The 250,674-nt window shown below is 38.2% G+C and overlaps 20 protein-coding genes across 43 annotated transcripts; 13 read left to right on the forward strand and 7 right to left on the reverse strand.

Annotated features, from left to right (window-relative positions):
* Positions 1–5,887: 5,887 nt before the first annotated feature.
* plekho1b (pleckstrin homology domain containing, family O member 1b) lies at positions 5,888–27,622 on the reverse strand. Its single transcript, XM_079469285.1, has 6 exons — positions 27,256–27,622; positions 26,256–26,402; positions 20,781–20,921; positions 18,860–18,964; positions 15,645–15,746; positions 5,888–9,627 (listed from the first exon to the last, which is right to left on the reverse strand). Exons 1-6 carry the CDS (start codon positions 27,280–27,282, stop codon positions 8,944–8,946), a joined length of 1,206 nt encoding a protein of 401 aa, XP_079325411.1. The 5' UTR covers positions 27,283–27,622; the 3' UTR covers positions 5,888–8,943.
* An 11,387-nt stretch (positions 27,623–39,009) lies between these two features.
* On the reverse strand, positions 39,010–42,307 carry LOC306902223 (retinol dehydrogenase 13). Of its 4 annotated transcripts, none has more exons than XM_079470612.1 (7): positions 42,159–42,307; positions 41,725–41,859; positions 41,439–41,630; positions 40,783–40,944; positions 40,457–40,576; positions 40,062–40,266; positions 39,010–39,982 (listed from the first exon to the last, which is right to left on the reverse strand). In XM_079470612.1, the coding sequence occupies exons 1-7, from the start codon at positions 42,223–42,225 to the stop codon at positions 39,877–39,879; spliced, it is 987 nt and encodes a 328-aa protein (XP_079326738.1). In that variant the 5' UTR covers positions 42,226–42,307; the 3' UTR covers positions 39,010–39,876. The 4 variants fall into 4 exon arrangements, with proteins under 4 accessions (XP_079326738.1, XP_079326741.1, XP_079326739.1 ...); XM_079470615.1 differs by having other exon boundaries at positions 41,725–41,894; positions 42,159–42,304; XM_079470613.1 differs by having other exon boundaries at positions 41,725–41,882; positions 42,159–42,297.
* A 3,716-nt stretch (positions 42,308–46,023) lies between these two features.
* Positions 46,024–58,357, forward strand: pogzb (pogo transposable element derived with ZNF domain b). Of its 12 annotated transcripts, none has more exons than XM_079469737.1 (21): positions 46,024–46,129; positions 46,732–46,802; positions 46,971–47,083; positions 47,211–47,327; positions 47,406–47,578; positions 47,692–47,803; positions 47,915–48,157; positions 48,316–48,495; positions 48,579–48,676; positions 48,861–49,147; positions 49,282–49,436; positions 49,867–49,967; positions 50,080–50,226; positions 50,471–50,605; positions 50,741–50,931; positions 51,018–51,158; positions 51,701–51,751; positions 51,840–51,952; positions 53,140–54,801; positions 55,460–55,493; positions 55,586–58,357. In XM_079469737.1, exons 3-21 carry the CDS (start codon positions 46,975–46,977, stop codon positions 57,882–57,884), a joined length of 6,348 nt encoding a protein of 2,115 aa, XP_079325863.1. In that variant the 5' UTR covers positions 46,024–46,129; positions 46,732–46,802; positions 46,971–46,974; the 3' UTR covers positions 57,885–58,357. The 12 variants fall into 12 exon arrangements, with proteins under 12 accessions (XP_079325863.1, XP_079325861.1, XP_079325867.1 ...); XM_079469735.1 differs by having other exon boundaries at positions 46,732–46,792; XM_079469741.1 differs by having other exon boundaries at positions 46,116–46,235; positions 46,732–46,792; positions 47,238–47,327; positions 47,421–47,578.
* A 1,337-nt stretch (positions 58,358–59,694) lies between these two features.
* selenbp1 (selenium binding protein 1) lies at positions 59,695–64,583 on the forward strand. The gene is made up of 12 exons (XM_079469744.1): positions 59,695–60,144; positions 61,002–61,058; positions 61,340–61,452; positions 61,540–61,725; positions 61,851–61,971; positions 62,044–62,226; positions 62,363–62,544; positions 62,622–62,700; positions 62,941–63,062; positions 63,256–63,348; positions 63,556–63,674; positions 63,777–64,583. Exons 1-12 carry the CDS (start codon positions 60,141–60,143, stop codon positions 63,937–63,939), a joined length of 1,422 nt encoding a protein of 473 aa, XP_079325870.1. The 5' UTR covers positions 59,695–60,140; the 3' UTR covers positions 63,940–64,583.
* A 257-nt stretch (positions 64,584–64,840) lies between these two features.
* On the forward strand, positions 64,841–81,571 carry pi4kb (phosphatidylinositol 4-kinase, catalytic, beta). Of its 2 annotated transcripts, XM_079470212.1 has the most exons (12): positions 64,868–65,026; positions 67,620–68,662; positions 75,005–75,049; positions 78,662–78,889; positions 79,005–79,232; positions 79,324–79,433; positions 79,525–79,629; positions 79,719–79,842; positions 80,037–80,302; positions 80,390–80,522; positions 80,600–80,720; positions 80,807–81,571. In XM_079470212.1, the coding sequence occupies exons 2-12, from the start codon at positions 67,640–67,642 to the stop codon at positions 80,986–80,988; spliced, it is 2,565 nt and encodes an 854-aa protein (XP_079326338.1). In that variant the 5' UTR covers positions 64,868–65,026; positions 67,620–67,639; the 3' UTR covers positions 80,989–81,571. The 2 variants fall into 2 exon arrangements, with proteins under 2 accessions (XP_079326339.1, XP_079326338.1); XM_079470213.1 differs by lacking the exon at positions 75,005–75,049 and having other exon boundaries at positions 64,841–65,026.
* Positions 81,572–84,988: 3,417 nt separating this feature from the next.
* On the forward strand, positions 84,989–98,432 carry myo1eb (myosin IEb). Its single transcript, XM_079470209.1, has 27 exons — positions 84,989–85,298; positions 86,666–86,803; positions 87,213–87,302; positions 87,751–87,845; positions 87,943–88,030; positions 88,400–88,489; positions 89,602–89,733; positions 90,174–90,308; positions 90,402–90,534; positions 91,126–91,322; positions 91,422–91,502; positions 91,601–91,687; positions 91,762–91,848; positions 91,940–92,107; positions 92,539–92,624; positions 92,954–93,035; positions 93,216–93,421; positions 93,522–93,666; positions 93,859–93,973; positions 94,613–94,782; positions 94,945–95,090; positions 95,364–95,510; positions 95,627–95,784; positions 97,089–97,163; positions 97,251–97,446; positions 97,567–97,742; positions 97,863–98,432. The coding sequence occupies exons 1-27, from the start codon at positions 85,296–85,298 to the stop codon at positions 97,937–97,939; spliced, it is 3,303 nt and encodes a 1,100-aa protein (XP_079326335.1). The 5' UTR covers positions 84,989–85,295; the 3' UTR covers positions 97,940–98,432.
* A 180-nt stretch (positions 98,433–98,612) lies between these two features.
* Positions 98,613–107,980, forward strand: prune (prune exopolyphosphatase). 2 transcript variants are annotated; one of them, XR_013787374.1, is made up of 9 exons: positions 98,633–98,813; positions 101,461–101,565; positions 102,084–102,286; positions 102,693–102,877; positions 103,153–103,311; positions 103,487–103,581; positions 104,987–105,145; positions 105,264–107,385; positions 107,475–107,980. XR_013787374.1 is itself a non-coding variant. In XM_079468924.1 (8 exons), exons 1-8 carry the CDS (start codon positions 98,775–98,777, stop codon positions 105,672–105,674), a joined length of 1,356 nt encoding a protein of 451 aa, XP_079325050.1. In that variant the 5' UTR covers positions 98,613–98,774; the 3' UTR covers positions 105,675–107,974. The 2 variants fall into 2 exon arrangements, 1 of the variants encoding a protein (XP_079325050.1); XM_079468924.1 differs by having other exon boundaries at positions 98,613–98,813; positions 105,264–107,974.
* Positions 107,981–108,261: 281 nt separating this feature from the next.
* On the forward strand, positions 108,262–118,153 carry bnipl (BCL2 interacting protein like). 3 transcript variants are annotated; one of them, XM_079469499.1, is made up of 10 exons: positions 108,262–108,417; positions 111,497–111,577; positions 112,266–112,336; positions 112,819–113,067; positions 113,155–113,346; positions 113,488–113,590; positions 113,674–113,805; positions 116,372–116,458; positions 116,560–116,658; positions 116,862–118,153. In XM_079469499.1, the coding sequence occupies exons 1-10, from the start codon at positions 108,374–108,376 to the stop codon at positions 116,884–116,886; spliced, it is 1,083 nt and encodes a 360-aa protein (XP_079325625.1). In that variant the 5' UTR covers positions 108,262–108,373; the 3' UTR covers positions 116,887–118,153. The 3 variants fall into 3 exon arrangements, with proteins under 3 accessions (XP_079325625.1, XP_079325627.1, XP_079325626.1); XM_079469500.1 differs by lacking the exon at positions 108,262–108,417 and adding an exon at positions 110,103–110,239; XM_079469501.1 differs by lacking the exon at positions 116,862–118,153 and having other exon boundaries at positions 108,275–108,417; positions 116,544–116,659.
* Positions 118,154–118,747: 594 nt separating this feature from the next.
* Positions 118,748–126,788, reverse strand: cdc42se1 (CDC42 small effector 1). The gene is made up of 5 exons (XM_079469502.1): positions 126,596–126,788; positions 125,596–125,914; positions 123,048–123,152; positions 120,624–120,702; positions 118,748–120,532 (listed from the first exon to the last, which is right to left on the reverse strand). Exons 2-4 carry the CDS (start codon positions 125,656–125,658, stop codon positions 120,634–120,636), a joined length of 237 nt encoding a protein of 78 aa, XP_079325628.1. The 5' UTR covers positions 125,659–125,914; positions 126,596–126,788; the 3' UTR covers positions 118,748–120,532; positions 120,624–120,633.
* A 388-nt stretch (positions 126,789–127,176) lies between these two features.
* gabpb2b (GA binding protein transcription factor subunit beta 2b) lies at positions 127,177–131,811 on the forward strand. Its single transcript, XM_079469503.1, has 8 exons — positions 127,177–127,358; positions 128,026–128,133; positions 128,237–128,404; positions 128,526–128,720; positions 128,987–129,134; positions 129,530–129,679; positions 129,763–129,881; positions 129,964–131,811. The coding sequence occupies exons 2-8, from the start codon at positions 128,026–128,028 to the stop codon at positions 130,321–130,323; spliced, it is 1,248 nt and encodes a 415-aa protein (XP_079325629.1). The 5' UTR covers positions 127,177–127,358; the 3' UTR covers positions 130,324–131,811.
* Positions 131,812–134,352, forward strand: elp6 (elongator acetyltransferase complex subunit 6). 2 transcript variants are annotated; one of them, XM_079469507.1, is made up of 7 exons: positions 131,812–132,273; positions 132,355–132,433; positions 132,521–132,591; positions 132,894–133,018; positions 133,109–133,313; positions 133,534–133,683; positions 133,763–134,352. In XM_079469507.1, exons 1-7 carry the CDS (start codon positions 132,220–132,222, stop codon positions 133,883–133,885), a joined length of 807 nt encoding a protein of 268 aa, XP_079325633.1. In that variant the 5' UTR covers positions 131,812–132,219; the 3' UTR covers positions 133,886–134,352. The 2 variants fall into 2 exon arrangements, with proteins under 2 accessions (XP_079325633.1, XP_079325634.1); XM_079469508.1 differs by lacking the exon at positions 132,355–132,433 and having other exon boundaries at positions 131,842–132,273; positions 132,532–132,591; positions 133,763–133,992.
* A 40-nt stretch (positions 134,353–134,392) lies between these two features.
* aldh5a1 (aldehyde dehydrogenase 5 family, member A1 (succinate-semialdehyde dehydrogenase)) lies at positions 134,393–139,998 on the forward strand. Of its 2 annotated transcripts, none has more exons than XM_079469505.1 (11): positions 134,393–134,561; positions 135,053–135,295; positions 135,722–135,805; positions 135,977–136,147; positions 136,262–136,378; positions 136,980–137,123; positions 137,203–137,346; positions 137,784–137,942; positions 138,079–138,242; positions 138,531–138,589; positions 138,829–139,998. In XM_079469505.1, the coding sequence occupies exons 1-11, from the start codon at positions 134,463–134,465 to the stop codon at positions 139,038–139,040; spliced, it is 1,596 nt and encodes a 531-aa protein (XP_079325631.1). In that variant the 5' UTR covers positions 134,393–134,462; the 3' UTR covers positions 139,041–139,998. The 2 variants fall into 2 exon arrangements, with proteins under 2 accessions (XP_079325631.1, XP_079325632.1); XM_079469506.1 differs by having other exon boundaries at positions 134,489–134,561; positions 134,778–135,295.
* Positions 139,999–140,044: 46 nt separating this feature from the next.
* Positions 140,045–148,932, reverse strand: kiaa0319 (KIAA0319). Its single transcript, XM_079470582.1, has 18 exons — positions 148,719–148,932; positions 147,637–148,343; positions 147,334–147,487; positions 146,686–146,784; positions 146,383–146,478; positions 145,871–146,003; positions 145,154–145,382; positions 144,887–145,010; positions 144,426–144,555; positions 144,010–144,158; positions 143,374–143,525; positions 143,116–143,254; positions 142,784–142,943; positions 141,853–141,989; positions 141,615–141,737; positions 141,311–141,401; positions 140,785–140,876; positions 140,045–140,598 (listed from the first exon to the last, which is right to left on the reverse strand). The coding sequence occupies exons 1-18, from the start codon at positions 148,765–148,767 to the stop codon at positions 140,426–140,428; spliced, it is 2,937 nt and encodes a 978-aa protein (XP_079326708.1). The 5' UTR covers positions 148,768–148,932; the 3' UTR covers positions 140,045–140,425.
* A 1,197-nt stretch (positions 148,933–150,129) lies between these two features.
* On the forward strand, positions 150,130–154,087 carry tdp2a (tyrosyl-DNA phosphodiesterase 2a). The gene is made up of 7 exons (XM_079470583.1): positions 150,130–150,249; positions 150,712–150,846; positions 151,082–151,657; positions 151,821–151,912; positions 151,988–152,106; positions 152,446–152,616; positions 152,719–154,087. The coding sequence occupies exons 2-7, from the start codon at positions 150,812–150,814 to the stop codon at positions 153,022–153,024; spliced, it is 1,299 nt and encodes a 432-aa protein (XP_079326709.1). The 5' UTR covers positions 150,130–150,249; positions 150,712–150,811; the 3' UTR covers positions 153,025–154,087.
* Positions 154,088–171,672: 17,585 nt separating this feature from the next.
* On the forward strand, positions 171,673–185,586 carry pnp4b (purine nucleoside phosphorylase 4b). 2 transcript variants are annotated; one of them, XM_079469278.1, is made up of 7 exons: positions 171,673–171,838; positions 172,784–172,863; positions 173,867–174,039; positions 176,500–176,603; positions 181,245–181,420; positions 181,515–181,705; positions 182,910–185,586. In XM_079469278.1, the coding sequence occupies exons 2-7, from the start codon at positions 172,841–172,843 to the stop codon at positions 183,143–183,145; spliced, it is 903 nt and encodes a 300-aa protein (XP_079325404.1). In that variant the 5' UTR covers positions 171,673–171,838; positions 172,784–172,840; the 3' UTR covers positions 183,146–185,586. The 2 variants fall into 2 exon arrangements, with proteins under 2 accessions (XP_079325404.1, XP_079325405.1); XM_079469279.1 differs by lacking the exon at positions 171,673–171,838 and adding an exon at positions 172,516–172,626.
* Positions 185,587–188,570: 2,984 nt separating this feature from the next.
* calb1 (calbindin 1) lies at positions 188,571–195,658 on the forward strand. The gene is made up of 11 exons (XM_079469056.1): positions 188,571–188,771; positions 189,033–189,109; positions 191,059–191,133; positions 191,835–191,915; positions 192,019–192,075; positions 193,507–193,584; positions 193,684–193,739; positions 193,830–193,869; positions 193,956–194,009; positions 194,709–194,780; positions 194,876–195,658. The coding sequence occupies exons 1-11, from the start codon at positions 188,693–188,695 to the stop codon at positions 194,987–194,989; spliced, it is 783 nt and encodes a 260-aa protein (XP_079325182.1). The 5' UTR covers positions 188,571–188,692; the 3' UTR covers positions 194,990–195,658.
* Positions 195,659–196,618: 960 nt separating this feature from the next.
* On the reverse strand, positions 196,619–201,171 carry decr1 (2,4-dienoyl CoA reductase 1, mitochondrial). Its single transcript, XM_079468579.1, has 10 exons — positions 200,998–201,171; positions 200,319–200,518; positions 200,144–200,201; positions 199,938–200,024; positions 199,675–199,822; positions 198,819–198,918; positions 197,954–198,026; positions 197,670–197,816; positions 197,297–197,359; positions 196,619–197,225 (listed from the first exon to the last, which is right to left on the reverse strand). The coding sequence occupies exons 1-10, from the start codon at positions 201,058–201,060 to the stop codon at positions 197,166–197,168; spliced, it is 999 nt and encodes a 332-aa protein (XP_079324705.1). The 5' UTR covers positions 201,061–201,171; the 3' UTR covers positions 196,619–197,165.
* Positions 201,172–201,249: 78 nt separating this feature from the next.
* On the forward strand, positions 201,250–215,967 carry pik3r4 (phosphoinositide-3-kinase, regulatory subunit 4). Of its 3 annotated transcripts, none has more exons than XM_079470256.1 (20): positions 201,250–201,512; positions 202,324–203,083; positions 203,164–203,297; positions 203,391–203,994; positions 204,472–204,606; positions 204,709–204,930; positions 205,044–205,217; positions 205,300–205,445; positions 205,695–205,898; positions 206,197–206,398; positions 207,458–207,555; positions 207,964–208,186; positions 208,294–208,459; positions 209,021–209,185; positions 213,513–213,724; positions 213,854–213,985; positions 214,587–214,687; positions 214,771–214,859; positions 214,938–215,058; positions 215,154–215,967. In XM_079470256.1, exons 2-20 carry the CDS (start codon positions 202,366–202,368, stop codon positions 215,322–215,324), a joined length of 4,017 nt encoding a protein of 1,338 aa, XP_079326382.1. In that variant the 5' UTR covers positions 201,250–201,512; positions 202,324–202,365; the 3' UTR covers positions 215,325–215,967. The 3 variants fall into 3 exon arrangements, with proteins under 3 accessions (XP_079326382.1, XP_079326380.1, XP_079326381.1); XM_079470254.1 differs by having other exon boundaries at positions 201,311–201,512; positions 207,458–207,678; XM_079470255.1 differs by having other exon boundaries at positions 201,376–201,512; positions 203,179–203,297; positions 207,458–207,678.
* Positions 209,398–210,845, reverse strand: LOC306901190 (ictacalcin-like). The gene is made up of 3 exons (XM_079468774.1): positions 210,794–210,845; positions 209,817–209,959; positions 209,398–209,716 (listed from the first exon to the last, which is right to left on the reverse strand). The coding sequence occupies exons 2-3, from the start codon at positions 209,952–209,954 to the stop codon at positions 209,582–209,584; spliced, it is 273 nt and encodes a 90-aa protein (XP_079324900.1). The 5' UTR covers positions 209,955–209,959; positions 210,794–210,845; the 3' UTR covers positions 209,398–209,581.
* Positions 215,968–218,719: 2,752 nt separating the features above from the next.
* col6a4a (collagen, type VI, alpha 4a) lies at positions 218,720–245,855 on the reverse strand. The gene is made up of 40 exons (XM_079468882.1): positions 245,741–245,855; positions 241,276–241,366; positions 240,250–240,840; positions 238,109–238,663; positions 237,391–238,008; positions 236,746–237,300; positions 236,096–236,659; positions 234,504–235,079; positions 233,700–234,275; positions 233,247–233,596; positions 232,788–232,866; positions 231,043–231,188; positions 230,531–230,623; positions 230,397–230,450; positions 229,581–229,652; positions 229,447–229,473; positions 228,972–229,016; positions 228,726–228,779; positions 228,543–228,605; positions 228,363–228,428; positions 228,225–228,278; positions 228,107–228,142; positions 227,843–227,905; positions 226,987–227,049; positions 226,815–226,877; positions 226,651–226,713; positions 226,497–226,547; positions 226,370–226,405; positions 226,222–226,284; positions 226,088–226,150; positions 225,977–226,012; positions 225,825–225,861; positions 224,456–224,949; positions 224,046–224,142; positions 223,116–223,784; positions 222,606–222,702; positions 222,405–222,523; positions 220,925–221,095; positions 220,066–220,110; positions 218,720–219,944 (listed from the first exon to the last, which is right to left on the reverse strand). Exons 2-40 carry the CDS (start codon positions 241,343–241,345, stop codon positions 219,772–219,774), a joined length of 7,647 nt encoding a protein of 2,548 aa, XP_079325008.1. The 5' UTR covers positions 241,346–241,366; positions 245,741–245,855; the 3' UTR covers positions 218,720–219,771.
* Between the last annotated feature and the right edge of the window lie 4,819 nt (positions 245,856–250,674).

Below are 250,674 nucleotides of genomic sequence, written 5' to 3' on the forward strand. Positions count from 1 at the left end.
GGAGTTTATTAGGAAGTCACAAGCACAAAATCTAGTGAGTAAATCAAATAATATTTTCCCTGCAATAACACTCTCAAGACCTTACGACTCACACATTCTTTCACTACTTTTATCTGTGTTGTTTATATTTAAAAAGAAATATGAGTTGCTTTCTCAGGATAACCTTACACCATCACCCTTACATGAGAACTCTACCATAAAGATACATAACAGAAACCAACGTGACTACTTTGCCATTTTGCAACGCTCATTTTCTTTACCTTGTTCGACAAGCTTAGGCATGATCTGGATTTGTTCTAGCCTTTGGTGGAATAAACTCAAGAGTGAGTTGTTTGTAAAAACAATGCTTTTTTCCAGAAATCTCCTACCCATGTGCCTTCTTTTGTTATTTAGAAACACAAACACTGCCTTGGGCTATAGTTTCTTGAGCCTAAGATAAGTTTGTGCATGTTGGCTATATCACAGAAACCGCACACACCGAATAAATTTCCATCGCAAAATTTGGCCGGAGTTCTACCCATTAAAGCACATCTCCCCTTTTCAGTGCGGGAATATAAGCTGAAGTATCACTGTGGATTTCATGAGGATGGGGTTAAGACATTTTTAATAAAACATCTCATGCTCAATATTGCTTTGGAAATTCCCAGCAAATGCCATCTATGTGAGCAATGCCAGTCATGCCCCATCACAGATAAGGTTCAACCTGGCAACAACATGAACGATTTTAAGATCATAAACACGTTCATTTGTTAATTATATCAAACTAAAAAAGTTGTTTAGAAACTGAATTAGAGAAATTAAAATTGAAACAGGATTTGTTCTCAGACTTCTGTGTTTTCTCACCCATTTTCTTACCCAACCTAAACGAAAAAATAAATAGTTAGATAAACCCAAACTTTTTGAAGTTTAACCAAGGTAATCCAAAATGATTATATCCATGGGATCCTGTACTGTACGGCACTGTATAGCAGGGCTGTAAAATATTGCTTTGCTGAATTCAGCATACATGTACAGTATATCACAAACAGAAAAGGCTTTGAGATTCTTTTTTTTCTTTATCAAATATTATTTACTTTATTACTGTACCTTCGCTGGATCTTCTGTAATAAGACTATGTCTCATACCACATCAAACATTATCTATTTTACATTAACTTTGCATTAATATTCTTACCACAATATTATAATGCATGAATGCACCAGACTGTTTGGCAGGGTAAGCGGTTGGATTTGTACATACCACAGGTCAGGAGCAGCAGCAAAGCCCCAGTCACCCAGAGAGAAAGTAGTCGTGTGAACATGCTGGAGTGGGACGTTTTTTGGCTTGCCTGTCTTTCAGTATCCACCGTTTATATGAGCACATGTGGAAGTGAAGGGGAGGGAGGTTAGATTTGGGAGGGACGCTTACAGGAAAAGTTTCTGACATGTCAAATTAATGCTACATCTTCGTTTCAACATTTCAAGACAATATTATAAACGTTTAATTTAATTCCTATTTATTTCTCTTGTTTAAAATTAAAGCTATCAAAAGAAGAAGAAGTGATGAATGAATTGTTTATGGTGGTAAAAAATGTAAGAGCCTTCCATACTTTAATGTTCACGCTTGCAATGTTTCTTTACATATAGAAAGATATTTTTTATTATCTTAAATTTTTTTATTTTTAAACGTAGAAACTTAACATTTATTGGTACTGCCATCATGACACTTTGTGCTCTTATGGACTAACTGAAGACTTTTAACAAATATTGTTTTAGCAAATGTAGAGTACAGCTGGAATACAGGGACCCTTGTGGAAAATGTTTCTTTCCTCTGGTCCCAATGTTTGGATTACATTTTTTGCAGCAGCTACTGTTGCATTGCATGCAGTGACCTCATATCAGATTAGACAAAGGGATGTTCTAACAAATGCAGAGGGGTTATTTATTTGTGCTTTGGGAAACATTTTTTTCTGTAACATCAAATTAGTCCTTCCTTAAAATGTCTCTTTTTTTGGTGTACGTTTAATAAGTCACATTTTTTCCCTTTACCAAATGTATAATGTGTACTACCGTCACACAATGGAAGGTTTTTACTGCATCTCTTCTGATTGCTTTCCAAATGACATTTTAAAGCTGTGAGCTGATAAGTGGTGAACCTGTTTCAACATTGTCCAAGAAACTATTATGAGACAAGTTCTGACAGATATCTTGAAGTCACCCCTTTTCTTTGCAAGCTGTCTCCTGTGTTAGATTTGGCTTTTAATTCCGCAAAACAACTTAAAACGTGCTAGTCTGCTGACTGAACAGGTTTGATATGAAGTGTCCTCTATGTTCCAAATACGTAACGGTTAAGCCCGCAGGATAGGATGCAGTCTTGTATGGCATTCAAAAACAATGTTTTGCTGGATTAAATCTTCATAACTGAGACATGAGTCAAATGATGATCTTGTGTTAAAGTATAACAAGCCCTGCCTGATACTGGTTCCAGGTCTATGTTGACTGTTAAGTGTGAATCTCTCCACAAGAGAGCGCTGTATACCGTAATTCCGTGCCGCTTAAAAAAAGGGCATAAACAGCCTATAACAGTAAAACGGGGTTTTTTGTCATTTTCCTTTTAATAAGGCCACGAAGCAGAAAAAACAGACAAAACCTTCTTATTTGTAGTTTTAGTGATTTTGGTCATTGTGGTCATAAACGGTACAGTGAGGTCGAAGAGACCATGAGCCCACTCAGGAAAATCTTTTTATTTTACATTTTTCTATTGTAAATGTTATAAGCCTGACAATAAGATGACAATATATTTAGTATGAGTGCAAAAAATTCTGGTTTTGCTCTTTAAAGACAGGACTGTACAGGTTTAAACAAAACATATATAACGCTTTCTGTTATATGTAAAACAAATCCATAGTTTCCAGATTTTAATGTGTTCTTCTCAGGCGTTTAGACACTACTGTATTAGATCCTGTGCTACGTTTACTTTTATTACTATCCATTTTGATAATAGTGCACCTGAAAATAAATGCATTACCACTTTAAAAATAAAGTCCAAACCAAACTGTTATATTAGAGTTGTGAGTTTTGGCATTGTTATGTTTTCATGAGCGGTCCAACTTTGAAGTACCTAAACTGCGTAAATAAGGATGCTATTGTGTACTTAATATACATAACTTTTCAACTATATAATTCGTAATGACATTGAGTTCAGAACTGGGTGTGGCAGGAACATATCAGAACCTGCATCCTGAAAATTCTCACATATACAGGTCATCAATCCTCTCCTTGACTGATATATTATTATTAAGGGTGCTTATTGTGCTGCCTGCTAAGAAATCACAAGCGTTGGTGTAATAATAACATCCCTCAACTAAGAATGGCCTTGTATTCTGCGTGGCATGTATTTAACTGTAAGGAAGTCCTCGTATATCTTCATTAATTTCACAATAGACAGATGGGAGGAAGGATGAAAAATGCATGACACAAGTGTGTCCAAGAGGCAGCATTATTCATTAATGACACGTCTGTCTGCTGGAGTGACTCCGCCCCCTTTGTGTTGCTCCTCCTCTTCTAGTCATTTGTCTTTCTGTCAGCAAATTAGAATACTCCTGTGGGTTCATGCGTTTTATGGCAAACTTGAACTCAGCAGTAAGTCGTGATACGATGAGCTTTGTATTTTTTTATTTATTAATTTACTATCAGTCATGACTGCTAAATAGGCTCTTAGTTTAGTTCCAACTTTTGCTTTAATTTTAACGCTCAAACGTATTACAGGTATACCTAGTATTACGAACATATGGTTTTTTTTGTGTGTCGTTGTATTTGTTATTGTAGCAACCTACGTGCGTATTGTCACCAATACTGTAGTGGCACTTTCTCGTAAACTATAAACATACTGCACATTTTTTATGCCAAATCTAGGGAAAGATTGAAAGACAGGGATAGCAAAACATTCATTTAAAAATGCTTAATACAGACAAAACAAAGCAATAATACTGATATGACACAAATTTGAATGACGCCCCCAACAGTCCCTCTGTATTGCCTTACAGGAACATATGGACAGGCTCAACAGCTGTAGGGTTCAGCCCTACTGGACTCTTGAGATTAATTACTGCCTAGAACCACCAATACACCCCTTTCCAAATTGTCACCATGGAAACACTTCTTGTGAGGATGCAACACTACAATAATATTGTATTGAGTACTTTTATATGCAGGTGATTTTTTTGATGCATTCGTTCACTGTCTTTAATATTTTGGTGAGAAATAGCAATACTGTATCTCAGTTCTTCTGCGTCTGATAGAGAGTAACTAACTGATGTAACAGTCAGCAGATTCAGTTTTGACTAAAGCTTTGATGGCGTACAATTAAGCGCAGAAGTTAAACTCGCAAGAACAGCTATATTGTCACATGTCTGAAATCCTCCTCATGTTTAGGTGTGCAATAATGTTTTTGTTATAGGGAACGATAATGATGAAATTCTGCTATTTTTTATCATTATCTAAAAATAATTTTGATAAGAAATCATACCCTTAGCCTAAAACATAATCAGGCTTATTATCCTAAATACTGACTGTTTATTTTGTCTGAAACTGTATCAGTAAATATTAGGACGCTTCATAATTCTTCATCTTTTTTATTGACATGAATTATACGCTCAAATTACCACAAATTCAATCTTTCGTGACTGCATGCAGGGGGTTTTCACATCAGACAGAAAAATCTCTTTTTAAGGAAAGTGTTATAAGTTGTTTTTGTTGTAAAATGTCTTGAAAGATGCTATGGAAAGTCTTACAGTGATAAAAACAGGCCTTTTACCCCAGAGACCTTTTAACCGTAAAATTACTGTATGCATGAAAGCTTCCATGGCAGCAATATTGGGTTATTCACATATTCACAACTGTCAGTTTCCGCTTTGCATAAATGTTGTTATATAAAGGTGTGGCCCCTAACAGCTCAAGTACAGTAGCAAGCTAAACAAATTGTGAATGTTGTAAAATGCAGTCTTTTTTATTCATGCCACTTATTGTAGTTTCATGGCAAATGTCAAGTTACCAGACAATTATTTGGTAAATATAGCATTTTGTTATAAACTCTGTGTAACGAGCAAGGCGGAGGGAAAGTCCGAGGCCGGTGACGCGAGTGATAATGAGTGTCAGCTGCGCGTTGCACCGGTCTCGCATCTCTCACGGAGGAGCTCCGGGAGCATAAAAGGACGAGCGACAGGAGTGTACGACGAGACAGGACCAGGCCTGGACTTTATGTTGTGTTTTAGTGTGTTTGTATGGCTGGCAGTTTTAAGTTCATTTTATTGTTGTTTTTTTTATTACAAGCTTGTTTTATGTTGGCCTCCTCCCTTCCTTTATTGAACTTTATTACACTCTGGTTACCACAGTATAAACTAAACAGGCATTATTTAAATCAAATCTGTTGTATTTAGAACCAAACTATAATGTTTAATTTATGTAACTGGGTTCAGTCCTCAGAAATAGCTCCATAAACCTCTGTCAGTGGTGGTGAGCGCTGACACCTGAATGCAGTCTGCCAAATGTACGATATTAAAATCAGATGGAGAATCTGTCTGTGTAAACATTATATCTGGGGAATAACCCAGAGCGACAGACTCAGCCTTCGTTTGGTGTACGTGGGGAATGCAATGACACCTTGACACAGTCCTAACTAGGTTAAACATTTCTATACTGCCATAGCAACGTGGCTTCTGCTGTCACCTGTCTGTCTGACTGCTTATGTTTCAGGCCACATGCGGTTTGGCCCACACAACACCAGCTGTCTTTCAATGTGGTCTTTTAGGTGCACATATTTTGCTTTTCCTGCAGTTAACAGATGTACATATAAACTGTTGTCAATAACTTTCACATATTTAACATCAATAACTTATAAAACATTTTTTTAATTACGCTGCAGAATTCAGCTTTATTAAAATGGTACCAGTGATGACCAACTTTTAACTTTACATGTATGCTGAATAAATGTATGTATTACACTCTCTCTTACCGTATGGGTACTTTGGCCTAGTAAAAAGATTGCAGGCATCATATGAACAACCAAAACTCAGGAATAAAAGATCAGTTTCATTGCACAAGTGGCTGTGACTAAAGTATTACTAAGAGATGAGCCGGTCCTAAGCAACCTGACCTCCAGATTTTACCAGTCCTTTAAGCAAATAGATTATTAATGTATGAATGTTTTATTATGAAATTTTATCCAAATATTAGGTTTTTCAATTAAAAAAGATATGTAATGACCTTAAAAAGCTCATTGAAAATAAACTTCATTTTGAATAACAGTGTTATTTCGGTATGAATAGAATGACTCGCTAAGCCACATATAAAACGAAACTCCCAATGCAAAACTACTGGTCTGGCCACAATGACACAGCAGAGACACTTTTCACATTCACATTTTATCAAAGGTCTGCCGAAGTGCAGAAAAATAGCAACATCATGGGAACAATCTTATGGCATACATAAATGGATCCACATAGGATTTAGGAAACATCAGATCTAAGCAGTCACATGATTTCTGACGTCAACATAGAGTAAACAAGTCATAAATGACTGATTTAATGACTGTCAAAGTAAAGGCGTAATATGGCTGTGTTTCTGTTGTACTGCGTGATGGGACCTGTGGGACAGAATTGGTTTTGATGTAATCTAATATGACCCCTGCTGATCACGGCCGGTCTGAATGATGAATGCCACTACCTGACAGATGCTCGGGTAATGAGATTCACCTTCTGCTGGCAATGTTAAAATATCACATCATGACAATTCATCTGAATAAGCATGAAAAGATCACACGACATTAGGGATGAGAGCGTGTGAGATACAGAAAACCTTTGGCATCCGTGTGCAGGCGATAATATGAAGCCTAAGATATTTTGAAACATGTAAATCATTTACCTGTATTTTTTTAAGTTTAAGGACTGCCGTAGGCTTTGTGCTTTGTACATGACGTTTCCATGATTCTGACATTTTTTATATTCCAGAAGTGAGGAATGTCTGGTTGTTTCAGAAGTGGTTTTCGGAGTTAAACATTTTAAAAGCAAAAACTCTTCTCGTCACTCTACAAAAAAGCACTTTACAATAAAATGTACAAAAAATATAACACTGTTTATAATCAAGTCTTAATGACAGAACAGGATGACCTGTATCCATTTAATTGTGCAAACACATTATTTAAGCTACAAACTGTAAAACAAGGTCTGGTGTACTGGCAAGACGTACCCTTTGGTCATAAAAATCAATACCATGCTGCACACTGCCAGGCAATCCTAATACCTGGGGATAATTTCAAACTCGTATGCAGGTGAATCTCATGAAAACTGTTCATATTTCACCACCCAAAAATAAAAAATAATATTTTTTGTAAAAAAATAAGATTTTAACACAACATCAAATAGTTTTTTACATTATTGTAAAAAACTAAATTCTATCCCTATTAGCCTTTAGAGGTCCAGAGTATGAAATTTAGCAGCATCTAGTGGAGAGGTTGCGCATTGCAACCAACGGCTCACTCCACCGCCACCCCTCCCTTTCGAGGCACTACGGTGGCTGACACAGATCTAAGAAGTGGTCACGTTTATGCTTCTTTGCTGAAGGAGATAACGTATTTACGAAACGCGCTCTGTGGAGCAATTTGTCTGTTTAGAGCTACTGTAGAAATATGGCAAATTACATGTAAGAGTGTATGTAGATAGAAAATAGCTCATTCTAAGGTAATAAAAACATAACACTTCATTATGTAAGTTATTTATACACCTCTGAAGACATTGGACCTTCAATTTTTTTAAATCAAAATACGTTTCCTTTAGGTGAAATATGGCACGTCCTGACAGGTTTCATGAGATTCACCCATGCAATCTTGCATAGTTTCCCAAAGACAAACGTGCAGCAAAGCACAAGCAAAATAAAGTTCTGCTAAAAAAGCATCTCTGCCAGCATTTCTTGAGGCCCAGGCAACTTGTTTTGAAAAGTAAATTCGCAAGGAGAGTCTTCGAGAGTTTGAAATGCAATTTGCATGTGCCCTTTTGACAATAAGGCAGCTTTTGTATTTTGTAAGATCTTCATGAAAATACCACTTAGGTGTAAAGACTTCGAGCTACACAACCCATATTTCCCTACCTACAGTAGATTGTCTGTTCTGCCTCTTAGGTTTGAAAAGATAGCTTGCCAGTGTCACTCTCGTTTTACAGCATTCTCCATAGTGCAAATGTGTAATTATTATTATGAATCGTTTCCTTGCAGCTAGATGCTTCCAGCCATCGCATGGAGTCTCATCAATGGCAGCTGTGTCTCTCATCGCTTTCCGCAGCAACACTGGCACCAGACGTCACACGTATTCATGTTCATACAGGTTACACATGGCTTTGTTCACAGTTACACCCCATCTGATGGGACGCAGAGCTTTGCCGTCCAAACAAAGAGGCATCGCCAAATGCGTTGGACCACGCCCTGATTGCATCTTATTACAAGCTTGATTTGCATCAACAGCAGAGGAAAGTGTGCTTGGAATTATTGTAGCAAAAAAAGACCCAGGGAGAAAAATAGACCGCTTTGAAGGTCATCCAGTGTATTCTGAAACATTCACATTGTGATAGGCTGGCCATCACACAGGCTAGAATAGCATCATCACCGTCTGGTCTTTCTCACCCTGTTTTACCCTGATGGGCCCCTCGGTGACTCCACGCTGTGATAACTGCTTGTGTTTGGAAAACCACCAGGGCCTTTTGTTTCTGCTTGACTGAAGCTGATATTAAGGGAGTGGAAGAAACTAGATTTGCTCTTTTACAATTCATACATACAAACATGTACTGTATAGCTCATGGTATTCATTATTAACAATATTATTCATATTGTTCATTTCAGCAATAACAAAGCAGGAAGAGTCCATTGAAAAAGACGTATTGTGTTTGGAGAACGTTCAGTTTTACGGTCTGCGTTCCTGTTAAGACATCATGCTTTTCCTGTGGTTTCCCTGTTGAGGGCCGTTTAGTTTGCCATTCTGTGACGGACTGGGTGCCATTGAAGAGGCCGAATCAAGTTGCTTGTAAAGAGCTCGAAGCTCCTTCACTTCCTCCAGAACGTCACGCGCCTGACCCCAGGTGGAGGCCGCCTCCTCCAGCAGGCGCTCCGCCTCCTTCCTCTGGCCGTCTGGGCTTGAGTTCTTCCCAGTTGGCGAGCACTTCCCCTTGCCCTGCGTCCGTGCTTCCGTCAGCAGCACTTGAGTTCTCTCCAGCTTCTGGGTGATGAGGTCCTGAAGCTGACTGATGGGCTGTACGGGAGCCGAATTTGAGCAGTGAGGGATGGCCCGCGTCTCTGAATGCGTCAGGATCTCGTCCATGGATGCGCAGCGGTTTTTCTCCGAGTTTTTTTTGCGCAGCTGTGGCGTCTGTGACTCTGACCAGTGCCATGAGCTCTCACTCTTACGAGGGAGACTTTGGGATTTCCCAGGGGTCTCCTGACTGACAGAGAGCCTTGAAGTATCAGCGGTCGAGCACTGAGAATTTGGGGTGTGTTGAGACTCGGATTGATCGGGGTGCTCCTTACAAGTGTCTGGCTCTTCTGTGGTGACGTCTTCTTCCTGTATGAGGTCAAGGGTTAGCATGCCATCCGAGTTAGTGGTAGAAGCCTATAAATAATAAAAATAACACACAATAAATGTTTTATTATATTTATGTTTAACAAAGATTTGGTGACACAAGCAACATGAAATGTCATTTTTATGATCAAACTTTGCTCAGTCACTTTATCTAGATATTTGAATATCCTATATATATTCTATATATTTTTATTTTATTTACATTTTTGTAACTTATATATTTTACAAACATTGTTTTTTGTCATGAGCTGTCTCTCTGCCTGGTAACACATGCTGATTGAAGTCTGATGACCTCCACCTGTTCCTGCTCTGCTCTGCCTCACCCTCGTTTACCTACCAGCTGCACTGCATTCACCACTCATCATGCCCTGTATTTAAAGCCTTGCTTTTCAGTCCACATTTGTCAGATCGTCTGCAACCAGCACCCGTTACCTGCCTGTTTTGGAAAACGCCTCTGACTCTTTGCCTGTGATCCCGGACCCGCTCAACTACTTCTGTGTTCTCCAGCCCCGGTAATCTTGACCTGCCTTCCATCCCTCTTCTACGAATACCGCCTAGTCCTTGTCTGTACTGCTGCTTCGTTTCAATTGCTGTTGTGTGTGTGTTTCCCCCAGGACTTCCCGGATCATCCAGCTCCTGCCATCGCTGTTCGGCTACTGGGGGAACACACACACGCAGACTCTTGGAACTCCTGTACCCCCCCCGGAACCCCTGAAACCCCCTTAACCCCTAACCCTTAAATAAACGTTTGAACGTGACGCATTTGTGGTCCTCGTCCTGTTTGGTGTCTGACAGTACGATCTGACCAAACATGGACCCAGCGCACGGTCGAACCAGCATGGAAACCAACGAACCAGAATCACCCACCGCCATGCAACGCCTGGAAGAGACAGAGAGAGAGGTAAACCGCAACACTACTGACATTGCCTCCCTACTTCAAGCCGGCTACCAACAGCGTCAGCAGTTCCAGCAGCAACAGCAACAACTTGCAATGATCATTCAACTTCTCACCAACCTTTCTCCTCTGCCTGGTCCCACCGGCCCAGCCCCAGCCAGCCTGCTCACTGGCCCAGCACCCGAGTCTCCTGCCCAGTCCACTGCTGCCGTGGCTGCCGGAGCCCCAGAACCCAGGATCGGCAATCCAGAGCGGTTCAGCGGCGACCCAACCCAGGTACGGGCGTTCCTGACGAGCTGCCGTGTCCAGTTTACCCTGCAACCCAGGACTTTTGCCACTGAAGGGGCGAGGGTCGGTTACGTGATCACTCACCTGACGGGCCGAGCTCAACTCTGGGGAACGGCGGAGTTCGAGCGCCAGACTCCAGCATGTGCAACCTTCAACCTATTCGCAGAGGAGATGCTCAAGGTATTCGATTTGGAATCCACAACAGCAGAGGCATCTCGGACCCTGATGAGTATTCGCCAAGGCAGAAGGACTGTTGCGGATTACTCCATTGACTTTCGAACTGTGGCAAGTCGGAGCTCCTGGAACATGGAAGCATTGGTGGATGCCTTCCTCCACAGCCTGGCGGACTACATAAAGGACGAGCTGGTTTCCCATGATCAACCCCCCACTCTTGATGAAGCCATTGCTCTGGCTGTCCGCATCGACCGCAGGATCCAGGCCCGCCGCCGTGAGAGAGGGCGCCAGAGTCCATCCACCAGCACACGGAGTGTCCCAACTGCCCTTCTGTCCGCACCTGCCACACCGTCTAGCCAGCCGGATCAGCCTGAACCGATGGAGATCGGCCGCGCCTCCCTAACCCCTGCAGAGCGCCAGCGACGCATCACCTCCAACTTGTGCCTGTACTGTGGTGGTGATGGTCATCGAGTCGCCACCTGTCCAGCAAAAGCCAGAGCTCACCAGATGTAGGAGGAATCCGGATGAGCTCAATGAACATTCAGCCCTCCATCAGCCGTAAACCCCTCATCCAAGTCTGTCTTCACCTGTCTGATTCCACCCACACCCTGGCAGCCCTGGTGGACTCTGGCGCAGAAGCAAACATTATTGACACAGGACTTGCTCGTCAGCTGGGCTTGGAAAGCCATCGCTTGTCCACTCCTGTTCCAGCCCGGGCCCTGGACGGTCACGTAATTGGCACAGTTACCAGCATCACAGCCCCCATCTCTATGATGGTGTCAGGAAACCACAGAGAGATCATCCGCTTCCACCTGCTCAGCTCTCCAGGCCAACCCCTAATCCTGGGCTACCCTTGGCTCCGTCTTCACAATCCTCACCTCGATTGGGCCTCCGGAACTGTGAAAGAGTGGGGAAATGCCTGCCACCTGACCTGTTTGCGTGCTGCCTCGCTGCCCCCCGGCTCAGTACCCCCCAGCACTGCCCCCGACATTTCTAATGTCCCTGAATGTTACCATGGCCTCCGAGAGGTGTTCAACAAGACCAAAGCCACATCTCTGCCCCCACACCGTCCGTACGACTGTGCCATTGATCTCCTCCCTGGGACTGCTCCACCCAAAGGTCACCTCTACTCACTATCCCCTCCTGAAAGAAAAACTATGGAGGATTACATCAGGGACTCCCTGGCAGCTGGACTCATCCGCCCGTCTTCCTCTCCTGCTGGTGCCGGGTTCTTCTTTGTGGGAAAGAAAGATGGGTCTCTTCGCCCCTGCATTGATTATCGAGGTCTGAATGACGTCACAGTGAAGAACAGGTATCCTCTGCCTTTACTCACCTCTGCTTTTGAGTTGCTCCAGGGATCCACTATTTTCACCAAACTGGACCTTAGAAATGCTTACCACCTAGTCCGAGTAAGGGAGGGTGACGAGTGGAAGACTGCATTCAACACCCACACCGGCCATTATGAGTACCTGGTAATGCCATTTGGCCTCACCAACGCCCCAGCGGTATTCCAGGCACTGGTGAATGATGTGCTGCGGGACATGCTGAATAAATTCGTCTTCGTGTACCTGGACGACATTTTAATTTTCTCCAGAACTCTGTCCGAACACACCTGTCATGTCCAGCTGGTTCTTCGACGGCTCCTGGAGAATTCTCTTTATGTCAAAGCGGAGAAATGCGAGTTCCATGCTCAGACTGTGTCATTCCTGGGATACATCGTCGCTGAAGGCAATATCCAGATGGACCCTGCAAAGGTCTCGGCAGTTACCTCCTGGCCAGTTCCGGGGAATAGGAAGAAGTTGCAGCAATTCCTCGGTTTTGCCAATTTCTACCGGAAATTCATCCGGAACTACAGCTCCGTCGCCGCTCCCCTCACAGCTCTGACCAGCATCAAACACCCCTTTTTCTGGACCCCAGAGGCCAACACAGCCTTTCATACCCTCAAGGCCCGGTTCACCACTGCCCCCATCCTCCAGATGCCGGATTCAGACCGGCAGTTCGTTGTCGAGGTGGATGCCTCGGACGTGGGAGTCGGGGCCATACTCTCTCAACGGGCAGAGGAGGACAACAAGTTGCACCCCTGTGCATTTTTCTCTCGCCGGCTTTCAACTGCAGAGCGCAATTATGATGTTGGAAACCGTGAGCTGTTGGCTGTCAAGCTTGCCCTGGAGGAGTGGCGTCACTGGCTGGAGGGGTCCACCGTTCCGTTCCTGGTCTGGACCGATCACAAAAACCTTGAATACATCCGCAATGCCAAACGTCTTAACCCCAGACAGTCCCGCTGGGCCTTGTTTTTCACCAGATTCAACTTCACCCTGTCATACCGCCCAGGTTCTCGGAACACCAAGCCGGACGCTCTCTCCCGTCAGTTTCATAAGGATGACGCCCCTTCCCAGGAACCTGCATCAATTCTGCCCGATCCCTGCGTTGTAGCTGCCCTGACCTGGGATATCGAGGAGGAAATTCAAGAGGCCCTCCGTGACCACCCCAGTCCTAGTGCATGCCCAGACGGTCGTCTCTTCGTCCCAGAGAATTTGAGGTCCCGGGTCATACAGTGGGGACACAACTCCCGCCTTGCCTGCCACCCGGGCTCCGCCCGCACCTGCCATCTCCTTGCCCAGCGCTTCTGGTGGTCTTCTTTGAGAAGGGATGTCCGAGAATTCGTCCGTGCCTGCCCCACCTGCAATCAGAACAAGTCCTCCACTCGGCCCCCTGCTGGTCTACTCCAGCCCTTGCCTGTGCCCACACGACCCTGGTCCCACGTCTCCTTGGACTTTGTAACTGGCCTCCCACCATCAGGTGGGATGACGGTCATTCTCACTGTGGTTGACCGGTTCAGCAAGATGGCACACTTCATTCCCCTCCCTAAACTGCCATCTGCCAGAGAGACTGCCCAGGCTGTTCTTGATCATGTCTTTCGTCTACACGGGCTGCCCAGGGATGTTGTCTCTGACCGAGGTCCGCAATTCACCTCTACATTCTGGAAGGAGTTCTGCCGTCTTCTAGGGGCCACAGTGAGTCTCACCTCTGGGTTCCACCCCCAGTCCAATGGTCAATCCGAGCGGGCAAACCAAGAGCTGGAGAAGGCGCTGCGGTGCATGGTTTCTCGCAAACCCCAGGCTTGGGCACAACAACTGATGTGGATAGAGTATGCTCACAACTCCCTCACCTGCTCTGCCACTGGTATGTCACCTTTCCAGTGTGTGTATGGCTACCAGCCCCCCCTGTTCCCCAGCCAGGAAGGAGATGTGTCCTGCCCGTCTGCCCTCGCCTATGCCCGCCGTTGCCGTCGTACCTGGTCACAAGCTCGTGCCACGCTACTCAAGTCAGCTGTCAGCTATGCCACTGGGGCTAACCGCCGAAGATCGCCGGCACCCGCCTACCGTGTTGGCCAGAAGGTGTGGCTGTCAGCCAAGGATCTCCCACTGCGGGTGGAGTCGCGTAAACTGGCACCTCGATTCCTCGGCCCGTTCCCTATCCAGAGGGTCATCAGCCCAACCGCAGTCCGGCTCCAGTTGCCAACCTCCATGAGAGTGCACCCTACTTTCCATGTTTCGAAAGTCAAGCCGACGCATGAAAGCCCGCTGGTCCCCGTGTCGCTTCCTCCTCCTCCTCCTCGCCTCGTTGACGGTGGGCTGGTGTACACCGTTCGACGCCTGCTTCGGTCCAGACGGCGAGGTAGGGGCCTCCAGTATCTCGTCGACTGGGAGGGCTATGGACCTGAGGAGAGAACCTGGGTGCCAGCCAGTCGGATTGTGGACCGGACCCTCATCGCCGACTTCCACCGTCTGCATCCTGATCAACCTGCAATCCGTAGGGGCCGCCCCAGAGGGGTCCCTAACCGTCCTGCCCGCCCGGCTTCCTGTCCTGTGCCTGACCCTGTCTCGGTACCTGTCCCGTCTTCTGTCCACGACCCTCCAGCTCCCTCCGAGATGAGGAGGTTCACTCGGTCCGCTCGGAGGAATTCTAGCCCTCCACCGGCTCCCCTCCGCCCTCCCGACATGGTGTCACTCTTGGGGACTTCTGGGGCCGTCCCTTAGGGGGGGGGTTCTGTCATGAGCTGTCTCTCTGCCTGGTAACACATGCTGATTGAAGTCTGATGACCTCCACCTGTTCCTGCTCTGCTCTGCCTCACCCTCGTTTACCTACCAGCTGCACTGCATTCACCACTCATCATGCCCTGTATTTAAAGCCTTGCTTTTCAGTCCACATTTGTCAGATCGTCTGCAACCAGCACCCGTTACCTGCCTGTTTTGGAAAACGCCTCTGACTCTTTGCCTGTGATCCCGGACCCGCTCAACTACTTCTGTGTTCTCCAGCCCCGGTAATCTTGACCTGCCTTCCATCCCTCTTCTACGAATACCGCCTAGTCCTTGTCTGTACTGCTGCTTCGTTTCAATTGCTGTTGTGTGTGTGTTTCCCCCAGGACTTCCCGGATCATCCAGCTCCTGCCATCGCTGTTCGGCTACTGGGGGAACACACACACGCAGACTCTTGGAACTCCTGTACCCCCCCCGGAACCCCTGAAACCCCCTTAACCCCTAACCCTTAAATAAACGTTTGAACGTGACGCATTTGTGGTCCTCGTCCTGTTTGGTGTCTGACAGTTTTTCATTTTTTACCAATGTTTTTATATTGTTGGTGTATTGCGTAACAATATTTTAGCACTGAAAAAAATTGGACCGCTTACCACAGCCATGAGGTGTCCTCGGGTGGGCAGGCGGCGATTGTGGGGGATCTTAGCCCTGTCACGCGTTGGATGGGCCAGCAAGCTGTCGTCTTCCACAGTCACCTATGGGGTCAGACAGAGAGTGGTGAAATAAAGCCAAACTGAATATCACCGGCTGCATGTTTCACACCAGCCTGTGGCATCATGGGAAGAAGGAGGAGGTGCGGTTGTATTGATTAGTCAATTTATTATTTGTATGCAGGGGCGGATTGACCTGTAGGACATTATGTCAAAGTCCAGAATGGCCGTCCCACTGGCGGCCTACGGCCGTGATCAGGTGCGGTCTCGCGGACATATTATAAACGCGAATGCAACGTAAAGCCATTAGCGAGTCGGACATTCAATGCACGTGTTACATACAACAATCCAACCCCCGTCCACCCTCTTCCGTTGACAGAGTTGCTGGTGGAGCGAATATTCCAGGGCCGAATTTACTTCCCAGTTTGCCCCTGTTTGCTTGTGTTGTATGAGGACACACAAGAGTAGATTGGAAAAGTGTGTGGTGAAAATGTGTTACACAGAAAATAAAGCCAGTCAACAAAGCCTGTTGTTTACAAGCAAGCTTATGCTGTAAACTGTAATGTTCAAGACTGTTGATTCTGTGATGGCTTGTGTTGGGCCAGGAGTTTATAGCTTATTTTACAGTGTGACTGGCTGGGATTTATGGAATAAGATAGCATTTGTTTATTACAAACTCCATCCAAATGTTTGTAGATCATTTAACAAACTTAATTTAATACATATAGACTATTTTGCCAGATGTAAACAACAGCGTTCCAGGAGCACTTCCTGTATCCATTTTTTATTTTATTATTCTTTTGATTCACATATACTGTATAATTAATTCCTAAATTTGTTGGTTTAAAATTTGTATTCAGTTCTAAATGTTCTGTTGGTTGTGTAAACTAAACCAGGAAGTGTTTCTGGACCAGTATTGTTTACATGTAAAAGTCTATATACTAAATACTAATACTTGATTTCATAAATGTCTTTTCACACACATCTTTTTTTTGTGGTATTTCCTTAGACAAGCGTCACTTGTTACACAAAGGGTTATGTGTTCGTTCTCAGAATAAAACAAGTTAACAACCCCTTAACAACCATCCAAAACCCTCTAGTAAACCCTTGGCAACTTTCACTAAGCATAATGGCAACAAATTTTGCAGACAGGCACACAACTCACATTTTGTGCCAGAAAATCCAGTATATTTGTGCATGTGCGAAGATATTGGTGTTGCTTGTATCTACTGAATGCATATTTTATCAGTGCCAAGCTACTTAGCCTGCCTACACATTTCTCACACTTGCATCATGCATTGGTGCTTGGCATCGGTTATTCAGAACTTTGACATACAAAAATTAGCAAAACCAACCCAACAGAAACAAAAAAGAATAAGTATTTCTTTCATTTAAACAACCCAATATTGATCCCTAAACCTGAAGAAAAAACATCTTCTAATCTACAATTTTTAGTGGATGCATGGAAAATGTGGCTATAAACAATATTTATAGCGTGCCTCCCGCGCAATAAATAAAGCAAATGCTGGCGGACCCTGGTAACCACCCCCACGCTAAGCTCTCAAACGCTTCTTGTACTTCTCTATCATCCATCAGTTTTATGAAATTGCATTTGCTTAAAATTCTGTGACTGTTCAACCTCTCATTTCAAATAAATGGTGCCCTAGCTAATAACTTTGTCTGAGCTGTTTCCTGTGCTATACTTCCTGTTACCCATCTCACACTGCTGTCTATCTGCCTGATAAAAGCCTCCTCGCCTGTTTGAAGCCAAAAATGTTAGACTCAACACTGCAGTGCAAAATACATGGGGTTATGTAATAATTAAAGCAGGCCTGTCAACAGGTTTAAAAGGGAGAACACAGACGCACACTCTTATTTATATAAATGATTCTCTTGTATAAGAAGTCATGGTTTTAGCCAACTTGTTTGCCTGTTCAAATCTAAATGTGTGCACATCAATGCGCAAATAACAATGCATGCACAAAGGTTTGACACACCCCACAAAAAGAGTTTTTTGTGTGCATGAATGTCATATTTACAACTCACTTAATATTTATTTATTTATTTGTTGTGACAATGTACATAACCAGTCTTATGGGTCTATCTTTGTCACGGTAGAAGGCCCTCCACTCACAAAAATAAAGATTTTGTATATTTACGGTAGGAACTTTACGAAATATCTTGATCTTTACTTAATATCCTAAGGATTTGGGGCATAAAAGAAAAATCGATAATTTTGACCTACACAATGTATTTTTGGCTTTTACTAAAAATGTATCCATGCTACTGGTTTTGTGATCCAGGGTTACATTTATTATACGTATAAAGGTCTAAGTTTTTTAACTATAGTAGGTCTATACATTTGTGTGTTCAGTCCCATGCTGCGATCCGTTCCACACGTCACATGTTGATTTAAAGAAAGCTGAAGCGTGGACATAGGCCTATATAAAATGGTGGAGATATAACTATTTGAGAGACAGGACTATCTAGTCTATTTTTGGGGGAGTGATTCATTTTCTCCCACTGTGTGCCGAGCGTGATTATAGACCTGCTCTTAAAATGAGCAAATACCTTTGTAAACAAACTGGGAAAAGATCAGGGAACAAGAAGGCAGACGTCTGTGTGATTAAAACTTTTAATAAAAGTGGCTTCTCCAAGGGTTTGCCAATGGCTTTTATAATCTTTGTTGGAAACAAAGCGTGTCGGCTTGTGCATAACTCACCAACACCATGCTTAAGTGTTTAGGGTGGTTGCCTAGGTGTTGCTATGCCGTTGCCAATCTCTGCGACTGAAACTACGTATTGTGACAGTACTTTGTGTACTTCTGAAGTCCTAGTTTAGAATCTTTCTATGTGGTTACTAGTATGTTTTGATGGTTGCTATGGTGTTCTAAGTGATTGTCTGGTGGTGCATACTGATTAAATGAAAAGAGCCCTTCCCTATGAAAATGTTTTGGTCTCTATAGATTTTTTCCACACTGTCTGGCAGGCAATACAAATTTTTACTGGTCCTCTCTTCAACCAGCTACACAATTTTGGGTATCGTTGGTGAAATGTTGAATACTGAGGGTGCGTTGTAAGCAATAGTAATTGCATTTCCCCCAAATATTATCATTGTTAAACATTTAATATGCAAATAGATGGGCATGTCCTGCTTACCTCATCCAATATGCGATTCTTGGCCCTGGTGATCGCTCCATTTAAAGCATTGATCCATGATTCCTTCTCCTCTGGACTGACAGCCAGAAATACTAGATTTGGGACCTGCATGTACGGGGTGAGAGATTTTTAATACAGTGCCTGAATATTACAGTTTAATGTTCGACTAGTGTTATTTTGAACACTGGTGACAACGCGTGTAATGAGGCAAGCGTAAATGAGCAGGTTGGCCATACTGCTCTGTCTATGGACAGCTAATGTAGCAACAGCATGAGGCAGAAAGCACCATATTAGGCAACAACAACGCTGGTCTTTCTAACAGCGTCTGCTGAATCTGTGATGACCACCACCCTTCTGTTGCACTGGTGCAGCTGTGTGAATGAGACTTTTGATGTCATATCCCCTTCGTTTACATCACCTCTATGCTTCTTGTAGTACTAAGAAATCATACTGAGCATCGTGCATGACATATAAGCATACAGTATGTATATCTGTGTTATTTGTTCATAAAGTGATTCTTGCAAATTGATGCATTTGATTTAACATGAACATTTTGACAAGAATGGTTTTATTAAGCGATCGAACCAACGATTGGTTGGATTGGTGGTACTGAACGGAAAGAGAAGTGAATAAGGTGGTTCCTCTGTTGAGCTGTATGTGCAACAGCTGTTGTAAGCAGGGGGGACGTATTTATCCATGTGCATATGTGTGTAGACTAGAGGGGTGTGTTTGGGGGAGGTGGTGATGGATTTTCCTAAAGCCCACCGTGTTTGTGTCCTGAGGATTAATTCAGTCTCAATGTTGGATTTTAAAGGATTGGTCAGACGTTACCCTAATGTTTTTTCTAGTGCTCAAACATCCCCTAGAAATAAACACGCTGGTTAGGGCAGGCTGATAAGTGATAAAATGTGTTTAAAGAGAAGTGCATATATTGACTTCCTGCACAGAGCTTTACATTTAAGAGACAGCTATACTATACTACACTACAAATGTAGTATGAAGTAAGTATACTACTGAAATACTTAAAAATGTTGTTGCACAAACATAATTAAACTACAGCATGTTTATCTTGTTTTAAGTATTTTATTAGATATGTGCTTCTTTTACTAAAGCTTACTTTAAGTAAGAAGTCAGTTTCTTTGTTGCTACGAGGCAGGTATTTTAACATGAAAATACACCCATTTTAACAATTCTAAACACTGCACTTATGTTCTGCTTGTGTTGGTCTTCAGGATGAAGGATATTCATGGACGCCTGTGGTGTGCTAGTGAAAGGCATTAAGCTGAGACGTTCTTACTAAGAGCCAATTAAGCAGGATGGGATGACTAAAGAGGTCAGTCCAAGTATGAGCTCACAGACCGATGACATGCAAGCTATTGACTAGTGGCTTATTGTCCAGAACACAAAACCATGGTCCTGTAAATCACCCAATCCCATAATGTAAAATTCCCCCAAAATCTACATGTATTCACTCATTTTGCTCAAATGTGTCCAAATGAATAGGCATGGATTTTTGGGTTGTGCAACAAGTAATCCAGTCTCATTGTATAACTGCAAACTGACTAACCAACCAGCAGTGTACTGGTGTATGCCACAAACCCATTAAAGGGGATAGTTCACCCAAAAATAAAGATTCTGCCATTGATTAATCACCCCATGTTTTTCAAAACCTGTTTATGACTCTTTGTTCAGTGGAACTTTTGAGAAATGTCTCGGTTGTTTTTCTGTCCATACAATGGATGTCAATGGAAGTTACCAACATTCCTCAAAATGTATTTTGTGTTCTGCAGAACAAGGGAAGTCATAAAGGTTTGAAATGACATGAAAGTAAGTCAATAATAAAATAAATGTCCTTTTTAGTTGACCTATCCCTTTATGCTTTATCCACTGCTGTAAAAACTCACTTCCTGTAGAAACTGACCGTGTTTCCTGGCTGCCGTGAACGCAGGAGCGTGAACTTGCTGTGGTTCTTTTTGCTTCTGCTCTTGGCTTTGCGGAGTTCCTCAGACCTCTCGTAGTCAGTGAGGTCCACCACTTCCTGGATTTTCTTTTCATCTTTTACCTGAGAAAGAAAGCAGAGGTTTATTTTTTGAATGGGTAAACTGTGCACAGAATGCTCGGTTTAATTTTCTACACATCTATGATGGTCTCCGAAAAGTCGGGTCAAATTAATGCTTTGTTTACTATGATCGGTATTGAGAAGCCCAAAGCAGAGTCTGCAAACTCGTGTCACACTTGCTTGGGACACAGCAGACTTTATTTTTGCCATTTTTGTCAAACCCGCAGAAATCGGCACTTCAGTACCTGCCGTTGAGTCAAAGTGGCCAATGATATTGCTGAAAATCGGGATGTGGGACCGATGTCAAACATGGTTAAAAAACACAAAGAACTAGGGTCAGACAATAACAGAACCTTTTAGCCCAGATTAAAATGGAACAACGTGGTCTGATTTGCCATCACCTGCCAAAGGGTCTCATTAGGCCACGATCAATTTCCATTAACACTGCACCAAAGACAAAAAACTGTCTGCATGCACGCAAGGCCACAGCTGGTTGTGTGTTTTACTAGAGCCGGTCTACAGCGCAGTACATAAGAGTATGGGCATCACACGCACTGCACTATGGGTGTGAATGGGGGGAATGGCCTTACAAATAGTACATCTACTGTTCCAGTAGCACAAAGACAGCAATTAACTGGCAATCTGATCCTGAAATCCTTTTTTTTCATTAGGGGATAGATAGGACACAGCCTGAAGTCTATGTCAGACATTTGAAAGCATACTGAAGCTTGCTATTCTGACTACTAATGTACTCTGCAGTCGATGAAGATACTATGAGGTATGATGATTAAAAAAAGATGTGATGCATTTATTAAAGCATTTATTTGAAGCGATCTAAAGGCTTTTTGTTTCACTATCATTATCTGTAAAATGATCGCTGACGTATCTGACACCTAAATTAGCGGGTGCACATCTGTAATCCGAGATCCTTATGAAAAACTGCCCATGAAATTAAGCGAATGGACAAATTCAGCAACTGGATTCTCATACAGACTATTCATTTCATTTTAAAGTATTTTTCTAGTTTACAAATTTGGTGATTGTATATGAATCTAATAAGACGCACAGTTTACAAACAGAAAAATAGACCACACAAACATGTTTTCACGCTCTATTTGGACTTTTAAAGAGAATTTACGACTATTGTAATTGCCTCTTTAAAACTGAATTGACAAGGGCTTATGAAACTGCTGACCTTTGTAACTGCAAATAAAGAGACTCATCTATATTTAATGTGTTGTCCATTACGCTTTTAAAATAATCATTCTTCCGCAAAACATTAAACGCTAAGAATAGCATTGAAATCAGTCGGAAAACTGTTTCCTTTCCAAGCAGAAAAACTAAGTAAAAATAGTGTAGTGCAGAAATAATGGCACAGTCTGACATGTCTGATATGTGCTCTGTAATCACGATGCTCTCTGTTTTATACCAACGCTGTCTGGAATCGTAAACAATATTTTTGTTTGTGTGTGTGATGTTACATTTTCTACGTTTTTAGAAAAAAAACGTAACACTGCATCTGTGGAATGCTGTCAGTACCACGGAAAATAATTTAGCTACAGATTGAAAACAACCAAGTCATGTTGACTTCAGTGATGCACTTACAATGGAAGTCATAGGGGGAAAGTTTGCTTAAGACTTGAACGTTTTGCTTAGTAGAGTCATTGCTTTTGCATTATTATATCCAATTGTTTAACTCAGGTCATAGACTTCTGCACAAGAATAATCTGACATAACCCTTCATGCATACTGTAAAAGGTACTGTGATTTATATTTGTAATGCATGGCCTAACTTGTATAGTTATGCACAGAATAGCAATCTAACAGTCTGATTTTTACAATTTTGTGGCTGAAATTACATTTTTGCACATACAAAGGTTAATTGCTATAACAAAAATATGAGCTTATCCTTTTAAACGGACTAGACTTCCTTTCAAAGTGCATTAACATGCCACTTGTTTCATTTTACAATCCGAAGGTCAATTGTAATATATTTTCTCAAGTGAAATTTCTCTTTTTGCACTGTAGGCTAGTAGTAGTTGCCTTTTTGTATTGCATTTGCTCTGCACTGCTTCCGATGTTTATTCAAAAAGGGACATGCAACAAATCAACTGTATTACGGAGACTTTTCTGTTAAGGTCTCTTTATTCATTCAGTTTCAGTGTGAGGCCAGGTGGATCATTCAGAGACTCGTTTCATGTTTCACTGTCATTCAAAGGGCCAGTCAAGTCCTGCCTAAATCACATTTAGCCATTCAATTTTATGTTTACTTTCCCCATTAAACAGTCTAAGCGTTCATAAATGTCAATGAAGGTCACAAAACATTTCAGGGTGTATTAGAGAAGCCAAATACCCAAAAGAGAAATCTGAAATGAATACGGCAGGGAATCTGTCCCCTCGGCCCACACGTTAAAAATTCAACGGGGTGGATATGAGGTCAATGGTGCTTTATGATACGAGAGCTGTAGGATGGATCTGGCTTGGCTGAATGTGGTCTGTTTGTTCAGTCTGATAGAGGAACAGAAAGGGCAGGAGAAGGAAGCAGAACTGCTTCACATAAAGGTCTGATGAGCTCACATCACCTCGTACAAACAGATAACAGTAAACAGTTGTTTCCTCTCTGACATTCATTGCTTAACTGGTTATTATATTAATGTAAAATAGACAGAACCACAGGACCTGATCGGGTCTGATGTATGTACAGCCTCAAGACTAAATGGGGGCTCGTCTCTCCGGTCTCATTATTGTATTAAATGTATTCATTAAATGTGGTTTCCTTCTTCTGCAGAACACAAAAATCTATATTTAGAAGAAATGTAGTAACCAGGTCCCTATTAATTGGTCCCTATTAATTTCCATTGTATATACACAAAGTAAATGAGAAATTTCTCAGAATATCCTCTTTTGTGTTCCACAGAAGTAAAAGTAATATACTAGTTTTGAACAACATGAGGGTGAATAAATTATGTCAGAATTTCTGGATCGACTTTTCCCCTTAAATTCCGTGCAACTTGCAATTTCATATTAGTAATAGGCATCTGACAGGTTGACCAAGATTTCTTGTGAAACTTCCCTAAAAAATCCCTAAAGAAGCCAGAAATAGTTCATGACTGTAGATGGCATGACAACACAAATCTTTTTTTTTTAGAGAAAGTGAGTGAGACTCATACCAGGACCCAACGATTCAGTCATTTTGTGATTTAATTTCTGCTTATGATAATGCAACTGGACACCGCATCATGGATTGGTTCGAGTGTGCAATGGGGTCTCCATCCTAACCTTTACTATTGCATTGCATGATCTCAGCATTCCATTACGTTTCTATTAACACAGATTCACACAGCTAGAATAATTCAAACCATCTGCCATCTGGCCCTCGATAGTACTCACATCCGCAGCTCTTTTATTAGGAAATGCAATACATATGTATGGGAATTCAATTGCCGTGCGATAAATGAAATGCATGAACTTACTCATATACTTGACTGTCTATTTTATTCCACTGCAAACATCCTCACAAACAATGTCATCAGTACCATGATTGAGAGCTTTCAACGGGAGTATTCTCACTTGAAAATGTGATTGTTATAGATCAACAATAGTTATCAGCCTGAAGGGACAGAAAACAGGAACGCAGAGAGTCAGCAATAAAGTATAGTAGACAAACTCTGATGCCGATGTTGCCTTTTTAATTTTAGGGAAGCAAAGAGGACAAAGGACAAACAAATTAAGACCATAACACCCACATTAGCAACAGACACATGACTGCAAAAAGCAGAAGATAAATACAAGAAAGTTTGCAAATAGATTAGACCACAACTTCTTTATTAAGACTGAAGACACAAGACAGAAGAGGCAGATTCTCGCTCTCTTCTCCTTTCATGCTAAAGTTCTGATGCCATTTAGGGGAAAGAGGGCGACTTTTATTTACAGTATTACTTTGCTAAGTGTGAGTAAGTTACATTACACAGAGACTGACATCCTGCAGCAATTGGAAGAGAGAGGAATGTAAATGTGCAATAGAGAAGATTTAAATTACAGTTCATGGGGAAAAGCACTCCCACACGTCTGTGTACACTCCATACATCTGCCACATCAGTTCCAAGGAATCTGATCCCCTGACCAGACCGGGACACCGGACAACAATCACATGATATCTGCTTTTCTTTAAGTTGATACCGTAAAATGTCCATATGTCCAAATGTCAAATTATAATCACATATAAAAAAAATCCAAAATGTGTAAAAGAAATTACCATGGTAAGCACCACAATACCATAGTTACTGCCTACTGCAAAACCATCATTTTATACGTTTTACCGTGTTAAAAATACGCTAAAATGTTATCACTGTATATTTTTGAATATATGTTTTGGATATAATATATAGATGGAAGTCTATCAGATAAAAAAGAAGAAAGACGTTTAACTCCTGGAATATGTTTACCGCATAAATGAGGATCGTTCTACTGTTTATCTGTAGCAACGACACTGCTGGATCATTAAAACTGTTGTCTGTCTAGACAGCTGGAGGCAAACATCTAGACACCAGCATGATGAAACCTCGGTCTGTTAAGCACTAAAAGGGTCAATCCTCCTTCTGAGCTGCGAGCCAGGGCCCATATGCTTCCTCTGCATTGTTTGATCGGATGCTGAGCGCAGCAAACGGTCTTGTGCCTGATCATGACTCAAACGCAATCCTGCTTCTCCTATACACCCACACTGCAGTAAATCAGTCACAGTGAAGACAAACACTGAGGTTGTACGTAAAGAGTCCTTGTTCGTGTTACATAGTACATTCTGAAACTTCTTAAACCTCGTCAAAAAAAAGGAATTGTCCAAAAATGAGGGGAACACCGTAGGGAAGGCACAATATCACTCAAATGTTGACATTGTGTGTTTCACTGTGGACTTAGTAATGACCGTTTGTTTACAATATTGTCGTGTTCATCTGAGCCCTGGTGTTCCATCATGTCCAGCTCTAATCCGAGAACTATGTCTCCAATTGGATAAAGGTGTAAGGCACTAAGACCACAGTAAGCCTCAACGCAGCAGGGCAGGCTATTAAAGGAATAGTTCACCCAAATATGAAAATTCTGCCACTATACACCAAGATGTCTTGATCTTGACTAATATGTAGCCAGAATGATGATTGATACAATACTGATCATGAGATACTGTATAAACAATGAAAGGCCAAATCAGTTCACCACTGACTGTGAAATGGTTTGACGTTAATCAAATTGGAAATTTGTGAATTAAGTGTAATATCTTATCAATCAAATAATGACAATATCCCCCAAAAAAAGAAAAGAATATATAGGTTTAAGTAGACTAACCTCTTTTTCAGAAATGTAAAGTTGGTCTCCTTTCAGCACGGCAAATCTGTTTTTCCAAATTTCCCTGAAAATCCCTCTGCCACAGAACTTGCGAATCCAGCCGGTTTTGTCGGGCTGCGCGGGCTGTTGATTGGCGTCCTGAGGGCCCTGCGTTTACAAAGATGAAATCAGAGACACAGCATTGAGATTTGGAATCCCTAGGATCCAAGTGGGGTGTCCCACGGGCTCTGTCTCAAGGCCTAGGGAAAGGCCTACCTAGATAGCACTTCTTGCCAAACATAGGCCTATCACGCCCAAATGTGTTGTCTAGGAAGGCAGCTCATTGGGGTTTGAGAAAAGGCCAATGAGACAGAAAGGGGGTGCTTTCTTGAAGATCATGTCTTTGTTATGTAGATCGTATCACATTCCTGGCGCTTACTTCTCACACTACACACCCACGAGTAATTTTCATAACTTATGAACAAATAAAAATGTCATTATAGCCTATTATTTAGTTCCTGCGCGATATGCAGAGCATTCTTATAAGACAAATAAATAATAATGACTAATAAACCATAACAAATAACGTCAGAAAATAAATAAATGCTAACAATAAATGCCAATATGGTCTATATAGGAATAATATTTGAGTAAACACGCTGAGGAGCATGCAACTAAATCTCTTATCAACCATACTAGAGTAACCACAATATAACTATATTTTGAAGTAATGCAGTAATATTTCAATTTTACCATTATCTTACTACAGGAACCATATTGAATGAATATTTAATAGTGCAGAAATACAAGACAAATGCTTTGACTGTAATAAAACCACGATCATGTTTCTTGAAGGCTCAACTTTATATAAAATATCGCAGGTTTACATTATATCTCAAATGAAACATACAACGCCATGCACTTTCTGAAATGTATTGTTAAGGAAGTATAAATAGTGCTTAAAGTGCGCGCGATGCCGCTGTTGAAAGACTCCACGTTGACAACAGACTCGATGTCTTACCCGCTTGGTTGAATTGTTCTTTTTCATGGCTATAAACCAGCTTTACGACTCTCCGGCGAATCCAGATCCTTTGTTTTCGCAACAACGTAACAAAATCCTGCAACGTTACACGTAAAACCACGATGTTGCTTGAGCCTACGCCTCCTCCTGTCTACGTACTTCATTCACTGTCCTCCAGATCCACGCAGAATATCGTCCGACGGACACGCCTTTAGATCGCGATGATCTGAGATATCTGCTTCCTAGAGCAGCAGGAGAGTCGATGCTGACGGCATCGTGTCGCACGGGGTTAAGCGCTCGTGGAGTAAACTGAGCTTGAGGAACTTGCAGCTGTGTGGTCCCTCTCTTTGTCCCCCACAGCTCCATCTATGGACACCACAATGATGTCACTGGCAAGTTAATGGGGTGGTCTCTTACTGAAAGCAACGTGCTTGCCTGTAGTTTACAGTCTTTTGACATGAAAGCGTCTATTAAAGATGCTGTCATGACTTGAACTGAAAAAAATCAACATGAAGTGGTTTTAATCATTTCATATGTCGCTGCCGTCCTTCATATTTCTTGATTTATTATTATATAAATCGATCAAATATCTGACCGATAAAAGGTATTAAAAAAGTGCTTGTCAACTTAAACAACACAGTATTAAATCATATGAAAGTTTCCTTAAAGACGGTGCATTTTGACATCCGAGGTTTTGGAAGGACAATGACAATTTGTTCTTATATTACATATTATATTAATATTACAGAATAATCACTATACAAGTGACTACATCAGAATATAGTCATTTTAAAGGGATAGTTCAACCTAAAATGTAAATGCTGTCATGAATTACTCGCTCTCACCCTGTATTTATTTGTTCTGTTAGACACAAAGAAAGATATCTGGAAAAATGTTAGCAATTTCTGTTAAACGTTAAAGATTTCTGGGGCACCATTGACTACCTTCCTAAGTTCTTCAATATACTTTAAAATCAACAGAATTCTTCCTATTCAACAGAAGAAGAAAAAGTTCAATAATTCAATAATCTACTATGGTAGTCAATGGTGCTCAGTTGCTGACATTTTATAGATTTAAACAGGTTTGGAACTACGTGAGTGTGAGTATGACACAATTTCTTTTTTGGCTGAACTATCCCTTTAAAGGTTTAAATCGAGTGGAAATAGATGGTAATAAACTAGCACATTATTCGGCGTGTTACTGCAGTGTTATCGTAGTTTAAGTGTCTACATCAGAGTATAACAAAAGATTCAATTTTTCAAGAAGGTAGGCCAACATTTCAGAGAAGAGTCTAAAAAAGCCTCCCATGGGGTGTTGGGGTAACCCCAACGTAAAATGATGTAACCCAGCAGCAATAAAAACATGTCCACCTGTTGTCTTAAAAGCATCATGGTACTTCTAAAGAGTTTAAAAATAGTCAGGCAATAAGTTTTGAGTGTGAAATACCCCACACCTAGTGCATTTTTATGTTATTTATTGTTTTTATTTTAGAATGCATAAGGAATGTCAAGTGATGTACAGTAACTGAATTACTTGAACAATTAAACGCAACTGTATTAACCCCATGTGAAAACAAACACTTTCCACAACCTTTACGATAAATCGTGTGCTTTTATCAGTATTATGGTCAAAATGCAATGCTAGTTGAAAACACACCGTGAAGAGCATAAGATCACAGATTCGCTTTAGCCCATTCAAGGAGTCAATATGGGTCAGTCAGAGTAGCCTCTTGGCAGGGGCATGGCACAGAGTGAACGGGTGTTTTTAGACACATTTTGTCTCCTACTTAAAATTCCACTTATTATGTGAAATTAGGACATTTAAAAGGTCTATCCAAACAACACGCTGAGGCAGCTCTAAAATAGTAGTATTGAATGTTAGTTATTATTGAATGGCAAGACATGTGAATACAATGTAATTCACCCCATTACGAGGTGAATTCTCAATTCTGCCATCCAGGAAATGAATGTCCTTTTTGTCTTCATTGCTGTAAAGAGTTCTTTAAATCAATATTCAGCGCACAATCTTTCTGCCTGAGTATCAACAAACCTATTCAGGGATAGATGGTAGAAAAATACAAAAGTGGTGCAATCCTTGGATTTGTTTTCAATTACAACCTAGAGATGTGCAAAAATATGCATCTGCCCGACAGCACCAATATGAATCGTTACAGATATGTGGTCATTTTGGGTGATAAGTTCCTAATGCTCAGGCCTTCATAATATCCATTTGTTTAGTTAATACTGGTCTTTATAAACCCAGGTAATCACACTGTGGCATCATTGTAATGACACACGCTAATCCAGCAGTGAACTAGAACTAAGCAGCGCCGCTGGCCCACTTTAAATAGAGCTCTTGCACAACCCCGGCAGAAATCAGCTTACCATGTAGCTTACCGGCTCGTAAGGCCGGTGCAGACAAAAATAAACACCCGGGCTTCAGGTCACTGTTCTCATGTTAGATGACATTTTGCATAAATAATCATCTATATCCTATAATGCTTGTCACCTTTGTTATGATTATCAGTTCAGGAATTCCCACAAAGCTTACAGCATCAAACATCCCCTGCTCGACAAGCTCACAGTGTCTTATAAAGAGCTCCGGCCCTTTTTGTTGAGATTGAAAAGGTCACCCTTATATATAGAGACCAGTCTGACTCATAAAATATTATCAGCAACATTAATAATGTGATACTGATGGGGTTATGGTTTTATATTATTTGTTTTTAAAATTTAAAACTGTATATAATCAAAGGGAACATTTCTGATGTGCTTCATTATGATAACATGTAAATTGACAGTATTTATGTGAACAATATTTTTTATCTATATCCACATTTTAGTATATAGGATCACACAAGTAAAAGGAATGTTTATGGTCTGGTGACAATGACCCAGCTGCACATGTACAGTTATATAGGTACAAACTGATCTACAGGACTGAGTGTTCAATGACCAGATTAAGATGTGTTGACAAATCAACTAATTTGACTTAAACCACAAGATTTACGTTGCTGCTTTCAGATACCATGCAAATACTGGATGTGCACAGCATGATTGTGATGTCTGATGTGTGTAAAAGATACATTGTCAAAACCTAGATACATTCTTGTGATTTACTAGCATTTCTGTTCACCATATCGTAGCGAAAGGCTAAAATCGATAAACTATAAAGAGATGATAAGACTCCATTAACTGAATCATAAAACAGAGCCGAACCATTATGGATTCCATTATAGCTTGAATGAGCTCAGGCTGATTGAATTTGTAAGGCTTTGACAGACACAGTCGTTCGATTTTTTTTCCTGGGATTAGAATAACGCGCGAAAATAATATTTACGACTTGCATGTTGTCTACAGAGTGGCTTATGTTTTCATAAAGGGATGTTTCAGAGGCTCCCGCACAGAGGAGACGGTATCCAATTGGAACAAAAAAGCTGCATTCATCATCGGAGCTAACACAAATTCATCATTTGCCGGAAAACAAGCCTCTGGTTCACGCGCAGCCGAGGGGAAGTTAGACATTAACGTTAATAGTGCTCTCAATATGGATATTTCTCTTAAACAAATGCATCGACCTTTGTAAAGACCAAGGAGCTGTGTCAAGCAGTTTTTTGATTGATGGATGCACTTTTTGGAGCTTAAAAAAATGTCAGAAAAATTATACGTGGTATTAACTCCGACTTCATTATTCTTCAAGAAGAAAGTCATATTCAGTCAGGATGCCTTCGCGTGATTAAAACATGGGGAAATATTGTTTGCCTCTGAAATATTCCTTTAAAGGAGCAACGTGGAGATTTTAGCGGCATCTAGTGGTGATGTTGCGAATTCCTTGTATGTAGACCCGCAGTGGTGAGATTTGCCAAAGGCTCACTCCAACCCTCACCCCTCCCTTTTGAAGCACTATGGTGGCTGACACAGAACAAAGAAGTCTTCACGTTTCCGCTTCTTTGCCGAAGGGGATAACTTATTTACGAAACGCGCTCTGTAGAGCAGTTTGTCCATTTAGAGCTACTGTAGAAACAACATGCCGAATTCCTTGTAAGGAGACCCGCAGTGTATATAGATAGTTATAGCTTATTCAAAGGTAATACAAACATAACTTTATACACATCTGAAGACAGTTATTCATATTATTTTCCATTTCTGTTAATAGATTCTCCAAACAATTACGCACTGCACCTTTAAGAGTAATTGTCTGTCTGCACAAAGCCATAAGCCATCTGAGGCATTCCAGATCCAAATGAGATTGCTGTCAACATCTAACCACGTCTCATTGGCCACTTGTGCAGGACAGAAACATATACTTAAGTTGAGAAAGTATTTGGGGCATGGTTAGGAAACAGGGGTTTGTAGTGACCCAAAGCAAACGTGGAATGTGAAAGAAAGCATCGAAATTCAAAGTGGCCGTTCAGCTGTACTGACAATCAAAACACACCACATCCTTAAACTGCGTGGGCTGATTCGACAGAAAAGTAGCCGCAATAATGAAAGCGGCTCCACTCCTAATTGGTTTGTTGTTTCAGTTCCAATAGAAAAATGTGGAGCCTTCAGTCATGTTTTTTGGTTTTATTTACTGTTGTGAGTTCATAAAACCATTTCTAAATAAAACGTGAGTACTGCTTGTCTGTGCAAAGAAGATGAAATGCCACTCTTCAGTCCGAAGATAGACTATGACAGTGTGTCTGTTTCTTTTGTGTATTGTTACCTTACACTGCTCAATGAAACATTCAGTGAAATCTCATCTGCCTGACAATGATGAATCTACTCGTCAACCTTTAAGTGACCAGGTAGTAAAATATTAGTGTGGAGTGAGTTGTGGAAATGTATTCCCTTTCAGACACGCCATTGACATGTAAAGGAAATATCAGAAACGGCGGTTGTGTCTTATTTCACTGGTTTACGATTATTGCATCACAGGAGTGCTTTACTTTTGTAAAAAATCGTCTTTTTCATATACTGCCATTCCTGAGAAGCAAAATAATTCCCCAAAAAGTTGCATGGTTGATTTTAAGTATGGAATTCGTAACTATTTTACGAGGTTGCTTATCCGTATAAATTTGTAAGTTTTAGTATGATTCGCTTTCATGTCATTATCGGTTAAGTTTAGGGTTGGGGCTTCAGTATTGATGTTAATAAAAGTCTGTAAAAATAGGGCACAATATACTGTATTAATATGAAGGAATTTTTGTATTAATTTCAGTTGTTTCACCTGTATTTTAAATTCTGCACTTCATCGAACTTCAACAGAACTGTCGGTAAAATAAACGGATAAAGTACTGGCAGAAAATGACCAGTACATTTTTTTACAGTGTGTACGTTTTTGTATGATTCACATTGTACAAATTCATAAGAATTGGGGACCTTGTCAAATAGATTCGAATTCCAATGCGATCCGGTTGGACAAACCCCAAAGTTGGCTTTAAATGAACCTATGCTAGGTTGTTTCAACCTATACAGTTTGTGTCAAATGTGGACATTTTCTATGTTGATTTAACCAACGGTTAGGTTTGTGTATATTTTACTCAACTTCCTTTTAAGAGAACTGATGCAGTATTTAATAAATAAAACAAAATGAAAAATAAAACACTATGATTGATGTTGTACTGTATATAAACAGCTGCTTCTATAGCTGTTTAATGCACCACAACGGTGCATGCTGTTTTTATTTTTCCATCACATTAGAAGGCCATGGATTGCTATTTGTGTAGAACTCTTAAGCAAAAGTTCCAGCTTCATCTGGATCATAAATGAGAAAAGCTGGATTTGGGAGTGTCTACTGTTCTATAACGAATGCACACAGGTTTGCTAAAGTCAACAGCATGTGAACACAATTCCTGCTTTGCATGTATGAGAACAATGCATGCAAGCAATGCTTCTCTCATGCCTCTTTTGAACAAATGCATGATATGAATAGAATTTTAAACCAAGATTTAAAATAAATTATGTAAAATTATTCACTTGTTCCTTTTATATGGGACTTTAACATCATATTGGTTTTGAAAGACACCGTCAAATCCAAAACTAATTGCCACAAAAAACTGTGAAGAGCACTTCTGTCTACACAGTGTCATTAACAAATCAAAAGTGTCACATTACTGCACTCCAGATATGCAGATGTTCAAAACAAACAAACTAAATCTGTTCCTAATCACATTCCCGACTGCTAAACATCACAGTCCTTGTGCACAAGAACCTTATAGAAATGTGTGTTTTGGACATAAAATGGATTGACTTGTGCTCCTAACGTAGCTCTACCTGAAGGAGATCCTACTGGGTTTGTAACTCTAGCCCTGAAACTTAACTCAGATCTATCAATTATAAAGTCGACCAACGTCAGGGACCTCTACACTCTCTCCCACTGTCTTTCCTGAAGCACCCAAAACAATAGAAGAATAACAGCCGGTTTTAATTCACAGGTATCGTTGTGTTTTTTCCATAACGTTTTCCATTATGTACAGTTGTATTCTTTTATACCATCCAAATGACACGCCATGCATCACTGAACATTGCTTACCATCGAGGAATTATTCACCAGATCGTGTGATATTCTAGAAACAATATCGCATTTCCTAAACCAGAAAGTTTAGGATTACAAACACTACATTTTTGTGCACATGAGTTTAAATGTATGACATCGCAATCAGATCACACTCCTTGGATATTTTAACCATGAGTTTAATAACTGCGCATTCAGTGTTTCAATCTACAGTGCATCATGAGCAACAGTGTGCTGCTTTGGTTTTTAACATTGCAGGTTAGTCTAAAGTTTATATGTGATCATCTGAGTTGCCCTCATTCATTATTTAAGCATCTTTTATTGGGTTGCTCATTATTTATAAGCTTTAAAAAGGGAGCAGTGCCCTCTTGCTCATCCTTTAGAGAGACTCGTGTCATTAGAGTAATCCTTCACGTAAGAATGTGAGAAACATTTTTTATATAATCTCCACAAACCCCTTAAAGAACCTTTATGTGCCTATGTGTTAACAAGAGATCATTCAATTTATTCAAAATGCATAAGCTAAACAATTTTCCAAGTGTACATAAGAGTACATAAGACAACATGACCCCGACATAGCAATTATACAATATTGTGCTGACACACAGTACAAATACTTGTCCAGTCAGTTCAAAGCAGGTCACTGGGTTTGAGATATTGACATGTTTTAGTGCAGCGTTGTTGTTTTCCATGTGATCTTTCTCCATCGCAGACAGGAACAGTGTTGTGTTTTTCCATTTAGAACACAGCGTGGTCACTTGAAATGTCTGCCAGCTACATTAGGTTAGATAACGCAATCGAAGCCCTTCAGATCAATAATGGCTTCTCTCACACTCATTACAACTTCTGTGATCATACACCAAAGTCACAGTGACTTTCACAGCAAGATTAGATTGTTTAAAATACGAGTTATTTCAGAATTAGTTCTGTGACTCTATTCTATTCAAGTTTTTGAAAAAGAAGAATTATTTGTATTTTGTTAGAAATTATAAAGGTCGGTGCATTGATTTTTGTTGTTACTATATTTAGTAACCGAAGGTAGTGAGAAGTTACATTACTATTCTCTTATATCTGGTTCTGATTTATGTAAATAGTTGTAAGCATTGCGTTACCATAACTGTCTCAATAAAACAATGGAGATTTCATCTGAGGATGTTTACAATCCTGTTCCATTTCAAAGATGTCTGTCGGGGTGATTGTGTCTAAATGGATTGTGAAAAATGCATCAGTATTGATCCTGATGCTGGGAAACATGAAGCACGTTTACCCTATTCCAAACAGCAACTACACTCTGATAGAAGTAGAATATTGGAATGAAATTGGAATTAACAAATTTCACTTAAAGTAAAAAATTACATCACTATAATGTGGATTTTCTATTTTATACTACAGTTAAAAGTATGATATATTATTTGTTGTACAGAATAGAATAGAATAGAATAGAATAGAATAGAATAGAATAGAATAGAATAGAATAGAATAGAATAGAATAGAATAGAATAGAATAGAATATTGTCATCATTTAGAAAATACACAAGTCAGTTTAACAGCTCAAGAAGTGTTGTATTTATTTCATGTAATAACTATTTTACTTACATAACATCCACATAAAGGTACATCTGCATCTTTCAGCAAGTCTAATGTTAAATGGCCTGTGACCAATTCAAGACAGACAGATGCATCTGAGACCGTTGTATCATCAGTCACTAACATTAAAAAGCACCACGTGATCCGATCACAAATTTTACGACATGTGCTTTACTATGGAGACTTGCGTGTGTGTCAAGGCTTACTGCCCTGCATTTGTAAAGCGGCCAGCTGCTTCTATACTGCTCGCAATGAATTTGCGATCGTGCCCACATGTGTCCGTGTAGCACAAAGCAGACAGCAGTGATTACTGCACGCGTGCAGCTGCAAGCTGCAATCAGAGCTCAGTGTTAATTACACAGCAGCTCTGATCTGTCTGTTTTTCTCTAAAGAGCCCAGCTTAAATTCCCAGCAGACCACCACAGATTCAGGGCATGGGAGAAGCGGAAAGGGTGCCGAGTGTGATTACCCTCTTGTTCTGTGTTCGCCTCATTCATGAGGAACAGCAAAGAGGAGGGACAGCTGAGGTTCTCAGCTGGAAAATGATTTTGAGTTTTAACAGTTCAAACATAACCTCATAAGTCATAACCACTTACCCTGTATATTAAAGGGATAAATTGCTCAAAAATGAAAATTCTGTCATCATTTATTCACCCCCCATGTCTTTCAAAAGCTGTTTATGACTCTTTCTACCATGCAACAAAAAAGAAGATATTTTGAGAAATGTCCATGCAGTGGAGATCAAATGGGGCCAATGTGTCCGATTACCAAAGTCTTTTGTGTTTTTCAGAACAAAGAAAGTCATACGCCTTTAGAATGACATGAGGGTGAATAAATGATTTTTTCAAATTCATCTGTTTTAACTGACCAGTTTTGACTTGACCAAGTTACCACATAGCAGCACAGCAACACCCACGAAAACCTTAAAAACGGTATAGAAGCATCCTAGCCATCACTTTTCTAAGGGTGGCAATTTCCTTTGTATCCTCTCAAGGGTTAAAGTCTCTAAGCAGGTTTATTCTCAGGGGGTGTCATGCTGACTAAGCAGCTTGTGGACGACAGTGGTCTCCCATCAGCTGTGGGTGATAACTGCTGGTTGAAGACCCCTCTTAGATTTCACTCTTTCTCACCTGTTCCCACCCCTGGCCCACTGCCTCCCACCTTCTGTCACAGTCCTGACATGTTTACTGATGTTGAACCCAAGATCACAAGAGTTCACAACTCTCAGGTTCCCATCAACTGTTATGCATAGCTGTTCGCACTGATTGTCTACTAAGATAAAAACAGTTCCCTTGAGTGAGTGAATATTCTGCATGTTTCAACTCCCTCCCCATGTCCCTGGGCTATTTTTATTAGCCAACACCCCATGGTTCGCGCGCGCATGTGCGTGCGTGCGTGTGTGTACAGGGATACTCATAAATAACAGAAAAACCAATGGCCACCCCTAAGGTGCTGCAAATCAGACTGGCTTGCATGGAATGGAGCAGTTAGGGCCTTGTACACTGGTCCATTCTTTCTAATGAAAGACATCTCCATGTACCACTTTTATTGAGTCTAATGCATTCCAAGACTGACTCAGTGTTGCCCAGAAAAACAAGGCAGTTCAGCTGAATCCAATTCCCTCTGAGCTAGTGAAGTTTGACTTTAATGGGGGCCCGACAGTCATGTCAACTCAATGGGTCAACAGTTGCCGTGACCCCACGGCACCCCGGGAGCCAACCACACAGAGACCCTGGAAGATGAGGTTTTTATGATCTTTTCAGAGCTCAACTGGTCTCCATTGAGGTTCTGCTACAGCCCTCCCGATTACCACAAATCCTCCCAGAAGCCTCATCGAGACATAATGGATGGGGGGTTTTGCACAACATTAACCCCTGAGGAAAAACAAATAGAGATGTTTATAATGACGTTGTAAGGGCACAGCAAGAAACACATAACCTAATATATTTGGCGTAGTTATTAAATTTGAAAAACATGAGAAACATGGATGACTTATTGGTTAACATGGTTTTGACTTTGTACAGAGATTTCTTTTTACGTAAATACAAAAAGCTTTTTATGGCCACTACGATGACTGGAATCTTCATGTCTTGTGTCATCTTAACATACATGTCAATATCACTTTTTGGTGTCACGATTACAAGAATTAGCAATCACCTTCAAGGTTTTATTTTAACCTTCTGTATTCCTATAGACTATTTTTGTTACCTAACAAAAATATTTACTTAACAAATAGAGGGAAGACTTGTGCAGGCATGTCCAAAAGAGTAGGAAGCCAGAAGAAAGTTGTTGTTAACTCATTATTGTTGCCAGTTTTAACTATTAGCATTAAATGCTTTGATTATGCTTATAATGAAAACAAGGCTTATGAATGTTCTTCGGTTAGTGGACAATTTTTTTTACCAGCAGTAGTTAAAGATAACCTCAACCTAAGACCACACATTTGACTATGAAACATAAATGTTGGTTAGTGTACATGCAAATTATACTATATTGAAAATGCACAAAAGGCACAGTTTAAGTCAAGTCAAGTCAGCTTTATTTATATAGCGCTTTTGACAATTTTTATTTTTACAAAGCAGCTGTACAAGAAAATATTGACTATAAGCAAACCATATAAGGTTATGCAAGTCAAAACACGGGTCAAATATCAGACAGACTATAAATTCCTATATGCGGTGTTCATTAAATAAAACAATCAAATTCTAGCAGCCCCCCCGGCCTGGCAAATGGTGGCGAGGAACCCAAACCTCAGAGGGAAACCAGGCCTAACCAAGGGATTCCAGTTCCCCTCTGGCAAAAGCTCCATCCTCTGCACAAGCTCGACAGTGCTTGCACAACAAGGCAAAATAAAAAAATTATTAGATTTAAGATTATCATTAATAATTTTGTAGATTCGCTGTAGTAACCTTGGAACAATGAGACAAGACTGGGTGAGAGTAGAGTACTGTTGTGCACTCTTTGATGCAACAAATGCATTAGTTGTTATGAGAACTTGTTCAGTTGGTACAATTTATTTTAAGTATGAAAGAGGTAAAATAGGTTTTATAATGTCATAATTTGTTTTGCCTTTTGTCCATATATTCCTTTTACATGTATGAAGCCAGCAGACAGGCAGACTTTGGGCTATGCCCAGAGGGGTCAGCCACGCAGAGCACTCATGAACAATGCCTTCAATTAGCCCTTGTATGGTGCTAGATATAAGTGAATTACACACTGCGTTGACCATAAATGGTGTGTTAATGGTACAGGCTAAATTGCGCTGGGAGTTGGACAGTTTGACTGGCCCACTGATGTGTTTTTCATTCGATTTTATCTTTATTCTCGGTCGCAAGACACTTGGAAATGACTGAGGATGTCACATGTTGTCAGGCAGTAAAGACTTTGATTTATCACTTTTTGTAAACTAATTGTTCACGTGAAACATCTCAGCCCTGCTGGGGAGGAAAACTGATTTTGTGTAGCGAGTAGCTGCCACACCACACATTGTTAGTCATTTATCAGTAATTCACTATCACTCACGTGCTGAGTGATAGTGGCTCGGCCCTAGTAAGACAATTATTTTCCCAAACTTTTGGCCTGCATTATGCAGCAAAGTCACATTTGTTCTGAAAAACTTAGTAAAATACATTATGCCAGAGCAACATAAGACATGAAAACATGTGTTTTAGCATAGTATTTTAATTGTATATGAAAAAAGTAATAGCTGAAATCTCTGCAAATTGATTTTTACAGGCACATCTTCAACATCTTTTTAGATTGAACAGAAGAATATTTTATTTATTCAATTGCAACTTTCAACTTTGAATGTATATCAAGTAATATAAATTAACATATTGTGGTCAAAAATAGAAATTTGCATTTATGCATCAACCAGACTACATTGTTGTTATACCATCAGTGCTAGTTTTGTATTGATCGTTCTATACATTGATTTTAGTGTCCTTGTTACATAATCACTACTGTAGTATGACCATATCTCTGGGTTATCATGTGATACATGGTCTGCTGCTTTCCCCTCATATGTATTCTAACATCAATTGATTCATGCTTCTAAAAGTGTTTTACAATTTTAAAAAAGCAGTGAATCTGCGCAATATGTTTACAACCACTGCCATCTAGTGGCTATATGTATTTCATACAACCAGTAAGACTATCCAAGAACACAGGAAACAGCTTTTATTTTGCATCTTTCTAATGTAATACCTTTTTATTTATTATACATTTTAAATGCAAATTATAACATTTATATATAATAAAATATAACAAAGTGCATAGTATAAGTAGGCGAACGGGGACTCAGCATACGTAACTATAACAGCACGTCATTACACCACAACAGCAATTTGATATCTGACATAAATTTACTAGTGGTAGGTACTTCTAATGGTCTCACATCTTTGTGAAGATCTTAGGGCTGCAGCATTCTGGTATTGCTATCTTACTAGTATGAGTGTATTCGGTCCTGGATCTCCTCTAGGGGGAGTAACTTGGATCAGGATTAGAGTAGTCCTACAAGTTGTGCTGTATGATGTTTCAGGACTGGTTATTTAGTTCGACCAACCTAGCACTCTCCTCCCACAACCTTCTTGCCACTGCATCATCTTTACCTTCTTGAGCAGGGTCTTTATCGGCACAATCACTGTGATACATATAAACATGTAAATACAAATACTTTTTTTAATGTGAACAAAATGGTGCGTGTCACATCAGAGATTCACCTGAAATAGAAGCCCGACTTCCTCTCCAAGCCCTCGGTGACAGCACAGTAGATAGAAGTTTGTGCACCCTGCCAGGGAGTTTTCATCAGCAACATACTGGGCAGAGTCATTATAGTCTTCAGCATGGGGAACCACGACTCGATGTGACGACCCAGGCCTGTGCGAATAACTCCTGGATGTAAGCTGTACGATGAGACTCCAGTACCTATAGGAGTATCCATTGGGACATAATATAACCTGAATGTTATATTATGCTTTGCTTTGCTTGCAGATGAAATTTAATTGCATCATAAACTGCAAAATCAGTTTCACATTTGATCAAAATGAGCAAGTCCTATTGTAAAAATACTTTACATGACTGTACTGAATGTGTTTGCTATCATATGAATGGTCACCTTTCATTCTCCTTGCAAGTTCTCGGGAGAAAAGAATATTGGCCAGCTTACTCTGTTTATAGCCGGCCAAAGGACTGTAAGGGCTTTTGTCAAAAAACAGATCATCAAATTCAATTTTTCCTGTTAAGAAATAAATTGACGGTTGTCATTGAACAACAAATGTGTATACATAATCTATGAAATTTTTATTAATCTATAATTTTACTGTCATTGTATCTCATTCAGTTTCATTTGATCTGTACACCCAAAGATATTCAACAGCTGGGACTGACAATAGCTCCAGACTATATTTTGGGTATGCTGACATTTAATCAAAAGGAGATTACCTCCAACATGTGCAATGCTGGACACATTCACGACACGGCTGGGGGAGGATCTTTTTAACATTCCTAATAGCAGATTGGTCAGAAGAAAATGCCCCAAATGATTGACAGCAAACTGTGTTTCAAAGCCATCCTCTGTGATCCATTTGGGACACATCATCACACCTGTCAACAAAGAAAGGCTGCCTCTCAATGAACCATCTCACTAATTGTTTATCTAACAGTGGGCTGATACATTTAATGGATATTTAAAGATATTCTTAACACACAAATATAAACTGATGTCATTCCAAACCTGTATGACTTTTTTCCTTCTGCAGGAATTGCTATCCAAACAACATAGGACCTACAGTATATGCATATCCCACTGCATGCAGGTTTTGAATGACATGGTGATGAGTAAATGATGACAGCCCTGTAGAAAAAACAGCATATGGTTAGGTAGGATTTGAAACATGATAACTGGTTTGTGCTGGATTAAATTGGTCATGTGCTGGTTTATACCGGTCCTGAGCTGGTTTAGGCTGGTCCTAGACCAGCTTAAACCAACACAAACCAGCTACCGTGCTTCAAAACCTCACCTAATCATATGCTGCTTTTTCTCCACTGGGAGGATTTTTATTTTGGGGTGAACTGTCCTTTTCACTTTGCCAGTTTACCTGCATTGTTGATGAGTATGTCCAGTCGATCCTCCGTGGCAATGAATTCTTTTGCAAATTCTCGGACGGAGTAAAGAGAGGCCAAATTCAAGTGCCTGACGACTACATTGCCATTTCCTGTGGAGCGACGAATAGCGTCTGCAGCGTTCTCAGCACTACTGAGGTCACGGCAGGCCATCACTACCCGAGCACCTAGGTATACACAAGCACATATACATTCAGACGTATACAGATACCCAACAGAGGGGCATTAAATAAATAGAATAGCCTAAATAAAATGCCATACCTCTGCGAGCCATATCTTTCGCAGTTTCCTTCCCAATCCCATTATTGCCACCTGTGATCACAACTGTCTTTCCGTCCAAACGAGCACGGCTTTTGCAGACTCCACCAGCTATCCATTTTCTCAGCAGAAACAAGGCTGTGTGGGGAATGAAACTAATGCTATGCAACATGCTAATGAAAGGTTTCAGAAAGATTTTAAGCTTTTTTTGAAAATGTGTCATATTTTGTAACTGGAATATAGCCTATGTTATATATAAACCGTAAACCATGATAACCTGGAATTAAGAATGTATTTTTATGTGTTGGTTACTTTGAGAGTTTATTTATAAGCCACATTATGTATTACACATATTTACATGGATTTTAGTGGATGTAGTACGCACTTATAAATAAAGACCTTAAATGTGTATTAAAATAAACAATAAACAAACTTACTGACTGCTGCCAGCACGATGACAGCCCCGTAATTCATGCGATCAGATGTTATAACTCGATCCATCATCTCTCATCTAATTTAGCCGTATCCAAAGGCTAACGCTGGGGATGTCACATTGTGCGCTCTCAGTCTACAATCGGACTATATTAGGGCTTAAGCAATTTAAAGAGCAGCTTAGGACCTGTTGTACTTCTGCCTGATTCCTCACCAATGTCATCACCACAAGGTCAGGACAGCAAATTCCACGAAGAGAAATTTCAACATAATATATGAATTTAGTGAATGATTGATTTATGAATATATATAGAGTTGACGATACAATGTTTACTAAAAGGTGTTTACTATACTAACAGCACCGATGTTTTCATTTTTTGGTTTAACTACCAATGTGAGGTTTGTTAAGTGCATGCTTTTTCAAAGTCAGATTAGTGCCAATTTCAGGATTGTCACATCCATAACGGTTCATATTCTCTATAAATGGAGAAATGTATTATGTAAATATTTTATGTTCTATTAAAAGGTATCACTTCTCCAGTTGTTGTATATAATTTATTCGTGCATTTTAATTCGCAGAAATCCATAACGGTTTAATATAATTTATAACGGTTTGTATATAATTTATTCGTGCATTTTAATTCGCAAAAATCCATAACAAAGTATGTCGTCTCCCAAAAAACGTGTCCTTTTTAGTCACATCCATGACGGATGTTTATTTCCCTTTTTGTAATAGAAAACTTATGCAGACTGATATTTCTCTGATGTTAAAACTATCAACAAGGGTTTAGGGAAATATAAACAAATGGTTCAGTATATTAGTAACAAATGCATTCTGTTTATGTCAAGCCCAACGCTGGAATTGGCCAAATGTATTAGTACAGTAAATCCATTAATTACTAATACTTGGTCACATATTGTCACACACTTCGAATTTGATCATTGTATTTGATAATTGAATTCACATTTACATTTCTAAGCAAGAAATCACTTAACGTTTTTAAATGTCACATTTTGGCAACTATAAACGACAATGTCAACGAATAGGCTATTTTTTATTTACTATTTCTTTGCATGATATTTATGTATATTTTTAAGGTTACACGTGTAAATGATTACTATTTAAATAAATGTTGAGTGTTCTTAGCAAGACTTCAGATGTTAAATTATTAATTTCCTGAGATAATGACAAGGGTAATGGTATCAACATTAGAATTGTTTGAAATAACATGCCACAATATGATTATTTCATTGATATTGTTTTAATTCTGATTTGAATGCAATTCTTTTTATTCTATTTGTCCCCCCATCACCCCCCCTGGCACATAAAGCAGCAATCTGGGTCGTCTATGCAGCCATAAAATCCTTGGGGAAAACCGCACTTCCCATTTCCAAAGTGCCCAAGATTGTTTCACGTTTTTGACCTGTAAATTGCCACTTTAATTGCCCCTGTAAAGCTGCTTTGGAACAATGAAAATTGTGAAAAGCACTATATAAATAAAGTTGAATTGACCTGAAAAGGCTCTCAGAATGCATTTTTCCCCAGTTTACAAAACGTGAAGCCAAAAACACAAAGCATAACTCTTTCATATACACATCTAAGACTATATGTTAGCCATGATATTGCTTTAGAAATACAATAAACAATATAATGTAAATACAAACTAAATGCCCACGAGGCCTTGTGCAATACTTAAAGGGATAATTCACACCAAAATTCTATGGGAGTCAATAGGTGTTGAGATCTGTTTGGTTGTAAGCATTATTGCAAATATATTTCTCGGTGTTCATCAGAACAAATACTTTTGGAACAACTCGAAGGTGAGTACATGATGACAGAATTTTCATTTTTGGGTGAAGTATCACTTTAATTGGTTACATTCAAACTTTAAGACAAGCCACGCATAGTGAGCCCTCTCTTGGAACAGGGCTCTATTTAAAAAGAAAAAAATTTGATCAATAGCAACCATGGTACACATAGAAAATACACGGGGATGACAATGACAAGGATCTGTAAAAAGAAAAAAGAAAGAGCATCAGTTTTGACATCAAATGTTTTATTTCTCTTGTGCATATAGCAGTGTGCAATATAACAATACACCCTACTTAAGCTTCAACTCCAGTTTTACACGGTTTTATTCACTGAAAGATAACATAAATTGGCATTTAGTTAATATTAGTTTGTTTCTGTTACATATTATGGTTAAGCTTTGCCACGTCTTATGCTGTGTTCAGTAATCATTTTTTGAACGGTGCTCTTTTAATGTTAATAAAAACGTTCTAATGCTGTTAAATCATTAGTAACGTTAACATTAAATATTCCAAAATACTTTTAAAGATACTATATTCAGAGTTTACTTCCGGGTTTGTAGTAGTGAGAAATATCCCAAATTCGAGTTGACTTGAAAGCAGCATTATTTTAAAACTACTCGCCTCCTTTCAGCTACACACTAAGCGCAACTTTAGAATTAGCCGTTATATTAAAACAAATACAATAAAAGCCGTAGCACATGTACTCACCAAGAATGAAATGTGAAAACAGTGGAATTGAAAACCTGCGAGGGATAACGGCGTCCTCCTTCGGAGGGTGGGATCCAGAACATTAAGGTGCATTACCGCCACCCAGGCGTGTGGACCAGAGTATCAACCTCGTTCCATTGCTACTAACCAATAAAAATGCTTGCGGGCGGAGCAACCCATGTACAATTTTTGCATTAAGATCAGTACAACAAACATATATGTGAGTATATTCGTAACCGAGGGTGTCAGAATAAACATGCATGACATGTCATATACACATACGTGAACATGCTGGCCAATGAGAATAAAGTGTTTTATCAAGGAGAATCAAGGCTGATTGTGAGAAACTGGAGTACATCCAATTATTTCCCGTGATACAGAGCGAATCAACTGTTAGAACCAGCTGGTGGAGAGTGCCGTTAATGCCGTAGCCTATATATCAGGTTAATGGTACGAATGCACATTTATACTTTACGTTTATACATTGTTCTTTTTGAAAGTTATTTTCTACTTTTTGAGAATAAACAGATTAAATGAATGTATAGACATTGGTGCTTTATTTTTAATATATTAAATCGTTTTATCAAACGTAATAAATGTGATAAAATAAATGTGGAAAACAGTTGTTTTGTTCTTTTTATTAAAAACTAATACAAAAACGTGACAAATAAAGTTTAATGTAACTTTTTTAACCATTTTATTAAACAATCCATAAAGCAACTCAGGTGCATTACAAATTATGTCGAATGTCCGCGACGGTACAGTCAGACGCAGGTTATATTACGTCAGTGTCCGAAATCGTTTACTCATTTTCATTCTTGCCCATATAGTGTACTATGTAGCATTCGCTATATAGGGAATAGACTGAGTGAACAAGTGAGCGAATTCAGACGCAGCTAAAACCGAACAAATTGTCCAACCAGCATGCACTGCTGTTGTCAGGCGGCTGCAGATTCTTGCGTCGCCGCATGAAGTCGAACGAGTCTGGGGGTTTCTCGTCCCGCGTGTGGAGAATGGCAGGAGCCCACGCACACACGCGAGTTCACGCAAACATGTTTAGGCACATTGTTATCCAGTGTTTAATCTTCGCTTTGTGTATGCACGGAGCTTATATATTTACATAAGCGATATTTTTATATGGCGATATTTTTATAATAATATTACAAAATGAAGTGCCTTTATAAAAGACCATTTGTGTGATGTCTTTATAGTGTATCTGTAAGCCACCTTCAATGTAATGGATAAAATCCCAACACTTGCCTGTGCTACACAATTAATCTGACAGTTGTGTGTGAATCCTGGAAAATGTTGTCGTTGCAAGGAAGGACGCCATTTTCTTGCTCCAGTGACCACTCCTCTTTATTTCTGCGATTACAGCGAACCAGCGGTCGGAATTCAAACCCGGAAACGGCGTCTTCCTCGCATCAACCAATGAGAGCCACGATACGAACTGAACGTCAGTCCTTTTAGCGCACTTATTTGTCTCGTATGTGACGTGCCGGCTGGCTTTGTGTTGTTTCAATATATTGCTTTGAACATATTTCAGTATAGCTTATTCACTGGTAAGTATCATTTATAAATTCGACCTCATTTGCTGGATTCGGGGTTAAATTCACTCGTTAGATGATCGCAGTGCAATATATGCGCAGAGGGCAGTATGCGGAGTGCGCACTCGGTAGGCGACGTGCGAGAGAGAGAGATAGAGGTTGCTGCATTATTTGTGACCGAGCGATTGAGCTATATATCGCGCTGTCTGTCGTTCCGAGCAACTTTTGATATTCACCCCCATGTACTGTTATTGTTCACTTGCGAATGGCGTGTGCTTTCGTTCAGGTCCGTCAAATCACCCAGAATCGCGCGCTAGATGTCAGGGAGCTGGAACTACTTTCTCCCCTCTTCCATGAAATTACATTGCGCGGACTTATACAGTTTACTGAGGGTTTTGTAGAAGTGATATGACAGCGCATTGTTGGAATCATCTTAGTCGATGTAGGAAATTGTATACTATATGGAACACACGTGAACATATTTTTTAATAAATTATTTTCTTATTTTTAGAATGACGTTTTGTATGTGGACAAACGCCCGCGTTGACGTTGAAACCTGACGGACTTGAAGGGTAACTTACTGTAAATGCACAATCTTCACTTAAGAAGTGTTTCATATAATATATTTTTTAAAGAAACCTTTAACAATCTCACCTGATTTGTAGTTATTAATTCAGTAAATGACTGAAATGGGATAAATGCTTTAGTGGCATGGTCCCATTTTAGCTGATCTATATTTTTGTATTTCAGAAACATGGATGCAGATTTGTTTATGGAGTGTGAGGAGGAGGAGCTGGAGCCATGGCAACAGCAGCCTTCAATGGAGGAACCAGTGGGCAATTCAGAAAGCAATACCACCATGGGTCTGTAATTTCACATTTTCTGTAATATTTGTATCTTATTTGCGTATTATATTTAGATGTTTATAAGTTTTGTTATATGATTTTTTTATATTCATATCTCTTAAGCCTGTTTTTCCCCACTTCTCAGTGTCTCACACTCTTTCCACAACAATAGATATTCCAGCTGAGCCTAAAACCATGGTGATCCAAAGCCCGCACCCTGTCGTGAATGCAGTGAGCACTGTCCCACTGCTAACAAAAACATGTGAGTAAACTCTATCCTATTGAAGTGTTGAGTGAGCTTTGTTTATTTTGTTTATTAAACTTTAGTTTTTTATTTTAGTTACTCCTCAAGTAGTTTCTGCTGATATTCCTAAACCAGTGCAAGGGCAGCAGGTCATCTTGACTCCTAGTGGAGGAGGGTTGAGCACTGTGTCTCTGTCACAGGTTCTCCTGCCTGGCACATCCCAAATGACCAATGCTGCCAACAGCCATCCGATTTACTTTACCACACAGGTGCTGCCACCACTCAGATCTCTTCTAATTTCCGTTTATCTTTACAATTGGTAATTGCGTAGATTCGTGTCATTGATTTCAACATTGTTTGTTTTTCTGTTGTGTATAAACAGGGTCTTCCAGTCCAGAATATTCATACCGTCCAACCTGGCCAGAGCCCGATGGGATTGGTGCTAAATGTCCAACAAGGCCAAACTGTTGGCCGACCTATAACTTTAGTCCAAGGTGTGCCAGCAGCGTCTTTTTTCTTTTAAGCTCCTTTGGGTTCCAGTTTTGTTGTGCAGTCTTTTTCCATATCATATAACAATATGACAATTCTATGTCTTTATATCCCAGCACCTGGAACTCAGATTTTTAAATCAGCTGTTGGATCAACCCAAATAATTACCCAGCCAGCTCAGATAAGAGGCGCAGCTCCGATCTCAAGCGTGGCCCAGACACCAAGTTCCTTCAGCACAGTCCAGATTCCTGCTACTCTCACAATACGTACCACAACGGGGGTAACCCTGCCTACTGGTACTTCTCTAAGCAACATGTCCTCTACAAGTCCTTCCGCACAACGGACCACAACAAAAATCTGTAAGATTATTTTATACATAAACCAGTGTTTGGTCAGCAGCTAATTCACATACTAGCTTGTGTTTTATAGCATGAGTGAAACGCTGCATTGAACAATCAGCATCCACTGGAACTGTCTGTTTTATTTTATAACCAGCTTTTATTTATACCGTTTGCAGTGACTATAAAGCCAGGAACTAGTCCCTTAGAGCTGCAAAACCTTATGAGCCTTGTGAAATCGGTTAACCTTCCTGGTGGAGCTCAAGCACAGACATTTCTTGTCATGAACCATCCAAAAACCAACGGGCCTCCTGTTGTCTCCTCTGCTATTTCTTCTACACCTCCTACTGTTGTCCAAAGTAAGAAGTTGTTGTTGAATGTATGACCTGTCTTGATTTGTCTGTGATCTTAAAGTCGCATTCATAAATGTGCTTCTTTTTAGCGATCCCTGTTACAAATACAGTACAATCTTTATATCAGTCGTGTCCTCGGTGTGGAGCTCAGTTCAAAATGATTGAGGCTCTGCGGAATCATATGTGTGTAAGTATACATTGCATAAAAAATCATATGTGTTTTGGTTACATACGCATTAGCCTTTGGCTATTTTTATTGCATTTTCAAAATCACATTACTTGAAAAAATCATCAGAATGATCTCTCACTGTACTGTAACTGATAGGGACAGACCAGCATTGGTCACATAATTTTTTTACTCCCACTTCTAGTTCTGCTGTCCAGATGCTGGGATGGCTGCCACAGGCGGAACCACACATGCTTCGAACACCTTAGCCACGCAAACCTCGCCCAAAACCGTGGTTGTTGTACCGAAGGTTAACACCGAAAGTTCCTCCATCAAGGGTGAAGAGACCCAGTCCAGACTCGTAATGCTGGTGGATGACTTTTATTACGGTACTTTTGAAGGAAATCGAGTCTATGTGCCTATGGACAACTTAAAGGAACCATTACCGTTCAGATGTCTCACCTGTAATAAGAAGCTGAAGAATAACATTAGGTAGGAAAGTGATAAAAAAGGGGTAAAGGAAAGTTGGTGCTGTTAACACTACATTTCATAGTTTAACAATGGAAATTATGTGTAATTTATATACTAGAATGCAGCAGTTGTGCAAGTTTTTGTTTTGCCTACAGGCTTATGACCCATATGAGGTACCATGTAGAGCTGGATCAGCAAAATGGGGAGATGGGCACTCACACCTCCTGCCAGCACTGTTTTCGCCATTTTCCCTCTCCATTTCGCCTTCAGTGTCACCTTGAAAGTGTCCACACTGCTGTGGAGTCATCGAGTAAGAGCTGCTTGTATTTCCAATAAAAATCTTTGTTATATATTCTAAATATCTTTCATAGCAACATGAGCAGTGTCCTCTACGAAGAATCAGAAGAATTTTGTCCTTTAGCAGAAGCTTTTATAATTATAACAACAATAATTTATTATTTTTACTAAGTTACAAAGTTTTCGCAATTCTTTTAGATTTAGCATTTCACAGGTTTAGGTCTAACTGCTTTTGAATATGTTAAGGGATGATCAAACATTTTTTATGAATTGTTAGTTTAAACTTGAAAATTAGATTGCAAAACCAGTTATACTGGAAATAACTTTTTTCACTCTTGCCATGTGCATTAGTTTATTTCAAACACCTCCCTGTATCGCCCTATGTGTTTTTGTGACTGTAAGCTGCATGCAGTTACATTTTTATTGACTGATTTTTTTTGCAGCCACGTGCAAGATATGTGAGTGGTCCTTTGAGAGTGAGCCAGTGTTTCTGCAGCACATGAAGAACACACACAAACCTGGAGAGATGCCGTATGTGTGCCAGGTAAAACAATGGACCTGAATGTTAATAAAATAACCTTTTGAACAACATTCAACCTGTTAAATTGTTCTTTTTTAATTTGGCAAAAATTAATTTTTTCCTGTGACATTTTCAGGTGTGTGAATACCGGTCTTCTTTCTACTCTGATGTGCTTAAACACTTTCATACCTGGCATGAGGATACCCGTCACCTTCTGTGCCAGTATTGTCTTAAGGTTTTCAAGCATTCCTCCAGTTACCAGAAGCACTATGTTTGTCATCAGGTGAGCAAGAATTTATAATTAAGGATATTCCCAGAAAAAAACTTTTCATGAAAGTTATTTCATTAAAAATGTGTTTTCCAAATACATTTACAGGGATTGTGATGTGAAAAAGAGTAAAGCAGAGTTTAGTCATTAGCAGGCTTTGATAAAACATTCAATACAGATTTGGATATGTATTAGATACACGTGGTTGTTTGACTCAAAAGTGTTGTGAAAACATGATTGTTTTGTTTGTTTCCAACAGAAGTCAACTGTTTACCACTGTAACAAGTGTCGCCTTCAGTTTCTTTTCACAAAAGACAAAGTTGAGCATAAAGTGAATCATCACAAGACTTTCCGCAAGCCTTGTGAATTAGAAGGACTCCAGCCAGGAACAAAAGTAAGTATTTAGTTCATGGTTAAATGTTTGTATAATTTTTCTTCTGGTTTTTGTTTACTATGTTTTACAGTAAAAACAATTCAGCAATATGTTAAATATAAGTTTGAATATTACTTGTCATCCTTTTTTACTCAGGTAACCATTAGGGCATACGTTGGACAGAAGAAAACAAGTCAGTCGTCTTCAAAGGCACCTGTTACCTTAACGAATAGCATAACCGGTTCTCAACCCGTAAACAGTGGTGACCAACAGTCACAAAAACAAGGACCTGGGAGAAAACCGGTCAGCAGGATGTTTGGCTATATGGTCAATGTCCAAGAGCAGAGGTAAGTTTCAGTTTAACTCTATCAATTCAGACAGAAAACTAAATTTCAAATATATGCTTTTAATCACAATTTTTTTTTTTTTTTAGTGCACTGCTGGGTAGACATAAGTGTGTTGAATGCACTTTTGAAGTCCCAGACTTTGCGAATCATTATCCTACTTACGTCCACTGCTCGCTGTGTTTTTACAGCACATGCTGTTCTCGTGCCTACGCAAACCACATGATTAAGTAAGTCAAATCAAATATCTTTTTTGCCAAACAGTTCTTGGCCACCAAAATTACAAAGTTAGTCAAAAGTGATTCAGAACTGTTTGCTTTTCATACCTTCTTCAAAATATCTTCTTTTGTGTTAAACAGAACAAATAAATGTGCAAAGCATTTTTCCTACTATGGTAGTCAATAGTGTCCAAGAAGTGTTTGGTTACAAGCATTCTTCCAAATATCTTTCTCTGTGTTCATCAGAACAAAGAAATGTATATCTTGTGTTTTTACCAGTAAGAAACCATTCACATAGAAACAGAATACTGGTAAACTTGAAATCATGGAGGGGTTTGACTTTGTATCCAAACATATGGAATCTGATTTAACGTTTTTAATTTTTCACATGCCGGAAAGCTGCAAATACTGATTCACTGGTATTTTTGAAAATGAGTTGTGTTGATAAATAATCTCTTAATGGTAATTGTATTTACCAGTAAAGAATATATGTGTGAACTCCAGCTGTAGTGAAAAGGAAATGAAACCGATTTAAATGTCATTATTAATTTCAGCAATCACGTTCCTGGAAGAATGGCAAAAGCTTCTAAAAGGGGTCTCCCAAGGTATTATATTACACTTCATGTTTTTACATTTCTGATCTTTAAACGAACTGTGATCTTACACCTTTTACAAAATGTTGCTCTTTTGAAGCGGTTTGAAGCTGAGCTGTGCAGAATGTGCCTACTCGACCTCTGTGGGAAATTTAATGGCCAAACACATGGCGAAGTTCCGTGGTCACTCCTCTTGTATATTCACTCGTAGAGGTGGGTATTTTCCAAGCTAGTAGAACATAAGCTGAAAGTGTACTTTGGTATTCATGCCCACGCAGGTGTATGTGTATAGCCTTTGAAATGTATGCCTTATTTGATCATGAACACATGGTCAAAGCATAGCTTGGCTCTACTCCTTACACCTTACCTGCAGATTATTGCAGAGAGCTTTGTACTTTGCTTCGTATATAAAATATGTGTAGTTTGTATGTGACTGACTGTAAAAAGAGGTTGTATTGTATTGTCAACCCACTAATTTGTGAAACTAATGGCATTTTAGCATCTTCTATTCCAAAATTTTCATTACCTGTGTAGGTGTTAAAGAATGTATACTTTGGGCTTGTGTTCTCTTGAGTCCTAAACCCATAACAGTCAAAGTACAGGAAACTCTGCTTTTTTTGCATGGTCTCAAATCTTTATGCTTGAGTTTCTTTTTCTACGTTGTTGAAAGCATCCAACTATATTGTAGGTGTCAATGAAAATAAATTCATGATAATTCATTTCGTCAACAATACAGTATAGCAATAAAAACTTGTAACCTTATTAACAATTCATCAGAATTTTTAGAGTCTATTTGTTATACCAGCTTGGTTGTTATTTAATCTATCAATGGACACCTATAATAAAGATGGATACTTTTTTAACAAATAATAATTTCCCATGTGTTCATAGCTACACTCGCACATGACAGACTTGCCTGCAACATTTACTCAGTGGCCAATCTTGGGGAGCTGTCACAGCCCAGTGTAATAGCCCACAGTATGTGATAAACCTTGGTCACACGTGTGGGATATAAGCTCAAGCTGTCCATTGTTAAAATGGACAAACTTGGGCTTTTACTGGTGTGACTTTACAGGACTTGCTGGCAAGCATTTGTGAAAGCACTCTGGGGAAAAAAGACAATCAATTTTGACACAAAACCTTCTGCAGCGAAGAATATCAGGAGGAATACAAAAAATCCTAAAATGATAAACATGACAAATGATTAACAACCAGGACTATCCCTCAGGAAAATATCTGCTGCTTCTGAGCTGCTTATTGTTGCTTTTTTTGAAAAGCTTACTGACCTATCAGAACCACATATACATTGAGCATGGTGTTATAAAATGGAATATTGGTGATGGTAGAGACTCCAAGGAGAGGACTAACTCTGTTCCTATAATCCCTCCCCTCCCCTACAGAGTGTTTGGAGACAGACATAGAGTTCTGCCAGGTTGAGGAGGTGGAGGGTCCACAAGGGGATGAAGCTAGTGATGTTGGGACACAGCCTGACTGGTTGTCCATGGAGCACTGGAGTGTGCCTGGAGATGAAGGAACTGTGCCACAATTCACAGAAAGTTGTGGCCCACAGCTTTTAATGTCCAAGACAAGCGATGTCCTCGACTACTTCACGCTTTTTTTTCCTGACGTCCTCTTTGAGCAAATCGTTTACGAGACCAACATCTACGCTAGTTACTGCTGTGAGTTCGGCAAGGGGGATCCTACCTGGTATCCTGTGGTTACGGAGGAGATCAAAGGCTTTTTTGGTCTCTGCATCCTGATGGGGCTTGAAAGCCTGCCAGATCCAGAGATGTACTGGTCCTCGGACCAATGGCAGGGGAGTTTTGCCCCCAAAACACGAGAGGTCTTTCAGTGGACCATGTCTGCCACACGTTTCAAGCAGATCAGGGCTCACATCAGAATGAGCAGCATGACTGTGGAGAACGATGAGCAAAGTGTCGACAAGATGCTCTTTTTTCAGCCCATGTTAAATGTCTTACAGACGAGCATGAAAGAAGCCTACATGCCAAACAAGTGTCTGACAATCGATCAAGCTTTTCTACCGAGCCACGAGAAAGGAATCACCAGGGAGAAGAGTAAAAATTCTCAGCCGAGGATATGGCTCCTGTGCGATTCAAAGTCTGGCTTCTGCCACAAACTGTTAGTCTTGACACAGCAGGTGAAACACAAAGACATGGGGAGATCCGTTTTGCCACAGCTCATAGAAGACCTTCAGGGTAAACATCACCACTTCTTCTTGTCCAGCTCACTAGCGTCTGTTCCTCTAATGCGGGAGCTGTATGAAGCTGGTATATACTGCTCCACCTCTGTCCTGCCTAACAGTTCTATTCTACCTGTTGAGTTTTGGGATCTGCCCCCATTGGAGAATCCAGGAGATTTTCAACAGTACGAATATTCTCCATTACTTGCTACCAGATGGAAAGATTCAAAGCAGCTAATATGCCTTTCCACAAATGCTGAAGCAGGCCAGCCAGACACAGTGTGGAGGAGATCCACTGTTAAGATAGGTGATCTTACCTCCATCGAAAGACCTCTGGCCTTTAAGCTGCTCCAGGATAACATGCGTGGAGTTGACATCTGTAATCAGTTACTGACCTGCAATCAACTCGGCGGGCTGATTCTTGACACAAACTGGCGACGTCTCTTCTGGTTCCTCGTTAACTTGAGTGTCATTAATTCTTTCATTGTTCTAAGAGAGACACGCAAAATTCGTCCACCTGCATGGTGTCCTGGCGGTCACTTCTCCCAGGCCATCTACCGTAAACGGCTAGGGTACCAGCTGGCCAAGATCGCCGAAAGATATGTTCGCCGGAACCAAATGTTTGAGACCAAAGTCATGCAAGATTTCAGTCAGACATCGATCAAGCAAGAGAGCACAGAGACACAAGAAGGGGTCAGACATCGATTAGCCAAAATTTCTCGTAAGACGAAGAGATGTAAGGCTTGCAACCTGCTGAATCAACGTCATGAGAGTGTGTATGGCTGCACGGTGTGCCTTGTGAATCTGTGCAAGCGTTCTTGCTGCTTCTGGGACTTCCATGGTTTCTCATCTAATTTCCAAGGTTATACAGCTAAGAAACTGACACTGTTATTCAATGTATTCTTAAATGGACAGTTCAACCAAAAATACATGTTTACATTTCTTTGTTCTGATTAACACAGAGAAAGATATTTGGTAAAATGCTTGTAACCAAACAGTTCGTGGTCACCATAGTAGGAAAAATAACAATGGTATTTAAAAGCCCCAGAACTGTTTTCTTTTGTCACATTCTTCAAAATATCTTCGTTTGTGGTCAACAGAACAAAGAAATGTATAAAGCAATTGTTTCTACTATGGTAGTCAATGGGGGACAAGAGCTGTTTGGTTTCAAGCATGCTTCCAAATATCTTACTCTTGTGTTCATCGGAACATAATACATTTATACAGATTTGGAACAACTTGAGGGTGAGTAAATGAAATAATTTTTGGGTGAACTTTTCCTTTAATGGTGCATTGGCTTTCCTTTCAGATGTTTCACAACATTTCAAAAAGTTACTTTTGTCAAATATTTAAATTACATGCGATATTTCAGAGTGATGATGATAAATGAGTCACAATAATATTTTTTTTTCGAAAGCTTTTGTTGTATGAGGTAGATGTTTTCAAAATCCATTGTTTACATTTATTTACATTGAATACATTGTATTATTATTTTAATTTGTGTTTTTTTGTCTGTACAGGTAACCCCAGGGTTGGATTTGTGGCCCCTAAGAGGTACATTTCTTAAAAGTTGCTTTCTACCTTCTAAGTAGGCTTTTGCACTATATGTTTCTCCATTACACTTGACACATCTGTTTCACTTTCAGGGAAGGCATGCCATATGCACTTGATCGTCGCACTAAAAGATTCAAGGCTAAAAGAGAGGTGCATCCCTCGGAGGACAGCAGAAATAGTCCATGTGGTGCTGATTCTGAGGATCTAGGTGTGGACCAGGAAATGGCTCCCCTGGAAGAAACCGACATGGACACTGATTCAGCTGAAAGTGACGTGGAGCCACAGGAAATACTAAGCAGACAAAAGAGAGCAATAGAGGTAGCCAATTCTACACTTTCCCACCCTGTTAAAGACCGAGATGAGCCTCTCTCTATTCATCAACGTCGAATACTACTGCTGGCATTGTGCGGTGGAATCCAGAAAGCGTCTAATGAAATGTCCACCAAGCATCATCTCATTCAATCCTGGCTTCGAGACAAAGAGAAACAGTTAGATGAAGTCAGCTGCAGTAGACGTGGAAAGGCTGTTGACCGTCTGGTGGAGTGGGTTCTTGCCCAACGGGAGCAACAGCTTCCAATCAGTGAGGCGAAACTATTCGAGAAAGCTTCAGAGATGCAAAGTCAAACCAACGAAAGCGACTCGTTCCGTATTTCTTACGAGTGGGCTGTGAGTTTCATGTTGCAGAACAAATTAGGCTTAGATGTACCCATTTCAGAACATAAGGAACTTCCTCAAGCCATGGAAGAGAATTGCCAGCGATTCACAGAGTTTGTGCACAGCCAAATCAAGACCTACAACATCCAACAATGCATGATTGGTGCTATGGATCAGCTTTCTATATTTGTGGACTTTAATTTGTTGAATGAGAACACCAGCGTCAGCAAAAAAAAGGCCATTCAGTTGACTGGGTCTGGGAAACCTTTCGTCAAAATGTACCTTACGGTGCTTGCTGATGGAACTGTGATGCCTGCGATGGTCTTTACGACTCACACAGGGAGCACATTGAGCGAAGAAAGCCTCCCAGAATCAGTCTTGCTTATGGCTAAAGAGGAAGGTTTTAGTGGAAGTGAAGAGATAGAGGTTTGGGCCACCCGAGTGTGGAAGCAGTATCCTGACTGTCAGAGCGAGAAGGAGGCCCTGCTGGTAATGGATAGCCATCATACCCGTGTCTCTGAGGATTTCATATCCACGGTCAGTAGTGCCAAAACTTTACCTGCTATTGTTCCGGTTGGGTGTACTGGACGACACCAGCCCCTGGAGATGTGTGTGCGGCCTGTGCTTCAAAGGTTGCTTCTTGCTCGATGGGCACAGTGGTCTGCTAGTGATGGCACATCTGAGGTCCAGCCTGAAGATGTGATGCAGCTTCTTGTTACCTGGTTAGGAGAGGCCATGTCTTGCTTCTCGCGTAAGCCTGAGTTTATTCAGCACTCATTCTGCTTGGCTCGACTGATTCCTGACCATTCGCAGGAAGAACATAACAGTTTGCCAGATAATCCATTGGAGCTGATAAATTTACTGTTGGATGCTGTGTCCGGACCTGAAGTAGTTGAAATTGACTCTGCAGATGAGGAAGAGCCAATGGAAACATGTAATTTAAGCAAGACTAATATGGATGAACCGATTGATTTAACAGAGGAGCAAGAAATTGTAGAAAATGAAGATGATCAAACAGACGATGAAGAAAAAATTCCAACAGAGAGAAATGAGACAGAAAATCAAACACAGGAAAGGACTGAAGATGGTTTTGAAATTACGAGCGAATCTACAGATATCTCACAGTCGTCGCCTAAATCAGACACAGGTTCAAATAACTCTGAACAAGACAATTTCTCAGAACCCTGTGCAGATCCCAAGGAACCCTGTGAAGATCCCAAGGAACCCTGTCAAGATCCCAAGGAACCCTTTCAGGATCCCAAGGAGCCCTGTCAGGATCCCAAGGAACCCTGTCAAGATCCCAAGGAACCCTGTCAGGATCCCAAGGAACCCTGTCAAGATCCCAAGGAACCCTGTCAAGATCCCAAGGAACCCTGTCAGGATCCAAAGGAACCCTGTCAGGATCCCAAGGAACCCTGTCAGGATCCCAAGGAACCCTGTCAAGATCCCAAGGAACCCTGTCAAGATCCCAAGGAACCCTGTCAGGATCCAAAGGAACCCTGTCAGGATCCCAAGGAACCCTGTCAAGATCCCAAGGAACCCTGTCAAGATCCCAAGGAACCCTGTCAAGATCCCAAGGAACCCTCTCAAGATCCCAAGGAACCCTCTCAAGATCCCAACGAACCCTCTCAAGATCCCAACGAACCCTCTCAAGATCCCAACGAACCCTCTCAAGATCCCAACGAACCCTCTCAAGATCCTGATGCTGACCAAACAGATTCTGCATCCAACAGGTGATGTTTGGTTTGCTGAGAGGTGTTAGTTGTTGTAAATATAACTCTGATTGTCCCTTACAAGACTGTTATTTAATGTATAGCTTGTGGTGGAGTGAAGAGGGGTGGGGTCTTTTGTATCATATGATCTGCATTGATTCAAAACATAGATGAAGCATGTGAGGATTTTTTTACTGTTTGTTCTTTTTTGCTTATATGTTAGCTGGTCAGCTCACATGCAATGTAAACTTTTATTGTATTTGGATTGGTATTGTGTGATGGTTTTGCATCCTAAATTAACATTTAAAACATCAGCATATGTATTTTTTTCTTACATATGGGACCTAAAGATAATGAGTCAACATGACATAACCTAAATTATTACACTTGAAATGAAATGTTGAAACTGTTATGTTATGAAAATGGTAATTAAAAATATACTTTACGGTTATCTCATGCAGTGATAGCTGTGATTATGGGTCATTTGTTGAGCAGGGTCCCCCCAAAAAAAAAAATATATATATATATATATGATTTGAAAATGTGTAAAGAAGCTGTGTTTAAAATAGGGCTGTGCAAATAATTGAAAATTAATCGTATTCGTCAATTTTGGCCTTCGTCAATTACAAAAACATAATAATCGAGGTAAACTATTATTGTACCGTATTCCATTTGGCAAGGATCCTCTCTTGTAGCATAAATCCACAGAGCACACTTTTCCTCTGGTTTAGCAGTGCTTTTTCTTTGAAAAATGTTTTCAGTTAAAAAGCAAAGTTTTTTAACCTTTTAAAGGTTAATGAGTAATCTTGTTAATTAATCGGGATCTCAATATTGGCCAAAATAATCGAGCAGCCCTAGTTTAAAATATTGAAGGTTATTGACTATACATGTTAAACTTCTACGATGATCTAAACAAGAAAAATCTAGTTGCCAAAATATGACAGAGTAAAACATTCAAGTTTTACTTAATGTACATAAATGATGATTCGAATAAAAATGTTTCTTAAAAACGGAAAAGGTCATTGACAAACATTTATAGAGTCAAAATGTGTAGGAACCTCTATTTAATTTGACTAGACGATTTCTGGGCTACATTACTGAGGTTATTCACGAACATGTTTACAGATCTAATTATGATACAGCAAGATTACATTATTTGTCTTTATTGGCGTTCATCTTGCAGTGGTTCTGGGCAACTGAATCCGTTTGTCTTGAAGTTCTTCACTTGGTAACAGTATGGCGGATCTGACATCCTCAAGTGTCTTAATATTTGATATTGTAACAATGAATGGCTAAGCATAATGTGTGCATTGAAATATTTATATTCTGTATTGATTTCAGTATTCGATTTATACACAGGATAACAACCACAGGATGATTAACACTTCCAGGTATTCTTTAGCGCATATAATGGATCCTTTTCATATTTTTTCTTGAGTGTTCTGCAGAAATAAAAGAAACTGCCAATGACCATGTGTATAAATCCTGGGACATAACAGATTTTATTAATAACGAGTTTTTTCTATATTAAGACTTTTACATGTTCTGTTTTGAATACATTGCTATAAAGCCATAGAAACATGACCATTGACCAAATGTAAAGGTTGTGTGTTGGACTTTTATTTACAAATAAATCATAATAAATATGTGTATAAAGCCTATAATTTCCCCACAATCTAAAATTGTTGTTTTTTGGGTAGAGATGGGAGATGTGGTCAGGAGGTTATTCTGGTTTGCCACAAAACCGCAATGTCAAAGTTACTTTTATTTAGTTAAAATATCATCCATCTCTTTAGGACTTTGAAGTTTAGTCCTTGCCGCTGAGCATGCGCATTGCCTAAAGATTACGCAATACGATTTACATTGACAGAATTGGTGAAAAGCAAATATTTGTTTCCAGTCTATTGTTTTCACTTTTAAAGGACTGTCAGACATATAAAGCATTCTTTTCTGATGTCTTAACAGAAATCATATTTCGCATGCTTTCTTACCAGCATGTGTACAATTAAAAGGATTAGCGTGTCTTTCTTTTTATTTCCCGTTTTTTGCTAGTTTGCAGATGTCACCTATTGGTATTGTGTGATGGTTTTGTAATATTTGTCTTTGTAATTTTTCCGATATTTGATCTTAAATGAATCCTGCAAAACAAGTCAAAGGTGTGGTTTAAAAGGATCTTTTACAGCACGTGAAAGTATCCGTGAAAAGTATCGTGAACATTTCCGCTGTGCGCTGCTTGACTGCTTCCGTGAAAATTTTCTCTAGTCGCTGCGAGTTCACCAGAATGGGTAAGTGTTACGTCTTATGCACGTTCTTACTGATAGCACGTGTGTTTCTAAAACTTGTTTTAAAGTATTCGTCTCTTAGTCTGAAGCAAAGGCTTGTGTCTGCGTGCGATTGGTCAAATTTGTAAGCATACTGATGTACATATTGTATTACGTAAGTGTCATGACACGAGTCATGCAAAATTCACTATAAATACTCCCCTTTTATAGCTAGCAGTGCACTGAACGTTGCATGCAACATTTACGAAGAAATTGAAGTAAATCAAGGCTTAGATTTTATTGCTTCGTGTCAGTGCTTGATTTTGAGTTGAAGCAAGTGTTAAAAACGATTAAAAAGCTCTTTGTATGGCTTTCCTTTAAACCTCAATATACTTTGAAGTACAAACTCAGGGATCACAAAGAATTTGCATCATAAAGCATTGAAAACATTTCAGAACATGAAAACCTTTTTTAAAGTGCTTTGAATACACAATAGTATTATTTGAAGATGGTTGCGCTCAGGGGAAACTGACCTGAATGTAACACATAAACATAAGAGAAGGATGTTCTCTTCTTGGAACAATTCCCTGGCTAGACATGTCTTCTCTAAGATTATTGTGACATTAAGCATCTGTTGTAGCTCTTTTTGTTTGTATAAACATGCATTTATACATTTGGTTTTCCAAACATTTACAGAACACAGGAATGACTTGTTATGTGCAGAAGTTCACTTGTTTCTGTCATTTATCATATGGATGCCTTAAAAAAAAGTAGTAGGCCTATTTTAACACAAGATTCTTAAAAGTATGACCTGCTCCAGTTATTGATCAAAAGTCATACTGTAAAGTTTTAGATATTTGACGTTTACTGTCTGCTTACAGCTTCAACTTGCTCAGGATGTGGACCCGGGTTTAAAACCCCTCTTGATGCAATGAAAGGTGGGTTTATGTAAAACAACAACAAAAAACATATTGCCTCAATAAACAGGCTGTTAGTAACTTGGGTTATACAAACGTTGCAAGTCACTAGGAAGTAAAAGTGACCTTTGTGCAACACCTGATCCTACAGATCCCCCTAAACTGAGTATTCTATATTCGCCTATATGCTTTCAATAATCTCTGTCAATACGCACTAGCCGTATCTTAGATCTGATATATGTTGTTTGAATACAAATAGATAAAAAAATAAATATAAACAACCTAAATTCTTACCATAACAGGGCCAAGAGAACAGATTGTCTACCTACCATGCATTTATCGCAACACAGACATCCAGAAACCTGACTACCTTGCAACTGTTGATGTTAATCCAAAATCTCCAGATTTTTGCAAGGTAAAAACAATAATGAAACATTATGCCCTAATATGCATGCTGTTGATAATGTGCCACAGATTATAATGTTCCACTGCTCTTGTCCAGGTGATTCACAGGCTACCCATGCCAAATCTGAAGGATGAACTGCATCATTCCGGTTGGAATGCATGTAGCAGCTGTTATGACGACGCTTCTAAAAAACGCAATCGTCTTATTTTGCCCTCCCTGATCTCTTCCCGTATCTACGTTGTTGATGTGGGGACAGATCCTCGGGCCCCGAGCCTTCACAAGGTTCCTTTAAAAAACACTTGTATATGAGTGACATTCCTTTTTTAAAGCTTTCAAATTCGTGTAATTGCCTCAATTCAATGCTTAATTCTTATCAAACCCCTACATGCATTACCACCTACCTCCAGATGGTGGAGCCCACAGATCTGTATTGGAAATGTGGCTTAGCCAATCCCCACACTTCTCACTGCTTAGGCAGCGGCCAAATCATGATAAGTGCCATGGGTGATCCCTCGGGCAACGGAAAGGGTAAGGTCTTAACGTCAGGGTATTTTCAATAAACACATTCAACTAAGTTAACTTATTTGGGTATGTTGTAAGGTGGTTTTGTGCTGCTGGATGGACAGACCTTTGAAGTTATTGGCAACTGGGAGCAGCCAGGTGAAGCAGCACCCTTTGGTTATGACTTCTGGTATCAGCCTCGTCATAACGTCATGATAAGCACTGAGTGGGGAGCGCCCAAAGCCTTGGGGAATGGCTTTAACCCTGCAGATGTCAAAGCTGGTATGTGTGCCCACAGTTGTACCCACAATCACAGCCCTTTTGTACTTTAATTCCTAGAATATTATTGCTTTCACACACAAAAAATACACGGTTACAAAATATTGTTATTGATTGAATAGGCAATAAACATTTGTAGGTCACTACGGACAGTGCCTTCATGTGTGGGACTGGACAACACACAAGCGAATTCAGACTTTGGATTTGGGAGAGGAGGGTGCAATTCCTCTTGAGATCCGTTTCCTACATGACCCTGCTGCATCCGAGGGCTTTGTGGGCTGTGCGCTGCAGGGCACGGTCTTCCGCTTCTACAAGACACCGGCAAGTGTATAGAAAATACTATTCTAGACTACTACATTAAATGACTTAAGAAAAGCTTTATGTTAAAAATGTTTTAGAAAGGAGATTGGGCAGCGGAGAGGGTCATCAAAGTTCCAAGCAAAAAGGTTGATGGTTGGGCGCTTCCTGAGATGCCAAGTGGGTGTTGTTTTTATTTTATTTTAGACGAGTAATGCATAATGTTGCAATTACTCTGATTTTACATGTAGTTACAATATTGCTTTTGAGACTGACACAGTAAATTCACTGCATATTGACTGCTTTGTGACATCATAAAAAAAAAAAAATAATCATTTGCAATATTTTGCAAAAGTTAAATGTAATTGACATTTATTTAAAGTCACAAGTGAGTAAAAGTTCTTATATCTTTTCCCATAGGTCTTATTACTGACATCTTAATTTCATTGGATGACCGCTTCCTGTACTTTAGTAACTGGTTGCATGGAGACATTCGGCAGTATGACATCACTGACCGGAAAAATCCACGGATGGTTGGTCAGGTGAGATTGCTTTGATTAGCAGAACCTTGGTTTACATTTCAAAATGTCAAAGTAGAATACTATTACCGTACTATTATAGTGCAATGTATTATCTCTGTGGACAAAGATGGTGGTGCTAAAATGATTTTGCTGTACTATTGTACAATATACCATACAAAAATATTGTCTTATTTTCTAAATTAATATTTGCAAGGTGTTTCTTGGGGGCAGCATTTTAAAAGATGGAACTGTCAAGGTATTGGAGGACAAAGAACTGGATAGCCCGCCATCGCCACGAGTGGTGAAGGTACCTTTTTTCAACGTTGAAGGTTGTTTTCTTTTTTGCTTGTTTGAGTTAATAACCTGTGCAGAGCCAAAAGATGATTCCATTTACAAGAGAACTCACCAGATGACGGATGACCCAACTAATTGTCCTCCAAATCATCAGGTCACACAGACCTATGTAGAGCTATAAAGCACATTATTGCTGGTTAATCATTGTTTTCCACATCAGGGAAAGAGGATACAGGGAGGGCCTCAAATGTTACAGCTGAGCCTGGATGGAAAAAGACTCTATGTTACCACTTCATTGTACAGTGCATGGGACAAGCAGTTCTACCCAGACCTCATCAAGTGAGACAATATTTTATTTCCTTTTATTAAAAACATGTATTTTTAATAAAATATATACATTTTTTTGTATATATTTCAACATCTCTTTTACTCTCTCTTCAGGGAGGGTTCAGTCATGATGCAGATTGATGTGGACACAGATAAAGGTGGCCTGAAGCTCAATGAGGAATTCCTTGTAGATTTCGGAGCAGAACCAGAGGGTCCAGCGCTTGCCCACGAGCTCAGATATCCCGGTGGAGACTGCACTTCTGATATTTGGTTATAAAATGAGACCGTGACATCATGTACTCAATTATTTTGATCACGTCTGTAGTGATAATCATCATTTAGAGAAGAAGACACAGGTTTCACAATATTAACATTAAATGGTGCTTATAGGTTGTATGGACAAATGATTAATGGTATCAAAAGTATTGCAATGAGCATCTGCAAGAGTAAATCACGTGATTTATGTGAATCACATCAGTCAATAAAACTAATTTCGATTAACTTTGTATGGTTTAAATTGTTTAATAAAAATTTTAGCTCAGGTTGTTTTCATTTGTTGTTGCAAGGGATTTCCAGCTCATTAGAATTGCAAAGCAGGTTTTCTAACATGTTATGCAAGTGCTCAGAGGATGCACTACACATCGTGAAAAAATGTTAACAACATATTAACATTTTAAAATATATGTTAAAATGCAATTGAGTGTTACTCGGAGTTTCAGTGCTTAGAAAATTACAGAGAACAACATTTACAAATCTGTAACATTCGTGCAATGAAACGTTACTTGATAGAAAATAGCTACAAGGCAACAATACTTCTAATGTGTATTTCTAGTTTGTTTTATTGATATTCCACCCATATCAACGATTAAATTACGATATTTTGAATAAATTGCTTATAATAATAAGCAAATATTATAATACAAAATAAGTGTCTGAGTTTCTTATGTTAAAATTGTTGTTCTATATATTTTTGTTTGATAAAACTAGCAGTGCAGAATTTGCTTGAATATGTTCTGCTGTTACGCCATACAGTCTCCAAAAGAGAAAGCATGCAAACAATTTACAAATGTCTTTGTCTGTGCGTCAAAACCTACCAAGCCTTCTACACAGACAGCATTTGCAGTTTCGCCTAGGTGGCAAAAAATGTTATCTAAATAGTCAGCTCGTTATGTTGTTATATGCTTTCTGTATGTATGCTGGGATCAGGCAGTTGATGCGGGCAGCCCGCGCGTGTCATTTCTCCACTCGCTTTATTAGCGAACCGGCTATTAAGCAACAGGAGATCGGCAGCTCCCAAATGGGGCATTTAAAACACAGAAAAGCCGATTAATATAACTCAGCCCCTTCATCCGGTTTATTTTGAGGTAAGACTGCTGTTTCACTTAATAAGTGTTCATTTGGGTCGCAGAGGGGAAGGGACGTTTAAAAGAAAAGACGTCGCGTTAGCCGCTCGGCTAAGTGCGTAGCATCCGTTTGCGTATTTATGAGGCTGTTGCTCTCTGGCCTTCACAACTGTCAAACTTTCAACAATTACTAGTGTTTATTTAATCATTCACCAATTTTGGACATATACTGTAGTGCTGCCTTTAGAATAGATTTTAGGGGGGGGGGGTATTAACGTGACAGTGAAAGTAGTCGACGTGCCTCCGCTAAATATGCTCGGATGCTAACTCGGTACAAAAGTCACCATCTCAAATCAGACAATAACAAATAATATTGCGATTACAAAGCCCACCGAACAGTGATTTCAGACACTTTAATGTGGTTTGACAGTCAAACAAATGCACTTGTTTAGTGTGAAGTGTTGTCTCAGACTTTTAATAAAACCTTCTCAGTTTTCGTCAAACGGATATGCGTTGTATATAAATAATTGGTTGTGTCGATGTTGATGACTTGTTCATTCCAGAGAATATATAAATTTCTTCTAAATTATTTATGTAGATTGAGTTTCATGATGTTTTTCTTTGAGGGTCTCTTGAAATGGTGATAGTGGGTCTTTGCTCAGTGTTGTGTGGGTGTCTAGGTCTTTTGGTAGATCATGATCGACATGTGTGTTCCTCTAGTCTAGATTACTGTATCAGTGCTGCTCTCACCTTTCAATGATAGGATTGTGCCTTCATTCCATTGCAATAAGAGAAGCATGTATTTCAGACAAGTAGTTTTCCTGTGAAACCAAAGGTAACGCTTTAGTTTGCAAGCAAAGTTTGAATGTTATTTTCTTTCTAACTAAATTGTGTGAATCCATGTTGTAATGCTATCAAGTGTTTTTTTGTAGAGCAGTGTTTTTCCATCATGCAGGACTTAACACGAGGGAGCTGGCACAACACACAAACTGTCAGCTCAGAGTAAACAGTCCGCAAGACTTTGATGCAAAGCAAGCTGGTGTCTTCATTTGAGATGACTTGATCTCCACTAGTTGCCGTGTGCTTTATTGTACATCACTTTCAGAATCGGAGTTCAAGTTTCAGGGATCTAAAAACAGTCGTATCTTCCTCTTGTAATAACTTTTGACAGTTCGGCAGACATTTTGATGATCAGACTTTCCACTATGTCAGTGGAACTCAACTTTCCATTGTTTTCTTGATGACTTCGAGGGCTTTCAAGGCTGGTAACAAAATCAAAGTGTCTGGTGAGCTGTCTCTCTTATCTGTATATGTTTCAGCACTCAGACTTTTATAATGTGGAGGTATTGTGTTAACTGTGGTATTTGAGACACTGAGCGCTTTTCCACCATCGCATCTGAAACGGTTTCAGTTATGTTTCCACGTGAGCCTGGTTTCGACACAGCACGATTACAAATGCTCTGAATTTTCGGCATGGATGTCAAACCGTGCTAAATCGTGCTAATGAATGAACGCAGAGACGTTATAGCTCAGTCTCTTGTCTTCCCCTGCGGTGGAAAATGAAACCATTTACGTACCGGCTGGCATGAATCGGTGGAACGATAAGCCTCATTCACAATATGGCGACGGCGACCGAATGTAGGGTAAAGCTTTTTCCTGCTGCACTGCTGCCATAGGCATTCATTCAGCTTGTTTTTTCACAGGCATTCATTTTTATTTACCAAAAGCAAAAGTAGCATATTTTGTCCGATTTGTTCATGGTTTACTGGGAGATGTAAAATAAGGGGAAAAAAACTTACATTGTTTACAAAACATTGTTTTTTGAGCGACTTATTTATTTTCAAGGTCTGATTTATGTTAGTCAAATCAGCATAAAGGGAGCACTACATGCCTAACTTCTTCTAGTCTCCACAACAGTTCTGTGTAGTGAACGGAGCTAGAGCATTGACCGGACAAGCGTTTACCCTACTTCCGCTTTGTACATGTCACGCAGTGAAAGAGGCCTATGCTTGACATTGTCTGGTACTGGGCTGGCCTTCTGGTATGGTGAGGTAATCTGCTGGAGGCGGATTATGGGGTTCTGTGTAGCTGCAGATCAGCATGACCCTGAGGAAGAGCTTTTCTTGGCTCTCGCTAAAGGAGGTTTATCTAAACATAAAAGTTGGTTTTAATGTGATGTAATGTATTTTAAAGACACTAAAAAAGTAAACAAAGTTCGACGACTCAATGTCAGTTGTCTTAAAGACATAGAAAAATAACAATTCTGTCATTTATTCACCATCATGTCATTCTTAACCTGTCTTCTGTAGAACACAAAGAAAGATGTTTCGAGAAATGTGGTTTTATGTCCATACAATAATGGGCGTCAATGGGGCCAATGTTCTTCTAAAACATTCTTCAAAATATTTTCTTTTGTGTTCTGAAGAAGAAAGGAAGCCTTACAGGGTTGGAATGACATATTGGCTGAGTAAATGATGAAAGGTTTTTCATTATTCTGATTCACTCACAGAAATGTATGTATATATGTTTTATTGCTATGCAAAGCCAGTTTGCTCTAGTCCTGCTTGCTGATGGTATGTTGCCTCTTTCTAATACCTGTCATGGTCTTTTGCAGTGGCCTGAGAGTTTGTGGCCATGGGTGACACCGAGCTGGAGCTGTCCCCCGTCCGGCTTGAAGAGCTGCAGAAAAGCCCGTCAGCCTCTACCACCTCCTCCACCTCCTCTCTGTCCCTACCCTCTTCTCCATCCTCTGGCCCTCATCCACTAACCAGCTCCAGCCCGAGCACCAGCGAAGGCCTGTCCACTTCGAGCCCCACTCTGGACGTCATATCCGAGGGAGTGGGTGAACTCAGCCTGGTGATTGATACCGAGGTGGCAAAGAAAGCCTGCCAGGAGGTTCTCCAAAAGGTGAAATTCTTGAAGGGCGACGGAGATGTACCTCCAGGTGAAGCAGAGCCTGGTCTGGCAAACGGTTCTGTGCACCATGAGCCCACAGATGTAGGGGGAGGAAAGCCTCAAAAGATCAGCAAGGAGGAGGCGGAGCCCGTAAAGAGCGTACGGCGGCGTCAGAAGAACAACTCCTCCAAACAGTCCTGGCTCCTGCGGCTATTTGAGTCTAAGTTGTTCGATGTCTCCATGGCAATCTCTTATCTTTACAACTCTAAGGAGCCCGGTGTCCAAGCTTATATCGGCAATCGACTATTTAGTTTCCGAAACGAAGAAGTGGATTTTTACTTGCCCCAGTTGCTCAATATGTACATCCACATGGACGAGGACGTGGGCGACGCCATAAAACCCTACGTGGTTCACCGCTGTCGGCAAAGCATCAACTTCTCCCTGCAGTGCGCCTGGCTGTTGGGGGCCTACTCTTCTGACATGCACATCTCCACGCAGCGGTACTCTCGCGGCACGAAGCTGCGTAAACTCATCCTGTCAGACGAGCTCAAGCCCTCCAGCCAGCGGCTCCGCAGGGAGATGCCGCAGCCTCCCCCCTGCCCCCCTCCCCTTCATCATGGTCAGGGCATGAGCGAAAACAGCCTCTCGCCCTCCAAACGCACGCACCAGCGCTCAAAATCCGACGCCACCGTCAGTATCAGCCTCAGCAGCAATCTGAAGAGAACCGCCAGCAACCCCAAAGTAGAGAGCAGTCAAGATGAGGTGAGATACCTGTGAGGTCACAATGGTCACATGCTTGTGTAATTGTCATATTTGTTACATGTTAGCTTAAGTGTTTTAGTGATTTAGTACACTCTCTAGCCATTACATACACCTGCCACAGATGTTGGTTCTCAGCTGCTGGATGCAAATAAGGAAGGCAAACAGCTCACAGATTTGTGTGGTCTCTATGGATGCGCTGGAAAAGGTGTGTCCCTGGTCCACATTAGCTAGTGTGACTCTGGGACTAACATTCTCGTTGCCGAGCAGTTGACTATTACAGCGGTTTCTTTAAAAACCGGTCTTTGTGAGATACCTTACTTTTAGTTTATATAAACTGTCACACAATTCTAACTGGAATAGTGACTTTTATATATTATAGTAATGATTGTTTTGGAATTCTGTTTGTAGCCACACAAATAGCACATATTTCTTCCAAATTTCAAAAACAATATTCTTTCTATTTGCAGAAAATAGAAAAAGTCAAAATAACAGAAAAGATATTCTGCAGTATTTGCGGTCTGAAAAAATATACAAACAAGTTCATATTCAAAAAACAGCAGTACATTTTTTACATGGATTTGGAAAAAGTTTTTAATGATTTTTTTATTACATGTATTGTCATGCGTTCAGTCTTTCACACTGTTTTTGGATTATTTTGTCACTCCTGAGGTTTGACTTTGTTAAAATGCATCAGACACTGGACTGGAATGGCCACAATACATCTAGAAATGCTGATTAAATGAAAATTTGGCAAGATTTCTTAAATCTTTCTGTATGATACATTGCGCGCACACATTTTGGGTAATACAGTTTGTAATTTTCTTCAAATTTGTATATTAATTAATTCATGTAATTTTAAGTCTGCATTTCTCTTAAATCTTTTCAGCTTGTTACAGTGCATTATGGGATTGGATATGATGTAATGCTGCCATAAAATCTATCTGTCCTAACATGCTAAGAATGCAGTCTAATGTTACCAGCTACCTTTCGGAAAGCTTTTGGTAATGTGGCTTTGATGCTTTCTAGATACAGAGCTGATTTGATTTTGGAACCAAGCCGTGATTTCCTACATATTTGAATTACGCTGCCACAGCCATATATGTAAATTTGAAGCCCCAATCCTATTAAAGGCAGGAGTGAATACATCTTAGTTTGTCCTCACAGAAGAATCTCTGCAGTTCTCCTTGTTAGGACAGCCTCTTCTTTTTGTTTTATATGCGTAGGCGTGCTAATAATCCTTTGGGTTTCATGCCACTAACAAATCAACTCTCGTCCTGCTAACAAGTGGCACGCTGAACTCTCAATGGGTCAGAACTCCAGGATTAGCTTGGAGATGGGTGTAGCAGATGGATTGGGTCCTGTTCGTATGGCCAGTATTCAACTTGTTTTGGGCGTAAATGAGGGCACCGCCATCTTTGAACTGTTTGTGTTTAGACTTCCGGTGAGCCTCTTTAGCTAACGGCAGTCGTATTGCAAGTGAACAGAGTGCCGTTTTGAATGGCTAGTTAATATTTATTATGGAATCCAAGGTACAAGCTTAATGTGTGCAGTTAGAGGTTGCAATAATATCTGGTGCAAACGTATAAAAATGTCTAAAAGACATTGGTTTTGACCGTAATCCACGCACCAGAACTGAATCTGGATGTCACGCTCCTTATATATAAAACATATTTAGCAAAACTAAATAAGCAATATGCAAATAGTAGTATAATAATATTAGCAGCAGTTAAAATGATGTCAGCATTTTATATGTATTTAGCAGTTTAAAACTAAATAGGCAAAAGTAAACCTTCCTGTCAGAGAATCACAGCTGCATGACTAACGGTTGCAGGACTTGCCCTGTCATTACATTTTCATTCATTTGGCAGACGCTTTTATCCAAAGCAGATTTAACATTATATCAACACGTTAAACAGTACTGACAGCTTGTAGTTTACCAGGCCATGTTACTATGAGGATTTAAAGCTGAAGAAAGTAAGGCCGGCTACTTCAACAGAAGTCTCAAGACAAAAATTATGTACGTCACATCGTTTACTAAAAATAAGGTGGATATTGTGAATGAAGTGGAAGGACAGTATTACTATAGCATTATACCAAATGGCCATTTCTTAAAACGTTATATATTACCAGATAAGGATTTAAGGTTTGTTTTCATATTCTTAGTTTAGAAAACTGTTCTAGTATGATTTTGATTTTGTATGTCTAGTTTACATAAAAGGGGTGTTGCAACAGTGTGTCATGCATTCTGACTTAACAATGTGAAACATGGCGTCTTCTCATGCTTAACATGGTCAACTTGACAAAAACGAGTTGGACGTATTAGGTAGTATTTCTGTGCTTGATACACTCCCCCAATGTTTGTACAGGTTTTGGAAAGTTTTTTCCGAACATGAAAAATTGTTACGTAACAATTTTTTTAGTCCCTTATTGGACAATTCTACAGGAACACATGTTTTAATTGAAATAATCGAACAGCTGTATCTGTCTTTGTTAAATGTGATCGAATTAAAGACTCTGTGGATATTTGCAGGGTGCATTGTTGTTCTGTAAGTACTTAAACATGATAAACATGAGATATACAGAAACTGTGTCTCTTCATCAGCCCAGAAGGAAACCGTTTATATGGGTTAGTATACAGAGCGTATTGTCTTTAAAAACAATTCGCAGCCATTATGTAGTGTCAGGTCAGCAGGTTATGCAATATCCTCCTAGGTATCATGTTCCTTTGTGATGTGCAACTTCAGAGCACCTTTTAGCTGTATTTTTCGTTCCTTTATCCCCACCTCATGACTCGGCACGCCCTGTCGCTCCTTTCACCCAGTACACCCTCTGTTCTGACATCCAGTCATGTGTGCACAATCATTCGCCTTCCTCTTTTATCTCCGTGCAGTGTAGTTTTGTTCCCCCCTCCGGAACGTGATCTCAGTGCAGCGATATTGCCACATGCTGCTATGGTAACAGAGGTGACGTCCTTTTCACAGCAGCAAGCTGTTTATTGGTAAATTATTATGAAACGTGTCCATGACATTAGCTCACAAAGGAAGGGTGTTAAAGATTATAACGTAGGAATGTTTTACTTTAGTGATTACCTTTAGACATTGTGACACGTAGTGGTGGTTTACTCAATGGAAGTTAGATAAAGATAAGCATTTAAATACATCATGAGTATAGGGCTGATTCCACAATATGGAAGAATTTTGTATTGAAATATCCAAAAATCACTTGCACAGTGTGATATATTTCATGCAGTGTGTACTTACATTATCCTGAATGTTCCCAAGAATGTGCAAATCCAGAGAAATAAAAATAATGGCCCTTCCCTTGTCTCCCTTGTATTTGTCCCATATCAGTGACATATCCGTTGCTCCGCAATACCCTCAGTTTCCAGTTGTAGAAACACAGCAACACGCAAATGTGGAATTGGTTATACAACATCTGGGACGGAGCATCTGTTGTTCTATTATTATGGATCACGATTACTCTTTGGCGAGTAAAGGAAACCCCAAAAAGAATAAATGTAGTTTACTTTTTAAACAACAACTGAAATACTGTTTTGAAACAGGTAAAACTGTGTAGCATTACATTCCACGTTACTTGTAAGCTAATTCATTACGATGACATAAAATAAAAATTTTTCATTACCTCTTCTGTGAACATGATGTGCGATCTCCATACGTCTCTGGATGGTAAAAACGACATGTCCCATAATTCCACTCTCCTACATAACATAAAGCTTCGCCTTTTGTTGTTGTTTTGAAAATGCGCCATCTAGCGTTCCAAATTTACATATTGTGGCTTTAAACACGTTGTAGTGTTTTTTAAAGGGATTCAAACCCTCTAGTTGTTCCTAACTTGTATACATTTCTTCTGTTTAATAACGAAGAAAGATATTTGCAAGAATGTGGGTGGGGCACCATTGACTACCAAAGTAGAAAAAATGTAAGGTAGTCAAAGGTGCCCCAAAACTGTTTGCTTTCCTAAATTCCTCTATATCTTATTTTGTGCTCCACAGAACAAAAAATGATACAATAATTTGTCCTAATATGGTAGTCAATGGTGCCCCAGAATTGTCAGATGCTAACCTCTTCCAAATATATTTATTTATTTAGCTGAACAAAGAAATGCATACAGGTTAGGAACAACTAGAGTGTGAGTAGTTCATGACAGAATATTTTTTGTGTGTGAAGAGGGCAGGAAAGAAATGTATTTGGAATTGGGGTGAATTGAAAATAAAGTTGAGCTTTTTTCCCTTTTTAACGTTGATCTTCTCCGGCATGTTGAGCTTTTACGCAAATGAGATGTGTGCTGACTCGTATGCTATGCACATTGCTCTGATAAAAGTCAATCAGATCCCTTTTCAACTGCAGCTCTGTGTAAATAAATCACTGCTGCTTTTTAATCTAATCATGCAAATAGGGCTGTGGAATTGATCGAAAATGAATCGTTATTGTCAATTTTGGCCTTCATCAATTACAAAAACAATATAATCGAGGTAAACTATTATTGTGCCACATTCCATTTTGCATAAATCAACAGCGCACCCTTTTCTTACAGTGGTTCAGCAGTGCTATTTCTTTACATTTATCTTTCAGTCAAATTCAGAGTTTAAAAGCCAAGTTTTTTTCTATGTGTTCATGAGTAATCGTGTTAAATAATCGGCATCTCAATACTGGCCAAAACAATTGCGATCATGATGTCATGATCGAGCAGCCTTTCATGAAAATATTTAATTCTTTCTCTAAACTTTTTACGGAATTATGGTAGTAGTCTTATCTCCTTTTAGAGAGCTTTTCAGGATAGAGTCTGGGCAGGACAATGTTACTCCGTGTTATCAAGTGGAATTTGGACCCCTGCTTGGCTGGAAGAACTGATGGGTTCAGCCTTATCGAGACAAAGTTTATAATTCAACTAATACACATGGAATTAATAACTCTCATCCCCAGGCACAAAATAGTGCTACAATCAACTGTTATTTTGCTGAAGGAAGTGTAAGTGCCTTTGCTGCGTGTGTTCTGAGTATTTTTAACGCTCCAAGCCATTGAAATTTAAGGCTTTTTTAATGGAATTGAAAAGCCACCATCCAGCAGTGTAACATCCACCGAATTTGTAAATGGACCGTTTGTTGGACGTGATGCATGTAAACATGACAGCTGCTTGACCCTACTGGGGAACTAAAGGAAAAACTGTAGTTGGACGCTCCCTGAAAACTGAACCATTACAGCTGTTTGGCCCTATGAATGCAATAGTGCTGTAAACAAAGTGAATAGTGACGCATCAAGCATGTTTATCTTGCCATTTAAGAGAACAGGTCAGTCGAGAGGCGGGTGGGCGTCCTGCAGTCATAAGGTTTTGGGCAGTCGGGTAGATCTGGCGTGGATGCTTGTTATTACCAGAATCTTCTTTTGTGTTTATACATGTTTGAATTGACGAGAATATTTATAAGACTCTCAACATATGCATGATTGTTTTAGTTCCAGCCTGTTAGCGGATTCATCATCTTTCTTATAAGACCACTACAGTCATGGTGTCTGCACAGTGTATGATGTCATGATGTTGGTGCTGGTCCAAGATGCAGTATGGGCCAATATCTCTGTGACTTTGATGTTATGATCTGAATTAACCCTGATGATGATTTTAAATGCGAGATATGATTTTTTTTATGGATGCAGTGGCCTTGAAGGATGATGATGCAGTGATATGCAACATATTTGGTAAATAGTTAGTGTAAACACACCCGTGTTTGTCTTCAGTGAAATACTATAAAAGTTAGGGTTAATCAACTTTATTACACCTCGTTGGAATGCTTGATTCTGATTGGCCAGTCGCAACATTTGTAGGTTAGTTATTCCCAGATGATAACCTCTCAAAACAAATAACACACGGTAACCCGGATGCAGCAAATCATTTTGACAGTTTTGTTTTGTCAAATTAAATATAAATATGTATTTTAATAACATGTATGACATTATATTTACAAATGATTAAACCAGTTTGTTTAAACGAAATTGTAAATGAAATCTACAGTAAGTTACTTCCAAACCTGCTGCGAATTTACAGCAAAGTTTTACAGTGTAGCATTAAGCTGTGTGTGTATGATTGCGTTTCTGTGTGTACTGTAATCCCTCACCCTGTCCTCACCACCCGCCATTGAATGAGTAGCTCAAGGATTATACCCAGTCACATCAGCTGCCAGAGATAAATATGACAGTACTTTCTGCAGGCCTGCAGTCTTAGATGCTCAAACACTTGAGCGGAGTGTAACCTTGTGTTTTTGTCTTGCTCTCCCCCCACCCTTCCCCTGCTCTTGTACTGTAACTGCCCCCCTCCCTTTTCCTTTCTCAGAATTTGAGCTCCAGCTCCGACAGTCTCGAGCTAGAGGCTGGTACAGTAAGTCTCTCACCATCCATTAACTCTTCTCTGTGCGTAGTGGGATGATGGCTGTGTGTTTGCAGGCGGGGTTGACTCGACAGATTCCTTCAAATGTGTGCCTTTGAGATTTGCAATCATGCCGTTGCATGTTAATATCTTGGCGTATTTCACTAAAAAGGTCCAAAATAAACGCTGAGATAAAACTCTTAATCTCACAATATTTAAAGGAATTGTTCACTTTCAACATACATTTTCGTGATAATTTACTCACCCTTGTTGTTATCCAAGATGTATATGTATTTTTTTTCTTTAGTCGAAAATAAATTAAGGTTTTTGATAGGGATGCACCGATACCAGTTTTTCTCTGCCGATCCGATTCCGATACTGAACTTTCAAATATCGGCCGATACCGATCCAAATCCGATATCAGTTATTGTTGACCTTTTAAGGTTTAGAAATGTCTGTAACTCACACAGTCATTAAATTTATCTGCTTAAAGTCAAGCTTTGCATATTCATGAAATACATCAAAACTTAGATAATTAATATACACAGTATGACGGACATCTTTATTAAGAACACTGTGCTAAACTTATAATTGAAATAAATTACATTTAATCAAGCTATGGAGTCATCCAAATGACAATCTGTATTTTCCTGAAGCTGAAATCACGCTGTTGTTTGTGATCCTCGCAACTCTTTAGCATGTAGCACAGCACTCTGCAATGCGTAACCAGAATCCATCCCATGCGCGGTTAAACTCAAAAGGGAATGGGACACACGTCGGAGCTCCAAATATTAGCAGTGAAGCTCAAAGATTTTACATCTTTTAACTGATCCGCAACATGCGACGACACTATAAAATAACTCGGGCAAAGCTGTTTCAGAAATGTATTTACGCGATGGTAAAGTAACGCGGTTCAGGCGACGGAAGCCTACATTTTCCACAACAGAGAGAGGCTGATTATCTAGTACAATAAATTCCACAACTTTTTTTTGTCGTATTTGTGAAATTTTTCTTGCCTTTGAAATAATTCCTGCAAGGTTTGGTGCTTTAATTCGTCCTTTTTGCGTTTCGCTTGTACAAACTCTTCGTGATCTTTTCCGTGATGCTTCTGAAGATGTTTGATTAAATGTGTCGTGTTGTAACGCGCAACAGTACTTACACACAGGCAGCTGTGCTGCTTTCTGTTGTTTCAAGCGTGAAATATTTCCACATCTGCGACATCTTCAACGTGCTGAAATTTCCATATAGGCATAAAGTTGGGTCCTGAAAGGTCTCCCCACTAAACTCGCCTGTCGGGCCATTACGCAAAATAAATTTCAAAGTATTTAACTATTGTTTTAAGTAAATGCATTTTTCTCAAAATAAACGAACGTTTTCTATTATCTTAAATACAGCTCCCCGTTCAACAATTGCTGGTAATTTGGTATCGGATTTGGATCGGTTGTGCTGACTCGCGCATGATCGATACCCGATCCATTCAAAAAGGTATGGATCGGAGCCAAATCCGATCCAGAGTATCGGATCGGTACATCCCTAGTTTTTGATGAAAACATTCCAGGATTATTCTCCATATAGAGGACTTCAATGGACTCCAACAGTTGAAGGTCAAAATTACGAAGCGTGAAAAAGATTGTAGTGCCTATGCCAAGCATGTCCTTTTCAGAGTCAGTTTTTATAAATGTGGAGGAGGACCTTTCAAAAGTTGTTGACCGTTGTTGAATGTTCAATGACACATTTTTTATTTTCTTTGTGTAAGTTTTTTGTTTAAAATGGTCATTTCGTGTGCGTATCCTGGATTCCGCCTATGTCAAATCGTGACCTTTTCACGCTTCACAGAACAGAGCAAGGCGAGCATTTGTGTTTATAAAGCATATACATTTAAATTTGTTTAGAAAATGACCCGTATTCATCTTCTAGTATCCTTTAAAGCCCTTTAAAGCTTTTTGACCTTCAACCGTTTGGAGTCCATTGAAGTCCACTATATGGAAAATAATCCTGGAATGTTTTCATCAAAAACCTTAATTTCTTTTCGACTAAAGAAAAAAAATACATAAACATCTTGGATGACAACAGGGGTGAGTAAATTATCATGAAAATGTATGTTGAAAGTGAACAATTCCTTTAAGTTAGTTTGGGACCAGACCAATTTCTTTTGGTTTAATCCATTAGGAAATTTAACGGATTTATGCCTTGATTGTTTAAAAAAAACTGACTTGTACCTTATTGGTAGAAAGAGATTTATGTTGAAAATAGATGATAAATGTTAAGCTTCTGACCAAAGTTATTTTCTATGATGTGACAGCATGCTTGCAAACACAGATTCTTTGTTCTTTTACGTTTTAGTTGTACTTATTGGGATGTGTAATTTTCTTCTTATTCTCTTATTTAATCAAATGTGAACGTGTTTTGAGTTTTTGAGCTGTTGGGTTTTATTATGTAACAAATGGAATCATTTATACGGGTTGTGTCGGCTTCAAACTGGGGTTTTCTCTTACAAGTATGATGTGATTATTATACAAGACTTTAGGTTTTCTTACAGAGGTTTTGTAACACAATTAACAACACAGAGTAACAGTAAGATATTCTTTGGAAGACATTGGTGGTATGAACTCCTTTTTTTGTTCTGGGTATATGCAAAGGCTTTAAAGAGGTCGATCACCCAAAAATGTTAAATAGTTATAATTTACTCATCTATATGTCATCCCAGATGTATATGACTTCCTTTCTTCAGTTGAACACACACAGATCATTTTTAATTGACATGCTGTTTTACGCATATAAATCCATCTGATACGCATATAAATCCATCAATACAAATTATTCATTTGGGTTTAACTGAAGAAAAAAGTAATACATCTGTGATGGTATGAGAGTGAGTGAATTATGAGAGAATTTTCATTTTTGGATGATCTGTTTCTTTAAATCACTTATTAGGCTCACTCTCTTTAGGTTCTATGAGATGGAAATCATTTTATCGCACCGTCGTTTGTTTCTACAACCCTTTATACGTGGATTGGGGATATCCGTGTGTCCTTTGGCATTTGTAACCACAGGTCGCACATGTGGAGGAGTTTGATGAGTCTTTCTCCACACTATTTTCTGTCCTTGGATGAGCTCATGTTTTTGTGTTTAAACTTTTCTCATTTCAGGTGATGCTATTCATTCATGAATCTTTTGCTCCACCTTGTGGTCAGCTGTTGCTAAAAGCCCTCGCTCACCCTTTTTTCTTTCAAATTATTCCCATGCTTCATTTTCTGTTTACAATGCTGTGTCAATCATGCATGACGATGTTTTGAGCACTGCTCATTATGGTACTGTGCTTATTAATACAAAAAAGCTATTATAACTCATATGTCCATAGAAAGTCAGTGACTGGTTTTTGTTTGTTCATCTTTGGTAGTGTTTGCTCAATACCCACATTTTCAGCTTCCTGTCAATACTCGCTTGAAAAGAGTTTAATATTGAATATATATTGAGATATTTTGTTATACGTGCATATTGTTTCTTTGGTCAAATTTTACATTTACAAATCTCTCACATTTTATTTCACTCTTCATTATGTAAAGATGATGTTTCTCACTTCTCCCATCATCTTTTGTTTCCCTCTCAATCTTCATCTCTTAGCCTGTGCGTCTGACTCCCCAGAGAGAGTTTATTAAGTCTCTGATGGGCATTGGCAAAAGACTGGCCACTCTGCCCACCAAAGAACAGAAGACTCAGAGGCTGATCTCAGAACTGTCCCTGCTTAACCACAAGCTGCCTGCGCGGGTCTGGCTTCCCACTGCTGCTTTCGACCACCACGTGGTGCGTGTGCCTCACACGCAGGCGGTCGTGCTCAACTCAAAGGATAAGGTGAGATTGTGTTCAGTTCCTTGTAAAAATAAGTGGCTTCGGTTTTATTGTGTTATAGTTTATTCCGTATGTACAAATATTTTACAATTTCCCAAAATGTTTTGTGCTTGTTCAGGCACCTTATTTAATCTATGTAGAAGTTCTGGAATGTGAAAACTTTGAGACGTCAAGCGTGCCAGTCAGGATTCCAGAAACACGGATCCGCAGCACACGCTCTGTAGAGAATCTCCCGGATTGCGGCATTACGCCCGACCAGCGTGCCAGCAGCTTTTCCACAGTTCCCAATTATGACAACGACGACGAGGCGTGGTCTGTAGATGACATCGGAGAGCTGCAGGTGGAGGTACCCGGAAAGAATGATAACCATCTTCACAAATATACTTTTAGCATTGTCATCAAAGAACTTACCTGTTTTTATTTGCTTCCTCTTCAAGCTTCCTGAAATCCACACCAACAGTTGTGACAACATCTCCCAGTTCTCAGTAGATAGCATCACGAGCCAGGAGAGCAAGGAACCTATTTTTATTGCAGCTGGAGACATCAGGTACACTTGTAGCTTGCTGAGCTCATGCATCTATCACTACAAACAGTAAAGACTATAGTTATTATACAACATTTGTGTTCTGTTATTTTAGACGACGTCTGTCGGAACAACTCGCCCACACACCCACCACATTCAGGAGGGACCCTGAAGATCCCTCAGCTGTAGCGCTAAAGGAACCGTGGGAGGAAAAAGTGAGGTCTGTATCATAATTTACACCTCCGTTTGATTTGTCATTCGATCGTTTTGGACTGTGATTGAGTTTTGCTCTTCTGTGTTGTTGAATAGACGAATCAGAGAGTGCTCCCCCTATGGGCACCTGCCCAGCTGGCGTCTTCTTTCTGTTATTGTGAAATGTGGCGATGACCTGAGACAGGAGCTGCTTGCCTACCAAGTGCTAAAACAACTGCAGGTTGTTTGTCATTAGATTTTTGTTTATATCACAAATAGACATGGTCATACATATATTCATATAGCATACAACTCTGATACTGATCATTTTTTTTCTCTGTATACAAAGGATTATATGGGAGAAATCTGTGTCTGTAAATACATTTCTGATCTTTATCGTTGTCACTCATTCTAATCATGTTTCGGGTCTCTTAGATTATCTGGGAGCAAGAGCGGGTTCCTCTGTGGATCAAGCCCTATAAAATCCTGGTCATCTCTTCAGACAGCGGCATGATCGAGCCCGTGGTCAACGCTGTGTCCATTCACCAGGTCAAGAAACAGAGCCAGCTGTTGTTGCTCGACTACTTCCGGCAAGAGCACGGCAACTACACTACAGAGGCTTTTCTTACAGCACAGCGAAACTTTGTCCAGAGCTGTGCAGGCTACTGCCTCATCTGCTACCTTCTGCAGGTTAAGGACAGGTGAGCGAAACCCACCGACTAAAGGGATAGTTCACCTAAAAAATGAAAATTCCTTCACTATATTATAATATGTTATTTGCATTATAGGCACAATGGAAATATCCTGCTGGACTCGGAGGGCCACATCATTCACATCGACTTTGGTTTCATCCTCTCCAGCTCTCCACGAAACTTGGGCTTTGAGACGTCTGCCTTCAAACTCACCAGTGAATTTGTCGATGTAAGTGCAGATCTCTAAAAAGTACTGGTCATGTCCAAATTGGGGAGAAATAATGCATAACTGAAATCTGCTTAAAGGTGATGGGAGGTCTGGATGGAGACATGTTCAACTATTACAAGATGCTAATGCTCCAAGGACTCATCGCTGCACGCAAGCACATGGAGAAGGTCATCCAGATTGTAGAAATCATGCAGCAAGGTATCACTCATCTTGAAGGTTTACACACAATCTGGAACTTTTCGTATCGTTCGGCTTTTCAACAGAACTGTGTTTGTATTCGACAGGTTCTCAGCTCCCCTGCTTCCACGGCTCCAGCACCATACGTTACCTGAAGGAAAGATTCCACATGAACCTGACGGAGGAGCAGCTGCAGGTGTTGGTGGAGCAGATGGTGGACGGCTCCATGCGTTCCATCACGACCAAGCTGTACGACGGATTCCAATATCTCACAAATGGCATAATGTGAGCGGAGGGTGCACATGGACTAGAACGCTAGAACTGGAAAAAGGCTGCACCGCTTTGAAAAACCACTCCCGTTTTCCATAACCACCCCTGCTTGTCTGCCTGATTATTTTTTGTTATGGATTTATTTTTATTTTTACTCTGAAGAGGTCTTGTGAAGTAACTGTCCTCTTTTCAAAATAGGATTTCTGGTTTAAACTGTCTTCTTGCATTTCCCTGGATGTCCCTTCAGAGTTCTTTTACCCAGTTTTTCAGTGCCTCCTTTAAACACTAGACTAGGCTGCTCTGGCTCACAACCTGGTTTTACTCGCACATGTGTACAGACTTTACCATCCCATATTGACATCAGCAGTTTCTTTTTTGCTATACCACTAATGCTTTTTATCCATGATTGATTGAAATTACTGAATAACATTCAGATTTTAACACGCACATCTGCAATGTGTAGTCCTTGCTGGGGTGGACAACAGGAGTATGCTGTATGTAAGCCTGTAAATAGCCTGTAAAATGAGAGAATGGGGTGGTAAACATTGCTGCTTTGTCCAGCTATGTGAAGTCAGTGTTACATTAAATGTTTTCTAAGAGAACTTCAGCTCTCTGTCTTAGTCAGCGCTGCACAATGAAGAAAACCATCAAGCCATCAAACGTTTACTTCAAAAGCCCTTGTGCAGTTATAGGGTGAATAAAGCGTTTGGATGTTGTCAACTTTAAAACACCAAAGACACTGACCAGTGATATACTCTCATCTGATTGGTTACTGGTCTAACTGAAAAACAAAACTGAAATAAAATAATAACTGGTCTGTTTTTTTACTATGGTAAAAAAAAGTACAGGAAGTGTTTCCAAAAGTGGATGCTGTTTCAAATGTTGCAGCCTTAAATATGAACTCGGCGACTTCGAGACAAAAACACTATTTATTGCCCATTTAGAAATATTTCATGCTTACATGACATCTGTGAAATACACGTTCTCCACTCAAGGTCTATGGGTTTCATTTTGTTACGTTTGGCACACGCTATGATCATTTGTACAGCTAGCCTGAATTTATAATGGCCATTTTCTCTCATCTGATCTCTGGCTACCTGAAGGTGGGTCAACCATCTTTAAATGTAAGTTGACTGTGAGCCACTGGAGTTTTTTTATGATTTTTAATAAATCAGAGAGGAGTTCAGAAGCTGTTGCACAGGGTTAGATTGAGAAGTGATTGCTGCTCAGATTTTAGCAGAAGTGTAAGGGCTATGAAAAAGGGGGGGGGGGTAATCGACCCATTAAGTCTTTGTTTTAATTCCTTTTACATGTACAGGTCTAAACTTCCCTGCCTGGTTTTATATTTTCATTGAAATCGGGCAGGTTCACCCCTTCTTATGCCTCTGTGATCCCTGTACTATTTATCTGTTTCTTAACGATTTTCTCTCAGCGAAAGACACAAATTCCTTTCAGTTTAGACGTGTACGTTTTCAACAGCTTTTCTTTACTATTTTATACTTTTGTTGTTTCGACGTTCAATTCTTTCTTTCCTTTGAAACTTGTCAAATGGACCAGCTCTTAAGATCATGTGAATAACCATTGTGAATGTTCATTTGTATATTAAATTAAATGTACCTATTCCACATGTTTTAAACGTTCAGTTTTTTTAACATATTCTCCTTGGACCAGCCAATAGATGTTTGTGTTGCGCATATTTCTTGTGTATATCAGGGAACCCAAACATTCCACTGTTGTGAAGTTTTATGGATCATAAAGATCGGGTCAAGAATTGTGGTAACACTCTTTTCTAGGATGTGCTTTGAAGCTTTTTACTACAAACGTTCGCCACAATTTTACAAAAATGTACAGTGTCCCAGACTTAAAATAAAGTGCAAAAAAATATTAAATGTTTGGAGACCATGGCATGATTGTTGTAAAACATCGATGCACATCAATTTACATTCCTTTTATGAATTGAAAACACAAGCTTAAATCCAGTTTAGAAAACTGCTATTTTTAAGAAGCATTCTATTAAACCATACTGTAATCATTTCCCCAAAACTAGAAACATTGTTATGAAACTTTACAGAAAGCTGCTAGCTAGTTTGCAGATTGTGACCGTGCAAAACACTTTGATACTTGATTCAAGTACATGAGTGAAGAATAACTCCGTCAGCTCATTGCTGTTAACAATGACCTTCGTCTGGGTATCTCGGATTTGCCACAAGGCTTGGCAAGAGAAGAAAACATTGAGGTTCAAATGAACGACACCATGAAAGGTCTTGATGCAAGGACAGAAAATGATTAGTACAAATCACACTACAGACTGTTACCAATATTTGTAATGTTTGCATACCATTTCTAGTTCTTAATTCTATATAATGCAACAATGCAAAATCATAATAAGACTTATAGAAATGTCTATTGAAACCTGTTATTAAGAAAGTGATTATAATTACTGTTGATTTTATTACTTTAGCTCGAAGGGTTCATGAGATCAAGATGAGCCAGAAACAGCCATCGGCAACCGGCTGGACCGATTGAGAATCTGAGACATCCAGCCAGTTCTCAGGATCTCTGGACCAGATTGTTAGACTGCAAAATTGGTAGGGTGCAGCAAAACTAAACAAAAGAAAAGTCATGACACACTTCTTACTGAGATAGTGACCATTATGCGGATTGCAGAACATCATGAAAATAGGAACCAAAGTAACAGTCCTATCTGTAATTGACTCCTTCACAGCCAAGAAACCTTAAAGATTTACAGAGGAGTGGACTCAAATGTATCCTGACACATGTGCAAACCTGGTAACCAGAACCAGAAATATCTGACCTCTGTGCTTGCCAGCAAGGGTTTCTCCAGTAAGTACAAAGTTATGTTTTGCTCGGGGATCAAATACTTATTTCACTGACTGAAATGCAAATCAATTTATAACCTTTATAGAATACTTTTCCCCATGTTTGTTTATATTCTGTCTCTATCAGAAAAGATTAACCTACCATAAAAATTATAGACCGTTTATTTATTTGCAAACAGGCAAACTTACAAAATCAGTGTTCATCGTTCATTTTTCCTCATCGAAAATATTTTTTTTATAGTTTTTAACAAATAATAACTTTTAGGGAAATTTCAAAAAATTTGATTTGTAATTTCACGTTTTTACCATTTATTGTTAAGCCATAAGGACTTAAAGCGCATGTGTTTACTACAGTCCCTTTTATATGCATGTATACGAGTATGATGTGTGTTTAAAGACATCTTTATCTTTACAGTTAAACACACTTTCTATGAACATCGAAGTCTGTTTATTGACTATCAACTTGTTATTTTTCATAATTAACTGTGAAGACATTGTAAATAAAAAATAACATTTCAGAAATGTTTGGAGTTGTCTCAATTACAAATGTTTCTATTAAAAGAAACAACCCACGTTCTCTCCAACCTGAAGCTGAGATTTCTTCACGCCTTGGATGATGACTGATACTACACCATTTGACTTTGTTGATTCGTATTCTCCATTTTCACCACCAGATGGCAATGAAACATTGATATACAAATACAGGCACATTTCCGATAGGGCACCTAAACAAATGATAAATCAGTGCTACACTTTTCTGAGGTGTATCCAAAAAAAATTGATATTCTACACATGCGTGTATATTTTATAGGCTTGGTCACCCAAAATGATTTTTTTAAATCCCTGATTTGCCACAAATCCTTTTAGATTTTATTCTCACATCTCTTTCTATTATATGAATCCATTATTTTGACGGAAACCGCTGTTTGCATTAAGGCTAAAATACACTACAAGACTTTTGCTGAGATTTTCAGTCTGTGCCTGTCTGCCGGGATGATCAGTTAGTGTGTTTCTATCTGAAAATGTGAAAGTCTGCAAGTGTATGATGTCTAGTTTAAAAGTCTGTTTTTAAAAGTCTTGTAGTGTATTCCAGCCATTCCTTGCGGCCCATTTCCTTGTGTTTGTGGCGATTACCTGTCACGCAGGTAAATATATTCAGGGTCGTGGGGTGGCGCCGTTATGTGTTTCGGTAACAGAAAGGTAAAAAAGTCTCCAATACCTGCCTGCACTTGCCGCCGCGTGGACAACACCCGCAAAACCAATCATTTATTCTTCCTCGCAAGCGCTGCCGATCCATGAAACACAACAGCGGGTTTACAGTCTTGGATATATTCAAGAAGCCGTGTCGGAAATTATAAACGGAATATCAAATGGACGACTTGTGATATTATCGCTAATCCCGGAGTTTCACCTGAAACTTGCAAGAAGTGTCCACGCAGGGCTCCTACTTAACCGAGGGTGTAACAGGAAGTACCTTCAATTCATCATGGTAAGTGCATCTTAAACCAGCGAGAGTGTATTAAAATATTTCAATCGCAGAGTTATGCAAATGAATAGCAGATGTGCGTCAATTTAATCCCAAAATTTGAATAAATCCGCGAGTTGTGACTTGTTTGATAGACGTGAACGCAACATCAGATTTGCATTGAAGTTGCTCCTTAAGAGGGAACCCCCGACAAAGTGATTTTTTTTAGATTTATTAAAGCAGTTTGTGTCTTTAAAAAATACTTCCTCCCTCCATTCGGACAGTATAGCTTTGAGTTTACCTGTCTAACTGTTGAGCGGTCCCGTCGTGGCCTAATGGAATGTGCTTCTCTTTAACGTTTTTAAAGATTGAAAGCAAATTTGCTGGTACATGTTTTTCAACAATCCGGAGACATCGTTAAACCGATAGTTTGGGACAATATAATAAAGGAAAAGCACTGAAACGAGACATGCCTAGATTTCCTCTACGTCTTGTGCTCACAGCATAAAACATGCTTTATATAGCTATGGAGAGTTTAGAGGTGATAGTCATTGAATGTACATGCAGCCCATCACAAAGAAAATGTCTGTGACATCTAGGTTATTTTTCCTAGACATCAATGGGATTAAAAGAAGAGCAAATGAAAACTTTAGCTTGGGACCCAGAAGGGTCACAAATCTGTCTGAATTGGTTTTAGAGGAGATTTCGATAACAAACCGACCTCAGATGTATAATCACAGTTGTCTCATTTGTTTCCGTTTTCATGTCACCCAAGCAATTTTTGTAGTATATTTTGGTTGATACAATGTAACCACTGGGAAGTCTGTCAAATCTCTCAAGCTATGAACCACCAGCAACCTCTGAGCAATACATTTTTCTCCATGGAGGAGACAGAAATGATGTTAACATCAAAACAGACTGAAAATGGCATACAATGTCATTGTTACTCATTTCAAATGACTTGAACATTAGGAAATATTTAATGCTCGGGCTGAGACTGTGTTGTGGATCATGTTTCAATGTTTCGTTGGATACCTGGACTGAATATTCCTGACATAATAACATGTTTCAAAGTGCCTGTATTGTCTTCATACAAGCGGATTCAGGAGAAAATACTTTTCTCATTACAATGAGCTTGAAATGCACTACACCAGCTGTCTTTTGCATTTTATATGTGTTGCGAATGTTCCCATAACGGACAACATTGGCTGGCTTCCTATATCCAGTTGCAATGACTGTTTGTTTTTTCAAGTATTTTCTTGGATTCACTTGTATGCGCAGACGTTTCAGATCTAGTTAATGTGTTTTGCATTCCTTGTTTAAAGAGTTTTCTTTGTGTGTCGGGAATCAATCAGAGATGCTCAAAAATATAGACGTGTTTCTATTTACAGGGGAGCAAAGAAAAGTATCACTGGCAGACTCAGAATGTGAAAGTGAGCGGAGTGGATGACATGGTCCTCCTCTCCAAGATCAGTGAAGATGCCATTACTGATAACCTGAAGAAAAGATACATGGATGACTTCATATTTGTATCCTTTTGTCGGCAATGTACTGCACATTTGAAAACCCATGACAAATGCTGTCACCTCAGTTTTATTTACAGGTTCAATGTGTCATTTCTTGAAGGATCTTTTGACAGAAATGCAATATAATATACATATTCACGTCTTAGAGGTGTATAAAGAGCTTACAAAATGAAGCGTTATGTTTTTATGACCTTAGAATGAGCTATTTCTATATACATACACCCGGGTCCCCTTGCATGGAATTCACCATGTTATTTCTACAGTAGCCCTAAACGGATACGCTGGACCTTTAACACATTTGACTGTTTTAAACGTGCAGATTCTTTCAGGACTTATCCAAGGGTACGGAATCAAAAGATGATGGGAAAAAATGCTGTGGATAAACTTTTAGTCCTTAACCATGAGTCTTCAGACATACATTGGTCCTGTGCTGATATCGGTCAACCCTTTTAAACAGCTGCCGTATTTCACAGATCGTGAGATTGAACTCTACCAGGGAGCTGTAAGTATTAAACATTTTAGACTTTTACTTTTTACGTATGTAATATTCTCAAGGATAAGTCATTCAGGCTTGACAGAGCTATGTAAGCCATAGTAACACCGCTGCATGTCCTGTCCTGCTTTGTTGCTAAGAAAGCATACAGATCAGTTATGATGTTTAAGCCTACGGTATATCGTCACTCTTCTTTCCGAAACCTTGTATGTCCATATTCGTTTTTCAGGAAATGGTAGAAACACTTTATATTTTTTATGATTAAATACTGCGTTGTCAAAGTTGACAAGCATGTTTTAATACTCTATTTGTTAGTTATTTGGAAAACCCACGAACACAAAATGTGACTAATGTCAACGATTTATGGCAAAAAATGATCACAAAATATATGGGGTGTGTGATATAAGGACACACTTACCATCGCCTTGACAACATTTTTCTGTTCTGTTGTTCCCAGGCCCAGTATGAGAATCCCCCTCACATCTACGCTCTGGCCGACAACATGTACCGCAACATGATGATTGATTCAGAGAATCAGTGTGTCATTATTAGGTCAAGAATCGCACTATTGACTCTTGCACTCTTACTGAATCTGTTTGTTGAGCATCAAAGATTTGAATCATGTGATACGAATGTGTTTAAAATACAGCGGAGAAAGTGGAGCGGGAAAGACCGTGGCCGCCAAGTACATCATGGGCTACGTTTCTAAAGTGTCAGGAGGTGGGCCTAAAGTTCAGGTGAGTCGATATTAGTGACCCACGTGCTCTTTATTTGAAGAGAACCGAATTGGCGTCTGGTAGGCATCTGAATGAACTGGGTGTGGCGGTTCCTTTTGTTAAAATGGCTCTGATCCTATGCATATGTGAAATGTTACACCCTTGAATGGTTATTGGATGTGTGTGATGGTCAAAATAGAGCTCCGCTATGTGACATTGAACATTTCACTAGCAGATTTGACATGTAGATGTAGACATTTTGGGAGGAATTTTCAGAAACTGTAAAAAAGCCTAATTCAGTGTGCTTTTTTTTTAGTTTAAACAAATGAGCTGTAGTTTTTGTAAAAATGCTTTGTGTGTGAATAATAGCGTACTTTCCTGTTTGTTTAGCATGTGAAAGACATTATTCTCCAGTCTAACCCGCTCTTGGAGGCTTTTGGGAATGCTAAAACTGTCCGCAACAACAATTCCAGTCGCTTTGTAAGTTTCGCCTGAATAATTTTTCTAAGAGTTTGTTTTATGAGGGCAGACTTATGATAACTTAGTGATGTGGATGTGCTAAATGAGCTGATCAAAGTAGCAACACAGTTATGGATTTGGATATGCAACAATGTTTTGCTTTGGTTTACTCAAAGCTGCAATTTGTAATTCTGTAATTTTATTGAAAATAACATTTATTGAACTGGTACACAAAAATCATTTCGTCATTCCTCATTCCACAACAGTAAGCTTAAATGAATCATTTAATAATTGTGCTGATGGCTATGATTATGATTTCACAGAAAACTGTTTAAATAAAGCTTCCTCTATAATGTCATTTCTGTTTGAAACATCAAATTGAAGAATTTATTTGACTTTACTTACTTTGTCTGATGACGTCAATTTGATGTTTCTTATGAAATCTGATCCAACAAGTCATTATTATAAGCTAATATAAGCAAGTTTATCTATAACCTAATAACTTCTGTTTATTTTTAAGCTGCAGCTTAAACATTATTTAAAATAAATGTGTGTAATAATTATATTATTTAAAGGTCCAGTGTGTAATTTTTGGGATGATCTATTGACAGAAATGTAATATAATATTCATAGCTATATCTTCATAGGGGTATGAAGAGCTTTTGTTTTATAACCTTAGAATTAGCTTTTTCTATCCACATACACCACGGGTCCCCTTGCATGCAATTCACCATGTTCTGTCAGCCGTCGTAGTGTTTCCAAAGGGAGGGGGCTGGAGTGAGCGGTTTGTTGCAATTCGCAACCTTGCCGCTAGAAATTACTGACTGGACCTTTAAATATTTTTGAATGATGTGTAAATAATTTCAGGAGTACTTCTTCCTCTTTGGCTTTGTCCCTAGAATTGGTATCATCCAGTCTTAGGAATGTAATTTGAAACATGCTGGCTCGCATGTCACAACTTGTTGATGCTGCAAATTTCAAGTATGAGTGTAATTGTGTGACTGTAGATTGTGTAGAAGTGTATTTCTGGAAGATTTGCCTTTTTTTCCTGCTTCGCTGTTGTATGTCTCAGAAAGATGTGTTTTTGAAATCGTTCACTGTATGTCGGCCATGAAGTCTCATTCATATTGCAGGGAAAGTACTTTGAAATTCAGTTTAGCCGCGGAGGAGAACCTGATGGTGGAAAGATCTATAACTTCCTGCTGGAAAAATCTAGAGTGGTGTCTCAGAACCACGGCGAAAGAAGTTTCCATATTTATTACCAGGTAAAGATTGTACTAATGGAAGTACATCCAGATACAGGTCACGTCAGGGCATGACAGCCCCATATGAGTCATGGTGCTGTCATGTTTGGCCAATGCGATATCATCTTGTTAAAGGGGCACTCATTGTCTTTGTTTTTCAATTTTAACCTGTAAAGAAACAAAGATAGTACTATTGAAATATGTTTCAAATCTTTTAAGTTATATAATCATATCATATTTAACGGTGGGTCACTTTAGTGGGGTCTCCTTATTGACCATTTCATGATTTTGTTGTTATATCTGTAAACCTTTTTTACAGAATAAAAATGTATTCATGGCTGAATGCCAATTTCACATTGTCTTTGAAAGATCAGTCACTGATTTTGTAATTATTTGAAAGATACGTGAAACCAATGTCTGGTATATTGATGTTAGTGCTCTTTCTCTGATGTATCTGTTAGCTCTTGCAAGGAGCCAGCAAAGAGCAGAGAGAGAATTTAGGTGTCACCACCCCTGACTATTACTACTACTTAAACCAGTCCGGCACCTACACTGTGGAGGATGTCAGCGACAATAAGGAGTTTGCAGACACCATGGTGAGTTCAAGGCATCGACCCTAATGACGGGTTCAATGAAGATGGTTTGGTTTTGAGTTTACCCTGTTTACACTCAGAAATGTTGTGTTTCAGGCTGCCATGTCAGTGGTCGGTCTTTCTATAGATGAACAGGACACAGTGTTACAGATTGTGGCAGGAATCCTCCATCTTGGTAACATTGCTTTTCGGGAGGAGGGCAACTATGCTGTGGTGGAGAGTGAAGATTGTGAGTTTTTTTTTTTTATTTAGCATAAGATACTTCTCGTAAAGGATTCTGAACAGCTTACAGGTGAAGATCAATAGAGAACAAACATTTTTAAAGAATTAAATTGAATTGAAATGTCTAGAGTTTACATGCTAGTAAGTAAGATCAACCAGTAAATGTATTTATATTTTTAGCCATAGACAGCATAGCAATGAGTGTTTCGCATGAGTATTCAAAACCTTTAAACCAGTGTATTGTACTGGGAAATTATATTTGAGGCCTGATGCTAATAGATTAGCTTAATGCTTAAAGGAACAGTTCACCTTAAAATAAAAATTCTGTCAACATTTACTAACCCTCAGATTGTTCAGAACCTGTATACATTTCTGTGTTCTGTTAAACAAAAAGGAAGATATTTGGAAGAATGTCAGTAACCAAACATATCTCATTCCCCATTGACCCCCATGGTATTTATTTTCCCTTATGTATATAGTAACTAAAAGCCGGGCCTGTTTGAAATCGAGCTCATCCAAATAATGAATTGCAGTCTTTCAGTGAAATTATTATTTTCTGATGTTGTGATTGCTGTTTTTCTTCTTCACTCCGTTGAAGTCCTAGCATTCCCATCATACCTGTTGGGAATTAATCAGGACGGTCTGAAGAGTAAACTGACCAGTCGCATCATGGACAGCAAGTGGGGTGGCAAGACGGAGACTATTTCCGTCACTTTGAACACGGAGCAGGCCTCCTTCACCCGGGATGCCCTGTCCAAAGCGCTCTATTCTAGACTCTTCGACTATCTTGTTGATGTGAGTCATTCTGCTAGATTCAACCCACAACCTGTAATTTACGTGTAGATTGTGTTTTTGTGGTATATGTCTGAAAAGGTCATTTAAAATTGTTTGTAGGTCATAAACAAGGCAATGCAGAAAGACCACGAAGAGTTGAACATTGGCGTTTTAGACATCTATGGCTTTGAAATCTTTCAGGTGGATTTTTTTGTTTCCTTTCTAAATGGATTTTTCAAAGCTTCTCTAAAGCTATTACATTACATCCACGTATTTGACATGCTTTTATCTGTTTACAGAAAAACGGATTTGAACAATTTTGCATTAACTTTGTAAATGAAAAACTGCAGCAGATTTTCATCGAACTCACGCTAAAAGCAGAGCAGGTGAGTAGGGCTTTTAATACCTGCATACGCATGGATGAAAGCGTTTGCTGATATCTTCCCTGTCACTTTTGAAGGAAGAGTATGTACAAGAAGGAATCAAATGGACCCCCATTGAGTACTTCAACAACAAAGTTGTATGTGATTTAATTGAGTCCAAATTGGTGAGTTTAAACATTCCTCATACGTTCAAGTTTCATTTTCATTACAACTCTTCAACTAAAACCTTTTCATGGGTTCTTTTGAATTACCCAGAATCCTCCCGGTATCATGAGCATCCTGGATGATGTGTGTGCCACCATGCATGCTAAAGGAGAGGGTGCAGATCAGACTCTTCTGCAGAAACTACAGTCACAAATTGGCGCTCATGAGCACTTTAACAGCTGGAACAAGGGTTTCATAGTACACCACTATGCGGGCAAAGTAAGAGACCCATATCATCACTATCCTTTCGAAACCTATGATATCCAAATGCACTGTTTTTCGGGTTACAGAAAAAAACACTGTATTTTTTAAATGGTTAAATACTGTGTTGTCAAAGCCGACAAGGACAGCAGGGATATGTAAGGGATTAACTCATTTATGCTAACAGTAGCAGCCAAACCTTTACCCCTCTACAAAACATTTTTGTGCAAGCATGAGACTATGTCAATCCAGTTTAGAAATGTGACCTTTTTTCTTGATATTTTAACCATTTGCATTATTTGTTTGGACGTAAAAGAATTCGCAGGAATTCCTGAAACCGAATATACAGATGCTTTTAGCGTTGTAGTGCTTTTAAGTGCTTCCAGCAAGCAGAATCAAGCAGATATGGATTGATTTAATAGAAGTAATAAGAGCTCTGTTTTTTCCAGGTGTCTTATGATGTGAGCGGCTTCTGCGAGAGAAACAGGGACGTGCTGTTCAATGACATCATCGAGCTCATGCAGAGCAGTGAGTTGTGAGTGCTTATCTGGTTATTCTTTTTACTCATTTAGCCCCTGTCAGCTGGATCACAGCAGAAGCTTTTTTTAAAGCCCCAAATGCACCCACAGTCCCAGCGCTTCTGCAGTCCGGCTGTAATTTCCTAATGAAATAATAAATAACATAAATAAATTATAAAATCGATACGATGGAGTTGATCTCCGGTAGATGATAAGTTGTCTTTTGTTCTCACTGCAGAAGAAATATTCATGGGTGTGTGTGACTTTATCTTTGGCTAGTAAAGAAAAAACTGTAATAAGATTTTAAAGATGTAATGCTTGGCACGGTTTGCTTGCATCTCTACAGCGCCTTCATCAAAGATTTGTTCCCAGAGAACCTTGAGGCTGAGAAAAGAGGCCGTCCCACAACTTCAGGTTCAAAGATTAAGGTCAAACATCTGTTTCACTAGACAGAAATGCATACTGTAAAACTAAAACGAGTAACTAGCAATAAATTTTCTCTGCTTAAACTTGAAGCCAGGCTAATATAATACTAAGAGTTGTATTAACTACATTGTTTATAATGTGTAGTTTTGTATATGAAGGTGGTAGTTTGTCTTCATTTACAGAAACAGGCAAATAATCTGGTTCAGACTTTGATGAAATGCACACCTCACTATATCCGATGCATTAAGCCCAACGAAACCAAGAAAGCTCGGGATTGGGAGGAAAGCCGAGTCAAACATCAAGTGGAGTATCTGGGATTGCGGGAGAACATCCGCGTGCGCAGGGCGGGCTACGCGTTCCGCCGTGTTTTCAAGAAATTCCTGCAAAGGTTAATAATGGTTTGATTCTGTCAAATGCTGTGTACATTACAAACTTTCATTACAAAAAAAGAACCGCTTTAATAAAAAAAGATAATAATATCTGTTTAGGTATGCCATCTTGACCAGAGAAACATGGCCCCAGTGGCATGGGGATGAGAAACAGGGTGTCCTGCATCTTTTAAGATCTGTCAATATGGACTCTGATCAATACCAACTGGGCAAGACTAAAATCTTCATCAAGGCTCCAGAATCTGTATGGATGTTTTTGTAACTAATGTTATAAAAATATTGTGTTTTTATGTGTTTGCGGGGTACACCTGTTTAATTTTGCATTTTTTTGGGGGTGCCCATTATCGGACTACCATGACACACTGTTATAGTTGAATGTTATTGACATTCTGTGCACATTAGTTAGACTGTCAAATGTCAATTTTTGCCATTTTAGTTATTTCTGCTCGAAGAGATGCGGGAAAGAAAATACAACGGACATGCTCGGGTAATCCAGCAAGCCTGGCGCAAACACATCGCTGTGCGCAAGTATGTCCGCATGCGAGAGGATGGTAAGGACTCACTTAAATTCCCCACCCATATTAAGAATAAGCTGTTTGTGCATCCTTTTCATTTATACGACTTATAAGTACATCCAATCTTGGCCTTAGAATAGCTACATTTTTGCAATGTTATGTTTTGGATTTGTGTCAAGCCACAGCCTAGAAATGAGCACATGTGACACATTGACCCATTTTCATAGAGAGACTTGAATTCAAACACTCCCAGTGCCTTCTATTGTATCTATCAATTAAAATTCCCAAAAGCATAATATTATTTATTGATTAATAATCTGACAATTATACTTCACCCAAAAACAAAAATTCTGTCAGATTACTTACCCCTCTTGTCATTTTAAACCTGTATGAGTTTCTTTCTTCCACAGAAGATATTTAGAAGAAAGTTGGTAACTGAACAGAGCTGACCCCCATCCACTTCTATTGTATGGACACAAAACCAATGCAAGTGAATGGGGTCCAGTTAACAAACATTCTTCAAAATATCTTATTTTGTGTTCTGTGGAAGAATGAATGTCATACAGGTTTGAAATGAGTGTGAGTGAATGATGACGGTTTGTATTTTTGGGTGAACTGTCACTTCAAGAATTGAATTACAGAACAGAAGTTTGAAATCCCATTGACTCGTTTCAGCATCTGACCTCCTGTTGAATAAGAAGGAGAGAAGGAAGAACAGCCTGAACCGTAATTTTGTAGGCGACTACATCGGCACAGACAACCGCCCCGAAATCCGTCAGTTTGTGGGTCGCAGGGAGAGAATCGACTTCGCTGACGTGGTGGTCAAATACGACCGCAGATTTAAGGTACGACTCATCTCCAACAAACCGGAGATGTAAAATAGACGTCTTTAGAGTTGTTTTGTGCCGGTGTACTAAAGTAACTTTACAACACCTATTTTTCTGCACACGCTGTTTGTTTGACACATTTCATGTGACTGTTCTCACATGCTCTTACTACACCCACAGACTGTTAAGCGTGACCTCATTCTCAGCCCCAAGTTCCTCTATCTGATTGGACGGGAGAAGGTGAAGCAGGGTCCTGAGAAAGGGCAGATTCGGGAGGTGATGAAGAGAAAGATTGAGTTGGAGAAGATCCAGTCTGTTTCTCTAAGGTGCTCTGTCATTGAGATTGTAAAATGTAAATGCTTGGACTTTAACCCTCATGTGTTTCCATATTTGTTCAGTCAGAAAACAATGATAATATGAAGTTTTCCTTAACCTTGAAAAGACTTACTGCATTTAAATTTCAATAATCGATGTTTCAAAATTACGTCGTTTTTTATGCTTTTCCACAACCGAAATTGCATATGGATGGATTTGTGGTTGTTGACATTTTTTGTGTGTATATTTATAAGTATTAGCATATTGTACGTTTGTTCTCTCAGCACACTACAAGATGACTTCTTTATAGTGCATGAGGAGCAATATGACAGCGTGCTGCAGTCTGTCTTCAAGACAGAATTCCTCAGTCTGTTGTTCAAACGGTATGAGGAGAAAACCCGGAAGAAGCTTCCACTTAAGTTCAACAACCTGTAAGCACCACTGTAGTATTTATAATAGCTGTTTCACTATGAACATTAAAATATGATTCTGTCACACTTTTGTTCTGTATTTGTTTTTCAAAGACATGAATATTGCTTTCTTACAGACTTGAATTTAAGGTGAAGAAAGGAGGCTGGGGTCCGTTCTCATCCGCTGGTTCTCGGCAGATCCAGTATCAGGTGGGGCAAGGGGACGACACGGTTCTGAAACCCAGCAGTAAAGTCCTGACAGTCAGTATTGGACCAGGTCTTCCTAAAAACACAAGTGAGTATGTGGTAAAGTTTTACAGAAACTATGTCTATACCTAATGAAGAATAACTTAATTGAACACGAGTGTTTTTGAGTTTTGACTACGGATCAGTGGAGTGTTTACAATTATACAAACCATACAGTGCAAAATATTTCCAGACAATCTGGCCTTAGCAGACATTATTTTCTTGGGTACCGAAAATAAATATTTTGGAGTCTTTGCATTGGCTCCCTGTTAGGTTTAGGGTTGATTTTAAAATCTTGATGCTTTCTTTTAAGGCTTTGCATGGGTTGGCACCTCAGTATCTATCTGAGCTTTTAATTCCCTATACTCCAGTGCGTGACCTTCGCACATCCGAAACTGGTCTTTTAACTATTCCACCAACCCGGTTCAGATTGATGGGCTTTCTTCCTTCATTAGCTCCAAAATAATGGAATACTTTACCGAACAATATAAGGCAATCTAAATTGCTTAGCAGGTTTAAATCTCGTCTTGAAACAAAATTGTTTTGGTAGCTTTTACTTGTTAGGGTTCGAGGTTCGAGCACATAGCGTTGTCTATTAGGACTAAAAGCTATTGTATTTGTATGTTTGTCCGGTTTATGGTTTAATTTAATAACTGTGGATTTATTTTGTTCTGAATTTTACTTGTAAAGCGCTTTGAGATGCACTTTAAAAATAAACTATTACAATGTCCTTCAAATTACATTTCATGCAGTGTTTAAATATAAAGCAGTCTGCCAAGTTGGAAAGTGTACGAATAACAACGTTATTGGCTTGGGAAAAAAGGAGTCGACTCTGAATCACACGAACGAGTCATCTGACGTTCGAATTTCAATTTCGGGAACACATGCATATGCATATTATTAGAAAATTATATTCTTTACACCGTCTATGCCCACAAACTTGTTGTTGCACACTCCATAAACCAAAGTAAAACCTTAAAAACCACAAAGTATTTACTCTTTAAAGGCGCTATAGAAGTGTATAATTATTATTATTAATAATTTATAATAGTAATAATAAATTGGGCTGTCTTAATATAGTAGTATTGACAATAACTTTATATTAAACCATGATTTTTGATATTGTGCTTATTCTACACATATGATAATATTGTAAATAATTATCTATCTTCTGAACATTTTGACTGACATTTTTTATTATTCTCTTGCACTTCTCATTTTGTCATTGTCCAAAAATGTACAAAAATTAAAGAGATTAAAAACATCAGTTAAAACAAAAAGTTAAAATAACTTTGATACAACTTTAATCCTGACACCATCCTGACTCATGTCTAATATTTATGGTCTCTGCAGGACCCACTCGCCGTGACAACCGAAAGAGCAGGGACATCGGAAACCGGAATCCCAAAGCAGGCCAGTATTCTCGTGGTAAGACTATGTGCCGCATATCACACTTAACCTGCTACTGAATCTTTGAATGGTGCCCTAAGAAGTTTATATGCTCTGTCATTTAAGAACCTTCCAAGACTGATGGTCGAGGAAGAGGAACTCAAGGTCATCAACCCTATGTGAGGAACTCTCTGCTGCGTCAGCAGTCCACTATGGAACAGCCCACTTTACCCCGAAATGGAGGATCACGTCGCAGTCACCATGATGGCCAGGTCTACGCTGACATGGGCTTCATGAACGTTCCTGACCAAGGAGTGGCAGGGTGAGATGAAGTGGATTGAATATCATCAGAAAGCACTTAATAACAGAGCTGTTAGTTTGTAAAAGCTTTTAGGAAATGTATTAAACAATTTTTGCTTTTTGATTTCTATTCTGTCAACAGAATGCATCGAAGACGTTCAAAAGAGTATAAACCTCTCCCAGGGTCAGGACGGCCTAAACCCTCCCCCAGACCGAAGCCACGCACCCCACAATGCAAAGCGCTCTACACGTATGACGCTCAGGACACTGATGAGCTCAGCTTTCAACCAGATGATATAATAGAAATAGTAACTGAAGGTAATATACCTTATAACATATATATATATATATATATATATATATATATAAAATTATTTGTGAAACAAAACATATACATCATGATCTGTACTATATTATACTTATTTGCTCTCTCTACAGACACCTCAGGTTGGTGGTTTGGCCGTCTGAGAGGAAAGGAAGGCATGTTTCCTGGCAATTATGTTGAAAAGCTTTAAATTGACATTGTTCTGTAAAAAATTCAGTGTTTCAGAGATAGCAGCAAGGAGAACAATGCAACAGAATTGATATTGTGGCTGGGATCTGTGTATTGTACCCAAACCTAAAGGATGTTTACTAGGCTGGCCCACCTTAACAAAAATAATAATTTACTAGAATACTATTTTGGACCACCTACAAAACTTGGATGAACTTTTATTTGATTCATTTTTTATATAATGCCATAGTATAGCTGAATGTAGAAAAATATCTGTAATTTTGACTCCCCGTGTTATTTCATGTAAAACACTAAATATTTTTAAATGTCTTTCTGAGAATTGAATAGATATATCAATATTTTAATGTACTGTTCGTGTGTAATTTTACAAAAGTATTTTTAAAGAATCTCTTTTATATATTGTTGTAATTGTATTAAATTAGAAAAGTGTCTTCAAAAACGAGGTGAACAAAAATAAAAAGGAACAATTAAATGTTTAATTATAATTTTGGGCCAAAACTGTCATTGTTCAGAGAAATCATTTGATGAAATGTCTCGTGTATAAAAGCTAGAATATATTTAAATATAAAAAATGTCCATCCTAAAACAATAGACAGGCCTCAGACGTGATTGAAATGTAGTCCAACTGTGCGCGGAAAAGAACTACACTTCCCACAGTGTTACCTCTTTGCGTCACGGTTTCACGCGGGTTTACGTTCTTGCAAAGCTCTAAATTCCACAGTCATATCGAGCGCACAGTGAGCCACCGAGACGTACACATTTCAGAGGTACTTTAAAGTATTTTACACGCGTGGAGCATATTTCGCTACGTGAAAACCTTCGGGCTCCTTGTGACAATGGAGGCTTATTTACGGAGCTGTCGCGACGTCCTGAAGGTAAGACTAGTGCGCGTGGTCTGCTGGTTTCACCCATTTTACGCACTTATAACGTGATCATGTCGTGACTGCATACACTGTTTGTTTTGAGTCCTTCATAACGATTATTGTTTGCAGTAAATCATTGCACAATCGTAAAATAATGCTTCGGGTATTTTCGCATATACTGGCCATTTGCGCCAATGACAGCGATGACCACATGTTTGTTTTATTTATTTAGTGTTAAACGTGTCATGTATTGTTCAAGAAACTGTCCTATACGCTCACATTTTATGGGTCAGTGTTTTGAGGTTCCTGCACAGTGGCCCCAGAATGTATTTGGACATAGTTGCATTTAGTTAAACAACTTAAGAAGACTAACTTTCTCCCCACTGTACTGATGTTGAACATATCAAACCCATCAAACTGGTTTTTGCTAACTGACTTGACTTTAGTTGAGATTGTGCAATCTTTTCTTAGAAAAAAGGGTTTATTATAGTAAACGTATAGTGTTTTTGCTGGGTGGATTGCCATATGTATTAGCCTACTATAGTTGTACTATAAATATCATTGTTGAGCTCGGGTTACTATAGTAAGACATTGTAAATGTATTAATGTATGGCTTTACTATGAATTATATAGTTAAACTGTGTTTATTATAGTAAACCAAGGTTCAATTTGTAAGGGTTGCTTGAAGATAACACCTTATTTATTTGTTACCTTTTCACAAATATGTTTACAGTCCACTGTAGTTCTCAATCATTTAGACGATTGGTATATTATAAATACATTTTTTTCCATATAATCTTAAAGGATTGTTTTTCTAAGGGATGTTTGACACAATTCTGTCTTGTTTTGAGCTCTTATATGCTGAGGATTTAAAAAACGGTCATTGTGAGTCAAAAAAAGCCATTCCCACTTTTCTAGATTTACAACTTAATGTTCTCCATTTCACAACTGAAGGTTAAAGCTGTTTGCTGAGACAATAATACCTGCTGGCTGGTGCATATGATCCTTACAGCATCTCTCTACCCTAAACACTGTTGTTTCAAAGCCAAACACTGTGACACCTGCGGTCATCCACTGTCGGGAAGACATACTCTGTTTACTTAGTGTTTTACCTGAAAGTGTAACTCTCAGCTAATAGAAGCACGCAGAGAGGGGTTCTGTAACTAATTTAGTCAATGATTTAAGAAACAAAAAGGGAAAACAGCAAGCAAACAGGTTAAAGTGGCTTTTGGCTGCAATGAAGCATAAGGGTTGCAAATATAGAGCGTGCTGGCGGACCAAGTGCTCTTTCAAACAGTGTTCTGTTGACCCAAGACCCAGTGGTCCTGTACTGTTTGCTCACTGTCCCGTGGTCCATTTCACATCGCTGTGGCTAACTTCCCATCCGGCCCCTCAGTTACGCACATGTAGGCATGTTTTTCGAGCACTTCCCCATCCAACAAGATTTTTGATGATGATTGTCTCACGATAAAGAGAAAGAGAGAGAGAAGCGCTTGCCCAAACCCTCGTCCAAGTTCTCTGACCTTTGCCAGCTGTGATCTCAGTCTATGTTGACCAAACAGTCTGTCGTTCAGTATTTACAGAAAATCCTGGTGGGCCGCTCCGATCAGAGTACATTATTTGATCGTGATGTCACAGATAGCCTTTTCGTGCTTCAATGCACATTAACACTGTGGGAGTCATTGTAAAGAGGGATAAAAGGTTTATTGGGACCAGGAGGATACATTCAGAGTTATTCTATTTAAAATGCTCTTCATCTTGTTTTTTACGCGATGAAAGTAATAGGAGTCAAGCTCCTGTAATGACAGAGCTATCATATGGCTGTATTATTTTTGGGTGGTGTCATTAAGAACTAATGTCAATCGAAAGCAGCACAAAATTAGTTTAGTCTAATTCCCTGTTTTAGCACATATTATGTTCAAATGTTATAGAGAATACATGTGTGCCGTCTTGTATCTGGTAGGAAGACACAGAATGTGTTTTAGCTTTGGCACGTTGCACCCCACCTCTCACTGGCTCTTAGTGATATAGAGTTACTGGGTTGTCGTAAAGGTGAGTTCAACACGGTTTGTGGGATGGATCACGGTGGAGCTGGATTTAAAGACGTCACTGGCAATCTATTGTTTCTGTTTGATGTTTTTAAGATCGAGGTGTAGCTTACTGCAAGCCTTTTTCTCCTTCTTTTGTTGTAGGAAACCTGTCATTGTTCATTTATTTTAGTCTTCCAATGAGCAATTCCAGTGTTATGCTTTTGGAGTCTAATCTTAAAATATAAATTATTATATTTATTATATTATATTATATTTATTTATTTTTATTTTAATGTGCACTGCTATTAACCGCCAAATATTGACTTTAGTAAAGTTAAAACCTAAAAAAGGTTTGTATTGACATTTGCATGGAATTGCTCAAATGCATTGACTTTGTAGATCATATCTAGGGGTTAAAGTGCTCCTGGGTCATTACTCTAGCTTCATGTTGGTTTTATTTGAGGGTTTGATATTTTTGTTTAACCAAGTACTGAGTTCTTATTTTACTGTTGTTCATCAGCTTGGTTTTATAGAGGCAACCAGGCCTGATTCTGTTCTTGTGATTTATACTTTTATTTTTGTCCTATAAAAGTCCAGCAGTCTGTGACGTTGTTCTCCTTCATTCTCAGGGTTGTTGTAAGGACAGCCCAGGGCTGCATGTCGTAATGGGGAATGAGGCTTGTGATATGGACTCTATGGTATCAGCCCTGACCTTCGCCTACTTTCTTTCAAAGGTATGCTATGACCAACCTAGTACACTCAGCGGGTCTTATTCACTGACCGTGTGTATACACAGATTTGTGCGTAAAACCTGTATATTTTCTTTTTTTTTCAAATAAGGTTGTATTGTTCACATCAGTCAATGCATTAGCTATCATGGAGTAACAATGAACAATACTTCTACAGCGTTTATTAATCTTAAATTCATGTTGATTTCAGCATGTACACTAGTCATACATTATTAAAATCTGTTAGATTAATAGAGCAATAAATGCGGAAACAATATTGCTCATTGTTATTGTGTATGTTGATGCATTTACTAATGCTAACAAATACATCCTTGTTATAAAATGCTAAACGTTTAACGTTTTCTGTATATTTTGTAAACAATGTATTGTTTTCATGAAACAGATCTGTGATGCTGATGCACATTTTAAATGCTCTGTTTTCTAATTGCTCTGTCTCTTTAATGATTCTGTACTGGAGATGGAGGGTTATTGATTTGCTCATCACTATTGTTTACCTGTCGTAGACTTTGGACTCTAAAAGGGTGCCAGTGCCTGTACTCAATATCCCACGTCGGGAGTTTCCCCTGCGTTCAGACAGCATGTTTCTGCTAAGAGAGAGCGGTCTGTCTCATGACCATCTGCTCTTCAGGGACGAGGTGGATCTTCATAGCTTGCACGAGGCCAAACAGCTGACACTAACACTTGTTGACCAAAACGTTCTGCCCAGGTCAGTATTCTGTTGAGACAGATATGCAATAAATACTCTTATACAGGTACATCTAAAAAAGATTAAATCATGAAACAGGTAAATGTTTATTGTCACTCATTACAGCAAGAAACCCATATAATATATAAATTCATTACACATAAAGTGAAATATTTCAAGCCTTTTGGGTTTTCGTTATCTGTAAGCCATAATCATCAAAATGTCAAGAAATAAAGGTTTGAAATATTTCACTCTATATGTAATGAATCTATATAATATAGGGGTTTCACTTTCTGAAATGAGTGACAAGAAATATCTTCTTTTTTCATGATAAATCAATTGTTTTAGATGTACCTGTATAAATATGAGTAATAACTACAGTTCTTGGGGGAAGATCAAAAATAAATAAAGATTTCTTTATCTACAGCTCTGACAGGGAGCTTGAAGACGCCGTGGTGGAAGTTATTGACCATCGCCTCAATCAAAGGCCTTCATCTCTCTCATGCTCTGTCACCGTGGAGACTGTAGGCTCCTGTGCCACTCTGGTGACGGAGCGCATCGCCCAAAAAGCGCCTGACCTGCTTGACCAACAAGTGGCTCTGCTTTTATACGGTGAGTGTCATGGATAAACATGGAAAGGAATGTCTGCTCTAGCAGCAGGACTGCTGTTTTATTTGCTAGACACCGTTAGACATTATAGATGGACCCAGAATGGTTCCGGGGCATTTAGCTGTTGGAGATTATCCACAGTGAATTTATTTAGAAATACCACCCTGTTGTTTTGACACAATGTGATATCTAAATCAGTGTCAGCAGAAAGATAAACATCTTGCTAATGTTACGAAGTGCACCCTTTTGTGAAATGTATGTTTGCTTTCTGTTGACAGGTACCATTATCCTAGACTGTGTAAACATGGCGCCTGAGGCTGGTAAAGTCACCCCTAAGGACAGCCAGTACACCATCTTTTTGGAGAACCGTTTTCCGAAGCTGCCCCCGAGGGGCGCCCTATTTCAATCCTTACAGAATGCCAAGTTTGATGTATCAGGTCAGAGGATATTTATTGAGTTGTTAATATATCAAATATCCTTAACACTTGTCTATAGTCAAAATAAAAATACTGGACTTGTTTATTTTAATTAACTAGCCCAAGACCTGATAGGTCAAATATACTGAATGAGATCAAGTTCAGGTTAAATATGTCATGTGGTTCTGTGTATCAGGTCTCTCCACTGAACAGATGCTATTAAAAGACATGAAAGGTGCATTTGGTGGAGATCTACGACTGGCTGTCAGTTCCATTTATATGACACTAGAGGTCAGTAATGTTATGTACTAGTGATGCGTCTATTTGTGAAAGTTTGGCTGTTTGCAGTTTTATGAAAATTCTGTGGTACTTTGGTCATAAGAACAGTTTTTTTTATTGTGCTTTTAAAAAGCAGTATTTAACCACACACAAATGTAAAACGCTTATTTGAATGGTTGCAATTGCTTCTAGCCATTTCCATTAAAACATTATCTGTTTTCTGAATGTGTAACTTGTATAACAGGAATTATAAAAAGAGAAATTAAATAGATATTGTTATATTACTAATATTAGCATTATATGTGGACACATTATGTATACAGTAGACTGTTTCATCAGACGCACGCACCTGGGCCAAAGTTAACTTCCGGTCTGTGTTTGATTATAATATAACAATCTATTTTGTATATTATTTATATGAATATTATTTTCTATATTCATTGTATTGAATTAAAATTACTTATCAGTTATTGATTCTTTGTAAAGGTCTACCGCAGTGGTCTCCAACGTGGTGCCCGTGGGCACCTGGTAGCCCACATGAACTCTGTAAGGTGCCCGCTAAACACAGGGCTCACCGATAATAAATCTGTGACTATACCGGTCAGCCAAGTGCTACATCGTCATGAAAGTTTATTATAAGCAAGTGTTATAAGCTTTAATATATTCTTTAATATAAGGAAACTGAATTTGGTTCTGTGAGCGTAAAAATAAGGCATCACATGTTTAAAGTTTGAAAGTATGTTAGCAACAAGTAGCCCTCTAGAGGATTTTAGATATTTTAGTAGCCCTCGATACAAAAAGGTTGGAGACCCCTGGCTCTACCGGAAGTTAAGTTTGGGACACATAACGTTTGTTTACGTTGTTGCCGCTGAAAGTGTCTTCATAGATTTCATATAAAAATATACAATTGTATTTCAATTATGTACAATTATTATGAATAACAATAGTTATTTAATTTTGTAAATGCCTGTTTAAAATTTGTGTTTGATCCGTTGGTGCATCCCTAAAGATAATATTAGTTATTAGTTGATAATAAACTGCTCAATTCTTAAGTCTTTGCTTCGCTTTTTCGGAATTAAATTCACATGATCACATGCAAATTACATGTTTCCTCTTCAGTAAAGCGAGTCTTGTGTTTGTGTTGTGTGTTAACCTCAGTACTCGGTTCCACAAAGCGAGAGAGGAAATGTAGATTTACTAAATGTGAGGAGTTCTTGTTGTGGGCACAAAATGTGCCGATCCTCATGACTCATGAACGCTTCAGTATTCCTGAAGCACAACTGAATCCAAGTTCCAAGACACACCCAATCCCACCGCAGGGCTGGGCAGTTGTTTGCACACACCCACCGATTACACCGCATGTTAGCACACCTCTTCATCAAAAAGGTCGTGCTCAAATGTGTTTTCCTGTCTTTAGGAGTTTCTACAGAGGCGTTGCCTGCAGCAAGACCTGTCTGAGTTCTGCCACAATCACAACTATAACCTACTGGTTGCCATGACAATCTCTTTCATTGAAAACAAGGAGCCCTTCCGACAGCTTGCTATCTACAGTTCCAGCACTGTCTACAGGGAAGAGGTACATCTAAAGTTAAAATCGAGCTTATTTACTGTCCGTCCAAATGATCAAAAATCACCAAAATGTAGTAATTTACTCAACCTCTGACTCTTGCATATTCATATACCTTTTTTTATAGATCTGTAAAGCACTAGAAAAAGCCAGAAACCCCAGTTTGGATCTTAAGCCAATGGGCAGTCCATATTCGGATGTCAAAACCTATATACAGCGTAACACGTTGGCATCACGCAAGAAGGTATTTCCTATAATCACAGACTTCCTGAAGGAGTGGGAAAGTAAAGTATTTCAAAGCGGAAACATGGAGGACTTGGATCTGGATGATGAATGCAATCATGACCAGAGTGACTCACAGCAATATGCGGAGGATGCTGGGAACGAGGACGATACCCAAGTCCCCCCAACGCCGATGAACAGTCTGGTTGAAGGCTGTCCTTTGGACAATGGCCTGCCGAAAATCAGTCCAGAGGTTTTGTTTGTGAAAGTTAGCAAGATGGCCAGCATGGAGGATAAGTCTACTGACGGACAGTGATGAAGGAGCTGTTGTGACAAGAGTCATCATAGGAGCTGGAGAAGGCCAGTCCTTTATGACCTCCAACAGATGCAGTGCATATACAGCAGTGGTGCTCAAGGGTGAGAAAATGAAGCTGCACTTGTTTTCGTCTGTAAACTGGTACAACAAGGTCAAAAGAGACCTTTCTTTGGACTTTAAGGATTGGTATACTGAATGCAGCATTACATGCATAATATTTATCATAAAAGTTGCTCAAGTCTGGATTGCTGGATGATAAATGGCATATTTATTAATTGGGCTTATTCATATTCATATTTTGTCCCTAATTATTTAGATTGATAAGGTGTGGCTTTGACGCACATCATCTTTTAACAGTGTTCAGATCGTTTTGTGAATATCTTAAACGAACGAATTTAATCTTCAATGATTGACAACATTCATTCAGTGCTTGTAAAAAATCTGGAAAAGTAAACCATTTGAGTTATTTCAGATGCCCCTGGCGAACTTCTGTAATGTCACTCTTTGTAGTATAGTTTAGGTTTTGACCCTTTTCTTTGTGCTGCCTGTATTTTCACCGACTTGAAACAAGATGTCAGCACATTTAAAGTTTGTCCTGAATTTTCTGTCATCCAGTGAGGTGTCATAATGTTAAATGCAACAATGAAAAACAAGATACTCTGTGACATAGATGTAAACAAAGAAGGTATTTTCCCAAATGTTCTCTTTGGGCTGTTCAATGGTTACTGTAAACATGTTTCCGGTTTATTCTTGCAAACTGAGGTACTAGTAAAACGTTTTGTGTATCGTAATCAAGAGTGTGCCACAGATGTGGTTCATATGTAAGGTTAATAACACATTTCCCAGTGATTGTAAGTGATGCAAAACGAGTCCAATCCTTATGTGGCCACTTGCAGATGTTAATATATGTTAGCTCAAATGCTGATGGCTAAAATCTCATTTTTAGTAAAAGGCAAGAGGATCCAAACCTTTAGGTGAATCAGTGCGAGGCATGTTAAGCATTTCATAATTTAAAATGATAGTTTTGAATCTATCTTTAGTATTCCCTTATACGTTTTATTATTTTAGCTTGTATAATTTATTGATTTAGGTTAAGGCTACATATATTTTAAGCTTAAAAGTGTGAAGAGGTCCCATATAGAGAGCTATCCAACTCCAGTTCTGGAGGTCCAGGTGTATTAAACCAACACAATCCCACTGCAAAAATGTAACGTTTTTACGATTCATTTGTATGAATTCGTATGGTCTCATTTGTACATTTAAGCAAGGGGGTAGGGGTGGGGCTTCCGTATTGCTTTTTTCTAGTAACTTTACATTTTCATGCGAATAAGCCGCCTTGTAAAACTGTTACGAATTAAAAAGGGTATTGCGTCCTGCGGCCCTCTTGGAAAGAAGTTGGTTATTTCTGCTATATAATTTGGTTAATGGGTTGCAGTGTATTTACAGGTGTGTAAGCATCTGGGGAAGTTCACCCAAAATTCTACTTTGTGTGATATTTTGCTCACCCACATGATGTTAAACATGTTTAGAGAACTTCCGGCGTCTTCGGAGCACAAATGAAGATATTTAGGAGACATCCAAGAGATTTCCAGGCCTCCTTATAGACATCATGGTTTTTGCCAAGGTCCTGAAAAGTACATCGTTAAATTGGTCCCATCCGCGCATAGTGGCTCAATTGAATTTTTTTTAAGCTCAAGAATGCTTTATGTCTGTAAACTAACCAAAATACCGACTTTAATCGATATATTCCATATATCGCGCCATACACTGACAAAACAGAGGAGAATATATCGATTAAAGTCGGTATTTTGGTTCGTTTATCGCACATAAACAAATTCCACACATTGTAGATCTTTTTGTTGAACTCCCCCTTTAACATATGGTTTATGACAATGTAAGTGTAGTTTGAACAGATGTTGGCCTCTGGTATTGAAGTTGTAGCATATGATATGAGATTGTATTCTGATGTTGTAGGGTACTTCTCTGTGTTATGTATACTATACTGTTAAACCATGACTGGTGATGGTGAATACAGAGCATTGCTGCATGCTGCCTCAGGAAAAATGATAGCACATTGTTTTATTGGCAAATGATTCAGCCAAACTGTAAAACACCAATGTAATGACAAATCAGAACTCATGGTGTGACATTTTAAGGTACAGATTTTCGTGTGCTGTTATTGTTGTGAAGCTGGACATTCGGAAGCACCCGGTATCACATATATTTTAATACAAAAGCCTTTTTTATTTCAAATCTCAAACTTTGTAATGCACACTGAATATGAATAAACTCCTGTTCATTATTTGATTTGTATAACTATTTTCTTTGTACACATTGTATTATACATGCAAGATATGAAGTCCATGGAAGAGGTTTTTAATCTCAGGGGTATTAGGACCATGCAGCCATGCCTGTTCGCTGCTGCTTCCTCCACCTTCCCAACCTTCCCTGTGGGGGAGCAGAAGTGCTCAGAGCGGCTGAGCCAATGGGAAATGGACAGTGCAGTCAGCAGAAGTCAGAAATGTTGAAAAACCTGTAGTGACAGTCAGGGTGAGCTCCCTCCTCACACAAGACACCAGATACAGTCATAGATACTGTCTTGTATTATTGGGGGAAGCTAATGAAACCGCTCGGCCCCACTTATGATCTTTAACTGAGTGCATTTCTAATCTAGATCCTTTCTTTGAACAAAATTTGTTATGGGGACTTACTCAGACCTAACAGAAGGTTACATGCCAAATGGGTAAGTCTTTACATTTAAATTCACTTTTTTATGTAAAAACTCTCCCCATAGATGTCGAAGGAACATAAAGAACGGATGTTATGTTATGTTGTGATTACGTTACGTTTAACTCGCCTCTGTTTTCAGGATTTACCTGATCAAAACACATTGGCAAACTCAAAACAAACAACACGAGAGCACCGTTGATTTAGCAATTCGAAATTGTGTTATGAAGTGAACAACAGTAAGACTCGTATGAAATCCTTCTGTATCATGTTATGGGGAAAGAGGATTTAAAAAAAAGGAAGTTGAAGTTAAACTGATTTCCGGGGGTTTCGCCAGCATTCTTGACAAATATTAAAATCTAGTAACTGCACTGGACGACATCGCCATGACATCTCTAGTTTGCTATTTACAGTACATCTGACACAATAAGGGTTTCGAAGCTCTGCTGTGTTTCTCATGATATATACAGAGAGAAAGCTTCAAAATGCCACTGAAAATTGCTTAAAATGGAAAAAAATATTCCATTATTTTAAGAAATGCAAACAATTTTAACTTTCCATTGAAATTATATATAAGTATAATTTCCATCAGTGCCACTTCAATAACTCATTTGATCTGTACTTGGATTATGCAATTTAACATTGAGGTTAAAACATGTTATGCAATAATTTTACGGCAGTATAATCCTCATGAATCCTTAAAATGTATTGTTATTTTCACCAAGTGCCCCTTCATGCCCAGACAAAACAAGCTTGAAATTTGCCTTTATTGCAACCGTAAATATCAGACTGTATCACTGAAGTATCTTACAAGCACATCTATGTTGTTTTACAACCAGTATTTTGAAGTAAGAGTTATATCACAAATATAATTTCTCATTAACAATTGTTTGCCTAAAATATTATTTGACATTTTATATGATGTGCTATTAAGACGATAAGGAAAGATTAACATTTAGCTGAGATTCCTGAGAATGTATTGTTATTGTCTGTCTGCCTTGAATGGTTGAATCAGATGCTAATGTAAGCAGTCTTTAGTCTAACATTCGTATAGTGTATGTTCCACTGTCACAGGTTTGATACACAGACAGATCTGATAGATGTGTTTCATGCTAGCCGCACATCAAATGAACAGGTTAAGTTATGGTTCACATATGACAGACAGAATCACATTAAAAAAACCAGATTGTCTGGTAATTTGTGACACGTGTATTTATCACATGTGATGATGAAACAATAGGTTAAAATAAATGCATGAGGTGGGAACAAGAACTGGTTTTATTTCACGCCCAACATTATTTTGTCTGCGTGTAGCATGGTGTAGTGTAGTTTTTAATCACAAAATTTATCAAACTATAAATCTATCAATATATATATTCATTTGAAGGTCAACTTTCATTGTGTTTCTAGGGTTTTATAGTAGTAATAACAGTAATTAGGCCTTTAGTAATAATAATAACAGTAATAACAAAATGCCTCAGACATTGTGGTCATTACGATGAATTTTGTAGCCTTTTGAGTTTATGAATCAAAAAATGCATCTCTAAAATGCTTTTATACAGCTCACCTTGAGCTCGGTTTGTGGGCGGGGCTACCGAACACCTCTCAGGTGTAAAGAGAACGTCATCGTGCGAGGCGCGCTCCGATTGGCTGGACGGGTTCTACGTTTGGCATGTAGGTATTTGGCTTTGGAGAAGTAGAGGATCGAGCTGGACGATTTAAAGGCGGAAAGCGAACAACATAATTATAAACAAATGATAACACAATGCTTCGGTTCTTATTAATTGAAAAAGCGCTTTGTTTTTGACACGCACTTATTTTGCGTCCGCGGTAAGAAGGTGAGTTCAGCATGTTGACATTGTCATTATTTACATACGTCCACGGAGAGCGATGTGACGGGCGTTAGCCAGCTTTACACAGCCCTGTTTTAAATAAAACCTGCTGCAACATGCTCTCAGATGCTCTAAATGTCTTCTTATCTGTTTATATGGAGCTCTTTTTTATTTTAGTTCACGTAAAATAGAAATTTTGATGGCAGAGTTATGATCTGTGACTTCAATAGTGTAATATTTGGTCATATGCAGTGTACCAATGTTTACCTTATTCCCAAAAAACTCAAAGCATACATTTCAACCCCGCCTCAGTAAATTGGGAATGTATGTACTTGCAATGAAATAAAGAGAAGGATTTTTACATCAATACGATCATCAATTCATGTTTTAACTAATAATTATGGCAGAAAATATGTTACATTTCTTATAGTGGCTAAATGCCTTATGTCACTCTTGCGTCGTCTGTGTTTTCGTCCTCTCAAATGACACATTACACGACAGTTAAATCTATAAAATGGTGGTTAGTATTTATGAAAAAATGTATAGTAAAGGATAGTATTCAGTCCATCAGCCTATATCCGTATAGAACTTTGCTCCTTGTTTTCTGAAGACAAAGTCACGTACAACGTATGCTTTGCATGGCTGAATAATGAAGGTAAACTTGGGAACCAAGTGTTAAATAAGGCATTTTTAATCAAGATGAGAAAACAGAAAGACTTAATAACGTAGAGTGTTTTGTTCTGTTGTTATTTACGAAAGTGTCTGTTATGTTGATGGTTTTAGGGGGAACCATAGTGCAGAAGAGTAGAGTATTTGCTTAGACTCATTTTGATCAGTTTTGAATGTTGATTTAGTCTAAATGTCTTCCAGGGCTGGCTCTTGCTTCCACCTGGCCAAACTGCAAGTTGTTCATCTAAAAAACTGGGCAGTTTTGTGTATCCACCGTCCGAGATTGAATTGTACTGAGTGATATTCACTGGATGGAAATCCTGTTCTCAATTTTATTAGGAGAATTCTTAAGTACAGGCAGCTTTTTGCTCTTCTACGATCAATAGTGTTGTTCTTCAGTCTTTTACTGAACATCTCAATCTGCCTGGCGTTGTATCAAAAAGCAAAACCTAGAAGCATTTTCCTAAGGGCTATATCAATATATTGAGAGTCGGACAAACCAGAACCTTTTTACTTTAACTCCAGAGGATGTTGGCTTTTTGTGTCAGAGTTTAAGAGGCAGTCCCCCTAAAACTGTTTCAATTTGTCCTGTAGGTATTCAGAAAACAGCAAGACATCTGACTTCATTCCAGACATGGAGCTCAGGGAGGAGTGGCAGGACGAGGAATTTCCCAGGTAATAATCACTGTTCCGACAAGCACACACCTTCATCTGTGTCCATCTCTCACTGAGCACAAATGGAACTACAATGACTCTGAAATGGATTATGAGACTTATTTATGGTGACATACTGTATTCACAAAGACTGTGTTTCAAAAAAATAAGTTATAACAAATAAAACGGTTGAAAACATTTAGCGACCAGTTCCGAATTGTTATAGTTATGTGTTTAGGTAAAATGATCATGAACTATTTTTTGTTCAGAAATTTCAAATAAAAATAGTGTTTGTTTTTGCATTTATTTGCAGAAAATGGAAACTGGAGAAACAGTTCAAAATAACAGAAAATATCATGTGTATTTTTTCAGTATTTTTTGATTTTGTTGAAATTCAGCAGACACTGGACAGGAATGGCCACAATACCTCTAGAAATGCTGATGAAATGAACATTTGGAATGGTCTTTACATTTTTCCACGGCTGTTTATATAAAAAAATATATTTGCCAGTCGCTTTGAATAAAAGCATCTCCTAAGGGACTAAATGCAAATGTTAAAATATATATCGCAGACTATTGACTTTGAGTTTACAGTATTAAATGTATTTTCTTATATAAATCCCACTTATATCTCACAATATTTTGTTTTCTTTTGGAGTTACATTTATGCTTAATAGGATCATTGTAAATGCTGTGATGTATGTTTTAGGCCACTTCCTGAGGATTCACACGGTCCTGATGATGAAGATGAAAGCCCTGGAGCTGAAAGTAACAGGCCTGGTAATCTCATTTCTCCATTTCAAACCTGCTAGAAATATCCGGACCCTTTATATTCCTCAGAATTGACTTTGTGTGTTTGTGATAAGCTGTTAGAGATTGTGCTATTGTAGTTGTCAGCCTCTGACGGCACACCCTCTGTTTATTCCTGACCGTCTGATTCATATTGCACACAATAATGTCACCTGTTGGCTCAAAGTCACCAGATCCACCAGAGTTTTGTTTGAGCGACTCTGAAATGTTTTTTGTGCATTAATTTACGATTTCTCCAACACATTTTTTAGCTTTGTAATGATTTTTTTCATAGACCTGTAACAACACCCCATTATTTGAATACATTTTCTGCATTTTATTATTGTGGCTTTGTGTATAATTTCCCATAACCTCAACCCTAAACAAAATAACGGTGGTAGTAAGCAGTGCTTGAGTAATTTGTTTGGGGTTAAAAAAACATGTTTCGTCTCTTTATACTTTGTTTCTGCTAGTCCCACCAACCAGCCTGGCTCTGACAGGCAACAGTGTCAGAAAGAAGCGTCTAGTGGCACCTGCTCTTAGTCTAACTTTGGACAAAATCTCTACCGACCGGAGTATGAAATCAGACGAGTTTGAAGCTTCTGCCCTGTCGCCGTCATACGATGATCCAGACCTGGATATTAACCTGGAGGCCTTAGAAACACCTTCAGACAGCGAGTCTTGCAACTTTCCAGACAGTATGCGAGATTTGGAGTGGGAAGGTATAAAACAGTTTTAGCATTGAATTGCCATATGTGGTTGTTACTTGAGAAACTGTTCAGATTGTATTGTAAATCTCTTTATTGCAGATGATCTTCCTAAAATGGGCAAAGCAGCGGTCAGGAAGGGCAGTTTGCTGGATCATGCAGAAATGGGACACTTGGAGTTGGATCAGGTGGACAATAATGGTGTGCGATGGAGACGCTTCCAAATTGGCGGGCAGGACTACCAAGTCAACATGGGTGTTCTGGAACCTTACCTCCAAGTTCTCTCCCATGGAGGTGAGCTGTTTGGGGACAAACTGTGATCAACACGATTCAGTTAAATTCAAGTTTATTTATGTAGCGCTTTTTACAATGTTACATTGTTACAAAACAGCTTTACAGGAGAATTAAATGATGAATATTTGTTTATCTTTGAAGGGTATTATGGGGACGGATCTACAGCCATCGTCATGTTTACCTCCTGCTACCTACCAGAAAATACAATAGAACACTATGAATATGTGATGGACAATCTCTTCAGGTAACTGCAATCCCAATGCTGTGTTTTTTAACCGTGCACCCATTTCTTTTGTCAGTATAATCATGATTTATATTTGGATTTAGGTACATCATTGGCACGTTGGACCTGATGGTGTCGGAGAACTACATACTTGTGTATTTGTGTGGCATGGCTCCTCGCAGTAAGATGCCTGGCATTAAATGGCTCAGGCAATGTTACATGTCCATTGACAGAAGGTAAGTCAAATTCAAGAACAAATATTTCTATTTATGTATATAACTTTAGTTATGAAGAAAATTTTGTATAAGATTATTGGCCTTTTACAACAAGATGAAAAATGAATAAAACGTCCAATTTTAGTGTAAAAAAAGGTAAAATAATAAAAAAAGGTTAGCAGGCCAAATGAAATGTGTTACTTGCAATACCTGTATCTACGCACATCTCATAATATTTGCTTAAATCTCAAACTCTAATGAAGGTGAACGGTCTAACTTTGATTCTAAAATGCCTACTCATATTTCGGTTTAATATGAGACAAATAATCTCTACAAAGTAAACATTTTCACTAGCTCGATTTTCACATGAAATGTAAACACTATGGCTTTGTGGCTATTGCTATAAAAACATTTGTCTTGTTTGTTTAAGCATCCTGACCAGCCTTACATAGAAACCTTGTTTAACCAATGACATGGGTTATGGAGCCGGACTATCTGTTTTCGGAAATCCTTTCACAAATTACTGTACACTTTGTAATCTCCGACCAATGTCAGGGAACGATCTTTAAAAACAACTCTCTCTTTCGCAATTGCTCTAGGTGATGCTAACTTCATAAAATATAGGAAACTATAAGCAAATATATCAGAGTTCCAGTAGAGGGCGCCTGTGATCTGAATGTGGTGGCCCTCAGTTGAGTTCCTGTAAGACATGAGAAGCAGTCTACTCTCTTTCTTCATACCTCTCATATGAAATATGACAGGAATGCTGTGGACTCGTACGCTGATAGTGGTGTTATCAAAATTCTGTCAGACATTCCAGAGATAACCTCTGACCCTTTCTCAGCTCTGATGGTTTTTTGGATATATTTAGAAATTGTTCGAGCGTGTAGGTCATGGAGGATTCGTTTTGTAGCTCATCTGTACTTTCTAATGCCAGTGCGGCTGTTCGTAATGAAAGTCATATGAATGAATATAAATAAGACTACTTATGTAAGTGATAAAGTACAGTCTCAAATTATATCAACATGTCAGATCTATCTTTTCACTTATTTGTTTATTACAGTTTTTAACATAAAATCTTCCTACATAATGTAAAGATCATTCTTATTTATATCTTTAATATTGACTAAAGCTGTGTCAAAGATTACATATATTGTGAAATACAGTCATTAGATTGATACTTTAGACTGGGTCACATTTGAATAATTGCTGACAAACTATTTACCAAACAGATAAAGGGACAAAAACATTTATTTGAGCTGATTTTATTTATTTTCTTGACAGTGAATACGGTGAGAAATCGAAAAACGAATCTGGCACCTTAACCTCCCTTTCGATAATAAATGTATGTCTAATTTTTCAATATTCTGGCCCAGGTTTTTACAGTTGTAGTTCATTGCATTCTCAGCATGAATTCGCACAAAGGTAAAACCCCAAAATGTTTTATGTGAGGAATTTGTACACCCAGTGAATTCAGGGACTTTTCTATAATTTAACATGTGAGATTCATTTAAGAAATGAGGATATTAAGAGTCTGGGATGTTTAAAGACAGCCTGACCTGTCGTTCCCACTAACTATGAATCATTGCATGAGGTGTCCTCTCAGAAATCACGCTGCCGACTGTACAGACGGAGGAAGAAAAAACCACAAAACAAACATTGTCAGACATGATATCATAGATTTTAAAAGGAACTGTTAAATGGTGGAAAATCCCCTATGATCAATTTCTGTTATTTTGGATACTTTCTTTCTGAAAACTTTGCCCACTTTATATATTTAGGAAAAGGTCACAGTCGGGAACAAATTCTGCATTTAAAAAAACACAGAATGTGTGTTTTCTGTGATCTATTAGAGTACTTGGATGATATTACTACTAAATGAATTCAACTTTCTTCGTTAAAGGGAAAGTTCACCCAGAAATAAAAAGTCCGTCATCATTTACTCGCTCTCAAAGTTTTCCAAATCTGTATAAATTACTTGTTCTGATAAACACAGAGAAAGATGTGTGAAAGAATGCTTGCAACTAAACAGTTCTTGACCACCATTGACTACCATAGTAGGAAAAATTACAATGGTTGTCAAAAGTGCCGCAGAACTTTTTTGCTCTCCCACATTCTTCAAAATATCTTATTTTGTGTTCAACACAACAAAGAAATTAACAAATGAAATGTTCCTACTATGTTCTTTACATAGTACACACAAAGACAGATCTGGAACATCTCGAGGGTTTGGGTGAACTGTTCGTTTAACAACAACCCAAACCCTTAATAATATCTGTAAGAAACCAAAATAAATGTTACTTGAAATTTCTTGATACATTAGATTATCCTTGGGCGATGAAACCAAAGGAATAGTATATAAACAGACCAGCATCTCCAAGTTTCTGCCTGTATGAGGCAACCGGCCTCACTCTCGCCCTTTCACACGGGTGACGCAACTGCCATCCAGTCATTACAGTCTCGTGACGTCATGTTCTGCTGGCAAATTTCTCAATTTCCTCTAGTTAAGGAAAGAATATGATGTTATTTATTTGACTACATTTTCTTCTTCGAACTGCTTGGTCAAATGTGTCATTTATCTCTGCAGATTAAGAAAGGACCTGAAGGGTCTTTTTGTGGTTCACCCTGCGTGGTACGTGAGAGCTTTAATCACAGTCATCAAACCTTTCATCAGGTGAGCACGGATACACTTTCACTCAGCAAGCAGAGATCAAACGTTATAGTCATTATGTGTGGATTATTGGCATTGATGTCTAAAGTCTTTCCTTCTTGCAGTGAGAAGTTTGGCAGGAAGATGCGCTTCATGCACAGCTTGCAGGAACTGGCTGAGTTTGTTCCTTTGGACCAACTGCAAATCCCAGAATGCATCAGAGAGTGAGTCCACATGAAGCATTACAGCTCCACGTGGAGTTAGTGTTAGACAACACCTAGCCACGGGTGTAAATGGCCAAGTGACACATACTTTTTGCTAAAATAATATTACATTTTCATATATTTTTTTTTGTTGAGAATTCAATGCATACTGTGTTTGAATTCGCATACAAAGACAATACAAATGTTTTTTTTTCTCTTTGCAGGTATGATGAGCAGCTCAACAGGTGAAGGTGTCTGATGCAAACAGTGATGCGTAGATACTGTATAGAATTCACACTGGGGTGACTGGGGTTAAAGGTCAAGCTTCGGGGCATTGACAGAAAACTGCTTCCTAGCAGAAGGACAGTGTCTGGAGGAGAGATACATTTATGTCATCCTATTTTTGGTCGGATGATGAGAATACTGCAAGTAAAATGAAAGAACTCCATTGATTTAAACCGTTACATAACAAACCTAAACACAGCGTTTCATAGACAACTAAATTAAGATAATACCTTCATAAAAGGTATTTTGAACATATTAAAGCTGGCCAAATTGAAGGGAATATTGAGGCAATTGAGTCTCACTTTTTTATGTTTAGATTTTTTATATGCTCGTGTGGCCAAAAATGGATTTGATTTGACCAAGCTAACATAAATATTAGATATTAGAATATAAATGTAAATATTAGAATATATTTAAATAATGTTGTACTTTGTATTGTTGTATGGCGCTTTATTCATGTGACAATGTCTCATTGTAAGTCTAAATCTTTATCTGAAAGTCATATAAACTATGATTCAGACAATTATCGGTTGGAATAAGACTATCATCTGTCTCCATAGCCTGCAATTACAAGGATTTGTTTTACTTAAACTTTTCTGGAATTGCTTTTTAAAAACATTTTGTTTGTAGGTTATATTTTATGTAGTTTATACCTTTTTGTTAAATTTTCTGATTTAATCATCTTCAATCCGGACATAATTCAATCTAGCAGTGGTGATGACTCGCAGAATCAAAGAGCTGAAAGAAACAAATGGATATTTTATTTCTGCACTGTGAAAAATTATTTGTTGTTAACGTAAAAATGGTTGCCTTAACATTTTAAGTTAATTCAACTTAATATTAGTTACTTAATGTCTTGTCTCTTAAAAACTAAACTTTTTGAGTTGACCAATCTTTTTTTGTTTCGTTTTAATGCAACCAGGTAACTTTAAAAAAGAAAGTTTAACCAACATTTCTTTTTAGTGTGTAGGGTGATCTGTTATTTAGTTTATACTAGTGTATATATGTTAAATATTGATAATAAAATATATCCGAGGGGGTTTTCTTATTGAATATGGTGGAAAATGTTCTCTTCAGTTAGCTGCTGTTTGTAAAATGGCCCTTTCATTTAATAGACTCCTATGTGCAAATATTTATACAAGGTCAACTGGACGTTCAACAGCATACATAAACATGTATTTTTTACTATATGTATGGCAATAAAGGATTGTACTGTTAAACATATTTTTTGATAAATTGTTTTGATGTCACATATCTTATGAAGTTAATTGTAATGAGGAAATATTTTTGGACCTTTTGATGGTCACCATGGAAACATTCTTGAGCCTTTCAGGAAACTAGCTTTGGCAGGGCGAGGAAGTGAAGGTAGCTGAGAGGTGAAACTTTATGCATTGAAGTCATAAACAGGAATAGAGACTTAACTATTGGAAGGTTAAATAACAGATTATTTTAGTAACTTTGGGGTACAATGTTAAAAAACATTAATAAAAGGAAGACTTTATGTGTTGTTGGTGTTATTTGTAATTATGAGTGCATAGGTATTTTACTTGATTTTCATGAAACGGCTATTTCTTTTCATTTTAAAAGTAAATGTGGTTGGTACACCACCGTTGTTTTGAAGTTTTCCAAGCCATTGTTTGTTAGAAAAAGAAAAGGAAATAAAACTTTGGTTTGTGCCGGTGTAAGTTAGCTAAATAATGTTCATGCCAAAAAGTCCATTGTTTGATGGTTTGTTGCGCAAGGGTTTTAAGGCATGCGATGTTAAGAGTAGAAACCGCATTGCTAATGAGTGTTATTGTGTATACAGATGTTAAAACTTACTTTTGGATTTCAGCTTTGATATCTTTGCCCATTTGTTTCATGCACGGTTTTAAGCTATAAGAAAAAATGTGAATGGGAAATTAAGAAACCACCAACATATATTTATGGTAAAGTCTTTTTAAAATGTGTGGTTGTCTTTAGTATAACTGGAACATAACCCATGTCATTTTTTGTAGATCTGTACATTTTAAAACTACAGGGATTGTTATATACTGTGAAGACTGCAAAAAGGTTTAAAATCACTCGTAAAAACCTTGAACAAGTCTAACATTAACAAAATATACTGGTTCAGTTCAACACTATCACTATGTGCATTTAATAAAAGAAAAACAAGCATACTGCTCTTTGTACAACTGTATTGTAACAAATTAAAGCACAACAAAATGTACAGAAAGATGCACCAACATAACACCATGACATATATCAGCTCAAATTTGATCACACAATGAGTAAAACTAAAAGTTTTTTAAACAAAAATAAAGGAAAAACAAGAATAAGGAAGCAGGCTGAGTGCTTTGCACCATATACATTTTGGCTTTGAAAGTGACAGCAGATACTTAAAGATGGTAAACAGCTCACACGAAAAAAAGCAGACATTTATCATGACGTTAACATAGATGTCTTTGGCTGCAACAAAAATATCTGTATTCTATACTGAATAAAGAGTGAAATGTGTTTCTTGAGCACCGCTGGGCAACTCAGTACTATAAAAAATGTGTTACTACATTACATTTCAGCAATACAGACATTGTGGAAGCTTTCTAAAGGTTTTCCTATCAAAATATTTTTCCTAACAAATTACAGCAAGTAAATAACAGCAAAGCAAAACGTAATTACAAGCAAACATCCGTTTGTCAACACGAGGAATCCCCACAACACAGTGCTACACAGAGCCAAATAAACATGTATAAAGTATACAAGGTGTGTGTCTGCGATTTTGTGGCAGTCACAAGCAGGTGCACAGTAGTGCCATGTGATTACGGAAAACAGAACGTGTGTGTTTGAGCTTGACGTGTGAAAGTAAACGTCTAATGTGACTTTAACCGGCAGGAAGCCTTTATGACAGCTGATGTTCAAAGTCCCAAAAATCAGACAAGCAGTTAAAGGAACAGTTCACTTAAAATTCTGTCACTTCTACTTTGTCTCACATAAAAAAATATGAGCATGTTGTAAATGTATTAATGTCTGAATTTTATATTTTACAGTAAATGTTTCCTTTAACACCTTCTGGAGATTAAGACAAAGAACTACGACTTACATACTTCTGCCAGGGTTTTTAAATGCAATCTTGAGTCACCTTTAGAAAGGATTTAGATTATTGTGCGACTGTTAATGGAAAGTAGTTTGAGATGCTGAAGGTAAACATTTTCCATCACAAAACAAAATCAAACGCATTTGCACACATCTTTATCAAGGGCAGACTATGACAAACATGCCAGTTCTGACTTTGGGAAGGCAGTTAAATAGTCCCCGTGTTGCTGTGATAAGAGCCCTTCCTCTTCCATAGCGCCAATAAGCCAGTGTCTCGAAACATTCAAACTCACACTTCACACGTTCACAAGTTCCCGGTCCAAATGTAATAAAACAGTCTTAAAAGAGGGACAATATATCCTCTGAAAACAAGACCAATAACATAAAATAACCCTGCAGAGGTGTCATCCACATTGGCAACTGCAGCAATCAGATGTTGCCATTTGTCACCAAAACCTGTTCTGCTGATGTAAAGCCGGTCCTGTGCTAATTGGTAAAGTGCTGCTAGCTGGACAGGTTCTGCCGAGGGGTTAAAAACCTGGCGAACAGAAGATGGCTCGATATTAAAATGAATGATTGTTTGATTATGAGAGAATGGGAGGAGGAGGAAAGTGTGTGTTTGTACTCACAGTAAAGAGGCTATAACAGGCTGTTTCGTCCATTAGCGTGAGGCACTTTGGATCTCATCTGTTCCTGCATGGGGCCAGACTGCAAGAGGTAGTGACAAGCAGGTTATGGCCATAGTAAAGGTGATTTATTATTAACAAAAAATGAAGCATCATTGAACCGAAATGCATGACCCCTGTGTGTGGGTCAATGATGTACTGTAATAAGGATTTATAACATTATTATATAATTAATATCTATTGGAGCTATTCAAACATTAAGAATGTGGTGTACTCGTAAATGCAGATTAAATTAATTGTTTTTTATCTATGAATCGGCCATAGACTTAAAAATGTCATGTGGTGCAACCGTGATTTATCTTAATATTAATTTGAATACAAATGCTTGAAAGTATTTTTACAAAGCAAGTTGTGTTAAGTAATCATATTTTAGTTGCATCATTTTGTCCTGAATTAACAAACTTATTTTTATTGAAAATCGCATTCTGTGTCAGAGATTCATATTTCAGGCACAAAGATTTTATACATTTATTTTTAAATGAATTTAATTTGATATTGGTTGCACCACATAATAAATGGTCATTATGCGTCATTGACTCATGTACAGAAAACAATAACAGCCCACTGCTCCGGGTGTACGTGTGTTCACGACTTGCTGTGCGTGTGTCCACTACACTCTAGATGGGTTAAATACAGAGGTCACATTTCGGGTATGGGTCACCATATCTGACAAATAGGTCACTTTCACTTTTTTCACATTACTTCAAATCAGGATATTTTGAATAGTGAGATTCTTTTCATGACAATTTTAAACACTGTACACATATATTTTTTAAAAGGACTCAAAACTGTAAATATTTAAACAGTTAATTGTCAACGTGTTATTTAAAAGTAGTATTTGATGTCTTTATGCGTTACCTTAATTCGTAATGCTAATGTTGCAGTAAAAATATACGTGTTGTCATAAAATAAATTGTCACATAGCAAAAATAAAAAAGGTATTAACAGATAAAAAACTATTTTAATAAAAAGGTCCCACAACAGGCTTTCTTTTCTTCAGTCTATTTCTCATTTTGGACCCCTGTGGGTTAATGCGCTTTTTAAAAACAGCACATCCATATTATCAATATTGTCAACTGAATTTAATTCTAGAAATGTGGTGTAAAAAAAGCAACCCTAACTGAAAGTCATTCAGACATGCGAAGGTGGAAAAACGACATCCATCATGCAAGAACAAGCCTGTTTCACATACTAGCTCTTCACCCTCGACACACCCGCTGTTACATCATACTTTGCAGGAACACTGAATCACGCCCCAGCAGCAGAAAGAGGAAGCTTGTCTTCACCGGGACATTATATACACACTTCCCAGCACAACACAAAAGAACAACACCACATGGGAAAAGCCAGCAGGTCAATCACCTGAGTTAAACTTTCGGCCCGTCACAACTCACATGGACTCTAAAAGGCCGATAACAACCAATCCTGCTTATCACTGGACGTTTCAGCTTTTACTGTACAGGTCCACCCTGGACTTTAATAAAACTACTAATAGCAACATTCATCAACACAAGAGAAGAAATTAACATTTACTACCCACATAATCCGATTGTGAAAGTGTGCTTTTTGAAGTATTTCATTTTCAAAGCTACAGACTACTCAGTCAAATTATAAAAGTTTGACTTTAAATGACCACTTCAAAGACCTTAACAAACATTTCCTCATTTAGAAAGCTCGATTCTCTCTCTATCTCTCCCCAGCGGGACACTCGCCAACATTCCTCTGAGCAAGTTGCAGTCTGCTTGATTCTGTCCAGGTATTCAATCTCTCTGCGAGTTGCAGGATTAGGTAAATCCTCACCTTTCTTATGACAACGCAACAGTCCAATGAGCACAAACTAAAGACAATACAAGCCATACATCTATCGTACACATACAATCAACCAAACCATTCTACTTCTTTAATACGTCCTGATGTGTGTGTTAGATTAAACACGTTTACTATTGTTTTAAAAAATATTATTTACAAAAATATTGAAATCAATCAATAAAACAATCAACATTATTTCTATAGCACATTTATAAAAGACAAGTTGACCTTACACACATAAAATAAGAATCAATGCTCATCAACTAAAAAAGGCTTGGTTTTGACCACTGCATCAGGGAAACTCCCACAAACATACGCAGTTAAACCAGTGACAACATGCTGTGTTCACTTTCAGACACTTGGCAGGTGCACTGAATACGAGATTGTCGTTGTGTAAAATGAAAGAGAAATTATGGGGATATTGCCATATGTACTTCTACAAAAATTCCAGCAACCCTCATTGGTTTTACTGTAAATGTGTCGCCTTGTCATAGGAGAAGCATTCATTCTGTTACATTCACAAGTCCCACTGTACCAAAGCAATTAAATACATCTTACCGGCTGCATGCCATCCGCCATTTCACCAGAGCCTATGTGTGTCAGGTGGACGAAGTTTGTGGGCTCTCCGATCATGGTACGGTCTATTCTCCTCCTTTTCTTTTTCTGTAAAGACCGAAATTTATATTAAAGAGAGTCAAGAATTGATGAAAAGGGGCTTGACATAGGGCATTATTTCAGAAAAGCTGAACTTTTATCAACCTCAAAAGACGACCTTTTGAGCTGCAGAAATAGACACTGGCATTTAAAAAATCCCTCAGGACTTTTTTATTTAAAACATGGTTTACTCCATAGGATTAAAATGTAAAACAGATGCTAGCAGCTTCAAAAAAGGAGTCAAGTGTGAGCACCTTTTTCAAAGCTAACCAATGACAGAGACCTGTCATTTCCAACAACATGCGAGGAACGTGATTGGTCAAGAAGGCACAAGCTCTAAAATAATAATTGTCAACCTTTCTTGTCAAGTGTGAACACGGACTAATATAGTATTAAATATATTTTTACTACATGAACCAAGTTAATTGTTGTTCTTTGATGGTTATTGCTCTTGAACAACTGCCAGCCTTTGGCAATTTTTTGCTGTTACATATGACTGGTCTATTTGTCAACCAAGTTACCCGTGTGTGGTTTTCAAGAAAACAAACAATATACTGCTCATTGATTTTACAGATCGATCCATTAAACACATCCATGTAAACAAATACTTGCACTAGTGTGTTATCCAACTGGCTCAAACATTTCTCCTTCCTTTCCCACAATTCTACTATGTGGTAGAGTTAGTGAGTCATATAAACGAAGGTCTAAAAAAAAGCCTCAACATCAGTACATCAACAACCAGAATAATTATTCGATGAGATCATGTGCCATAAGAGGGGAGTTGGCATACTACTTGCTAAAACTTGCCTTCCCATAGTAACTTAAGAACACTTAGCACAGCTGTAGGAGTCTTCGTTTATCTATATATTAAATATCCTCAACACGAGCTGACATTTTCCATATTACAGCTGCATGTCCACCTTTGGAATGTCTCTTACATAACCTCAAACATCCTTCAAAGGTGTTTACTTTCGTTATCCTTGTATACGCAAAGGCCCGTATCACAGAAATACACCGTACAAGTTCTTATAGCAGACCGTGATGTAAGGTGACAGCTAATCTAAACGTACCCGTTATATCTGAAATGGTTTGAGAAAACAGCTTGTGCTGGGAAGCACCATTTGTTCACGTTACAGATGCCCACTGTCATCTGACATCACCCCCCACCCAACAATAGAACAAACAAGAACCTAAAAATAATGAGAGGAAGGAGGGAGGAAAAGAATGAGAACTCCCAGTCCAGAGGAGCCAGCTTCCCTTTAGACCCCCCTGTCATTGTTACAGGAGACCGTGCTAAACCTGGGCTCATTGGCTCAGAACCACAAACCAGATAACAACAAACCTGCTCGCAAGCTTCAGTCGAGTCAATGGTCAAGTATGCAAAACAAGTCTGGAAATTTAAACACAGGACTAGAGAAGTTTTAAAGGAACAGTACATCCAAATTTGAAAATGATATTACATTTTGGTTCAGACCTGTATGACATTGGTCAAACAGTTGTCAAAAATGAATAAGCAGAAACTAAATATGCTAAATTTTAAAGGATATTACAGCCCTAACTTGGAAACTACCGCTTAAAAAACAAACCAGGTAAGTTATCAATAAGATTAATTTATGCAATAACTGTGCATGTCTTAAAGTGATAGTTCTCCTCAAAATGAAAATTCTCTCAGCATTTACTCGCCGTCTTGTCATTTTATACCTGTATGATTTTATTTCTTTCGCAGAACACTAAATATGATATTTTGAAGGATGTTGTTAACTAGCCCCCATTCACTTGCATTGGTTTTGTGTCCATACAATAGTAGTGAATGGGGGCCAGTGCTGTTTAGTTACCAACTTTCTTCAAATTATATTCTGTTGTGTTCTGCGTAAGAGGGAAAGTCATAAATGTTTGAAATGACAAGAGGGCGAGTAGATGACGACAGAATTTTAATTTTTGGTTCAACTGTCACTTTAATCCACATGTACTTTACAAGCTTCAAAAATGGTCTAGACCTGCAACGACACTACATTTTTAAGACCACAAGTTCTGGAAATGCACCCATGCAGCGTTCTATGACAAAGTATCCTTTGTTCATCTGCATTTCACGTCTGGCTTTACTCTCCAAAACACATTTGCAGTACTGGCAAACCCTTGAGAGTATCTGGGTCACATTCACATCAGCTGAATAGCTTCTTTTCTGAAGTCTAAGACTGAAGAACCTGCGTGAGTCACTTTCACGTGATCCCCGAACACTAAATTCCCACAAGGGCCAAATGACTGAGCCGTGGGGTAATTGATTAAATTAGTCCAGATGTTGACCTCATAAGAAGGCCTGTATTGGTACCTGCGATTCATGCTGATTCTTGAAAACAGACCAATGGTGGGCAAAAAGAGTCCAAACTTTGTGAAATGGGATTGAGAAATAAAAGAACTTGAAATGGTTCAGATAAATTTAAGAGACACTTACCGGAGGAGGTTTGGCTACCACACAGCAGCCAATCTTATGCCAGAACGCACTCATCTCCGGCATGCACCGGTTCGATTCCCTCCTCTCTCTCGCCACACTGAAGGCTGTTTTGACAAGATGTAAGCAAAGAAATCGAATCCTCAAATCTCAGTGAGGACAGGTAAAACTGAGGTTCGTCCAAAACCCTTCGTCCTTTTCCGATTCTCAGCTTGTGTCTTTTCCTTTATTATACACAAGACCCCGTATTCCCAGAGTTATTCCTGGCCCCCTGATTTTAAGTTGGTTCTGTTTATGTGAGGTTTCACTGTTTCAGTAGAGTCTGTTTAAAGAAAAGGTAAAAGGAAAGATTCATACATCAAATTTAAAAAAATCCTAGTAACAGACCATATATACATATATATATATATAGCTCACGTTACAAATGGAGAGCTTTGTGCTGTTTTCAAGGTGCATTTTTGAGAGGTTGCCAAACTGTTATAAAGCATCTTGTAATAGAACAAAAGAAGCTCAAACTCTTATATCCTCTCTCTTGTATCCTGAGAAACAATTCATTGTAACAGTTAACCCAGGAACAATAAGAGCTATTAAACACTTGGTGGTTTATAGTCTCTACAAAGAAGCAAACCACGTGAAATGTAAACAAACAGCTCGAGGAAGCAGATAAAAAACGACGTTGCAAAGGTCTCTGAAATGAATTCGTAACCACCAACCAGTTTAAACTTGCAGCCCAGTAGCACGATAATTCAATTGTCAAAAAGTCATGCAGCTAAAGTTACGTCGATTATACAGTGGTGACGTTTTTCACAAGCGTTCAAACTAAACTCGCGTATCTTACGTCTTCTCAAACACAAAACTGTTTGGTTTTTATTCAAGTCTATCGGTACCAGCCGTATCAGCGGCTCCGAAGAACTGATGAAGTTCATCCGACGCTGAAAACTTTCGTACAAAATGAAAACACAATTTGACTTTTGTAAAAAGGCAAGAACGAGGAGTACTGTACCTTAATGTTAATCTGAATTCAAACGTAAACGCAGGAGTGAATGGTCTCTTGTGTGGAGAAAGAGCGGAGAGTGGAAATACTGTGTGTTTCTCAGATCTCTGAGGTGTGGTTGAAGTTTCCCCCCTTAATATAAGGAAATACTGAAAACTCTCCAAACCAGAGGCCATTAGCGCCACCGACGGGCAGTGTGTGTAATTGACCACATACGCATTACGTTTATTTAACATGGAAAAAGAGGATAAACTGTAAAAAATGAAAAGAAGTGAAATCTGATTTTTAATTCAGATTCATTAGTTTCGACTCTCCTTTGTTTATATTGTCCAGTGGCCAAGATGCTAAATCGCCGACAAATAGATATATGTTTTTCCGACCACACGTTCCTCTTCATGTAAATGATTGCATACAAAAGTTTTAATATTGCAAAAGAAGACAACTGAAAAAAGTTGAGACCATATTTTCACTGAATGGATAATATTGGAGGAATGTTGTCTAGTTCTGGTTTTTGGGGTATGCGGTAGGGGGCGCTCTAGATCCAGCAACTTCCAACACCACCAAAGAAGAAATAATCAAATATTCTTACTTCCGGTACCGTTCGTGCGCCATCTTTGACGGCTTATAGCTCATCTATGTTATTTTTGTTTTCACAAAGTATAGAAAAGTATGATAGAACACTAAATCCCGTTAAATAACACAAGCACACATTTCGTTTTTGCATTTTAACAGTATTGCACTGCAGAGGTCGTTGGGAAAACATTTTACTGAGGTAAGAAGCAGAAGTTTTGTTATATTCTGTTTATTAGCAGCTGACTGCAGGAGTTTGATGAATTGTTTTGAAAATAGATTTTAATAAAATATGTACGTTAATTACAACACGTTGTATTGACGATAACATGGCGTGAACGATAACATTATACCGTAAAAAGTTATTTTATAACTTAACAACTACTTAAGCTTAACTTAAAACTTAATAAAGACAGGTGATCTACACATTCAACCAATCGATTATTGTTAACGTGACAGAGAAACATTCTGTAGTTTATCATTTCTGAAAATTAACTTTAGGTTTTTTTTAGTTTAGTTTTAATAATCATACATTTGTTGTTTCGATGGTCAAATCTGTAACGTTAATTGATTTATGCGAATGCCAGCATAAGATCAACCTCCACCGGAACTTGCTTTGATTATAAAATCATGACTATTTATTTCCTGTCACTAATGACTAAATGTATCATATAATAATGTACACATCCGGTTCCTGGTGCTTGAAGTAATCTGCTATCTGTATAGTTGGTATTAATCAAACTAAACACACATATTTTCATATTATAGAATATACTGTTTTTATATGTGAAAAAACATGTTACATTATTGTAGTACAGGAAAGTATCTTGTAAGAAATCTCATAATTCCAGGTTCTACCCTTTTTTTAGATGTCACTTGTGGATTTGGGAAAGCGTTTGTTGGAGGCAGCGCGTAAAGGCCAGGATGATGAAGTGAGGTCTCTTATGGCCAATGGAGCACCTTTTACCACAGACTGGGTAGGGTTACTTCAAGCATATTAAAATGCCATCCTGGAACCCATTAACATTCCTGGTATATACTAAACCAATAATAACAATCATATCTGTTCTTATGTTTTAGCTGGGGACGTCACCACTTCATTTAGCAGCACAATACGGCCACTACTCTACAGCTGAAGTGCTCCTCCGTGCCGGGGTGAGTAGAGATGCTCGCACTAAGGTCGATCGGACCCCTCTCCACATGGCTTCTGCAGAGGGCCATACAAGCATTGTTGAATTATTGGTCAAGGTAAGAACACATGATGTTGATATAGTATAGGATTGACTTGGCTATAATTAGTAGATGTCACTAATATTTGTTAAATCTGACATTTATGCTGTATTTTTGGCTATGATCATAATTGGGACAGAGTGGAGCAGACATCAACGCCAAGGACATGTTGAAAATGACTGCCTTGCACTGGGCGACAGAACATGGTCACAGAGGGGTCGTAGAGCTGCTGATTAAATATGGTGCTGATACTCACTTCCTCAGCAAGTTTGATAAGACGCCATTCAACATTGCAGTGGACCGAGGAAACACTGAACTTATGCTGTTATTACAGGTAAAGCAATATTTTACTTTTGGAGGTTTGCTACCATCTTAATCAAACACACCTGAATAGTCTCAGTAATGTTTTTTTACTTTATGGCTTTCTTTTTGAGAAAATCTATTAAACCTTAATATTTAGAGGAAAGTACTTGAAAGTACATGTTTCATCGCTCATGCATTTATGTTGAAAGCTGATCAGACCATTAGACCAGAGTTACCTATAACGCAGTCATGTTGTTCTAAACTTGGTCTGCCATTTCTTGTATCATAATATTCTAGGATGGAATGCAGAACCAGGTGAACATGAATCCAGAAAGAACTATTTTAGGTAGTTCTCCAGGCACTGCCAGTCCTCAGTTCATCATCTCATCAACAGGAGGGGTCAATCTCTCTGATATTGTTCTCACCAATGCTAAAACAAACATAGGTAGGACTTGCACAGATTATATACATTTTCCTACATAAATAACAGGCTTTAATTCCTTTTATTCAACTCATATTATGAACTGGCCATTTTGCTGGCGATAATTAAGCAACATTCAATTTTGGTTGGGCTTTAAACCTTCTTTTAAGACTGTAATTAAACCAGTTTTGTGGTTAAAAGAGAATTAAGACAAATGTAATTGACACTAAATGGCCATAACTGTGTTTGAGTAAGTGGGATTTATTTTTCGAGAATCAATTAAAATGGTCAGTTTCAATTAGTTGATTCTAAACTCTAAATTATTTGCATCATCATTCAAATAATGTAAATTCAGGTCTCTTCATAGCATTTCAAATATTGTTAGATATTATGTAAATTGTTCTTTCATGCTCCTTTAGGAGCTGGAGAGAGTGTGATAGCTGCAGACTCTGTGGACTCGGCAATCCAGCACCTTGTAGGAGAGGATGGCCAGAGAGTGATTACCATAGTAACAGACCAACAAGGCAGTCTTGGACAAAAATTCTTTGTCACAATGCAAGGACAACAGAGTGAGTAGATTTATGTGTTGTTCATTCCATAATGCCTTAAAAGCTTTTATTCAGTATTTTAAAACACGTCTGGATATATTTAGTGGTAGCTGTACCCGCCGGGCAGATTTCTGAAGAAATTGTAATGGAGGACATCAAACCACTTTCATCACGAAAGAGGAAGTTTGAATCAACAGTCAACCACACAGATTCCAAACATAAGGTTCGATGAATAGAAAACATCTGATTTATGTTTAATCAAATAAATGTCAATATCAAGACTAACTGTTTGTGGTTTCATGTAGGAGTTTACTGAGAAAGACCGCCGGGAACTATTGGAGCAGCAGCTAAAAGAAGCCAACAGAAAAGCCCAGCAGTATCGGCAACAGTTACTAAGGAAGGAGGAAGAAGCAGAACAGTACCGTCTTAAACTTGAGGCCATAAACATACGACAAACCAATGGCACCGGCACAGAGCCCCAAGAGGAAGTGGTGCTTCAGGAAGAGGAGGAGGAGGAGGAGCAGGTGGTTGGTGGAGAGGAAGTTGTCATGTTCCCAGAAGGGACCATCATTATTAAGGAGGAGGCCCTTGACTCTACAGAAGGAGAGACAGTGACATTAGTAGATGCAGCAGATCTTACAGCCACATGTGAGGTCAATCCGTAGCCGTAAAGACTGAAACACTCAGGAATTGCATAAACTTAACTAGTCTGTGTACCTGGAGTGCCATCTTGTATTTATTAATTGTAAATCGTAACCATTTGTTTTTTTATTTTAAGGAACTGATGGGATGATCCTCTGCAATGATTTCCATATAGGTGGCCACAGCAACAAAGATGAACCATTTAGATTGATAGGAATAGAATAGGGAGAGTGTGCTTTTTAACTCAAGTGGTTAAAGCAGATTATGTTGGTTCAAGTGAAAACGCTCAAGCCACATTATTAATCTAATTCTTTTGTAAAGTACACAATGTGACTGCTTCATATTGCTTCACAATTTACTTATTTAACAGTGAATGGAAAACAATGGACTTGACTGGCAGAGTACCAAGTATTTTGCAAAGTTAAGGAGGTTGTTAGCTTTGAACAGTAGTCGAAGTTGGGTAGTAAGTAATGGGTAATAAGGTAACCTCGATAGCTGTGTATGTACTTAGTAAAAACTCTCTATTGGGATTTTTTTAGTAGTTGCTAAGACTTACTCCCTTCTGATGGACGTATTTCTTGTTTTTATCTTGCATCGTTTCCTTTGTTTTATTAGATGCACTAAGTCACAGTTTTATTGCTTTAAAGAAAACGCAGCATTTCTCTGCATGTGTTTCAAAGCTTGGCTATCTGTGTGTGTTGTAACGTCGTCTGTGATATTGTAAAATGCTGCTCTGTTTCCAGATGTAAGCAGCTTTTACAGTTGATCTTGCAGGGAAGTTATATCATCAGTTGTGTTAAAAACATAATTTGTTGCATGACAATGAAATGTTTTAAAATGTGAATGAATGTGAATATTGTTTTAACCTGATGTTCTGTATTAGTTGTTTTTCTTTTCACAGAAATGTTAGCAGTATTTTTTTACACAGCTGGTGATTAACATTCCTTTATAATGATTTGAAGGGCTTTATTTGTCGCTCAAATTATGCTTTGTATATATGCAAATATTTCCATCTAAACACATGGATATTATGTATTTATTGAATGGGTGCATGGGGATTTGTTTGATCAAAGACAATGTTTTTTCTTCTACTTTTAGTTTACTGGTATTTTCAGCTGTATATGATGATATCTGCAGTGCTTAGTAATTCAAATGGTGACAAGCATTAAGAATTGTTTTTAAGTTTCAAAGCTAAGGCAAATGGTGCTTACTTCTTTAAATTGATTTTGGAAAGTTATCAATCACATTGAAAATGTTTTTTAGTGTGATAGAGGGAAATGCTTAGAGCACAACGAATTTTCCGCCAGACTCAAAACGTAATGCATAAAAGACATCAACAGTTTGTCCCTAGGGTTTGTTTGTATATTTTACAAGTATATTGTTGTAATGAAACACTATTATATGCTCCCTTTAATGCACAAAATTTTGATATTTGCTAGTTTTTATAGGAAAAAATTAATAAAGTAATAAACACTCATTAACTGAAACAGATTTTACTCACATTTTTCTTCACTGAAACGAGTTTCAGAATGTCTAAATGCGGCATCCGTACTCACGTTGCATGCAGTGCGTTAGCGCTAGAGACAACAAGGACCTTTTCTGCTTTTATTTACACATTTTTAAATACTACATTATTTCTAGAGAGTTTAGTTTAATCATTGTAAAACATTAAAACAGATTTAAGCTCGTCTGATTTCGGCTGTGTTGTCGATTACGTTAACGTCAGCCGATGTAGCAATATTGTTTAGTATTGGTGGTGGCGCATGCACGTAAAAACTTGCGCTTATAACATTTCTTATTTTCGTTACAAACACTTTTGTTCATTTTATCGACAGTATGATAAATGCTAAGGGAGATTCGGTTTAGTCTGTGAATTAGAACATTGTGTCCCGTAGTTGTCCAGTTTAAAAGTCTCCGACATGTTTCCAGAGTTAAACAGTATTCTCAGTTCCAGCCCGGACAGTTTTAGAACTGTAAGTATTCTATTTAACATCTTTTACGTGTTTGAAGTAACTTATATCGTACAGTCCATCTGTTTCTGTCTGCACGTGTAGGGTGACTTCATCTTGCTGTCTGACAGACAAGCAGATGCTTCATTTCTCATTCATCACTATCTGTCTTTCTACTTACGTGGTAAGCGAACTATGTAGTTACGTTTTTGAATGGGAATATCCAACTCGAGATTCCATAGACTCGTGAGTTATACTTGTATGTTTTCAGCTGGTTGTAAGGTGTGCTTTCTGGGTCTCGTGCAATCTTTCAGCCACTACAGTGCTATCAGTCAGAGGCTGGTAAGTTCTACTAGTTCACAATAACATTACATTTGTCAACATTATTTAATGAAAGAAACCGTGAACAAAACTTTTGTGGTGTTAATTATTTTAGATAACTTCTAAATATACAAATACATTATTATTTCACATTAACATTGATTAAAATTAATTTGTAATGAAGAATCGTATATTTATAAATAAAAATTAGCCTAGCTCATGAAACCTAATGCATTAAGTGATGTTGGCTAACTTAACTGTTATAAGAAGCGATATAGATATTTTTACAGAAAGTGTATGAATTATCACAATGTTTTGCAAAGGGCGTGAGTCTAAACCAGGCGAGGGAGAAAGGGCAGCTAGTATTTCTTGAAGGATTAAAGGACTCCATTGGAGTTATATTACAAGAGGGAAGCAGCCAGAGCAAACTACCTTTGAGTTATCTCAGGCATGTATAGCACATACTCTTCTTCTTAACAATAAATGAGATTTTGTTGGGAAAAACTTGTCTTGCCATAGCTTTTGTTTGTTTATCCAGGTCCCCATGTGCTGGACTGGAATGTCTTTTCAAATTTGTGGAAAGTTCTGTGACTCAGAATGGAGAAAATGAAGATGGTGAAAAATGGGGTCCTCCGGTATTACTCATAGATGATCTAAGTGTACTCCTTAGCTTAGGTGTCAGTGCTGGAGCAATACTGGACTTCACTCTCTACTGCCAAGCCACCATCTGTTCTGAGTTACAGGCGAGTCTCAATGTTTTTTAATCAGTGCCTGTGTGAAAAAAACAGTAGAAGTTATGAATCCTAAAAATAAACAGATACATTGATATTTTTATATTGATCTAGTATGCTAAAATTTCAGCCTTACAACCTTTGACAGGCATTCGATGGTTCACTACAGCAATATGTACTCTTTATACTTATTCTACATTAAGATGTATTAACTCAAACTGTTGGTGTGCAGGGAAATATAGTGATTCTGGTAAGATGTGAGGAGGAGGATGTAGATGATGAAGGTTCAAACCTGCTTCAGAAGGGACTAATTCATCAGTGCAGCTTGGCACTACATGTAGAGGGGCTGCCTACGGGCTACTGCAGGGACATACATGGACAGGTGGGCTATTATGTTAAAGTCACTCATACTCTGAAATCAGTTGCTCTAAATTGATTTAAGGTTTTTATGGTATTTTTAGATGGAGGTGTGGTGGAGATCGAGAGAAGATGCCATGTACAACCAAAGAAAAGTTTTTCATTATAAAGTTCACGATAAAGGAGCATCATTTTTTTCACGAGGCACTTCTAGTGCTGTTCTATAACAATTTTCAAACAAAAGTATTTTCTTCAAATTTTATTCCAAAATTGTGTCATTATTTAGTTTGCCATCCATAAATGCATATGTAAAACATCTTGCTGTCGTTTTTATTATCGTCCGAGTTCATTTTCATTGCTACATAAGCCAGGGACTATTTATATTCAAATCTGATACAAATTGATACAAAAAAATGTGTCTTATAATTTTTGTGGTTTGTAAATATAGTCTGGAGAAACAGGAGTAAATGCATGTTGAAACGAATTATCATGAGTTATTTCGAATTAGTTTCTCATTATTATGAGATTCGAAGTCATTATTATGAGATACTAAGTCATTATGAGAAACTTTCTCATATGACTTTCTCGTAATATTGGTTTAGGCCTACTCTGTACATGCGCATGCGTGCATACGTTAATTCCATATTTCTTTCTGAGAAAGTTTCTCATTATTATGAGTTATTTCGACTTAGTTTCTCATTATTATGAGTTATGAAGACATTATTATGAGATTCTAAATCATTATTATGCGTGGGATTAACGCTGATTGGTCAGCTCAGTTGGCAAGAAAAGCACCTTTGACCAATGGGAAACCGTTCGGCACATCCCCTACTTTTTGTCAGGCTTATTTCTCCGACCTGCCTCTCATTGCTGCTGTCCCCGGAGTACGACCGGATTTCTGAAGTGAGTGAAGTGCAAACGGTTATGTAACATGTTTACAAGTCAAGCAATCCAATAAACATAATTTACTGTAAAATTCAGCATCAAATTCCGCTATATGATCCGAAAAGCGTTACGCTGTATTTCAAACGGAAATAATTAGGCTGTATTTTTCTATTGTTTGTCATATTGTCGAGGTTGTCAAATATTAGTTGTGTTCGTTTTTTATGCTTGCCCCAGACCGATTAGCGCATGAAATCGAAGCACCGCGAGAGCGATTCGAAATCACACCGAGCAGTCTGCTCTCGCGGTACTGTGATGTCATACGCCGTTCAATCTGCACAGCTGCAAGAGACCTCCCTTTGGCTCTGCTTGTTCGTTAGACCTGCAAGCGAGGAGCTGCAGACAGACTCGTCTCGTATAAAGGCTTCACATTAGCCTTAATAGTACGAGACGTGTCAGTACCCGCCATGGCGAATTTGTATCTGTCAGGAGGTCGGTGTTTTGTTCGGCAGATCTTCTCCGGCCTACCCAGTATGCTGCAGCGACGGTACAGCCTCGACATTTCAGCGCGGCTTCTCCGGACTGAAGGCTTCATAGACGGGCGCTGGGTGTCAGCTGCATCCACGTTCCCCGTGTTAGATCCAGCCACTGGAGAAGAGGTCGCAAAAGTATCAGACTGCGGTACGAGAGAAGCCCAGGACGCTGTCAGTGCTGCATACAAAGCGTTTCACCTGTGGAAGAACCACACGGCTAAGGTGAGTTTATTATGTCAGGACTGTAGCTCGCAAGATGGCATTTCATGCGATCTGCAGGTGGATAGGCTGACATGGAGGTTATTGCAGATTAATACAGAACTGTACAAAGGTAATCAAATGTACAATGTTGTTTTTAATAAGAGATTTATCTGCTTTGGAAAAAGAACCACACATTCTGATGGTTTCCATTACAAAGCAGTATGAACCATCAGCTGTTTATCATTTAAACCTTACTTATCCAACAAATAACAATAGAAGCCAACACATAACCAGTAGAGGCTATTATAATCAATGCATCCATTATAATTCAATTTCTGTAATGGTTTCTATTGCAGGATTGTTTAGCCTGGTACATATGGTACAAAAAACACTTCTGGGTCATGTGTTGTGCATTATAATAATCATTACATATGTATGATTTTGCAGGAAAGAAGCATTTTGTTGCGAAAATGGTTTGATCTGATCACTCTGCACAAGGAAGATCTTGCCAAGCTGATCACAGCAGAATGTGTATGTACACTGATTCGTTTCATACATAGATCATTTTAAATATTTATTTTAGTTAAATAAGTTGTTTTACGAATAATACAGTTTATAATCACTATAGTGCATTCCTGATTTGATCAACTTTATTAAGGTCAGAAAGTTTTATGCAAGTTCTTTTTTTTAATGTGTATATAGGGGAAGCCTATAAAGGAGTCTCTTGGAGAAATTGCGTACTCTGCCGCCTTTGTTGAGTGGTTTTCTGAGGAGGCAAGACGGGTCTATGGGGACATTGTGGCACCACCAGCCAAGGACCGCAAGATCTTAATACTCAAACAGCCAGTGGGAGTGGCTTCTATCATTACTCCTGTGAGAGCTCAACCTTCATTTCGATGACATCATCAAGCTGCATGACATCATCAAACTGTAGTAACTTCAGATCAAATGAGAAAACTAAGGCTGCAAACTTTTCCCTTCATACAGTGGAATTTCCCCAGTGCCATGATAACCAGGAAGGTGGGTGCTGCCTTAGCGGTGGGCTGCACTGTAGTAGTGAAGCCAGCTGAAGACACGCCTCTTTCTGCACTAGCACTTGCTGAGGTCAGTCTCTCTTTTAATAACAGTCTGTGTAACTATTTTAAATTCGACGTCATAGTTGAAGTGTAATGTTCACACGAATCTGATCATTTCTTTTGAAATTCCAATTTAATTCCAGACAAGGTTGTAATGAAATGAAATGGAAATTTTGTAAGTGGAATTATTATAAATAGAACAAAAATGTTGATGTCTTATAGGTCAATTTTTTACAATTGAGAATTTTACTAAAGCTGATTAATTGAGCTTTCTATTGATGGTTATGGGTTGTTAGGAGGATCTGGCAGAGATACAACCGTTTAAAACCCTGTAATCTGAGGGTGCAAAATAAAATCGTAATATTTAGAAAATTGCCTTTGAAGTTGTTCATCAGAGGCACTAAAGCAGGACATCCACTTACCAAAATAATGTTTTTAAATATTTTGGGTAGAAAATTTACAAGTATTCTTTGTGGAAATGATCTTTACCTAATACCGACTTTTGGCATAAAAGACCCATACAATGTATTTTTGGCTATTACTAAAAATGTTCCCATGCTATATACGTAAGGTTTTGTGATCCAGGGTCGCACACAAATGATACATTATGTATTTTGTATTTTACTTAGCTTTCAGTTCAGGCTGGAATTCCTCCAGGGGTGATTAATGTTGTTCCTTGCTCAAGAGAAAAGACTCCTGCTGTGGGAGAGGTGCTCTGCACTGACCCTCTGGTGGCCAAAATCTCATTCACTGGCTCCACAGCCACTGGCAAGGTAAAAAATACACCTAGCGTAAGAATAAAGATTTTTGCATAAACAGTCCTTTAAGGAAAACATTCGAAATATTTTGCAGATACTTCTTAAACATGCAGCAGGAACTGTCAAAAGGGTGTCCATGGAGCTGGGTGGTCACGCCCCCTTCATTGTGTTTGACAGCGCTGATGTAGACAAAGCTGTGGCAGGGGCCATGGCCTCCAAATTCAGGAACTCAGGCCAGGTGAGTGTTCTTTTAAATCAGTATAACCAAAATTGTTTTGCTGGATTCTGTCTATAACACTGTTGGTGAAGTCTCATAATTCATAGCAAACAATTATTGATGCATGAAGTGTACTCAAGGGGGACTAATAATTTCATCCAGTATATCATAGGGATTATTGTGCACCCAAAAATTCTGTCATCATTTACTCACATTCAATAGAACAAAAAAATTATGAAGTATTTTTTCCTACTAAGGGAGTCAATGGGGGGCGAAATCTGTTTGGTTATAAGCATTCTCCAAATAGTTTTCTCTGTGTTCATCAGAACAGAGAACTTTATTCAGATTTGGAACTCGATGGTGAGTAAATGATGACAGAATTAAAATTTTTGGTTGAACTATCCCTTCGAGTTACAAGGAGATATAGAAGCAATATCTTGTACCTGTCTCTGTCCTAGACCTGTGTCTGTTCCAACCGCTTTCTGGTTCAGAGTGGGATCCATGACTCATTCGTGGAGAAGCTAGGAAAAGCCATGGACCTGGAGCTGAGGGTCGGACACGGTTTGGAGCCCACCACTACGCAGGGACCGCTCATCAATGTCCGTGCAGCAGAGAAGGTGCTTCACAATGATATTAAATACACTCACTGAAAATGCAAACACACTCTTATATTATTGAAAATGTACACACACACACACACACACACACACAGAGTTCAGATGAATGGTGCTTATCAGCATTTGTTTGTTGTAGGTGGAGAGCCAGATTGCAGATGCTGTGTCTCAGGGGGCTGTTATAGTTAGAGGTGGGAAGAGACTGAATGGTTCCTTTATGCAGCCCACCCTACTGTCCAAAGTCACCACTGATATGCTCTGCATGCGAGAGGAGACCTTTGGACCCCTTGTTCCTGTCGTTAAGTGAGTGTTTAATTTATCATATATTTTCATATCGCTGCATAATCTGCATGATTTGACAACTGACTTGGCCTCTAAATCAGAGATTTATATTATTTTGACAAAGTTAAAACTAACCTGTAGTGCATAGAATACTATAACCCAATGGTATATGAGATTTGATTTGGAATTTATCTGTAAAACCCTGGGTGTCTACGTCAAAAAAAAGTAACTGATAATTGTATGTCTGAATAATTATTCTGTGTGGTTGAGCTCTCCTCCAGATGCTGACAGTTTTTTTTTCTTCACCAGGTTCAACACGGAACAGGAGGCACTTGACATCGCCAATGCTTCACAAGTTGGTTTAGCAGGTGTGCATTATGATTTTCTAACGTACACTGTAAATTTAGATTTTTTTATTGGTATGATAGTCTTGACCTTGACCACTGTTCATCATTTATTATAAGAATTTTTAGAACATTTTGTAATGAGTAAATAAGGCAAAAAGAGCTGCGTACTGGACCATACATACATACTGTATGTGAAGCAGCTTTCAGTTTATGGCTTTTAGCTCAATACATGTTCCACACATGTTCTTCTATTTCAACAGGTTATTTTTACTCCAGAGACATCGGTCAGATCTGGCGAGTGGCTGAGGAGATGGAAGTGGGCATGGTCGGGGTCAACGAAGGTATGATCTCCAGCCCAGAAGCACCCTTTGGTGGAGTAAAACAGTCCGGACTGGGCAGAGAGGGTTCCATATACGGTGTGGACGAATACCTGGATATAAAGTACATATGTTTTGGAGGACTTGCTTCTTGAACGCAAGTATTACAGTCCAGTACCAAGTCAATTAGACAGAATATCATTCCATATGGTTCCAATAAGCAGAACCAAAAAATAATTGACCATATAAAGAAATGGTACATGTGCCATCCTTAAGATTTCATACCTTATAGTTCACTGATATAACGTAGGTCGGGAATAAGATTAATTTAGCTTATTCATGGCACTGCTGGACATAAACTGGGACTTATAATTAAGGATGCGCCATAACATTGCTGTGGGGATCTGGAGGGGAAACAAGCAATACAACTTTTAACCGGATAATCATCTAACACTGGTTCAGCTGTTTGTGTCCAGGTCCATGCAGATTAAACCTCTGTTTGTGTATTTGTATAGACAAGTGGTGCTGGAAAACGGAGCCAGGTCTTCTACTAAACATGTTAAAATGACAATACGCACAATAGGCTTTTCTCGTGAAACGTGAAATTATACATTTCTTAACTGTAAAACAGTCCTTGCTTATATTGTTGCAATTATGTGTAACAATACATGTTGGAAAATTGTGTTAAACGATTAGTGAAAATGAGTGCTTGTGTTTCATGAATTAAGCCCGATGTTAAAAAGGTACTTCAAAATAATAAACAATACATGTTTGGCTGATTCCTGTAAATGCATTTCTTAAAATGTTTAACTTGACATGACTGCTCTATTTTTATATTCTAGAAATGTTGGTGACTAAAGTTAAAAAAAAACTCGTTTTGAGATACTGTAGATGTGAGTGTTGAGTCATGTCTAGCAAGGTTTAAACTGTTTTAAGAAACCTAATTCATTGTCAAATGTTGTCCTAAGTGCCAGTGTGAAAAATCTGTCCTTAGTTTTAATGTTTATATATTTTGTTGAAAATTGTAATTCTCTATGAATAAACATATAAAAATAATTGTATTGTGTACTGTTAAGGTTGAGTAAAATACATTATGTCTAAAGAACTTGAATTAACACACACTGAGTGATCTTTTCATCTTGCAGAAAGATGAATACCTGAAGTGCAAAAACAAACCTTTAATTCTGTTACAGACAGTCAACTCACAGATGTTGTCACAAACACACAGCCACTACAAATATCTCTGTATAGGGCCACAATCTTATTTCACCATTTAAAACTTGACAAATTTCTCCTTGTAAAGATAAGAAAACATCTGCTTATCCTAAATTCAAAGTGAATATGCTATTGGCACTTGAAAATCAAAGTCAAAATGCATCCATCAGTAAACAAATGATAATTCATAGGACCAATCGCATTCAATAGTCTGTATGTTTTGTAAAATTTTTGATGTTGTTTCATCAGCACTGTGGAATATTCCACCCTGTCGTTGTTATGTAAGGATCCAAGTCCGCCCTGAAAACAAACATTCACCTGGGACTCAACCTTCGACAGGGCAGAAGCTGAAAGCGTCTCCGTTTCGGACCGCTACATTGGCTCTGCTCCGGGCTTTATCGCTTCTTGTGTGGTTGAAAATGTTTTCCTGTTCGCTGTCCAGCTCTGATTCTGACATCATCAGGCAGGAGTTGTGCTCTGTGCTCTTGTGTTTGATGTCTATAGAGGACACAAAAAATGTGAATGTGATGACCATCATTTAGCAGATGCATTTATCCAAAGTAAAAATAAGCAGCATTGCAAGCGATTTTTTCTGCCTCAAACAAAAGTGGTGAGGGTGAAGCAACTGTCTTCAGTCGGTACAACAATAATGGGATGTTGGTGATAAGTATATCTGGAACTTACTGTACTTTGGCTGGAGCTCCATTCTCTCCTGCTCATCCATGTTGTCTAGTATTGTGTACTTGGTTTTCTTCCTTACTTTTGTGCGTCTACCTCTAAAACAACCAAAACAAACACTGAAATCAGACGAACTGAGCTAATAGTTCTTTTACCTGACTAGAGGAAAAGAAAATGACAAAACACCAATTACCCTACATTTGTAGACATGGAGGCTTTCATTGAGTTATACCATTACAAAATATTTCATTTATCTCATTTGATCCAGACAGCAATATACTTAATAGTAGGGGAACCAGACTTTTAGTAGAGTGTAATAAACTGCTCATATTTGTTAAGACACCATCAATACACCAATAAGACCAAATTCAATACAAACTCTATTATTTCTCAACAAACTGTTCTTCCAAGACCAAGTTACATAAGATGCTAATCCATTTTTAAGCTCAAATCAAACTTTATGAAAAACATCTGAGACCATTTCATGTAATCCATTTAAGTTAAACAATTTGGTAAATTGATTATTTATCACCTTTTACAGCAGCAGATGCAAACCCAGCTGACAGAAAAGAAGAACATGACTGTCACCAAACAAGAGATGGTGACATACGATACGCTCCAATCTGCAAAGACAAGAGTCAGAAGATGAGCTGTCAATCATTTATGAATGCAGAACAATTTTTCATTGACATGGCAGTCCATCAGAAATATCTATTCTGTAGATAATTTAACTTTGTAGAGAGTTAAAAATTAGACTAAATTCGCCTTTATCCAAACTGCATTCACCAACTAAAACAGTACGTTTGTCTCATTCAGATAAACAGAGACTCCGGTACCGCAGTTGCTCTCGCCATCGTCGAGGAAACGGCGAATGGGGTTCTCCATCCAGAGGGTGTCACAGGAACAGCTCTTTGTAATGGGGTCACACTGACCACGTCCAGAACAGAGCAGTAAGCACACTGCATGTATTCAGTAAGAGATTGAAAGAGAGGACGTGTGAGAGAGGATAACTTTTGTAGGGTTTTGGTAGTACATGAACATATTGTAAAATCATGTTAATAAAAAATAACTCACTGACTGTGTCCACTCGCAGGACCTTGAAGAGTAAGAAGTCGGTCTTCTCGTGTAACAGCTGGTTTCTCAGGAGCCGGGCGAGTGTGTGGCCTGGGATTGTTCCATCGGGACCCTGTACTGAGAACCTTAACACTGTGCTAAACACAAAAACCATCTAGATATTCAAGCGCTTCAACTAAACGCTGTGTGCTGCAATAAATGCCTTTTAGGACCACAGGAGCCTCATTTATAAAACACAAATATCCATGGCAACGTTCATATTTTTTAAAACGCTCTTTGACGTGGAAAAGTGCTTAGCTATTTATAAACTTCACATCCGATATAGAGGCGTACACTTGTTTTCTATGCGTACGTTCGTTCTATGAATCGCACGTACAAGCTTTGAGAAATTATCCTAAAATCTAATTGAGGACTGTTTCTAAGCAACATTCTACAAATGAGGCCCCAATTTTCCCAGAAGTTTGATCAATCTAAAAAAACAATATTAGATACAGTAGTGGCCAAAAGTGATTTTTAATGCCTGCTCAGATTAGAATAAACCTAAATCTTTTTTACATTACATTATATTTACATTCGACATTATTTGGCAAAAAGTCAAACTTACAGCGTATCAGGGAATATCAGGTTTTAAATATACAAAAAAACAACATTTAAATTAGTTTTTTGTAAAAACAAAAACTCACAGAAAATAAAGCAAACATTGATTAAACATTTTTCAGTTAATTATAGTTGTTGATCCTCTTTTGTAGTAAGATTTTGTAGACATCCTCCAGGGAAATCACTCGGTTTAGCTTTCCTTACATTTTGACCATTCCTCTTTAAAATTATTTCGAAGCTGCATATAGCTGTGAAGAAACACTAATGTATGTCCTTATCAGAACTAATAATAAAGAGACAAAATAAGTCCCAGGTGTTAGCATGTGTGTTATACCTGATGTCTGACTGACCATGCAGACCCTTCAGCGCAATGTCTGAATCCAGAACATGCAGTAGAGCGGCCAGCTGTCTCACCACTGTGTCCTGCTGCTGCTGACTGACCTGAGCCACACCCACCTGCAGCTCAAGCTCCACCTCCTCCCGCTCACGTGGATCTGCACACAAATATGAACAGCATCAAACACAGACCCCACATTTTTACATACCCTCTACAACTGTATGTACCAACTGATGTGACTAAAATTAAAGATGTATATCATTCAGTTGTTCTTTATATATTCTTATGATGATAAATAATGAATTATAAATATCCTCTTAGCCGCGTACCGGGACGCACTTCTATGGTAGCTGTGGCCGTGCTTGACCGGCCCAGGGCATCAGTGATCCGGAGTTGAAACAGGTATGTTCCCTCCACCAGGTTGGCCAGGTAAAGGAAGGCCTCGTGATCTGAACCATATAAAACATCCTAATCTCAAAAGACAGTGAGAGAGAGAGAGAGAGAGAGAGAGAGAGAGAGAGAGAGAGACCGTCAGGTAAAATACAGAGCCACTGATCAGGATATTGTAAGTGAATCATTTGTCTCACCCCTGCAGCAGGACTCTGTTCATCTCTGACCCAAAGAAAAGACACATTGGCAAGTCCGCTGTTGGACACGGAGCCCCTGAGCACAAGTGAGTTGTTGGGTAAACTCAGGGTGTGGCTGCCGCTAGCATGAGCAACTAGTGGCAGGCTTTTGGCTGTGAATTTAACAAAATACACAATAATAATGGCTTACAAAAATGGTCAACATAATAGGATGACAAAATCCAGGGATATATCTAAAATAAACAGCAAATTTATGCACATAGGATAAATATACTGGATCCCAAAGTTTAAATTAACATGATTTTTGCATTACAAATTATACATATATTAGCATGAGTGGAAAATCTGCATTTAAGTAATAGTTCACCCAAAAATGAAAACCTTCTTGTCATTTCAAACACGTATGACTTTCTTTCCGCATGACACCAAAGAAGATATTTTGAAGAATGTTGTTAAGCGAACAGTGACGTCACCCATTGACTTGCATTGCTTTTCTAGACGTGAATGGGTGCCGATGCTGTTTGGTTACCAACTTTTGTGTTGCGTAAATGATGACCGAATTTTCATTTTTGGGTGAAATTTTCCATTAAGACTGAATTAACAGCAAATATGAAGTAACATGAATTTTCTGCTCACCCTCTTTGATGGTGACGGTCAATACTGCACTGTCTGTTTCTCCCTGCTCATCTTTCACTGTCAGCCTGAACTTGTAATTCCCAGCTCTCAGGCCCATCACTATAGCAACTGGTTTGTTGGCATCCTTCATCTTTGAGCCTGGAGGGCCACTTCACCATTATAAGAGAGCGGCATTGGAACATCAATATGCTTATCAAAAAACTAATTTGACTCAATTGCTTTCAAATAGGTAAAAATGAATAAAGCTAGGCTCAAGGCTAATATCCTGTGACCAGCTTATGAAAAATGCACAGGAACTTAAATAGAAAATGTATATTTAAATGGGACTATTTGTATAAGAGTCAATAACTGACCCCATTAGTTTCCTTGTGAGTGTAGTTGTACAGATACCTGATGTACAGATGGTGTACAGATACCTGAGCATGTCCCATTGGTAGCTGCTGATAGCTTGATCATCTGTGCTGCCAGTGCCATTCAATGTGATGGTGGTGACGGGGAGAATGAACTGCATGTCTGGTCCTGGAATAGACACTGGTCCCCTATTTGCTACCCCACAACAGATATATGTTATACACCCAATGAAGTTTATCTTCAAACACATGCTGAACAAATGTGCGATCTTTCACGCAAAAATAAATATTATGTCATCATTTGCTCAACCTCTTGTCATTTCAAACCTGTATGACTTTCTTTCTTCTGCAGAACACAAAAGAAGATATTTTGAAATATGTTGTTAACTGGCCCCAATCCACTTGGATTGGTTTTGTGTCCATACAATAGTAGTGAATGGGGGCCAGCTCTGTTGGGTCACCAACTTTGTTCAAAATGTCTTCTTTGTGTTTAAAATTTTTAACTTTTAGAATATAATGTGTGTTACCTGGCAGCACCGTGACTGAGATGGTGTCTGAGTCTTGTTGACCTCTGGTGTCAGTAACTGTGAGCTGAAATGTGTACCGACCCTCCTGGAGGTCAGAGAGCTGCAGGTAGGGAGATCTCACACCCTGAAATCATAAAGCTATCATCACCATCAACGGATCACCATAAACATCAACTACACTCACAAACACATACAACTGATCAAAAAGCTTAAGAGTCCTATGGAAGTTGAACACATTTGCCCTTAAGTTTGGGTAAATCTAGCTACCTGCATGGTAAACTCTCGGGCCAAACTGCTGGGATGGAGAGTCCATAAGAAGCTGATGATGCCATTGTCATCTGTGCTTTGGTTGCCCCACAGGGTGAGATGGTTGAGAGGTAAAGTGACGACCTGGTCATGGTCTACTCTGGCCTGAGGAGGGTCATCTTTTGGACTTTTGACCCTTAGGGTGGCAGTGGTGGAGTCAGTAAGCCCTTTTGAATCAGAAACTGTCAACCTAATGTAGGCCAAGCAAAAATCAGGATAGAAGAGTTTAAGTTAATGAGGTCAAGGGAAATTAAAAAAGCCCCAGAGGAACCGCCCACCAGAGGCAGACGACAGCTTCTGAGACGACAAAATGTAGAAGGTGAAGTAGAGAAATTAACCACATGATCTGACATCAATTAGTCTTTAGATACTAATCACCATTCCATAAAGTGTAATGTTTCATACATACAGAAATGTAAAAAGACAGTGAACACCCAAAGGTAAAACATCATAATCAGACCTGTATGACTTTCTTTTTTCTGCAGAACACAAAAGATGACAATTTGAAGAATGTTGGAAACCAAACAACACTGGCCACTCTTGACTTCCATTGTACGCACATAAAACAACTAAAACATTTCTCAAAATATCTACTTTTGTGTTCCACAGACTCACACGATGACAGAATATGTATATTTGGGTGAACTATCACTTTAAAGACAAGATGTAAGCTCTCACCTAAAGGTGTATTCTCCTGGTGAAAGGTTGTGTAGCTTGAGTACAGGTGTGTCAACATGGCCCTCAGGTTTCCATTCAGGGCCATTCACCTTCTCCCACAGGTAACTGACTATCCCAGCATCATCCAAGCTTTCTAGAAAGCATCAGGTATATTAGCTTGCAAAATAGTACATTTCAATACTAAATTTGTATATTAGGTATAATATACAGTATTCCTTTGCTTTGCCACTGAAGTATGTTTGACAAATACTTGCTAAATTGAACTTGTTTGTAGTAAAACCAATAAAAGATTTTCAAAACAAGACATTGGGATAGAAAAATCGAATTTGTTTTACCTCGTAATTTAGCAGTTAATATGGAAAAAGTATTTGAGAAAATGCTGAAAAGACTAAATATGTTTGTAATATAACAAAAATTAATCTTTGTCAAATAAGTTTTATGTTTGAAATATTTTATTTAAAGTAAGGTTAACAAGCAAAGAGAGAGAGAAATGGTGAGAAGCTGCTACAAACGGCTGGCATTGATGATGAAAACAGCGCCAGGCTGGAGAGACACATCCTGGCTTTCGGGCATTGCGATGGCTTTAGGAGGCATGTTTACATTCACTGCTGTAGAGAAAAGTCAATTTATTCATATACTGTATAAGCCACATGGGCACTTGGTAAATAATGTCAAAACACCAAATATAGTTACGGGAAAAAATGATATAACAATAGTTAAAATACTACAATAATATATATACATGTATTTAGAATTATTTTTCATGTGTCTTGCTCTCAGTCTTTGGTAAGAATTTGAGTTTGGTTAAAACACACCTGCAGTGTCTTCTGGATTGTCTGACGCCGTAAACTCAACAGTATTTTGAGGCAGCGTCACTTCAATGGGGTCTCCATTAGACACAGTCAGAGTTCTCACTAAATAATGAGAATAAATCAGTGGAATGAGTGAAAAGAACCTTTTCATTTGCATTTCACCAATCATCACGTTGAACATTTTTCAGTGCTTTTCAAAGCTAAAGTTGGCCCAAAAAATTACAATTCTATCATGATTTACTCACCTTCTGGTCATTTCAAACCTGTATGACTTTGTTCCGCAGGTCACAAAAGAAGATATTTTTAATAATGTTAGTAACCGGCACCCATTCACTCGAGTTTGGTTTTGTGTCCATATAATAGAAGTGAATAGGGGCCAGTGCTGGTCGGTTACCAACTTTCTTCAAAATATCTTCTTTTGTGTTCTGCAGCAAAAAGTAAGTCATAAAGGTTTGAAATGACAAAAAGGTGAGTTATGATGGCAGAATGTTCATTTTTGGGTGAACTATCACTTTAATAATTCTCACTGGCAAAAACACAAGAAAAAACTAATGTCATTTTATCATTCTTAACAAAAGTAAATATTACATGTTTTTAAGGATGACAAAAGTGTGATTTGTCATTATAATTGTGCATAAGGTTTAGCTGTACCTGGCTCTTCTGTGATCACCTGTGATGTGGGTTCAGTGCTGGTCTGAGTTGTAAAGAAAGTTCCAAGTCTCCTTAACTTCAGGGGCTCTGTGCTGAGATCTTGCAGCATGCTGGGCTCAGTAACAGATGAAATGTTCTTGGGGTCTTCTTCAGCCTTTAATAAAAACAATATCATTGCTTTCACACTATCACTCAGTCTGTGCACAAAAAGATGATGATGTGTTCTATATACAGAGATTTCCCACGGCAGATTGTGTGGCCAGAGTGCAAAAACATTTACAAAGATTTTTAACCAACACTGACCTTCACACTGAGCACGGTTGTAGATAAGTGTGAACCAGTAGGTTCTGCTTCAGTTACAGACAATTTACTTTCATTTCTCAATTCAGGTAAGTGACTCAGGGTCAAGGTGCTGCTTTCAAGAGAGTCCTGCAATGCTGTCTGTCCTCCCTCAACTCTCTCTATCTCTGTTTTGTTGAATTCTTCTTTTCTTTGGACAAGTGGCCATTCATATACTCCTGGGCGTTCTTCCTGTTCTAGTGCTGCACCCTCCCGATCTTCAACTCTCTTGTCTTCTAAACTTCGAAAACTCTCAGCATACACAGCATGGGTGGTGTCCAAATCCTGAATTCCATCCAGCAAGGCAAGATCCTTTATGGGGTCTTCAGAGCCCCTGTGCCTGGGCAGAGGTTGCCAGTGGTTAGGAAAAGAATCTCCTCTTACTAAGGACTGCAGAACCAAAGTATGCGCAGGCCCACGTTGCAGGAAGGCCAGGAAAGAGTCAGTGCTGGGTCTCTGCTTCGGCTGACAGTTTTCTTTGCGCTGACAACTTAGCACATAGCAGCGGCGCTCAAAAAACCAGGCCAGGTCACAACCCGGGAGATCACAGCAGGCTCCTGCGCACTGGGCCAAAGATGACACCTCCGGGACGTGCAAAATACTGCTGCTCCTCAGCTCTGGTGACACCACACTCTCCGAATAGGTAGCCGCCTGCCAGCACTGTCCTGATGCTGTCAACAACAACCCCAGTTATGTATTTTGCATTTGTTAATATAGATCTAGCACAAAAGAAGACCATGGTATGGCTCATTAATATACGCTGAAATGGAGACGCGTGTGATGCTCAAGATTCCATAAGAAAAACTTCAACCCAAACTTTGATTAACTTATTGTAAACACTTAACGCACTCTTTGCTTCGATATTCCCTTTGGGTCAGTTTAGATAAGAGTGTGCTAAATAAAGCACTTATCAGACAGACTGTTACTATAATATCGCAACATCTGGGATTGCAAAATACACATCAGTTAGTCCATTACTGCTTTATTTCACTGCTTCTTTGACAGATATGACCACGAACAGCAGTGTAGACTTGCAAAGTACTCACCTCTGATCCAAAACAGTGATACAAGTGAGAGAATCGGTGAGAAGTTCATGTCGCCTTTTCACAGGGCTGGTTTCTGAGAATCATTACCTCTTCAGACACCTCTTCAGGAGAAAAACAGAGTAAGCAAACAGGACCTAGGTTTGAGCACATGGTTAACAAAGAAAAATCTGGCAGCATACAAAATTATAAGAATTTAGTGAGGGAGTCTGATGGTGCCCTGGCAACCGCCCCTGAGCGATTTGATACCTCTTGAAATGCGGTTATGTGATAAACTTCTTTTATGGGTACCTTATAATGACAAAGCTCATTCAAATTAGTAAACATAAAGAAAGTTAGTAGCACAACAACATTATTATTCACCCGTATGTAAAGTTCTGTAAGTAAAAAAAAGCATCCACTAACCATTAACTGACTTTATTGCATTAACTAGTCCACATCATTTAGAATCACTTATCTTCGGCAAAATAAACCGAAAAAGCATTAAAACACTATCTAAGGATAAGTGTGTATTGTCAGGTGTAGCTGCGTACCAGTGGGATGGGATGCGCTTATTTACGCATTTGTTTCCACATCGTCCAGCTTCGGTTCTGCACATCCATCACGAACTCGCGCTGGATAAATATCGATGATAAACACTATTGATGTAGTGATTACATTAAGGTTTGGTTTTGCCGGCGTGATATTGCGATCTAAAGCCGATGTCGCCGAAGTGATGTTGTGATGCGGGTATGCGGGAGGGGGTCGGGAGACGAGCAGGGCGGAGAGAGACACGTGATCAGCGATGCATGTGATGTTGCGCATCAGATACCGCAAACTTATTCATATAATGGTCATAATAACATTATTATTTAGAGTTATATAATATTCTACAAGAAACATCGCTACCGCGGAATGAAAATGATGCCCCTTTTTGTATTTAACCTTTCGGCGGACGATTGTCCAAGCGCGCATCTTGAATAACAAGGTATCCATTTGAATCAGTATGTGTTTATTGTGAAAAAAAGATTCAATTTCATGAATAATGTTAAAGGTTTTAGATACATAAAAATGAAAACCGATTGTTCTTATAACTTTTGTCATATCGAGCCAACAACATGTACCATTGTTGTTAAAATAATGAGTAAATATAACAAAATGGCATATGTTTCTAAATACATTTTTATAAATCAAAAAGGCTTTTTATAATTCGGGTGCCTCTCTGATTGTTTGATCTTGCGAGACTTGGTTGACCTTACAAACAGTAGTGGGCGTGGTTTACTGTTGGTTTAATTTATTTTCGTATTTAATTTTCAATAAGTCTGTTTTAACTCCTCACTGCATATTTCTCATTCTAAACGGTAAAGCAAATAGACAGTTTTGTCATGTTATTAAGACGTTTTATTATTTTATTGGCTGTCTTGGATTTTCATAGCAAATGATCACGTGACATGAGCCATGTCGGAAATCGAAAGCTTACTATACAGCTGTTTTAAGAAGATTAAAATGGTCTCTCTTGAAGAAATAATGCTCTCTTAGACAAGAAAAGTTGTCGGTAAGTATCCAATTAATCGGATCGTCGATTCTATAGAAAATGTTAGATAGAATGTGCCCAGTTGTTACCAAGATCTTTACATTAAAAGGTTATTCATTGGATATCAAATGAATGGATTTTATAGATAAATAAAAGAAAATGATCGCATATACAGTATAAAGCAGTACTGCAGTTTACCAGAGGTTAATTGAACTTTTTTACAAGTTACATATGGCAGTAAAGGTACATTTAATGAATTAACATAAATATATGGTCACATACATCCTAAGCTAGTTTACGTGAGGTTTTTGATCTAATGTTAAATATTATTGACATTAGGGCAGATACTTTTTACAGTCTTGCCACGTTTACATACAGTACCACATGATATGACACACAAAAGTCGCTTAGTAATATAACTATGCTTTGCATAACCATATCTTTTGTCTACACGTCCACGTCATAATAATCACTGTTGTGCAGGACCAAAACCAGTTCAGAAGACAGAAATCGAATGAGAATACAAAGGAAAGACAGCAGGGAGAACAAATTCAAAACTGGTCCTAAAATATCGTCCTAATTGATGATGGATGATAAATCAAACAAAGGTTTACCAAGGTAAGAATCCCAGAATTTTTACATAAAATAAAATACATTTTAGTATTTGTTTTATTTAGTATCAGCAAACAAATAGTAATTTAGATGTATTTATAATGAAGAGTTTATAATAGAATATTCTGTAACAATTATCTGTTTCCACTGTCATGTTGACTTAGATCTGTCTTAACAGTGCATTTTTTATAATTGTGGGCTACATGTAGAATATATGCTTCTGTTGACATCATTTTGACAGTCATACCTGCTCAGGAGAGCCACCTGTTGGCACTAAAGGAAATTCTTCAAGTCCTGTGGGCGTCGAAGTTAATGGAAATACTGGAAAGAAGAAAAAGTATAAACGTAGACAAAAAGCTGCATGTCAAAAGAAAACAGATTCAGTGTGTTCCAGTATCACAGTTGAAGATCAGTCATCAACTGTACAACAGGGGTCTAAGCAGACCAGAAAAAGGTCTGGAAGGTCAAAGCTAGAAAAAAGCACACAGCAAAGATCAGATAGATTTACCCGCGACCAGTCGACCCAAACTGAGTCTCCCCAATCCCAGTCTGTCCAAACACAGATTGAAACTCCCTCGGGTCAGGGGATACATTCACCAGCAATAGAATCGAAGTCCACCCAAACACTTCAGACCAGTTTTTCCTTACACCAGGCATACTGGGGAAAATCTCCAACCGATGACGGATCTGCTGATGAACAGGCACTTCAGTCTAATTCCACTAGCAACCAGCTGACTGTGATCTCCTGGAACATAGATGGTCTGGATCTGGAAAATGTTTATTCCAGAAGTAAAGGCCTGCTGTCACATTTAGGAAAGTGAGTGTTCCTTTTCCTACCATTGTGGTAGGAGAGTAGAGTAAGTTGTATAAATGTGTGTTTTTTAGGTTACTTATTGTCTCTTTGTTGGCAATTTATGAAACAACAAAAACCCTTCAGAAGACTTTGTGAATGAATTACTGAATTGTCATTTGTAATGCAGGTACCGTGCAGATGTGGTACTGTTGCAGGAGCTGATTCCTCCTTATTTTAATCTTTTACAGAGCATCATGAAAGATTACGAGTTTGTGCAAGGTAGGCATTTATAAAGTTTCATATGAATTCAAACAGTCAAATATAACTTTATGAATATCTGATGATATATTTTAGGCAATCAGGAGAGCTATTTCACTGGGATTTTGCTTAGAAAAGGCAGAGTGCAATTTCTTCAGAGCAACATTGTAAAGTATCCCACCACAGAGATGGGCAGAAATCTTCTAATAGCAAATGTAAGTCAGTTTTTGTTAGCTCCTTAAAGTGAGGTTCACCCAAAAATAATAACCGTGTCATCATTTACTCACCCTCGAGTTGTTCCAAGTCTGTATTCATTTCCTTGTTCTGAAGAACACAGAGAAAAATATTTGGAAGAATGCTTGTAACCATTGACAACCACAGTAGGGACATTTTTGAGTGAAACGTTTCTTTAAATCTGAATTGAATGTTGACTGATTGGGAATATGCCATTATTTGCATGTTTCAAATCATTTGAATTGTAAAACACAGAAGGGTGTGTTTATGTCAGAACAGCCAGGTTTCAATTTTTCTCTTATTCCTGCTTTCTTGTTTAGGTGAGCTTTCTAGGTCATCCATTGTGCATTATGACATCTCACCTGGAAAGCTGCAAGGCTAACTCGCAGGAACGCTTGAACCAGCTACGCAGAGTCTGGAAATGGACGAAAGAGGCACCGCGGGACCATACGGTTATATTTGGAGGAGATACCAACCTAAGGGATTGGGAGGTTGTGTGTGATGTTTTCAAACCCTAATATTCTTGAAAATCAGAGCCTTCTTATGACCTTCATCAAAATCTGGTTTGTAAGTTTGTCTGTTTGTTCTGACAGGTGAAAAAGCTTGGGGGGCTTCCAAATGGTATCTTCGATGTGTGGGAGATGTTGGGGGAACCAGAAGAGAGCAGATATACCTGGGACACGTCCATCAATGATAACAAAGAAATACCTAATTCTATACGCCTACGATTTGACCGACTTTTCTTCAGGCCTGCAGCGGAAGGTGCTCAGGTTCAGCCTGAAACCATGACTCTGATTGGTCTGGAGAAGCTGAAGTGTGATTACTTCATTAGCGATCACTGGGGCATCCTTTGCACATTTGTATATGGGTCAGCAGAGGAACAGTCTGTCACGCAATGATTTTAGTTTTCATGGCCGGGATAATGGAATGGCTCGGTATCATAAGAACATTACACCTTTTAAACAAACTTTGGCTGATAAACTTGATAAGCATTTGAATGCTACAATACATTTGTCCACTAGAGGGAACCCAAAGAACAGCCTGTTATTCCCCTTCAAGCTTCGACCTTTAGGGAACTTTAACCATGTACGTTACTTGTATTTATTTTATTAATGTTCATGCTGGTCAAGACTTGTCTTTTCATCAGTACTATATAGACACAGGTTTAGCATTACTGGCCCTATTTTTAGATCCTTGTATTTCAAAATCATCGATATAAACCATTTAAACTGCATATGTTTATTCACATAAATGTGTATGGGTGACACTGAGGAATCAGGTCTAAATTAATGGACAGGAAATCATTCTTTGGTGAGAAACAGGCAAATATAGCCCTGTTTTATTTGCAGAAATGATTTACAGCATATTCTCTTCCCTACTTTGCTAAACAGAATTGAAATGTGCTGGTGTAGTTAGATGCAAATTTTGAAAGGTGCCAGTCTGACAACAAAAATGATTCTTTGTCATTGGCAAGGTTTCAGGAATTAGATTAACAATGAGCCGTCTACCAGTGCAGTCAGCATCAGGAGGGCCCACTAGCCGTTTTCTTCTCTCTTGAAGAATTTACTGCGTGCAGAATGTGCCATGAATCTACTACACTACTTTCTTTGTTTATATTGCCAGACATGTGTTATTGTTATTATCTAGAGAGTCTAACCAAATTCTGCAAGCATTACGCATCAATCAACACATTGCAGTCATTACATCAGTAAACAGCATGATACAACATTGACAAAACTGCCACTTCCCAATTGTTTCTCAAAGCTGTATGTCTATGCGGTTAATCAAATGTCTAACAGGGAATGGATCAACCTGTCATGCTCGATTTGCTTAATTACAATACATCTTGGAATGAGAGCAATTGATATATCTCCATATCTCTTAATTGCCATATCTGTCACGTTTTTAATAAAGTATTGACTATTTTATCTAGCATTTTTAAAATAAAACACTATGAAGGTTGTGATTGATCATTAATAACCATAGGTAGTAAATATAGACACATTCTATTTAGATTGGTTTACGATGCGTTTAGGTTTGGCCATTCCAAATTTCCATACAAGATGGCTGTCTGAACATCTGATTTCACAACAAAGAGTGACTCTAAAATTTGACCTCAGCTCTTTGGTTATGGACATTGGGCTTTGCTCTATTTCTTACACACTTGCTTGGTTTTGCACATGCAAGTGGTTCTGAAAAGCAGTGTGTAGTTTCAAAGAGGGAAGTGACAGAAACAATTGAGAACCACTGGCACAACCAATTGTCCGTCACTTGCAGTGTCCAAACTTTATGCCGGGCTCATTTGAATAAAAACAGACCCCTCAGCAGTTTTGTCAATGACATCAGGGGTCACAGGGAAACATTGCAAACCAGGTTAAAATAGGCAAATATACAGTATAACACATTATACAACGTAAGACAACATTACAGTAAGATGACATATTTTGTATGTGACTTCTTAGGATTCCTGGTATGAGAAAATATGGAGAAATGTAAGGTTGAATGAAGGTCAACCTACACAACACAATACCAAACTTGACCAGACCCTTTCTTAAAGTGACAGAGTTGATCTTTCCATTAACACAGACAGAAAGATAATAGATGGGTTATGCCATGGAGCTACTATGGAGAACACGCCGTTAGCAGGTATCCCGAGTTATAAATAAATCAAACACATTAACCCCGTGCAACGACAACAATACTTGTGATGTGACCAACAGGCAAATTCTGGTGGCTGATAAAACGCTGATAAGCAGCCATTTTCAAACACAATCTCTTTCTTGCCTCTTAGTGGGACATTGTCATGAAGACAACCCCACCATGTATCAATAGTCAGGTAACAGGCTGGTGATTAAGGAGACACTTGATGAAGGGTGGCAGCTCAATTATATGATGTGCTCGATGCAATAAACACATACGTTTCTCCTTCACCCGACAGCTCAACCGGAAACCTGATTTATCAGTTTGGACTGCTTCATTTAATTGTCCTGTCTATTTGTCCACCTTGATCTTTTGTAATTATGTCCCAAAGGGCTTTCCTGTCTTTAGTTCTTGATTAGCTACATGTCATTTGACCAATTCACCCTTGTTGACGAATCAGAGATCTAATGTTCCAAAAGGATGATAGTGCACACACACAATAAACGGCTGGTGGCACTTTTTCCTATTTTTGGAAAGCAGTCCACTGTGCACTGTGGCACTCTTGTTCTTTCTCTAGGATTTGGTATGCCGTGAACACCATGTTGAGGGTTCTGATATGGCGGTGACCTGTGGAGAAATCCTGGTGACTGGACTAACACACGTTCTCCAGCTGGTAGATAATGTCACTTAAATATTTACCTGCTGCCTTTGCTTTGGTGCTCAAGTTACAATTCAAATGATAGTTCACCCAAAAATGAACTATCTTCTGCAATCTTTTACCCACCGTTTCATAATATGAAACCTGTTTGACTTTATTTCTTGTGCACAAAAGAAGATATTTTGAAGAATGTTGTTAACTGGCACCCATTGTTTCGTGTCTGTACAATAGAAGTGAATGGCTACCGCCATCGTTCTTCAAAATATCTTCTTTTGTGTTCTGCAGAACAAAGAAAGTGATACCGTTTTGAAATGACAAGAAGAAAAGTAATTGGTGACAGAACTGTATTTTTGGGTGAACTATCCCTTTAACTGAGTGTTTAAATCAGGCGCCCATTTTTAACAAAATGTCCAAAGTACTGAACTGAGTCTTTTATTATTTTGTGGTCATGAAACAATGGATTTAATTGTTAAAGACTTATTGCTTTTAATCTCACATTTGCATTCATTATTCTATGAAGCAGATTTTGATTACCCAAAATACAAAACTCTCAGAATTATTGCTTACTAATTACGATCCACCAGAGAGGAAGATTTATTATGGCCCATCTTTTTGTCATCAGCCAAACACTGCACATAAAAATCAAATCATCCAACTCAACTATTTTACAAAGAAGTACTTTGTAAAAAAAAACAAGCCGTTATTATAATCATTATTATCTGAATCTGTCCTTCTCTCCAGCTCTGATTAGAACCTCAGGGAAACACAACACTGATTTGATGATTTGCCTTCCTATTGTCATGGCTACCTGAAAAACAAATGATATCTCTATGTGACAGGATGATGGCAATAATAATAATAAATTTCTAACACTTTTCAACCTCTTGTCTTTCTGAATGTAACAATGTCTTGATGCCAAGGTTTGAGGCATTGTGGAAAAATTCGTAGCATATCAACAATTTCTATACGTATTGGCGTACCATTATTGTTACATATAGAATTTTTATAATTTAAGCAAAAATCATGACTGATTAAACAATTCCCTCACTTAAAAGATTAAAGATGAAAGTCTTAACATGTGCTGTTAATATTTTACTACTGTATGTGAAAACACTTTTGTAATGGATAGTTCCCCCAAAAATGAAAGTTTACAATTTACATTTACAAATCCTCTTGTCACTTCAAAACTGTTTGACTTTTAATCTTTTGAATAACAAAAAGTGGTAACGAACAATGGCGATACCCATTGATTTGCATTCGTTTTTGTTTTGTGAATCCGTCGTTGTTCGGTTGGCACCGTTCTTCAAAATATATTCTTTTGTGTTCTGCTGAAGAAAGTTAGGTTTGAAATTAAAAGATGGTGAGTATGGTAAATGTTCCTTTTTAAGTGAACTGTACCTTTAATGACTATATATACAGTAGCATAACCTGAAGTATAACGCTGATGGTGAATTTTATGGCTATGTAAGACTTTAGATTACATATGACACTTGGTTACAGCATTGATTGTTTAATGAACAATAACAAAAACGGACCACAAAGCCAAATAAATCATGTCCAGAGCAATGAATCATCCACACAAGGACAACGCAGCTAATCCAGCTCACAACGGTTGAATGCATGTATGCATGTGTGTGTGCATGCCTTATCTTGAGAGTGCCTGTATGCCTTCATTGATCTGAATACGACTCCATTTATTACAATGAAGCAGGCTAGTCATGAAGTTTGACTCTCTGTGTTGATTCACATCACTATAAGCCTATAACCCAACGGTTGCCACCTCATTGGCTCTTCAGGTGTCAAGACAGCTGTGAAGACTGTTTGGACAAAGTATCTCTTAGATCATCTGTCCCAGATGATGGGGATGCTGCAGGAAATGTTGCTCTTCTCCAATATGAAATGCTTTCGGGCAAAGCATTCAAAGATGTTAAAATACTTTTAAAAGTTTTAAAGTACATATATACAGTAATATGTTAACATATATAACTGTTAACTCGGTTGCAATTTCATCACAGAGCTCAATGTCATATATTATATTATAATATTTTCTGCAAGTTTAGTCAATTGATATTTGTGCTTTGGAGGACCAAGATTTGTGGCCTACAGATAAAATGGACACCAAATGAAAAGCACAAGCAACGTAGACAACAGCAGTGGGCATATTTGTATTCATATAGCATGATAAAAACACATCAGACCTTTGGGAATGAATGTTTACAAAGGTAACACTAAGCCAAAAACATGCTTACATGTGAATAAATAACAGACAATCAAACAACTTAATTCGTGCTGATTTACAAAACACTATTGCATAAGAAAAAAGAAAGTAGATTGTTGTGTAAAATGTAAAGTGACTTGGAAGCCAATAAGGGCCCAGAATAGACAGGAACCATCTTCATTACACTATGAAAAGTATCTGTGATACCCCAATAAGTGTGTTAATAAAATGCCATGAGTAGATTTTTGAAAATTCTAGGCAAAGGGTGACAACTAAGATAAAATATAACACTTTTGAAAAACAATTTCTACAGTTACATTTGTGTAATTTCCAGTAGGCTGTCTTTGTAAAATGTGGAAATATAACGTAGAATATATAAGTAAGTACTGTGCTACTGTAAATAAGCCTAAACTTTTGGCACTTATGGTTAAACTTATAGAAGTGTGAACATTTTAAACAATATTTAAATTAAACGTTTTCATTCTGCATACAGCATTTCAGCCCCCCCAAAAAACTTTTACAAATGTATTCATGTTTAGAGGCACAGAAAAACTGTAATTTTTCACAAAGAAATCACTTTACAAACACACAGAAATAGAAATAAAACCTGAAATGATAAGACAAAGGAAAAGAGAAATACAATTACAGTTTTGTTTAGACCCTCAGCCACCACCTATTTGTGTTCTTTTGTTTCGCTCGTAGGTCCTGCAGTAATAAATTGTACTGAGATAGTATCAGTTTAACAACCATTGCAATTTCACAAGATTTACAACCTGCATTCCTATAAAACCAATGGCCTATAAGAAGTGTTTGCTACGATGGACAGGCAAGATAATATTAATGCGAAATCTCTTTCCCCCGAAATAAGCTACTTACAGTATGAAAACACAAGGTTGGAAAGGCAGATGGCTAAATTTTATAATTTATAAGTGTCATAAGGTTCAAATCATGTTAGGTGTGTGTGCTGTCCTGGTAACAGTTGCCTTCATTGCTTTAAATCCATGACTGGTGTAATATAGTATATGATTTCCTCATCAGCAATGTCAAAACTATAACAGGGCAAAACGTGAAAAAATGTTAATCAATATTTTGAAAGCACAACCTGTCTGCGTGTGTTTGTGATGATCATCTCATCTGTATTTACAGAAATGGACTGTCAGGTTTTAATCTATTGAAGTAAACGCTTTTGGGAGCTTCTGTTTACAATTTACTTCGATTGTATGAGAAAAAACTAAAAATGATTTTAAACATCCACAATATGCAAGATCGAATGCCATTTGGGTTTGAAAAGACATAGGGGTAAGAAAATGGTGACAGAATCTTCATTATTGGTTCAAACATCAATTTATAATGACAAACATTATACATTTGACATTACATTACACAAGTGACAATTGGTCCCACCATATTATACATTATATATATATTTTGTCTATATATGGGTCAGCTGTGGCCTAATGGTTAGAACGTTGGGCTTGTGATCAGAAGGTTGCCAGCAGGTCTTGACTGAGGGGCCCTTGAGCAAGTAAATATAGATCTTCTCACAAATTGGTCCCACCAAGGCACCTTACCCCTGATTGCTCTGCAGTAATGTGCCACTGTAAAAAAAAAACTACTTGTAAGTCGCTTTGGATAAAAGCGTCTGCCAAATGAATAAATGTAATGTAAATGTTGTCTCAACAGATGTGTTAGCAGTACATTGCAGCTGCTGACAAGACAATGCTACTTGGCCAAGCATCAGTGTGTGTGCGATCATGCATGAAATTATAACACCGGGCACTACCGAGATGAGAATAACAATACACTCCCAACGGTACACCTCAATATAACAAAATCTTTGTAAGACTACATTAAACTGCACACTATCACTGACGCAAAATATTACATGGATCCTCTTGGATTCATCTGTTATTGTTTTTGTAAGGGCTGTCTCGTGGTAGTTCTAACAATCACAGCAATAATATAAAAATCATTACACTGCTTAATAAGTAGTAGTGCTTATGATGATATGTCAACAGAAAACCATCAGCTATATTATGTTTTTTTATTACACGGCTCATTTGAATGCTTGATTCTTTCCAAGGGTTGTTATTTTCAAATAACAAACGCTCAAAACGAATAACACCCTGTAAACCTGATGCTTCAAATAATTTTGAGAGGGGCAGTTTAATAATACACAAAAATGTATTATAAATATATATTTTAATAACATATATGACATTATATTTAAAAATGATTAAACCAATCTGCCTTTCCGTGACGTTTGAACGTTATTTATTACTTTAATACCGAATCTAAACGGCTTTTCCTCGTGGAAGGTCTGCGTTCGGTAAAGATGAGCTAATAAAATATTTCGAATTCACATTTAACATCCAGTTTTTTTCTCATGTGGCAAGAAGCAGTGTAATAAGTGGGATAATGTACACGGAAAATAATTCAAGTACAATTTACTTTGTAACGAAATTTGCACAAAAACGAAGTAAATTTGCAGCTGTAACTCAAGTACAACTTACTTACCAGAATAAAGTAAATTCTACTAATTAAATACATGTACATTAAGTTTTAGTTAACACTTAAAGTATTTTTACTTTAAGTGTTTTACTGAAGTGAATTTTACTTACAGTAAACTAAAGAATTTCATGGAATACAATCATGTCTAACTCAAACTTCACGGATCACGTACTTTCATATAGAATTTAACTAATGTTTATACAACATAGATTGTCAAGTAAGAAGAGGCTGGTGGTCTCTGCACTGGCATTAGCACAGTTACTACTCAGTAAATGAAATAACACGCTTCATGACTACTATTGTGCCTCCATCAGCCTTACCACAGGCAACACTCTTCTGAACAACGGAAACCACTTTAAAACCCCAAACTTTAACCCCAAAGCCCTCCTAAATCTCATAGATAAATCAACACAAAAGAAGAACAAGTCTTTCTTTTTACTGAAAAACACTGAAAATGACAATTAATCCTGAAAATGAATCTCCCAATTCATAAACGACCAACATCCGTAGATTTTATTTCCAAGATTTTTATGCTATTTTAACAATTTATTTTTTGTTAAAAACAGGAACATAATTATATGATGTATATTTTAATCATTTCTTTTCATAAAATCTACTAAGGCACAAAATATTTTTTTCGGTATTCGCCGGGTCCTGATCACACTGCTGAGGCTTATTGCTGCGATAACAACCGACTGCCTGTACATTACGCCTTACATATGACGTGCAAAAATAATATACATATTCCTGTGAAACAATTTGCAAAGGAGGGTTGGGTTATAATCTCATGTAAAATCTCAATGTTAACTACTGGCAAATTATTGTGTGTGTGTGGAAGTATAAACACTACATCTTGTTTATTGGCTACCTAAAGCTGACAACTTTTCTGGGTAGTGAATCATTGAATTTTAGTGAATAGTGGGTAGTGAATTTTGAATAGAACTGGGAAGTGAATTTTTAAAGCAATTCATTAGAAAGCTATTTCGGACTTAAATCCTATGTTTTATGCAGATGGGAATAGGCCAACATATATTTTTTCCAAATATTTTTCATCATACACTGAACTTCATGTCATTACAAACACAGAAGACACAATACCGCAAAGACATTTCTCCAAATATCTTCATTTGTGTTTCACAGCAGGAAGTAAATAAGATCACATTTTATTTTGGGATAAACTATCCATTTAAATAGCTAGAGATCCTATTCTGGCAAAAACAACCAACAGGAAGGCCTAATTAATTCACTTATTTACCAAATGATATCCTCCAGTCATTTAGTAATTCTGTTAGGAAGCCTCCACTCTGTCTGATCTTGTCCGACCTCTGTCTCTTTGTATTTTTCTGTGAGACCTGATTTCTGCCTAAACAAGCGTGGTTGAAGTGCTCACATGTTAAGTGTTTGGCATTTGAAGAACAAAAGGCGCCCACTTCCTGAATGTAGCCATGGATCAGCCAAAATCAGGCCCTTCCTGTAATGTCCCTATAATGAATTCAAAATATGCAAAACCATGTGGGTCTCCCATTGAGATGAGGTGAAACTGAATTAATCACATTTCTGAAATACATGAGCATTAACCTTTCCTCACTTGTCAGGCATGAGAGGACTGACTTCTTTCTTTCTTGTATTACCTTTCTACCAGCATAGAATTGTTCAAAAGGAGACATTTTATCACAATTTGTAACCTCTCCTGAACATTCACCATCTGATGTGATTCTTGCTGGCCTTCTCCCAGCCATATCTCATAATGGTCAATCCGAGATCACATATGTTGCCTCTGGGATTTGTTTTTTTCAGGTTAACAGCCATATGGAAGATCAAAGGCGGAAAAAAGCATCTCTGCCAACAATGGAGATGGTAAATCGGACTAAGGATTCCCGAAAGTAAGATTACAAATAATCAAGATTACATAGGTGGGTTTTATGGGCTCAATCTGTTTTTATTCACTCCAGTGACTTCAACAGGGAGCAATGTAATCGCTCATAATCGAACCCTGTCATCGCAGAAACTAACATTCTTTTATCTTTGAGCTGCAGGTGATGTGCACTTGTGATAAAAAAAAGATGCCTGGGGCATTGTGCTGTATGTCGTAATCACCTGCCACCCATACAACGATGGGAAAAAAGTAAGTGGACCACTTTCACCTTTTTCCCAAAATTATTACAGCTTTCTATTGCGTTGTTAGATAAGTTCATCACTCTGGTCCTCAACCTGTGATTAACTCACTCCCCCTTCCATGGCTGAGCTCAGAACAATGCAGCATCCTTCGTATACTGATCTGAGTTTTTTTTATGTAGCACTCAATAGTCATTTTTTGTCACGGTATTTATCATCAGGTATTGTTTTATATTTTCATTCATATTTTCTACATTGATCATTTTCTATTTACATAGCCTTTTCAGATTCGGCCTCTGTGCTACCTTTGCAGTGTTAATATGGTTATAGATACACGCTTTGCTTTTCTTGGCTTTTAGTCATGCTAAGCCCCCATGACTCTCTGTAGTGAGTAATCAATCAGCATGCTGTAACTCAGTCTAATTAACCCCCTGAAGTACTTGTCTAATACTCTGTGGGGTGGTTAACTCACTGCACTCGATGGAACTGGACTTTGGTGGCCAGTGTCCTTTGGAGTGCACAAGGAAAATTATGTTTAACAGCAGCTCTGCTAGAAAACATCCATGAGTGACAGTAATGATGTTTTTAGCATCTCTCAAACCCAAGAGAGATCATTTCTATCGGATGACATGCTAAATAAGAAAATAATATATATATTTCTCGTAAAAATGAAGTCATGCCAGACCTGTGGACTCAGTTTGGGTCACGGGATGCTCAGACACCGCAGCGACATCTCATTATATTTCGAGAAATTTTGCATAGTTTGATGACGCAATAGCACAACCAAATGTTGTGATGGTTGATTTTATATGCTGCCAGGAGAACAGGAGTTATTTGGACCGCGTGTATGATATTGTTAGGGTGTTTTTGCCATTTTGGAGCTCCAGGCCTTAGTGAATAACACTATATAGAAAAGAAAAAAGATATTGGTTAAAATTCTAGTACAGTAAATAAAATCAGATGTGAAATATTCCTCTGGCATTTATGTTACAATAAAATTTGTCAAGAGATGTAGAAATGTAGATAATATTTGAATTCAAGGTCTCATTGGCAGCTTTGTGTCAATTTCAGCAACCTCTTGTTAATGTTCTAGAATTACACTGCCTTTTCACAAAGACATCTGTTAATTTGTTTGTTTTGCTGTTTTTATCAAATATATGTTTTATTGATATGCTGTTGATTGCTTCAATCTGATTGGTTGACAAACGTTCAATGGGTATGGATTAACTTTCAGCACACCTACGAAGGTGTTCCATGTCTGCCAACCGCATTACAGTATTGTATCACTTCGCCAAGTTTAAACAACAGAAGTGTTATAGTGTAGCCTACAGGCCATCGCCGCACCCTGCTCTTGATCTGACGTTTATATTGTCAAACTTTACTGTTAATGGAAACGTGTGAAGTTTCCTTTCAATAAACAAAGCATTTCAAAAACAATAAAGAAATACAAATACTGAAATGGAATAGCCTACATATAATAACTAAATAAAAAAACAAAATGCATGAATAAACCCTGGTAGCCTGCTGGTTCGTTTTCCTCTTAATGCTGCTTACAACTGATAACAAATATAATTTTCAAAGGTTTGCGTGTTTTCTTTAATGCTGATGGTAGAAACAATACGAGGAATATATAATTTATCATCACTGGCTTGTCTGTCACATTACTGCAAACACGCAGCAGGTGCGCGCTCTCGCACATCCACGTGGCTCAAGCTTCCGAGTCCGTTCGCTCTAACTGACGCTTGAAATGAGATGCGCAAGAAAGTAGTCCTACCATAAAGAACAATTTAAAGGCGATAACATGAACGTTGAAATCAAACATTTGAGCAATGTCCTGTGTTGTGGTAACCGTGGTATTAGCCGTGGAATTACCACCTCGGGTGTGCATTAACTTTCGAATAATTGAACAGCCTGTCATCAATAATTCCTTACATGACATGGGCTTTCTTAAGGATCAACCATACATATATAGTGGGAATGCACTTACCAGCTACGCTTTGAGCTCGTCTGGATGCAAAACGCCGTAAAACAAGAAGGCAACCCGTGTTTGTCAATAGAGAATGTAAAACTGACGTCACGCCCATGTTGCAGTGGCGCCGCCATCTCGGGAGGATCATAGCACTCCGCTGCTATCATTGTTTTAATATGTTACTTGTTTTGTATGACATATGGAGAAACGGAAAGTGAAAGACCCAGAGGGTTCCCCTGAACGACTCTGCGTAATGCTATTGCAGTTTTTTAACACAGCAAGACCGACATACCATAGTTATAAAACGAAACACTGCATTGATCTCACAGCCATCCTCCCAATATGGCGCAACATTCAACGCAGCATGACGTCGATAAACATATGATGAGCTTGGAGATTTTGGATGACATAGTTGAGGAATTTTGCATATTATTTGGTCTGTTCAGCACCACTAACGTTATCTCTAAACTATTTATAACATAATTTGGAAGTAAGCAATTAAAGGGCCTTGTTAAATTTCACAATTTTTAGGAGGATCTATTTACAGAAATGCAATGTTTGTCTTCAGAGGTACAGTATATTGTGCCAGTTTTAACTCAAAGTGACTTTAAAGTAAGGCCATGACTGTAATGCCTTCAACTTGAGATTGTACATATATTTCAGGATGTGGTGCATCCCTGAGAACAATAACTTTGGATCTGAAATCAATTGTTTCAGAAATATAGCTTTTGGGAAAAAAGTGGTCTTGTGGCACAACTTGACCCTGACGCGGGGTGAGTTGTGCCTTTGGGGAGAATACGCTGGGGTAAATTGTGCCAGTGATTTCTGAAGTAAAACAGAACATTCTAATGTTGTGAACTGTAGTGCTATATGAAAGCAAGACAAATGAAATACAAAATTGATCATTTAAGGTTTATTTAGATATTGTCACCTTATTAAACTGTTGGAATAAGTCATATTTTGTAGTTTTTGGGAAAACAAAAAAAATTAAATACACAATAGGCCTAGCTATCTTGTCTATTCCTTAACATCCCACTTCTCAATGCTGCAGGGGAATATAAACTTCTGCTCCCTTCTGGCTGTACCTGTTTATGGGGTGTGGGTAGTTCCTTGAGCACATCACCTCTAGGGATGAATTCTTCATAATTATTTTTAAATGTAAAGATGGGGTTTCCATCCACAGACTTCTTACAACTTTGCCTTTTTTTGCTCATGTCTCCACCCTCAACCTTCTCCACCAATCCAACATAGTTATAGGATTTGGTTTACCTGCAACGCTGGAGATGTCACGCTCTACTGTAGACAGTCGCTTTCTTTTGGGGTTTGGTTGGTTTGGACATTTTCAGAGCCCCTCTCTTCTAATTTTCATTCATTTTCGGTTTTTCAGCCCTGTTATTTTCGCTGTTGTGTGTGTATGTCAAATAGTTGAAGTGCTAAAATGTAAGAGTACAATGTACAATTACAAATTAATAATATGTTGAAAATAATCATAAGTGGGGGTGAGTTATACCACTGGCACGACTTAACCCAGGCCCTTTGGCACAAATCACCCCACACCCACAAGTTTGAAAACTAGCATGATCCAGCAGTGAAAAGCTAACATCATGCTTACTGTATATACATATTGTGTAGCCTGCTATAGCACTTAAACATGTGTGAAATGTTTTTCCAACTTGTCTATAATTGTTCAGACACTACAATCAAAAAACCTTGATCATAGAAATTTTACTTTGAAAGACAAAATACAGTTTTTTGAGCTAAAATGTGCTTACTTCTCATGCCATGTGTCTCTCTTCTTTGGAGGATGAGTAAAATGGATGGCTTTTCAAAATTATGTGGTCACATGACCAATTTCTTCTGTGGTTTTCCAAAAACAAGGGGTGGAACTACTTCCCCCCTGGCACAAACCACCCCACTCTCCCCTACCTCTATGTGCTATTCTCATTTTTCATAGTTTCACAAACCCTGTCCCTGGCATCTGCCGTCGAACAGCACAGTATGCAGCAGACAGACTTTGGAACGAGTTTGGAACGACTTAAGCGTAGACGTTAAAAGTTCTTTATGGAACCAAAAGGCATTTTGAAGCACCTTTTTAAACAGCTAAGAAATTCTACATATACATGTATGCTTCTCGATTTGCAACTAATCTGATAAGTAAATTTCCTAACTACAGAAACATTCTGTGATTCTGACTTTTCCTTTTTGTGGCTGTATGTGCAATATCCTGTTTTGCATGTTTACAACCAGTGACCTTGATTTCTGGATGCGCTTATTTGGAGATCAAAGTACAACGTGAGTGATGTGCAAGATATCGATTTAAAATGCCCCCAGAGAGATGAGCCTTTTTGGCATAAATAAGCTGCTTTCTGACAGAGGAGAGATGGAATGGCAATTTCACAATGATTACATATTGATTCAACACTAAGACGGTATTGACACTTTGTGGAGTCATCTTATAGGGATACTTCACCCAAAAATTTAAAATCATTTACTCACCCTCAGATCGTTCCAAACCTGTATACGTTTCTTTGTTTTGCCCAACACACGGGAAGAAATTCTCCCCCCCATTGACTCCCATAGTAGGGAAAATAAATACTGTGGAAGTCAATGGGAGGCGAGATCTGACATTCTTCTAAATATCTTTCTGTCGGTTCAGCAAAACAAAGAAATGTATAAAGACTTGGAACAATCTGAGGGTGAGTAAATTATGACCGAATTTTCATTATCACAGGATACTACAGAGATTTCAGGCTTGACAGATCATCGAGGGTAGCCGGTGAATTTAGGCTTGCTGGATCATTAACCTTTGCCCTCAACAAAAGCAAAGTTCAGATGATTAATTATACATGCATGCTATATTGTAGTGTTAAAAAGCATGCAATATTTTATTATTACAATCTTATGAATATAATGTGGTTTGCAGCAGGGTAGACAAGTCACTCACGCTGACAGCTCTTGGAGGAAAGTCAGTGTTGGGTGAAATTGTATTTTGAATTTAATTTGTCATCATGTATTGTTTTGTTTGTTTGTGAGTCTGGGGAGATGTAGGGAATGTCCCAACAAGGATTGGTAAACCCAGAGTCAGCTGAACACTGTTAAACCTCGCTGTAAATTACATGGTAAATAACTTTAAAATAGTCAGTATTTAGCAGTAACATTGTGAAACAGTATTTAACTGAAACATGAGGTCCATTTCTGTAGCTCAGATAATATAATACAGTTAATAACTATATTAACACATTACAGAGAACAGCTGTAATATTCAGCTGTAAAATACTGCCTTTTTTACTAAACTGTCACTAATTGCAGAAAACAAAGATTTATGTATTAACACACACATATGTGCACTGACTGCTTAATTCTTTACGCAAAGGTGTTGCCCCTTTAAGGGCAGCCATGTGTGTGTGATCATTGAGTTTATGTTCCTTTGCTTGTGCGGTGTTAATTATCTTAGTGAGTGAGTAAACATTTCAAATATTTAGAAGGTTTTTGTTAAATATATTGCAAATGTAGATAAGTTAATAATTTCTTATTATGTGCTCTGTATCTTTTGATTCCATAAGCTACCTGTTAGCTAGCTTTTAGCATCTTACAACTTTCAGTAGCCTTTAGTGTTGAAAATAATTTTGTATCACCCCACCACTTGTTTCTTAATTTTTCCTGTTTATTTTTTATTGTGTAGTCACATTACCCACAATGTACAGATGCAAATTGTGCAAATTGCCTTTACGCCAACTAGGCCTTTTTTATACACATGTTAAAAAAACACCAACACAGTGCGAATTTTCAGTTTGAGTTTTAGTGCCCTTGTATTTTTAAGAAATTCTCCTCATTAAGGTCACACATGCACAGAAACCACAAGCAGTCATAAACACAGGACACATAGGCATCCACAGGCTGTATTCCACTGTCAGCTTCCAGGGTGTGAAATTTGTGGCTAGTAAATTTTCAGAGCTGTACATACAACTGAGGATTCATATTAGAGGTGGTAGAAAAGTTGGTTGCCCCGTTGAAGGTAGTTTGAAATATTTCAGAGTGAGAACATCTTTCGCCACTCATTTATCACGAAAGCATAAGCAGTCAGGTCCAAAGCAGCAGTTTTATCTCCTCAAACAGTGTGATACAGCAGCAACAGACAGACAAGTTAATATTGCAGATCAGTCGCTTAATGTTGAGGTACAATCAACATCGTCACTTGAAAGAGATTTAGATACATTACACGAAGAGCCATTTTTACATAATCTGGCTATGTTTTACAAAAATGTTGTTGCCTGCCAGTACAATTCATTCTATTATGGAGGAATTTCAAGCAGTACATGATGAAGGAATTCAGGCCATGCTAGGTAGACTTAAAGAAAAGCTGTCATCATTAGCTATACCATCATGTGAGATTGACAAAATTAGTGATGAATTACTTGCACAAGATCTGTTAACTTTGTACAATGAAGGTGAGTTAAGGTCTGACAAAACCAGAAAAAGCTACTTCAAAAAGAACTTCAACTTTGTTCCCCCAAAACCGATATATCTGGGCAGTGACTGTTAAGGTAAAGTTAAAATGGAGGAAAAAGAGGAAAATATATATACTCATCATTGTTAAATTAAAAAGATTTGAGATCAAAATGAGTGAAGCCTATTGGGTGTGAGCACAGTGCTACCTGGAACAACCAAGGAAGCTGATTGGGCATTGGAACTGCACATGGCACAAAGTACCAGGTGTGTGTGATTGCCTGCATGCTGAAAGATCTTTGTGAGCAGTGAATGTGCTTCTCCTACCCAAGGAGAAAGATTGGAAATCAGCATTGGGTCAATTGAGTTTGTCCAAAGACTGCTGGGAAAAGCCACAATGTGTTCATAAACTTAGAGATGCTACTGGTAGGACAAATACTCGTTGTGTACCGTGTGTTTGAGAGGTGTTTTATGCTTGTAGTTTTAGCACCTAGCATGCTAACTGGACATGTGCTGTGAAGCGTACTTGATTTTACATTGCTGTTAAGTTGCTACATAAACTGCAAGTATTTTAACAATGTTGTTTGTACTTAAAATATATTTTGAATACTGTGTGCAGTGACTCATATATTTATGTTTTCTGTATAGGTTATTAAGCTAATCATCTGAGATATCCATTGAAACCTATAATAAATTGATTTGATGATGAAGAAATCGATGCTTTGAGTTATTCCATGAACCCTCTTAAAGTTGATTGGAGCCTTTTTCAAGTTTGGGCAGACATTGAGGCAAACAAACCCTGATAACTTGACAGTGACACAGCTGGTAAAGATCGCTTTTGACATTATGTGCCAGTTATAGAAACCCTAAAATCTCTGTTTATGCAAGCATCGGTGAGGGAGCAGAACAACCAGTCATAAATGCTTGATCATGATGACAAGGTAATGGAGGATATAAGGATGGCACATGCATCACGCAAAACGCCATCTTTCATGAGAATCCATCATCTTTATCAATGATCTTGTATCAGGATGCATTTGAAGAGTAGCCTATTTTTTATGTATTTGTGTGTTTGTGTAATATTGTAAGTTAATATTTTAGTGGGGCCGGCTACATATATGTAGTATTCTACTGTGATTGTGTTGCATTACAGTAAATAACTATCACTACTCCTGCCAGTAATTAGCTGTTATTCTTGATTTACAGTACAATAGTGACAAAATTGTTGCCAGTTAGTCACCGTAAAGTCTCAGTTACTGTTAAATACTGGCAACACTGTTGCCAGCTAATAACTGTTGAATCTACATTACAGTAAGTAGCTGGCAACAGTGTTGCCAGTATTTGACTGTAGAAATGCCTTGAAAGGTCTAACAGTATACTTAATAAACATACCAAATAATGTCTTCATGAACAAAATGTTCCTATGAAAGTTATAGGGTGTAGGGTGCAATGCTAGGGCAGTGGTTCTCACAGGGGTGGGTGGGGGCCCAAGATGGATCCAGGGGATCTCAGATTTTGTGGCATTATATGAAATATACACATTTATCATACATTTTATGTAATCAAATGTATTGATGTCCAGCATTTTATAACAGAATTGCATTTTGGTTTAATTAAAATTATAAGTTTAAAAGTATAAGGTTTATGTGAACCCTACACACAGGGGGCTGTACAACAGAAAAGTTTGAGAACCATTGGGTTAGGGTATAATATAAAAAGTCAGATAGAGATGTCAATGTAGGAGTCTTCATAATGACGGTAACTAATAGTAAGGTGCGTGTGTCACGTATCTGTCCCTTGTTTCCCCAGGTTGTTTGGGACTTTTAGTCATTTTTGTATTCCTTAGTTCCTTTTTCCTGTGTTATGTTGTAGTTCGTTGTAGTTCTTTGTAGTCCAGCTCTCCAGCCACATCATTACAGAATACCAGACCAACAATGAATCCAGCAGATCTTGTACCCCCAGGAGCCCACTTAACCCGATTTTTACTTCTGAGTCGGACCTATGCCGTCACCTCTACGCTGTAGGCTACCTGTCGGCTTTCATTTATACTTCTGTATCGTTGTCTGAATTGACAGGCAATGACCACTAGACGTCAGTGCCCACGTGAGTGCTGCTTGTTTAACCAAGACAAGAGCCGAAGAAGAAGCAGCTCGTTTGAGAAGCATTAGCAGTGATATCGGCAAGTAAACAGTCACTTTTGATGGAGCTTGAGGTGTTAAATACAGAAGAATAAATCGTTTACATAGATAATTCATTCCGAAATGCGTTTGAGTAAACGTGATGCTATTGCAGGGTTTTTTGACCTGGGGGGGGGTTCAAACAGACCAATCACAGCGCTGTGGTCCACGTAGGGTGGGCATTGAGTTGACACATTGTTACAATTTTGGAGAGGTGCTCGTAAGGTCATGCCGTAGGGTACATGGCTCTGCGTAGGCTAAGGCATAGAACTAAGCACGAGCATAAACTGAACTTTACTCATGCTACGCCAGGGCTGCCGCTCCCTTGAGGATCACACACAGGATTTATTGGACCTAGCCCACCAGACACACTTTCTAGATAAGTCACTCATTGTTTTTTACTGTTGCAGTCTCAAAGAACCTCTCAAAACTCAGCTTATCAGTTTTGATCCTCAAGGGAGCCTTGTGAACTTTGTTGAGCAGGCCCTGGCGCAGAGCAGATCTCCCTTCACCGTGGGCATGGTTGAGTAGGAAGCTTCTCCAGAATGTTTTTTGGAGGGGGGGAAGCAGGCATCAGGCTCCGTTGACCACAGAGCTGGACCGGCTATGGAAGCCTGCTCGCACCACGTTAATGGTGGCTAGCCTGGTCATCACAGCCGCCAGCCCATAGCCCGTTCGCAAGATGGCCGCCAGCCCTGAGCCCGTTCGCAAGATGTCACACTGTCGCGGCTTATTTCTGCGATAACAACCGGCTGGCTGTACATTATCCCTTACTTCGTTTGTGTATTTATACCCCTGTGTTTCTCCTGTTAGTTGTCTGGTACGGATGTTCTCAAAGTACATTTACCTTGACCATACGCACACATTCCCCTTTCCTGTTGGTTCAGTGAAAGTTGAACCGAAGGGACCCTGCGGCTCTGATGGAGAGTTTCTGTTGGTAAGACAGTTGGCAGACTGTACAGCTGGACAAACAGTCACGGTCAGTCTCACCCGTCACCCATGTAACGCCTCGTCACATGAAAACCAATCATAAAGACAAAGCAATGGGCAAGTCACATTAAAATTTGTGACAAATTATAAAGTAAATTAACATATGTCACGGAAACAAAGTTACTATTTTTAAGATATTATTTGGATACATATTGTTATCAACTAAATAATCTGTTAATATATAAACATTTTTTACAGTATATGTACATTTTGCTTAAACTGTTGGTTAATCACCTACTTTGTATATGCATACATTAATATACTATCTTTTTTTGTGTTCCCTTTCAGCATAAGAAAATTATAAAAAGTATATTCATCTTTGCAGCAAGTAGAATAAATAAGTAATCCATTCACATTTATCTCCTTGTTGGTTAGCGTGCCTTGGAAACGTAACTGTTATGCAATCCCATCTGGGATTTTTACTTATTAACAGGTGCTACTTTGGACCCCTGACTCAAAATAAACCCATGATAGAATCTATGTTTTATTTAACACAGCACATAAAGTTAAAAACGCGTAATGTGGTAAAAAGAAAGTTAGTACAATGCATTTGTGCTTAACTGCACTCAAAAGTTAGTTTTTTCCCTGTTACCAGTTACTGTGAATATGGCTTTGTAGACATTTCTGATCTTGGTACTGTACAGACACGCCTGTTCTGTTTAAAGCAGTGTTCGCATGCATGAGCTAACTACAACATTTCTGATAAAAGTTACACATAGGCTATGTGCATTGCCTGTACGCCAGATGCACCCGTCTGTTTTTTTCTTCATTAAGCAGGTGAAATGTCAAATTTCTCAGGGGATGGTATAATTTCTTGGAATGGATATTGAGATTTTGCGCACTTACCATTTATGCAGCCAATGGGACGAGACTTTACAGTCCTTTGAGTCTCTCTCTCTCTCTCTCTCTCTCTCTCTCTCTCTCACTCTCATAGGATACTCACATATTCTTTATAGGTGCTGTCTGTTTGTGACTACCAGAGACTGAGATCATGCACACCAAGGAAAACTCATGGTAAATCTAAGTTTTATGTCATAGATTTAATTTACATAGTAAAACACAGAATGACTAACTTTTGGCAAAAAAATTCCAAACTTCAATTAACTAAAACAGGAATTGATAATGTAATTTGGATTCACAGCTGTCTTAGAGTTAAAGCCTCTATCTGTTCAATCAGATTAGTAAGGCCAATACAAATATTTCAGCCCTGCCAAACAACAAGTCACAATATAGAGCAAAATCATTCTCAAATGAGATGCAAATTATATTCATATTTGACTTCTGCATGCTAAAAATTTGCTTTTTCCAATGTTTTTGGACTCGTTGGAAAGGGCAAAACATTTTTAAAATGTTCATTTCATTCGAAAAAAGGTGATCCTTTATTACATTATACCAGCTACCTGTTTAGTTGAATCGCTTAAAACAGTCTCTACTGCTTAATTAAAAAATTTAAAATCCTCAACTAATGGAACATTTAGAACATCAGATAAAAACATTTCTCAATGCAGCTGTTGTAAGTGGTCAAATTACAAAATAAGTTTGATAGATTTTGCATTTAAGTTGACGTCTGTTTTGGGAAGTGTTTAATTATCTGCACACAAACTTTCTATTACTGTATTTTGAAAGTGTACTCACATAATCAAGGGATAGTTTACCCCAAAATCATCATTTACTCAACCTCACGTAACCTCATATGAGTATGTGACGACATATAAGGGTGAACTATCCCTTTAAGTTCGTGTTTAAAATGGCCTGCGAGTGCATGCACTTTAAATAAATTAAATATGATACCAAATCAACCCTTTAATTCACGAAAGTCACTACAGAGCAGCTCTTACAGCCTCCTTGAAAATGTTGATTGTGATGTAAGATCCAATGCACTTTGAGTGATTATTTTGAACTCTTATTTAATGTAAGTCTTATTCAAGAGATCGATTTTAAATATCATCTAGGATTTAATTGAATGAAGTGGTTATCTGTCTATTTGCCCATCACTCTTTCCTTCTCTTCAATGAAGCTGCTGTTCGTTTGATGACTGTAAACTGACTACAGAATGGCTGCTGAGCAGGACGAGACACAGGCCGAAGATCGCCATCGTGTGCGGCTCGGGTCTGGGGCTCCTTGCTGAGAACGCCACCAACAAACAGGACGTTCGCTATGAGGATATTCCTAATTTCCCAGTGAGCACAGGTACTGTAAACAAAAGCAAAAGTTCACCCAAAAATGAAAATTATGTCTTTATTCACCCACCCTCAAGTTGCTCCAAATCTGAATGAATGTCTTTGTTCTGATGAACACAGAAAATATTTTTGGAAGAATGTTTATAACCAAACAGTTTTTGGCCTCCATTGACTTACATAGTTAAAACTCTTTTTAGATTTATTTGTTCTGTTGAACAAAAAAGAAGATATTTTGAAGAATGTAAGAAAGTTCTGGGGCGTTTTAAAGATATTTGGAAAATTGTTCAATTACAAGCATTCTTCCAAATATCTTTCTCTGTCTTCATCAGAACAAAGAAGCGTATATAGATTTGGAGCAATTCGAGTCTGAGTAAATGACAACAGATTTTTATTTTGGGGTGTACTGTACCTCTAAAGCTCCAGTGCAGTTTGGATGAAATATCGGATATAAAGAATATGACTCAGTTGTTGGTAATTATAGACTGTGCTTTTCTTGTCTTTTCTTTATTGGCTTAATCCTTAATGATTAGAAAACAAGCCAGAGAGCAATGCTGAAATCTTTGCAGTAATAAAGTGAATGAAGCGGAAGTTTTCTTAATCTACATATCGTTTTAGTCAGCATGTTGAGTCTATAAAAATGCACCAGAGAGTTGGCGCCAATGCGTGGACGAATCAGAATCAGTTTTTCTATTCTGTCCCTCATTGTATTGTATGGCTAACAAATTACGCCCAGCTCCCGGTAATATGAGCTACAAAATGAATAACTACTGCATGAATAAAATATAACTGGAGCAAAAATAGCTCCTAATATTTGCCACAGGGACTCCATACTACGATATCACGGACAGATTTAAATATTTATACTTTGAGGTGAATAATCTTTGAGAAACTGCATCAAATCATATTTGCACCACCTGTAGCAGATGTGTGTACTTGGATTATGGTTACAAGAATAATAGCCTTTGCCTAACATTAAAATCTGTCCAATCTGTCAAATTGTTTTAATATCAGATATGATGTAAACTCTCTGTTATAGAGGGGTCATGTTGTTGTCATGGATTGAATTTGATTCGTTCTTGAGTGACATATTGATTTCTGGCTACACACCCACATCTATAACATTTACATTAATGCATTTGGCAGACGCTTTTATCCAAAGTATGCAATTTTAATCAAAATATTAGTTTCAAACCAACCATTGAACACTACAGGAACATTCTTTATTGATATTTTATATTCTACATTAAAAAAGTACATAGTTCATTTCAAGATACTGTATCCATATGCACAATATTCATTTCTGATTAAAATATTAAAGTTTGGTTAATTGGAAAATTGTAAGCCTCGCTATATTTATCTCCAACTTTTCTCATTACACACATTGTTTGGCCAAATTGCGTGGCGTCTGATTAAAATGAAAATCAGCCTGCGTGTGTTGAACTTCATTTGCTCGTTCAGTTTTGGAAGGTTACAGGAAATACATTTCACGCCGAGTGTAACACCCCCCTCTCAGTCTGAGTTTTTCTGAGAGCCATTTGTCAACGCTCAAGCAAGAAAAGACCGATCAGCCCTTGAAAAAATAGAGCTATTATTCCCCAAGAACCTCATTACGCTGCAGGTTTTAGGGCCAAACAAATCTCATCAGAAAGAATTCAAGGTTACACTTATCCTACATAAGCTCACGTTCGCTTAGTTCAATCAACCTATCTAACTGAGCTTATCTAACCACAAACAAACTGCAGCCTCCCCTTGGTTATCATTTTGGTAAAGTCTAACTGTTACTCCTCTAATGATGCTGGATTGGCTGGACACTATCAGTATGTTGAGTGAGCAAAAAAATGCAAATCGATGAACTTTCAAAAACAGCCAAGCCAGCGTGATCTCTAGACTTGGGAAAAGTCATCATTATTAGTCAATTAACATTACATTATCGAAAAGGATTAGATGACTGTTCTATTGGATGGCAGAATATGACCCTTTGTGTACTTATTGCAGAGTAATGCATCATCAGATGGATATCTCCAGTCCTTGGGTAGACACAATATATTAGGAAAAGAGCAAAGAGTAAATGCTTCACAGCAGGAGGTTATTTATCACATAAAGGTAGATTTAGAGCGCAGTACGCTGCATCATGCATTAGATTGTGTTAGAGCAATTCCAACCCGTAACTTTTAAAGCAAAATATAATTCGATGTCATGTAAAATATATTAGAAACAGCAAAATATGCTGTTGTCTTGCACCCTGATGAAGACCTGCAAGGGACGTTGGTGTTTTTAATAGTTAGCCCTGAAAACAAAGGCTTTTAAAATTACTTTTTACTTATATAAGAGTACATGGATATGGAATCATTTCATATATTGGGAAGAATCAATGTTTTCTTTATATATGCCATGTTGAAAGTGCTGTCTATAGACACTATGTAGGCTGACTTGACTTATTTCACCTGATATATTTTGTTTTTTTGCACAGTTCCTGGTCATGAGGGGCGTCTTGTATTTGGTCAAATCAAAGGCAAGTCCTGTGTCTTCATGCAAGGAAGGTTTCATCTTTACGAGGGTTACTCATTGTGCAAGGTGAGTTTAAAAGCTTCAATGGTTTAAGCTTATTTACAAAAAAAAAATTCATTAACAAAAAAAACAGCATGTTTTTTTAAATTGTTCTGTTCTCTCTTTTATTCTTGTACCGTTAACTTGGCTCTCAATAGACTGTCAAGTGGTAGGTCTATCGATTTATAATACTTACATACGCAGTGGTTTCTTGAGGTAAAGGTCATATTGCAATCTGCTTTTAGTTTATTTTACGCCATCAATGCCCGGATTGTGTGTATTTCATATTGTTCCAACGTCAGCTCAAGGACAAGAGAATTCTATGAAAACCGATCCTATTTGCAAAAACAGAGCAGAGCTGTTACCTCCTGTATGGGCCATTAAGTTTATCCGTCACAATCAGAAACCACACTGCATGAATGCTGAGAATGCAGGTGCAGAGAAACAAACAGCCCCTGTCACTCTCATATCACAGTGGCTTAGACAATAACCAGCTCAAACAGCTGTGGGTAATGCCAGTGATGGTGAATGGGTTTGTGTGGATCAAAATATTCATTTTATAAATGTGTGTTTGGGGAGAATAGCGTTTTAGCAAAGAAACCCGTTTTGTGTGATTAGATTGGGTTAAAGTTAATTTTAGGTTGCCAGAAAGGATAGAGATATTATTAAAATTTGTTTAGTTTTGTTTACACAAGTAAATGAAACATTCATGTAAACACCAGAATAGATCTTGAGGCCAGAGCTTTTATGTTTTTTTTTCTTTTTATTATTATTCATGTCAATTTAATTAGAATTTTGAGCAAAGTATTTTATGTAATTTTCTTATTTATTTTTATCTTGCTAAATTGGTAATTTATTGTGTTTTTCTAAATATTTTATTTATTTCTTAAGTTGTTTTTAGGTTTTATATTTTTATTTCCAATTTTTTTGCCTCAACTTATTTCAGTTTATTGCTAAGGCATTTCCTAGTTGTATACAATATATATTTGACAATGATTCCCGTACTAACAAAATAACAGACTATTTTCCATTCTTCATTTGAAACTAAACCCAGTGTGTTTAGAATAAATGTAACTTAAATTGGTTGATTTAGCTTTTGGTTAATCCTTCGTCTACATCTCAGTATCTCAAATGACACACATCTGTCCAGTGGAATAATTAGTCTGTTGTGCCAGAGAACCGAGAGACTTTTTACCAAATTACAGAGGAATCAACAACCTTTTGCCCTGGAGTGGAATCGTCATAGTAATTGCAGGCCTGACAACATGACACAATGCATTAGAATTAGTTGTCATGGTTACCATGCCAATCTACAGCCACACAAGACCTTTTTACTCCTAATGTGTTGCTATAGGGTAAGTCATCAGTGCATTATTAACCACTATATTATTAACCTCTAGCCTTACAAAATACTGCTTTGGCTGTAATGTCATAATGGCTATTTTTCTTTGTGCCATGTAAACACACTGACGCAGCAGTCAAAGGTGCATACTATCCTTGTTTGTAATGGGTCCATACACAATCATTATATTTAGAAAATATTTTGCTCCCAATATAGTATAATATTGTCTAAGTAAATGTTTTAAGTTTGTATCTGTGCTGGTAATATTGCCCATCCCTTTTTACATAATGAGTGTAAAGTTTTATTATGGCAGTTATAGTTTTACAAAGGTGGCAAGGAATAAAAGGCTAAATATCAGTTGTTAAAGATGATGTAACGCACATGCAGTTTTTGCCAATCTCATGTCAATCTTGAGTACCTATATAGTAGTATTGCATACTTCGAAGAGTATGTAGTTTGATCCAATTTATAAAAGACAGTTGTACAATTATTTCCGGAAAAAAGATGAGGGCCTGGAGGCGTGCAGGGGGGTTGGAACTACAGCACGAGCACACGATACATCATTGCATCGATTCACTATAAGTTTGTGTTGTTTTTATTATGCATGAACACGCAGATTGCCAACAAAACACAAACATATGACTTACTTTGACTAGACTGCATGCCCGGCATCTTGTAACGCTCCATCTATCAGTTTGAAACGATCTCCAAATCCAGCGGTATATCCACCGTTTATATAACATTCATCACCAAAATGCCGTGAGCAAACAAACATAGCTAAACCGTCAGCTGAGTGAAGCGGCATTAATTACACATGGATGTGCTTTTTCGGGAGAATTGTCCAATAAGGGACTAAGAACCCTCCGACTAAATAGGAATCCTTGTTAGAAAAAAGCTTTCCGAAACCCGGCGAAGTGAATCGAGCACAGAAATACTAAGTTATACGTTCATGTTTTTAGACAAGTTGACCATGTTAAGCTTGAGAAGCCAGCAAGTTTAACAATGTAAATAAGTGAGAATGCATGAAATAGCACATTACCTCATCTTTAAATATCATGTTATACTCTAAAATACACCACAATGCCAACTTTATGCACTCCGCATAATTAGCGCACTAACCAATCAGGTTATTGCATCCTTTATCAAGCTGAGTGTTATTCAGTTGTGCATTTTTTGAATGAACGATCAGACCATTAGCATTTGGCTGACTCAAATCTATGAATCATCACGAAAGTCTGTTCTAACCCACAATATCAGGAGTAAATAAATGTGCACTAATAATCAATGCAATTCATTCACAGTGATGGGATCTTACTAAACATAATGCATTGCATTTTGTATGCTTGAATATTTGCTGTGAAGAATGCTTCTGCTGTGTTTCATGGGAGCAAAGTCTTTGGACAGTGTTCAGACTTGAAGGGGTGGTGCAACGGTGTGTCATGCATTCTGACTTCTTAACATGTTAAACGTGCTGTCTTCTCATGCTTAACATGGTCAACTTTTTATTACGTAGTATTTCTGTGCTCAAAACACACTCCCCCAGTGTTCGTACAGGTTTCGGAAAGGTTTTTCGAACATGAAAAATCGTTACGTAACAACTTTTCTCAGGCTCTTATTGGACAATTCTCACGGAAAAGCACACGGCATAACCACTCATCAACCAGGGAAAGCGGGAAAAGAAGCATGTGCACAAGTCACTTTCACTTGTGTGCAGGAGAGAGAGAGAGCAATATGTTCGCGAAGTTCAGCTTTGTTGTTTGTTCGCTGCGTTTGGGTGATGAATGTTACATAAACAGTGGATATATTGCGTGATTTGGTGATCGGTTGAAACTGATAGATGGAGCGGCGGTCCCAGCGCTAAAAGATTCTGGACATGAACCGCATGCGGTAAGTGAAACTGTTTTCTTGGCAATGTGTGCGCACGTGCTTTAGTTCCGCCACTTCCATAACCGTTGCATGTTTTCGGAAATAATCGTACAGATGTATCTGTCTTTTATGAATGTGATCAAACTAAAAACTCTGCGGATATTTGAAGGGTGCAATTTTATTCTGTAAGTACTCAAGATAAACATGAGATATGCAGAAACTGTCTGAGTTAGGGCTGCTTTAAGGCTTGTTTGTGAGTGTTTCAGTCTTTCAGATACTGTATATAAAGCAAATAGAGAGATGAAAACTGTTTAAATTGATAATTATTGGTTGGTTTCATGATGTTGTTTTGTATTTCCCAAATAAATGTGCTTTATACATATTAAAATATATTTTCTACCGGCTTTTCTTTTTATACTGTAATAGAGCTTAAAATAATCTACATGACTCTTTTCACTATACAACGCAAATTATACACTAGGCAACAAAGCAAAATGAAATTCATTAGTGCACAAAAGTGCACCGAACTCAAGCTTGCAGTGATATGTAATTATTGAACCATACGTAACGCAGCTCCTAGATCTTTGGAGAATCAAATGAAAAGTGACTTCTGATCTCCAACCCATGAAGATTGGCTTTGATAGAAGGCAGCGGTATTTGGGGTTTATTTTCTGAAAATGCCTATGCACCACTTTGACCCGTCGGTGTACACTTGTAATGGGAGTGTTGCTGGTGGCGGCCCCACACATACACCCTGGTTCATCAGCCAGAGACAGACTGACAAACTGTGACTGTCTAATGTGCGGTGCGTTACTGAGCCTGTGAACTCACTGTTCATCTTCTGCTCATACTGACACTTCTCTTAATGGCATTCTCCTCCCCGATCTTTTATTTATCCAGTTTGGAATTACTAAAGCTTATTTCCTCCATACGGAAAGCTGTGGCTGGCCACTGTGGAAAACTATTGCACAGTTTGCCATAGTTGCATTTTGGTGTTTTATTTATGACTTCTATAGGTGTAGGGTGTAACTGAAAAAATTACTGTTATTAGAAATTAAATAATAACAGTCAAAAGGAAGGTGCTAGGTTAGTGAATGTGTTCTTTTTATTTATGGTAGATTCTGACATTTAAATCTTTTTCTAAATATCCACATACAATATCTATATTATTTTAATAATATTTTCTAGAATAATGTTTAATTTCTGTCATAAATTTCTGTTTTATATTCAAGATGTGTTTATGTGGTTTATTTACTTTCTTTCATGCAATTGATGGATGCTTTTATCCAAATTATGAATTACTTTGGAACCAAACCCAGGACCTCGGTGCCCTATGCTTCCCTTCTTGAGCTATGTACAAAAGCCACACTCATGTGGCACTAAGGGTTTAGTGAACGTACAGTACCTGAAGATCCTTTGCTGTGTGGCAATCTGTTTCCTCTGTGTGGGTATTTTTCCAGGTCACATTCCCTGTTCGAATCTTCAAGCTGATGGGTGTGGAGACCATTATCGTAACAAATGCCTCTGGAGGTCTCTGTCAGGATTTTAAAGTGGGAGACATCATGGTTATTAAGGATCATATTAACTTGCCAGGGTTTGCTGGACAGCACCCGCTGTGTGGGCCCAATGATGAACGGTATGTTAAATGGAAATTGAGACGGGGGAAGTTGGGATGTGCTACTTTCCATTGAATAGAACTGGGTGAAATCTTAAATTGTACATCTCTTTAGGTTTGGGATCAGGTTTCCTTGTATGTCTGATGCTTACAGCAAAGCCCTGAGGAAGCTTGCTCTAGACATCACTGCCGAGCTGGGCTACTCCAATTTTGTGCACGAGGGGGTCTACTGTATGGTCAGCGGACCCAACTTTGAGACCATCGCTGAGGCACGCATGTTACACATTTTGGGGAGCGATTCTGTAGGTATGGACTATATGCATGTTTATTCATGTTGTATTTATTTTCTTTTAAAGACTATTGCAACCTCAACTAATAATACATTTTTGTAAGAAATAGTTAAAAACAACACATTTTGGGTTCAGGTTAGGGCAACACATCTCTGTTTTGCGTTACTTTCAACACAACTTGTCGTAAAAATCAACATGATGTGTGTTAAAATAAATAACACCAAAACAATGTGTTAAAATTAACACAAACATGTGTTTTTCTTTATGTTATGTTAGTCAACATAAAGTTGCAAAAGCTCAATATCTCAAAACTGCTCAGGATGCAGATAAAGCGATAATTTGACACTGTCATCTGTAAAATAGGTGCATCTAAGGAGCTATTTTCTATATGATGTTACACACTGTAACAAAAGGGTGCAATACTGTATTTATGTTTTAAAAATCAGTTTTTTATTTGTAGCCGATTCACCTGTATTTTAAATTTGCACTGCATTAAGTTGTGTTTTAGGGGTAATCAAATATCCGCCTAAGTAATGTTCTGGCACGTTTTTGATTTTATCTATTTATTACAGTGTATTTTGTTATACGTATATCAAATTTGTGAGGATGCTTTAAAAGCAGTCAGCACGAAAATAGCAATACCAAAGGAAAGAAAATATATTTTTCTATATTTAATAACTGTATACGTTTGACTATGTTTGAAAAACATATGGAAAAACATATTGTTATACATTTACACTGGCAGAGACACAAACACACTATGATCAGACTTGTCTGTAGGAGCTCTTCGGATAAGTTGTTTAACTGGTTTTCCTCTGTGTGCCGTGCAAATTCATTAATAGGTCCTTCATAAAAATGAGTTAATAATGATGTGCCATATTATGGCAGGAGGAGCCCTGTCCTGTTGATAAGGATTAGGCCCACCCAAAGGGCTAAAACAGACCACTTCAATCAATACAATTATTTAATCAGTGATCTCAGCAGTACATACTCACCGCTGGTCCTCTGATGGTCTGAAGGGTGGGTTTTGATTATTGACCTTAGATTACAAACAGCCGAATGATTAATATTTCAGGAAAGAATATTTCCAGCCAGACCCCAGTAGTCTTTATGAAGTAGTAAGAAAGACCCAGAAATGGTCTGCTTTTGTAATGTGCCATATTAGAGATAAGTGCCAGTTAATTATGTTTCTCTCTCTATGGTTCTGGTTGTGTCTGCAGGCATGAGCACGGTTCCTGAGGTGACTGTAGCCAAGCACTGTGGACTGAGGGTCCTGGGCCTCTCGCTCATCACCAATAAGGTTTCTCTGGACTACAGCCGGGAGGAGAAGGTCAACCATGAAGAAGTACTGCAGATCAGCAAGATGAGAGCTGAGATGCTTCAGAATGTGCTCATCACTTTCATCGCTCGCTCTCATCAAGTGGAGACCACCAATAACAACCCCAATGCTGTGTAGTGTCAATCAGACCGATGAATCAAGGGCTTCATCAATGTTCTTCTACATTTAGTCATTTAGCAGACGTTTTTATCCAAAGCCAAATTAATGTTCAATGTTCCAGCATTGTATAACTAAATATGTTTTTGGTTTAATTAAGATTCTAAATTTAAGATCATAAATCTTTATTTGGGGGGCCGCAAAGCGATGCACTCTAGACAAGGGGGCCTTACAACAACAAATGTTTGAGAACCACTGGTTTACACTGTTTATCTTTAGTGGATGTGGATTGGTTGAAAAGTAGATAAAGGGAGACCTCCTAATGCTTTAGAGGGAAGCTAATTGATCTCCAGAGGATGGTTTAATCTTGTTTTTCTGTATTCAACTTTGCATTACAAGAATGCAAAAGCGCAAAACTGTAAATCAACATACCTCTGTTGATATGAGGACGAGGGATTTAAAAATACTTCATTTTTAAGAACCAATATAATTACAATAATACTGTGTTCAGGTAACAGATTTAATACGTTCTCTCCAGTTATGTATTATAAATACAAAAATCATATTTCTCTATTCCTTCAAGTGATTTAAGGTTTTACTTGAGAAACAAAATGATGTTCAGAAGAAGTTAGAAAATGTTACTGACAAATCAAAATTACAGTAATTTTAAAATGACTGCTGTAGAGTTTAAATGGACTTTTTTCATTTATGAAACAACAGCAAAATCACTTTGCACGAGCTGATCAATTAGTCCTAATTCATCAGTTTTATAAATGAAACTAATAAAATTTAGCTTTGCTCTGTAAACAGATTCATCTTTTTTCTATGGGCTTGTGATAATAGAAACTAAATGATGCTGTACCAAAAGATGGAAGGAATTGCCATGCAAGAACACTAAATGTATAATTTAGCTATTGTAAACACGTTTTGAGATTGCTTCATTCACCGACAGTCCTTCGCTTTTTCAGCTCTCATTGGATTTTGGTTCATATAAATATCACCTGGGAAAACCTGGCGTCACGTTTATGTAATCTTGGGGGACATAGTTTTGAATTATAAATACTATTCTCTAAAGACTTTCGTTTTTTCTTCCAAGATGCAACTTTGAGGGTCAAAAAGTCATTCTTCTAATTAGCACCATCTTATAATGGGTACTCCTATCAATAAAATAGATTTTTACCGAATCTAGAGTTTTGACCGAGTTGACGTTGCGGGCATAACCTTCTTTGATTTTCTTTGCATGTCAAATACAGAAACCAACGGGATGGGTTCAAATGAATTTAATTGCCGACAGCTGCATTCCTGTTTTTGGAGTCAGCAGGAAATATTGGTCCCCTCTGAACATTCTTTCGAGTTTAAAAATTCTGCTATAATCTTGACGATCTGACTCTATGTTCTTAAAAATCCTTTTCCGAATTTAAGTTTAACTTTAACTATTTAAGCTCTGACACATTCACAAAGCATAAAGTGTTTATTGTGCCAAAATCTAGGAGTCCTGACTTTAAGTTAACCAGGTTGAGAGGGTTCCAAAACACCCTGCACAAATACCCAGATCTGTGCAGAAGTCTATCGGGATCTGGTGGGGCAAAGCTGCAAATAAAACAGGAAGAAAGGCTGAATTATTTTGCAAATGGCTAAATTGCTAATTATTAAAAATTATGAATGCAATAATTTTGCAGATCATAATAATTTCAGTGTAGACAATTTACCATGAAAACAAACAAAAATAAAAATGAGCAAGTAAGGAATAAGTAAACGTATGAGTGATCAAAAAAATGACTCAAAGGTTGCTCAATAATGAGCTGCGTAATGGATAAATTGCTGTCGCATGAAAAACAAAATGTAGGCATCTTTTACTGAAGGGAGTTTTCAAATTCCTAAAACAATTATGCAAAGTCACAGAGTTGGAATGTTCCAGTGTGTGAACCGTAGTCAGGGCCTTAGAATGTCAATTCATGAAAGCTTAAAAGGAGAGTTCACCCAAAATGCATTGACCCCGTTCACTTCGACTATATGGACAAAAAACCACAGGGACATTTCTCAAAATATTATTTTTCATTACACAGAAGAAATAATCATTTACATTTTTTAAATGACACGAGGTAAATAAATAATGACCAGGAAAGTGAACAAATGTAAGACAGAGAAATGTATACAGTATAAATGGTAACAATGAAAATGTCTTCCGGATCTCCTACGTCTAGAAAACCGACTGGTAAATCCTTTGGAAGTTAGCACCGTGATGGACACTGGACTACAATACGTCAACCAACTAAATGATCTGTTGGCCAAAATTAATAGATATGAAAAACTTTTTGACAGTGGTAAAAGAAAAGCACAAATAATACAACACTAGATAGTCATTGTTAATGTAATATGGCAAGGCATGTTCAGAACCAGATAGATATGTGAAACGTCCCTTTAATGAAATCAAAACTGTGGATTAAAATCTAAATATTGTCAAAAATCAAGTTTGAGGTGTTGAAATTATAATTCCATTATTTCAGTATTCGGCTGATTTTAAACACATACAGTGGCTATAAAACAAGCAAAGATATTTAAAATAAATCAGACATCATCTGGTGTTTATCTCAGCACCTGAGGTGTAGATGAGTTGTTTACATGTGCAGGTGCCACCGTGCACTTGTTAAGGTGTGATGTAAGCTTCTCACAACATTACTCTGCAGGAGTGTTTCATAATGGCCTGACTCACACCACAGCTGTCAGACAACACATCCACTATACACAGTGTCCAGTCCCTAGCCTCCAAACACATACCACCTATCCAAACACAGACAAAACAACACAAAGACATGAAGTTGCAGGTGACAGCATAAGGTTGACTAGTCTCTTTTGGTTTTGTGATTTGAACCATGATCTTAGTGATTCATAAAGCACATAAATGCTTAAAAACAGGAGTGACCATTAACACCATGTATTCTAATTTAAGCTCATTTCACTCAGTGTGTCAGTTATGGTTTTAAATTGCATGAGGGGGCTTGTGTGGAGAGCTGTCCATCTATCTGTCTGTCTGTCTGCCCACCTTACAGGCAGGGTGCAATGACAGAGAGCCAGCAGTCATTTGTCTGGGTGGGAGCCTCATTAAAACATATGGAGAGCAATTATCGCTCGGGTCATTGCTTGAATGAATGTTCTGTAAACAAGAGAAAAGGCACAAAAGCAACAAATCTAGCAGTGGAATGCTTTCTGTAGAGAGAAAGCGGAATTGTTTCTATGAAATTCAGGTTTGCATGAGTTTGTAGTGGTGACACTTATATTTAACCATAATATTAAAACCATGATCTTTGAAAGTGTGTAAATTCTACACATATGATGACATCAAAAATAATCCAGCATCCGTTGTTTTGCTTTAAAGGAAAGGTTACTGCCAGGGAAAATTAAGACGAGAGTCAATGGGGATGAGATATGTTTGGTTACTGACATTCTTCCAAATATCTTCCTTTGTGTTAAGCAGACATATACATTTATATAGGTTTGGGACAATCTGAGGGTGAGTCATTTTTAGGTGAACTATACCTTTAAGAGCAACAATGGTTACAGACAAGACATTTTTAAGTAAAGATTAATTTGACTGATTATTTGTTGATTTGAAAACCATTTATGTCTGTGTATATATATATATATATATATATATATATATATATATATATATACTCACCTTAAGGATTATTAGGAACACCTGTTCAATTTCTCATTAATGCAATTATCTAATCAACCAATCACATGGCAGTTGTTTCAATGCATTTAGGGGTGTGGTCCTGGTCAAGACAATCTCCTGAACTCCAAACTGAATGTCAGAATGGGAAAGAAAGGTTGCCCGGTCTGATGAGTCTCGATTTCTGTTGAGACATTCAGATGGTAGAGTCAGAATTTGGCGTAAACAGAATGAGAACATGGATCCATCATGCTTTGTTACCACTGTGCAGACTGGTGGTGGTGGTGTAATGGTGTGGGGGATGTTTTCTTTGCACACTTTAGGCCCCTTAGTGCCAATTGGGCATCGTTTAAATGCCACGGCCTACCTGAGCATTGTTTCTGACCATGTCCATCACTTTATGACCACCATGTACCCATCCTCTGATGGCTACTTCCAGCAGGAAATTGCACCATGTCACAAAGCTCGAATCATTTCAAATTGGTTTCTTGAACATGACAATGAGTTCACTGTTCACGTTAGGGCAGTCGTGGGTTAGGGCAGTCGTGGCCTAATGGTTAGAGAGTCGGACTCGTGACCAGAAGGTTGCCAGTTCGATCCTCAGGGCCGGCAGGTAACGACTGAGGTGCCCTTGAGCAAGGCACCTTACCCCTACTTGCTCCCCGGGCGCTGCAGTGATAGCTGCCCACTGCTCCGGGTGTATGTGTGTTCACCACTTGCTGTGCGTGTGTTCACTACTCTCTGGATGGGTTAAATGCAGAGGGCAAATTTCAGGTATGGTTCTCCATAACTGACAAATAGGTCACTTTCACTTTCACTTTCACTGTACTAAAATGGCCCCCACAGTCACCAGATCTCAACCCAATAGAGCATCTTTGGGTTTTGGTGGAACGGGAGCTTCGTGCCCTGGATGTGCATCCCACAAATCTCCATCAACTGCAAGATGTTATCCTATCAATATGGGCCAACATTTCTAAAGAATGCTTTCAGCACCTTGTTGAATCAATACCACGTAGAATTAAGGCAGTTCTGAAGGCGAAAGGCGGTCAAACACCGTATTAGTATGGTGTTCCTAATAATCCTTTAGGTGAGTGTATTGTTAATGTGAATTATTTTGGCCATGATTACAGTATAAAAACATCTTAACAGGGTGACATCCCTAGTTTGTACACTCAAGGCAAAAAATTGCTTCTGGCTCTGTTTGGCTTTTGAGTTTAGCCCTTACCGTATTACCATTACTTATTGCATTTTTGTACATATTTACACACTGTCTCAACTCATAACATGCAATTATTTTATTTTGTATGTAAAAATGACATCGCATTTTTGTGAATATCTCAAATCGAATTGCTTTGAGTAGCCAGCATATTGTAAAACTGCTAAGAAACTATCTAAACCCTGAAGGTCGTCCAAACTTAAAATAGAACTTAAAAAAAATATCACTATAAAATTCTCGCTTTTTCCAGCCAAAGAAGCTCGTATGATTTTACTGTGCTACTTCATTAGGCTATACATTTAATGATTATGAAGGTTGTAGCGAAGCGGACATTTTGCCAATGAAAAATCTCTATTCAATGGGGCCAAACAGCGCACTTCGTGCATATCAGATTGTGAAATGGCATTTTATGTGGCCAGATGTTCCACAGTTTCTATTTTAAGTTTATTACAGAATCAATGTGGTCTTAGTTTGTGTGACATCAGTCCTCATTTAAATGCGCCTCACATCCGTATGGCTCAGCAGTAAGTCACTGGAGTGCGCGCTATACCTGCGGAGACAGAGGTGCGCGCATCACAGTGGAGGAGGGCGCAAGCACGTTTAAATACTGGAGACCTCAGGAACGAGATCACAGCATCACAGTGCGAAACATCAGCACCAGATACACGGCAAAAACATGGCAAACGCTTACCTTCAAGGAGTAGAGATCTCCGCCTCTCAGTTCCTGGATATATTTCATCATTATGACAACGATGGTAATTTATTTCCCTTTTATTGTGGATTCCATGAAGTATAACAGGTTTTTGGGGAAATAATTTCCGGGACTATTTTGTCACCTGCTTTGCAATCGTTTTTTTCCAAGTTTGCTTGAAATTGTTTGTCTGAATTATCTGACGTGACGATCTCAGAATTGGGCAAACGATTCATTTGTGATGTTTTTGAAGTATATTTTTGGTAGATGTCATCTGTGAATTGAAATTGTGTTGTGTGATTGATTTGGGTGTAAATGCTCTCAGGTAATGGATATATCGAGGGGAAGGAGTTGCAGAATTTTATCAAAGAACTACAACAAGCACGAAAACAAGCAGGGCTGGTAAGTCGCACGAGTTTTATTTTACCTTCTGCGTCCTTAAAGCAAATAGATTGAGATAAACTGCAACTATTGCGCTTCATCAATAATATTAATAATTATAATCAATTGCCATAATAATTTGTAAAACGCTGCACAGTGTGGATTAAAAATAAACAAAAATTGAAAACAGAATAAAAGTTACTTAGCAATACGCATTTCAACCAAGATCTGTTTATACTGCATACAGTATGCGTATGGTCATGCAGGGTATGAATGGATCCCATTTTGGTTCTGTAAACGAGTGGCGCAGTAACTACAATATATGATCTTGTCAGACCTGTTAAAGGCAGTGAGAGAGGACGAAAGAGAGGCAATGACTTTATATCTGCTTGTCTCAGTCAGTACACTTGTCCTGCATCTGTCCATGCACATCAGCTGCTCCTGCACTCGTCTGCCTCATAGGATAGATAAAGGATGCATCGTTGTTTGCTGTACAATAACTGCAGTCGTCTGTAGTTGCAAATACTTGATCCTCAAGTGTTATCTATAAGAGAACAGCAAAGAACTGGGTTAAAAACAAAGACAAAAGAGCCTTTTGTCAGGGTTATTGAAGGAATAGCTTGTGGACTTGATGCAATGGAATGAATTTGGATGAAATTCATTACTGGTGTGAACAGTAGTATGTTTCAATCTAGAGTTGTGTAAAGAGTTGGAATATCCATGAAAAAAACATTTATTGGGTACATTGGCAAACAGATGCGTGATGATTTATGGCAGAATTTCTGTATTGAATATATAAAATATTTGATAATAACGTTTAGTAACTACAGTAATTAGACGCTGTCACCCAAAGCAACATGAGAAAATTAGTTGGAGAATAAATGGCTTGCTGAAGGTCACACAGTGAGGGCACATCCCACTCGAACATGCAACCTTCAAGTTACCACTGCTGACAACATACATCTCCACTATACCTTGCAGATAATCTATAGACTTAATAGCTATTGTCATTCACGTGTTTAAAGGGGACAGAAACGGTCCAATCCTCAACTTGAATACTGGGTGGGGTGCATCCTGGAGGTTAAGGCCCTTTATGGCACTATTTTTCACTTGATCCAGCGGCATTATTTCATTGAGATTTCCGTGTCAATGAGTTTCCGACTCCATATTACGATACCTTATTGTCTATCAATTTATGCATAGCTAAACTATACATAATGGTTTATACAGTATAAAACAGAAAAACATTGAAAAATTTAACTTTCCAGGGTCCTTTAAGCACCTTTAAAGAAATACTGTTATACTAATTTGTTTTAATTCAAATCAAATCTATTTGAAAATATATCCATTTTGTCTATCCAATACTCATTTATAAATTTAAAGATGAGTATTTTACAATGGATATCTAACTGCAATGTTAAAAACAACAGCATAATAGAGATGAGACAAATAAAAAACTGTAATTCTATAAAAATAATTATAAAGACGGATGACGTAAACAATGCTCTACACTGGTCCAGAAGAACTTCCTGAACTTCACAAACGTTTTAACACAATACTACCAACAAAATCTATACAGTATAACCAAAACAGTTTGTTTTACATTCTGTTTATTCAAATTCATATTTGTCAGTTTTTATCTGCTAATGTGAAGTTTTGCACTTGCTTTGCATTATTCTGTACTAAACTGCATTATACCAAGATGCCCTTAAATGGGTAGGTTGTTTGAGGAAAGAGGCTCTTGCTGTATATGTTAAAGCGCAGAAGGAAAACACAATCAGCATTGTGCAATGAGGACTGAAGATAACAGCATGTATAATTATCTTTGCTTATTGGTCTTCTTACACATCAGCGACTCAATCAACTAAAAACTTCTGTAGTAAATAGACTGTAACCGCAGCTTTGTTTTCTTAGAATTTTCAGAAGATATTGTTAAGGACTGCCTGTTCATTGAATGTTTTTTCCTCCAGGAACTAACAGACAAAATGAAAGCCTTTGTCGAGAAATATGAACAGAATGCGGATGGGAAAATAGGTATCATTGAGGTAAGAAGTGTTCCTGTGCCTCAGATGGTAAAGTATTGTATTATGGGTTCGAATCCCAGTAACACCCAAGTGATAAAAAATGGATAGCTTGAGCACTGTAAGTTGCTTTGGATAAAAGTGTCTGCCAATTTATGTGACAGTATATGTCAATGTAAGAAAGTTGAATCTCCATGCTGAGGTAATGTTTTTAAAAGTCTTAAATAGATTTTATGACACCAGGGATATTGACCAGCCTGCTATAATGCTGTCAACGTCTTCAGTGTTTAAGTTCCAAATTAAAAAGGTTTGGCATGTTGACAAAGGTAAATGTGTGGCTCTTGCAACTGCCGCCTGCCTGTAATTCTGAAATATAAAACATAAAAATTCTGCAAAACACTTTCAATCTAAAAGACTAAATGCCATTTAATACTGACCATCATTCCTAAAAAATAATCTGTATATTCACATTGAAGCACATGGATTACTGTGAATCAGGGCAGCTGTCAGTATAGCTCCCAGGAGCATCTTGTTTGAGATTTTATGTCTAAACGGATACCCTCAGATCAAGCTGACTTTGACATTTCATAAACTGACATCCCTTCATGACTCACACTGTTACCCTCTCTTTCCCATAGAAATTCATTTGTATTACATGTTTGTATTAAATTGTATTAAATGTACATTTAATACTGTATGTTGATCTCATCCTTTTTCTCTTGCAGTTGGTACAAATACTACCCACAGAGGAAAACTTTTTGCTATTTTTCAGACAACAGTTGAAGTCCTGTGCAGAATTTATGAAGGTACACACTGCTTTTAACCGAAATCATTTGCTGAACATTATATACCAAAATTACGGCAGAGCGCAATATTCACAGAGATGAATTATTTTCCATTAAATTTCAGGCCTGGAGAAATTATGATACTGATCACAGCGGATACATTGAAGCTGATGAACTTAAGGTCAGAAACTTATTTAATATGTTTATTATTTTTATCATCAAATATTTGTGATTTTAAAAATATTCACTGTATTAATACTAAAAAGATTTGAGGACGAATCATCTCTATTTAAAAAAGTCATACTTGAGAAACCCTCCATGCTTGTAGACCTGTATGAGTTATTCATTCAACCAGAAATAAATAAGAGACCATATCAAAATATTTGACTATTTATAGGTTTCATTATGTGAACAATATTTCCTCCAAATTTAAAATAAAAATATTGTTTCTATTTGCATTTATTTGCAGAAAATGAAAAGTGGAGAAACAGGTCAAATAAACAAAAAATGTGCTTTGTATTTTTTTCAGACCTCAAATAATGAAAAGAAAACCAGCTTTATATTCACTTTTAAGCAATGCAACAGTATTTTGTACATGTATTTAGGAAAATTTCCAAAATTATGTTTTATGTGATAACAGATACTGGGGTGGAATGGCCACAATACGTCTAGAAATGTTGCCTAAATTACCATTTGGAATGGTATCTTTATTTTTTTGCGGCTAAATTATCTCCTTGAACCCTTAAAATGAGTATGAGGTTTAAGGTCTTCTTAACAAAAAACATTTACAATAAAATAATTGAAGACGCCCGTCACCTCAGGACAAAACTCATAGCTACAGCAGTCTATAGGTCAATCATACCCAAGAGGTTAGGCTACAGTCTGACAAAAGTTTCCTTTTTATAAGCAATTGGCCCTTTCCTTGCATGTTGACTGAAGTGTAGACAACAAAAGGCTTGATTCCGACCTCAGAGGGGTCTGCTTCACGGCTGAGCAAAGAAAGCACAAAGGAAATTAAAATGAAGGGAGTTTTCTTGCGCAGCAGCCAGATTTACAGTGGGTTAGTTGATATGTGCAATCTGTCAACACCGTACTGCTTTTCGAGCCACTTAATGGACCTCCAAACAGGATGAGGAAAACACAGTTCTGTGAAGGGCTGATGTGGTAGTTTGCAGAAAGTGTGAGAAGAAAACAGAACACAAATCCTTATTTTTGGTGATTTATATGTGCCTTTATTTAAAAACTTTATTTAAGCGTTTTAAAAAAGCACACAGAAAACAAACCTTTATTAATATAAACATTATTCTGTAATATATAGGAGAGTCAGGTCTCCTTAAGAGGTGGCTGATTCGTATGAATTTGTGCGTTGTAAATTGTACAAAAACGTATGAATACTAAACAAAGCAATACTAAAGCCCCACCCCTAAACCTAACATCAATGGCGCCAAAAAACAAATCATTCTAAAATGTATGAACGAGATCGTACAAATTAGCTAAAATAAGCCTCAGTTGGACATCATTTTTGGCGAAGACTGTACTTTAACATCCATACATTAGTCCGTGTATTCTTCCAGACTGTAAATGTAATATAAAATGATGTTGTGTTTTTCAGAACTTTTTGAAAGATTTACTTCAGAGGGCCAAAAAACCATACGACGAAAAGAAATTAGAGGAATACACACAGACTACGGTAAGACGGCTACAAATCTTAACAGATCTAGCCCAATTCGGCGCCGGCTCAGAGAGTTTCTCAAATTTAAGAGAGGAAATGTTGTTTGAATTTTTACAGCTTAAAATCTTCGATTCAAATAAAGACGGGAAATTATGTCTGTCAGAAATGGCGAGGTAAGTGGGTTTGCGATTTCATAAATATTTATCACTGGCGTTTAATATGAAGTGAAAATTGGGAATGCGGCGTGCCTTATTTTTAAACAGGCTGTTACCAGACCAGGAGAACTTTCTACTAAAATTTCAGGTTTGGCTCCATTAAGAATTCAGTTTACACTATAATTCTGATAATAACCTCCTAATCTGAACAAACTGTTTTCCTCTTTTTATCAGGGTGTAAAAATGGCCAGAAAAGAGTTCAACAAGATTTTTGAGTTATATGATCAAGTAAGTCCCTAAATATGCATCTGTATATCAAATCCTCTGTTCAACCTTAAAATACAGCACATGAAGCCAAAAGGTACTGCTGGGTACTAAGTGGGGACAGTAAACCACAGTGTCTGTATTTGTATAAGCACTGAGGAAAGGCATTAGTATGCAAGGACAGTTCTTTTTCTGGATATCACTGCCAACTAATTTAAACATTTCTGTCCAGGCTTCATTGTAATGTATCACTGTATCCCTGAATGGGCTGAAATCTTTACTGTTGATAACAACAGATCAATAAGAATGGACTTCTGTCCAAACTATGGAAGTCAATGGGGGCCAATGCTGTTTGGGTACCAGCGTTCTTCAAAACATCTTTATTTGTGTTCTTGAGGAGAAACTCACAACTCAAAGTATATTGCTATTTCAGGAGGACATCTAAATGTCTTAAGCCATCTGAAAGTTAAAGGCACAGATTCTCTGGCTGTTATTTCTTCAGAGAACCAAATGAGACCCAGCATGTCATTGCATTGACTGTGCAAAACCGATCCTCAATGCCCTGATTTTCAATCTCTCCCCAGAGAACATTGCATGAGGCATCACTAATGTCTCTGTAGCAAATACAGGAAATGATGGTAAAGTGGCATGACGCTGAGCTTCCTCAGTGGCTGTCACAAATGTCTGCTTGTTAACGTTCACACCGCTCTCTGTCTCTCGCAGGACAGGAATGGTTACATGGATGAAAATGAGCTTGACGCCCTCCTCAAAGATCTTTGTGAGAAAAACAGCAAGGTAAAGGTCTAACAGACCAATTATTCTGAAATTTTGAACCTTCGTTCTCGGAGATAAAACAAATGCAAACATTAAAGATGTTCTTTCTTCAACAGGTGCTAGAAGTAAAAAAAATCCCGACATATAAAACCGCCATCATGGCTCTGTCTGATGGGGGAAAGCTCTACAGAACAGAGTTAGCGCTTGTGTTGTGCACAGAGGAGATGTGAAGCCCCTCCCCCAAACACAACACCCACCCCTCTTTACTCATACCATCCCAGAACCACGCCCACCGCTCACCTGTCAAGTGTAAAGTAGCTAGATCATATGTATATTTACGTTCTTTTATTCTGAACATTGACTTCGCAAAGACCGGCAAAACGTACTTTTCAATTCGTTGTTTCTATACCGTTTCTAACTGTACAGATTTTTTCAATAATAACAGACACGAAACTTATGAACTGTGCCATGCTCGCCGCATACACAAAACATGTCCTTTAACAAAGAGGAAACGAAAAGAAATACCCTTCCAACATCAAATATATACGCCAATATTTATTTAATGAATATTCTCAGTAATAAAAGACTTATCTTACGATATTGTAGCCTAAAGCAATAACATCATACAGAATGCTGAAACACATGACCTGTTGGTGGGACCTATATTGAACTTTAAATGACTTCTGTACATTTATTTTGCGATGCATGTTTGTAGATGGCAGCTCGTGGGGAATTTCTGACTGTAAGCACATGCCAAGTATAATGCATCGCCCCAGTCCTGTCTCTGATGTTAGATCAACATTATTTTGCACTGTAAACAATGACCTGCTCTTCTATTCTTAACATAATAGACACTGTGTAAGAAGATATTAAACTTATTGAAAGACTGACTAAATTACATATCTTTTGTGTGCGTTGTGTGTTTCTTCCATCCACAGAGATTGGTTTCATATGAACAGCATCACAACATGCATACTGTTTAGTAAATAAATATTTATTCATACTTCAGTGTAAAGCCCTGCCTTGAAATGTTGCATGATTAAGCCCTTGCTAAAGCAGAGTTCATCTCTGTAGAGTAACTTTTGGAGTTTAAACAGATCTTATCTTGGAAATTGAAGCAGTGACCTTCAGTCACATTTTGTGTAGGACTTCAAGATATACATCTCGTTTCATTTGTTACCAAACAGATACATACTCAAAACATAAACCAAATTTCCCATGGTAACATACAGTATATTTTTCTTTATTTTCCATGATCAAGAATGCATTAAAGTTGTTATTGGAATAAAGAAATTAAAATATTAAATGCAGACAATTCTTATATTTGACTAAATACAGTTGAATAGCACATGTGAGTAACGTTATTTCTCTAAAAGCACCCATTGAAAATTCAAATCCATATATACTGTAACTGAAACCTCAAGACTCAAGATAAATGTTGCTTTCCGAAATGTCTTTCCGAAACATAAATCATTATTATTAGTCACTCTTTATGTTTGTCACTGGGTTTTGCAGATACAAAACTCATAAAAACCAAAAAAAGTGCTTGTGAACTTTGTACTGTTTTAATAATGAAATACTTTGGTGACAGTGTATTTTCTATTTCCTAAAACTAATTTGTACATCAAAGGTTTTGGATGGACAGCAACAATTAAATTATAGAGTGGGGTACACAAATCTGTCCACTTAAAATATTGAAACCTACATTGAACCTATAATCAGAACATTTCAAGATAAAAATAAATACTATTAACAATATAAAATATATATTTACATATTAATAACTAATAAAATGAGCAAGTTTGTGAAATGAACCATGTTAAATTTGCCCAAACAAACATGCAAGTTAAATTATCCATAAAGTAAATTGGTATACATTTCTGAATACCATTTATTTCATAAAGCAATATGATTTGTGATTATCTTTATTATTTTATTACAATCTTTATATATTTATTACATAATATCAAAGAAAGCTGGTAAAACCCCAGCAACAGAATCCCAGTAATAAAATTGCCATATCAAGAAAGATCAATGCAAAATTTGTTGGAATTTCCTACTATATATTTTACAAACATAACAAGCATAATGGAAAATACAGCACATTGTAATTTGTCAGAAAGCTCATCAGTTGCGACTTTAGAGGATGCATTAAAATAACAAGGGTTGCATGTAACTTACATCCCAACAGCCAAGATTGTAAAGAAGTTCACGTGCCACCAAGTTTGTTACCATTAACTGCAACAGGATTTTAAGGCAGAACTGTCTATCGGGGGCTATTTAATTGGATTTCTGGTTCAACAATATTGAGACATTATACATTTTTAGGTATACTGATTATCTTTGTTACAACAGAAGACAGGCATTAGAACTGTTACTCTACATTCACCATGGGATTTCTTAGGTTTAAGATCCTTTTGTGCTTCTGATCATTGACTCCATCATGGCCCACTGCTCCTTTGTGACCTGCCAAATAAAATCAAGGTAAACAGATGAAGTAATCATTACTCCCTGTTCTACAGATGTGATGGACTCACCTTCTTCAGATCATTGAACTCTCCAGCCATGGAGACGTATTCACCTCCATCCATTCTGATGACCTGTGAGGACAGGGGAGTCATTAACGCCGCAAAAGTTGTAAAAAAGAATAATTACATGCTCTGTCAGAGATCCTTAACTTTAGGGCCATTACAGTAATGTGCCAGCCTGTATATATCGATCTCTAGAGAACGGATTCTTCTAATCCTCCACAATTTCCCTCCGCTACCCATGACAGAGAGTAATACAGAGAGCGAGGGTGGCAGTGTATGCCCTTGGCTCTGTCTTTTTTTGGCTGTAAAAGGAGAGGCCCTGTGGGGAAGATGGTTGGTTGAGCTCTTGCCCGGAGAGATGCAAGGTCACCAAACTCACCGCGCCTGACACCCAGCTGGCGTAATCGCTGCAGAGGTAGGCGGCGAGGTTGGCAATCTCGCCAGGAGCGCCCAGACGACCCGTGGGTATCCTATCCATCATAGACTTCTCAAACATGCCCGTGGGATCCAGTCTGCTAAAAGCACCCTTCAGAAAGATGGGGGCGCTGTAAGCACGGGCACGGATATATTGAGGTGTTTTTTAAATACATGCAAGTAAATAATCTAACAAAATAAGGGCCTTATTCTTTGCTTATTCGTTCATCTTTGTTATGAACACAATACCTTGGTTTTGATTGGTCCCGGCTGAATGACATTGAATCTCATACCGTATCTGCCCCACTCTGCTGCAAGAGACCTGTGGGTATAAGAGAAGCAGTCTGAGGACACTAAATGATTTAATTCAGACCTTTCGCACTGGTTCTGACTGATCCGGAATATGTCCCATGCTTTCCAGGGACATCTGGTCATTCTATCTATCAGACATCACCGCTTCAAGTGCCATTATCTCCCTGTGACTGAAATTCTACTGTTAGGTTTATCACACTGGGGAATGACAGTGGCTCAGGCAGGGTACAGCACTATGGAGTTCTTGAAAGGCTTCAAGGAAAATACAATTAAAAAAAGCTGTATAATATACTTGAAGTGTTATGACAAATAAGGCTAAAAATTGATACTACTGTATATGTCAAATTTACTTATATGTCAAAGAATAATTGATTCAGATGCATAACTTCTCCATGGAATCAAGACCATTAGAAAATATGTCCTATGACAGAAAAGCATGCATTCCTTGTGTAGTCCATCATGTGCTCATGAATTGACATTAAATCTACAATTTCATATAATAATAGACAATTTACTATGAAAATGTTCAAACGTGTAAACAATGTCGTGTTGTTTTCCCTTTTGTTACTCTTGGAATATTTAACATCCCTTAATCATGATTCAACCCCCTTAAGGGGAAAAGATCAAGATCCCATCTCACAATTAAAATGTAAATGAAACAAACTGCCACCTTCATTATGTTAATGTATGCAGGCCTTGAAAAATAGAAGGACATTTGACATTCGCCTCAAATGAAGCCACAACCTGCTAGCGCGTGCCACCTGAAATGCTGTCTCACTCTGGAGGTAAATAGGGTACATACTTGCACAGCGTTTCAACTCCAGATTTAGCCGCAGCGCTCGGCACCACGAAGCCAGAGCCACTCTCAGCGTAGATTGTGGTGATGGCCAAAAAGGCAGCACCTTTTCAAATAGATACAAAGAGTTTAAAATGTATCTATTTAATATATAAATCATTTCAAAGTAGTCCATTTAACTAAACAAATTGTGTGTTATATCATAACGCTGTAGCCAATCACGTTTACAGATATGAGCCTTAGATATGTAATAGACTAGGCACTGAAACGATTTCAGCTCTGCTTCTGCAACACGAGAATGAACTACTCACACATCCAATATCGCGTCTAGTATGTAACTATAATCAGGGGTTTGAGCTCATGAGGCAAATGGAGGCGGGGACTACTTTGCAAATTCATTAATCTGGGTAAACTTAATAAGTTACAATCAATTAAGGCATGAATGAAGAAATTATTATTAAAGAAAAACCTTTTACATATGCTATAAAATGATCAGATGCTGTGGGACTTGGGAAAGTAAACATATGAAATGTAATTGTATTAGCAATTCATCACATGTCAAAACAAGTAACCATGATGTAGCTTAAAGAATTTTTAATATACCATAGAATCTGAATATTGAATCCATTTGGCTGAGGACTTTTAACTTATCTTGTGCACTTACTGCCACCTATTGGTCATACTAACTAATCATAGCCAGTCAAAAGTTTGTACACACATCACAAAACATCAGCCATCAAAACGAATTATAAATAAACAATATGTAATTTAATATATAAGTTTTTATATACATGTGGAAATACTGTAGACATATTCAAGTTCTTAAAATTAGTTTCTATAACCCTAAGAATATAGGATTTACCTTTCTCAGCTTTAATGAGACGCTTCCCAACCTCCAGTGTGATGTAGGCCGTGCCGTTCAGGACAATGTCAGTAATGGTTTTCCAGGCATTAGGTGAGAGCTTCTCTGAGGGACAGATGAAGTTTCCAGCAGCATTATTTATCACCACCTGAGGGACAGAGATCAAAGATGATGGAATCATACAGAAGTTTGCAGGTTCTGTCAGATCTAGGAGTTTTATGTGTTTGGAGAATCTCAATGTGGAGGTGTGGACTTGAACCTACATCGGGTAGACCGACATCACTGACAAGCTGGTTAACAGCAGCTTCCACTGAAGCAGGATCTCTCACGTCACACTGGATAGCATGAACCTTACACATTTGTCATATGTATAAAAGAAACAAATAAATAAATTGAATTAATAAAAAATTATCACAATAATCCTGATACATTGAGTTGCAATGCACAGCAAACAATAATATCCATGTACCTTGTTTCCTGTCTGCTGTGAGATTTCATCAGCAGTTTGCTTCAAAACATCAAGTTTTCTGTAATCACAGGAAGTGAAATTATTATAGAACTTAATTACATTATCTAAGCTACTTACGTAACATAAACATACAACCACTACCATCATAGATACAGATGAAAGAGAGATGACTAACCTGCTGGCTATCACACATTGTGCCCCCAGAGCAGAGAGATTGGCGGTCATGCCTCGCCCGAGTCCAGTGCCCCCTCCTGTGATGAAGGCCACCTTGTTTTGAAAGGTCCCTGGAGGAAGCATGACACCTTCAGACGCTGGAAAGAATCCAGCAGGAGAGGAACTGCTCTGGTATAAAGTGTATGACCCATTTCCAAATAACTGAGGATGCAAACATTTTATTTTTAAAGATAATACCAGCCGCAGAATGCAAAGAAACTGTAGGCAGGAAGTGGGTCAAAGGTCATTAATACCTTGTGCACATATGCACAATACATCCAAAAAATACAAAATGATTTAAATATTAAACTTACTTTTATATATTTGTATATTTGTAAGGCAACAGGTGTAAAACGTAAACCACGTTTACATGCATTACTTTCCTTCCCAGTGTGTCACTTTATATATTCCCATTCATTTGAAAATTTTAGAAGCCAATATATATATATATATATATAAAATGCACAATAAAAACATGATTTTTGTAAATCTTGAAAAACGAAGTTATATCCGTCTTCATATAAAATATAAATGCTTTTCCAAACTATAACATCGATACACAACACTTGAGACAGTCATTGAATAAGTTATTTTGCATTAAAGCCCATGGAGAAAATGAAGTATATAAAATATTACTCTACCCGTGCTGGACTGACAAACTTAGTCGGGGTTAAAAATCTATATAACCCTCTAAAAAGCACCATGACGTCAAAAAAATCTTTTAAAGAGTTCAAATAGAAAAACAACCTTGGAGACAAAAAGTAGTGAAGTCAGAATCATCCACTCCGCGTAAAATGACGCTACAATAAAAGTCCGAAACTCCCGGATGATTCTTCCGGTTTCCTGTTCGCCCCGCTGATCTAGAATCAGCCGTGCGACGCATTGATCCAATAGCGTGTTTGTAGTGAGTGACGAGCAGATCCTGAATCAGCCAATGCGGATACGATCTTATGCCTCTATTTCACTTCTGATACACAATAACAAACGGAGCAGATCTTTCACGTCAGTGTCTATATAGTGTTTCTATATAATGTACATTTTGCTAGTATCGCTTTAGTATTAACGCGGTTTAAAATGTAAAGTGTCTTTTGAAGAAATTAACAAGCTGACCAGCTAACCTGTTTGTTATTTGACAACGCTGGGAGCCAAACATCAGGTACACAACATGTTAATATGAATGTTAATGCTTCATTATACGCATTGCATATGTCACTGGTTGTTTATATTTAGAGAAAATAACAATAAGGCAGTTGCTCTGAGTTTGGGTGTTATTTTAGCCACTGTTGCTAACAGATATGATGCAGCAAATCATGTCTCATGACACTGGACACAACTGATGTTTCAAATATTTTATATATAATTATTGTAATTCAAAGTCATTTTCAATAATCATGTAAAGAGATACTAGTAACTGTACAACCCTTACACAAAGAAAATATGTTTTCCTATATAATAACTGTAATATTTATGTGTGTGTGTATTTCAAAGATTTTATAATGTCTTTTTGAATAATATAAGTATAAGTCATATTTTATAATATTACAATGTGTTACATAATAATACACAAGGAAATACAGCTTTTCAATAATGATTATTAATATTCATATTATTAAATATATTGTATTGTTTTTCCAGTATATTCCTATATATTTTAGTTTCGTATAGGAAGAATATTCCCACGTGAAAATACTGTAATACACTGTAGTAATGTTTTAAACCTTGCTAAAGTAAATAGAAATAGATAAGTAGATAAGTTTATCGATTTAATATAGTTCATATGACAGAGTACTTATATATAGTATACCATGGTATTGTATATTTAGTATACTACAGATATACTACAGTTTACTACAATTTAGTACAGTTAACTGTAGTATAGTCTAAAGTACTTCCTGTGTTTTGATAACAAATATCCAGCCACCCAGTCATGTAAAATAAATGTTTTCTGTCTGTTTTATTTGTATTAGGTAAAGAATTTTCTTGAGGACCACTAGCTCTAACCCAGTAAGATGGGGAATCAGCTAGCAGGAATAGCTCCATCACAAATACTCTCAGTGGACAGTTACTTCTCCGACATCCATGATTATGAGTATGACAAAAGCCTGGGAAGTACACGGTTCTTCAAAGTGGCCAGAGCCAAACATAGAGAGGGTTTGGTGGTGGTTAAGGTCTTCGCTATCCAGGACCCCTCCCTGCCCCTGACCAGCTACAAGCAGGAGCTGGAGGAGCTGAAAATCAGACTGCACTCTTGTCAAAACTGTCTTCCTTTTCAAAAAGCCACGCTCACTGAAAAAGCAGCCATTCTATTTCGCCAGTACGTCCGTGATAACTTGTACGACCGCATCAGTACACGTCCATTCCTCAACAACGTGGAGAAGAAGTGGATCGCCTTCCAGATCCTCAATGCTGTGGATCAGGCCCATAAAGCCGGTGTGCGTCACGGCGACATTAAAACCGAGAACGTGATGGTAACAAGCTGGAACTGGGTGCTGCTTACAGACTTTGCTAGTTTTAAACCCACATACTTGCCTGAGGACAACCCTGCAGATTTCAACTACTTCTTCGACACGTCCAGGAGGAGGACGTGCCACATCGCTCCGGAGAGATTTGTGGATGGCAGCATGTTTGCTACAGAAAGTGACCAGACAACTCCGCTTGTGGATCTCTCCAGCAATAGCCAGAGGACCAGAGGAGAGCTCAAGCAGGCCATGGACATATTCTCAGCTGGTATAAATGTTGTCACGATGGTCGTGGAATATAATGTGACATCTGATTCTGCAATGACATTTTGCATTCTTATTTTTCAGGATGTGTGATTGCAGAGCTCTTCACAGAAGGCGTTCCACTCTTCGATCTCTCACAGCTGCTGGCTTACCGTAACGGACATTTCCAAACTGAACATGTGCTGATGAAAATTGAGGATCGAAGTATAAGAGAGCTGGTACAATTTCTTAACATTCCTTTTTTTAGATGTTTAGCATTCTTTTACCTTAACTCTATACTCAATACTAACTTGTGTCCTTTGAATTTCTAGGTGGCGCAAATGGTACAGCGAGAACCAGAAAAACGTCTGACAGCCGAGGAATACCTGAAACATCAGCGTGGCAAAGCTTTCCCAGAAATCTTTTACTCCTTCCTCCAACCATACATGGCCCAGTTTGCCAAGGAAACCTTCCAGTCTGCTGACGAAAGGGTGCTGGTGATCCGTAAGAACCTGGAGAACATTCTCAACAACCTCGGCGGGCACGCTGGAAATTCAGAAAAGCAGGAGAAGGCATCTGAAGAGCTAAGTTCTTCTAAGGAGCAGGGTCTGGTGGTGCTGGTGTCTGTGATCACTTCGTGTCTCCAGACGCTGCGATTTTGCGACTCCAAGCTGGCAGCGCTGGAGCTGATACTGCATCTGGCAGGTCGGCTGAATGTGGAGATACTGCTGGACAGAATCACACCGTACATGCTGCACTTCTGCAACGACTCCATGCCCCGCGTCAGGGCTGAAGCCGTGCGCACGCTGACCAAAGTGCTCGTGCTGGTCAAGGAGGTTCCTCGGAATGACATTAATATCTATCCGGAATACATCTTGCCTGGGATTGCACACTTGGCCCAAGATGAAGCCACGATTGTCAGACTAGCTTATGCGGGTAAAATAGAAGGAATTGTTTGTTTGATAAAGTGATAGTTCATCTAAAAATGACAATTCTGTCTTCATTTCAAACCTGTATGACTTTATTTCTTCTGCAGAACACAAAAGAAGATATTTTAAAGAATGTTGGTAACGGACAACGATAATACCCATTGACTTGCCTTGGTTTTGTTTCTGTTCAATTGAACTGGGTACTGCCATGACATTGTTCCAAATATCTTCTTTTGTGTTCTGTTAAAAAAAGAACATCATGTAGGTTTGCAAGGACAAGATAATCCAAAAATGTAAATTTTTAAGTGCACTATCACTAAGTCAAATGAAGCCTATTAACTTTTTAAAAAAAGTGATGGCACCTTTTTAGATGATGTCATCATAAATACATATTTTTCCTCTTTCTTCTTCCTACTCTATCTGCCACTTATAAAACACGATGATGATAATGAATGATTGACCTTATATTTTGTGGTTTCTATAGAAAACATTGCTCACTTAGCTGAGACAGCTCTGCGTTTTCTGGAGCTGGTGCAAGAGAACAATTTGAGCTCCGAACAAGACATAAATGGAGAAGACACAGAAGAAACTCTTCACCCTAATGAAAACTACGATTCAGGTAAATATCGGTTCTTTTATGGTATCCCAATGTCCAACTCTTCTTCAAACTCCATTAATAACTGAGGTCAGTCTGTGGAGATTATTCATCTCTTGTCTGTAGAGTTGCAGGCCCTACATGAGATGGTTCAGCAGAAGGTTGTCACTTTACTGAGCGACCCCGAGAACATCGTCAAACAGACGCTGATGGAGAATGGCATCACGCGTCTCTGCGTGTTCTTTGGTCGGCAGAAGGCCAACGACGTGCTCCTCTCCCACATGATCACGTTCCTCAACGACAAAAATGACTGGCACCTCCGTGGGGCTTTCTTCGACAGCATAGTGGGTAAGTTGCCATCACGTTTCCTTTTAAGCATGCTAGAACCATGCTGTAAGCTACTTGAACAAGTCGGAAACATACTGTTGCTGCCTAGTAACCAGATATTCTCCTCCCTGCAGGTGTTGCAGCATATGTGGGCTGGCAGAGTTCCTCCATCCTGAAGCCTCTTCTGCAGCAGGGCCTGAGTGATGTTGAGGAGTTTGTCATTTATAAATCTCTCAACGCTCTTTTTAGCATGTGTCAACTGGGATTGCTGCAGAAACCTCACATCTATGAGTTTGTCAGTGATATTGGTGAGAGAATGATCTCTTGTAATTCTATGCAGTAGGCTTTGTAAATGTGTGTTTTAACAATTACAATGTTACTATCCCAAAGCTCCTTTCTTATGTCACCCCAATCTGTGGATCCGCTATGGAGCTGTGGGTTTCATCACTGTGGTCGCTCAGCATCTAAACATCGCTGACGTCTACTGCAAGCTCATGCCCCATCTCAATCCCTTTATCACCCAGCCTATTATACAGGTGAGAAAACATCACTGTGGTCATTCTTAACGTTACATTTTAGGGGATGTTCAGCCTTTACAGACCTGGGGACCGCCAGCTGTGGAATCCCTTAATAATAATTGTCTATCTCAAGAACTCAAGAAGTCTATCTCTAGAGGACATTTATCAGAGTGCTTGGAGAAAGATTTTAATTAGGTTTAACAATTTAATCTTTATTTATTCTTATTCCTTTTTTATTGAAGTCACGTTATTTGTTGGTATTGGCAGATTGATAAAGAGATCGTGCTGCTCAGCGTGCTGAAAGACCCAGTGAGTCGTTCCATCTTCGACTACGCACTGCGTTCCAAAGACATCGGCAGCCTCTTCCGACACCTGCTGCTACGGCAAAAAAAGCGCAACGGCTCCATCCCAGAATGCCCCATTCCAGAGGACCCTGCAATCGCTCAGCTACTTAAGAAACTGCTCTCACAGGTGTTAGAAAACCTTCCTACATTTTCTGCTCTGCATTTTCTGTAGTTATTATTCATGTACATGGTACCTAAAAGGTTACTTAGCAGTAGACAACCACAATTATTATCATACATAACGTTTATTTATTAAAGTTAAGATAAAGTATTTTAATTTATTAATTGCATCCCTTGTTGTTTCAGGCCATAGGCTTGACCTAGGGATAGTTCACCCAAAAATCAAAATTCTGTCATCATTTATTCACCCTCTTGTCATTTCAAACCTTAATCACATTAAGCTCTAATCACGTGATTTCTTTCAGGGAATGACAGACGCCGAGGAGGACAAGCTTTTGGCTCTCAAAGATTTCATGCTCAAGTCCAACAAGGCCAAAGCCAACATCATAGACCAGAGTCACTTGAATGATGGCGCTCACAGCGGCATTATTGAACTCGGAACGCTGGGCATCACCGGCCGACAGGTGGACCTTATCAAACCCAAGCAGGAGTCAGAAGACAAAAGAGGTGTGCTGCACGCTGGTGTTATGACTTATTTAATTCATTCTACTCATTCCATCGGTTTACCATTGAAATTAATGCATTATATTTTTTATTTGTGTTCAGATTTCATCAGTACTGCCACTGGTATATTGCTTGTTCTTGAGCTGTGTTTGATGTTACAGTTAAATCTTACACCTTGACTAACTCAGACCTTTCTCAATTTTGTCAGAACTGAGAATTCACAATTTGAACGCTGACAAATGTACTGTAAATGTGTCCTAGGAACAATGTAGAAAACAATGAAGAATCTATTTTATGCTATTATATGTATATATATATATATATATATATATATATATATAATATATATGTAGAATAACATATTATTTACAGTTTGTTTTCTACATTTGTGCTGTCACTGCATTGGACGCATGTATAGTACTACCCAATAATATACTATTTTCACACACAATAATACTAAAAATGCTTTTTGTTGCAGTCGGTTTGTCAGATTTATAGATGTGTGTGTGTGACAACTGAATTAATTTAAATGTTAATGAATGAAAAATTTGCAGAAGTTTTCCAGGAGCTTCCATTTCTTTTTTCCCAGACTTCCTTATAGCTCTGAAATTCTTAGGCATAATGGGCATTTAAGATGCACGAATATTAGATATTACACGTTTTTTAAATGTAATTTTATAGGTATTAATGGTATGGCAAAATTTCACAAACATAGTAAAATGTGAATCAATGTGCATCTTTATAACTTTATGGGCAGCAAAACTGTAGGGGGTTTGCCTTGAAATATTATTTACTGAGATGAGATTTATTAACACTTTAGTTTATTTTGTTTGGGAAATAACATTTTATTTGTTTCCTTTGATACTATTTCCAGTTAGCTAATATTAACTATAATAATATTAACTAAAATAGTTTGTGTTGCGTATTGGGTTACATAACAATGCACAGACTTTTCATGTGCCAGTCTGCTTGTCATTATTTTAATGGAGCATTGAATGTTAAAAAAACAAAGTTTTGTGTGACTTAGATCGGCTTTTAAAATGGATCCCTTTTCCCCTTCAGCTCGCAAACATACAAAACAGGATTCTAACTTGAACGAAGAGTGGAAGAGCATGTTTGGTTCTCTGGACCCGCCCAGCTCCACGCCGATTCCACCAACGGTACCTAATGTTCTAGTTCCGAGCAGTTGTGGGGAACTGAACAGAACTTTGGCTGGAGAGTGCCTGCGATCTGAGAGTTCCGAGCGGACTCTTATCCTCCCTCATGTTTCATTCTTAGTCCAGGTCGACCACTGAGCCGACAGTGTGCTATCCATCCCTCCTTCCTTTTATCTCTGTACTGCACTCTCCTCCATCTCCCTTTTTGCCATCATTTAACATCTTTCATTTATCAACATTGATGCCCTTTCATGCAACACCTGTATTACCGTGCATTTGCCTGTAATGCATTCAAGTGCAGTCAGTAGCATCTTACACCTTTCAGCCGTATTATTTACATGAGAAGCTGTTGTTGCCATGTGCTTCAACAATAGGGTTTTTAACTTTTAACTTCGTTTTCACTCTCAAAAGGTGCCCGAGAGCGGAGCCGTGCAGCCCAGAAAAGCAACAGCACTCCCCACTATTCAAGTGGTGCAGTCCGCAACCGGAACATCTACGTATCAACGACGCATCACCACATGCAAGGCAGAGCTGCAGCAGCTGGTGCAGCAAAAGAGAGAGCAATGCAACGCAGAGCGCATGGCCAAACAGATGATGGAAAGTGCCGAGTGGGAAAGCAGACCTCCGTTGCCAGGTAGAGCTGTCACATTGTTCACCCTTTGACCAACGGTTTGTTTTTTGCTGTTGTGTTTGTAAGAATAGGTTTAAATTTTTCTGCGGTGACCGACTTTTGCATTCCAGGGTGGCATCCAAAAGGTCTACTAGTGGCCCATCTTCACGAGCACAAAGCCGCTGTGAACCGAATCAGAGTCTCAGACGAACACTCCATTTTTGCTACATGCTCAAATGATGGAACTGTGAAAATCTGGGACAGCCAGAAAATGGAGGGCAAGACGACCACCACAAGGTTAGTTATTTCTTCTACACTTTTCTAAGTTGTTTTATTTAACTGTCATTTATTAATCACAAATGCTCATATTGCAATAGTTTTTAATAACTTAAATTATTTTTATTAAATTATAAAAGGTTTTGTATAGTCACCGTCTTAGGTCAATGCAGATAGCAGAGAAATTGGCGAGACTGATTCTTTATATGTGACCCTGGATCACAAAACCAGTCTTAAGTAGCACGGGAACATTTTTACTAAAAGCCAAGACATTGTGTGGGTCAAAATTATAGATTTTTCTTTTATACCATAAATCATTAGTATATTAAGTAAAGATCATGTTCCATAAAGATATTTTGTAAATTTTCTACCTAAAATATATAAAAACTTTATTTTTGTGAGTGGATGGGCTGCTACAGTGCCTCGGATTAACAACTTCAAAGGCGACTTTCTCAATATTTAGATTTTTTGCACCCTTTACTTCCAGAGTTTTACACTCTTGTATCTCCACCAGATATTGTCCCATCTTAACAACCCATATATCAATAAAAAGCTTAACTATTCACCACATTATCTTTTCAGGTCTGTACTGACGTATTCTCGGATTGGAGGCTATGTGAAAACGTTGACCTTTTGCCAGGGGTCACATTACCTCGCTGTGGCATCAGACAATGGTTCTATCCAGCTTCTCGCAGTTGAGGCAAACAAGCCCCCCAAATCACCCAAAGTCCAGTCCTGTCAGACCAGGTGTGTGCAGGTCATCATTTAACAACTAACCCCGCTTGTACTTACCACAATTCCAAATATTTCAGCACGGTGTAAATGTAAACTAAAAATATAATCAATGATTGGATTTTTTAATCTGTCAAATGTCTTTTCTGGAATTGAAGTCGAACCTTTCAGGATTTGTTTGTGAGCTGCTAAATAACAGAAAATATGTAAGTCGAGACAATAAGCTTGTGAGGAATTCAATCTTTATTGATACATTGTCACCAGTAGCATACGCAGTTTGCTCATCAGAGTGTTACCTGAATGGTACACATGCAAGAGTTGAAGTGAAAAAGTTAAACATAACTTGAATGAAATCAGTGTAAGCAAGCATAATGCTTTTGTGATCCATGACTCATTTTCTCTGACTCACTTTTAACCCATTTGCTCATTACAAATCATAGTAATGCAGGCGACCAAAGTGGCATACTCCTGAAAGTCCACACTGCCACTACCATCTGCATCCAGATCCTTAAAGATCTTGTCCAAAGCTGCCTTGTCTTCTGCTTTCTTTAACAAACAGAAAATTAAAATCAGTGAATTTCAGTTTTTAAGATAGCATGAGTTCACAGAAATGTTAAAAAATAAACAGTTTCTCGTTGCCTCTTACCCCCAAGACATCACCCATCTCTGCATTGAGCAGGTCCTTGAACTCGGCTTTGGACAGAATGGTCTTGTCTCCCTCCTTTCCAGAGTATTTATGAAAGGTGGCAATCAACAGTGCCATGGCTTTCTGAATTTGAGACATGTTGACTAAGAAAACAAAGAGAGGTCATTACTCTACCGTATTTAGGATTGACAGCTAGAAAACGTCACACCCACTATCAGCTTTGTAAACAGAACAGTTCACCCATCCTTTGTACACTGTTCAGATATGAATTTACATGAACAAGTGAATTATGGCCAACACCCTGAGCACACCTCCTCTGTCAACTTTGTGTGATCAAACAGATTTCTATCTGAATATGAGGACATGAGATCAGCAAAGCATGCTTGTAACCAAACAGTTCTTGACCTCCATTGAATACCATAATAGGAAGACATTACAATGGCAGTCAAAAGTGCACAAGAACTGTTTGCTTTATAACACTCTTTAAAATATCTTCTTTTGTGTTCAACAGAACATAGAAATCTATAAAGCTAATTTCCCTACAATAGAAGTCAATGATGTCCGAGAACTGTTTGGTTACTAACATTCACCCAAGTATCTTTCTCTGTGTCCATCAGAACAAAGACATTTTGTATAGATTTGGATGAAGACAGCATTTTTCCTTTTTGGGTGAACTGTTTGGTTATGTAACAAAATAGAAGTCTTAAAAACTGTTTTCATATGTATTAAAACCCTTTAAGAAACAAACTTAGTGTTCTAAAACTTTTGAAGTTTAACCAAACATTCAAATTCAGAAAGTACTCTGCAGGGCAGTGATTTCCGTCGGTTTTAGTGCAATACTAAGATCAGTTGAGGATTGAATGCTTCACTATAAAGCAGGTTGTAATTGAGTTAAGACCATTAAAAACTGCACCAATGTGCTGTATTGTACCTAAAATATTTCTGTTAGTACCAAACCCCACCAGACATTTACTCACCTTAGATTTCTGTAGAGTTCCCAAACAAGCAAAAGAAGGAATCAAGAGTGATGTTGAGGCTGGAGGGATGGGCAGTTTTATACAGTCCACAGAATAGCGCACACCCTATCTCCGTTTCTTTTTACGTAATTATCTATTGTTCATATGAAATCTCATTCAACTGGTTGATCCAGTTCCTAAATGCATAAGCTAATAGCTAGTTACACATGGGAACAATTATAGCTACCATTATTCGAGTGAGATTGAAATCAGCACAGGTTTTAGTTGACCGACTTGTGTGGCACTTTCACTACAAATGAATAAGTCTCATGACAAATCATTTAGCAATGCAACTTGAAATGCATGTTTTTTAATCAGTGCACTCTTAAAAACAAGTTTTTAAAGGATTTGTCATGTGTACAGATGTCGGTCAGATGCATTGATATTGTAACGATACAAGGCTTGCATTGACATGCAACTCATATAACAATCAGCTGTGGGTGCCGACTCGATGATACTAAGTGGTAGTAGATACAGTATATAGCTGTGTATATTATATAATGTATCACAATTGTGAAATATATAACCGTTAAGTGCCGAAAGCGATGTGATGTGTGTTGTATCTAGTCTCAGAAAATATAGAGGAATACTAAACAGAACAAAAGAGCCAGTTTACATTGCATTCACCTGGGGCCGATTGCACAAGCTGTGTAAGTTACAACTTCGCCTAGTTTTGACTTAAAAGGGCAAAGAGTTACAACTGAGGCACTGCTAAATATTTTGAGTTGCATTATTCAACTTAGTTGAAGCGTAATGCTATGTATTAACTAAACATTTACGGAAGCCTCCCGTCAGGTGAAACTGTAGGAATAGATTATGTAATGACATACATTTTTTGACGGCTCTAACAAGAACGATCCTGGCCTGCCTCCGTGTGTGTATATCTGCCTGTATTGTGCACGTCAAAATAAAATCATCTTTTTATTTTAAAAAGTAATATGAAATCACCCATATTTCATGACATTTATTATTGCGTTAATTAGGCTATATTGTTCTATATTGTATCATCATTTGTTTCTTATTTGAAATATGTTATCCATAATAGTTAAAAAATACAAATGTACCGTTATTATGAGGTTAAATAAGTTCTAGAGTGTTTTGATATTCCCAACCTTTCAACACAACATTTTCTCACAAATTTAAAGACTTTTGGACTATTAAAGTTAAACGTCATATTATGCGACTACGCATTACTTTACGGAGAGCTACAAAATACGCCTTAAGACCAAATGGTGCAACCGAATAACATACAGATTTAGTTACAAGTTAGCTAGTGGTTACGAAGCCTCTGGTGGACTTTACGTTCACATTTACAGTGGATATAGAAAATAATCTCCCCCTTCAATATAATCACAATTTGTTGCTTTGCAGCTTGAAATGAAGTTGGACACAGTTTTTGTTTCATCCAGCTGTTTTTACTCAGTGCAACTTTTAACATCAAGCTAAATGTATAACACCAACATGTTATAAAAAGGGAAGAAAAAGAATCACTGAGTTCAACAAATGACCTTAGGTGTACAATATCTCAATATAAGTATACAAACTCAATCAGGTGTCAAGAAGTGGAAAGTGTTTGGTACAACACAGACCCTTCTTGGATGAGGACGTCACTCCAAATGAAGGAGCTAGGATGAAACTGGTCAGAGAGGCTACCACGAGGCCCACATCAACACTGAAGCAGTGCCAATTAGGGTTTTATGACAAAGAGTGGTCATTTTGTGCATGTGACAACAATATCACAAATCCTCCACAAATCTGGTTTGTATGGGAGGGTTGCAAGAAAAAAGCCACTCCTCAAGAAAGGCCACTTGCAGTCACGACTAAGCATTGCCAAAACGCACCTTGAAGATTGAAAGTTGGAAGGTTTATCTTCCAACATGACAACGACCCAAAGCACGCAGCAACACTGACCACAAAGTGGTTAAAAGAGAAACAGGTGAATGTCCGTGCATGGCCTAGTCAAATCCCAGACTTGAACCCCAATGAAAATCTGTGGAATGACTTGAAGGCAGTTCACAAAAGGTCACCATCAAATTTAACTGAACTTGAGCAGTTCTGAAAAGAAGAGTGAGCAAATATTGCAACGTCTAGATGTGCAAAGCTAGTAGAGACATATCCCACCAGACTAAAGGCTGTTATTAAAGCAAAAGGTGGTCCAACAAAATACTGATACAAGGAGGTGATCCTTTTTCCAACTCGGGGATTCTTTTTTTTATAACATGTTGGTGTCTTTCTCTTGGATGTTGTCAGTTGCGCAGAGTAAATACAGCTGGATAAAACAAATACTGTCCATCTTCATTTCAAGCTGCAAAGCAACAAAATGTGATTATTTTGAAGGGGTTGATTCTTTTCTAAATCCACTGTAAGAAAGAACTTATGAATGGCTGGTGCAACCCTACCCAAGTTTGAATCACATGTTCTCCATTGTGAGGATGTGCTTTATATGTGAGTTGTGGGGAAGTGCATCAGAGCAGTAGAGAGGAAAATAATACTGGAGGGAGAAAGGGTGGGGCATCATACAATATGTCATAAAGAAATAATGGACGAGGATGAATTGTATAAAAATAACACAAGAACCACAAAGTGGAATCCAGCATTTCAGGAACCTTTGGGTGTGTTCGAATGTTTGTAAAACTCACACCTAGGTGTTCAGGTAATTAAGCCGTTGGTTCTCTTTCAGGTTTTTGGATCTGAAGGATGAGGGCTGTGTGGTGGACGTTCATCACTTTAACTCTGGGGCGCAGACGGTGCTTGCCTACGCCACTGTGAATGGTTTCTTGGTGGGTTGGGACCTCCGCAGCAACAGCAATGCCTGGACTCTCCGTCACGACCTGCGTCTGGGACTCATAACGTCCTTCGCTGTTGACATGCACCAATGTTGGCTGTGTGTGGGTGAGTCTGCTTCGCTTCAGATAGGAAAATATATTGTATGTTATTTCACGAAAACTGTAAGATTTGATAAACTTGAAAAATGAATCCATTTAAGCTTCACAGAGCTTTTTTTGGTTCTGCCCTTTAAAGGCACAAGCAATGGCACTATGGCATGCTGGGATATGCGCTTTCAGCTACCGATTTCCAGCCACTCCCACCCGGCCCGAGCTCGAATCAGACGCCTGCTCATGCATCCACTCTACCAGTCTTCTGTCATTGCAGGCAAGTCCCCTTCTGTTCTTTAAATCAAACTGAACTATAATTTTTATTCCGTCGGGTTTTATACAAATAGCAGCTTTACACTATATACTAAAGCTGACAAGATTTCTCATAGTTAATATAGATATAGACATGTGGGGAGATGTGGAGATTTTAGCGGCATCAAGTGGTGACCTTGCTAATTGCAACCAAAGGCTCACTCCAACCCTCACCCCTCCCTTTTGAAGCACTATGGTGGCTGACACAGAACCAAGATGTCTTCACGTTTTTGCTTTTTTATCGAAGGAGATAATGTATTTAAGAAACAAGCTTTTTAGAGCACTTTGTCTGTTTAGGGCTACTGTAGAAACAACATGATGAATTCCATGTAAGGGGGCTTGCGGTGTATATAGAGAGAAATAGCTCATTATAAGGTAATAAAAACATAATGCTTCATTATGTAAGGTCTTTATACACCTCGGAAGCGATAGTTATGTATATTATGTGGCATTTCTGTCAATAGATCCTCCGAAAGAATTACACACAGCACCTTAAAATGAAGAAATGTACCGTGATATGCTATCACACAGTATGTGATCGTAAAGACGTTTTCTTGTCTCTTCAGCTGTGCAAGGTAACAACGAGGTTTCCATGTGGGACATGGAGACAGGAGACAGGAAGTTTACGCTGTGGGCCAGCTCCACCCCGCCGCTTTCAGAGATGCAGGTATGTTGTCACCTTCTCCATAACAAAACCCATTCAGAGACCCTTACCTGATCTGATCAAACTTCATCTGTTGCATTTTACAGTCATCTCCTCACAGTGTGAATGGGATATACTGCAGTCCTGCTGATGGAAACCCTCTGTTACTGACAGCTGGATCTGACATGAGAATCAGGTGTGCTTTATTAGCGTATCAAATCACTGCTGGATCCTTTAGCAGGAAAGATTAATAGTATATATCATTTTTATACAGGTTTTGGGATCTGGCCTACCCCGAGAAGTCATACATTGTCGCCGGTGGTGCGAATGACTCTCTTCATTGTCCTTCCGTGTTCTACAACCGCAAGATCATCGAGGGGACAGAAGTAGTACAGGTTTGAAGCTACTTCCATTTTATTCTTGTTTTCAGCATTTCACATTGAAATGTTCAGGGGTTCTTTATTTATTTATGTCTCCCAAAACTCACTAGGAAATTCACAGCAAGCAGAAAAGCGGATCCACCGAAGATGCACCTCGCCGTGGCCCTGAGTCCCTCCCCGTGGGCCATCATGACATCATCACTGACATCGCTACTTTCCAGACTACACAGGGCTTCATAGTCACGTCCTCTAGAGATGGTATTGTCAAAGTCTGGAAATGAGGTGTGCCGTGCCCTTTGTATGGACGTCCGGACAAGTTCAATGTAAATTTAAATCTGCCAATTAATATAATTGTATCTGAAAATAAAATACATTTAAAAAAGAAACTAGGCAAAGTATCCTGCACTGGTAGTGAGACCTTGTTTAGGCAAAGTATACATTTGTTTCGACGCATGTACACATGTGTAGCTTAAGAATGAGAGACATGCAAAGTATGGGACTGAACCTTCCACTGTAAGCGCTATTATAGGAGTGCATTCGTTAAAATAATGCACAGAAATAAAAATACACTGAAGTGATCAGATCTTTAGTTTTTAATGTTGAATGCCAATTTAGTAAATGACATTATATAGAAAAAAAGTCCAGGTTAATACAATAACTCCAATAAATCCACAAACCTCAACGAGGGATAAATGAAAACAGAATAGTTAACAATATTTGGAAAACTATTTTGATTTGTCAGTCATCAGTTCTGGCATTTAAGTTGTGTGTTCCTGAATGTACAAATCAGTGAGTAAAGACAGAAAGCCTATAAGTAATTCAATCTTTATTGATACCTCACCTGCAACATTTTTACAGATTACTTCTCAAAGTGTTAATCCTGTAGGCACGCAAGAATTCATGTAATAAACAGAATTTATATGCACTTAGATCATTCTTTAGCAATACCGCCGAGCAAAGTAAAGAACTGTCCACAGTGCCATTACAATCTTCATCCAGGGTCTCAAAGAGATGTTCATAAATTGATTATTGTCTTTTAACAAACAGAAATGTTTGATCAGTTGTTTATTTCAGTTGTCAAGTCGGCATGCATGCACAGAAACCTAACTCTTTAGGACAGTTCATGCAAAAAGGATCGGTTTTAAAAGAAAATGTTCAATAGAAACATTTCATTGTTGCCTCTGACTGAACGGGCACCATCCAGCTGTGCATTGAGCAGATCCTTGAACTTGCCTTTGGTCAGAGTGATCCTGTCTCCATCCCTTCCAGGGTATTTTATAAAGGTTATAACCATCAGTTTCATCATGGCGTCAAAAAGTTCAGGCATGATGACTTAAAATGAGAAGACTGAATTATCAACTGTATTTTGTCTGTACATTAGTAGAGGATATTGAAGCTTTGTATACAGGACCGGTTACACAGCTTTTGTGCACTGGGAGTCATACATATGGGATGGATGAAAAGAATTGACATCAACAAGTGAATCATGGCCAACACCCTACTCAAAGTAGGGATCGCTGCAACCCGGAGAACTGCAGGTGGGAGGAGTTGACGCCACAAACTGCATTGTCATTGAGAATGGCAGGAGGTAGAGACAGTAATGATAACATTATTAAAAATTACATTTTCATTGTAGTTTAAGGTTTTAGTTTTTCACATTTTGTCAAAATGCATCAAATGAATATACAATAAAACTAAACTAAAAGTTTTTTTATGAGCAAAGCACATTTTAGTCCACCGGAAGTTCAATGCAACGTTACGGCCAGCATGGCATAATTCAAGTTTCAACAAATAGACACTCAGCAGCTAAACGTCTTAACATTTATATAAAAAATAATCATGCATATTTTTATTTCAGAAACTCTTTTCACAATTACGCCATTTTCGCAAAGCAGTGTATCAGAACTTCCGTTTTGCAAAAGAACTTCCGTTTTGAAAATGCAAAAGAATTTAACAACAGTGACTGAAAATACGAGTGGTCAAGACACCGGTAAGATTATTGTATTTAGTATCAGGCACGTTAATATTTCGTAATGTTATTGACTGACAGAACACTTATTCGAGTACTTATCCTAACACCTTCGCTAACGCAAAAAGAAAACCTTCATAATCAAACTGTTCAACAAAGAATTTATATCCTTTATCTTGCTTCTTATCGTGTCTTTAGGAACTTGTGATCTAGCCGTATTTGTGGCAGCTGTGCAAGTGATTGGTAAAGTCCATTCTGAGGCACTGGCGAATAACCCATAACAGCTAACAAACTCCATTGACATCCATTAAAAAAAACTAGCATCCGGTCTCCTTTCCCTCCCTTATAGCATTAGCTGTTACGCTTTCTTGCCTAATGCTTGCAATGGCTGCAGGTTTTCCTTTAAAAAGGGCTTTGGTATGTTTTTGTATGCATGTGTGAAGCAGTGATGGGTCCTCTCAATACACTGACCATCGAGAATTATGGCTTTCTCGGAGACTTCTATGTGTCAGTATCTTAAAATACTACACCAAATGTGGATTAGGAACCAATACTACTACACACAACATTAAATAAACCACTGTACAGCCCACTTGCAGCTTAAAGGTCTATTCTGGATTTACTAGACATCACTTTTAAACCATGTAAATGAATCTATAGTATTAGGGAAAAGAAACCCAAACAGATCCATTAATGAGAGATTATCACAAAAATCATTTATAATGGGATTGATGATATGGCCAGCAGAGGGAAATCTATCAGTACTATTGTTAGGGGCCTCATTAAAATCTGTCGTGAACGTGGTGCAAGAACATAAGTGCAAGGCAGCAGGGATGAAGGGGTTAACAAATAGACTTTAACATACCAGTACAAAGCAAAACACTAACTAAACAAAAACAACCACTTCCCACAAGGGGGCAAAAATAACCAAACACACTAGGCAATTTACCATATACATACAGCGGCCCAGAACCTGAACAAGGAACGCTACATACGGGGCAGAAAACATGTACAACGAACAATAGGGAGACCAACAAAGGAGATAACGATGGGCAGGTGTGGGTAATGAGACACAGGAGGAAAGCTATACTAGAAACGAGAGGGGCGGGGCCAAATGACGAGACTGGAGAGAATGCATATTAAGTCCAGATTGACAATAACATGCTTCTCTCCACATAAAACACGTGGGCCTGTCAAGATTCTGCCACTAGACCAGAAAATCAAGACAAAAATCACTGCCAGTAATCAAGTAAGCCGAAGGGTATTTACCTTTTAACTGCAATATCTTACAAGAAAGTTCTTGTAGCAAGACATTATTTGCAGCAGAATTATCTTCCCTCTGAGGAAAAATGGGACTCAATAATTTACAACAATTGCCTTCATGACATCAGCACTGACATTGCAACTTTCAGGACCACCCAGGGCTTCATAGTCATGTCTTCTAGAGATGGTATTGTCAAAGTCTTGAAATTAAAGGACAGAATAAACCCTTTGTGTGGACATCTGAATGATACAAAATACATGTATCCTACAGCGGTAAATGGCACCTTTTAGCCTATGTATGTCACACACACAACATACAGTAAATGTTGTTTCTGCACATGTACATGCATGTAGCTTCTGTCTGATCAGAATGAGAGACATGTCGTCCACTGTATTCACTGTTGCATACATTAAAATACTGCACAAAAATAAAAATGCACTGGGAAAGGTGATCTGCTCTTGAGTTTTTATTTAAACCAATTTAGCATATTTTAGCATAGTTTATTGTACGGTTAACAATGAAATACATAAAAGTACATACTGTAAGATGTACATTGTGTGAGGTGCCCAGACAGATTTCCATTGCACTGGTAACTCTGGTGCGTGTCAAATACCAATAAAGTCTAACTCTTGCAATATGCTGCTCTGCATTTCAATGTGTTTCGGTGCGTCAATGTGCAGCACAGATGATATCCTCAGTATGGTGATTTTCCTTTTTCCAGCACTAAAGAACCTTAAAAGAAATGCTGACCAACATGTGGTTATTCTAGTTATCATGTATTTTACCTTGATTTACAGTTATGTTGTATCTGGCCAACTGTAAAAATGGTATAAAATATGTATAAAACTATACATATAAAAATAGCTTTTTCATATAAAACTTAACATGAACAACACATAACACCTTTTTGTATAACATTTGTCACAAAACATGTATAGATGGTTTCATCGGACACACACGCCTGGACAAAAGATATTTCCGGTCTGGGAAGTGGCTAATAATAAACTTTACATTTAAATTGTTATTCTATTGTACAGTAACGTTTATGTTGTTGCTTTGAAACTATCTGTTACAAACATATTATGTATCCATTAATACATGTTTTAAAGCAGTCACATTCAAATACATTTAAAATACACAAAAGTTACAAAATCTTAGTGTCGAATCTAATAGTCCACTTTCTTAGTTTTGTGTCACATTTCTTCACCAAAAACCTTTTAGGTACATAAACATTTTAGCAAATTTTAATCAAATTAGATGATGGATCACTTAAGAGCTGCCACGGTATATGAATTTCTGTCTGTCAAAATATCTTTTCATATTCCAGCACAACATGCATGAAGATGACAATGAAACTTTTGGCATGATGAAACTTCGCTAACGGTGTGTGCGATTTATTATCGTGTAGCAAATCCAGAATTAAAATAATGCAATTTACTAGAAACTGAATGAGTTGCTAAATGTGAAGTGTCATCTGAAAGAAAAGTAGTCCTGGTTAAGTTTTCTGTACGCAAAGAGCTTCACACTGCTCCTGCGTGTCAAACCTGTTTTTGTTTCCTTCGCATCCTCCAAACCAGAAGTAGATGCATTCATTCTGCTGGATGTCATAGTACCATTTTAAAACATACTGACTGCAGGGTCCAACATCCTGTGTCATAAGACATGCGCCTGAGTGCATCAGAGAGGAAATATTACAATTAAGCCAATCATCATTACTTTTTAATATTTGTTAAAGTTTGTATTTAACCGTCGTCTCTTAGAACACTTGAAATGTTGTTTCATTTCTCACCATCCGATATAGTCGTTTCCTCTTTCTGTAATGGTAGTTCGGGCTCTGGAGGGAGTAGATAAAAATATTCAGAAGTCATGCAATGCAAGGAAATTACAGTGGTATCATGTTTAACATCATCTGATCATGAACATGATATGATCAAGCAGCAACCAGCACAGGCAGAGAGAGAGAGAGAGAGAGAGATAGACGCTCTTTATTAATGCAGCAAACATGTCTGCGGTGTGTGTAGACTTTTTCAGTGTCAGAGAAAGACACAGCACAGAACTTGTAGTACATTTCTGAATGAAAGTCAGTATCTTGTGTGCTTCACAATTCTATGTACTAAACAACTTGTCAAAGTGAACAGTGACAGTCAGCTTTTGTAGGTGGAATTGTTTGCATGGATGTTTTTTTTACTTTAAATCATTTTGCAATGTAGCAAATAATAATCCAACAGTTTATGTTTATTCATATAGTTTATAATGTTGAATGTCACTGTTTAATTAGCCTAAGTGTATATATGCTAGTCAAGAAGTGAGAAGACTCAATTTTCTTTTTAATTTAGCCTATTTGTATAATTTGTATTATATTGAAAACCAAGACAATATATAGCTTATGCAATATTGGCCAAATAAACAGAAGAAATACGAAAAGCTATGTTCGGTATTCGGCCAAGTGTTTCATTTTTATTCGGCTTCGGCTAAGAATTTTCATTTCGATGCATCCCTAATATTAACCACCTATAACATCTGAGTTTTACTGAAACAAGCAACTTTTCTTCTGGGTTTAGAAAGGAGGCTACACACAGCATCCTAAAGACTTAAATTAAAGACAGTTTACAAGAACGCAACACAGATATTAATAACAAGGAACCTACTGGGTTTACCGCAGGTTTGCAGGCATTCAGTTTCTGAAGCAAACCGGTTACTGTTACCGCCACAACCACCGTACCAGAAGGGCAAACATGCACCGGTTAAACCATTATAGTACCAGTGCTGTACATATTCACCACAGAAAAAGCCTATGTCGACGTTCAGGTGACACTGACCTGAAAACAGAAAGAGCCATGCAGGGACATGCAGCGTAAGCACACGGTTACACAGGAAAACAATGATTTACACGACACAACTGTTAAAGTTAAAACTACAGTCAAACACACAGAAGAATGACTCCTGTAAATATTATTCTTAACATTTAATTCATGTAAATGTTAGAACTCAATGCTATTTGGATTTTAAGTGAATACTGATAAAAATTATGTTTCCTAATGTAATTTAATAACATAACTATTATTATTATTATGATTATTATTATAGTATTATGATTTGCTGCACTTGAGGTTATGAAGTTTTCCCCCCCAAACTAAGATCAAAGCTCTCAAAGGCATCAACACAGCTATAGAAACAATGCATTAACATTGATTTATTGTAACGTTTAAATATTTTTCAAAATTAAATTATGAAACAATTTTTTCGCAAGCATAGACGTTAAATGTCTCAGACAACTAAAGGCAATGCACACAGCATGTTGACATCTGCTGGCTTAGTAACAAGAAGTGCAAGGGGGTTGCAGGGTTGGGGGCCCCCCTAACCAGTGCCCAGAGGCCTGACACAACCATAAATCAATCTGGACGCCACCTGCGCTGTGCTATTTTAAGGACATTCAAACCACCCAGACTTCTGAATGTTTAATAGTACACTTCCTCATCCACTGGAAGAAATTAACATCCGGAACAAATAATGGGGTTAGAAACCCTCCTACTTTTTGTGATGCTGTGTGGTTTTTTATATTGCCTTTGGATACATGTGGGTAACAAAGAAAATCTTATCGTCAAACTTTATAAACATGATTTTACAGCCAAACATGAAATGTAATTCTTTAAAAAATACTGCAACTGTTTTGATGTCAGATTTTTGTTTAAGCATGTGAGCAGAAGAAAATGCGGTACTGCTTTATGTTTGGATAATTGTATTATAGGGATGCTCCACCCAAAAATTCTGTTCTGAATTACTCACCATCTAGTGGTTCCAAACATGTATACATTTCTTTGTTTGGTTGAACACAAAGAGAGATATTTTGGAATAATGTTAGCAACCAACCGTTCTGAAGCATCATTGACTGCCATAGTAGGAAAACATTTACATGGTAGTCAAAAGTGCCCCAGAACTGTTTGTATCCCTTTAACAATTTTGACAGCATTGACCTTGAAATGACTAATCAAATATATTATGCTCAGTCATACTGAAAAACATTAATTTTAACCATAACAAACAAACAGGAACACAGAAGCAGTCAAAGACTCCATGTGAGAAGAAAACTGTTGTTTTAAACAGCTGTTTAGAGTTTTAACAACGTACTGTCTACATGGGCAGCGAGTCCAAGTGAGTCTCCACGGCCCGAGGACTGCAAGTCTTCAGTCATCTCCGTCTCCTGTTCCACCTCAGCTGTCGGAGATGGGATTTCTTTGAAGGGAACCCTGAAGAAATGGCATTTTTAAGACCATGGGCAAGCATTTAGTGACTGATGTTTTGGAATAAATGATGTTTTGTTATGGATACCTGTGTATAGGCCTCTCTGCAGGCTCAAAGTTGAAACGCTGACCTTGAAAATTACACTGCCCCTTGAGTGATGGTGGAGGGTACGAGTTCATATTCTCTGCAATCACAAAAGCACTACATTAACATTGTGGAAAAGCTATCTTTAAGTGACATCTCACCCAGAGACAACCATCTGCTCATGACAGCTTCACAGTGTGAGAGGTTTTTGCTGCCTTACATTTTTTTAATAAAATGTAATTTGTTTTACGAGTCATTTCGTCTTACTTTTTTACATTTTTAAATGTTACTCGAAAAAATAAGTTAAGCAATTTCAATCCTGTGATGATTTTGTTAAACACCTACATGACTTTCTTCTGTGGAACATTCAAGAAGATATTTTGAGAAATGTTGTTTGGTTACCAACATTCTTTAAAATATCCTCTTTGTGTTCTGCAGAAGAAAGAAAGTCATAAATTGACATGAATAATATTTGGGTGAACTATCACTTTAAGAATAAGAAAACCTTCTTACTGCTCAGGATGTGGAAGAAAGTTCTAAAAAACCGCTGAGCGTACTCCTGCTCTCCATCTTTCAAGTGACCCAGATGAATAATGTGCTGCTCCAGAGGATAGCTGGCCATTTCCTCCACCTGAGTATTGTTAAAGTGGTCGCCCACTGTCACTGTAAACAGAACCACACCTTCACACTTCGCCAACCGAGAGATAAAATCCAGCTTTGCTCTGTCGTGATATGCCGTGTCTTCCCCAACGACGGCCAGCACCATTTTGTTTTTCCGCCCCTTAGGAACCGAAAGGATGCCCTGCATGATGGCGTATTCCATCGCAAGACCCAGCCTGGAAGAGCCACCGGTTTGCTTTAACTCCTGGTGGATGCTTCTCTTCATTAGACTGTGATTTTGGAACTGTTGGAAGTTGAAGATGACTTTTACACCAGACTGGGCTTCGCTGTATGTAGAGCTCTGCTGGTAGAGAGCCACCCTCGCCTGTCTGTCCGCCCTGCTGGGCTGACTGCTCATGACTATCTGATCGAGTACACTGCCAAGAACCTCTTTAACTCCCTCATACTGATCGGCCAGGATGCTACGGGAACCGTCGACGATCAAGGCTAGGTCAAGGTCCACTTCTTGAGAAGAGGGTTGCAGGTTGGTGCCATCACATTCTCTAGCTGGACTGCAGGGATCTTAGGAGATAAAATATAGATATTATCACAACTCCTTTCTCAGGAAAACTGCATTTCTCAGAGGTTGCACTTTTAACTATGAGATGTTTCTCTTAAAATTCATGAAGAGAAGTCAGAAGTAAGTGTACAGAGCTATAAAATCAATGTAAATTAAACAATTTACATAATTTGGTACATTTTGTGCACTCTTTCCTTTCATTTTCTGAAAACATTTATATAAGCAAGGACTTAAGATTTATTAAGTGATTAAGTGATGCTTACCAAAGCAGACAACACAATTCTGGATCTTACTGAGAGAAGCTTTCTGGTCATTCGGTTTGCCAAGCACGGTGAAGATAAAACTTCGAGATTCATCGGCCTGCATAACCACGATAGCCATGACAAATTACATAAGAATTAGAACAGTATATGTCAAATTTCTTTCTTAGCCACAGACACAAACAAGTGCATATACTGTAAGTTAACCCAAAAATGCCGAACATAAAAGAAGATATATTGAAGAATATTGTTGACTGGCCCCCATTTATTGGTTTTATGTCCATACAATAGAATTGAATGGGTGCCTGCGCTGTTGGGTTACCTACTTTCTTCAAAATATCTTCTTTTGTGTTCTAAATGATGCCACATTTTTCATTTTTGGGTGAACTATCACTTTAAGTGTCCATAACTACCTCAAGAGCACTTCGAATAGAAGGAACATTTCTCAATCCGATGATCCCAAGCTTAATGTTCAGAGCTTTATACTCTAGAATGGCTGTGGTGAGAGATGTTGTATCCTGAGACTCCCCGCTGGAAAGGAAGATAGCAACCTTCCGCATCAGGGTGGCCTTTCGTACGCGCTTGAACATGTTCCTGCCGACGAACCTCATGGCAGAACCAATGTTGCGACGACTGGAAGTGCGTTCCAGGGCGATGCTTTTGACGGCTTCAATGAGCTGCTGCTTGCGGTTATAGTCTGCGAAGCGGATTAGATATTTGGTGTAGGAGCTGTAGGAGACCACAGCCACACGTGCCCCCGTGGGACAGTTGCTCTCCGCGACGTTGATGTTGTCCAGCAGGTGGAGGACCGCGGAACGCATGCGCCCGAAGGCTTGAGGGGTCACGTCTTCAGACATGTCTAAGCCAATCACAAGATCGGTGGGGTAGGCAGGGCATTTCGGGTTACCTAAAGAGAAATTGAGATGGGAAAAATTATTCATTTTCATGTAGTTTTAGATGCAATCCATAACTTTTCCTTTCTCTATCACCTTCTCTGTTTGAAAGATAAAACTGAAGGTTACTTTGCATGAATTCAAGTAAAATGATGTCGAACTGACAATTCCCATGAAATCTTATCCAACTCATCATTACTATTGCTAAATAGTTGTAAACATTTTTGAACGTTGATGCACTATGAACTTGTAACCCTGGACCACAAAACCAATCATAAGTATCATGGGTATATAGCAAAAGATCATCTTCCATGAAGATATTTTGTAAATTTCCTACAATAAAACTAATTTTTTTGAGTGGATGCAGCAAAATTGCAAACAAAAATGGCCGGAAACATGCCTACAAACTTCTCTCACTGCTGTCCGTTCTTTGGGAATTAACTACTCAAGTTTGGTATCTATGTAAAGCTTAGATTTTTTGCTTACAGTGCATCTACTATCCACAACGTCATTACAGCACGATTTATTCAATATTTAGATTTTTTTTGGCACCCTCAGGTTCCAGATTATTTTTTCAGCCAAATATAAAGCATACTTATTTATTCATCTTCCGGATAATGTATAAATCTCACTTTCTGACAGATTTTGTGGTCCAGGGTCACATTTTTACCCAGAAAATGACCCAGATTGCAGCTGTAATAATAATTGAGTTGAGCCTTTTATTTCCACATTCCTTTGAAATTGAATAATCGCAAATAATGAATGTGACATACCTCTACAGCACACTGTCGAGAAATAAAAACAACATGGTGGTCAATACACAGCTTAACCATAATGATACTATTATTTTTCCTTCACAAAATAGAGAGATCATAAAAAAATTTCTTACAACAGTTGTCTCGGACATATGATATCAGCTGACAGTCCTAGAAAAGAAAACTCAAGGTCTTAATCTGATAAATCAATTATACTGTATCTTCCAGACAAGACTGAAAATAAAACAACAAAAGACACACATTTGTAAGAAAACCACACACTTACAGACATTTGCCTGGTTCCACGCGGTCCTCTTGTGCCCTGCATGACATAAAGCTATTGTATTCCAAAACCTTCAAATATTTATGATTGTGTGATTGAATAATATGTACATACCCTGTGTCCAGGCACCCCCTGACTACCAGGGTCACCAGGAAGTCCTGCCTTTCCAGCATTCCCCTGTTTTCAAAAATCCAGTTAACAATCGAGTCTTTAAGGCAAACATTTTTAAGGTGGAATAATGTTATTACCCCTCTTCCACTGTTGCCTTTAGGACCAGCACCTCCATTTCTGCCTGAATCACCTTGCTTACCCTGAAAGTCCAACATGGCAGTGGTTGGAGATTTGTATTATGATAAAAACGCACGGTCATGGACATGGATTTGGATGCAGACTCACCTGAATTCCTGAATAACCTGGGAAACCTTCATCCCCCTTGGACAAAATAAATCAGTATCAGATTTATTGAATCAAGCCAAATGAAACTTCATCAGAACAAAATATATCAGCATAGTGCTGCACAAACCTTTTGTCCTTTGGGTCCTGCGAATCCATAACCATCCGAACCATCTTTTCCCTGTTAAAGAGATCCAACAAGATCCATAAATTCTCAGAATTGTAAAACATTTTGAAGCAATATAAAAATAAACAGCAGTTGTATTGATTTTTTAATGACTAACCGGCAGTCCTCTGGTGCCACGGGGGCCAAGAGCTCCAATACCTCCAGGATCCCCTGATTGACCCTGCCAGGCAACAGAAAAACAAGAGTAAGAGAGAACAGTAAGAGAGTTTAGCATTCAAATGCAAAATGTATATTCTTCTTCTTATTAAATGAAGGTCATACCTTTTGTCCCCTGGAGCCTATGCTTCCTTTAGATCCAGGCCTTCCTGGAGTGCCAGGAGATCCCTGTTTGAGAGAGATCAACAATCTCATTGACGGACAGATGTCATTCATTAGATACTGTATGAATGGCAACACTATCATAAAGTTGTTAAGTTATTTTTTGAACATATACCTGAGGTCCAGGCAGACCAGGAAAACCTCTCTGCCCAACAGGACCCGGTGGACCAAAAGCACCCTGAACAGAGACACAAGATAGTTATATTTTGAAATGACATAAAAATTACAAAATAAGACAGTGTAAGAATTTTTAGTTTTCGGCCGATTCTGTGGTGCTAAATTTTGTGGTAATATTTATTTTCATGTAGCATCAATGTTTTTGTGTATATTTATCTCAAGTAAATATGGAGCTTATATCATTAACTACGATATATCGGTAAATTTAAAAAAAACAAAAACTTTTCAAAAACAAATTTACACCTATTTTAAACATTATTTTCTAATTGTCACTGTCAGTATAGACATTATTGGGATGGGTTGATGATGGGTGACTACGTCTGGAACTTGAGGACAGTATTAGTCATAAAAGACAAAAAATATCAAATGTACGCTTCTGAAGTTTTTGAAACATACTTTTGCACAGTTAGACTTCATGCACTAATGAAAACTAATAATCCCTAATTTGGAAAGATTTGTAAAAAAGATTGTCAAATATTGTATCAACATGCTTCCCTTTGTTGCGCAGTCAAATTCATTTATTTATATGGTTTATCTGATAGGGACGGATACAGTATTAAAACTTAAACATTCAAGTTTGTTGCTGAATTTACCAAAATCTGGTAGCACTCGTAAAAGTATTCATACTTGAAGCAGATTTTAAGTAATCAGGCAGCAAATTCTAAACTTGTGCACCTTTCGCAGAGAAAATAAACTTTTTATATTACTAAAAGTTCACAACTACCACTAGTCGCTCTGGTGGACTATTTTTCTAATAACAGAAAATATTAAAATAGGATAAATGTATAGATTACCAATGGACCCGAAGCCCCAGGAAGTCCCTGTAATCCTGACTCTCCTGGAGGTCCTCTGGGACCCTGAAAACAATTGAATTCATTAAACCAATTTGCTTGTATCACAGTTTTTTTAGCTTCACAAAAACCATACATTTGACAAGAAAACAAATGCAAATCTTATTAATCGGATGTGAATTTACCACAAGCATGATCCTTTAACAAATGATAACCTCTCTTAAATTGAGCAAAATCCTGATATAATTAGACTGCTAAGTACTTTACCGGTAGACCAACAGTGCCTCTCCTAGCATTCGAACCCTAAAACAATAAGAACGTAACAATATAAAAACAGGGCTTTTATGTATATTCCTTTATACTATATTATTATATTTAAACTTACTGGTCTGCCAGCATCACCAGCTTCACCTGCAGTACCATCTGGACCTGGTTCACCCTGTTTATGCAGAATCGATTTGTTAGCATTCAAGGGTCAGTTTATACTAATTTTATGTTTTGTATGTATAATAATGTCCCATACCTGTACGCCTGGGCTGCCACGTTCACCCTTAGGACCAGGGGAGTTGTTGTCTGATCCTGAAATTCCCTGTTTATAATTTAAATCGAACATCAAGACACTACTGTATTTTCACTGTACAATCTTGTGTAACCTGAATGGGAAAGAAATAGAAATGTTGATATCCAGTTAAAGTCTACTAACCGGATCTCCTCTAAGACCTTTCTGTCCTGGGACTCCAGGGTCTCCTCTGATACCGTGAGGACCCTGCAATTTTGCAACAATAAACATCACATTTTACACTTCCACTTCATTTTTATGATATACATAACTGTAAAGTAGCAAAAAAAAGAATAAAAAGAGAGAGAAAGAAAACACGGTCTTTACAGGGCTGCCTGGATCTCCTTGCTCTCCTGGACTTCCTGCTCCTCCAGCAGCACCCTGAGATGAAAAAATTTATTTTTAGAAAGGCCTCAGTAAGCAAACCAAAAGTAACAATAAACTCCCTAAAATGCTTCTAGCAGAATCCAGGTAAATACCAATTTAAATACCAGCTAAAATAAAAGGTGTGTGTTTGGTTATTATTTATATTTTTATGAAGTCTTAGACTATTCAGTGAAAGCCAGTTCCTACCTGTTCACCACTGACTCCATTCAAACCATCTTCTCCTGCATCTCCCTGTGAAATAAAAAGATGAAAAGATTCCCAGACGCTTTATGAGCAAACAGCGGTTACATTATTTGCAACAACAGGTCGAATGAGAGGGGAACAGAAAAGAAGACAGGAACTCAATTTAAGCGCAACCTTATAAAACGAGTCGACTCACAGGGTAAAACATACAGTACGTTTCCAGATGTTAATCAAAGTAATCCAAAAACAGATGGCGGCTAATAAATCCTGTCTGGTAATAATTAGGCGGGCGCTTGATGTAAACAGCTATTTCCAAAAGTGATCTCTCCCCAGAGAGTATGTTTACGCATATGTTAGCTGGCGGTGGTTGTAGTCATCTAGTTTAATACATGCACACGGAACACCCAAGGCCATGGCTTTGAGTCCCAGGCAATGCACATATTTTTAAAATGGAAATGTATTAAATTATAAAACTCACATTTTCACCTCTGTATCCTCTGCCACCCTGTAGAGAAAACATATACAAATAAATGCTACAGTATTTCAGCATCAAAGGCAAATATAAAACAGTATGATCACAGAGAAAAAAGCATTTAATAGTTGTTACTGTACCTTAATGCCTCTTCTTCCATGACATCCCTGATGCCCTTGTGTTCCATTTAAACCGGCCAGCCCTCTCTTACCCTGCAACACACAATTAGTGTATATGAGAGTCATACAACATCATTAGACATTAAAAGAGGCTCAGAGAAATGCCCTAATGTTTTATTTATGTATCACTACACTTGGCTGCAAAAAAATATAGTGGCTGTGGAATATGCCTAGGATTTTTTAAGTCAAATGCAGAATCCAGTAATAAAACTACATAAAGTGTTACAGCATAAAGAGTCTCTTCACCCAGCGTAGCAACCTAAAATGACCATATGCCTTTGATTGACCTCTTTCATGTATAGATACCCGAGGTCACTTTTCGAAAAGCCATTTATGGATATACAGTACATGGAGTTTCATGACATTGCTGACTAAGTTACAGAACAACAACTACAGGGGACACTAAAAAATAATTTTAAATATCTCATAAATAACTTCGGGCAATACGAAGCCACTGTTATCAGCCAATAGTTTAAAAACAGCTGATGATCACAGCCGAAACATCACCAGCTTGATGTTCAACAATAAAAGCGATTATATGAATTAATAACATTCAGTAAGTAAAGAAATAATTATTTAATCTTCATAATCGGTATTGACAGTTATGACTGAATAATCGTATCGGTGGATACATTTTGTATCGGTGCATCTCTAGTTTTTAGTTTTATAATTATGCACAGACACAATGAACACAGTAATGTGCAAAGGCATAAATATATTTTATCAAAACAATCTGAGAAATAAATGGAATGTAAATTGAACCAATGTACAACTCACAACTTCTCCTTCTTCCCCAGGGAATCCAGGACTGCCCTTCCGTCCAGGTAATCCCTTTATAGAAGCACAGTTAATGAGACACAAAACACTTCTAATTTTAAGTAAAAATGAAGCGTAAGTTTAGTCATAAATGCCTTAGCCCCCAGACGACCGTATGGTCCATGTCCTCCCTGGTGACCAGAGCATTTGCACAACACATTACAGCACACCCTGGAAGCAACTGTATCCTGAAGATTAGAAGGAAGTGAGAGATAAAAAAGACAGAAAGACGTTTTATATTATGTTTGCACATCAAAATCTGTGTTTGAATGTGGCTCTCGACAAACTAAACCAGCATCCTCCCATCTTTCTTAAGGACTCTGTATTGTAAACCTTATTAAGAACTAATGGCTGTTAACCTCTCTCAAACAGCCAAACACTTCTTCTCACAGGAAGCCATTCATCAAATCCAGTCATAACACTGTCTGATCACTAAAGCAACTCACGAGGCAACTAGTGTACTTCCATATATTAAAAGTAATAAATAAGCCCTCCAGATGCATTTCAGATCACCATGAGCTTTAACTAACACTGACTGCACCAAAGTTCCAGCCTTTGATTTGTGAGCAATCCAGGATTCTGTGTCATGTGATTCATTGTGACTTACGATCTCTTTCTGCATGACACTGGCCACATTCTGCATGCCGATGGAGAGAAGCTGTTTGTAGCCGAACCCACGTCCAAACTCCAGCCTCTGCAGATCAGCAGTGTTTCTAAATCCATCCAGTGCCACGGTTAGTAGCGCATGGACACCTGTTTATCATACCACAAATTAAGCTTTATTAAACATATAAATCATTCATATATTGACCAAAATTTGTCTTCATTAATTCCGAAGGCTCTTTTTTCGAAATGTTTACCATACAGAACCTATACACCACGGAGAGGAAGTCTGACAGCGTTATTAGTGCAAAAGGAATAGTCTTGGAAAAATTTAGAGAACACTCCAGTTTTCCCTTAAATCAGCATTTCTACATATATTGTTGCAAATTCAGTCAAGTGTCTATTGAATCTCGACAAAAACAATGTGAGAATGCAAAACATCTAAAATCTGGTTTATTTAATCAAATATTCATCTTTGAACTGTTGCTAAAATGAATGTAAAACATTAGTATTGTATGGTTTAAACATGAATATGCATTCTTCTATTGCAGTATTCAAGATCTGCAGCATAGTTTAGTTTATTTCAACCACTTTGTTTAATTTTGTAATAATTCAAATAAAAAGACAACATTTTGGGAGATATGTTATCACTAAGTTTCCTTAAATTTGAGGAAACATGTTTTTTTCACTTACATATTGGTTCTTACATATACATCTTACAAACAGTTCTTAAATTGACTTACACTTAAAAAAAGACGTTTACTTTTTTATATTACAGAATCTTCAGATATTTTTGCAATGCAGTTAAAAATACAGAAATACACTGTAATTTAACAGGTTGGTATAAAATTACGTGAAAAACCTGTCATTATACTTCACAAAAAACATTTTTACTTTTTCCTTTGCCTTTGCTGCCCTAGCTGCCAGAATATTTGTACAGTCTTAGATCAAATAGATTGAAAAGTACAAAAGAAAAAAATGGAATTTGAAAAATGTATTTGTCTGTTACTGTGTATCAAAAAAGGAGCCACTCAAATGTCCGACAGAGAGTAAAACCAACAAGTCTTTTAAAGAAAGCAGATGGAGGGCAGCAAGTGATTTTCTCCGTAGGAATTCACTATCACTAACTCAAAATACAGTACCTATGTTTTGATTGTTGAAACTGATAAAACCACAAGGTGTTTTTCTTGTGTAGGAAAAGTTGATGTTCATTAAAGTGGCAAAAAAATGTGATAAAATTGGTTTGTAAACCTGAATCTGCGGTGTGTGGGAGCCGTGCTGGATGACTTTCTAAAATGTTTAACAAGGTTTAATGTACCTAAACAATGACCAGGGAAGCCTTCATTCCTGTCAAACCTTGTCATAAACACTAGCTGTTGTCAAAAGAACAATCACTTATTCCGGTGATAAGAACAGTCTGATGTTAAGCTTGTTCTTCACCGTAGATGTTCATTACAAAGAAACCACATAACGTGGCTCAAGGCAGCGACAAACTGAGAACATAAAACTTTTCTGTTATAATGTTTATGCTTGATATCGGTAATAAACAAATGTATTCAATTTGGTTTTCCGTTGTTGTTGTTTCGGTTAAGTTGTTTCCTTATAATAAAACGCTTCATTGGATTACATGCATACGTGTCCGAATCGCTAATGCCTTAGCATTTATAATACGCATGGTCACCTTGCGCATCATCAAAGCAGGCAGGCGATTGCAAACAACTTATTCAAAAATAAAAAGTGTCACCGTACCACTGATCCTGAGTTTCTCTGCTGCAACCAGAAGCTTCTCAACAGGCTCATCCAACCCGTCTGTGAAGATGATCACCACCTGAAAGGGGACAACATTCATAAATTCAGCATTCATAAAAATAGCCTGGCTTAAAATAAGAATTTCCCTGCTGGTTAATGGTGGCTATACATGTTTGGTGCTGATCTTACTGCAAGACCCCTAAACCAGAAAATTTAACCCCAGCAAATCAGCATTCTGTTCAGAATATACAGTATGGTAGTAAGCAAGGCTGGTATTTTCACCAGGAAAGGCAACTCCTCATGCATCAGATAAGTTGTTTATTTATTTTAGATTTTATTTTAAATCTACTTGGACCTCAGATAGGAAACCTAAATTTCGTTATAACAGCAGCCATTGTTAGTTCGAGTTTAATGTTATTGTTAATGGTTTGGTCCTCTTTTGATAGCTGCTCGACTCACCTTGACATAAGCGTTAGAAGCTTTGAGCATCTCCTGAAAGGAGCCCAGAAGACTTGGGTTGAATTTCAGTCCTTGGGAATTCTCAAGCCCCATCACTTTTTTAACCACATCTTCATTGTACTCTTCAAACAAGTAATCATTAATCTTCTGTCCATTAGCGCTGACCAGACGGAAACCTATGTTGGTGTTAATGGTTGGTTTGGTGACACAGCACAGGTTGTGTACGACAGACACATAGCGGATAATCTCCGGCAGATAAGACTGCAGCTTTTTCTGGCTACTAAAAATGGACGGAGAGCTTGAACTGGTTTTAGAGTTATCAAATCCTATTGCGATGTCAATGGAGCAACCTGTCAAAGAAACAAGTTAAATGTTGTCATTGCTGACAAACTTGAACCAGAAGATAATAAAGACTCTCACAATTTTACGTGACACAATGGCCCATCTACTTACTTGGAGGACTTAATGGAACAGGTTTGCAAATGGCGTCAACAAATGTATCTGTCACCAGATTGAGGTGGTTAAAGTTCTGCACCATGAATAACCTGTCTTGCGAGCCGGCAATATAACTGAGTTGCTGCATGGAGATGTCCCCTATTCCAATGGCAAAAATATTAATGTTCATTTCCCGGAGAGCGTCAGCAGGTGCGGTCACATCATCATCCGAAGCGCCATCAGTAATGAGCACAAGGTTTTGTGGTACGCCATTCAGTTTGCGACTGCCTTTGCTTTCTTGGAAGAATTCCACTACGTTACGAAGTCCTTTTCCGATTTCCGTCCCTTGCTTCATTTGTTTGATTTGCTGGATAGCTGATTTTACGCCTTTGGCATCTTCATACTTATTTAAGTAGAACTCTTTTCGATACAGGGTGCTGAACTGGGCTACACCAATTCTGAAAAGGTCCTGTTTGACACTGAGCTTGTCCACAAGGCCGAGCAAGAAGTTAATCATAACATTCCATGGATCTGCTTTAATGCTTTCAGATCCATCAATTAGAAACACCAGGTCGGCCAATTCATTAAGACATTCTGAAAGAGAGAAAATATTTGAGACAATGCTGATCGTGATCAAAACATAAAAATTGTGTGATTTTATGTTAAAAATATCTGCCAATGGGTTAAATTGAAGCTTTGGTTTATTTTTCTTACCCCATTGGAAGATTTAGCATTATGCATTATACTCTCTGGGAATAAAAATGTTTATAGTGTTTTATCAACTGATTCACAATAAAATTCACGGGGAACAAGATATTTTACCTGGTTTTGTTATGTTGCAGAGCTCACTGGTGATGTTACTTTGCAAACCTTGAAGAGCCTCAAATTTATCAACCTGGAAAACGTTGTTTATGTTCTTGGTAATAATCTCCAGCTCACTCCTTCGGGCATTCGCTACTCCAATTCCATACAGGTGGATATTTTTTGCCACATATTCCTGAGCCTGTGCAAGCAAATTATTTCGGTCTCTGGCCGGTCCGTCTGTGATCAAATACAACATTTGAGGGATGCCCCGTTCCCGGCGCCCACCGTGTTTTTCATCGAAGTAAGCGAGTGAATGTTCAAGGGCTTTAGCTGTGTAGGCGTTTCCAGTTGAATATTTGAGATTTTTTATGGACTCAAGTACCTGATGTTTACTGTTGAACTGGTTTAAAGTGAATTGGTTTGGAGTGTCAGAGTAAACAATGACGCCAATGCGAATGAGGTTGTCACCAATCTGTGTGCTGTTCACCACAGAAATTAAAAAGTTTCTGATGGTGTTTTGAAAGTCAGGAGAACGAATCTGGCTGGTGCACTGCACGAGGAAAATGACATCGGCCAGTTGTTTTTTCTGACAACCTACATGTGAAACAAGAAAATGTGTTAATGATGGTTCACATTGTTCCATTGCAGCCTTTCAATTTTTTGTGTGCTTGAAAAGTGACATTGTTTAAAAATAATATAAATTGTAACAGATATTAATGTACTCTTGACACATACAGTACACTATACAGAAAAAACATAAATTAGATGTATTTAAGGGTGTAACAATACACTTGTTGATACAAAATAGTTACAATATTTTGTAAAAAAAAAAAGTTAACAAAACCTTCTGTATTTAAAACATTTTTTAATTGATCCATAAGTCATGAGAAAATTTTAATTTGAACCTAAAAGTAAAATTAAGAAAGGATTTAAAAAAGCTTAACCCTAAGAGAGAACTTCTTAAAAGAACAGTTGACCAAAAAAAAAATTCTGTCTTTGTTTAGTCAGCCACAAGTTGTTCCAAATCTGTGTACAACACAGAGAAAAATATTTGGAAAGCATGCTTGCAACCAAACAGTTCTTGGTCACCATTAATGGCCATAGTAGAAAAAATAGCAAAATACATTTTGGGGGGGGTGAACTGTCCCTTGCATGCGTATTAATGGAAGTCAATGGAACGAAAAGTCTAGTGTGACTGCGGTTTTAAACTGAAAAAAATCATATTGTAAAAAAACAGCTCTAAATGACATATCTGAGGTTTTTTGTATGACAATATTCAATAAAACAATATATTGTTGAACCCCTTTATTGTTTAATATCTTATGTATTTATTCTAGAGAGCAATTGGGGACGACTCATTTTCAGATTTTTCCTGCGAAACATACTTTAGTATCCTCACTTATCTCCAAAATCTCTGAGAATGTGATCAGATCTGCTCAGACAGATAAAATCAAAACAAAATATGATCTCAGAACAATTTTATGAGAAGTTATTATCTATCCAATGGGCTATCTCCAAACATACAACCCTAGCATGCAAAACACAAACCGAGGTGGTCTTCTCAACAGGTCTGTGTGTCAAAATGCCAACTATTAAACGTTTACGATCACCTGTGTCCTTGAAGCACAGCTTGAATTGAAGGTCTTTGTCCAAGGACTGAATTGCCTCAAAATCCTTCTCCACGTACACTTTATCTGCAGTCCCACTGATCTCCAGCAGCTGTGCGGTGTTAACGCTGCCCACACCGATTGAGTAAATTACCACACCCTTGTCTCTTATGGCTCTGGCATTGGTGGCGACATCCTTCCCATCATGGGCCTCCCCATCTGTGATAACTATGAGGAACTGTGAAATCTCAGGCCGGCCACCATGGGCAACGTCGAAATACTGTGAAACGAACAAGAGGGCTTTTCCTGTGTAAGTGTCCCCGTTTAACTGACTAATGTTGGCGATCTCTTCTTGCACTTTTGTCTTGTCATAAAACCTATTCAGGGGAAAATGCTCCTTTGGGTTTTTGCTGAACTGGACCACAGCAAAGTGCACATCATCTTGCCCAACAACAGACCCATTTACCACTTTGTTGATGAATGTCTTCATTGAAATGAAGTCTTTTTCTTGTATGCTAGTAGAGCCATCAATTAAAAATATGACATCTGCCACCTGGTTCCTGCAGGCTTAAAAAAGTACAATAAAGATGAGCTCAAAGTAAAAGAAACCAGTAAATGTGATAATTTTTTCCTGTAAACAATTATAGTTTTACCTTCTTGTGAGCAAATATCGGTAAGAACCTCAGTCCTGATATCATTCAATCCATCGTAATTGGGGACAAAAAACACCTTTGAATCATCCGCCATTTTTAAGAGCTCATTCTGGTCGACATCCCTCACCCCGACGGCATAGACCAAAACACCTAGATTCTTCAGCTCAGCTGTTGGATCAGTCACGTCATCTTTGGGTTTCTTATCAGTGATGATAATGAGAATGTCTTGCACGTTAGCTTGACGAGAAGCTTTAGCCTCCTTAAAGCGTTCCGTCACATACGTTAGTGCCACGCCCATCTCTGTGCCTCCGCTGGGCTGAATCATGTTTCTCACTTCTTTTTCTAAGGTCACCCTGATTTTGTGGTCCTTCACACTGAACTGTAGCGTGGGTGTGCGGTCAGATTTTACGATCCCTGCGCGGACACTATACTGTCCGATGCTGAACAACTTCAGAAGGTAGAGGATGAAGTTCTTTACATCGTCGAAGTCTGCACGGGTGCCCCCAGAAGTGTCGAGGAGAAAATAAATGTCGGCTTCTTCTGTGTTCACGCATGCTAAAATTAAAGAATGGAATTAGATAAACACTAGATAATCCAAAGCAAAACAAGATTAACTGATTAATATGACATACTATCCCACGTTACCTTGTTTAAGGGTGTGTTTCTTGTTTTTATCAAACCCTCTGTTAACCACAGTCTTACAAAGGCTCTTACTAAGACTCTTCTCCAGCGTTGTTAGATTCTGAAAACTTTCCACATTAAAGACAAACTGCCTTTCGGGGTAAGATGCCATTTTTATCAGCTGCTCGTGGCTGGCGTTCTTCACCCCGACGGCATATACGGTGACTCCCGAACGCCTCAGCTCAAGGGCAGGATCGGTGACATCATCATCCGACTCTCCATCGGTGATGATGATGGCGATCTGCTTGACGCCAAGAGCTTTCCTGCTGCCCCTTTTCTGAGTGAAGAGATTTTCTTTGGCATATTTCAGGGCTGCGCCTGTTTGGGTTCCTCCACCTTTGTATGGAATAATTTTAATGTAGTTCAGAATGCGTGTCTTGTTCACAAAAGAGTCCAAGTAGAATCCAACACTGGGGTGTTGATTGTAAATCACCAATCCCACCCTGACACTTTCAGGATTCACCACCAGACCGCTCACGATGCGATGCAAGAAACGTTTCACCAGATCAAAGTTAACTGGGGTAATGCTACCCGATTCGTCCACGATAAACACGATATCTGCCACTTGAGCCGATTTGCAATCTGTTCAAAGACAAAGACAGTGTGAGAATGTAATAGCTTGCAAAATAAAACACCATCAAGGAAACTTTTAAATGTTTAACCAAGTAAATAACATACATACCTCCTGTAACATTGACAACCTCCTTTGTCTCAATTGTCTCTGTGATATCGGAAGCTATTTGTATGATATTCTGTTGAACATCGTAACCCCGTATCACAGGTGTCATGGGGACTAAATTTGTTTCCAATCTCATGTCGATAACAGTCACATCTTCGTTTTTCATTGTACGTGTGGCCCTGAGCACAGAGTCTGAAGATTCTCCAACTCTCAGCACCAGTATGTACTGCTTGTAGCCTTTGGAAATTCTGCTGCCAGATGCCGTGTTAAGAAAGTTGTTACGAACATAATCCATGGCATTTCCCAGTTTCCGATCTCCATTGGGCCTAGGTTCAAATCGGTTTATGTACTCTCTGGCTTTCGCTGTGTCCTTGTAGTCGCTGAATAAAAACTCCTTGAGGACAGTCACGCCAAACTGAGCCAATGCGATTTTATTTGATCCTTCGCCCACCCTGAGCTTGACAGCCAGTTGGGTGAGAATATCTCTTATCTCTTGTTTCTTGGTTGTAGCCGAACTGTCCACCAGGACAAACACGTCGGCAAATTTTTGTGCAATGGCTGAAACAGACACACGATGCAGGCATGACAATCAGTGCTCGAATTGAAGGGGGGCTGGGGGCGCTGGGGCCCCCCATTAGGCCTCTGATATTTTTATTTGAGTAAAAATTATAATGATATTGACAAATGTGATTAAATTCATGCAATGGATTTGGTACATTTCGTGAATTCATTATTTACAATAATTTATATTAAGTTTGTTTATGGGCTAGTTGTCATGTCACTTTAAATTTGAAATGCCCGCCCCACGTCTTAAGACCGCTAAGCACAGGACATCGTTGAAATGACTGGTCCGGTGAAGGTGACTTAAGTGTAAAATTAAACCTCCACTAGCAGTCGGGAAGAGGAAGCTTCTACTTTTTAGAGGGGTAATTTTCTCTCTCTATATATCTTTCCACTATATTTATCAACTCCAAGTCGGGGCTTTTGTATTGCTTGCATAAATTATTAATAGGCCTGGTTCTGGGGTGCTAGAGATCTCGATGAAGCTCGTTGTGCGGTTTCTGTGCTATATATAATCCATTCAGAATTGGATAAAACTTGTTTTTCATGCTGCTAAAACCAACTGCGACATACACGCTGCAAAGTTTCGGAAATTAAATTGGCATATAAATGCAGGATTCACTCTTGAAATACCTATGATTGACATTTTGATAGCCATAGTTAGTTCCTGAATAAAGCAGACTTCTGGACTGAAATGGTTGAATAGTCTGCTGACTGACAGACTCACTCACTCATAACAGTCCCTTGCCATTACCTACTTGACAAAACTATGTAATATGCACTAAAATCATTGATAAATTCCCACAACACTAACACATTAACTGACAGCTGGTCTTCTTGTCACAGTTTATATTTTTTATATCTTTGGAAAAAACATTATTATTCAAAGTGTCCATCGTCCAGTTGTTTATAGGGAAAATAGTAAATACTACATCAGAAAATACTGCGTGAATTATTCTGTTGGATATAAACTACTGTTTAAAGGTCATTTCTGTTCACCAAGCCTGCATTTATTTGATCCAAAATAGAGTAAAAGTCTGTTCTTTTATGTATGGCTGTTTTTAATAAATAGTATATAGTTATGCATATTATGATTAAATATATTGTTTATTTTGTATAGATTGTATATTTTCGAGACGAACACCCACCCCACCAAAAAAGGTCTTATGGTGGGGACTTGATTCAATTCGAGCACTGATGACAAAAAAATCAAAGAACAAATACATTGACTTTTATTATATTTAACTTTGAATGAATATTTTATTCTTCATATAGAATCCGTACCATTAAATTTAAATATTTAATAGAACAATGTTTTTATAAAACTATATCAATATTTCAAATAGCGAATTTGTATTTGTTGCCATTCTGACAAAAACTTTCATTGTTCAAACTTAAAATAAAAATGAATAAAAATAAATACAAATATTTATACAGTAAATATTATAAATAAATAAGTATTGGAAAATTTGGTCATGAATTGAAATTCTTTATAAAAGACATTTCGTTGGTTTTTGCCCTGGACATCATAATGGAGAACATAATGGATTACAGTATTTATGGAAGGTAAGAAGCTGATTTACCTTTGCCTTGATCCTTCATCAAAATACACACAGTCTTCATCATTGTTGTAGTCAATCCTTTCAGCGCTTCATAATTTTCAATATTAACCACAAAACGCTCAGGTGGGCTGCTGGCGATGGACCTCATCTGGGTGTAATTGGTCTCGCCAACGCCGATGGCAAAGATGATAATACCCTTTGCTCGAAGATCTTCAGCAGGTCCCTTTATATTATCCATTGAGTCTCCATCTGTTACCACCACTATGATCTGCGGCACTTTCTGATCAATACGACTACCACCCGCGCTAGTGAAATAGCTTTCCTTAAGAAAGGTCATAGCTTTTCCCATGAATGTGCCTCCTTGTCGCAAAGGGATCTTATCTATTTTCTGAAACAAGTCTGCTTTGTTGGCGTAGTCACCCAGCAAGATTTCTTTGTGGGGATCGAAGCTAAACTGAACGAGGCCAACCTGCACCTTTTTAGAGTCAATATCCAATCCATTCGCAACCTCACGGATAAACACCTTCATATGTCTGAACTCTCGAACGGCGATGCTGCTGGAACTATCCACGAGGAACACAATGTCAAAGGCCAAATTTTCATCTTGGCATTCTATCGATGAAAGTACAAAGTACACAACACTATAATACATGAAATACTGAATTTAAAGGGTTCATCCAAAAATTAAAATCCTGTCATAAGTTGTTTCAAACCTGTACACATTTTATTGTTTGACACAAAAGACGGTGATTGAAAGAATGTTTGTTACCGAAAAGTTCTAGTGCACCATTGACTTCCATAGTAGGAAACAAAACTACTATGGTAGTCAGTGGTGCCCAGAACGGTGTTGTTTCCTACATTATTCAAAATATCTTCTTTTGTAACTTCAAATTTGAAATTAAGTAAGTTATGAAAGAATAAAGTAAATGATGACAGAATTTTCATTTTCGGGTGAACTGTCCCTATAAGATTTAACACTTATTCCATTAAGAAAACAATTCAAAGCACATATATTTGAGAAAATCAGACATGTTGGACTGTATTTACCTTCTGCAATGCTGGCAAGGAAACATGATGCGATGATGAAGCCAAAAATAAATCCCTTTGTCATCCCCATTGTCTTAGCGCACTCCTATGGCTTAATAGAAAATAAATTATAAATAACCTCAAAATCATAATTTATTCACCTTTTTTATGTCGCTTAAAACCTGAATATTACTCTTAAATTTGAGCATGAGAGTGTGTAAATGCTAAAATAATTATTGGGGTGAATTATTCTTTTAACAGACAAAAAAAGCAATGTACAGACAGCACTCATAGACAAAGCCATATCTGCCTACTAAAACAAATACATTATGTTGTAGAATAAATTTACCAAAACAGGCAAAGAAATGCTTGTTTTCTAATTGCTTTTATTGCCTGAATGGGTCATCTGTGACATCTCAGGTCAAACATCAAACAATGACCCAGTAACCCTCAAGACAAGCACTCATTGCTAGAGACCGCAAATCTTTCATGGTATAAGGAAAGGAATGTCAGTCTGCTCCTAATATGAAGAACACAACAGCTTGTAATTCCTTACAAATTTCAGCAACAATAGCAACGCATCTCGACGCAGCTTTTGTATTACAATATACTGTACACCATATTAAACTATTTGATTAAGTCATGTAATTGGTAACAATAATTCCAAATGTCATCATGTACATTTAATAAAGTTATCTAATAAAATCAAACTGAGTAGACAAATTCAACATGAAAAGGTAAGAAAATTGTTTCCACCGACTTGGTTTTGGACAGTGCGGAGAGCTATGGACATAAGTGTGGTCTGAAATCAGATATTACAATAAATACTCCATTATCTTTGGCACAAACTTTAGCTTTTTCTTCTGGACTACACATTACAACAGACACATCTGTGACTATTTACCAAGCCATTCCGTCTATTCCAATCCTGTTTTAACATGCACAATTGCTACACAGATAAAGTTGCAGCGAGCCATTCCAGGGCAGGAGAGCAAAGGAAATAATATCTGATCTATATTCATCATACATCCTCTGCTTTCCATCTTAAAAATGATTTCATTCTTATAAACCAGCAAAACGAAAGCCATGTGGAACACATACAATAACTTTGTATTCAGCAGTTTTGAAGCCATACTCTTTATTATGCTCATTTCCTCCAGGCTTTGATCTTACATGTGGTGTTCTTCAATTTATGAACAATATCAAATGTTCTGATAAAATGGAGATTTGGACATCTTTAAAATATTTAATAATCTTTAATGAGAACAACCAAGTGAATGATAAGAGAATCAGCTTCCCGCCACTGAATAAACACCAGATTGTTGGGTCCTTGTATGAAGGAGAAAAGAAGGTCTTACATGTGGAAGTAATTAAACGGTGAAAATAGAGTTGACAGATCAAGAGAACCAAAGAGTCTGACATTTTCCTGAGGCAAATCTTTGTGTGTATTATTTATTTCATGCCTGTTTCCGTATTTATGATCTGAAGTAAATCCAGCTAGCCACGTTTGGCTCAGAAACTATAAGAAATAAATATCTTTCTTTTGGTCTGTAGGGTGTAGGCCATTTAGTTATAAACTATCAAAAAAGTACACACAGAATGGATCATTTATACCAGTGATTGCCAACAAAACTTAACCCCCTAATAATCTGCGTTCATTGAAACACAACACCTGGCTTTTGGTTTAAACCAATAAAAACATCTGCTTTTCATAGAATAAATAATATCTGGTCATTAAACAACCAATCAGAATGAAGTCACAACCCCTAACTTAATCTTCAGACATACATGACTCACCATCATAGCATTTCACGGCCATAGAGAGACTTTACAGTGCTAAGCATTTGGTGTTTGCATTGACCAGAGCTGCTTTCCCAAAGGCAAACATCTAAAAACAGACGGACACCCTGGGGCGGTGCACATACAAAACACATACATACAAACCTTCTATGCTTTTTTTAATCACTTTGATGTATTGTTTAAGACTATAACACAGCTGTATACGTTTACAACATGCAAACATTCTTCCATGGTAAGATTTTTTTGTACTGTCAAGCCCGATGACAGCATGGTGCATACGCTCGCAAGCACCTGGTCTGGATCTCCAGATGTGCTGTTAATTGCACGTTAACATATGGTTATAATACAAACTTTGGCTCAAAATCTTGTACCCACAGCCAAAAACTTGTATAGTTTCTATACCCTCACCCATTCAGCCTGAAGACACTTAGAAATCTCTGGTCTACACTTTTTCGTACTACACAAAACACTAAATAACCATAAAGGCACCCTCTGCCGATAATGTCTTGAATTACTCACCCTCAAGACATTTGTCAACCCTAGGATCTCTGTTTATCTTCAGAATGCAAATTGAGATAGTTTTTGAAGAGGTCCAGAGCTTTCTGACTCTTCCATTGACTGAACCACGACAAAACTTCAAAGCACTTAAAGCGAGTAAAGACATTTAGGTCCATGTCACTCCAGTGGTTCACCTTTACTTTTTTTGTTTGTGCACAAAAAGTATCCTCGTCACTTTACATAATTACAGACTATATTCAACTAGGCTATATCCTGACTTCCGTGTTAAGTTTCCAACACGCGTTCACAGTGCATCAGAGGTCACCGCTGCAGAAAGCATGCTCGTCAGCGCCACACGTACGCGTCGTGCATTGTTGACCCCGGATGCTTTCGTGAATGAGCATCGGAAAATAAAACTATATTAATTTGTGTTCTGAAGATAAACGGTTAGGGTTGACAAACGACTGACGGATGAGAAATTCATGACACTGGCTGCCGCATCTGTGCCGATTGATTTGGGCCAGATCCGGCAGTGAGTACTCAGGCATCTGGCGCAATTACAGAAAAGGGAGGCGGGCTGAAGGGTAAGGCTCCGGCACACAGGAATTTCATCGGAACACGCTCGACTATCCTTTACTAACTGTAAACTTGTCGTTGGAGGGTCCCTTAAAGACTTAAAAGCTTTGTTGAGTCAAAATTTATTTATCTAACTTTTATAAGAATAATATTTGTTCTTGCATCGAGAAAGAGCTGTGTAGATGGAGGCAGCTTCAGTCTTGTGCCACAGGAAGTGTTGCGATAATGTTCCCTTTCCTCCTCATTTATAAATCATCCTCATATCTGATTGGCAACTTTGTACATGCAAGCCCTGAGATCTTACAGGAATTCTTTGGCTCAGTGGTTAGAGCATGGCTTTAGCAACACCATAGTCATGGGTTCAATACCAGCAATTGCACATACAATACAAAAATACAAATGTATAGTACTATGTAAGTCGCTTTGGATAAAGGCGTCAGCCAAATACATGAATGAAAATGTTTCCGATTAAAGAATAACTATTACAATGTCCATAAAATTACATTTCATGCAGTGTGTAATGTTGGGAAACGTGTGTGGCTTGGGAAAAAAGGAGTCGCGAACAAGTTCTGTGTCAGATTTGTGCCATATGTTCTTTTTGCGACACTGCAAGGCTGTACAGCAATCACAGCAGACTAGACCATCCGACCCATCAGATCAGAGTAGGCTGACAGAAGTTAGGGGATTAGATAGATGAATCTCTGAGCCAATCCTTTGAGAGTCATTCAAGAGGTAAGGGCCGTTTCTCAATCCAGTACCTCAGAAATTAAGTATTTTTGTAGGCTAACCTGGAAATAAGTGCCGTCGAGTTCCCTAGACAGAAAGTGATGTGGATGTTAACATTGACTATAAACAGGTGGGCAGTTAAGTACCTAGAAGATTTTACCTTGCGATTAAAATACATGGAACACGCAGTCAGTGACATTCAAATCAATGGCAGATTGAGCATGCAATTGAAACTTTTTGTTTTGTGGTTCCGCAATACATTTTGAACCTCCATTGACCAGTAAATCCCGCACCGGAGACGCAGAAAAAAAACAATGCTGGTAGATTAATCCACACGAGCGCGCAGTCTAAACTGTGACGTCAGCAGCCCTTTTCAAAGCCACTGGCTACTAAATTATACTAAATTATTAAAATTATATTTTTTTGTTTTATTGTATTGACTTAAATATTTTGTAATGTTTCTCTATCAAAATTACCCTTATTTATTTTTAACTTCTTCGTTTTAAGTCATATATATTATCTATAGTATCCATGCACACATTAACGCAACAAAGAGAGGCGCGACCCTCATCTCCCATGTAACTTTTTGTCCGCATGTGACTTATTTTTTTTGAAAATAGCAAAATGAATAGCAAAAGCACAACCAGTGAAAATCCGTACTTTCTATCATCACTATCATCACAAATAGGCTACGTGCATGAAAGAGCATAATGGCTGTAAAGACGCTGAAAGTCACGCATATAAAGGTTATAAAATATATACAATTGTTCTACCCCAAACGATTTTCACCATTTCAAAAAATGACTTGCATATCCGACATGCACAGTTTAGTGGAATCGTATAATCATTTTAAGATCAAAAAACGCATCGTGTGTAGGTTACTTACATCTGCCGGAGCGCGCGTCAAGTGATCAACTATAGTATACACGAGAGCCTCTGTATGTAAACTGATAGTCTGACCACTCCTCATCACCCCTCCTCCCATTTTCTTCAGTCTTTTTCACTAAAAGTAGGCTACTAACTAATACATTCTTCAATATATACATCTTTACAACCAAGTTGGTTTGCTACAGAGTCAATTATTTATTTATTAAGTTGTTACAATATAAAGACGGAAACATTCGTTGGATTATTAAGTCTGGTCGCATTTAGTCAGATCAGTACCCACTAACTGTAACAGGCTATGCGCTCTATACCATTATGTTACACAAGGAAAAAAGGGGAGTAAATTCGATTATAATGTTATCAAAAATAAGTTTCAGTTTCTAAACTCCCACAAGGTTTCGTTTTGCTCATTGTACATAATACATTGTAATATCTCTTCGTACAAGATGTTAATAAAAAGTGCTGTTTGTTGAGTTTAAAAATTTTTGTGCAACATTTTGGTCAAATGTTATCTTGCAATTGACATTATATAACAGTGGTCTAATTATTCCTGTAAAACACACAGATGTACACAGTTACCAAAATTTCTGGTAAATGAATAATAAAAGGATGACTAGAGTGTGTCACCAGATATGTTAGTAAAATGAGAACAGTCTTTTTTTATCACGCTCCCCAGCTTTGAGACATATTTTTTGGGAGCAATCCCAGTCTCCCTCGACTCGAGATTTAACTGCTAGTCAACTCCCCGGCCCAGTCATGGATGTAGTGTGGGAGTCTGACAACAACAGTCATGTGTGGAACAGATCCAAGATTCATATTGAACTAAAGATAAATATACTGTACAAGGATGTTACCAATAACTGGAGCATGGAGGGAGCATGATGTTTAGAGGAGTGTCACTGCATACATGCATGCAAGAATCACATCATGTATCACCTAATAAGGTCTGTTATTGGATAGGTAATCAGATCTTAATCAGATAGTTTTGTCCTAAGTTCAGAGCAATTTATGATGTGATAGCACTGTTTATACAGTTGAAGTATCATCCAACCAATTATTATTATGCTGTAGTTGTCTCTACATACTGTACTTCACTTTAAGTTTTTGTTTATTTATAAAATAAGAAATCAACCAGTGTTTCAAACACATAAAAAAACTGAATGGAAATGGGTGCATGTTATTATAATTAAGGTCATTCCTACAGTACATTAATGTGAACTTTGGCTTGTTTGCATGCTGCTTAAAGCAAAACATTATGAATATTTATAGAGCATTTATCTTTTGGCATAACCTTGTTAGTTCCTTGTGTTACTATAAAAACTCTATTTAAAAGTCTATTAAAAACATAAAAAGTTGATAATCTTCTATGCTGATTTAATTCCTTCCCACATTGAAAATCCCAAACAGATGGGATCACTCGAAATTCAAGAGAAATTCAATGGAATCTTAAATCCTTCAGAGAGTCTCTGAAATAGAAGGGTGTCTGTTTGACTGTTGGCAGCTATTGCTTAAAATAAAACAAACAGTTTCTGCTAATCTCTTACAGACATTTTTCTCTGTCTCCATGAAATGACGATGGGGTACAGTTTTATATGGGATACATGTTTTGTTGTACTGTATTTAAAGCTTTCAGCCTATATGCCTGACAAAACCTATGCTGTTATAATTGTTTACTAATAAAAGAAAACAAAGACTTACTGGACAGTCTAAAGGTTATATTAGATGTGTGTAAAATCTGCTTCTCAAAACAAAACTTGAAGATTATCCAAGATGCCTTTTATTTTGGTTAATGCCTCTATGAGAAGTCCTTACAAATGCTTCCTTTAAATGACACCTATTTTTTATTGATATCTTGGCTTTAACTTAAAAATAACATGAAATAACATTATTACATTTAGCTAAGTTCCCTGTGTCCATTTTAATTGTTTACCCCATGTACTGCATATGAAACATCCATGTTTATTAAAGATGTCTGTTTGTTGTTCCAGTAACAACATAGGTTGTTGAACCATGGTTGGTGTAAACCACAGAGCATAAGGGTTCTGACTATAATCAGATGATTTCTTTATGTAAAAAAAGTACATTTTAAGTTCTGGGGTCATTGTTGGATAGCTATTTTTAAAGAAATATGTTTCTGTTTCCACTGAGGTTACTAAAGGTTGTCATCGATATTTGAACATCTGTGGTAGTTAATTGTGCAAATATCGTCACTCTCCTTTCCTCTACTTCCCTTCACTTAAATGTTTGAAACAGCTTTGGCATATTTGGCAGTTATGCATCAGCCACATGTGAGATGTATAGTCGGTACTGAAGATTTGTTTATGTCAAGTTAATTGGGTAATGTAGAGAACATGTTTTTTTATAAAGATTCTATGTAGACAAATAAAGAGCAAGGTTGTGTGTGGTAATGCTTTCTGTTGTCTTGTTTTTCAGGATTGAAGGAAATCTGATTTTACTGCCCTTTTAAAATAAGCTTCACGTAATGTATTGTAATGTTTTTATCCCTCAAAGAGCAATAGTGTATTAACTGGCCATTTCTGTGCCTATATATTTAAGTTAAGTTGTATGTGGTTTACATAAAGACACTACGTAAAATGAGTTACATAGGTTGAAAACTGAACTGCAGAGGATTTATAGCTCTGGCTTAGAAAACAAATCTAATGCATAATTGAATTTCAAATGCTGATTGTTATGCTGTAAATCAATTTTCGCTTTATCAATAAATGCCACATGTAGTCTCCGTCACAGTAGATATATCAGATTTATTATCGTGCTGTAGCCTCCCGATGCTATCATATTCAGATCACTTGTTTTACTACCAGAGATTTTAGAGACAAGTGTGTTTAAGTGTCTGCCATTATCATTTTATCTTCTCTGTAAGCGATAAGTCTGGCAGGGTGGTCACATGAGGTTGTGAAGAACATATAGGGTTAGAACTAATTCAATCTCGTAAGACATACAGCCATTTTTATTTAAATGCACTGAACAAGAATCAAGACAATAACCGTTTTCTCCTTCAAGCACTGCTGGATACATTTCCAGGAAGTTCTCTGGAAGTGTGGTGCCAAGACACACTTGGCTGCTGGATGACTCTACTGCTGCACATTTAAAAAGCCCTAATGTTAAGGAAATAAATGGTGCAACATAGCAACAGAGTCTACTGTGCACTTTAATTTCAAAAGACATAGACAAAGCAAAATTAAATAGATTAAACATAACAGGTACCTATAAGATCTATATATACCCCCAGGGGTGCTTTTAACGTGTATCAATAAAGCAGTAGCACTCAAATCCTTGTCGAGTTTAGCCCCAATGCTGGCTGCGTAGATTACTTGTCGTATGACATTAAAGAACCTCAAGCTTGTTCAGGTGTGTTTTATCAGAGCTGGGGCTGAACTGGACAGGAAAATGGATCTTGCAAGCCAGATTTGACTATCGCTGCAATAAAGGAACGGATGGCATCCTTGACCTGCACTATCCTGATTTCTAACGTTACGACTAACTCATTAACTTTCCCTCGTCCTACTCCGGAGACTTTTTAAAAAGGCTACAAAAGCCTGGAGAGGTACAAATTGAAGCAGTATAAATATTCAACTTTGGAGTCTGCTGGTTAAAACATGCTTTGTCTTCATAGAGAAGGCGAAGCTGACGCCAAGCCCTATGTTGGACGTTACACAATGTCAATCTAAACAGTCTGGTTAAAAATTTATGTTCGACCACTGTCGATATCAATGCTACAGTCGCTCTAGCACTCTCCTGAATGCCTGCCAAAATGGCAAAGTTATGTTGTGTGACGTCAACCTCACTGTTCCTGAGATACTGAGGACCTCTTAGATGCTCTTCCTGTAACTGTTGCGATGTGGATGGTCATAGAGAACTATATAATGCCTTTATTAAAGGGATAGTGTCACGGAATGGTGTGTATGAAGCACACAGCAGGGAGTATATTCCAAAAGAAGAGCTTTAATAACAAATCCAAACAGAAAGAGAATCCAACTAGAGCAAAAACAACCAAACTTAACATAACTTAAAACCGGACCATGAACTTAAAGGAACAGACAGGCTTGAATACACAGGGGATCAATCAGGTAAACAGAATATAACTGTGACATTACCCCCCCAACCTCGTCCTCCCACCCATACAGTACCAACTAGGGACCTGCAGGGACTTGGCAGATAGTTCACTCAAAAATAAAAAATTCACTCTCATGCTTTAAAACTTGTATATAACAATTTTTTTCTGTGGAACACAAATACAAATATTTTGAGAATTTTTTCGGTTCCCATACTATGGAAGTCAATGGGAGCCAGAGATTGATGTGATCAGCTGTAATTATGCTACGCAAGTCCTAGTCCAGGCTCTTGTTCTGTCCAGACTGGACTTTTGCAATGCACTACTGGCTGGACTTCCAGCTTGCACAACCAAAAATCTACAGATGATCCAGAATGCAGCAGCAAGAGTGGTCTTCAATGAACCAGAGAGAGCACACATTACTCCGCTCTTCATTAAGGTACTTTGGCTCCCTATTGTGGCTCGCATTAAATTCAAGACTCTGCTCCTGGCCTACAAGACCAGCACTGGTTCAGCACCCCCTTTTTCACTCGCACTTGCCAAAAGAACAATTGGATGAATCACTGAAGCCAGAAGCATGCTGTGATTCTGTGGAAGTTTTGGTTGAAAAATCTGACCCACACTACCATATGTTTTGTTCATCTCCTTATAATAGGAAATACCTAGGCTTATAGATCTTAGGCAACGAAGACCAAACCATGTCCTGCTCAAAAAGTATGTTTTTACTCTTTAATTCAAATAAAAAAAGAATGAAGCACAACGTGTTTTTGTAAACAAATGTATATTTTAAAGCATACAATAGGCATCAATATTTCAAGAGAGTTCAAAACATACTCAACACAAAAAAAAAACTGAAACATGAC

Source organism: Barbatula barbatula (genome assembly GCF_947034865.1).
Source record: "Barbatula barbatula genome assembly, chromosome: 12".
Taxonomy (NCBI): domain Eukaryota; kingdom Metazoa; phylum Chordata; class Actinopteri; order Cypriniformes; family Nemacheilidae; genus Barbatula; species Barbatula barbatula.

What these genes read in the sequence shown, in the direction of transcription:
- plekho1b (XM_079469285.1), bottom strand. Translation starts at nt 27,282, where the DNA reads ATGAAAAAGAACAATTCAACCAAGCGG. An exon ending in TTTACATTTCTGAAAAAGAG is followed by an intron (nt 20,922 to 26,255) that starts GTTAGTCTACTT and finishes TTTCTTTCTCAG; the next exon opens with GTAAAAGATGAAAAGAAAAT. An exon ending in AGAATCGCATATTGGATGAG is followed by an intron (nt 15,747 to 18,859) that starts GTAAGCAGGACA and finishes CTGACCCCATAG; the next exon opens with GTGACTGTGGAAGACGACAG.
- LOC306902223 (XM_079470612.1), bottom strand. Translation starts at nt 42,225, where the DNA reads ATGATGGATCGAGTTATAACATCTGATCGCATGAATTACGGGGCTGTC. An exon ending in CAGCATTGCACATGTTGGAG is followed by an intron (nt 40,577 to 40,782) that starts GTAATCTCCTTT and finishes ATTTCTTAACAG; the next exon opens with GAAAAATTGAATTTGATGAT. An exon ending in ACTTGCAAGGAGAATGAAAG is followed by an intron (nt 40,267 to 40,456) that starts GTGACCATTCAT and finishes ATACTCCTATAG; the next exon opens with GTACTGGAGTCTCATCGTAC.
- pogzb (XM_079469737.1), top strand. Translation starts at nt 46,975, where the DNA reads ATGGATGCAGATTTGTTTATGGAGTGTGAGGAGGAGGAGCTGGAGCCA. An exon ending in GTCAATGTCCAAGAGCAGAG is followed by an intron (nt 50,932 to 51,017) that starts GTAAGTTTCAGT and finishes TTTTTTTTTTAG; the next exon opens with TGCACTGCTGGGTAGACATA. An exon ending in GGATTTGTGGCCCCTAAGAG is followed by an intron (nt 55,494 to 55,585) that starts GTACATTTCTTA and finishes TTTCACTTTCAG; the next exon opens with GGAAGGCATGCCATATGCAC.
- selenbp1 (XM_079469744.1), top strand. An exon ending in GGGCCCCGAGCCTTCACAAG is followed by an intron (nt 61,726 to 61,850) that starts GTTCCTTTAAAA and finishes ACCTACCTCCAG; the next exon opens with ATGGTGGAGCCCACAGATCT. An exon ending in TTCTACCCAGACCTCATCAA is followed by an intron (nt 63,675 to 63,776) that starts GTGAGACAATAT and finishes CTCTCTCTTCAG; the next exon opens with GGAGGGTTCAGTCATGATGC.
- pi4kb (XM_079470212.1), top strand. Translation starts at nt 67,640, where the DNA reads ATGGGTGACACCGAGCTGGAGCTGTCCCCCGTCCGGCTTGAAGAGCTG. An exon ending in TCGGAGAGCTGCAGGTGGAG is followed by an intron (nt 79,233 to 79,323) that starts GTACCCGGAAAG and finishes TTCCTCTTCAAG; the next exon opens with CTTCCTGAAATCCACACCAA. An exon ending in CCGTGGGAGGAAAAAGTGAG is followed by an intron (nt 79,630 to 79,718) that starts GTCTGTATCATA and finishes GTTGTTGAATAG; the next exon opens with ACGAATCAGAGAGTGCTCCC.
- myo1eb (XM_079470209.1), top strand. An exon ending in ATGGCTTTGAAATCTTTCAG is followed by an intron (nt 91,503 to 91,600) that starts GTGGATTTTTTT and finishes ATCTGTTTACAG; the next exon opens with AAAAACGGATTTGAACAATT. An exon ending in AATAGAAATAGTAACTGAAG is followed by an intron (nt 97,743 to 97,862) that starts GTAATATACCTT and finishes CTCTCTCTACAG; the next exon opens with ACACCTCAGGTTGGTGGTTT.
- prune (XM_079468924.1), top strand. Translation starts at nt 98,775, where the DNA reads ATGGAGGCTTATTTACGGAGCTGTCGCGACGTCCTGAAG. An exon ending in AGTGGCTCTGCTTTTATACG is followed by an intron (nt 102,878 to 103,152) that starts GTGAGTGTCATG and finishes TTCTGTTGACAG; the next exon opens with GTACCATTATCCTAGACTGT. An exon ending in CCATTTATATGACACTAGAG is followed by an intron (nt 103,582 to 104,986) that starts GTCAGTAATGTT and finishes TCCTGTCTTTAG; the next exon opens with GAGTTTCTACAGAGGCGTTG.
- bnipl (XM_079469499.1), top strand. Translation starts at nt 108,374, where the DNA reads ATGGGGACTTACTCAGACCTAACAGAAGGTTACATGCCAAATGG. An exon ending in AGCTGAAAGTAACAGGCCTG is followed by an intron (nt 112,337 to 112,818) that starts GTAATCTCATTT and finishes TGTTTCTGCTAG; the next exon opens with TCCCACCAACCAGCCTGGCT. An exon ending in TACATGTCCATTGACAGAAG is followed by an intron (nt 113,806 to 116,371) that starts GTAAGTCAAATT and finishes TTATCTCTGCAG; the next exon opens with ATTAAGAAAGGACCTGAAGG.
- cdc42se1 (XM_079469502.1), bottom strand. Translation starts at nt 125,658, where the DNA reads ATGCCGGAGATGAGTGCGTTCTGGCATAAGATTGGCTGCTGTGTGGTA. An exon ending in TGGTAGCCAAACCTCCTCCG is followed by an intron (nt 123,153 to 125,595) that starts GTAAGTGTCTCT and finishes CGGTCTTTACAG; the next exon opens with AAAAAGAAAAGGAGGAGAAT. An exon ending in TGGCGGATGGCATGCAGCCG is followed by an intron (nt 120,703 to 123,047) that starts GTAAGATGTATT and finishes TACCTCTTGCAG; the next exon opens with TCTGGCCCCATGCAGGAACA.
- gabpb2b (XM_079469503.1), top strand. Translation starts at nt 128,026, where the DNA reads ATGTCACTTGTGGATTTGGGAAAGCGTTTGTTGGAGGCAGCGCGTAAA. An exon ending in CAATGCTAAAACAAACATAG is followed by an intron (nt 129,135 to 129,529) that starts GTAGGACTTGCA and finishes ATGCTCCTTTAG; the next exon opens with GAGCTGGAGAGAGTGTGATA. An exon ending in CACAATGCAAGGACAACAGA is followed by an intron (nt 129,680 to 129,762) that starts GTGAGTAGATTT and finishes GGATATATTTAG; the next exon opens with TGGTAGCTGTACCCGCCGGG.
- elp6 (XM_079469507.1), top strand. Translation starts at nt 132,220, where the DNA reads ATGTTTCCAGAGTTAAACAGTATTCTCAGTTCCAGCCCGGACAGTTTT. An exon ending in TCTGTCTTTCTACTTACGTG is followed by an intron (nt 132,434 to 132,520) that starts GTAAGCGAACTA and finishes GTATGTTTTCAG; the next exon opens with CTGGTTGTAAGGTGTGCTTT. An exon ending in CTACCTTTGAGTTATCTCAG is followed by an intron (nt 133,019 to 133,108) that starts GCATGTATAGCA and finishes TTGTTTATCCAG; the next exon opens with GTCCCCATGTGCTGGACTGG.
- aldh5a1 (XM_079469505.1), top strand. Translation starts at nt 134,463, where the DNA reads ATGGGAAACCGTTCGGCACATCCCCTACTTTTTGTCAGGCTTATTTCT. An exon ending in GGAAGAACCACACGGCTAAG is followed by an intron (nt 135,296 to 135,721) that starts GTGAGTTTATTA and finishes ATGATTTTGCAG; the next exon opens with GAAAGAAGCATTTTGTTGCG. An exon ending in AATTCAGGAACTCAGGCCAG is followed by an intron (nt 137,347 to 137,783) that starts GTGAGTGTTCTT and finishes TCTCTGTCCTAG; the next exon opens with ACCTGTGTCTGTTCCAACCG.
- kiaa0319 (XM_079470582.1), bottom strand. Translation starts at nt 148,767, where the DNA reads ATGAACTTCTCACCGATTCTCTCACTTGTATCACTGTTTTGGATCAGA. An exon ending in GGTGATCACAGAAGAGCCAG is followed by an intron (nt 146,785 to 147,333) that starts GTACAGCTAAAC and finishes CTCATTATTTAG; the next exon opens with TGAGAACTCTGACTGTGTCT. An exon ending in CCTGCGAGTGGACACAGTCA is followed by an intron (nt 141,738 to 141,852) that starts GTGAGTTATTTT and finishes GAATACATGCAG; the next exon opens with TGTGCTTACTGCTCTGTTCT.
- tdp2a (XM_079470583.1), top strand. Translation starts at nt 150,812, where the DNA reads ATGATGGATGATAAATCAAACAAAGGTTTACCAAG. An exon ending in AGATTACGAGTTTGTGCAAG is followed by an intron (nt 151,913 to 151,987) that starts GTAGGCATTTAT and finishes GATATATTTTAG; the next exon opens with GCAATCAGGAGAGCTATTTC. An exon ending in GAAATCTTCTAATAGCAAAT is followed by an intron (nt 152,107 to 152,445) that starts GTAAGTCAGTTT and finishes TTTCTTGTTTAG; the next exon opens with GTGAGCTTTCTAGGTCATCC.
- pnp4b (XM_079469278.1), top strand. Translation starts at nt 172,841, where the DNA reads ATGCACACCAAGGAAAACTCATG. An exon ending in CACACCAAGGAAAACTCATG is followed by an intron (nt 172,864 to 173,866) that starts GTAAATCTAAGT and finishes TCTTCAATGAAG; the next exon opens with CTGCTGTTCGTTTGATGACT. An exon ending in TAATTTCCCAGTGAGCACAG is followed by an intron (nt 174,040 to 176,499) that starts GTACTGTAAACA and finishes TTTTTTGCACAG; the next exon opens with TTCCTGGTCATGAGGGGCGT.
- calb1 (XM_079469056.1), top strand. Translation starts at nt 188,693, where the DNA reads ATGGCAAACGCTTACCTTCAAGGAGTAGAGATCTCCGCCTCTCAGTTC. An exon ending in GGAAAATAGGTATCATTGAG is followed by an intron (nt 191,134 to 191,834) that starts GTAAGAAGTGTT and finishes TTTCTCTTGCAG; the next exon opens with TTGGTACAAATACTACCCAC. An exon ending in CCTGTGCAGAATTTATGAAG is followed by an intron (nt 191,916 to 192,018) that starts GTACACACTGCT and finishes ATTAAATTTCAG; the next exon opens with GCCTGGAGAAATTATGATAC.
- decr1 (XM_079468579.1), bottom strand. Translation starts at nt 201,060, where the DNA reads ATGGTGCTTTTTAGAGGGTTATATAGATTTTTAACCCCGACTAAGTTT. An exon ending in GTGATGTCGGTCTACCCGAT is followed by an intron (nt 199,823 to 199,937) that starts GTAGGTTCAAGT and finishes TCTGTCCCTCAG; the next exon opens with GTGGTGATAAATAATGCTGC. An exon ending in TCTCATTAAAGCTGAGAAAG is followed by an intron (nt 198,919 to 199,674) that starts GTAAATCCTATA and finishes CTATTTGAAAAG; the next exon opens with GTGCTGCCTTTTTGGCCATC.
- pik3r4 (XM_079470254.1), top strand. Translation starts at nt 202,366, where the DNA reads ATGGGGAATCAGCTAGCAGGAATAGCTCCATCACAAATACTCTCAGTG. An exon ending in CGCCGCTTTCAGAGATGCAG is followed by an intron (nt 214,688 to 214,770) that starts GTATGTTGTCAC and finishes TGCATTTTACAG; the next exon opens with TCATCTCCTCACAGTGTGAA. An exon ending in AGGGGACAGAAGTAGTACAG is followed by an intron (nt 215,059 to 215,153) that starts GTTTGAAGCTAC and finishes AAAACTCACTAG; the next exon opens with GAAATTCACAGCAAGCAGAA.
- LOC306901190 (XM_079468774.1), bottom strand. Translation starts at nt 209,954, where the DNA reads ATGTCTCAAATTCAGAAAGCCATGGCACTGTTGATTGCCACCTTTCAT. An exon ending in AGATGGGTGATGTCTTGGGG is followed by an intron (nt 209,717 to 209,816) that starts GTAAGAGGCAAC and finishes TGTTTGTTAAAG; the next exon opens with AAAGCAGAAGACAAGGCAGC.
- col6a4a (XM_079468882.1), bottom strand. Translation starts at nt 241,345, where the DNA reads ATGGGGATGACAAAGGGATTTATTTTTGGCTTCATCATCGCATCATGT. An exon ending in CCTTGCCAGCATTGCAGAAG is followed by an intron (nt 240,841 to 241,275) that starts GTAAATACAGTC and finishes TTTCATCGATAG; the next exon opens with AATGCCAAGATGAAAATTTG. An exon ending in GCAAACCTGCGGTAAACCCA is followed by an intron (nt 220,111 to 220,924) that starts GTAGGTTCCTTG and finishes TACTCCCTCCAG; the next exon opens with AGCCCGAACTACCATTACAG.